The sequence below is a fragment of the Geotrypetes seraphini genome, chromosome 8 (assembly GCF_902459505.1).
Source record: "Geotrypetes seraphini chromosome 8, aGeoSer1.1, whole genome shotgun sequence".
Lineage (NCBI taxonomy): Eukaryota > Metazoa > Chordata > Amphibia > Gymnophiona > Dermophiidae > Geotrypetes > Geotrypetes seraphini.
Window position 1 is genome coordinate 192,850,996 of NC_047091.1, and position 288,358 is coordinate 193,139,353.

The 288,358-nt window shown below is 43.5% G+C and overlaps 4 protein-coding genes across 14 annotated transcripts; 2 read left to right on the forward strand and 2 right to left on the reverse strand.

The window, feature by feature from the left end:
* The first annotated feature begins 448 nt into the window (after positions 1 to 448).
* On the forward strand, positions 449 to 54,671 carry LOC117365806 (synergin gamma-like). 7 transcript variants are annotated; one of them, XR_004540456.1, is made up of 8 exons: positions 449 to 600; positions 11,552 to 11,610; positions 17,719 to 17,815; positions 22,620 to 22,780; positions 24,328 to 24,435; positions 43,867 to 44,100; positions 51,274 to 51,350; positions 51,438 to 51,496. XR_004540456.1 is itself a non-coding variant. In XM_033956649.1 (7 exons), exons 2-6 carry the CDS (start codon positions 11,560 to 11,562, stop codon positions 44,065 to 44,067), a joined length of 618 nt encoding a protein of 205 aa, XP_033812540.1. In that variant the 5' UTR covers positions 449 to 600; positions 11,552 to 11,559; the 3' UTR covers positions 44,068 to 44,100; positions 54,536 to 54,671. The 7 variants fall into 7 exon arrangements, 5 of the variants coding, with proteins under 5 accessions (XP_033812540.1, XP_033812541.1, XP_033812542.1 ...); XR_004540457.1 differs by lacking the exon at positions 51,438 to 51,496 and adding an exon at positions 48,752 to 48,810; XM_033956649.1 differs by lacking the exons at positions 51,274 to 51,350; positions 51,438 to 51,496 and adding an exon at positions 54,536 to 54,671.
* A 6,761-nt stretch (positions 54,672 to 61,432) lies between these two features.
* LRRC74B (leucine rich repeat containing 74B) lies at positions 61,433 to 139,183 on the forward strand. The gene is made up of 11 exons (XM_033956647.1): positions 61,433 to 61,840; positions 83,008 to 83,152; positions 85,111 to 85,253; positions 86,167 to 86,299; positions 92,092 to 92,298; positions 98,229 to 98,338; positions 101,677 to 101,792; positions 128,263 to 128,341; positions 131,452 to 131,547; positions 137,435 to 137,551; positions 138,839 to 139,183. Exons 1-11 carry the CDS (start codon positions 61,658 to 61,660, stop codon positions 138,839 to 138,841), a joined length of 1,332 nt encoding a protein of 443 aa, XP_033812538.1. The 5' UTR covers positions 61,433 to 61,657; the 3' UTR covers positions 138,842 to 139,183.
* A 10,026-nt stretch (positions 139,184 to 149,209) lies between these two features.
* SLC7A4 (solute carrier family 7 member 4) lies at positions 149,210 to 175,269 on the reverse strand. Of its 2 annotated transcripts, XM_033956398.1 has the most exons (7): positions 174,763 to 175,269; positions 174,559 to 174,632; positions 163,844 to 164,010; positions 157,567 to 158,633; positions 153,262 to 153,950; positions 151,182 to 151,290; positions 149,210 to 149,691 (listed from the first exon to the last, which is right to left on the reverse strand). In XM_033956398.1, exons 4-7 carry the CDS (start codon positions 158,546 to 158,548, stop codon positions 149,504 to 149,506), a joined length of 1,968 nt encoding a protein of 655 aa, XP_033812289.1. In that variant the 5' UTR covers positions 158,549 to 158,633; positions 163,844 to 164,010; positions 174,559 to 174,632; positions 174,763 to 175,269; the 3' UTR covers positions 149,210 to 149,503. The 2 variants fall into 2 exon arrangements, with proteins under 2 accessions (XP_033812289.1, XP_033812290.1); XM_033956399.1 differs by lacking the exons at positions 174,559 to 174,632; positions 174,763 to 175,269 and adding an exon at positions 174,257 to 174,304.
* Positions 175,270 to 178,180: 2,911 nt separating this feature from the next.
* Positions 178,181 to 225,801, reverse strand: LOC117365379 (protein DGCR6-like). Of its 4 annotated transcripts, XM_033955768.1 has the most exons (6): positions 225,429 to 225,726; positions 214,971 to 215,131; positions 197,553 to 197,653; positions 190,342 to 190,482; positions 182,224 to 182,311; positions 178,181 to 178,512 (listed from the first exon to the last, which is right to left on the reverse strand). In XM_033955768.1, exons 1-5 carry the CDS (start codon positions 225,665 to 225,667, stop codon positions 182,228 to 182,230), a joined length of 726 nt encoding a protein of 241 aa, XP_033811659.1. In that variant the 5' UTR covers positions 225,668 to 225,726; the 3' UTR covers positions 178,181 to 178,512; positions 182,224 to 182,227. The 4 variants fall into 4 exon arrangements, with proteins under 4 accessions (XP_033811659.1, XP_033811658.1, XP_033811657.1 ...); XM_033955767.1 differs by lacking the exon at positions 178,181 to 178,512 and having other exon boundaries at positions 180,370 to 182,311; positions 225,429 to 225,720; XM_033955766.1 differs by lacking the exons at positions 178,181 to 178,512; positions 182,224 to 182,311 and adding an exon at positions 189,984 to 190,169 and having other exon boundaries at positions 214,983 to 215,131; positions 225,429 to 225,801.
* Positions 225,802 to 288,358: the final 62,557 nt, after the last annotated feature.

The window sequence follows — 288,358 nt, forward strand, 5'->3', positions numbered from 1 at the left end:
TTTGGGGCAGGAAGAGCAGCTAGCCTGACAGGAGGAAGGAGCTGTGTGTAGTGACTGCTCTTCTGAGCAAGTGCCAAGCACAGTTCCTCCTATCCGTGTACGTATCATTTGCATGCTATTGTGCTGAGCCTTGCTAGCAAAAGAAAAATCACTTCCACCACGATATTTTCTACCTGTGGTGTCAAAACTTTACACATCTGTAAGAAGGATTCAGTCAATGGAAATCCTGAGTCTACCCAAAACAGTCAGAGCTGCAGGTCCAATAATGCATCAGGATATGGTGGCCTCAAATTGTCCTTCTGGCACTGGGAACTTAATAGGAAAAGCCTCTGCCATTGTCAGGTTTAACCAACTGGCAGTAGCCTGATTTTCTTAGATTCATCTGATGTAAAAGCCCTGAGAACTTGTAATGCAGGTCACGTGCGCAGGGAGTGGAATGCAAACATCCTGTTCCTCTCTCTCTCTCAGGTAAGAGTGGCACTACCTGCTGTACTAGTGCTTGTTTCCTTCTGACCTCCTACCCAAATGCTGGCTCTGGGGAGTTTGGAAGCCATTTAATTTCCAGCATGGATCCTGGTGGTCCAGGGCAGTGACATGCAGGTGAGTGAGTGGCAGCTGGTGTGGGAATAGTGAAAGCTCAAGACCATCCATAGGCCCCAGAAAGCTTCATGACTCGAAAGTTTAGACCAGCACATGCAGGTCACTCTTTTCATTTTAATACATGCAGTCATCTTTATTTCTCTTCCATTAGACTTTGTACACACATTTCAGCACTTTGAAGGAATTTGTGAAGGCAGACTTGTTAAACAGCATTTTATCTGTGGGGACAGGAAAGCTGTTCTAGATTTGGGTTTAGCTTGCACCTTTCTCAATGGTTCAAGGCAAGTATACACTTGGCGGAATTCTGTACCAAAAAATACAAAATTCTGCAAGTTTATTTTGCAATATTTAAACATTATCTTTGCTAAGTAATACCGTATCTAGAATTTCAATACAATCCAGTACTGTATTTCTCTTCCCTATTCCCTACCAAGTCAGCATCTCTCTCCCCCAACTCCCCCAACTCAAAATCTCATTCTCTCACCCCTGTCCCTCTGAGCCAGCATCTCTCCCTCTAGTCCCCCAGTCATCATTTCTCGCTCTGTCTCCTCTAACCCCCTCCCCCAGCCTGCACCTCACTAGCTCTTCTCTCTCTTCCCCCCCCAGGTCTAGCAGTTTCCACAACCTCTCTCCGGGTCCTGTAAATGTGCAGTTTTAGCTTGCGATTAACGCAGGCCGCCATCAGCCAGCCCTGAAGCCTTCCCTTCCACCAGTGCCACCTGCATAGCAACAGGACATTGCTTTCCAAGGAGGCGGGAGATGTTTGAGAGGTAGGAGAAATTGCTGGACTGCAGAGAGTGGGAGACAATGGTGCTGGTTACAGGGGTAGGGGAGAACAGGGACTAGGAACATCTCATAGGAGGGGGGCCTAATGGCTAATACTTGTTTTTTTAAAATCCTGCCCCCCCAGCAAAAAAAGTTAAAAAGGGCCTCGATGCAGCATGGCTCCTCTCTTCCGATATACCACCTTGACTTGACTCGTTCACAGTTCCAGTTCTTTTCACGTCCTCTTCTTAGACTCCACATGATAAAAGGCTCCACCTGCGCTGTGTAATTGTGTTTTAACAGGCAGCAAAGCAGAGAAGGGGCCTGGCTGGTCTTCAGCCTGATCAGTGATTCTAATCTAATCTACAATTTGTGAGTCGTTCTATGCTTAAGTAGGTTCAAGACGACATACAATTTGAGTGAAAGTAGAAGAAAGAGTGAGGGGAGTGGAGAAGAAGAGGAGTCGAGAGAGGGGTGAAAGTCTTAAGAACATAAGACTAGCCGTACTGGGTCTATCAGGCCCACAATACAATTTACATTGGAAAGAATTAAAATCTCTGAGTCAGAACAATGGAGTCCTCAGTTTTTTCGAAAAGTGAGATAGCAGATGTGTACAAAAGGTCTCTGAAGGACTCACAGTTGTTTGAAACTTTAAGTGACTTGCCAAAGATTGTTAGGAGCCATGGCGGGATTTGAACCCTGGCTTTAACCTCCCTCCGAATAAAGCAGGCGCCTGTGTTTACACGCATACATGTGGTGAATACTATCACCTAATCTGTTCAAAGAACCATGAACACCAACTGGCCTATCCGCAGCATCTCCTCCTCTCCCTAAGAGATCCCACCTGCCTGTCCCACCCTGTCTCGAATTCAGACAGTCTTCACAGAGACTGTTCCATGCATCTACCACCAAGTACCGTATTTCCTTAGATTAGATTCCTGAGCCCACTGGCGTAGCGAAGGTGGGAGGCGCCACGGCGGTGGTGCCCCCTCACACTTGCACTCTTCCCCCACCCTCCACCGCATGCATGCCCATTCTCTTCCCCCATACCTGTTTAGTTTCCCCAGCACGAGCAGCATCTCCACTTTGCTGCCCGCACCAGCATCGGCTCTGCCTCTGACATCACTTCCTAGTAATGGGACCTGGAAGTAACATCAGAGGGAAGCGCGGAAGCTGGCAAAGAGCTAGAGAAATAGTGGGAGAAAGTGAAGGTGCGCGCACAGCAGGGGAGGAGTGGGAAGGAGCAGAGGGACAGAGAGGTACCGGCGCCCGGGGCAGTCCGCCCTCCTTACTATGCCTACCTGGGCCTATCACCTCTTAACCTCATTCTCTGCCCTCTCACTCTGGAGTCTCCTTTCAACTGAAAGTGACTCACCTCATGTGCATTTAAACATGCACATGCTATCCACAGTGCTATACCTGCAAGGGGGTGTACACAAGGCTGGTAACTTACAGAAACTGGACTTTATGTGTCCCTGCTGGGTTTAAGTGACCACTCTTACGCTAGCTGTATGGCTGGAATAACTACTCGTATGGGGACCTAAACATTACTGGCTTTTGCTTGTATTCTATAATGAAAGCTAGATTACCCAAATCCCTTATAAAACGAGCTTGTACTGTGAGGCCTTGAGGCACCTAAATGAAGGGCCCAGTGACAGAATTGCCTCCTTCATGTGAAACTTAGAACATAGAAACATAGAAAATGACGGCAGAAAAGGGCCTCGGCCCATCAAGTCTGCCCACTCTAATGACCCACCCCCCTAACTTCCCCCCCCAAGAGATCCCACATGCCTATCCCATTTTTTCTTAAAATCTGGCACGCTGCTAGCCTCAATCACCTGCAGTTGAAGTTCATTCCAATGATCAACCACCCTTTCGGTGAAGAAATACTTCCTGGTAACACCATGAAATTTCCCACCCCTGATTTTCAGCGGATGCCCTCTTGTGGCCGTGGGTCCTTTAAGAAAGAAGATATCATCTTCCACTTCGATATGGCCCATGATATATTTAAACGTCTCAATAATGTCTCCTCTCTCTCTACGTTCCTCAAGTGAGTATAGCTGCAATTTACTCAGCCTTTCCTCGTATGGGAGATCCTTGAGTCCTGAGACCATCTTGGTGGCCATTCGTTGAACCGACTCTACTCATAGCACATCTTTTTGGTAATTTGGCCTCCAGAATTGCACACAGTATTCCAGATGAGGTCTCACCATGGATCTGTACAACAGCATTATGACTTCAGGCTTCCGGCTGACGAAACTTCTGCGGATACAACCCAACATTTGTCTAGCGTTGGAAGAAGCCTTCTCCACTTGATTGGCAGTTTTCATATCTTCACTTATGATCACTCCTAGATCATGTTCTGCTTTAGTCCTAGCTCAGGTCTCCCCATTTAGGGTGTAAGTTCTGCACAGATTTCTGCTGCCAAGGTGCATGACCTTACATTTGTAGCATTGAAGCGTAGCTGCCAAGTTGAGGACCAATGTTCCAGTAAAAATAGGTCCTGCGTCATACTGTCGGGCAAAGTGCTTTTACCTACTATGTTGCATAGTTTGGCGTCATCAGCAAATAATGTTGTTTTACTTTGAAGCCCCTGAGTCAGGTCTCCTATGAATATGTTAAAGAAGATTGGACCCAAGACCGAGCCCTGTGGCACTCCACTGGTTACCTTTGACGATTTGGAGAGGATACCATTAACCACCACCCTCTGAAGTCTGTCGCTTAGCCAGTCATTGACCCATGCAGTTAATGTTTTTCCTAATCCCATCGAATTCATCTTGCTCAATAACCTGCGGTGTGGTACGCTATCAAAGGCCTTGCTGAAGTCCAAGTACACGACGTCCAGGGACTCCCCTATATCCAGCTTTCTTGTTACCCAGTCAAAGAAGCTGATTAAATTGGATTGGCAGGACCTTCTCTTTGTAAATCCATGTTGATGGGGATCCCGTAGATTCTCCTCGTTCAGGATCATGTCTAATTTATGCTTTATTAGTGTTTCCATGAGTTTACTCACTATCGATGTGAGACTCACCGGTCTGTAGTTTGCCGCCTCCGTCCTGCAACCTTTTTTGTGGAATGGAATGACGTTAGCTGTCTTCCAGTCCAACAGGACCCTTCCTGTACTCAGGGAAATATTGAAGAGCATGGATAACGGTTCCGCCAGGACATCACACAACTCTCTAAGCACCCTGGGGTGAAGATTGTCCGGTCTCCCCATGTCTCCCCACTCCTGTCCAATCTTCACTGGCTCCCAGTGATTTCCAGAATCCATTTCAAATGCTCCTGCCTGGTTTTTAAGATCATTCACGACATCCTTCCTCTCCTAATCCCACTATCCTTTAACTCCTCGAGTCCTGACTCCACCAGACCTGCCCAAAGATATAAACTATCCTTCCCTTCTCTACACGGTATTCTCTATGCAGGTAAACTGGGAAAATCTCTTCTCTTTAAAATCACAGGTCTCTGGAACAACCTTACTATCCCGTTGCGGAACCTGGGCTCTCTCCAACTATTCCGCAAGCAACTGAAAACTTGGATCTTCTCTAACATGTAATTTTATTTTCCCCCTTACTCTTCCATTCTATATATAAGCTCATGTAAACCTTTTCCTTTCTCTTCTTATATTTTAAGTTCTTGTAAACCGTGCCAAGCTACACTTCGTGGAGAGGTTGCGGTATATAAACTTAAGGTTTAGTTTAGTTTATTTACTTGGAGTTTTGATAGCTGACAGTAGACGCTGCTGGGTGTAAACTCAAAGTTCTGAAATAAGCTTTGCCTTGCCTGCAACTGTGGACTGGACCCCGGCGCCTCGCATATAAAGACTGAGCAGAAGTATTAATTTAGTAGTTCTGCTTTATCAGAATCCAATTCTACATAATTCCCGTCTGGTTTCCTAAGGAGTACCATCCCATCTGTGTTCCTTTTTCTGTCACTGATATATCTGAAAAAGGATTTATCCCCCTTCTTAATGTTCTTTGCTAGATTCTCTTCTATACGAAGTTTGGCCTCTCTGACTGCTGTTTTGACAGCTTTAGACCTGGCCAGATAGTCTTCTTTTGCCTCCCTTTTTCCTGATCATTTGCAGGAAATAAAAGCTTTTTTCTTTTCTTTAACGAGGTCCGAGATCTCCGCAGTGAACCACTGGGATTTATTGTTTCTCCGTCGTTTGCTTACTTTTTTTATATAGCGGTTTGTTGCTTCGTGTAGGGTAGATTTCAAGGTTGACCACATAGCCTCTACATTATCGATTTCACCTTGGTTTTGCAGCACCCGATGGACGAAATCTCCCATGCGCTTGAAGTCAGTGCCTCGAAAGTTGAGGAACTTTGTTGCTGTGTTTGATCTAGTGAAACCTTTCCTGAGGTTGAACCATACCATGTTGTGATCGCTGGAGGCTAGCGAATCGCCTACCGAAACCTCTGAGACGCTTTCTCCGTTGGTGAGTACCAGGTCCAGTATCGCCTGATCCCTGGTGGGCTCCAGTACCATTTGTTTGAGTCGTGCTCCCTTTATGGAGGATATTAGCCTTTTGCTGCCGCTGGTTGTAGTGGAAAGTGTGTTCCAGTCTGCATTGGGCATGTTGAAATCCCCTAACAGTACTGTGTCCCCACGCAAGGTGATGTTCTCTATATCTTTGATTAATTCTATGTCCTTGTCTTCCTGTTGTCTTGGAGGTCTGTATACTACACCAAGATACAGGTATTTGTCGTTTCCTCTGGCCAGGTTACATAGAAACATAGAAACATAGAAATAGACGGCAGATAAGGGCCCACGGCCCATCTAGTCTGCCCACCTTAATGTCCCTCCCCTACCTTTGCCCTGTGAATAGATCCCATGTGCCGATCCCATTTGGCCTTAAAATCAGGCACGCTGCTGGCCTCAATCACCTGCAGTGGAAGACTATTCCAACGATCAACCACTCTTTCAGTGAAAAAGAATTTCCTGGTGTCACCTCGTAGTTTCCCGCCCCTGATTTTCAACGGATGCCCTCTTGTTGTCGTGGGACCCTTGAAAAAGAAGATATCTTCCTCCGCCTCGATGCGGCCCGTAAGATACTTGAACGTCTCAATCATGTCTCCCCTCTCTCTGCGCTCCTCGAGCGAGTATAGCTGTAATTTGTCAAGCCGTTTTTCGTATGGTAGATCCTTGAGTCCCGAGACCATCCGGGTGGCCATTCTTTGCACCGACTCCAGTCTCAGCACATCCTTGCGATAATGCGGCCTCCAGAATTGCACACAGTATTCCAGGTGGGGCCTCACCATGGATCTATACAATGGCATAATGACTTCCGCCTTACGACTGACGAAACCCCTTCGTATGCAGCCCATGATTTGTCTTGCCTTGGACGAAGCCTGCTCCACTTGATTGGCAGACTTCATGTCCTCACTGACGATTACCCCCAAGTCTCGTTCTGCTACCGTTTTTGCTAGGATCTCGCCATTAAGGGTATAAGACTTGCATGGATTCTGGCTGCCCAGGTGCATAACTTTGCATTTTTTGGCATTGAAGTTGAGTTGCCATGTCCTAGACCATCGCTCCAGTAGGAGTAGGTCGTGCATCATGTTGTCAGGCATTGAATCTTCGTCTGTTGTGCATTTGCCCACTACATTACTCAGTTTGGCGTCATCGGCGAATAATGTTATTTTACCTCGAAGCCCTTCTGCCAAGTCTCTTATAAAGATGTTGAATAGGATTGGGCCCAAGACTGAGCCCTGTGGTACTCCACTAATCACCTCCGTCATTTCGGAGGGGGTGCCGTTCACCACCACCCTTTGGAGCCTACCTCCAAGCCAGCTCCCAACCCATTTCGTCAATGTGTTACCTAATCCTATAGAACTCATCTTGCTCAGTAACCTGCGGTGTGGTACGCTATCGAATGCTATCGATTCCCCAGTGTACTTGACGTCTACGATTCTGGTAGCTTTGATGTCTTCTTTAGTGTATAGTGCTACCCCTCCTCCTAAATTGCCCTCTCTGTCTCGACGAAGTAAGTTGTAACCTGTTATAGCCATATCCCACCCGTGTGAGTCCGTGAACCAAGTCTCGGATATCGCCACCACGTCCAGGTCAGCGTTCATTATTTCCGTCTCCAATTCCAGAATTTTATTGCCTAAACTGTGTGCATTAACATACATAGCCCAACATACCTGTCTTGTTTTTAATATTTTAATTCCAAAATGTTTTGTTACTTTTAAAGACTCCTTCTTTTTATTATTGCTGTACACCGCCTAGAAATTTGAATAAGCGTTATAACAAATTTTTTAATAAACTTGAAACTTGATACCTTATGTTTGCTAAGTCCCTGTGGGAAATTTCCTGCCTGATTTAGTGTGACTCCTATAGTATTGTTTTTAATGTGTGTACTTACCTCGGACTCAGAAATGGAGTTTCGATTTACCTCTCCAGGATAATTACTTACTGCGCTGGTATGTAAGTGGGTATTTTCTCTGATATGTGAGTGGGTACTTTCTCTGTCTGTCTCCAACTAGTTCTCTCTGTTCTCACCTAAATGAGGATAGGCCCTGACCAGGTTGTGGCTGTATATGTGAAAATAGCTGAACTTTTTATTCTGATGGTATTTGTCCAGAAATCTTTACAGACATTTCTCCTCACGAGGGGCTTCTTCACACAGTCTCCAGTTCAAGATTCCTTCAGCTCTAATTTCAAGTTCAATTTATTTAACATACCGCAAATATAAAACCAAAGGTAAATCTAAGTGGTTTATAATAAAAAATTTAAAATTAAATAGGGTAAGAAACAAAATGGAAAATACAATTGAGAACATGAGGAAAGAGGGAATCAGCGGATTACAATAAAAATAAAAAGGTTGGGGAAAGGGATGAACAATATGGTAGTGGAGGAAACAGAGAATTTAGTTCTGCCCACACTAATTTCAGAAAGCCTGAAGTAAATTAAGAGCTGAAGGCCAAGGAGAAGTAGTAGGCCTTTAATTGTACCTTGAAAGCCGCCAATGATTTTTCTGAGTGGAGATAAAAACGCAAAGAATTCCAGAGAGTAGGAGTCATGACAGAATGAAGAATTCCTATGGTCGGAATGAAGGAATGACTAATAGCTGCTGTTGTGAAGAGCATAGGGTTCTTTGTGGCGAGTATGGAACCAGAAGATTATATAAAAAGGAGGGAAGACCACTCAATAGAATCTGTTGAGGATATTATATTTGAAAGGGATGCGATATGACAACAGAAGCAGTGTGAGGTGATCAAACTTAGAACAGTGATGAAGTAATCTTACCTCAAAGTTCTGGACTAATTGTAGGCGATGTAATTGGTATTTTGGGAGTCTAATGAGAACAGAGTTACAATAATTGAGTTTGCTCAATACGAGAGAGTGTATTAGAATACAGAGTGAACTTTGTTGAAGAAATGAACGGATGGATCAAATTTGAAGGAGAGTGTAGAAAGATGAAGGAACCAACTTAGAAATATGTGAATGAAAGCGTATTATCTATTGTTACACCCAGAATTTTGATTTTTCATGAGAATTGTAGGGGGGACTCATTTCATAGTGAAATATAAAGTATTTTCTGCTAGATTCTTTGAGGAAAAAAGCAACACTGCTGCCTTTTGAGAGTTAACCTTGAGCTTATTTACCATAAGCCAATCTGTAATAGTGTCCAGCTCTGCAGAGATTAATGAATAGGATGCAAGAGAATGTGTATGTAGGAGAAGAATAAGCTGAATGTCATCAGCGTAAATGTAGAATGTAAAGCCCATTAATATTTCCCTTCTCACAACCAGGAATTCACTCTTTGATCTGCAATATACTTCTAGTTCCCTTTCTGTCCTCTTACAGCTAGGAATTTACCTGTCAGGCCTGTTAGATGCCTCAGAGTGTTGTCTCTCTCCAGATTTTTCACAGGGTTCCTATTTTATGATTATTTTATATTACTTATTGTAAACCGTTTAGCTAATTCTTGATAGAAGGTATATCAAATGTAAACTAAACTTGAAAACTTGGACCTCTGGTTGCCTTGGCTCTGCCAAGGCCCTTTTTGTTGCTTACAGGCCTCTTAAGCCTCCTAATACAATGTGATGAGTATCACAGTGGATCCTTTCTTCTAGATTCTTCCATCCTGCAGGACTCCTGACTGCCAGCCCCACCGAGGTGTCTCCAATTCTTGAGCACTAACTCTGCTTAGAATGGTTTCAGGACTAGGAATTGTCACCTCCTAAATCGCAGGGCTTCTATGATTGTACCTTAATAATCAGATCCCACAGTGATCCACGAGTGCCCGGGCACAAATTTACACCTGCCTTGCTGAATTGGGGTGAATTCATGTATGTACTCATGCATGTATCTCCTATATAAGAATATAAGAATTGCCACTGCTGGGTCAGACCAGTGGTCCGTCGTGCCCAGCAGTCCGCTCACGCGGCGGCCCCCAGGTCAAAGATCAGTGCTCTAAATGAGTCCAACCTCACCTGCTTACGTTCCACCTGCTGATGACTCCCAGATCTACCTCTCTACACCTGAAATTTCATCTAAAGTCCAAGAAAAAGTATCTGCCTGTTTGGCTGACATCTGAAACTAAACATGTCCAAGACTGAGCTGCTCCTCTTTCCTCCTAAATCCTCTGCTTTGTCCTCCGTTCTCCATCTCTGTAAATAATACTGTCATTGTTCTCTTCTCCTCTGCTCGCAACCTTAGAGTCGTCTTTGATTCTGACCTCTCATTTTCTATGCATATCCAACAAACTGCTAAGGCCTGTTGCTTCTATCTGTACAACATCACCCAAATTCACCCCTTCATCTCTGGGTACACTACCCGGACCCTTGTCCACACTCTCGTAACCTCATGCTAAGATTACTGAAATCTACTTCTCCCACAGTGCTACCTCTCCCCCTTGCAATCTCATCTTGCATGACTCTTCTTCTACCAATCTTGCTACACTCTTGTCACCCCTCTCCTTAAATCACTTCACTGGCTCTCTGGTAGATGCATGGAACAGTTTCCCAGAAGAGGTGGTAGAGACAGAGTCTGTTTCTGAATTCAAAAAGGCCTGTGTTAGGCACATGGGATTTCTTGGAGAGAGAAAGAGATAATGGTTACTGCGGATGGGCAGACTAGATGGTCCATTTGGCCTTTATCTGCCATCATGTTTCTATGTTTCCCTATCGTCTTCGCATAGAGTTCAAGCTCCTATTGCTAACCTTCAAGTGTGTTCATTCTGCTGCCCTTCAATCTCTCTCTTCTCCCAGAGAACTCTGTTCTTCAGATAAGCTGTTCTTAGCGTTCCCCTTCTCCTCCACTGCCAATTCCAGACTTTGTTCCTTTCATCTAGCTGCCCCTATGCCTTGAATAAATTGCCCCTTCCCTTTCCTTGTTTAAAAGCAGACTGAAACCCCACTTTTTGATATAGTCTTCAATCCATAACCCTACTCTCCACTGCCCAGCAACCTAACCAGCAGATTAACTGTTCCCCTTAATTGAATTCATGACATCCTGTTTAGATTGTAAGCTCTTTCGAACAGGGACTGTCTCCTTCGTCTGGTAGAAATAATAATTAAACCGTGAGTACATCTCAACTGCGTCCCTGCTAAAACTCAATTCCCTGGGAAGGTTTATGTGTGTCACCCATGCAGTTTTAGTAGAGCCTTTCTCCTGCACATGAAACATGCTTTATTAACTTACTCCATTACTAACATGTTAACGTGTGTTTAGAGCTGATTTTAACATGGCACTTATCAGCTAGTTTGCTCAGTGTTTTAAGGGGAGTTTACTGGGGTCCCAAGACTGACTCATATAACCCCAGCACTGAAGCAATTGCAGCAAAGAGTTCATTCCAGAATTCTTTCTCTGGTTCTTTTAAAAGGTGTCTGAGATCAGAAAATAGTATGAAACGGAGCTTAGAGGGTAAGATGTCAATTGCTGCAGCGATGCTGTCTGTGGCAGGTGCCAAGCTTTGGAATGCGTTGCCTGGAATTTGACAGAAACCCAATTGCTTGTTAGCGCTTTCCTGTCTTAGTTTTTTAATGCGAGCTGTTCTGCAATTGTGTCTGTATGTGGTGCTTAACTCAACTAAATAAATAGAGCAGGTATGAGTGATGATCCAACAGGAAGTGTGATCCCTCCCTCCTTCCCCGGCTCCCTTCTCACCCCTTGTAATGCTCCACATACATACTGTTTCTGGCAATTGATTAGACTGCCATCTTCTCTTTCATGGCAGGTGGACAGATGGAATCTGACATCACTAAACTCAAAAAGTGCCTTGAGAACATTTATAAGGTAAGGGCAAATTTTCATTGTTCTTATTTTACCTAGAGCAGGGGTAGGCAATTCCGGTCCTCGAGAGGCGCAGCCAGGTCAGGTTTTCAGGATATCCACAATGAATATGCACTGCCTCCTTGAGATGCAAATCTATCTCATGCATATTTATTGTGGATATCCTGAAAACCTGACCTGGCTTCTGCTCTCGAGGACCGGAATTGCCTACCCCTGACCTAGAACAAGCGTTTTCCATGAGTTTAGAAATCAGCGGCTGAGATTCTCCATCCATTGCAACCACTGAAGTTGTGGAGTTGGGGGGGGGGGGGGGGAGAGATCTCTTCTGGGGCTCTTTTAAGTCCAGACTGATGGTTTTCCCATTCTATGCACAAATGAAAAAAAATCAGGCCCCTCAATGCACCTCCGCAAAGGCGGTCGGTGACTCAACTTTTGGGGAGGCTAAGGTGAGGTGAGGGAGCATTTATGGGACAGTAGGGACGACCTCTATCTTTGTCACTAAATGCAAAATAAGTATGTTCCAGGAATTATGTAGCAAAAATAAATGCATAAAGATAATACACAACAAGATAACAGAACAAATTAAAAAGTCTAGTATTTGCAATATTACAAGCAGATACTTGAACACCACTGTCTGGCACATTCTTGTTTTATTTAATGTACAAATTTATAAACTGCTTACACCTAAGTGCACCAGTTCCTAACTTTATTCAACAACTACTCCAAATCTAACTGCCTTCTCGATGAATGCTCCCCTAAAATCATAACTTCAAAATGGAACTATTCATGTGGCTAACAACTTCCCTTACAAACGGAACCTTAAACAAGGATATGGGACACATACTAATTACTCCGATACCCAAAGATCAAAAAACCTCAACAACACTAACAATCAATTACAGACCTATAGCAAGCATTCCCCTTTTCACAAAGCTACAGGAAGGATTGGTCAACCTTCAACTAACAGACTACCTAGACAAATTTAGCACCCTCAGAGAACACCAATCAGGCTTCAGGAAAGGATACAGCACAGAAACAGTCATACCTTCCATACTAAACCACCTCTATGATCTTTTCAGCAAAGGCAAAAGCGCATTGATTCTGCAACTTGACCTCAGCAGTGCGTTCGACCTAGTAGACCACAAAATCATGCTACTATGCATTGATGCAATAGGAATCTCAGGAAAGGTAATGAAATGGTTCCAAGAATTCCTAACAAACAGATCCTACCGAGTAACCAGCAACGGAATTTACTCCAACCCATGGAAAAACCCATCAGGGGTGCCCCAAGGCTCCCATCTATCACCCACATTATTCAACATCTACCTCACATCCTTAGGTCACCTACTACAAAAATTAAACTTAAAACACTATATATACGCAGAAGATATATCCATCCTAATCCCCTTAAATGACATCACAAATGAAACTATAGATAACCTCTCACACACAATGATAGAAATTGAAAAATGGACCACCAACTTCAAACTAAAACTAAACACTGAGAAAACAAAAGTCTTTTTGGCAAGCCCCAACAGCAAAATAACGAAAACATCGTTAAAAATAAACGGCCATGAATATCCAATCGCCAAAACCATAAAAATACTGGGCATCACTCTAGATCAGGGGTGTCAAAGTCCCTCCTCGAGGGCCGTAATCCAGTCGGGTTTTCAGGATTTCCCCAATGAATATGCATTGAAAGCAGTGCATGCACATAGATCTCATGCATATTCATGGAGGAAATCCTGAAAACCCGAATGGATTCCGGCCCTCGAGACCGACTTTGACACCTGTGCTCTAGATACTCACTTAACCATGACTGACCACACAAACCTACTGGTGAAGAAATGCTTTTACATGCTGTGGAAGCTAAGAACTATTAAAAAATACTTTGACACAACATCATTCAGATTACTGGTGCAGTCGCTGATCCTATGTACCCTAGATTACTGCAACATCGCCTACCTGGGCATCCCAAAAAAAACAGTACAAAAATTAAGATTAGTGCAAAACACTGCAGTTCGCTTGATCTTCGGACTGAGAAAAAAAGACCACATTAGCCCCTATTACAAGAAATTACACTGGCTACCTGTGGAGGCGCGAATACTGTTCAAATTTGCTTGTATCTGGGGCCTAGCACCTTCCTACCTGCAAACACACTTCATTCTACACAACCCCTAACGTACAACCAGAAACAAAAACATCTTTGCATACCCGAAGATCACAGGCTGCAAATACAAATCCTTCCTAGACAGAACCTTCATGTTCCAAGCAAACAGACAGCAATCCTGGCTGGGAAACCACATAAATAAAGCCAGACAGACCTACAACACATTCCGAAAATCAATTAAAACCGTTCTATTTGACAAATTCCTTGCTTAATGAGATCACCTCTCTCAGGTTTTGTTTGTTTGTTTTTCACCTTATAACCCTATTGTATTATGTAACATCTTTCTTCTCTCATGTATTCTTTCACCATGTTTCTCCAATTCATGATGTAACTTCCTTCTTCTTGCATTTTGTAATTCGTTGATTGTCCAGCCTTCTTTCTATGTGAACCACCTAGAAGTCAGTTTGACTATGGTGGTATAGAAAAATAAAGTTATTATTATTATTATTAACAACAACCAGTAAATCAAATGCATGCCACTCTCTTCTCTTAATACATAACACAGTTATCTAAAACACCATCCATCCAATTTGTGTCGTATCATAAAACATTAAAAGAAGGCTTGAACAGAAAGCCGTGATTTGAGCAGTTTCTTAAAGTACGATGCCACAACCGGCCTGGCAAAGCGTTCCCCAACTGAGGACCTGCTGTCGAAACAGTCAAAGAGAAATCTTGTGCTTTCTAGCAATCACAGAATGATTCGCCTATCAGTTTTTTGGATAGATTGGCAAATGATCACCAGGCTTCAGATCTACTGGCCTTTAATTTACTGTTGAGTTACCAAACGTGTTTGGAATATTATTACCTCTATTAGCTGTATGTAATGGCTACAGCAGTGGGCTAACAACCAGGAAAGCCAGGCTTCAAATGCTACTGCCACACCTTGAGATCTTGGACAAAATCTCTTAATTCTGGATTCTCTATAAGGAAAATATTTCAGCAGTTGGTAATGGAACCCACATGGGACTTAGTGCTTACAAACGGGGAAAGTGTTTCTGATGTTACAGTGGATGATCATCTGGCATCCAGTGATCACTCATGGTATGGTTTAATATTAAGATGGGTATAGAGAGACTCATTCAAAAGCAGAGGTTCTAGACCTTAAAAAAAAAAGATCTTTGTTCGGATGGGGGTTTACGTCAAGGAATTATTGTCTAGATGGGAATGTCTGGACGGAGTGGAAATGTGGTGGGCAAAACTGAAAGGAGCGATTGTATGGGCGACAAACCTTTTTGTGAGGCAAGTAAGTAAAAGTAAAGAGGAAAAGAAGGCCACTTTGGTTTTCAAAAGTAGTAGCTGAGAAGGTAAGGAATAAGAGGTTAACTTTCATAAACTACAAAAAACCACAGTAAGAGGAAGACAGGCAAAAATATCTGGAAAAGTTAAGAGAGGCTGGTCATATAGTCAGGAAAACAAAGATGCAAATGGAAGAAAAAAAATAGCTGACATGGTAAAACAGGGAGACAAGACATCGTTTAGATATATTAGTAATAAGAAGTGCAAAAGTGGCATTGTGAAACTCAAACGTGAAGGGGAGGAATATGTAGAAGCTTATAAAGAAAAGGCTGGTAAAGAAAAAAGCTGATAAAGAAATCGCTGCCTGGTTGGCCCGGAACGTCCTCTCCAACGTCAGAATTGACATCGGGAAGAAGCCTTCCGGGTGCGAGTATTGGCAGCAGAGGAGCAGCGACGGTGGACCGGGGGGAGAGTTTAAATCGGGCCTAGAGGGAGGCTTTTATTTCCCGTGGTAGGGGGGGAAGGAGGTAGGCAGGCAGGCAGGCTTTAGGGGAGGCAGGCAGGCAGGCAGGCTCTGGGGGAGGTAGGCAGGCAGAATGGCTGACTTTGGGGGAGACAGGCAAGCTGGCTTTGGGGAAGGCAGGCAGGCTGGCTTTGGGGGAGGCAGGCAGGCAGGCTCTGGGGGAAGTAGGCAGGCAGGCTGGCTGGCTCTGGGGGAGGTAGGCAGGCAGACTGGCTGACTTTGGGGGAGGCAGGCAGGCAGGCAGGCTTTTTGGGAGGGAGTGGGACAAAGGCTGGAAGGCAGTGAGGAGACATAGGAAGGAGGGATGAGGCAGGAGGGATGAGGCTGGCTTTGGGGGAGGCAGGCAGGCTGGCTCTGGGGGAGGTAGGCAGGCAGGCTGGCTCTGGGGGAGGTAGACAGGCAGACTGGCTTTGGGGGCATTCCCTCCGTGCAGTCCTTGCGTTGCTTGGTCGGTGGTGAGGATGCAGAAGGGCTGGAGGGAGATGGTGTGCTGTATGTTCGCCTGCTGCCTCTCCCTCTGGATCTGTGTCCTGCAGGGGAGTGGTGATTGTGCCTTCTGTCACCCCTGCTGCGGCTGCGCTGGTGGTGGTGGTGGCGAAAGGAATCCCCCCGGGGAGATCGGGAAGCATTCCGATGCCGAGTGTGCTGGTGGGGGGAGTGCCGATTCCTCTCCCTGCAGCGTGCCTCGTTGTGCCCCGTTCTCAGGCTGCTTGTAGCTGAGCCGGCATCCTGAGTTGATCAGGGAGGCGTGCCCCTGCAGTCTCCCTGCCTGCTGATGTCAGGAGGGGTTCCCCGACGAGTTCTCTCTTCGGAGAGGTGGGTCTGGCTGCTGGTTGGCTGGTTGTGCAGGAGGGGCGGACCTGGGCGGCGATCTTCTGCTGCTTAGAGGCGTGGCCGATCGGGGATTGGCTCCTCCGTTGCTAGGGGGCGTGTTAGGCCGGTAGCTGGCTGCTCCTCCATTGGTGGGAGGTGTGGCTGCCTGCAGGCTGGTTTCTCCCCGGGCTCCCTCTCCATTTGCTGCTCCTTCGTTGCTGGGGGGCGTGGCTTCACGCTGGATCGGGCTGTGGAGGAGCAGGGAGATGGCTTCTCTTCTGGTCCATACGTGGGGGTAAGTGCGAGACCGGGAGGTGCCCCCAGCGATGTGCCCGCTTGGGCAGAGGCCGATGGTGCTCCCGAAGACTTCGGGAGGGGGGGGGCCGGAGGGCGAACCCCGATCGGCTTCCTGCAGGGACTGGCAGCTAGCGGCAGCATGCAGGACCTCTGGGAGAGATTTCTCGACCGGGCAAGTTGCAGTGGGGGGGGGGGGTTGACTGAGCCAGGACGTCCTGGAGGCTCCTCACTGGATTCCTCTGTGGATCCCCCGCTGCTATGCTCCGATGAGGATGGCTGCTGGAGGAAGATTCTCGGGCCTCACTTCTCTTCAAGAAGTCTCTCAGTGCCCTCTTCCTTAGCTTGCGTGCCCGTGGAGACAGACGGACGCAGTGCATGCAACACTGTTCCTTGTGCGCTGTGCCCAAGCAGCGAACGCACAGGTCGTGAGGGTCCAGTGTGCTCATCCTTTTCCTGCATCCCGGACATTTCTTTGATGTTTCTGGCATCTTCAAGATGGTAAGTAGAACAAGTTTTGATTGTAGAAAAATGGAGAGCTGTGGAAAAATCCGACCGATGGGAACGGGCGGAAACTAGAGACTGGGGATTAGGGGGAAGCAGGGGGGAAATGGGTAGGGCTCGGGCATGCCCAGTGGTGCCCGGGCACTGCACGTGCGCAGAGAAAAAAAAAATAAAAAAATCTCTCTGAGCTATTGGAGAGCTTATCCGTAAATTGGGAGCTGTTGGGAGAACACCCATATGTGGCTGACTCATCCTGCTTGTCCTAGGAGAACTACAATATTTGGAGAAAAAGGTTTTAAAATAGGTTTGGACAAGTTCTTGGAGGAAAAGTCCAGTCTGCTGTTGAGACAGACATGGGTAGCATGGAATGCTGCTACTCTTTGGGTTTTTGCCAGGTACTTGTGACTTGGATTGGCCTCTGCGAAGACGAGATACCACGCTAGATGGACCATTGGTCCGACCCAGTTAGGCTACTCTTATGGTTGTTAATCGCTTTCTTTTCACAAAGCAGGTTATAAATCTTTTAAACAAACCAATAAAAGCTGAAGTTATTTTGTTCTTGTGTCTACAGGTGATCAGAAGGGCCAATGATATCCTCTGCAGTATGAGCCAGCCATCTATCTGCAGTGAAGTGCTTCACTCCTCCCAGGGCTCCACCTACATCTCAGGTACATCACGTGTACAGCTGTTCCAGCTCTTTTGCAGCTGCTCCTTTTAAAAAGGGTTCCAGGGGTGATCGGGGAAATTACAGAACGGTAAACCTGATTATAAAATTCGAACATGTAGACAAACATGATTTAATGGGACAGAGTCAGCAGGGGTTCTGTCACCGGAGGCCTTGCTTCACCAGTTTACCGTACTTCATTTCTTTGAACAGTGTGATAAACATGTAGATAAAGGTGAACCGGTTGATGCAGTGTATCAAGATTTTCAGAAAGCTTTTGACAAAGTTCCTCATGAGAAATTCCTGAGAAAATGGGATAGGGGATAGGGGACATGATCGAAACATTCAAGATAATGAAGGGAATAGACTTAGTAGATAAGGACAGGTTGTTCACCCTCTCCAAGGTAGAGAGAAAGAGAGGGCACTCTCTAAAGTTAAAAGGGGATAGATTCTGTACAAACGTAAGGAAGTTCTTCTTTACCCAGAGAGTGGTAGAAATCTGGAACGCTCTTCCGGAGGCTGTTGTAGGGGAAAACACCCTCCAGGGATTCAAGACAAAGGGCTGGTTTCACTAACCCGATTGAGTCCCGATCCCGGCAGGTCCGACTGATTCAGTAAACTTAAACATGCAGATGAGGGTGATCGGAGGAATGCCCCCATCTGCCTGCATGACTCACGCATGCACAGACCATAGGAGCAGCGATCTTTTTTTTTTTTTTAACTTTTTTAACTTCTAACTTTGGGGAAACGCCGCCACCTCCACTGACCCCAACCCATGTGGCTCCTAAAAGCTGGTCCCGCTTTTGCCAGCTGCCACCCTCACAAAAGGATAAATGGAGCCCGTGGTTTTAACCCGCTTTAAACTTGTGGGTTAAAACCACAGGCTCGCTGGGCGGGGAAGGGCAGGAGAATGGCGATGCGGCAGGGGAAGATCGAGGCAGAACAGGGCGGCATGAGGACAAGCAGCAGAGATTGCAGGACAGAGAGCAGGGCTTCCAGTAGGAAAGATGTTTTCGACTGGTCCCCAGCAGACGCTTCTTCAGGTGATCGGCCAGCCCAGTCGGATCAGAAATTTGGTGTAGTGAATCGGGTCGCTGTCCAATTTGCATGCGTTTCACCTCATTTGCATGCAAGGATTCCAAGCGGATCGCAGGAGAGGTAAGTGAATCAGGCCGGAGGGAAATTTGATAGTTAAGTGGTTGTAAACCAATCGCTACACGATCGATTTGCTTAGTGAATATAGCCCAAAGTTAGACAAGTTCCTGCTGAATCAGAATGTATGCAGGTAAGGCTAGTCTCAGTTAGGGCACTGGTCTTTGACCTAAGGGCCGCCACGGGAGCGGACTGCTGGGCACGATGGACCACTGGTCTGACCCAGCAGTGGTAATTTTTATGTTCTGTTGTGGATTAGAAATTACTTATTAGACAGAGGGTAGGATTAGTCATTTTTCTCAATGGAGGAGAGTAAACAGTGGAGTGCCACGGGGATCTGTTCTGGGACCGGGGCTAATTAACATATTTATAAATGATCTGGAAATTAGAATGACGAGTGAGGTGATTAAATTTGCAGATGACACTAAATGATTAAGAACATAAGAACATAAGAAGTTGCCACCACTGGGTCAGACCAGAAGTCCATCGCGCCCAGCGGTCCACTCCCGCGGCGGCCCATCAGGTCTGTGACCTGTGAAGTGGTTCCTGAACATTTCTGTAACCCTCAATCCCCTCATCCTTTAGGAACCTATCTAAACCTTCCTTGAAACCCTGTAGTGTGCTCTGGCCTATCACAACCTCCGGTTCAAAGTTGTTAAAACACATGAAGACCATGAAAAATTGCAGCCAGTCCTTAGGAAATTGGAAGACTGGGCAACCAATATCTGAGGAACAATCAAAATTATTAAGAATACTGCTTAATTTGGCCATTAAAATTATCTTACAACATTGGAAAGATGTATCGATGATGGAATACTGTGTGTATAACTCCGAAATTTGAGTGTGATGTTGCTGAAAGATTAAATGCATTAAACCAATTCCATAAAATATGGGAGCCTTTGGATTATTACTCTTATGTGCCTGTTAAAACATGAGGATTTGTTTTGCGAGGTGTACATCCGAATGTTCTTTACCACGAATTTTGAAAAACCGCAAATACAGATAAAAGGTAGGAGAGGCAGGAGAGGGCAGCTGGGGGTGCTGGCGGGGGCAAAATCACTCATGGTATGCTCTGACCGCCTCTTCCTGTTACTAAAGTCAGGCTACACCAATCAGGAGCTGCTTTTAGTATAGGAAGAGGCAGTCGGAGAATATCATGGATTAGTGAGTCCATGAATTCACGGGGGAACATTGTACTGTTATTTGATGTTTGTATTATAATGTTTCTTTATTTTATATGCTGAATATATATTGGATTCAAGTTTTATTGCACTGCATTGTATTATATGCAAATTTTAATAAAATTATTGAACAAAAAAAAGTGATGCACACTGGGAAGAATAACCCAAGCCAAGGGTCCCCCTTGGGGGTCAGTGCCCTCAAAAAAAGATCTGAGTGATATTTTAGACAATATGCTGAAATCTGTCCAGTGTGCAGCAGTGGTCAAAAAAGCAAACATGATGCTAGGAATTATTAGCAAAGGGATGGTAAATAGGACCAAGAATACGTTAATGCCTCTGTACAAGCTCCATGGTGCAACCTAACCTTGCGTATTGCATTCAATTCTGGTCATCGTATCTCAAAAAAATAAAAACAAACTGAAAATATAAAAAATTCAAAGAGTGACCAAGATGATAAAGGGGATGGAACTCCTCTAGTACAAGATGAGATTAAGACCTAGATTCTTTAAAAAAAACTCTCGCAGCTGCTCAGGTAGTGAATTTAAAAAAGCAAGTCATTCTCCAAAAAAGGCTCATGCAAATGAGATTGGCGGAGAATAGCGAAGACTCGCTAAATTTGCATGTGCCCATTACTGGTGATAGTGAAAAAAAGCACAGAAAAAAAGCTCCATTAGGAGGGGCCTTAGACAACTTGGGCCAATCAGAGCCTCAGACCCCTCCCCGGTACATCTCAGGATGCACCGGGAAGAGGAAGGCCCATTTTGAAGAGGCGGGCCAGCTGGCCGCAGGGAGTTGGTATCCCTCCGGTCAGCCAACTAATTCAAGATATGGGGCAGAGGGGTTGGAGGTGGGGGTGGGGTGGGGAATGATGTGTGGCAGCAGGAGATAATGGGCATCTCTCCCGCTACTGGGGTGGTGGTGGTGGTGGTCAGTTGGCTTTCTAGCAGTCTTCAACACTGCCATGCCGGGGTTTTGCTGTTACCATACTGGTACCCTGGAAGAGTCGCTGATTTTTGTCACCAAAAGCCGATGACACTCTTAGAAAATAGCTCAGCAATTGTTAAGAATCCACCGGAGGGCTCATTTCAATGTTGAAGAGCCCATTTGTATGTCGGTGTCAGAGACTGCTATCAACCTCGCTAAAGACAGAGATAAGCCATTTTGATAATCTGCCGCTAAAATGCCTGCAGGCTAAACCGTTGGAAAACAGTTTAGCGATGGCATTAAAGTTTTGAGAATCTGGGCCTAAAAAGTTTGGGATTCTTCAGTTTGAAAAAGAGACGGATGAGGGGAAATATGACAGGTCTACAAAATTCTGAGTGGTGTAGAACAGGTAAGAGTGAATCAATTTTTCACCTTTCAAAAAGTTAAAAAACCAGTGGACACTTAAGGGCCAGATTCTGTAATGGGTGCCTAAAAAAGATAGGCTACTTAAAACGCCATCCGCGTGCTTTAATTAAGTTCTGAAAACAACAACAAGCAGAAAACAAACTGTCAGCAAAAAAGTTAAATTACAAACTCAACAATGAAGGGGTGTGCAGAAGCAACTTAGCTCTTTGTTTGGAACTGGGTCCTTCTGCCTGTGGCACGGTCAGGCACTTGTGTGGACCACCCTGCTCCAACTTAGCTTTTACATTGGGACTGGGTCCTTCTGCCTGTGGCACGTCAGGCACTTGTGTGGAGCACCCTGCTCCAACTTAGCTTTTACACTGGGACTGGGTCCTTCTGCCTGTGGCACGGTCAGGCACTTGTGTGGACCACCCTGCTCCAACTTAGCTTTTACACTGGGACTGGGTCCTTCTGCCTGTGGCACGATCAGGCACTTGTGTGGACCACCCTGCTCCAACTTAGCTTTTACACTGGGACTGGGTCCTTCTGCCTGTGGCACGGTCAGGCACTTGTGTGGACCACCCTGCTCCAACTTAGCTTTTACACTGGGACTGGGTCCTTCTGCCTGTGGCACGATCAGGCACTTGTGTGGACCACCCTGCTCCAACTTAGCTTTTACACTGGGACTGGGTCCTTCTGCCTGCAAATGGCTACTGAGGCAGAATAGTGAGGCGCTAGTAACGGGACAGCGCATTCAGGCACTTGGAGCACTGCCGGGACTGGGTAGGGTTACCAGACATCTGGACGTCCCCGGACGGTGTTTCAAAATTCGGCACTTTGTCTGGGTTTTGAAAAGCTTCTAAGAAATCGCCGTCAGGCAAGAAGGTATTCTCGCATGTGTGGATGCTCTCTTGCCTGACGAGAACAGGCAGGGGGGTGGGGGTTACAGGGCGGGGATGGGTGTCCGGATTTTCCAAGAAGAAAATCTGGTAACCCTAGGATTGGGGCTGCATGGTCAGACGATTGGATGCAGCAGTCACCGGGGACTGCATAAAACGGCCAGGTGGGCCGAATTCGGCCCGCAGGCCTTGTGTATGAATTGTGTGAAGAGGAATTCACTCACCGCTTTCCCCTGTCTCCCTTCAGGAGTACTGGAAGTGTACAGGGTGTCTAAGAGAGTGGAAGGAGGCATGAGGACACTGAACATAACCAGTGAGATGCTTCAGCACAGCCTCAGGGACATTGAGCTCTCCTGGAATAACCTGCTGGCTTTTCTCTCACTCTGCCCCACGGTTTTACAGATGCTGGTAAGCAGTTTTAAGTTCAGGTGAATAACTCCTACTTGAGCAGGGGTTGTCTCATGCGTGCTATAGAAAGATGAACACGTACTTTGGCGTGTACTGTACACGAAGCCTAGACTTTGCCCCTAACAAGGCCTAAGTGGGTACTTGTAAAAGGCCATGCCAGCCTCTAGTATCTGTCTTTTACACATGTTATAAGACCCTTTCTGTGTGCAAAAGAGGGTCACTCGGAGAAATTGAGAGGGGACAGGTTTAGAACAAATGCTAGGAAGTTCTTTTTTACCCAGAGGGTGGTGGACACATGGAACACGCTTCTGGAGGTTGTGATAGCCCAGAGCACATTGCAGGGTTTCAAGGAAGGTTTAGATAAGTTCCTAAAAGATAAGGGGATTGAGGGTTACAGATAAAAAGAAGAGGTAGGTTACAGAAATGGACAGGAACCACATTACAGGTCATAGACCTGACGGGCCGCCGCGGGAGCAGACCGCTGGGCACGATGGATCAATGGTCTGACCCAGTGGTGGCAACTTCTTATGTTCTTATGTTTACATGTGAAAATCCTCTATAACATTACCTCCAGGAGGATAATTCTTCATGTGCATAATTTCAGTTTTATAAGAATGAGTTCTTGTAGTGCCTGGACTAGATTGAATTGGGCTTCCAAGGGATTTGGGGTTGGGGAATTTACAGAGATGTCAAGGGTGGACCATCTCAAAGAGTGAGATTTTTCAGAAGATGCATCCAGGGTATAAATCTAGAATGATTTAAGCCTAGTTCAGCTTTGCAAATGAAGCAAGGCAGCATTAAATGATATTGGCTTTTCCTTGGAGCCTCTGATGTGGGAAGCGGTTTGGGTAGGTAATTCTTTTTCAATTAGGCATCTGAGCCAGTCACGGTCTTAGGCCCCTTCCCATGCATCACATGATGTTCCAGGGAGGAGAAGGCCCATCATTTTGGACTGGTGGACCTCAGAGCAGATGGGACCATATCTGCTCCCAACTTGTGAGAAAGGTACCGGGTGGGTTCAGGGGTGGATGGGAACATCTGGTGACAGGAGGGAGTGGGCATCTCTCCTGCTGTTTTCACTGCTGCAGGGGGGTGGGATTCAGTTCCCGGTGCCGGTTTGTCGGGGGAGAGGGACGTTGGAGAGCCATCATCGGCAGGGGAGGAGGGCTTTTTTTCTTTTCTTTATTTAAAATGGGGCAGATATTGTGTGTGTGTGTAACACGCCCAACATCTGTGCCCATTTTTTAAAAAGGGCTGAACTATAGTTAGACAGGTCTTAACCAGTCACTTTTTTGGATCACTAAAATTCCTGAGGTTTTTTTGTGCATAGCCAAGCGTCAATCAAACACATGGTGAGCTGTTTTGTGCATCGCGTCGGCAAATGCAATCGGCACTAAAGCAGTCAAAACTGGTTTAGCGATGATCAATTTTAGTGCATCTGGGCCTAGGAGTCCATTCTCCACTTCAAAAGGCTCCTTTTCTCTGCTAGCTGATTCAAAGCACGGGCAGAGCTGGTCCTGACTGTATTATCTGGCCTTCCCATGCAGCCACCAGTATCCACCTTGGACTGTCGAGTTCCTGAACCTGTGTCTAGCTTGGTCCAGTGTTCTGCCCACTGCGGTATCTGCCTAACACAAATACCCAGCACAACAGAGGTAAGTACTGTATATATCTTCTTGGAAATGGGTTTTGTTTTACACCTGACAAGTGAGTGGGCCTTTCTGACACTCTTCTCTGCTAACACAGCCACTGCAGCACTGCCTGCCAGTCTGTCCAGAGCACCAGAGAAGAGGGAGATTGTCGCTGCATCTCGACACCTCCTCTCTCCTCTTCCTGTCCTTGTACGGAATAAAACATAGCACTTTTGTCTTTTCCTGATCTGGAGAATTTCCAGTGAACATCTCAAGCTGATGCACAGACCACGTTTTAGACAGTCGTGGAAGAAGTCATTGAGATGTGCAGGTCAGGGCGTCTCTGCCAACGAGGAGCTTGGTCTAAAATAAAGGAGACATGGATGTTTATGTGCTGGGTGCAAACAGCATAAACACTCATTTTAGAAAAGTAAACGTAAAAATATCAGTCGGTTCAAAGCCTTGCGCCTTTAGAAACATAAGTGGTTATTATCCCGATGCTGTGACCAGTTTAGCCTTTGGGGGGACAAAAACTACTGAGGGATTAAGGGAGCAGCCTTGCCCCCTCTCACCCAATTCCTCCAGTGGATTGCTGCTCATCACAGCTATTTACCGAATCCTAAAGCTGCTTGGTAGCAGGTGGAACTCCCAATGTTGATCTTTGACATGGACATTAAGCCCCCTTCTGAAAAGAAGAATAAATATCTATCTACTGGCCACGCCCTTCCACCCAAAACATGCCTAGGCCACACCCACTTGCCATTTGTATGCACTTGGATTTGAGATGTGCATATCCATAAGAACATGAGAATAGCTTTACTGCAGGGGTGTCCAATGTCGGTCCTCGAGGGCCGCAATCCAGTCGGGTTTTCAGGATTTCCCCAATGAATATGTATGAGATCTATTAGCATACAATGAAAGCAGTGCATGCAAATAGATCTCATGCATATTCATTGGGGAAATCCTGAAAACCCAACTGGATTGCGGCCCTCGAGGACCGACATTGGACACCCCTGCTTTACTGGGTCAGACCAATGGTCCATCAAGCCCAGTAGCCAATCCAGGTCACTAGTATCTGGTCAAAACCCAAATAGTAGCAGCATTCTATGCCACCGATCCAGGGCAAGCAGTGGCTTCCCTCGTGTCTCTCTCAATAACAAACTATGGACTTTTCCTACAGGAACTTGTCCAAACCTTCCTTAAAACCAGCTACGCTATTCTCTCTTACCACATCCTCTGGCAATGCCTTCCAGAGCGTAACTATTCTCTGAGTGAAAAAAATTTCCTCCTATTGGTTTTAAGAGTATTTCCCTGTAACCTCATCGAGTGTCCCCCTAGTCTTTGTAATTTTTGACGAACTGAAAAACTGATCCACTTGTACCCATTCTACTCCACTCAGGATTTTGTAGATTTCAATCACATCTCTCCTCAGCCGTCTCTTTTCCAAGCTGAAGAGCCCTAACCTTTTTAGCCTTTCCTCATATGACAGGAGTTCCATCTCCTTTACCATCTTGGTCCCTCTTATTTGAACCTTTTCCAGTTCCGCTATATCTTTCTTGAGATAAGGAGACCAAAACTGAATGTAATACTCCAGATGAGGTCACACCATGGAGCGATAGAGGGGCATTATAACATTCTTAGTCTTGCTAACCATTCCCTTTTTAATAATTCCTAGCATCTTGTTTGCTTTTTTGACTACCGCCACACACTGAGGGGAAGGATTCATCGTATTATCTACAATGACACCCAGATCTTTTTCTTGGGCACTAACCCCCAAGGTGGACCCTAGCATCTGGCAACTGATTCGGGTTATTCTTCCCAATGTGCATCACTTTGCATTTGTCCACATTAAATTTCATCTGCCACTAGGACTCCCAATCTTCCAAATTCCTAAGGTCTTCCAGCAATTTTTCAAAATCTGCATGCGTTTTAACAACTTTGAACAGTTTAGTGTCATCTGCAAATTTAATCACCTCACTCATCGTTCTAATTTCCAGATTGTTTATAAATAAGTGAAATAGTACAGGTCCCAGTACAGACCCCTGCGGCACTCCACTGTTTACTCTCCTCCATTTAGAAAAATGACCATTTAACCCTACCTTCTGTTTTCTATCTGAAAACCAATTCCTAATCCATAACTGAACTTTGCCACCCATCCCATGACTCTTTAATTTTCTCAAAAGCTTTCTGAAAATCTAGATACACTACATCAACTGGCTCACCTTTATCCACATGTTTATTCACACCTTCAAGAAGTCAAGCAAATTGGTGAGGCAAGAGCTCCCTCGGCTGAACCCATGCTGACTCCGTCTCATTAAATCATGTTTGTCTTCGTGTTCCACAATTTTATTTTTTATAATTGTTTCCATCATTTTGCCCGGACTGAAGTGAAGCTTACCTGTCTGTAATTTCCTGGATTTCCCCTGCAATCTTTTTTTAAAAAATCAGCATAACATTGGCCACCCTCCAATCTTCAGTTAAACAGATGATTTTAGCGACAGGTTACAGTTTGAGTTCCTTTATAGAGCCTGTATTTTTGTTTAAAATCCTGTATTTTGGGGTAGCCACTGATCTGGTATTTCTGACCTACTAGTTTTCAGCCATTGTGTCTGCTGATTAGGTGTAGAAGGGAGGAGCTCTGATTTACTACTAAGGTTAACTGCATTATCTTAGGAACAGTCCTGTGAACAAGTCTGTCCTGTGAACTTCTAAAAGCTAAGTTACTCAGCATTTCATATTCTGCTCTTTTCACTGTTTTTCAGCATTATATCTGCTTAATTTCTCTTCTCCTCCTCACTGTTTCTTAATTAAAAAATACACAAAAAGTAAACTCTTCTCTATCCTTTGTTAAATCTTATTTCCTCTTCATAGGACTAAGGGTAAGACTTATAGTCCCACCCACCCCAGGGATCACTGCTCATATATAGAGACCCAAATAATCAGGACTACTCAAATCAGGTCACTTCACAACCAATCAAGATGACTTTTATTCTATGCAATCACTGTGGTGCTTTAATTCCAAGACACACTATTTGGAGGCTTAACTCATCGAAAGACATCTTAAATCTATCAATTTAAAAGGTTCCTCTACTGAACCTATTCCGCCGTTTTCTTATTTTGGTCCTTTTATCCAATCGATTATACAAAAAAATTTCTCTTCTGCTACTGTTCCTTCCGTTTGGAAATCCTCTATTGTCACACCATTATTAAAAAACTTCAAATCAAGTCCAGATGACTCATCCAATTACCGCCCCATTTCAAACTTACCATTCTTAATGAAACTGACTGAAAAACTAGTATTTGAACAGCTCTCAGAATTCATCGAATCATCTAACGCATTACACCCCAATCAAACAGGCTTCCGAAAGTATCATAGTACTGAATATTCTATGATCGGTCTCGTCACAAATATTCACTATTTTCTTGACCATCATAAATCTGTAGCTCTCTTTTCTCTAGACCTATCCGCAGCGTTCGATACTATAGATCACGAAATTCTTCTCAATCGTCTGCAATCTTTAGGGATAGAAGGTCAAGTCTTACAATGGTTAACTTCTTTTCTGTCGAATCGTACTTCGCGAGTCAAATTTAATGATTCCTATTCTCAAAACTTCTCTTTATCTTCTGGAGCTCCACAGGGATCAATATTATCTCCACTTCTATTTAACATTTTTCTTTCCCCGCTTATCACCATGTCACAGTCTCTAGGTTTTACAACTTTTTCTTACGCTGACGACATTCAGCTCATGCATCCTTTCAATCCAGAAAATGCAGATGAAATAAAAATTATCAACGGTAAATTAGAAAAAATGAATAACTGGTTAAACAACAACAAACTGGTCCTGAACATCCAAAAAACAAAAACTATGCTTTTCAATTGGAAAGGAGATATATTTCAAAACATACCTTTCATACTTAATAACACTCCCATAGAATCAGTATCAAAGCTGAAAATCCTTGGCGTAATAATAGATGTAGATCTATCTTTTCATGATCATATCAGTGAAATAGTAAGATCATGTTTTTACAGATTACGGCTCTTACGTTCAATTTCTACTTTCTTAGATGATAAATCACTCAATATTTTAGTTCACTCTCTTATCATCTCTAAACTGGACTACTGTAATTCTCTCCTAATCAACATAACTCAAAAAGAAAATAGACGTCTCCAAATCGTCCAAAATACATCATGCAAATTAATTCACAAAGCAAAGAAATTCGATCATGTTACCCCCTTATTAATCAAATCACATTGGCTTCCCATAACTCATCGAATTACCTTTAAAATTTTATTTTTGGTTTACAAAACGCTGACCTTTAACGAACCCCAATTCATTGCAAAAATGATTGTCCCATACAAATCCTCTCGTCCGTTAAGATCCTCCTCATTGCAATTGCTTTCAATCCCTTCGGTAAGAATCATAGGTACAAGACGAAATGATATGTTTTCTGTGAAAGCCCCTACATTATGGAATTCCCTTCCAAACTATATTAAAAGCGAAACAGACCTTGTCACGTTTAAGAAAATTTTAAAAACATATCTATTTCAAGATGCATACGACTCATAGAACATAACTTTTCAAGTTTTCACATTCTTATTAGATCCTCTTAACCCATTATTACCTAATGTGCTTTCCTTTTGATGTTAATTTCTATTGTAAAACAACATTGTAACTTTTTCCCTTTTTTTTCCCAATCCCTCGTGTCAGTCCAATATTGTCTGTCTTTTAATTGACTTTTGTTATCTAAATGTATTACCACAATCTGATGGTTTTTATATTGTACATCGCTTAGATATTATTATAAGCGATTTATCAAATAAAGATTAAACTTGAAACTTGAAACTTGAAACTTGCCCCATCTGTCAGGACGGAAACAACAGTACGGGCGGATGGCCTGGAATCACTATGGGTTAAGCTACAGGGAGGAGCAGGAGCAGACATTAAACTGGGTCTGTACTACCGCCCACCTGGACAACCGGAAGAAATCGACCAGGAGATGGAGGCTGAACTGAAGCAGGTATGCAGAAGCGGAAATGTGGTGGTGATGGGGGATTTCAACCATCCTGGGATAGACTGGAGTATTGGGCACTCAAACTGCGCAAAAGAGACAAAATTCATAGAAGTCACGAGGGACTGTTTCATGGAGCAGCTGGTCATGGAACCAACAAGGGGCGATGCCACTCTTGACCTAATCTTCAACGGACTAGGGGGGACAGCAAAGGAGGTGGCGGTATTACCCCCGCTAGGTAACAGCGATCACAACATGATCCAGTGCAGGCTTGAAATTGGATCATCAAAGGGGAAAAGAACCACAACGACGGCACTCAACTTCAAAAAAGGAAATTATGATGCCATGAGAAAAATGGTGGGAAAGAAGCTCAAAGGCAACATAGGGAAGAAGGAATCCGTAGAAAAAGCCTGGACCTTATTCAAGGAGACTGTGCACGAAGCACAAAGCATATGCATCCCCAAGTTTAGAAAAGGGTACAAAAAAAATAGAACAAAAAACCCAATGTGGATAACAAGTGCAGTGAAGAAGGCGATAAGCGACAAGAAAGCATCGTTCAGAAAATGGAAAAAAGACCAAACAGAGGAGAACCAAAAAGGGCACAAAGAACACCAGAAAGAGTGTCACCGAGTGATTAGAAAAGCAAAAAGAGAATACGAAGAGAGACTGGCAAAGGAAGCAACAAACTTCAAGTCGTTCTTCAGATACGTCAAGGGGAAGCAACCGGCGAGAGAGGAAGTGGGACCATTGGACGATGGAGACAGAAAGGGAGTTGTAAAAGAAGAGAAAGAGATAGCTGACAGGTTAAATGAGTTCTTCACATCAGTCTTCACGATGGAGAATATAACCACCATACCAGAACCCGAGGAGATCATAATAGGAGAACAAGACGATAAGCTGGTCGATTTAGAGGTAAGCCAAGAAGATGTACTCAAGCAGATTGACAGACTAAAGAGCGACAAATCGCCGGGTCCAGATGGCATTCACCCAAGGGTACTCAAGGAACTAAAAGACGTAATAGCGGAGCCACTTCGACAGATATGCAACCTATCCTTAAAAACCGGAGAGATCCCGGAGGATTGGAAAATAGCAAATGTCACGCCCATCTTCAAGAAGGGCGCAAGGGGGGACCCGGGAAACTACAGGCCGGTGAGCCTGACCTCAGTCCCGGGAAAGATGATGGAGGCACTGATTAAAGACAGCATCTGTGAACACATCGAAAAAAATGGGCAGCTAAAACCGAGTCAACATGGCTTCTGTAAGGGTAGGTCATGCCTCACAAACTTATTGTACTTCTTTGAGGGAGTGAACAGCCAGGTGGATAAAGGGGAATCTATAGACATCATTTACCTTGACTTCCAAAAAGCCTTCGACAAGGTGCCACACGAGAGACTGCTTAAAAAGATATGGAACCACGGGGTACAAGGGGAGGTCCACCGATGGATCAAAAACTGGCTGGCAAACAGGAAGCAGAGGGTTGGCGTAAAGGGCCACTACTCAGACTGGAAAGGGGTCACGAGCGGAGTTCCGCAAGGGTCGGTGCTGGGACCGCTCTTGTTCAATATCTACATAAATGATCTAGAGGCGGGAACTAAGTGTGAAGTCATTAAATTTGCAGATGACACCAAACTATACAGCAGGGCTCAAACCAAGGAAGACTGCGAGGATCTCCAAAAGGATCTAACGCAGCTGGAAAAATGGGCCGAAAAGTGGCAGATGAGCTTCAACGTGGGGAAATGCAAGGTCATGCACGTGGGGAAAAAGAACCCTATGTTCACATACAAAATGGGGGGAACACCACTAGGGGTTAGTAACCTGGAGAGAGACCTGGGAGTGATGGTAGACGCAACACTGAAGGCATCGGCGCAATGCGCCACAGCCTCTAGGAAAGCAAACAGAATGCTGGGTATCATTAAGAAGGGTATTACGACCAGGACGAAGGAAGTCATCATGCCGCTGTATCGTGCAATGGTACGGCCGCATCTGGAGTACTGTGTCCAGTACTGGTCGCCGTACCTCAAGAAAGACATGGCGGTACTTGAGGGAGTACAAAGAAGAGCAACCAAACTGATAAAGGGAATGGAAAATCTCCCATATACCGACAGATTGAAGCAGTTGGGACTTTTCTCCCTGGAGAAGCGAAGACTTAGAGGAGACATGATAGAAACCTTCAAGATCCTGAAGGGCATAGAAAAAATAGACAGGGGCAGATTTTTCAAATTAAGGGGCGCCACAAGTACAAGGGGGCACTCGGAGAAATTGAAAGGGGACAGGTTTAGAACAAACGCTAGGAAGTTCTTTTTCACTCAGAGGGTGGTGGATACATGGAACGCGCTTCCAGAGGCTGTTGTAGACAAGAAAACATTAAATGGTTTCAAAGAAGGTTTGGATAGATTCCTAGAAGAGAAAGGGATTGGGGGGTATAGATAGGTATAGACCATTGCTCAGGCAATGGGCCTGATGGGCCGCCGCGGGTGCGGACCGCTGAGCAGGATGGACCTATGGTCTGCCTCAGCGGAGGCAACTTCTTATGTTCTTATGTTCTTATGTCTTCAAATTGCTAATATTAAGGAGGAGCTCTGCAAACTTAAACAGGAATTTAATACAATTAAAGCAGCTTCCATCACTCCACAAAATCATACCAACTTACCACCTCTACCTCAAAGAATAAAACAGCCCAGGAATAAATGGGTCACAGTAGGCTCAGGAAGACTGCGACATATAATAAAGAAACATCTACCTTCACTAATATTACCTCTACAAAATTCCTTCGCTCCACTAGTGCACTGCGATATTCAAGAAAACAGAAGGGAGATGGGACTGGAACCAATGAAGGTAACTCAAGAGAACAAGCGCACCCTAGGCACAAATAAAAAGGCCAAAAACAGAAAACTATTACTGTTGGGGGATTCCATCATCAGAGGCATTAACCTTGGAACACAGGGCGAGGAGACCAAAATAGTGAAATGTCTTCCAGGATCCTCAGCTACCAGGAGTTCCAGGCAAATACTGACTATAATTAAGGAAGAAACTAAGGATTTTAACACTGATGTTGTTATCCATCTGGGAACAAATGACCTGGCCAACAACTCCACACTTGAAGCACAGAAACCTTTACATTGAAGAGAATTGGACAGTCAGCGAGCAAGGTCAGCCCATGCGCCATATATTTGGGCCTTCTGTGGTGCACGCGAACTGCACTCAGCACCTCAGCACCTTGGCACAAGCTTTAGTTCACCTTAATAGTGACTATACTGTTTTTATTGGTTTTAAGATTTTATTCATTTGCTGTTTTTACCTTTTATTTTACATTTAGTTCTCTCTGCCTGCTGTCTCTTGCCGCTTTGCCACCGCAAAGTGGCGGCCCGCCGGGCTCCTCCCCCAAGCAAGGTCAGCCCATGCGCCATATATTTGGGCCTTCTGTGGTGCACGCCACAGAGGTGTGCGCCTTTGGCGCGCACCTGCTCCTTATGCACACTCCTTTGTGCGCTTCCTGATGGTGCTTCCAAATCAATTTTCAATTTGCTTTTAGAAGGAAAAGTGTGCCTTTTTGCAGATGATACCAAGATTTGTAATAGAGTTAATGGAATTTTTTTATCTATAAGGGATTGTAGGGAGGAGTTCCAAGCGGTTATATCTTCTTCTAAAGAAGTAGAGTTTGGAGTAGTGGTGGAAGGATTGAAAAAGGGAGTAATATCTGATAGTTCTAATTTAGAGAAATCATGGAATTGAATTTTTTTGGGTTTAAAATTTACAGGATTAATTACAGATTTTTGGAAGAAGAAATGAAAAGAAATGAAGTAATGGTCGGTCCAGGGGACAATAGAAATTATTGGATCTGAACAGGATAGGGTTTGAGATTCAGTATAGAGAACCATGTCAAGTGTGTGATTTGCTTTATGAGTAGGAGCATTAATTAGTGTCTGAAGATTTAATGAACTGAAAAAATTGGATAGTTCAGTTGTGAAGATGTTAGAGCTATCATCAAAGTGTATGTTAAAGTCACCCAAAATAATGGGGTAAGCTGAAGTGGAGCAGAATTCAAAGATTAAGTTTTGAAGAGAGAACAGGGTATTGTTGCCTATAGGAGGTGGGGTGTAAAGTAATAAAAGATCAATAGTTGGATTGGAGTTAATTTTAACTTAAAGGTATTCGACATTGACAGTTCCTGTAGAAGTGTCTGCAGTAGTGATTAATTTAGTTTGAAAAATGATTGCTAAACCGCCGCCTTTTCTCTTGTGACGATGATTCCAGGTGGACAACAGTAGGATAAATAGGCTTCCTCCCCTTCGGAAAGCCAGGTTTCAACTAAACAAAGGACGTGTAGATCTAGGTTGATAATGGCTTCTTTTACAAGGTGATATTTATTTTTGATTGCCCTAACGTTAATAAGTCCAATTTTTAAGCTGGTGGCATGGGAGTTATGTTTTACTGGTTTAGAGGAAATGGTATTTAAGAGTGTACTATTAGTGGTATTTCAAGGATTGTGAGAGAACGTTTTAAATTAATTTTGTTGAGTTAAACTCCAAGATTCAAATAGGCGGTGCTGGAATCGCTTGGAAGAATTGGATGCAGGCAAATATTAGGACATTAGATGATCTTATTTCTAATGGTAATCTGCTTGAGTTTTCACAACTGCAGCATTCATTTGGTATTTCAAACACTCAACAATATAGGTGCTTGCAGTTGAAGCAGACTATTCAGATGGGGTTCCCTGAATGGAAAAATCCTTTGCTACCAAACAGATTTAATAGGACATCAGGCTGCCCAGTGGTATAAATTGATTTCTGGATTTTTAAATAAAAAAACAAAAAATAGTCTTAGAGCTATTTGGAGTATCGAGTTAAAACAGCATATTTCTGTTTCTCGTTGGCCACGAATCTGGACTTGGAGATTAAGATGTACAATGTCAGCATCTATGAGACAAACATGGTTGTTTTTATTACATAGAATTTTTTGGACTCCAGTTCGGTTGAATAAAGTAGATAGTTCTAAATCTAATAGATGTTGGCATTGTCATATTGATATTGGGACTTTGGATCATCTTTTATTTTATTGTCCATTGATACTTGGCTTTTGGAAGTCGATTTGGGGGCAAATTAATAATATTCTTCAATCCTCTATTCCTTTGACATATGAAGCAATAATTTTTGGAACGATTCTGCATGATAAACCCACTTTGGATAGAAATAATAGTCGCCTTTTCATGATCTTATCAGGAATAGGGGTTCAAATGATCACATCTAATTGGAAAAATCATGATAGGATTAATTTTAGTTTTTGGTGGGCAACTGTATGTGCAACATATAAATATGAAAAGATTATGGCAGAGCGTTTAGGGTTTGTTAAATCCTTTAAGGGGATTTGGGGTTCATTAACTAATTTTGTCACATTATAATTAAAGTGATTGCTTTTTCTTTATGTTAGATTCCTTTGCACATCCAGGGTGGGGGGGTGTATTATTTATTTAGAGGTATAAATTTCATAATATTCTATAATATTGATGAGTATAATATAATATCATTACTGTTATAGGTTAAGAAGGGATTTAAAATTTTTATTGTAATATTTCTGATGTTAATAGTGTATTTTCATATAGTTGTTTTTTTTTTTTTTGATTTTTCAAATGTATACATTGTCAAGTTCAAAATATCAATAAAGAAATTTAAAAAAAATAAAAAATTTTGTTGAGTTGGGGGTGGTGACCCCAGTGAACAGGGATGTTTGAAAAAGTTGAGGACATAATAAAGTTTGTAATAGAAATATTGTGAAAACAAGACAGGTTAAATAATAAAACGTATAAAAATGAGAAAAAAATAATTTTGAGTGAGAGATAAAAGGACATATGAAAAAGCAAATTGAAAATTGATTTGGAAGCGCCCTCAGGAATCGCACAAAGGAGCGCGCATAAGGAGCAGGTGCGCGCCAGAGGCGCGCGCCTCTGCGTCGTGCACCGCAGAAGGCCCAAATATATGGCGCATGGAGTAGACACCAAAGAGGGAATGGAAAATATGAAAAAGGATCTTCAAAAGTTAGAGGAATGGTCTAATGCCTGGCTACTAAAATTCAATGCAAAGAAATGCAGAGTAATGCATTTGAGGATTAATAATCGGAAGAGACTATATATGCTGGGAGGTGAGAAGCTGATATGCACGGATGGGGAGAGGGACCTTGGGGTGAAAGTGTCCGAAGATTTAAAGGCGAAAAAACAGTGTGACAAGGTAGTGGCTGCTGCGAGAAGGATGCTGGGCTGTATAAAGAGAGACATAGCCAGTAGAAGGAAGAAGGTGTTGATGCCCCTGTACAGGTCATTGGTAAGGCCCCACTTGGAGTATTGTGTTCAGTTTTGAAAACCGTATCTGGTGAAGGACATAAGAAGACTTGAAGCGGTTCAGAGGAGGGCGACGAAAATGATAGGAGGCTTGCGCCAGAAGACGTATAAGGAGAGACTGGAAGCCCTGAATATGTATACCCTAGAGGAAAGGAGGGACAGGGGAGATATGATTCAGACGTTCAGATACTTGAAGGGTATTAACGTAGAACAAAATCTTTTCCAGAGAAAGGAAAATAGTAAAACCAGAGGACATAATTTGAGGTTGAAGGGTGGTAGATTCAAGAGCAATGTTAGGAAATTATACTTTACGGAGAGGGTGCTGGATGCCTGGAATGCGCTCCCGAGAGAGGTGGTGGAGAGGAAAACGGTGACTGAGTTCAAAGAAGCAAGGGATGAACATAGAGGATCTAGAATCAGAAAATAATAGTAAATATTGAACTAAGGCCAGTACTGGGCAGACTTGCATGGTCTGTGTCTGTATATGTCCGTTTGGGGGAGGATGGGCTGGAGAGGGCTTCAATGGCTGGGAGGGTTTAGATGGGATGGAGTAGGTTTTAACAGAGATTTCGGCAGTTGGAACCCAAGCACAGTACCGGGTAGAGCTTTGGATTCTTGGCCAAAAATAGCTAAGAAGAAAAAATGTAAAAAATTTAAATTGAATCAGGTTGGGCAGACTGGATGGACCATCTACTATGTTACTTTAGTAGCCTGTGATGTATACCATCTGGCCCAGGAGATTTATCACTTTTTAACTTGGCGATTTGGCTTAGTACGTCTTCTGGATTCACTGAGATTTTCTTTCAGTTCCTCCGCATCATCACCCTTGAATACCATTTCCGATTCAGGTAAATCTCTTACATCTTCTTCCGTAAAGACCAAAGCAAAGAATATATTCAGTCTCTCTGCTATGGCCTTGTCCTCCCTGAGCGCCCCTTTTGCTCTTTGATCATCCAACAGTCTCACAGATTCCCTCACAGGTTTTCTGCTTCTGATGTACCTCAAAAAAACATTGTTATGAGTTTTTGCCTCTTTTGCAAGTTTCTCTTCATATTCTTTCTTAGCTTTCATTATCAATGCTTTGCACCTAACTTGCCAGTGCTTGTGTCTCTTATTTCCTTCATTTGGATCCTTTTCCCAATGTTTAAAGGATTTTTTTTTGCTTTAATAGCCTCTTTCATTTCACCTTTTAAGTATGCCTGCTCTTGTTTTCTCTTCTTTCCACCTTTGCTAATACGTGGAATACATCTGGGGGACTTAGATGTTTAAGCAACATAAACATTTTAATGCCAATTTATGAATGTATCAAACGCCTACAGGGTTTATGAGAATGAGGGCCATAGTGTACCAACGTTTATTTTACAAAAGTTGAAAATCTACATTGGTATAATGAAATGATAGACGAGCACCCCCACGAGAAGGCCTTTTATTCCCACAGGGTTTAGAGTGGAGAAAAGAGGCCTCCAGAAAAAGCACAAAATCTCAAAATGCCTCTTTGTGCCAAAGAACCATTTCCGTTATAGCAAATTACAGGGACTGTCTATAAACAATAGTCAGTAAAAGGCTATGTATATAATGGGAGACTGACTGTATAATAAAGAAATTACCAGTGTGGAGAAAATGAATAACTCATTAGCTGTACGCTCAGAGAAATGAAACTCTGAAGAGGGGGTGAGAACCTCCTTTTGGGGTAAGAGTTTACCATCCAATCATTGCATATGTTTCATGAAAAAACACTCTCTGAACACTGGTAGAACATGTATTGATAATTAGACTTGCTTGTAAGGCTGGCGTGAATATTCCAATTTCTTATGCCACAAATCTCACTGGATTGCTAGTTTGGAACACTTATCTTGTAAGTAGAGCTCTCAGGGGTCTCAACGCGGCCCCGTTTCGTGTTCTGCTTCAGGAGACCCAGAAACACTTAATTGAACGATGTTCTCATTGAGACTCTGTACAACAGTAACAGCTTTCCATGAGAAAATCTAAAATACAAAAACTTAAATCAGAACCACACAAACCGTAGAAAAATATACTTAAATAGTCTACGCTGTGGGAAGAGTTAATGTCTTATTGGCTCCCATTATATATAAAGAACCATTTCCAACATCATTGGTCTTTTTTCTCCTCTTTAAACGCTGTGGCCCTAAAACATAGGAAATGAGGAACGTGGCGCTTAGCGCATCTCAATCTTAAACTAGGTGCTGTTTATAGAATCATGCCTAGCAGTGCCTAAAGCACCCTTAGGCACACTCTATTTATGCCAGGGTTCTCTTGGCCTAATTACATGCCAAACACAACCACGATATGACCCCTTGAACTAAGTGCCCACCAACAAGAGGGGCAGCTATTTTAGATCTAGTCCTTGGTGGAACGCAAAGCATAATATGAGAGGTAACAGTGTTGGGTCTGCTGGGAAACAGGGATCATAATATGATCAAATCTGGAGTGAAGTCACAAAGGAAATCTAATGTAGCAACATTTAAGTTTTGAAAGGGTGACTGATAAAATGAGGAAAATTTGGTTAAAAAGAAGCTAAAGGTTAGGACTTTAAAGCGGGCATGGACCTTGTTTAAAAATAACATCCTTGGAAGCTCAGACCAGATGTATTCCATGTTTTAAGAAAGAGGAGCAAGTGATGGCCAGCGTGGTTAAAAGGGCAGAATGAGAGAGATCATAAAAGTCTAGTCTAAGTAGGAGGTTGTCCAAATAGCATTTCTATTTAATTTAAGTACAGTCAAACCTCAGTTTATGAGTGCACCAGTTTGCGAGTGTTTTGCAAGACGAGCAAAACATTCGCAAAATTGGCGCTTCGGAAACCAAGCTTGACTCGATTTACGAGGGCCCACCCCCACGATCCGGCATCCCTCCTGCTGCAATCTGGCATCCCCCCCCCACACACACACCCAAACACATTGTCTTACCCCATCTGGCACCAGCACCAGCACCAACGCACAGGACATGCAGGTGCCGGTGCCCAAAGATCTGCTCTCTTCCTTGTGATGGGCCTTGAGCATCTGTGCGTTGGTGCTGGTGCCGGTGCCAGATGGGGGTAAGACAATGTGTTTGGGGGGGTGCGTGGGGGATGCCAGATCGCGGCTGGGGGCCACATGAGCGGGGGGGTGGAGCAGCGCCAGTGGCCTGGGGGGGAGTAAGCTACAGCAATGCCGCTGGCCTCGGAGGGTAGGGGTGGGTGAGAACGTATCAAGTGAGTTTCCCTTAATTCCTATGAGGAAACTTGCTTTGATATACGAGTACTTTGGTTTACGAGCATGCTTCTGGAACGAAATATGCTCGTAAACCAAGGTTCCACTGTATAAGATTTAAGGGAATCTGTGAAACAGTTACTGGCACTTTGGCTAACACTCAGTATGAAAAATTAATGTTCTAATGCAAAAGGAAAAAGGGCTTAGAGCATATTGTGCCTCATTGCATTGCTTATCCTAGATCTTAAGTATCTTTTATAATATTTCATCTTGAGGATCTTAGCAATAGTGATATGAACTGATGATTTTATGTCTCTTAATTATTACCTGCCGTAATAATCCTCCTGGTGGACTGTGCTGACTAAATCATTTGATTCACATCTCCGTGCTGCCTCGGGGGTTTTATGGCTCTTCCGATAACTCTGCAGAAATCACCATTTGAGAAACTGCATGTATTATTCACAAAGCAGGAAATACTTTCCGTTTCACTGAGCTATTGAAATTCATAAGCACTAAGAAATCTTTTGATGTCATCTCCATTACTGGTCAGACACCAAACCCACCAGATATGGCCAAACGTTCCTTCCAACAAAGGCCTGTCCAATGCCCATAGATTCATTTGAGGTGAGTTGGTGTGTCGTACCACTGAAATAGCATTTTATATCCATGCTCAACATAATTAGTCACACTAGAAACCTTAAGCAATTTCACTACAGATCTTCCCACCCCCTATGATCTAGTCGCAGACCCTGTGGGTCCTCAAACCCGATTGGTTGGGGCTTGAGGTGAATGAGGCAGGAAAGTCTGTTGGTCACCAATGGACTTTCCCACCAAAATTCAAACTGGTGACCAATGGACTTTCTTAACTCATTCACCTTAAGTCCCAACCAATAGAGTTTGAGGACCTACTATGTAAAGACAAACTGCAAACCTCACAGCATACCCTGAAGAAAGCCACAGCATCATGGTTGAAACATCGAACACACATCGAGACCCAGAAAACTGCAACAAGCATACATAGCCTGTTAGTGGTTAACCATTAACTGGATATATTCAGCAGGAGATAACTGAATATCTGTGGTTAGGCGCTGAATCTGTTCCTGTCTGGTTAAAAGCTTTGAATATCCGCCAAAATATTTTCGGAAATGTCTTTCCCTATACAGATGTTGCAGTATTTGCCTCCAGTGGGTCCCTGCAGATTACGAAATATGTCCATTTTAAAGAAACTTAGGGCCTCTTATATCAAACTGCACTAGCAATTTGTAGCGCGGTGAGCCACGCTGAATGGCCCGTGCTGCTCCCGATGTTTCTATGAGCGTCGGGAGCAGCGCAGCTCTCTGCACTAAAAACTGCTAGTGCAGTTTGCTAGAGGAGGCCCTCAGGGCCACAGATGTGATTACTATATGGCCAAGACACAGAAGGGATTTGTTTGCGTTCACACCTACAAAGTTACTCCTCCGCAGCTTTTTCATGCTTTAATAGAAAAGGAGCAACAGGAAATTGTCGTGTTTTCACAAAACAATTCAAAATATAGAAGACAAGATTTTTAGAGCAAACAGGTAAAGCCTCACGGCATAAAGAGTTATAGAAGTAACTTTTTCATATGTTAAATTACCAAAAATAGATTTATTTTATTTTTAAAATTTCTATACCATTTAAAACTAGATGGTTTACATAATTTACATACATAATTTTAAAAGAAAAACATAATAAAATAAACATACAAACAATCCTCAGAAATCATGTCTACAAAATAATATCATTGCTTGAATAGTAAAGATCATGAATAATTCATCAACTCTGCCAGAGAGGAAAATGATTGGCTAGAGAAAGGCATCAACAAATCACTGCGTCTTAAGTCGTTTTCACGGCAGTTTCGTATCTGACCCACCAGGGATTTCCATATCTTAACTCCTGCACAACAAAAAGTCATTTTACCAATCTCAACAAGCCTTGGATTCACAGTCATCTCAGTAAAGTTAGATTCTCAGAACGCAATGATCTTTTTGGTGTGTAACTAAGGATAGTATTTTTAAACAATTCTAGAATGTTTCCATACAAGAATTGATGACAAATCATTACTGCTTTATACTGTACTCTGAAGGCGACTGGTAGCCAATGCAATTTTTGGAGATGTGATCATATTTAGGCAATCCCAATTATCAATCTTGCTGCTGTGTTTTGTATAACCTGCAATGCTCTACATCTTGCTTTTGTTATTCCAAGGTACAGGGTAGAGAATGACATGGTGGTTGTTACCCGCGGCTAGCCGCGAGTAGCCGCGGGTAACCCGCCAAAACGGGGAAGAAAAAATAGTGGTCTCTGCGGGGACGGGGACAAGGCCATTCACCACCCCGTGGAGCGGTGAATGGTCTTGTCTCCACAGTGAGGCAATCATGGATCGTGCTGTCCATCAGCCCCACCCGCCCGATTGCAGCGTTCCGCCATTTCCCTCCCTCCACTTCACCTTATTTGCAGAGTTTGCCGGCTTTCTTTTTCGTCCAGCCGCACACTTTCAAAAAGCCGCGCACACGCGGCTGCTGGAGTTGATCAATCTTCTCCTCTCCTGCAACTTTCTGTTTCCGGTTGCGTCAGAGGAGAAGATTGAACAACAGAGCAACTGCGCGTACGCGGCTCTTTGAAAGCGTGCAGCTGGGCGAAAAAGAAAGCCGGCAAACTCGTCATCTAAGGTGAGGTGGAGGGAGATGATGGAACGCTGCATTTGAACGGGAGAGGGCTGCTGGACCGCGCGATCACGCGTATTCCCGGCTCACATTAGGAAGGAGGGAGTGAAAGGGAAAGAGATTCTGTGCCAAGGGGATGAAGAGGGAGAGAAAGAAACCCACAGCAGGAAAGAAAGGGGAGGACAGGCAGGTGAGCCAGATGCTGGAAGCAGGGGGGGGAGGTGAAGAAAGAGGGAAAGAAGCTAGATGGGGTTGAAGAGAAGAGACACATTGATGTGGAAGAGGAAGACAGGGGAAATCTGGACACAGGAAGGTAACAAAAACAGAGGGGAAATTATGTGCATGGGGGCATAGGGACAGAGACATAAAGGGGACATACATGCCATGGGGATGGTATATGGACATGGGGGGGGAGGGAGCAATGCCAGATACACAGGGGAGATATTAGAAATGGGGAAAATAGGAACACAGAAGTGAGATTGTTTGGGGACCGAGCTCGCAGGCTCCAGTGGCTTGCACAAATTTCATTGTAATGTGCCACAAAAGTAAGAGGGAGGGAGGTAGATAGATAGGCCGCGCGAGAGGAGCTGAAGGATGGTAGAAAGGAACAGATGGTGAAGAAGGGAGGGAAGTATGGTGGTAGAAAGGAATAGAACAGACATTGAAGGAGGGTGGAGAGGAACAGACCCTGAAGGGAACTGTGAAAGACAGAGTGGGGAGAAGACGCTGGAAGGGAAGAAGACAGATGCCAGACTATGGGGAGCGGAGGGAAGAAGATGGGTGCCAGACCAATTAGGGGGGGGGTTAAGGGAGAGGCACAATAACCGAGCAAATGGAAAACGCAGAAAGAAGACACACAGTGGATGGAAGGAATTGAATGAGAAGATGAGGAAAGCAGAAACCAGACAACAAAGGTAGAAAAAAAATTCTATTTATTTTCTTTTTTTTTTTGCTTTAGGATAAAATAGTATATTAGTTGTGTTGATAAAAATTTATAAACAAAGCCCTGCCAGCTGAACATCTCTTTGTCTAGTTCAGCAGCCAGAACTTTGATTTATAAGGAAGGCATAAGCTAAATATTGCAGTACTGAGGCTTATATGGTATATGGATGCTGCGGGGATGGTGACGGAGCGGTGAATGGAATGGCAGTGACGGTGACGGGGCGGTGAAGGGGACGGTGGGATGAGGACGGGGCAGTGACGGGGACAGATTTTTTTCCCGTGTCATTTTCTAGTACAGGGCATTGCAGTAATTGAGTCTCGACAGAACCATAGCCTGGACTACAGAATGGAAATCATATAATGCTAACATGGGTTTTAATCGGTGTAACAAATAAATATAGTAACATGGTAACATAGTAACATAGTAGATGACGGCAGATAAAGACCCGAATGGTCCATCCAGTCTGCCCAACCTGATTCAATTTAAATTTTTTTTTATTTTTTTTTTTTTCTTCTTAGCTATTTCTGGGCGAGAATCCAAAGCTTTACCCAGTACTGTGCTTGGGTTCCAACTGCCGAAATCTCTGTTAAGACTTACTCCAGCCCATCTACACCCTCCCAGCCATTGAAGCCCTCCCCTGCCCATCCTCCTCCAAACGGCCATGCAAAGACACAGACCGTGCAAGTCTGCCCAGTAACTGGCCTAGTTCAATATTTAATATTTAATATTATGCATTTGTGCGAAACATACTTGTACGGTCTTGGTTACTTGCAACTTCATTCGTAGGTCAGAATCAAGCCTTACACCTAAGATGGTCATAGACTCATGTATCGAAAGAACATCATCAATAACTTTCACTTCTTTAGGCCACTGATGATCCGGCTTATCAGTTTTATCTACATTTAATTTCAAAGGAATTTGATCCTTAAGAGCAATTAAAGCAAAACGAGAGTGAGCCAACCTGTTGCTTTAAGCAGAGTTTAATAGTTCATGTTAGAATTTCTACCTCGATGAATAAACGTTTCCACACAGAACTTGTTTCATACAACTGTTACAAAATTGGACAAGGTTTTGTGTCTCTTTTGCCTTCATTTCACCCTGTCCTTTTTAATTCTAATTTCCAGAGTTGAGGACTGCTACTGATTTGGGCAAACACGGTGCATTTTTCCCCTTGAACAAAACTTTGACCTTGGAGCTTTCTGTGCAGTGCCTAACATCCGTGTGTGTGTGTGTACAAGCCTGCAGACAAGGTTTAACCTGGTTCTTTGCTTTTCTGACCAGGCCCTTCCTGTGACACAAGAAGACTGGCTGACACACAAGGGTTGCCATTATCATACCAGCTGTGCCAACTTCTGGCTGAACTGCGTGGATCCTGAGTTGCCAAAGAACGAGGATGATCCTGGTGGAACGGTCTCAATGGGCGAGTTTCACAACAGTTCTGTAATTCTCTCATCCAGGTGCCCAATGAATGGCGAGTGCTAGGACTTTTTTGGATAGGACTCGCATTTCAAGCAGGTAAACAGCAATTTTGGCTGGGTAAACATAGAAACATAGAATATGACGGCAGAAGAGGGCTGGCGGCCCAACAAGTCTGCCCACTCAATGGTGTACCCATCTTTTATGCATAACTCTGTAGCACCCCCACTTGTTTGTCCCATCGACTTTTGAAGTCGAGTACGCTACTAGCCTCGACCACCTGGCGTGGAAGTTTATTCCATCGATCAAACACCCGTTTGGTGAAGAAGTATTTCCGAACGGGTGATTGATCAATTGGCTAAGCATAAATATGCTTTCTTTAAGCATTGACAAAACTACTACTGTGCTTTTTTCAGGAAAAGAAGGAGTACAACTCATTGCCCCTGTCTTAATCGATAATATGCCTCTCAAACTTACTAACTTTACAAAAATTTTAGGAGTGTTTATAGATAACAAACTTACGTTTCGTTCACACATTAGCGCATTAGTTAAAAATTGCTTCTATAAGTTGAGGATGATTCGATCATTAGTCCCCCTTCTTGATAAAAATTCCCTTAATATACTAATTCATTCTCTAGTAATATCTAAACTAGATTATTGTAATTCTCTATTAAAGGGTGCATGCTTAAAAGATATAAAGCGTCTTCAACTCATACAAAATACAGCAATAAAGATAATTTCAGGCTGAAAAAAATTTGACCATGTTACTCCATTATTGCAAAAAGCTCACTGGTTGCCTATTATGCTTAGGATAACATATAAAATTGCTCTTCTAGTTTTCAAGACTATACAAACTAACGCCCCAGCATTTATAGACAGGCTCCTGATTCCGTATGATCAACCTCACAGTCTACTCTTCATGTTCCCTCCTTGAAAATAATTGGAACTTGCCGTGCTCTTATTTTTTCTGTAACTGCTCCAATGACATGGAATTCTCTTCCCCTATATCTACAACAACAAAAGAACCTCCACTATGACCAACTATTAATTCTCTTACAAACCACCTCACCCTCAACAACCCGTTAATGTTTATAAAATCTACAACTTACCTCTCTAGCTAATCATTGTAACTCTGTATTTTTTAAATTAACCTTTTGTAATCCGCCTTGAACCGCAAGGTAATGGCGGAATAGAAATCCCTAATGTAATGTAATGTAATGTAATTTGCAGAAATTCAAAAGCAGTTTAAAGAGCTTTCTTTTTAAAGATGCTTTTAACTGAAAACACAATGTTTAACTAAAATATAATTTTAGCAGTTCTCTACTTTGACCCTCTCTTTGCCACCAAACTCTTTCTTCTTATCCCTTTGTGTACTTCCCTTTTATGTTCTTTTTCTTCAAAATTGTATTTCTCCCCCTCTTCCCTATTGTTTCCTGTGACTTTAAAAAAGTAGTTACCCTTGTATGTCTTGTAAAGAATTATGTATATTATGTTACTTTTATTATTTGTACAACGCTTTGTACCTTTGGTTAAGCGTTTAATCAAACAAATGAATAAAACTTGAAAAACTTAAAACTTAAAAACTTGTCTTATGGTGCATTTCGTAAGACAAATTTATTTCTTAAATGTGGGTATTATTGTTAGCAAAACTCTATTTTGAGTATATCTAAGTAACTGTTGTATTTTTAACTATTTGTATTTCGCTGATTGTCCAGCCTTCTTCGGTGTAAACCGCCTAGAAATTGTTTGGTTATGGCGGTATAGAAGAATAAAGTTATGTTATATTGTCCCACAAGCCGGCTCACAGAGAACGGATTCTCTCACTCCCTTTCTCCTCTGGCAATCTGGAGACTTAACTGATCTTAATAAATATACAACCATTGCTGCAAGTCATGTGTACTCTGATGATGGAGACTGATTTACACTATCATAGCTGATTTACATCATAACATACACATTAAAAGACAGAACACCAGAAAGATCAATTAAACAAGGCAACGCAGCAGTCACAGTGAAATAGAGACTTGTATTGCATCTATTAGTTGGACAAAAGCAGGTACTCTTGGGCTATGGGAAGGAGATTCTAAAGCCTTCTCTTTCCCACAGCATTGTGTCCAGTGCTGGACGTCTTGCCTCTGAGAGGACACAGACCCAGGAGTCAAGAACCTTGAGGCCCTAAATGCTGCCAACTAGCCCTAATGAGTACATGTGAAACAGAAGCATGTGGGTATAGCTGGATCTCCAGTTAACACGGGAAGACTGTCACCAAGGCCTATGTTCTGGTACAGTAAAGAATGTGACATGGAGGTCCTTGAAGGGAGCTGCCTCAGGCTACGAGCCTTAAGTCCATCCTTTTCTTATACCTTCCTAGTGGGCACTGCTCACCACACTTCCCCAATAATTCACAGTACATGCTAATGTTAACTGGCTGGGTGAAATGTTTTAAAGAAAATCTCTTTTTTAACTCTTCAGTCTCTTTAGTTCCTGAATGGAGTGACCTCGTTTTGCACTCTTTCACTCACATCGGTTGTAACTCCTTGATGGCAGGATTCCTTTTCTTGGTTACAGGGTCGCTCTCCAGTAGCCTTCTTTCCTCTGGTCTAGCCAGAGGCAGCAATTCCACTTACGCTTCAATGAGTTGCAGCTCCTTTGGCCTTAGCCTCTGTTATGACCTTCCACACCCCTCACATTGTCCCTTAGAATATAAGAATAGCCATACTGGGCCAGACCAAGGGTCCATCAAGCCAAGTCTGCTGTTTCTACAATGGCCAATCCAGGTCACAAGTACCTGCCAGAAAACCATCTTACTAATCCTAGGTCAAGCAGTGGCTTCCCCATGTCTGTCACAGTAGCATAAAAACATAAAAGCAGCTGTACTGGGTCAGACCAATGCTCCATCTAGCCTAGTATCTCATCTTTATGGTGACCGATCCAGGTCAGAATACCTGGCACAAACCCAAATAGTAGCCACATTCCATGCAAGCGATTCCAGGGCAAGCAGAGGCTTCCCCCATGTCTGTCTGAAGAGCAGATTCTCCCTAACCACATGTAGTCGGTTTCCACCTCCCATTTGTTGTCAGATGGCCCTTTTCAGGTGATTTTGAGTTAATGGGTCTGATATTCAGCACTATTTAGCTGTCTGTGAAATAACACATAGACGGATATCTCCAGTGAATATCCTGGTTAGCAGAGAGCCTGGTGACTGGTCACTGCTAATATTCATAGATCCGCCTATAAAGCTAGTCTATCTTTGGCCTTTTGGACCTAGCTGACCAGCCAATGAATATCAGCTTAGCTGGCAAAAAAATATGGAAATTGGATGCTGGTTACTGCAGTGGCAATGAATTTCTGCATATCAGGCAGAATAAATATTGCCCTAGAGCAGGGGTAGGGAACTCCGGTCCTCGAGAGCCGTATTCCAGTCGGGTTTTTAGGATTTCCCCAATGAATATGCATTGAAAGCAGTGCATGCAAATAGATCTCATGCATATTCATTGGGGAAATCCTGACAACCCGACTGGAATATGGCTCTTGAGGACCGGAGTTCCCTACCCCTGCCCTAGAGGCAGCACAAACACATCACACCACGGATTTACTAGTGGAAGCGACTGGACATCACCACCAAGCAGTCTTTTATGGTTCTATTCATGAAACCTTTCTCTTGCTTAGTGGGTTTGTTGTCTCTGGTTTCTTTGTTCTGCTACAGGTGTTTTAGAAAAAGCTCCAAGTTGGCAGTGTTTCAAGTTTATTAAAATTTGATATACTGCCTTAAAAAAATTGCCAAAGTGGTGTACATTACATTAAAAAATATAAAATTGGGAAAATATTATTTATAGACAAATACATGACTGAGACATAAGGGGAGAAAGGTAGAACTACAATCATTTGTAGGAGAGAAGGAGAAAAAATGGATAGCACAATTGGGAAGAGAGAAGCTGTGATAGATTAGTATTTTAGGCAGTAATAAGTGATCTGGGTGGACGGGAACTCATAAGTTATATGCGTCCTTGTTTTAAATTTGTCAATGTGTTCTTCCTCTCTTAAATAGTCTGGTAATGCATTCCAGTTCTCGGGTGCACTTACAGAGAAAATATGTTTGCGGGTTGTATCATAAAAAAGGTGTCTTAGAGAAGGTTTTGATTATTGGACCTTAATGTTCTTGGTGAGCAATAAGGGACAAGTAATCTTTGGAAATACCACCACACATGTTTTGTCCACTGTGAGAACGGGCTACTAGGCTCGATGGACCTTTGGTCTGACCCAGTAAGGCTGTTCTTCTCTTCTTGTAAAATGTCCCTTAAACTTTGTGATGGTGAGAATTCTTAACTCACAAAAGTCTCTCAGAACAGCTTGAGAGCTATAACAGGTTCACAAGAGAAAAGAGATAAGGGAACACCTGTGCTGAGATCGAAGTGAAGGAGGTGCAGCCGGGACAGCTCCACTCTTTGTTTGCAGGGGAGCTGCTATTTAATCGAATGCAGTGGTTTGTACACTGGCAGCTTTTGGGTGGATGCAGTGTTGTCTGAGCATCCGAGTGCTTCACTCATTTATGGTCCATTACGGGAGGAAGAGAAGTGTGGAGAGAAACCAGAAATTTGGCAAACCCCTCTGCAAATGATGGTTTGGTCCATACCCAAATCTGGGATAAAGTCAGGGCTTTTCCGATAGTGGAGTCAGAGCATGAACATGGAGAAAGAAGGGTGGAAGAGGTTGCTTTGTCTGATGACTCTGTTCACCATTAATGCTACAGGAAATATCACAGAACCCAGCAATGGGAAGGACACGGAAGTCGCTCGGGGGACCATCGTAGTAAGTACAGTTTGAAATCTAATGCTCGGATTTGGAAGCCCCAGTTGTGTTAGTATTAGTGAGAGGGACTGTCAGAAATAGAAACATAGAAAAATGACGGCAGAAAAGGGCCAAAGTCTACCCACTCTAGTGACCCTTCTCCTTGAGTTTGCTCATTAGAGATCCCACATGAATATCCCATTTATTTTTGAAATCTGCCACGCTGTTGGCCTCAATCACCTGCCGTGGGAGTTCATTCCAATGATCGACCACTCCAGACAACTCCATAAGCCCTACTAGATGACAGGGGAGGGGGGGGAGTCTGGATTACCTCTGCCATCCTTTAACATCTTTCTCATCTAGCTTTCTTCAGAGAACCATCAAGCACAGCCTCTCTTCTTAACGCTTAATCAAGAGAGATTTGCATTTTAAATTTCAGTATCCTTCTTTCCCCTGAAGTCTTACAATCTAAATGTGTATCTGAGGTAATGTAAGAACATAAGAACATAAGCAATGCCTCCACTGGGTCAGACCCGAGGTCCATCGTGCCCAGCAGTCCGCTAACGCGGCGGCCCAACAAGTCCAGGACCTGCGCAGATGAAAGTCACTAGGAGCAGCTGTAGGAGGACTTGAATCCTGTCTTCTTCCTCCACGGCCTAACCACTAAGCCACTCCTTGTGCATAGTGTTCTTCTGGCTGTTATCAGGGAATCCTACTGGGCCAGAATCCTGTTTTCAACTGTGACCATTCCTGGCAGAAACCCAAAGAGTAGCAACATTCCATGCGGAATCTCCAAAGAGTAGCAACATTCCATGCGGAATCTCCAAAGAGTAGCAAGATTCCATATTACTGATCCCAGGGCAAGCAGTGGCTTCCCCTATGTCTTACTGAGTCAGTTTAATGGTCCATCTAGCCCAGTATCCTATTTCCACAATGGCCAATCCAACTCACAAATACCTGGCAAAAACCCAAAGAGTAGCAACATTCCATGCAGAATCCCAAAGAGTATCAAGATTCTATGCTATCAATTCCAGGGCAAGCATTGGCTTCCCCCATGTCTGTCTCAATAGCATAAGAACAGAAGAATAGCCAAATTGGGTCAGACCAGTGGTCCATCTTGCCCAGTATCCTGTTTCCAATAGTGGCCAATCTAGGTCACAAATACTTGGCAGTAGCAACATTCCAAAATCTCAGAATAAGCAAGATTCCAGAACCCCAAAGAGTACCAACCATTCCATGCGGAATCCCCAAAGAGTAGCAACATTCCATGCGGAATCTCCAAAGAGTAGCAACATTCCATGCGGAATCTCCAAAGAGTAGCAACATTCCATGCAGAATCCCAAAGAGTAGCAACATTCTATGCTATCAATTCCAGGGCAAGCATTGGCTTCCCCCATGTCTGTCTCAATAGCATAAGAACAGAAGAATAGCCAAATTGGGTCAGACCAGTGGTCCATCTTGCCCAGTATCCTGTTTCCAATAGTGGCCAATCCAGGTCACAAGTACCTGGCAGTAGCAACATTCCAAAATCTCAGAATAAGCAAGATTCCAGAACCCCAAATAGAACCAACATTCCATGCGGAATCCCCAAAGAGTAGCAAGATTCCATGTGACTGATCCCAGGACAAGCAGTGGCTTCCCCCATATCTGTCCTCCTATTCATTTTAAAAGTATTACCATAGAACTTCATGAAGTGTCCCTAGTCTCAGTACTTAGATGTGTCCTTAAAAACAATTGTAGGGTTTCTCTCTAGCCAGCATTCTGATTTTTTTTGGGGAGGGGGAATGAATTCCCTCCCTCCATCCCTTTTCCTCCACTTCAAATCAAAAATATCTTTCCTCATAGGAATGCCAAAATCCCACCAGCCAAACCTCATGCTCACACTGCTACAAGACAGGAGAAAATCAGCAGTGCCCCTAAGCATGCATGAGTTTTGGTGTTGGCAACTGGAAGCATGCTGCCCATTTCTTCTGTACTGCATCCCTGCCAGCCATTTAACAAGAGCTGCATGTTTGGAGGCCCCCTGAGGACCTCCCTGTGGTTACACCACTGCAGAGTAATCCCAACCTAGCCAGAGAAACTACTTTGTGGACGTTAATGATGGCAGTGTGTAGGGAACATTCAGCGTAAGTTCACCAGTTGAGTCTTGGCACATAATTGGTCATTTATCAGTGGCGTTTAATCGATTTCACTGTTGAAAATGGGTCTGTGACTGCTTAAGTCCCAGTCTTTGGAACTTAAGCGGCCATGCCTAGCAACCCTGTATATTTGCCCCTCTTGGCCTGCTAAGCCATGGTGTTGAAGAAGCCAAATATTCAATGGCAATCGTATCCAGGGGATTCTAATAAGAAAATCAGTTCATTGGTTAATTAGGACTCGGTGAAGGCTCATCAGAGACCAAGAAACCCAGTTAGAACCTTGGCTTTTTCAACTCTGAAAGCTTTGATGTCTGCAATGGTTTATTCACCTCTGCTTCTTCCTCAGGCTCCCAGTGTAGTAGGGTGAGTTATTAAGAAAATGCCGGAGCTCCAGCTGTTCATGATGGAGCGCTGGGCGCTATAGTATCCTTTCAGCAAAGGGGTGGCCTGGAAACTTCCTTTGCCAGCTTTTCTAAGAGGTCGATATTCCCTTAACTGTAAACACCACAGCCATAACCTGAAGTACGTTTCTAGAGAAGACAAGGAACCTCAGCTAATTTTCTACAACAACAAGGATGAGAAAGTGAAGGTAAGGAGCTGAAATAGAAGCAAACATAAAGATTTTTCTAGGGCTGTTGGAGCAGGGTGCGGACTCTCATCAGGGAACCATCAGGCACATCTCCCTTCCTCTGCCCCTTCCAACTGTCATCAGAGAAGCATCAGGCACATCTCCCTTCCAGCTCTCATCAGGGAACCATCAGGCACATCTCTCTTCCTTTGTCCCTTCCAACTCTCATCAGGGAACCGTCAGGCACATCTCCCTTCCAGCTCTCATCAGGGAACCATCAGGCACATCTCCCTTCCAACTGTCATCAGAGAAGCATCAGGCACATCTCCCTTCCAGCTCTCATCAGGGAACCATCAGGCACATCTCCCTTCCTGTGTCCCTTCCAACTCTCATCACGGAACCATAAGGCACATCTCTCTTCCTTTGTCCCTTCCAACTCTCATCAGGGAACCGTCAGGCACATCTCCCTTCCAGCTCTCGTCAGGGAACCATCAGGCACATCTCCCTTCCAACTGTCATCAGAGAAGCATCAGGCACATCTCCCTTCCAGCTCTCATCAGGGAACCATCAGGCACATCTCCCTTCCTGTGTCCCTTCCAGCTCTCATCAGGGAACCATCAGGCACATCTCCCTTCCTTTGTCCCTTCCAACTCTCATCAGGGGACCGTCAGGCACATCTCCCTTCCAGCTCTCATCAGGGAACCATCAGGCACATCTCCCTTCCAACTGTCATCAGAGAAGCATCAGGCACATCTCCCTTCCAGCTCTCATCAGGGAACCATCAGGCACATCTCCCTTCCTGTGTCCCTTCCAGCTCTCATCAGGGAACCATCAGGCACATCTCCCTTCCTTTGTCCCTTCCAACTCTCATCAGGGAACCGTCAGGCACATCTCCCTTCCAGCTCTCATCAGGGAACCATCAGGCACATCTCCCTTCCAACTGTCATCAGAGAAGCATCAGGCACATCTCCCTTCCAGCTCTCATCAGGGAACCATCAGGCACATCTCCCTTCCTGTATCCCTTCCAACTCTCATCAGAGAACCATCAGGCACATCTCCCTTCCAACTCTGTTTGATTCGTTTTCCTTTTCTTCTTTTATCTTAAAGGATAAGAGCCTAAATTCTGAAGTAATGAGACTATGGGTTTTTCCCCTCTTTAATCTTAATTGTCCTTTCCCATATATTTTACTTTCCTATAACTAATGTAGTTCTTCCCTTTTTTTTCCTTCTGTATCAAGTTAGTCCTCATCTTAGTTGGTTTAAATTTTAAGCTGTAACATCATTATGTTTTTATTATGTACAATCCACAAAGCCACTGGAGGGACCCGCTGAAACAACTGCGGTCCCAAAAGCAGAGGCAGAAGACCAGGCTACCACAACGAAACAAGGGATGTCCACAAAGCACGCCACGTGGAGCCTGTTCCTGGACACAGGAATGTTGAGTTCAAATCTTTATTACAAATTCCAAACTATATGAACGATCATTGGAGCCTAGACCCAACACGGGCCGTGTTTCAGCAAACTTTGCCTTCCTCAGGGGTCTTTATTATGTACATCGCCTAGAAGTAATATAGGCAAAATTATCAAATTTTAAATAAACCTGAAACCTGATCAGGGAGCCATCAGGCACATCTCCCTTCCAACTCTCATCAGGGAACCATCAGGCACATCTTCTTTCTTACTCATTTCCTGTTCTAATCAAGGAATAATTCAGCTCAGGGGCTCACCATACTCCTTTCCATTCAGTATGCGAAAAGGAATTTCCTTCCTATCACGCTATCACCCAGAAGTTGGCTTGCTCCATGCTCCAGACAATGGGAAATCCCTGGGGGCAGAGCACTGAAAAGCAGCTCTAGTCCCAGAGACTAAGGGTTCCTTTTACTAAGGGGTGCTAGCGTTTTTAGCGTGTGCTAAATTGCCTTGCGCTAACCCTGCACTATGTGCCAAAAACTAACACCAGCGCAGCTTAGTAAAAGGAGCCCTAAGTAGGATCCAGCCAGTGGAAGGCAGCAGGGACAAAAGTGCAGGTGGCAGCAGAGCTCCCTGCGGATGGGGAGAGGTAAGGACATAATCTCTTTTTCTATGTTATATTAGCTTTTTCTACATTTCTATTTATGGTTTTATATTATAATGCATATGTAATCTAGAGAAAAGGCTGAGAAGGAATGATTTCAATTTCTGATAGTATTTTATTGAAATGTTACCACCAATTATAAATACTCCTGTATTTCTGTCACTACTTGTTATTATGCTGTTTTTTAAAAAAATAATTATGTATGTTTGATATGCACACCGCTTAGATTTAAGCGGTTTATACATTTTAAAAATAATGATTCTTATTTATATTTTTATGCTATTATGCCTTTATGATTCATTTTATGGGGGTGAAACATGGCCCATGTCAGGTACTATAAGATGCATTTTAATGTGATCGGTGCTAATGGTTTCCACATGAGCTAAAACACTGAAGCCTTTGCTGCATTGCTTATCAAGTAAAGCAAGGTCAAAACTCTGGCAATACTTTCTGCATTGGCCCTTGAGTGAGTATGAGAGTCCGAGGGGGGGGGAGGGGGTGAAAGTGATTAGCGAGGGAAATTCTGTGCACCTCTCTACTTTAGCCTCCCAAACCACTGAGTCAGTGGCCACTTAGGAAGTGCCCTCAATTTGTCCCTGATAGCTTCTTGCACAGATACAGTCATGAAGTTATAGGGAAATACTTCTAAAACCAATAGGAGGAAATTTTTTTTCACTCAGAGAATAGTTAAGCTCTGGAACGCAATGTCAGAGGATGTGGTAAGAGTGTAGAGCGTAGCTGGTTTTAAGAAAGGTTTGGACAAGTTCCTGGAGGAAAAGTCCATAGTCTATTATTGAGAAAGACAAGGGGGAAGCCATGGAATATTGCTACACCTTGGGTTTTGGCCAGGTACTAGTGACCTGGATTGGCCACTGTGAGAATGGGCTACTGGACCATTGTTCTGACCCAGTAAGGCTATTCTTATGTTCTTATTCCTTTCTTAAAAGTTTTTTCTGTGGTTTACAGGTGGTGAAGGTAAAAAAAATGACAGCTGATGAGATCAGCGCCCTCTTAGATGCTGAAGGTTTTTACAAGAAATCCAAGAAAGGAGAGGAAGTTCCAAAGGAGTTTCAACATTTACCTCTGCGGGCACCAAGGGAGGAATTATGAGCAGCCCTTGGGCTCAGTCCCTGGAGATACTGAAAGCCACAGTGATGAAGTCTGGGCTCTAAAGGTTGCTGCACCTGGGCCCTGACTGACTGAGAATGGAGCTTCACTTAATGACCAGTGACTGAGCCTTCAATAAAACAGAACTTGCTCTAACTCTGGTCAGTTGTGTCTCTAGAATCTTCCTAGGATTACCATATGGCTCCAGAAAAAGGATTGAGACATTGCTGTCAGTAGAAGTAAAACCCGGATGTCTCAATCCGTCCTCCTTTTTCTGGAGCCATATGGTAACCCTAAATCTTCCTCTAGGAAGAAAACCATTTCAAATCAGGTCAGTACGGCCACAGATGTCTTCTCTACTACATCAGTAATGATGGCTCTGCCTTTTCCCAAAAAGTACAAATAATGCATGTACAATTTAGATTGCTACATTTACCCCTCAACTACGGACACAGGCATTTCATGCAGATCAGGTCAGCTTTCAAGGGTTGATTTTCTGGCCTGATAAGCAGGAACCCAATTTGAGAATTAAACTGTCCTGAGAGCACAAAAGGAAGGGATCCCGGGATGTGAGTTCAAATCCCTTCACCATGGACTTGGTTTGCCCTGGCAGTATCAGGGACTGAGCAATCCCCTTCTGTGTTCAAATAAACAGTCTTGTCTCCTCTTAGAGTGTGCACGGCCTTCCAGGCCATCAATAGAGGAATAGCTGTCAGCTGTCAATGAACTCCTGTGCTTTAAACAAGAAAGACTTGGAAAGCAAAGTGCTACTGGAAATGTTTTACCTCAGTTGAGGTGGGGCTTGCAGGATAGCAGCAGGAGCCTGGAGCAGCATAAGCTAATCATTAAGGTAAGAGGAGGGGCCGGAACAGGGTCTTGCCCAGGCTGGTTTTGGTCACAATCCACCCCTATTCTGGCATGCTTTCTTACTTGCCCCCTTCCCCCACCTGTGGAAGATGCTACATGGTGCAGACATAGGAGCCAGCTCTGTGGGTGATGGGTGTGCTTAAGCATTGACTGTCCAGGGAGGGTGATTTCTATTGGGTTTAACATCCCCAGTCATTTTCAAAGGTTGGCTCCTATGGGTGCAGAGGCCAGATATGTGCTTTCTGCATTTCTCCAAGGACAAGTATATACAAGTACTCACAACATGGTTAATATTGCTGATGAAGCCCAGAAATAGGAAACACTTCTAGAAGTTTTTAGAACCTTTTGAGTAGGAGCAGGAGCACCACATATGCATGCCTTCCCCTGGGATGCAATGGGGCGGGACCTAAGACTCCGATTGGCCTGGATACCTAAGGCCCCTCCCATAGGAGGGGCAGTCAGAAATTCCTCACAGAACTCTGCAAGAGCCATGCTCACTGTGGCTTCCAGCCAATCAGAGAGCTCCCTTCTGGCTCCTGCTCTCCTCTTGCACACTGTACCAGCCTTTTGAAAATGTATTCATTTATTTCACTATTTACCATATATACCACTTCTAGCCTGGAGCTTTTTTTCCTATCTGGCCTGGTGGGCTCACACTCTTATCTAATGTACCTGGGGCAATGGGGGATTAAGTGACTTGCAAAAGGCTGTGCAGAAATGGTACAGGACAAGAAGCATTAAGGTCAGAAGGAGCAGCATGGGATTTGAACCCACAACCTCAGGGAGCTGAAGCTGTAATCACTGCATCACACAAGGTTTTGGAACATTTAATGGATGAAGTGTTCATGGACTACAGTGTCTGTGTCCTTTCGATTTGATCCTTTATGAAGTTGACTATAAGGATATTTTAGGAAATACAATTCCTAGAATTACACACACACAGTATTCTCCAGGCCACAGGTGTCAAAGTCGGTCCTCGAGGGCCAGAATCCAGTCGGGTTTTCAGGATTTCCCCAATGAATCTGCATGAGATCTATTTGCATGCACTGCTTTCAATGCATTTTCATTGGGGAAATCCAGAAAACCCGACTGGATTCCGGCCCTCGAGGAGGGACTTTGACACCCCTGCTCCAGGCAGACTTCATCAGCAGCCCACAGTGTGCCTGTATAGCCCCAAACACCCTTTTCATTACTTGCCTCTCTTTCCAGCAGTCTCTGACAAGTGCCCGATGCCGCTGCAGCTTAACACCAACTGTTCCTACTCTCCTGGCCTGTTGATCCTGCTGGGTTCTGGAGGGTAAGACCATGTGGCTCCAGAAAAAGGAGGACAGGTTTTACTTTCAATGGAAATCTCAATCCGTCCTCTACAGTAACCCTAAACCATGGGGCCCTGCTCCCATCTCCGTGCAATCATGGCCAGCCAGTTCCAGAGTGCATTGTCAGCCACCAGTGGCGTACCAAGGGGGGGGGGAGGGAGGAGATCCGCCCCGGGTGCGATCCCTGAGGGGGTGCTCCGGCGTCCGTTCCCCCCCCCCCCCCCGACGTCTGGTTCTTCCTCTCTGGCCTCCCCGCACCATTAAGAGTACCAAAGCAGCCTGCAGCAAGATCGCGATGTCAGCGATCTTGCGCTGCTTCATGCTGTCCTCCGCCGCGGCCCCGCCCCCTCCACTGACGTCAGAGGAGGGGTGCGGGTCCGCGGCGGAGGACAGCACAAGCAGCTCAAAATCGCTGACATCGCGATCTTGCTGCAGGCTGTTTCTACTCTAAATGATGCGGGGAGGCCAGAGGGGAAGAACCGGACATCTGGATGGAGGGGGGGGGCGAGCGGTCCTAAGGGGTGGGGCGGGCAGGCAGGCCTTCAGGGGGAGATGCAGTCCTTAAAGGGGGGGGGACAAGCCTTTATGGGGGAGACAGGCTTTTGGGGGGAGGACAGGCAGGCAGGCCTTTAAGGGGGGGGACAGGCCTTCAAGGAGGTGCAGGCCTTCGGGGGGGGGGGTGCAGGCCTTCTGGGGGGGTGCAGCCTTCGGGGGGGGGGGCAGGCCTTCAAGGGGAGGGACAAGCCTTCAGGGGGAGATGCAGGCCTTAAAGGGGGGGACAAGCCTTCATGAGGAGACACAGGCTTTCAGGGGGGGACAGGCAGGCAGGACTTCAAGGGGGGGACAGGCAGGCAGGCCTTTAAGGGTGGGACAGGGGGGTGGGACAGGCCTTCAAGGGGGGGACAGGCCTTCAAGGGGGGCAGGACTTCGGGGGGGGTGCAGGCCTTCTGGGGGGTGCAGCCTTTGGGGGTGCAGCCTTTGGGGAGGTGCAGCCTTTGGGGGGGGTGCAGGTCTTAAAGGGGGGGACAGGCAGGCAGGCCTTTAAGGGGGGGACAGGCCTACAAGGGGGTGGGACAGGCCTTCAAGGGGGGGGACAGGCCTTCAAGGGGGTGCAGATCTTCGGGGGGGTGCAGGCCTTCAAGGGGGTGCAGATCTTCGGGGGGGTGCAGGCCTTCGGGGGGGTGCAGACCTTCAAGGGGGGGACAGGCCTTTGGGGGGGACCCTGGTGTAGAAGTACACAGAGGGAAGGGGGTGTTCAAAGAGATGTGCATATGCCAGACTTTGGGGGGGAAGAAATAATGGGTCTGAAAATAGAGGAGAGGGAGAGAAATGATGGACCATGGGATTTAGGGAGGGAAAGAACAGAAAGGGAGAGAAATTGGACACAAGGGATGGTTTGGAGGAGGGATAGAGATACTGGATAGGAGGGTAATTGGGAAAAGAAAGGGAGAGATGGTGGGCCTGGGGTGGTGGGGAAGGAGGGAGAGATGCCGGATGAAAGGGTAGTTAAGAAAAGGTGGATCTGTGGAGGGAGATGAAAAAAAGGAAAGATACCAGACTTCCTGGGGAGGGAAGGGAAATGGAAAGGGAGGACAGAGATGGCAGATGGATGGTTAGCATGAAGAAAGAAGGAGACCCTGGCAAGCAAGTTATCAGAAGACAACCAGAGCCGGGGACCAACAAGATTTGAAAAATAGCCAGACAACAAAAGGTAGAAAAATTAATTTTATTTTCTGTTTTGTGATTACAATATGTCAGATTTGAAATGTGTATCCTGCCAGAGCTGGTGTTAGACCGCAAACGTGAGCTAGGATTTAACAGAGAGAGGAAAAGTCATTTTTGTTTCTTTATTTTATTTACACCACAGCGCCAGTGTGGTTAGGAGAAGCCAAAGGGTGTGAAAAAGCTATAAAACCCACCAGGATTTTTGAAAAAAAATCACCCAACTGGGCAGAAAAATCGAATCGAAAAACCAATTAAATAGGCTGAATCGAAATTTTTCTTCCTGAATCGGGCAGTTTGCGCTACTGTCTCAGACTTTAGGACCTGGGATTGGGGAGAGATGGCATCCTCAGTACTTTATAATGCAAGTGAAATGAGGATTTGGTCAGACTTTTGAAGGGTCTGCAGAAGAAAAATATTGTATAGGCCGGGGACATGCGACAGCAGGAAATGGGAACTTTTCTTCCTTCTATTTTTGTGAATGGAAAGGCTGAGGAAGTCAGAGAGTTCAGTTAAAATATGTGCTTTATAAAAAAAAATATAATAATGTGTTTTATAAAGTTTATAAGCATTGCTGACCTACCCAGTGAGGTGTTCCTAGTGGTGGTGGTGGTGGTGGTGGTGGCAGTGTGTCAATGTGTTGAGAGGAAGAGATGGTCTGGGAAATTCTCCTGAGCAAACTCCGGGCCCATTTCCACCCCCCAGTTAGTCCACTCCACTCAACTGGTTCACACACTGAGTGGGTCTTTGGGTATTGTGCCTAGGTAGTTGTTTTGGGATCTCTTCCAGTGGTTTGTCAGTATCTCCTTGTGGTCCAAGGAAGGAAACTTTGTTAACCTTAGCATTGACCTTTTGTAACAGTGCTGCTTGTGTGGCATTAGGCTATCTAGTGATCGAAAGAAAAAAAAAAACAGACCTTTGCACATTTTTGCACTATAGGTGGGTGTATGAGGAGATTCACATTTCCTGCACAGCTAAGTCCGTGTGAAGTTCCCTTGTGTTGTATTTGACATCTAGCAAGGTCTCTGTTTGGAAGGAAAGATCTAAGCTTAAAAATGAAGTGGCCAGAATTTATGGTAAAAGCAGATAGTGTAGCTGGTTTTAAGAAAGATTTGGACAAATTCCTGGAGGAAAAGTCCATAATCTGTTATTAAGACATGGGGGAAGTGTCTGCTTGCCCTGGATCGGTAGCATGGAATGTTGCTACTCTTTGGGTTTTGACCAGGTATTAGTGTCCTGGATTGGCTACCATGAGAATGGGCTACTGGGCATGATGGACCATTGGTGTGACCCAGTTAGGCTATTCTTATGTTATGTTCTCATCTGTAGGGGCCTTTGTTTTCACTTCTTATTTTAATGTATTTTTTTTCTGGGAACTTATCAGTGTTTTTTATAATGGGAACAAAAATGGAAGAGAATTAATGTGTGTGGAATGGGGGGTAACTAATTTCTTCAGCTAAATAATTCAATCCACTTCAAACAGACATAGGAGAACTTGTGCACCATTCACACACCCTCCAACCAAAAACGTCAAAAGAAAAAAACTGTTCGACAACCTCCTAGCCATTCGAGCTGCAACACTCGACCCCCAACTCTACAACCAATTGATATCAACCACAGACTGCAAAACCTTCAAAAAGAAATAAAAACCCTTCTATTCAAAAAACACATAAAACCGAACTAACACAATCAGAACTGTCCCAAGCATCACCTGCAACTACTCCATATGTACTTCTGATGTCATGACAATTCAGACATAATTTATGTTATGTTATGGTATGTTTGGAATAATAGTTACATATATGAGGTTCAATAAAAGAAAATTTTCACTGCCTGTTTCTATTATGACCATTTATTCAGTTTCATGGTCATTACAAAAATATTTTTTACATGGAGGGTGGGTGGGGGGGGGTGTCAAAAAATGATGGGCCCCGGGTGCCACATACCCTAGGTACACCACTGTCAGCCACTGGGCCAAGCACTTCAGGCATCAACAGCAGCAACCCTCCAACCTGCTCTGTTTCTTTTGGCTTCTATTATATGGAATAGAAAGATTTCTAAGAAATGTTTAGGATGACAGGAGGAAGAAGGCGCTTGCAGGACAAACTGAGACAGAGAATTACAACAGATAGCTTTACAACTGACTTGGAACTTACTTTAATTATTGTGTACCAGGTGTGGGCAGTATTTGACAAGGTCTCTGCTTCTTGAAACATAGTCTGGGCTGGCTCTGCGTGGTAAGTTGGCACAGCAAGAGAGTGCTAGCATTTCCAGGCATCAAAACCTGCCCTGAGCATCACTTTACTATGTCTGGTGGCGGCTCAGCTCTTAGGTTTCTGTGCTGAGGTACAGACGAGCACTGGCACTGCCTGGCAATGGAGATGGATTGCTGGAGGTGGTGAAAAGGCGGGTGGGCACTAGACACCCTGCTCTGACCTGGCCTCCAACTTAGTAAAGACACAGATGCTGTCATGGAGCAGCTGAGGAGTTCCGGTAAACTTAGAAAATCCTCATAGTTTTCCTTCTAAAATGCAAACTTCAGAACTTCTCATCTGTTTTTCACAAAATGTATCTGATCATTGCAGTAAAGTCAGCAAGTTAAATCAAAAATCTATTCCAGAATGTGTACAAACTGCAGGTCACCTGCCCTCATCACACCTCACAGGCATCTGAACGCCTGCAGGACCCCTATCTTCACCTTCTGTCTATCCTGGACAAAGCCCTGCAGGATGAGCCTAGGAAATGCCAGAGCTGCAAACAGCTCCCTTGTGGCTTCCCTCTCAGCCGCCCTGGGACCTTTGCCATGGCAACCAGACAACAACCAAGCCTGTGCCAGGCCGGCAGAGTCAGCGCTGGGTCCTTCTCAGTGAATCTAAATCAGCTCCAGGCTGGGGTCCTTCTCATCCCTCTGCAAGGATAATGAGCTGACAGAATCTCTTAGGAGTCTGGGATTCGTCTAGTAGGCTGAATTCCAGCAGAGCTGCCTATATTTTTGTGGTCATTTCTCTTTCCACCGTCCTGATATTTGGTTTTTCTCGGGAGCAGCATATCTTGAAGTTCAAACATTTGCAGTGGGATGATGTTGTCGAGCCGCAGGTTTGCCAAGGAGCTCATATCCAAGCTGCCTTTACTGGAAGAGGTGACAGATGCTGAGCAGGAGATGGAAGAGTCGGCCAGGACCTGCTGTTTGGGTGGTATCTGCAGCAGATGCCCCAGCCGGCCTCCAACAAGTTTGAGTCGGGGAAGTGTCGACAGTAAGGTGAGTGGTCAGACTTACCACAGTTCCAGTTGGGGCAAGTTAGGCCACTCCTGGGTTTCAGTGGGCGGAATTTTGGGCTAAAAATGACACCAGGATTGTACATTTAACAATCAATAGCCAGTGCCTGCTCAGAAGAGCTTATACTCTAATTAGCCAGGATTGCCAACATGTTCCACTGAGCAGGAACTGCAAGGAATCTGCACACATTTCTCATGCTTTAATCTGGCAGAGACAGACCTACCAAGTCTCCCACATTCAGCAGAAGACTCCTGCACTCCCGCTCCTCAGTCTTCACCTCCTTTAGCAGCAGAAGCTCTGTTTAATAAGAAGTTTCTTGATAATAGTTGCAAAATCTCACAGGAAGTGATGTTTTATTAAAGTGTCTTCTGCTGCTGGGGGGGGGGGGAGAGTCAAAGTGGCTTTTTACTGTCACATTCTGTAGAACTTTTATGAGCAAGAGGGTGGAGACAGGAGTTAGTGGGTGTGGCTAGACGGAGTGGGGAGGGTGTGTGTGTGTGGGGGGGGGGGGTTGCATCAGCAAAGAAGGGGTTATTTTTTAGACTTCATTATTTGCCTTTTATGAATCTGAACTTGATAAGTTACTTATACAAGTACAGCTGGAAGGTTCCTGCACCATAGAGTTTACAAGTTGTAGCAAGGGTGAAGTGAGTTGCCCAGTGTCACAACAGCTGCGTTTGAGTACCGGCCACAATATAACATTGAAAGCAATGATCAAGAGAAAAGACAGCAAACTCTTAGATGGTCTAGGTAGGAGCAGGTGAATTGCGAAAGTCCTTGAACTGTCAGATCCTAGAGTTCACTGTCTCCGCTCCGCATATAATGAGTGGCATTTACACCAGTAGACTGTGTGTGGGTCTGATAGCCTGAAATGGTCAGTGCTGGTAAGCCACCCCTAGCCTGGCTATTCAATGCCAGTACATATGAAGCTCCCAGCACTGACTCCCAGTCTGGTGCCTGGTTAACCCGCTGCATAAAGTTAGGATAGCTGTTTTACTATGCATACAGTAGAGAATGACATGGGGACAAATTTTTCTCCATCCCCGCAGGAATTCAAATTCTCCATCCCATTAGTTTTGTCGCTGTTCCTATCCCTGCCCCTACCCCATTCCTGCAAGCTCTGCCTTAACTGCACAAACTTTGAACACATGATTTTAAAGTGTTTGAGGCTTGTGCAGATGACGATGGAGCTTGCAGGGACAGGAAAAGAACTTGCCAGGACAATGAGTTACAACAGGGACAGGGAAAAATTTGTCTAGCATACAGTTCAAGCTCCTATTGCTGACCTATAAGTGTGCTCATTCTGCTGCCCCTCAATCTCTCTTCTCCGAGAGAACTCCATTTCTCAGGTAAGCTGCTCTTAGCTTGACCCTTCTCCTCCACTGCCGATTCCAGACTTCGTTCCTTTCATCTAGCTGCCCCCTATGCCTGGAATAAATTACCTGAGTTTGTCCACCAAGCCCCTTCCTTTCCCTTGTTTAAAAGCAGACTAAAAATCCACCTTTTTGATATAGCCTTCAATCCATAACCCTACTCTCCACTGCCCACCAATCTAGCCAGCAGATTCACGGTTCCCCTTAACAGTATCCATGACATCCTGTTTGTCTGTTTAGATTGTAAGCTCTTTCGAGTAGGGGCTGTCTCTTCCTGACTCTGTACTTCTGGTAGTGCTATAGAAATAATTAATACTATATTATACAAGTCTTACATCCCGCAATTTTTCAACAAGGATTCAATATGGCTAACAAAATACTTTGTACAGTATTACAGTAGGCGAGAGAGATCAGTAGAGAGGGATGTAATGGCTACAGTTATTTTATAAGGAAAAGAGATATGTCTTAAGTGTCTTCTGGAAACTGAAGTACGAGGAGATCTTTCGTAGGGATGTAAGGAGTTTATTCCAAATGTATGAAGCTTGGAATTCAAAAGTGGACTTGAAAATCTTTTTTTGCTGGATTTGTTGAAGGGAAGAGAATCTTGAACTTTTGTATTAATCTTGAGTTGAGGAAGGAGGATGTGACCTTGATACTTGTGGTGAGCCCTTGAGAGTTTTTGCCATATAGGGCTTTGAGGGTCATACAGGTCATCTTGAACTGTATTCTTTATTAGTAGCCAATGTCGTTCTTTGAGGAGTGAAGTGGCTTTTTTCTATTTTGCTGGCTGGAGTATTCTTGAGTGTCTGTAGTTTTCCGAGATACTACAGTATAGAGAGTTACAGTAAATAATAATAATAACTTTATTCTTGTCTACCGCCCATCCATAAGGTTCTGGGCGGTTCACAAAGAAGAAGAACTAGACAATCAGTGAAGTATCCATAAAATTCTGTAGATCATAATCATGAAATAGGAAGAAAAAGTACAGTAATGTAACAAACTTATGAAACAGGGATGTTTTTAAAAACATTATAAGAATACATGTGAGAAATCAAAGGGCTTAACCAAAAATTCACTTTTCCTAATTGAAAGGCAAATGTCTTATTCAAACATCTCTTGTAATGACAAGCCTTAACAGAAGGGTTTTTTGATGATCTGTAAAAGTTAAATTGGGAGACAAGTACCCCGAGATCCAGACCCAAAAGAGCTTTAAAGCAAAAACAGCCAAATTTAAAAAGGATACCTGCTTGAAAAGGTAACCAATGTAATTGCTGGTAAAAAGGACTGATGTGGCCAAAAAGTAGGCCAACTGCCGTGTTCTGTATTTAAATTTTTCTTATAGGATGCCAGATAGATAATATTGCAGTAGTCAAGAGCAGTAGCATTGCTTGACTGATCATCCTGAAGTTGTTATGAGTTAGGACTGACCTGATTGTTCTCAGTTGTCTTAGTCTAAAGAAGAATTTTCTCATCACTGCATTGATTTGCTCTTTATAGGTTAAGGAAGAGTCAAGAATGACGCCCAGTACTTTGGAAGGTCTTTCTATTTGTAGTTTCTCTCCTAAAGTTAGCTCTGTTTCTGTGCATGGTAGTGAGTTGAAGTCACCAACCTAGAGAATCTTGGTCTTGGACTTCTTTTGTGTCCAGCCACTTGGGTCGTCTGTTGTATTGTGCTATCTCCAATGTATTTAGATTGTAAGCCCTTTCGAGCAGGGACTGTTTTCTTATTCTTTGTGACTCTGTGCAGTGCTGTGTGCGTCTGGTAGTGCTATGGAAATAATTAATAGTAGTATTTCTGGCATCGCAAAGGAGACAGATGTCATCTGCATAGGAAAGGATTTGGACTTGTGGAAGGGTGAAACTTTCGCCTAGAATGCATATGTATAGATTGAATAGAGAGGGAAAGGGGGATTAATCTAAGTTGACACTACACCCTCCCTCCATCCCTGGCCTCCCCCAAAGTCAGTTAGCACTAGCCCGTTAAGATGCACTGAATATCAGCTCTCCTACCCAGTAAGACCTTTTGAATATTAGGCCCAGAATTGCCGCTGGATGCATGTAGAGATTGATGCAGGGGAAACATTTGTCCCTGTCCCCGTGAGCTCGGTCCCCATCTCCATGAGCTTAGTCCCTGCTAGAGAATGACATGGGGACAAATTTGTCCACGTCCCCGCAGGAACTCAATTTCCCTGTCCCATCCCCATGAGTTTTGTCCCTGCCCCATTCCTGAAAGCTCTGCCTTAACCGCACAAGCCTCAAAACACTTATGACTTTAAAGTGTTTGAGGCTTGTGCAGATGAGGATGGAGCATGCAGGAATGGGGCAGGGACAGGAAAAGAACTTACAGGGATGGGACGGAAAAATGAGTTCCTGTGGGGACAGGGAAAAATTTGTCCCTGTGTCATTCTCTAGTCCCCATCCCATCCCCACAAACCATCTGATCCCATCTGGACAATCCTCAAATAGTTATGATTTTATATTGAACTTATTTTATTTAAGTACAAAAAGAAACAATATTCAGTACAATTATCATTTTATAAACACAAGGATTAACAAAGCCCCTGTCTCCCCTCCCCTTCACAAATATCCCCCCCACTATCGAGAAAACTGAACAAGCCAAATTACTACAGAATGCTAGATAGAAAAATCAAGTTAACAGAATACTTCAGTCACACATGGTAGGAATAGTGTTAGGGGAGTGCAACTAGGGCAACTGCCCCCTGGTCATAGAGAGCCCTAAGCCAGCTGGAAGCTAAAGAAGCACTGCCTGGGCTTTGCAGTCCCCAGTTATGTCTAACATCAGCTTTAGCAGGATACATATTTTAAATCTAATATATTCTAATCACAAAATAGAAAATAAAATTATTTTTTCTACCTTTTGTTGTCTCGTCATTTTATTCTTCAAATCATGTTGATCTCAGGCGCTGATTTCTGTTTTCTTTTGTCTTCTCTTAACTTACTTGCCAGGGTCTCCTGACCATTTGACACATCTTCTTTCTCCATGCTCACCATTAATCTTCCATCTCTGTGTATGTTTTTTCCCCATATTCAGCATCTCTCTTCTCTTCTGGAAATAGTCTTTGATTATGAAAACATTTTTATAATTCTCAACCTCCAGTTTACTGCACTGGCAGGATTCAAAATGAAAAGCAAAAAGCAGCAAAAAAAGCAAAATAAAGACTTCACAATAATCAATGAATCCTTGGCTATGCTTTCTAGTGGATTTTAATTGCTGTGCTGATAAGCTGGGTTTGATAAGGCAGTTTCTATCAACTTTGCTCATGAAATCCTTTAGCAAAATTATGTTGGTGAAATACAGCTTTAGACAGTTCTTTAGGAAACAGAAGAGATCTTATTGTAGAGCAACAGGTAAGTTCAACCACATGTAATACAGCATGAGATATACAGCTTGCAGCTCCAGCTCTGCTGTGGAAACCTCATTGAGCTAACCCAGCTGCACGCAGCATACTAATCAGCACCAACGGGGAAAGAGAAAACTGACTTCAATGTTAAGGCAAAATTCAAAACTCTGTCTCTTCTGAGTAACACTCTTCAAAAGTATTGTGCAAGAACCAAATATCAGCCAAAAGGAAAGTTAAATGCAACTCCAAACTTACAGATTTAGCTGATCTGCATGGTTTCATCTGGTTCCTGAAATACTGGTAAGCCTGTACCAATCTCCATAGCTTCAGGCTATGAGAGAAACTCTGTCCCTGGGTAGAGAGGAGATTCTTCCTCTTTGTGCATAACCCAGTCAGAGGGGTAATCTTTGGAAGGAGATTCTGGTCTGCTTGTGCTCAGACCAGCTCTCCATGCCCTGCCCCCAGCTTCCTGGTCTCTGAGGCTCTGGTAAGTGTTCCTGCCTCTCCTCCTGTCTGTAATCTGACCTGGCTTTTCAGGAGCTCTAAGACACCCCCCCTAACCCAGGGCGGGGGAAAGCAGACTCAAGTATTTCTCTGGCAAGTTTCCTTCCCTTGCTTCTAATAGCACTCTGCCTTAAAGGGACAGGACTACATACCTGCCACAGTGCCAATCCTGGCTATTCAGAGACAAAAACTCTGAATTAGCTCTGGATTTGTCACAACCCTGACCATATTTGGGCACTGTTCCCGCCTTTCACATACTCGCCCCTCACGTGACATGTTTTTGACCATCTTTTTAAAAAATAGTCCTTATGGTAAATTCTGCTGATGCCTCTTGATACAATGTTCACTTGACTGTAGGCATTGTATTCAATGTCTCAGGAATGCCCCCTCCCATCCTTTGAGTCAGCAATACCTCTTACTGTCATGCACACAATGTTTTGTGGGTTTTTTTTTAAATTTATAAGATTATTCGTTTATTACAACAAATAAAAACTAAGCAATTACAAAGAAATTCAGAAAACAAAAAATCATACACCAACTTAAATTTCTAGTCCACATTATTAGGACTGCTATTAACCCAGTATATAGAATATAGAAAATATATAATCACCTTATCTACGGGCAGGAAATGATTCATCTTCTTGTATATCTCCTCTTTTCAAACCTCTGCATTAGTCCGAGGTAAATAATCCAATTTAGATTTATCTTGCAAAAATGTCTCCAACAGAGGTGGATCAACCAAAATGTATTTATTGTTCTCGCATGTGACCAATTTAAGAAAGAATAAAGCTCCCACAGCCAGGACCTGAGCCTTAAGCTGTAGGAACTGTTTCTGTCTAGATCAGGGGTCTCCAACTCAAACCCTTTGCAGGGCCACATTTTGGACTTGGAGGTCCTTGGAGAGCCTCAGAAAAAATAGTTAATGTCTTATGAAAGAAATGACAATTTTGCATGAGATAAAACTCTTTATAGTTTATAAATCTTTCCTTTTGGCTAAGTCTTAATAATAATGTTGTAAATTTTTGTTTAAATTTATTTATAAGATTTTCACTTTATTATCAAGCATATCATCTTGTACAGAAAGTGTAATCAAGAAAACATAATAACTTAATCACACACTAGTCCTCAATTTTAGGATCCATGATTAACGATAAGAGTAATTTAAATTAAAGATAACTTAACAAACGAAATCACTTAATCTGCTGCTGCAAGAGAGCTAATTATTCCTTAGGTACAGGTGTTTCTTCACACTCAAGATGCTTCTGAGAAAGGAAAGCAGTCAAATGAGCCGGTTCTACAAACACATATTTTAAAAAGCTGTATAAGAACTGCCCCTGTTGGGTCAGACCGGAGGTCCATTGAGCCTGGCAGTCCGCTCACGCGTCGGCCCCTCAGGTCCAAGACCTGATAGTGCTCATACCCTAAAACTGTCATACGCTTTTCGCTTATGACCTGTAGAGTAACCTTCTATCTATACCCTGCAATCCCCTTCGCTTCCAAGAAGTCATCCAGTCCCATTTTGAAACCCAGTATTGTACTCTGTCCTATTACCTCATTTGGAAGCGTGTTCCAGGTGTCCACCACCCTCTGAGTGAAGAAAAACTTCCTTGCATTCGTTTTGAATCTGTCCCCTCTCAGTTTTTCTGAATGACCTCTTGTTTTTGATGTCCCCGCTAGTCTGAAGAATCTGCCCCTATCCACCTTCTCTATGCCTTTCATGATTTTATACGTCTGTATCATGTCTCCTCTCAGTCTCCGCTTTTCCAGGGTAAAGAGCCCCAGTTTGTCTAACCTTTCGGAATATGAAAGGTTCTCCATTCCTTTTATCATCCTAGTTGCTCTCCTCTGGACCCTCTCAAGCATCGCCATGTCTTTCTTAAGGTACGGTGACCAGTATTGGACACAGTATTCCAGATGTGGTCGCACCATTGCTCGATACAATGGCAGGATAACTTCCTTCGTTCTGGTAGTGATACCTTTTTTGATAATGCCCAGCATTCTGTTTGCTTTCTTTGAGACCGCTGCACATTGCGCCGTTGGTTTCATTGTTGTATCCACCAATACCCCCAGGTCTTTTTCTAGGGTGCCTTTCCCCAGCACCCTTCCTCCCATCGTATAGCTGTACATGGGGTTCCCTTTCCCCATGTGCAAGACCTTACATTTCTCCACGTTGAAGCTCATCTGCCATCTTTTTGCCCATTCACACAGTTTGTTCAGGTCGCTCTGTAATTCTTTGCATTCCTCAACAGTTTCTACTCTGTTGGAGAGTTTTGTATCGTCCGCGAACTTGATAACTTCACACTTCGTACCCGTTTCCAGATCGTTAATGAATATATTGAACAGCAGCGGTCCCAGCACAGATCCCTGTGGGACACCACTCGTGACCCCTTTCCAGTCAGAGTAGTGTCCTTTTACTACTACCCTCTGCTTCCTATCCGCCAGCCAATTTTGGATCCATCTGTGGACGTCCCCTTCCACCCTGTGGTTCCACAGTTTCTTCAGCAGGCGCTCATGGGGTACCTTGTCAAAGGCTTTTTGGAAATCCAGATATACTATGTCAATGGGGTTACCTTGGTCCAAATGTTTGCTTATCCCCTCAAAGAAATGCAGTAGATTCGTTTGGCACGATCGTCCTTTACAGAAACCGTGCTGGCTTGTTCTCATCAGTTTGTTTTTTTCTATATGCTCATTGATACCTTCCCTGATCATTGATTCGACCATCTTCCCTGGAACTGAGGTCAAGCTCACCGGTCTATAGTTCCCCGGGTCGCCTCTCGATCCTTTTTTGAAGATTGGTGTAACATTTGCTATCCTCCAGTCTTCCGGGATTATCCCTGTTCTCAAGGATAGGTTGCATATATGCCTGAGTAACTCTGCTATTTCGTCTCTGAGCATTTACTGACAATTCCATCTCTAAAGATCATTAATACCAGAAGACAATTTATCTTCTCAGTTACTGCCCCACAAATCTGGAACTCTCTGCCAATTTATTTAAGAGAAGAACATAATATTGATAAATTCAAGACCAATTTAAAAACATTCCTTTTCAAAGACGCTTTTGATTAATAAGTCTTACTCTGAATTCATTAATGCTGTATTTGACCATTCATTTTAATTCTCATCCTTGTGTTTTTGCCTGACCTCCTTTTCTATAATATTTTGTAGTTCAAATCCCCTCTTCCTATTACTCGTGTTTTGTTAAGTTTGATATAGTCTAGTTTATTTTAATGTTATGTTTAAATTAATGTTTTATTTTTAATATTGTAATTTTAATTGTTTCTGTTCATCGCTTTGAAGTAAGATTAAGCGATTAATCAAAAATTTTAATAAACTTGAAACTTCAGTATTCTCGGGTGGATCCCATCTGGGCCAGGAGATTTGTCAATTTTTAATCTATCTATCTGCCTGAGAACGTCTTCGAGGCTTACCTCCATGCATGATAATATTCCCTCTTGATTCCCCTTGAAGATTTTTTCCGGTTCCGGCACGTTGGATGTGTCTTCTTTTGTAAAGACCGATGCGAAGAACTTGTTTAGTCTATCAGCCACCTCTTTTTCCTCCTTCACCATTCCTTTCCTGTCTCCCTCATCCAGAGGTCCCACCTCCTCCCTCGCTGGCTGTTTCCCTTTTACATATCTGAAAAATGGTTTAAAATCTCTTGCTTCCTTGGCTAGTCTTTCCTCGTATTCTTTCTTGGCTTTTCTGACCACTCGGTGACATTCTTTCTGATGCTTCCTGTGCTCTTTCCAATTTCCTTCAGTTTTGTCCTTTTTCCACTTCCGAAATGATGTTTTCTTGTCTCCTATCACTGTCTTTACTTCATTGTTTATCCATGCTGGGTCTTTAGTCTGATTCTTTTTGCATCCTTTCCTAAATCTGGGTACATATAGGTTTTGTGCCTCGCTTACCGTGTCCTTGAGTAGGGACCAGGCTTGCTCCACAGATTGAGCTTTCTTGGAGCTGTTTCTGAGCTTCTTCTTCACCATTTTCCTCATGGCATCATAATTCCCTTTCTTGAAGTTAAACGCTGTTCCCTTTGTTCTCTTCCCCTTTGGTAATCCTACTTCCACTTGGAACAGTATCATGTTGTGGTCACTGTTTCCTAGCGGTCCCATTACTTCCACTCCCTTTGCAGGTCCTTTTAAAAAGCCCGTTGAGGATCAGATCCAGGATCGCTGCCCCTCTCGTTGGAGTCTGGACAAGTTGTTCCATGAAACAGTCTTGGACGGCTTCCAGGAACTCCGTTTCCTTCGTGCATTTTGAATTTCCAAGACGCCAGTCTATCCCGGGATAGTTGAAATCTCCCATAACTATAGTGTTAGCGTTCTCGCATTCCCTCTTCAGCTCAGCTACCATTTCTGTATCCTCTGCTTCCGATTGCCCAGGTGGACGGTAGATCAGTCCCATCTTTATCTCGGATCCGTTTTTTCCTGGTATTTTAACCCACAATGACTCCAGTTGACCATTTGCCGCTGCTGTATCCACACTAGTTGAGTGAATGGTTTCCCTTATGTACAGTGCTATTCCTCCTCCTTTCTAATAAGTCCTATCTTTTCGGTAGAGTTTATACCTTGGCAGTACTATGTCCCATTTGTTTTCCTCGTTCCACCATGTTTCCGTGATCCCTATGATGTCCAGGTTCTCATTTTTGGCCATGACTTCCAATTCCCCCATTTTATTCCTTAGACTCCTTGCATTAGTGTACATGCAGTCAGTGGCGTACTAAGGGGGGGGCGGTCCGCCCCGGGTGCCAGCCATGAGGGGGTGTTCCCGGCCTTGCCGTTCATTCCCCCCCACCACCCCCGAAGGACCGCTCGCCCCACTGACCTTCCTGCACCACCTGTGAAGCAGCCCGCAGCAGGATTGCGACTTCAGCGATACCTGAGCTGCTTGGGCGCTGCTTCCTGCGCCGCAGTCCCGCCCCTCCTCTGACGTCAGAGGAGGGTCAGGAACACGGCGCAGGAAGCAGCGCCTAAGCAGCGCAGAGATCGCTGATGTCGGGATTCTGCTGCGGCTGCTTCATAGGTGGTGCAGGAAGGTCAGTGGGGCGAGCGGTCCTTCGGGGGTGGTGGGGGGGGACTGAACGGCAAGGCCGGGAGCATAGGTAGTGCTGCTTCATAGTGGTGCGGGGAGGCCAGGGGGCGAGCGGTCCTTCGGGGTGGGGCGGGCGGGCAGGCAGGCAGGCTTTCAAGGAGGAGGGGGGTGACAGACAGGCAGGAAGGCCTTCAAGGGGGGACAGGCCTTGAAGGGGGGGCAGGCAGGCCTTCAAGGGGGGACAGGTCTACAAGGGGATGGGACAGGCCTACAAGGGGGTGGGACAGGCCTTCAAGGGGGGAACAGGCCTTGGGGGGGTGCAGGCCTTCAAGGGGGGGACAGGCCTATAAGGGGGTGGGACAGGCCTTCAAGGGGGGTGCAGGCCTTCGGGGGGGTGCAGGCCTTCAAGGGGGGACAGGCCTTCAGGGGGGTGCAGGCCTTCGGGGGGGTGCAGACCTTCAAGGGGGGGGACAGGAAGGCAGGCCTACAAGGGGGGGACTGGCCTACAAGGGGGGGAGGACAGGCCTTCGGGGGGGTGCAGACCTTCAAGGGGGGGACAGGCCTTCAAGGAGGGGACAGGCAGGCAGGCCTTCAAGGGGGGGACAGGCCTACAAGGGGGTGGGACAGGCCTTCAAGGAGGTGGGACAGGCCTTCAAGGGGGGTGCAGGTCTTCAAGGGGGGACAGGCAGACCTTTAAGGGGGGACAGGCAGACCTTTAAGGGGGGACCCTGGTTTAGAAGTACACAGAGGGAAGGGGGTGTTCAAAAAGACATGCATATGCCAAACTTTGGGGGGGGGGAGGAAGAAATAATGGGTCTGAAAATAGAGGAGAGGGAGAGAGATGATGGACCATGGGATTTAGGGAGGGAAGGAACAGAAAGATTAAAGAACAAGCAACATATTACAAAAAAAGAATAATCCAAGCAAAATCATCTTATTATTAAAAAAAAATTATACAATCTAAAAATACATCTACACTATATAACATTTTAAAATCCATCAATCACCAATCCAAAAATCTACCTCATGAATCTAAATCTCTTCCAACAGCTCAAGATTTAGCTGATTGCTTTGTCGAGAAAGTTCAAAATATACGGAAACATTTCAAAACTAATCAACACATTACTTCTGTTTTAGAACTTGATAAGTTATCATTATTATCCTCAAAATGTTCTCATTTCAATCCACTTAGTCTTAATGATTTAGAGCTGGTTTTTAAATCAGTAAACCTCAAAGGGTCTTATATGGAATCTATTCCACCTACCGTCATTAAAAATATTTCCCTATTTTTGGGCCTTATATACATACACTAATTAATATTAGCTTACAACAAGGCATTGTTCCTACAGTCTGGAAAAAATCGATCATACGACCAGTCCTTAAGGATTTAAAAATTGGCCCTGACATTAAATCTAACTATAGACCAATAGCCAATATTCCATATCTAGCAAAAATAACGGAAAAAATTGTATACAATCAACTATTAGAATACATAGAAAAAACTAACATACTTCATCCAAATCAAACAGGATTCAGACAAAATCACTCTACTGAATATTCTTTGATAGGAATGACCTCAACAATTTTGTACCACTTAGATCACCATTCTTCGGTTATTTTGATCTCATTAGACTTATCATCTGCCTTCGATACGATCGACCATATTCTTTTGATTCAAAGACTTCAGTCCATTGGCATAACTGACCAAGTTTTAAACTGGTTCAAATCTTATTTCCATAATCGTTCATCAAATGTCATTTTTAATAATAGCACCTCCAATAGTTTTTCAGCACCGTATGGAATACCACAAGGATCAATACTCTCTCCAATATTATTTAACATTTTTCTTGCTCCTCTTTTGACCTTATGTCAATCTATCGGATTTTCTGTTTACGCCTACGCTGACAATATTCAGTTATTACACCCAATTGACCCTGACAGCTCACAAGATATAACAATAATAAACGAGAAATTGGATCAAATTCACCATTGGTTAGATGTTAATAAGCTATCTTTAAATATTCTTAAAACCAAGGTTATGCTTTTTCCTTGGAAAGACTGTAGTAAACCAATTATCCCGATTTCTATTAATCATACTCCTCTGCTGATTCACCAAAATATTAAGATCCTAGGTATAACATTCGACACTAAATTATCATACCACGATCACATAAGCAATGTGGTCAAATCTACCTTTTTTAGATTACGCCAAATTCGATCTGTTGCAAAATTCTTATGCGAAAAATCTTTAAATATCCTAATACATTCCCTTATCATTTCCAAATTAGATTATTGCAATGCTTTGTTCATGGGCATATCCCAAAAAGAAATTAGACGCCTTCAAATCATACAGAACGCTTCCATAAAAATAATTTATAAAGCTAAGAAATTCGACCACGTCACTCCTTTACTTAAAGAGTCCCACTGGCTTCCCGTGGTACATCGTATTCTATATAAAATTAGTTTGCTTACGTTTAAATCAATAATGTCCCAAACCCCAGCTTTTATTTTTAGAGTTCTAATTCCCTATATAACTTCAAGAACACTTAGATCTCAGGACCAACATCTATTGGCTATTCCATCATTGAAAGTTATAAACACTAGACGGCTTACTATTTTTTCAGTGACCGCACCACAATCTTGGAATAATCTTCCTATTTATATAAGAGAAGAAAAGAACTTAGCTAAATTCAAGACTAAGCTTAAAAGTTTCTTATTCAATGATGCTTTTAATTAATATTCAATGATGTTTTTAGTTGATATACAACTTTATAATCTTTCTTATCTTTTACATTTTTATTTATGTTTTTATTCCCTCCCTATTGTTGTAATCCTGAAATATAAAATTTGATACATAATGTAACCCTTTAAATATCGTTTTCCTAATGTTTCATGATTGTAAGTTTTTGTAATTATGTAATTTTATTTGTCTATGTAATAACTACCCCAAGTTTTTATTTATTCATTATTAATTGTATATCGCCTAGAATGTAGAATAGGCGATTAATCAAATTGCATAATAAACTTGAAAACTTGATAAAACTTGAAAGGGAGAGAAATTGGACACAAGGGATGGTGTGGAGGAGGGATAGAGATACTGGATAGGAGGGTAATTGGGAAAAGAAAGGGAGAGATGGTGGGCCTGGGGTGGTGGGGAAGGAGGGAGAGATGCCGGATGAAAGGGTAGTTAAGAAAAGGTGGATCTGTGGAGGGAGATGGAAAAAAGGAAAGATACCAGACTTCCTGGGGAGGGAAGGGAAATGGAAAGGGAGGACAGAGATGGCAGATGGATGGTTAGCATGAAGAAAGAAGGAGACCCTGGCAAGCAAGTTATCAGAAGACAACCAGAGCCTGGGACCAACAAGATTTGAAAAATAACAAGAAAACAAAAGGTAGAAAAATTAATTTTATTTTCTGTTTTGTGATTACAATATGTCAGATTTGAAATGTGTATCCTGCCAGAGCTGGTGTTAGACCGCAAACGTGAGTTAGGATTTAACAGAGAGAGGAAAAGTCATTTTTGTTTCTTTATTTTATTTACACCACAGCGCCAGTGTGTTTAGGAGAAGCCAAAGGGGGTGAAAAAACTATAAAACTCACCAGGATTTTTGAAAAAAATCACCCAACTGGGCAGAAAAATCGAATCGAAAAACCAATTCAATAGGCTGAATCGAATCAAAATTTTTTTCCTGAATCTGGCAGCATTAGTTTGCGCTACTGTCTTAGACTTTAGGACCTGGGATTGGGGAGAGATGGCATCCTCAGTACTTTATAATGCAAGTGAAATGAGGATTTGGTCAGACTTTTGAAGGGTCTGCAGAAAAAAAATATTGTATAGGCCGGGGACATGAGACAGCAGGAAATGGGAACTTTTCTTCCTTTTATTTTTGTGAATGGAAAGGCTGAGGATGTCAGAGAGTTCAGTTAAAATATGTGCTTTATAAGAAAATATAATAATGTGTTTTATAAAGTTTATAGCATAGCTGGCCTACCCAGTGAGGTGTTACTAGTGGTGGTGGTGGCAGCGTGTCAATGTGTTGAGAGGAAGAGGTGGTCTGGGAAATTCTGCTGAGCAAACTCCGGGCCCATTTCCACCCCCCAGTTAGTCCACTCCACTCAACTGGTTCACACACTGAGTGGGTCTTGTTTGGGTGTTGTTTTGGGATCTCTTCCAGTGGTTTATCAGTATCTCCTTCTGGTCCAAGGAAGGAAACTTTGTTATCCTTAGCATTGACCTACAGAATATGTTTGTAACAGCGCTGCTTGTGTGGCATTAGGCTATGTAGTGATCGAAAGAAAAAAATAGACCTTTGCACATTTTTGCACTATATGGTGGGTGTATGAGGAGATTCACATTTCCTGCACAGCTAAGTCCATGTGAAGTTACCTTGTGCTGTATTTGACATCTAGCAAGGTCTCTGTTTGAAAGGAAAGATCTAAACTTAAAAATGAAGTGGCCAGAAGTTATGGTAAAAGCAGATAGTGTAGCTGGTTTTAAGAAAGATTTGGACAAATTCCTGGAGGAAAAGTCTATAATCTGTTATTAAGACATGGGGGAAGTGTCTGCTTGCCCTGGATCGGTAGCATGGAATGTTGCTACTCTTTGGGTTTTGACCAGGTATTAGTATCCTGGATTGGCTACCATGAGAATGGGCTACTGGGCATGATGGACCATTGGTCTGACCCAGTTAGGCTATTCTTATGTTATGTTCTCATCTGTAGGGGCCTTTGTTTTCACTTCTTATTTTAATGTATTTTTTTTCTGGGAACTTATCAGTGTTTTTTATAATGGGAACAAAAATGGAAGAGAATTAATGTGTGTGGGATGAGGGGGTAACTAATTTCTTCAGCTAAATAATTCAATCCACTTCAAACAGACATAGGAGAACTCACGCACCATTCACACACCCTCCAACCAAAAACGTCAAAAGAAAAAAACTGTTCAACAACCTCCTAACACTCAACCCCCAACTCTACAACCTATTGACCTCGACCACAGACTATAAAACCTTCAAAAAAGAAATAAAAACCCTTCTATTCAAAAAACACATAACCGAACTAACACAATCAGAACTGTCCCAAGCATCACCTGCAACTACTCCATATGTACTTCTGATGTCATGACAATTCAGACATAATTTATTTTATGTTATGTTTGGAATATAAGAAAATTTTCACTGCCTGTTTCTATTCTGACCATTTATTCTGTTTCATGGTCATTACAAAAAAAATATTTTTTTACATGGGGGGGGGGTGTCAAAAAATGATGGGCCCCGGGTGCCACATACCCTAGGTACGCCACTGCATGCAGTTTAAGTCCTGACATATTTACAAGGGTATCTAAGAAAGAAAAAAACCCCTATCTGAGTCACACCTGGTTTCAATATCACTGCACAACAATTTTTTGGTTAAGTCTTGATTCCTGAAAAGTTTTTGGTGATTATGACAGGTACCAACTTGGTATGCTCAAATATGGTTTTGGTTTTACTGCATCACGTAAGAACTATGAGAAATAGACATTTTTATGTTTACTGACAATAAAATATATAGTCAAGTTTACGTTTCGCACAAGCGACTAAATGAAACAGAATTAAAAGTGTTTTGCTCCCGAGTTTCTTTTATATTCAGTGTCTGGTGCATCACGTTGTAGCATCCAACAATAGTCGGCAAGCATTGACGGATTCCAATTGCCCTGGTATCGTTTCTCCATCGTAGCTATGTCTTGATGAAACCTTTCACCGTGCTCGTCACTCACAGCACCGAGATTTGCGGGGAAGAAGTCCAAGTGTGAATGGAGGAAATGAATCTTGAGTGACATATTGCACTTCATTCTCTTGTATGCTTTGAGAAGTTTGTCTACCAGCTGAATGTAGTTTGGGGCTCTGTAATTGCCCAGAAAATTGTCAACAACGTCTTTCAAGGCTTTCCAGCCAATTTTTTCCGGCCCAACTAACAGATCTTCAAATCGCTTGTCACTCATAACATGTCTGATCTGGGGGCCAACAAAAATACCCTCATTGATCTTGACATCAGTTATTCTTGGGAACATCTGTCTTAAATAACGAAAACCTTCCCCTTCCTTGTTCATTGCTTTCACAAAATTCTTCATGAGTCCCAGTTTAATGTGAAGAGGAGGCAAAAATATCTTTGTCGGGTCAACAAGCGATTCATGTGCTACATTTTTCTGTCCTGGAACTAACTTTTTACGGAGTGGCCAGTTCTTTCTAGAATAGTGCTACTCTCTGTCTCGGCTGTCCCATTCGCAGATGAAACAGCAGTACTTTGTATAGCCAAGCTGCAGTCCTAGTAACAGAGCAATGACTTTGAGGTCTCCACAGATATTCCAGTTATACCTGGTATACTGGACATACTTTAGTAACATTTCCATATTCTCATATGTTTCTTTCATATGTGCTGCATAGCCAACAGGTACTGAAGGATAAACGTTGCCATTGTGCAACAGAACAGCTTTCAGGCTTAACATTGACGAATCAATGAAAAGACGCCACTCTTCCGGGTTGTGATCACAACCAAAGACCGAGAACAATCCTTCAATGTCACAACAGAAACAGAGACTGTCGACTTGTGCAAAAAATTTGGTTATATCATGATGCCGGTCTCGAAACACAGAAATTTTCGTACCTGGTGATAGCAAACACCATTCCTGCAGTCTCGAACCTAGCAGCTCAGCTTTTGCTTTTGACAGACCCAAATCTCTGACCAAATCGTTCAATTCGGACTGTGTTATCAGATGTGGATCGCCTGATGAGGATGGTTCAAAATCCGGGTCAATGTCACTGTTAGAACCCTGCACTGCAGTTTCTTCATCTGGTTCGTCTAAGGTCCAATCCTCTGGTGGTTTCGGAACTGGAAGACTGTCATCATGTGGCATGGGTCTCATTGCTGAAGGCAGATTAGGATATTCAATTGACTTCTTGTTTTTGGCAGAGAAACCAGACACATTAGTCAAACAGAAATAACAGTCCGTCACATGGTCTTTCTGTTCTCGCCATATCATCGGAACAGCAAATGGCATCGTCTTTCGAGTACCTCTGAGCCAGGCTCTCAGACTAACAGCACATGTCGCACAGCAAATGTGAGGCGCCCATTGCTTGTCTTGATCACCTATTTTGCAGCCAAAATACAGATGATAGGCTTTCTTTACAAGGGCAGTCATCGAACGTCTCTGAGGCGTAAGTGTATATTCCCCACAGATATAGCAGAATGTGTCGCGGCTGTTACGACACCGACGAGACATATTGCCCGACACCAAAACGTCTATAGCATCAAGCTTACTTACTGTTATATTGCTACAGCTACTATACTACTATACTTTACTATACTGATACTATATACACACACGGACTATCTATATTAACCAAATGAGCAGGATCGGTGTATGGAAGCCACCATTATAGCATGGTGAGACAGCGCAAGCTCGTTCAGACCTGCCCAGACATGCCCAGGATGTCATCTTCCATAAAACAGCTTCCAACCTGGCTAGATTTTATGCATGGACATACCCAGGCGGCACAAACCGTTGTTGATAAGACACTTATGGGAGAAAAAATTGTTTGCATCCAAATATAAGAAAAAATCACGACAAAATTGAAGATTTCTCTGAAATGGTACGTGATGGGTAATTTTTGATGTAATATTCATGATCAGCACCCAAAATTCTATAAGAAACACCCAGCAGTGTTCAGGAAGCAAAAACTTTGTTGTGCAGTGTATTAGGAATTCCCTTCTCTTCTGAGTCTCTCTCGAGACATCAGGAAATATCTGAATGTGGAAGCCCAGGAAGTCCTTAGATCTATTTTTAAAGAAAAGTTTAAGGATCCAATCCTTGTCTGGAGCTAAAGCTACAGTTAATAAGAGGGTGACTGAAATAGCCACTTCTCTATCTGATTGTTCCAATAAAGCGGAAACATCCAAGGGATCTTCCTGTGGTTTTCCATCATCTTCTTTCTTTTGAGGATCCTGATTTTTTGAAGGTAGATAATAAGTCTTTGTAAGAGATAGTAAAGAGTTCTCAGGTATTTTAAGAATTTCCAGAAAGTAACGCTTTATCATATCTCGTGGGGAGATTGATAAAATTTTTGGAAAGTTAATTAAACGCAAGTTGTTAGCCCAACTATTGTTCTCAAGAGCTTCCAATTTTTTTCTCATGGTTAAATTATCTTTGACGAGTAAGTCTTGATTACCTTTGATTATTTTTAAGTCTTTATTTTCTTTCTTTTTGAATATCGGACTTCAGCAATACAATATCTTGCTTTAAAGATTTAATTTCTTCTTTCTGGTTTTTTATTTCTTTATCCAAGTTTTTTATTGAGGATTATGGGAATTTCCCAAATTGGACACTAAGTCCCAAAGAGAGTCTAAAGTGACTTCAGGGGGTTTACAGGAGCGAAAAAAGTTGCTTGTGCTATTAGAGATTGTTCAGTTGGCTGGTTTACCTCCCTGAAGTCTTGATCCTCTTTAGCTAAAGTTGTCCTGGTCACTGGTTCTTTCAAGAGGAGAAAATCACTCTGAGCTGTTTCAAGTAGCGAGCCCTCTGACCTCTTTCAAGTAGCGAGCACTGGCCTCTTGAGAAGAGAACACTTCCTCCTCGGACGTGCTCTCTTCTCACGGTGAGCTGGCTCCCAGTGGCAACGGCTGAAAGGGAGGTGTCCTTACATCGGGGCTCAGTGTAACTTCTAGCCCAAGGGTGTTCGCCGCGGCACTACTCTCTGCCGACGCTTCCCCGACAAAAGCTGCTCACTTTGAAGGCCTCTGAAAATGTCATCCACTGCAAGCAACGGGGCTCACGAGCTCCTTCTCTTGGGCATGCCACAAACAGGTAAGAGAAACAATCAAAGGCGTCCTCTCAGCAGTCAGATAGTGGCAGCCATCTTGGATCCGGAATCGCCTCACGCTGGTGTCCTACTTGCTCTCACTCATAATATTGTAATTTATAGGTAAAAGAGACATATGATCAAGAAACTGTTTTATTTTACTTTTGTGATTATGATAAAACATACCGAGGGCCTCAAAATAGTATCAGATGGGCCGCATGTGGCCCCCAGGCTGTGAGTTTGAGACCACTGGTCTATATTGTGTTTGCTTGGAGACACCTGGGAACACATTTATATTTTGCCCACAGAACAAGGTCTGTTTATTTAGAAAATAAAGTTTAAGAACCGCTTGCTTCTCCAATTCAGTTTTGAAGGTGACCAACAGAGTAGCTAATTCTGGAACCTTACCATTTAGTTTTTCACTACCGCTTTATTAATATATTCTTTATAATGTTACTTCTTTAGTGACCCCTGCCTTATTAGAATTATATGTACGGTGGTATTTTAGATTACAAGCATAGTTCATTCCAGAAGCATGCTTGTAATCCAAAGCACTCGTATATCAAAGCGAATTTCCCCATAGGAAATAACGGAAACCCAGATGATTCGTTCCATAACCCCAAAACTAATGTACCTGTATAAAATAAAAAGGAGAAAGACGCCAAGCCGTCAGAGGAGGAGGAAGAGGAGAAGAACCGCAGCCTGGGTGGCTCCCTGGTACAGCCACCGTTGCTTCTGGAGCTGGGCTCGGTACTGATGCAGAAGACGGCGTGGCATTGCTGTGTGGAGCAGAAGCGGCAAACCCGCAGGCGGTTGTGGTGGAGGGCCTCACAGCTCCACAACGACCCAATACACACCCCATTACCTGCAGGAACGTAAACACCACCAGCACTGGCCGGACCTGTACGCACGCGCCGACCCCGCCTCCCAGAGCTCCAAACACTCATAGTACAGGAGCTCTAACCAGGCACGCGAGCTGCACAGAAATAGCCCCATCTCGAGCAAATGCATGGACGGAGGAAGTCACACTCGCTCTCGTGCTCACCAGTACCTTCCTCAGATCCCATCACCTCGCAACAAGGACGCACTCCCTGCGGGAAGAAGTGTGCAGTAGGTATTTAACTGCTAGTTTTGCGAGTCACAAATTTAGCAAATGTTTTGCTTGTCTCGCAAACCAAAGTTTGACTGTCTTAGTAATATCTTTATAGTTTTTGTAATTATTTAACCACACTTGATTAAATGTATTATTTAAGTGTTCCCCCCCCCCCTTTGCTTTGTTTTGCATTAGGAAATATTAGTATTTCCATTTCTCACATGGAAGCCAAAACGAATTGACCCCGGAGAATGCACAGAGAAGAAAATCCAAGAGAAACCAAAAAACACTGTGGTACAACGATCCTGAAATGCCATTAAAGTCCATTTCAGGATCATCGTCGTACCACAGTGTTTTCCATTTCTCACATGGACCATTCAGGTCTGCATCTGCCGTCATTTACTATGTTACTAACTCCCTCCCCTTTTACAAAACTGTAGCATGGTTTTCAGCGCCAGCCACACCAACTCCAACGCTCATAGGAATTCTTTTATTATTAACAAGTAGACACTTTGCTTTGCTGTTTCATTATGATTATGGTATTATTATTATTATAATTTATTTACCTCCTTTTTTAAGACCTTTATCCAGGGCAAGAATAAAGCCAAGCTTAGGGAATTGACATTGCAATAGCAGTAGACATTATGGCATAGTTACAATGTCATCGCAATATAAACTAAAGCATCATAATAGCAGAGGGAGTAAGAGGAGCTCGAACCTAGAGAGAAATAAAACAGAGTAATGGGTTAGAGAGAAAGAAAGGCAACTATGACTGACGAGGAGAATTCAGAAAAAATGGTTTCAACTGGAACTGAAGAGGATAAGCAGGTCCTGCTCCAATAGGAATGGCCACTGTTGGCTCTTGATTTTACTTGATATATGTCACATAACTTTATTTCTTTAAAAAGCCTAATCTAAAGAAGTGTACATCCTTGTTAATTTTGCTCAGATTGTGCATCGATTATCTGCTTTACGTGGCATTCAAGTCGGTGACCAGGGAGAGGAGGAGGATGAGGGAGCAGGAGGGCTCTTTCGCTTTTCTCCCAGATTTGGTGAAAATGAAGAAGAGTGGGATACCGATCTGGACATAGAAGGTATGGTACCAACTCACCACCATAATGATTATTCATTGCTTCATATCTCTAGAGATGTTGACTGCTAGGGCCCTGTGGAGGTCAGCAGATTGCAAAGTTAAATCGTTATACTATGTGCTATATTCAAAATGCTTATCGTGGGTAGCAGAACCTCTTCTTAAATCATTTCTAACTGGGCCAATAAACAGTCCTTATGCTGCCATGTTGACCACACAGATGAGGTCACTGAATTTCAGCTGGAACCCTCATAACTTCTGACTCGTGGCCTGGCATTGAATATTTGGGTTAGATTTGCTGAACACCATGGGAAATGTCTAGGCATTGTAAGGGAAAATAACTCTTAGAATCTAATGGCCTGGGATTAAATTGGATGTTGAAAATGGGTCAGATAGGCTTTGGATTCTAGAAAGACATTGAAACACAGGTGATTCTCCTCTTGCCTATTCCCTCCTGCTCACAGAAAGACACACTAACACTTTTAGACACAGAAACCATCTAAACTCATTTAATTACACATGGAAAGCACTGAGTACAAACGCTCATAGAGTAAGCAAAAAGGTTCAAGACTTCCAAGCCCTGATGTTGGAGGCAGACTTAGATGTAGTTCAGTGATTCCCATGAATGGGATGCGACCATACCAGGCTATAAACTTTTTAGGAAGGATAGGGGAAATCGAAGAGGTAAAGGAGAGGAACTGTATGTGAAAACAATATTAGAGTAGCTCAAATGCAGGGAAATTTAGTCTGGTTAAGCCTGTGTATGCCTCCCATATTTGCATGAAAAATTCTCCAGCCAATGTCTAACTATTCTGGGGGGAGGGGGGAGAAGAGTGTGGCTGTGAACCTGAATGAAGTGGTGGAGAGCAGTGAGGGAGGAGTTCGGCAGCAACATTGGTGGTATCTGACATCACTTCCTGGCTCCTTGAATTTTAACTAGGAGTTACGGAATGTGGCCCATGGACGTGAGCCCATGGGCATGTGTCAGAAGGGGCATGATCAAAAGGGCACACCCCTTTGGAAATAAGAACTAAAGACTTTGGTACTTTGAAGCTGTAGAATATCAAGTTTCAGGTACTGTTTAAGATCATCCTATTAGCTTGAGATATTAGCTAATATAGGTAAGAGGAAGGGGGGCACTAAAAGGATTGAAGCCCTTGGTAACAACTAAGACATAAGGCCCTATGGATAACTTTACTGTTTCCCAAGAGAGGCTTGTGACAACATCAGCAACTTCATTAGAAACATGACAGTAGATAAAGGCTAAATGGCCCATCCACAGTAACCATTATCTCTTTCTCTCTCTGAGAGATCCCACATGCCTATCCCAGGCCCTCTAGATAGAAACATGACCCAAAGTCCCAAAGCTCCTTCTCTGAGTCCTGATGACTGCTAGCAGCCTAATTTACCCAACTTATCTTCAGACTCTCCTCCATGGGTATCCAGTCCCTTATTGGGTGTGGTATTATAACCTGGGAGGTCTGGAATAACTTTTTACCAAGACTGACTAGTTCCGAGTCTCAATCATCGACCCTTAGAACCTCCTCCTCCTAATGCTCAAAATTTTTCTGCTTTTATTTTACTTTATTCAATTATTACTTTTCATTCACCCAGCAGGAAAAATTACTTCTCTTAAATATGCAGAATTCTAGCAAGCCCGATGGGACCCGTTTTGCCATCAAAATGGCTTTTTCAAGGGTTCACAGGACATTCTGCAATTCTGAAATACATAAAACTATGAATTAATATCCACTTTCTATATACCCAAACTGTGCTCAAATTCTTAATAGTTATAATTGTTAAATTTATGATAAATAAATACTTCTTATTATCTTTTTATCATTTTGCTTGCCAGTGTCCGGTGTCTCTGCACTGCCTCTAATCATAGAGGCCCAGATCTCCTGAAACTCACAAGGTCTTCATAGGGAACTGTGTAAACGGCTTCTTTTTCTCATTTTTCAGAGACTAAAGCTCCATATGATCCCACGGGAAGGAATAATTATTTAGAAGCCTGTAAAGTATATGGTGTGGTACCCATCTCCTACTTCCTGCGTCACATGGCAGATACTAACCTTACAATGAGGCATCACGGGCTGGGACCAAAGGTACTAACACTGACACACGATGACAGACACAAAGGAGCGGACACTGATGCTGATAGCCAGAGCCACTGATACATCACCACATGATCACAAAATCATTAATACTAGAAGACAATTTATCTTCTCTGTTACTGCTCCACAAATTTGGAATTCTCTGCCAATATATTTAAGGAAAGAACATGATATTGAGAAATTTAAGATTAACTTAAAAACATTCCTTTTTAAAGATGCATTTGATTAACAAGTTCTTCAATTGAATTTAATAATGCTGCTTTCGACATTTCTTTGAACTCCCATCCTTATGTTTTTCCCTACCTTCTTTTCTATTATAAATTGTATTTCATTTCCCCTTTTTCCCTTCATTCATGTTTGTTAATTTATATACAGTTCCTTTTATTTAATGGTTATATATTAATTAATGTTTTATTGTTAATTTTAAAAAATGCAATTTTATCTTAAAGTTGTAATTTAAATATTTTCTTTTATGTATGTACATCGCTTTGAAGCAAGATTAAGCGATTAATCAAAAATTTTAATAAACTTGAAACTTAAACTTGAAAAGCTGATCATTCATTAAAAGGAAGTTTCAAGCACACCTTGATGTAGTTTATAAGTTATAAGATACAAGCATAATCAAAATCACATACATTTCAACAATATCAAACATCATAATACATACAAATAATATGATATGCTTATGAGCTCCAGAAGGAGGCATCCTTTGGCCCATTGCAAGTGTTGAAATGAACACAAGCAGTACTCACCGACTCCAACATATACAGTGGCTCTCTCGTCCTCAGTAAATTACACACACACACACTGATCCCGTGAATAATGAACACAGCAGGTGCCTGGAAGCTGCGGGTGATTTTTTGCATGTGTATAAAGACAATAAAATGTTTTTTCTCTATTGCAGGGGACTAAAGCTTTGGCTGTGCCCCTGATTACCAACACAAGCATCTTGACATTAAACCTGAGTGATAACTGGATGGAAGCAGAGGGTGCAATAGCAATTGCAGACATGTTAAAAGAGAACTGCTTCATTGCAGGTGTGATTCCTTGTCAGTCTTCAGCATAAATGCACATATTAGGCCTTTCCATCAGGATTAATCGTATGCAGTGTTTTACGGATTTGAACAAACTGAGCTAGAATAACCACTGCACTACGACAATGGAGGGCAGTGTAAGAAAAGAGACAGCTGAGAGGATTTGAGCAGGCAGAAAACCAGTTCAAGATCTAACGCCAAGCGGGCTCAGGTACACACTTTCTTCTGACCCCCTCCTCACCCCTTTTTCCCAGGACTGATGATTATAAACCCTCCATTACTAATGTTTTCAAACTCTCCACAATGAATATGTTTAAATGTGCAGAAACTGTGTTATCTCTAATATATGCATGCACTGTTCCCTCTAAGCTGAGGGGGAGTCCTCCAGCCATGGTCCTGCCACTGGGGGGTGCTGTTTACTATCACATTTTCAATAGTGAGGGACAAGCAAGCTCTGCAGGTCTCTAACAATTGAAAAGACAACTCAGAAATACATCGAGAGTTACCAGATTTTACTACTGTAAAATCTGGACCCTTGGCTCCACCCCCATTTCTACCCAGTTCTACCCAGCACCACCCCTTTGCACCCAAGTCACATCCTGTTCTGCCCCAGTCTCGCCCCTCCCACCATTTTCACGTGCTTGAAGCCACTTCAGGAGAGCATCTGCACATGCAATGACATCACCATGTTGCATTTGTGCATGCTCAGATGCCCTCCCAGCATGGTCCCGAGCTGGAAACCTTCTGGATACCCAGACATTTCTGGTGACCCTAACCACATCCCACTGGTGGCAGTGCAGTTGCTGGACTCTGGCTCAGCTTACAGGGAATCTGGTGCAACTGTCCTGTTTGCAATCCTCCACTGGTGCTGCTCTTTCCCTTTGTTCTCTATTCTCTGGCTGCTCTTCTCCTGTCCTGGTAATTTCCCCCCTTCCTATTGCCTTATTTGGCTGTGGTCAAGGGTCTTTTGTGGGAACATAGGCCTGGATTTAGATCTTTTCGATTACACATCAGTGCATTGGTTAAAAATTGTTTCTATAAACTAAGAATGATTCGTTCGCTGGTTCCCCTTCTCGATTCATTTTCGCTCAATACTTTAATTCACTCTCTAGTGATTTCAAAATTAGATTACTGCAATTCCTTATTAAAGGGGGCTTATCTTAAGGATATAAGGCGCCTCCAAATCATACAAAACACTGTAATAAAGGTAATTTCAGGTTCAAAAAAATTCGATCATGTCACTCCTCTGCTTCAAAACGCTCACTGGCTACCAATTTCATATAGGATAACATATAAAATAGCTCTTTTAGTCTTTAAGACAATAAGAAATAATACTCCTGCATTTATAGATAGGCTCCTGATTCCTTACAGCCCGTCAAGAGTTCTCAGATCATCCTCACAAGCTACCCTATATGTCCCCTCTTTAAAAATCATTGGTACTCGCCGTGACCTGATCTTCTCGGTTACAGCCCCAACTATTTGGAACTCACTCCCTCTATATTTACGACTTGAACAGGATTTGAAAAAATTTAAAAATAGCTTAAAGTGTCTTCTTTTTAAAGAAGCCTTTAACTAAAAGTTTATTTTCTGGTTGATTCCGAATTTCATCATCTTTTATTAAATTCAGATTATCTACCCCTTCTCTTTAGATTTTCCTGTTCTCAAATTCTTTTCCTCACACCTTCCTTATGTTCTAACCTAATCTGATGAATCCATTTTTTTTTAATTTTTTTTTCCTCCTTTCCTATTGTTTCATGTGGTTTGTTACCCCGGTTTGTTTTTTAATTTTAAAGTAACTATTTTTATTTACAATGTATTTGTGATTTAAGAAATCCAATTTTATTTCTTTGTAAAACGCTTTGTTTCCTGAAAAGCGTTTAATCAAATAATATAATAAACTTGAAACTTGAAACTTGATCTAGGCAAGATAGAAACCTACCTAGGGCACCACATTTCAAAAACACCAAACAGCCAGGTCAAAGAGGAACTTACCTGCCCTGCTTGAAAGGGACACCGCTGTGGTCTTCCTTTGCATCTCTGTTCTGACTCTCCAGTCACCAACCTCTCACTATTCTCTACTCTCAGCCTTAGCAATGGCTGACAAAATCTTAAAGCCAACCCTGCAGGAGCATCTTGTAAAGCTGTGTAGCAGCCCCTAAGGAAACATTTTGCAATTGTGACCAGCTTAAATAAAGGAGTCTGTTTGACCACTAACAAGCCCTGGGAGCTGCAGGAGACCTCTCTGTTAGGATTACCATATGGCTCCAGAAAAAGGAGGACGGATTGAAACATCTGGGTTTTACTTCCATTGGTTTCAATAGAAGTAAAGGCCAGATGTCTTCCTTACTTCCATTGCTTACAGTAGAAGTAAAACCCGGATGTCTCAAGCCATCCTCCTTTTTCTGGAGCCATATGGTAACCCTACATGTCTGTTAACTAACAATTCCCAGCAAGGGCATAGGTAGAAGTCCATTTGGGGGGGAGTCCAAGGATGAATGGTAGGACATGCATTTCCTCTCATTTTTTCTCCCCCCCCCCACCCTTTTTTTTTTTTTTTTGCTAGTGGAGGTGCCCAAGGCCTGCCAGCTAAAGCGGTCCACTGCCTGAATGGTGTGGTTCAGCTTCTGATGCCAGGCACTTCCGCACTTCCTTAGTTCATGCCTTTGAATCACAGTGCTGACTTCTTTGCTGCTCAGGTAACATGGGAGGAGGCTCTGGAGCAGATGGCTTCAGCAGGCAAGGCTCAGGCATCCCTGCCAGCTATTCCACGGGTGCCACAGTTGTTTATGGTACTGCTTTCCACAGTCAGCTGGGTGTTCAGCATACCCTCAGTGAATATTGATGAGATATACGTATTTGCATATGTTGGATACTCAGTCCAGTCAATATGTAGTCCACAGTGGTCAGTCCTAGGTATTTAGTGACAAGACAAGCCGTGTCTGGTGACTGACATGAATATCTGGGGCTAATGTGGAATGTTTCAGTTGCCAGAGCTTATGTGGGTCCCAACTGAATCTTGGCTGGGATCCACATAAGAGGAAACAGGTCTTCCCATCCCCCTCGGATTTCAATGCCCCCAATCTACTTTCTTTCCTTCCTTCCTTCCTTGCACCCCAGCCAGGCCCCCTCACTCCCCCCCATAGGCCCTCACCTGGAATACCTTTAGTATCTTTGTGACATAGGGGGGCCAAGCGACAGAAGCAATGCCCACTCACTTCTGCCCCTCTCAGCTCTGGCCTACAAGTGGCAGACTTACAGCACTAAACCAAACAGAGGGCACGGGAGCCATTTTCAGGCTTGGGCCAAGAGAGGCAGGAGAGAGTGGGTATCAGTCCTTCTCAGTGGACCTCTGTATCAACAACAGTACTACAGGTAGGCCCAAGGGAGTGGGTTATGGAGGTGAGGTGGAGTCAGTGAATATCTTAGAAGTTAACTGGACAACAGCCAATATTTAGTGCTGGTGGCAGTTTGCTCAGCTGCTAAAGTCAGGAGATCTAAGTGCCTCTGAATATGAGCAGATGAGAAGGAAGGAGCAATTTAACATGTTTATTGTGGATATTCTGAAACTTTAGGGGCTGTGGGATCACCAGCAGGTTTGTGAAGTTTTGTTTTAAATTAAACCTACAGCCCCTGAGGGTTCAAAGTTCATGAACTAGTGTCCTCTATCCCAGTGTTTTTCAACCTTTTTTGGGCAAAGGCACACTTGTTTCATGAAAAAAATCACCATTAGAAAATGTTAAAAAATTTAACTCTCTGCCTATATTGACTATATATAAAGTAATTCTCTTGAATAGGAATCAAATAAACACAAAGAAAGTATTTTATAATTACTTTATTATGAAATATTAAGTAAACAGAATAGTGAAAAATTATAAAATACTTTATTCAGTGCGAAACCTGGGCCTGTTTGGCTGAACACAAAGCTGATATTCTGGCTGGAATCGAAGAAAGACACACACGTAGCTCTTCGTCAACAGCCGTTCCCTTCACCGCCCCGTCACCGTCACCACCATCCCTTTCACCGCCCCGTCACCGTCCCTGCTGCATCCATATAAGCCTTAGTACTGTAATATTTAGCTTATTCCTTTCTTATAAATCAAAGTTCCTGCTGCTGAACTAGAGAAAGAGATGTTCAGCTGGCAGGGCTTTGTTTATAAATTTTTATCAACACAACTAATATACTATTTTATCCTAAAGCAAAAAATAAATAAATAAATATAATTTTTTTTTCTACCTTTGTTGTCTGGTTTCTGCTTTCCACATCTTCTCATTGAATTCCTTCCATCCACTGTGTGTCTTCTCTCTACGTCTTCCATTTGCTGTTACTGTGCCTCTCCCTTCACCCCCCCCCCCCCAATTGGTCTAGCACCCATCTTCTTCCCTCCGCTCCCGCATGGTCTGGCATCTGTCTTCTTCCCACTCTGTCTTCCATATTTCCCTTCGGGGTCTGTTCCTCTCCACCCTCCTTCAATGTCTGTCCTATTCCTTTCCACCACCACCCTTCCCTCCCTCCTTTACCATCTGTTCCTTTCTACTACCCTTCAGCTCCTCTCACCTGGCTTATCTATCTACCTTCCTCCCTCTTATTTTCATGGCACGTTACAATGTAATTTGTGCAAGCCACTGGAGCCTGCGAGCTCGGTCCCTGTCCCATCCCCACAAACCATCTCGCGTCTGTGCTCCTATTTTCTCCATTTCTAATATCTCCCCTATGTATCTGTCATTACCCCCCCCTGTGTCCATATACCATCCCCATGGCATGTCCCCTTTATGTCTCTGTCCCTATGCCCCATGCACATAATTTCCCCTCTTTCTGTTACCTTCCTGTGTCCAGATTTCCCCTATCTTCCTCTTCCATACCAGTGTGTCTCTTCTTTTCAACCCCATCTAGCTTTCTTCCCTCCCCCTGCTTCTAGCATCTGGCTCACCTGCCTGTCCTTCCCTTTCTTTCCTGCTGTGAGTTTTTCTTTCCGTCTTCATCCCCTTGGCCCAGAATCCTTTTCCCTTTCACTCCCTCCTTCCAATTTGAGCCGGGAACACGAGCGATCGCACGGTCCCCGCAGTCACCACTCGCCTGCCCAATCGATCCTACTGTTTAGCCAGCTCTCTCCCTTCGCCTCACCTTAGTTTGTAGGTTTTGTTTTTCGGCGACATGCACGCACGGCTGCTCAGTGTTCAATCTTCTGCTCTGCTGCAACTTCCTGTTTCCGGTTGCGTCAGAGCAGAAGATCGAAACTGAACAGCAGCGGGGACCGGGGGAGTCTCATGGGAGCGCGTGCGGGACCCGGCCTGAGGCCTAATCAGTGTCTGCACCGTACGGCACACCAGGCAACATCTCGCAGCACACTAGTGTGCTGCGGAACAGCGGTTGAAAAACACTGCTCTATCTTGCATCCTGTCTAGTTAAAAGCAGTTCTTCTCAACCACAATGAATATACATGAGACAGTTGCATATAGTGAGATCCTCTGGAGACAGATCTTTCTCATGCTTCTTCTTTATGGTATTCCTGAAAACCTGGCTGAGCTCCTGGAGAGGACTGAAAAATACTGTTCATTAGATTCTTGCTATGGTACAACAAAAGTGGTTTACATATTCTATTCAGGAACTTCTTTTGTACCTGGGGCAACAGACTTGTCCAGGGTCACAAGGAGCTGCAGTATCCCAGCCGTTACACGAAACCTTAGGCAATTCTTCCATCACGTGCGGTAAATTCAGTAAAGCATTTGTCAGACTGGTTGTTTCAAATCCATGAGGAGTTGCAGTTCGGTAACGTAAGATTGTTTTCCTCTCCTAGATCTTGATCTGTCTGACAATAACATTGGCTTTGAAGGAACGGAGGCCATCTCTGCGATGCTTCTGGAGAATATGACCGTGGTGAATCTGAGTTTGGCTGGAAACAAATTAGAGGATGAGGCAGCAGAACATCTCTCGAAGATTTTGATTAAGAACCAGAATATTACATTCTTGGACCTGAGTCACAATGTGCTTGGAGATTTAGCAGGTAGGCCCGAACCTTTAAATTAGCCTGTGATATATCGACATATGAGGGCAGACAAGACATGTTCTAAATTGTGGACATAGAGGAAATCTGGTATCTTGAACACAAAAATAGATTCATTATTGCAGGTTTACTCTTCCGTGATACTCTCCTTCACCCCTTGACCATCTAGGCTAATGTGACCATTTATTTTTTTCATCAAAAGGGGACATCTATTAATTGTCAGTCCCGCCCCCAATCCCACCCTAGCCCCGCCTGTATCCCACCCTAGCCCCACCCCCAATTTCTTCCATTCATTTTTCATGTACACATATCTTATTAATTCATAATGGTAACCCTAAAATTTTAAAAAACTACAAAGCACACTATATGCAGAGAAAATGTTAATTATCATTTATATTTGGGGGGGTTTCAAAGATGTCAAGGCAAATAACTTTAAAATATGCAATGTCACCTCAGTAACTAAAGAAAAATAGACAAATATAGTGCAAAATATAGACAGCAGATATAAATTCTCAAAACTGACACGTTTTGATCACTAAATTAAAAATAAAATCATTTTTCCTACCTTTGTTGTCTTGTGATTTCATGAGTCTCTGGTTGCGTTTCCTTCTGTCTGTGTATCCTTTCTTTTGTTTCTTTCTTTCTACACTCAGGCCCAACAATTGTCCTTTTCTATTCCCTCCCTCTTTCCTTTCCATGTCCTTAGTGCCCCCAGTGCCTCCATCCTGTGTCCTTAGTGCCCCTTCCCATGTCTTTAGTGCCCCCATTGCCTCCTTCCTATGTCCCTCTCACTGCCTTCCACACTTTGTCCCACCCACACCCCCCAAGCCAGGCTGCCTGCCTCTCTACCTCTCTCCCTGGCCAAAGCCAGCCTGCCTACCTATCTCCTTCCCTCCCTGCCGCAAAAAAAAAAAAAAAAAGCAAGCCTCCCCATCTTTCCCCCTGTCTACTGCTCTTACTGCCCTGCTGCTACAGCTGCTAAACCCGACAGGAAGTCTTCTTTCCGACGTCAATTCTGACGTCGGAGAGGACGTTCTGGGCCAGCCAGGCAGCGATTGGCTGGCCCAGTACGTCCTCTCTGATGTCACCTTAATCTAGGCCCAGTATTTATTCAACTAGGAGTGACTTGCAATGTTTTTCCTTTCCAGAAGGGCAGTGAGGTAAGCATTTTTTCCAGGTTTTGAAAAGCTTTCCTTTGTGCAGGAGGGCATCCACGCATGCGCAGATATGATGTGATGACATCATTGTGTCTCATCTGCACATGCATGAATGTGCTGCCTGACGAGAACATGCAGCGGGGACGGGGCTGAGGCAGGCTTGGGGCGGGGATGGGTGGGACTGGGCCAGCCTGGGGGGTTGGTCTAGGGGGGGTCTGGATTTTCCAGATGGAAAATCTGGTAACCCTACAGTAAGGTAATGCACGTTCAGTGAAGAGGTCATACATAGTGTAGTTAGTGACCTTAGTAGTTCCGGAAGAATCCTAGCCCAGTACTACATTAATATGATGGAATTTTTTAATTCAGTTCCACAATCACATGGTGCAGAGCGATGTGGCAGGTACTCTAGGGCAGAGTTTGGGAACATCCAGTATTCAAGGGATATATATTAGTGGGTTTTCGGAACATCCCTAATGAATATGCATGTGAGACATTTCCATTAGTATACAAAAAAGACAGAAACACCCACTACACATATAAGTTGAAAAACAACCACTAAAGTGAGGTAAAAACCAATGATGTCATTGCATGCTGCTGACCAGGATCATTTAATCTATCTAAAAGGAGGAAAAAAGACCCCAGAATCCCCTCAATGGCAGAATATGAAATGGGGTCATTTTATTCATAGGTCAAAACAACCTCCTTGCACTTCATATCTGATACATTTACAAACATACTTAGAACAGCAAAACTTCTCTGAAAATCTCAATCCCAACGGGGCCCCATTTCATGGTCTGCTTCATTAGGGGATCAACAAGAAAACACTATCAAGCATAAGGAAGTTCTTCTTCACCTAGAGAGTGGTAGAAAACTGGAACGCTCTCCCGGAAGCTGTCGTAGGGGAAAACACCCTCCAGGGATTCAAGACAAAGTTGGACAAGTTCCTGCTCAACTGGAAAGTACGCAGGTGAGGCTGGGTTCATTTAGACTACTTGTCTTTGACCTAGGGACCGCCGCGTGAGCGGACTGCTGGGCACGATGGACCACTGGTCTGGCCCAGAAGCGGCAATTCTTATGTTCTTATCCTCAACCTGATATATCAAATATACACAATCAGCAAAATTTTTTTTAAAATAACTTGTTTATGTGAGCAAATATATAGTTACCAAAAATAAATACTAACCATCTCTGATCCAAATAATCACTAGAACCTTACTCTGCTCTGACTCCTTATGGCTTAAATCGGCTCTGCCTTACTCATCTCATACTTTGAGGTCGCTGACGCTGCTTTGGCCTATCCTGACCTTCAACATCATATGGAACTAACCTATCACATCAAAAGCCTCCAACAAGCTACATCGATGACCTCTTTCTCGCTCATATTCTTCATGAAGAGACTGTGCTTCAGTTGTTGACCTCTGGCGTGGAGGTGATCTTTTCTCTGGTGGTGTTGGGCTGCTACTCTTACATTCTTGTAGGTTTAACTTCTTCTTCTACCTCAGTCTCGCTCCATCTGCCTATTCTGGGTAACTGTTATTTATTGACACCCCCCCCTGAGAAGTCCCTCTTTTCCTTTCTCACTGACTTTTTCTCCTGACTTTCCTTCTTTCTTGAACTCTTCCCTCATTCTTGGAGACTTAAACATTCATGCTAATGATGCCAATGACTCTTATGCCTCTACGTTTCTTACTTTAACCTCCTCCACCTCATTCCATTTCCAGCCACACTCCAACACCCCTATATGGCCACTGCCATGATGACCTTATCTTTTCTCGAACTGCTCACTCTAATTTCTGCACCTCAGTTCTTCCCCTCGCTGACCATCATCTTTCACACTTAATCATTCCTTTTTCTCATCCAATCACTAACAACACATTTAGGAATCTTCACACGATCGATCCTTGTTCTCTCTCCATCACTGGTTCATTTTTCCTGTCATCCGTTATGTTATCTAAGTCTATCAGTGAGGCTCTCTCATCCTACATATAATTCTATTTTTCCCTCTGCTCTGGACCCTTTTACTGCTCCTATTCCATGTTCTGTAGGGTGCACCAAACCCCAGTCATGGCTGACCTCCAGAATCTGCTAAAATCACATTTCAGGTTCCTGTGACCTTCTTCTAATCTATTATATGGATTTAACAAACTCTCTTGCCTCCAACCCTCACCATCTCTTTGCAGCACTGAACCCCCCCCCCCTCAAAACTCCTTCACCTCCAGCCATCCTTCCCTTTCACTTTCTGCCAACTACGGGTGACTATTTCTATGACAAGGTTTAGAAAGCTAATCTTGAGTTCTCTGCCAGATCACCCCAATCTCCTCTTCCCACACTCCATTCTTTCAACTTCCTTGAATTTCTTCCTTTTCTAAGGTCACTGAAGAGGAAACTGAACATCTTTTCTCCTCCTCCAAACTCTGATGCCACGCCACTTAACGTGCCATTCCACGAACAGCATGCAACTCCAAATAGATCACATCTGTGGGAAGAGCATGGCCATGGCTTATAGATTACTATGAAATTCATGCAGTGCTGGCTCAGTTAAGTGTAGCAACTTAGCTTGTCATTGACATGGCATAAGTAGTTGCATTTAACTATTGGTCACTGTATCTTAGTATTCTTTATGGGTTAGGTGTGCCCTGATGATGTTAGATAATTCGCACTATATTTGGGTGTGACTTTCAAAAATTGTCACTTTGAAGAGCAGGCGTCTCAGTGGGACTTCAGGAGCGTGTCTCCTTTTCCGCCTGACTCAGTACAGTTGTACTCGTATGGATTCAGGGTCTGCACAATTACCCATAATGCTATTTATTTTTTCAGTTATTGTAAACTGTATTATCCTTGTGTAAAAGGTAGCACAAATTATATCACAATGATAGAGTAGATCAATTTGGATGGGGTGTGCTATATGTTAAAGAGGGAGTTGAATCAATCAAAAGAAGTATTCTGCTTGACATAGATAGCAGAGTGGAAGCCATATGGATAGAAATTCCATGTGTGAAGGGAAGGAATATAAAGGTAGGGTTATACTACCATCCCCTGGGACAGAATGAACAATCAGATGAAGAAATGTGTTGAAAGATTAGGAAAACTGGAGAATTGGGCAACAGTATAATAACTGGTGATTTCAATTCCCTCAACACTGACTGGATACATTTGCAGATGACACAAAACTATTCAAAATTGTCAAAACAAAAGAGGACTGTGAAAAATTGCAGGAAGACCTTAGAAAATGGTCTCTAAATAGCAGATGAAATTGAATGTGGGCAAATACAAAGTGATAAACATCGAGAAGAATAACCCAAATCATAGTTAACAGATACTAGGGTCCACCTTCGGAGATCAACGCCAAAGAAAAAAGCTGGGTGTCATTGTAGACAATACGCCGATACCTTCCGCCCAATGTGCAAATAAGATGCTAGGAATTATTAGGAGAGGCATGAGAATATTATAATGCCTCTGTAACGCTCCATGGATCCTATCCTATCTCCTAATGTTATGTGCATTAAGACCGTTGTAGCCGTTTGATTGCTGCTGTGTGCTCCTGAAAATGAACTACGGTAGCTGGGAAGGAACTTGATCTTGTGGGATATGCTTGACTTAGATGAGATGTGACTGTATGAGGGAGGGAGAGAAAAGGAATTCCTGGAGGCTGTGAATGTTAATAAGCAGTATGATTTTCTTATGAAAGCTGGAAGATTCAATATGCTGCCTTGTGATGGAAGATTCTAGAAAGAAGGTTACTTGCATCTCTTGCCTTTATTCAAAAATGTTTATGGTGCAAATTCTGTAATAAAAGGGGTCAGACACATAAAATAAGAAATTAGAATACGGGTAGTTTGGCCGAGGTATCAGAGCAGCCTGGTGATGTAATAGCAGTTTCTTATGTGCAGTTATGATGGAGACAAAAATCACTTTGTAGAGAATATAGAGGCATTGAATGGCTCTTCTTAGATCCCTGAAGCTGGGCTTAGAAGTATCGAGAGATATAGAAACATAGAAACATAGAAACAAACGGCAGATAAGGGCCCACGGCCCATCTAGTCTGCCCACCTTAATGTCCCTCCCCTACCTTTGCCCTGTGAATAGATCCCATGTGCCGATCCCATTTGGCCTTAAAATCAGGCACGCTGCTGGCCTCAATCACCTGTAGTGGAAGACTATTCCAGCGATCAACCACTCTTTCAGTGAAAAAGAATTTCCTGGTGTCACCTCGTAGTTTCCCGCCCCTGATTTTCAATGGATGCCCTCTTGTTGTCGTGGGACCCTTGAAAAAGAAGATATCTTCCTCCGCCTCGATGCGGCCCGTAAGATACTTGAACGTCTCGATCATGTCCCCCCTCTCTCTGTGCTCCTCGAGCGAGTATAGCTGTAATTTGTCAAGCCGTTTTTCGTATGGTAGATCCTTGAGTCCCGAGACTATCAAGTAGGGTTACCAGATTTTCTGTTTGGAAAATCCAGACCCCTAGATCTGCCCCCAGGCCTGCTCAGTTCCACCCGTCCCCATCCCGTTACCACCCTAGCCTTGCCCCCCCACTGCCTGCTCTTGTCAGGCAGGAGGGCATCCACGCTTGCGCGTATGCCCTCCTGCCCAACAGCGATTTGATAGAAGCTTTTCAAAACCTGGGCAAAGTGCCAGGTTTTGAAAAGCCGTCTGGTAACCCTAATATCAAGAGTCTTACGATTCCCGTTCTTGATGGGTAATCACTAGTACAGGTAACACTCAATATGCAAACCTGTATAAATAATTTATCCTCTAACTGAAATTCTCTTCAGGTGAGATTATTGGACCTGCAATTGCAGAAAATCTTAAAATAACAAAATTAAATCTGAGCTGGAATGCTTTTCGTGGAAAAGGAGCTGTCTACATTGCCAAAGGCTTGATGGTAAGTCTCTATTTAATTATTTAAAAAGCTTAAATGCCACCTTCCCAATCTGAAAGGAAGTTCCAACCTTTGTACATTCAATCAAACCCCCCACCCCCCCGAGATTAAATAAAAAATGAAACCATAAAGCCATAAAAACTTGATTATTGCTTGCCTTAGGCACAAGGGCCATTACAGAAGTTGTGGAAATCACCAGTACTTGATGGGCAATCTTTGTACTTTTTCTCCAAAACCCTCGTTTCTCCTGCAATCTAGAAGGAAGTTTTCAAAGCCACTTTTCTTCCCAAATGGTGATTTATTTGAAGTAAATTCATGCTGCTTGGAACTTGCTCCTCCACCCATCTAAAAGTATGTGCAGGGTTCCAGAGTACCTGAGTGTAAAATCCGCTTAGATAACCTTGATAGGCAGTATATAAAATCCTAATAAACTTGAAACTTGAACATACTTTTTTTTTAACTGGGTCAAAAGAGGAATTCCTGGGGTCAATGATTTTTACGGTGCTGATGCTGTGGACAGAATTAGAAAAAAAACCCAAAATCCAAAAAGCACCAAAAGGTTCCACAAAGGTAATGAAGCAGCAAAACAACAAAAAGATTGTGGAACAGAAGATCGGATGTACCAGTTTTATTTAGCCAAAACACAGCCCATGTTGGGTCATTTTTATTTGATTTCTATCCTGTGGGTCACTTGTGACTGTATACACCCTTTGTGGATTGTTTTTAAGTTATTTAGACGCTTATTAAACCACAAACTGGTGCATCCGATCTTCTGTTCCACAATCTTTTTTGTGGACAGAATTGGACCTGTGTATTTAAAGCCAAGCCTGGCTGCTGGAAGTTAACTGGTTGGAAGCTGATATTCAGACCAGGACCCAAAGAATATTAGGGCAGCCTTCTTCCTGCCCTACCTCCATCCAGGATTTTCCTAGTTAGAAGACTGAAAGTTGCCGCTAATTGGGTAAATCCTGGCTTTACCTAGACAGTACTTTGGCTGTCTCCCCAGATTTTCAGCGGCACTGTCTGATTAAGGGAGTCTAGCTTTGGAGAAATACCCTGGTCTGTACAAGAAAGAGTAAGGGGGTTGGGACTTGATAGAGTGCTTTTTCTCTGTGCTTGCAATCAAAGTGCTTTACAAATTTTAGACAGGTCCTTATTTTGTCTTTGGAGCAATGAAGTGTTAAGTGACTTGCTCAGAGCCACAAGGAGCTGCAGATTGTCTTAAGCTATAACTGGACATGTGGCCCCACCCACAGCCTACCCCAGCCCCGCCCCTCAAACCCTCTTCTCCTCTCTCCTCAAACTTGGAGCCATATCTGGAAGGTCTCCGAGCATGCGTCACACCAGCTCAAGCTTGGAGACCCTCCATATGTGGCCTCGAATTTGAAACCCTGGATGAACTGCTGCTTTTAAAAAAAGAGGACATGTCTGGGCAAAATAGCAACCTTACTGCAGTGGGAATCAAACTCACAACCTCATGGTGTGGAGGCCACTCCTCCACTCTGTCTTTAATCTGGCCTAAGGCTCTGCTCAACCCAGAGGAGTTTTGTGTCAGTTTTGTTGTTTCTGCAAACATAGCTCTGTAAGTAAGTAGCCAAGGCTCCCTGGCAGTCCCAGTCTGCTCTTAATTGCTTTTTAATGGATACAGAATACTCTTACTTCCTCCAACCCCTTCCATTGGTTTTCTTGTCATTGTGGTAGAATCATTTTGGTATCCATCCTGGTCACTCTCACACAGTGACTGATGTCCTAGGCCCACCCATCCAGTAGCAGCTCATCTACATGTAGCTCATGGGGATCCCCAAGCTCCACCAGCTAAAAACTCCCAAAATCTCTCCTCTTAGATATCTGATCTTCGCTGGCAGTTCGCAGTGTGACTGATACCCGCTGCTCGCACCGGCCCCACAGCCTTCCTTCTGACATACTCTGCCCATGCAGAATGGGAAGTTACGTTAGAAGTAGGCTGTGAGACCGGTACGAGCAGAGTGCATTGATTATGCTTCTCGCTGCCGGCAAAGATCAGCTCTCTAAAAGATATGCTGCAATGGTCTTGAAACACCAGAGTGCCAGGGAGGGGGGCTCGCTTGGGCAGGATAGGGAGACTGCCCACCTGACTTGGGTCCAAGCCCTTCCAAAATTGGGTGTCTGGCTAAGCCCTGGTGTTATGTTCAGTTACAATATGACAATCAGCCTTAATTCTTGGAAATCCCTACTTCCTGGGATGATCCCTGCTACCTGCACTCTGCTCTATGCTTTTTCCATTTCCTTGACCTGCTTGCTAAACTCTTCTTGTTGCAAGTATCTGGAGAATGATATAGCCTTCAATCCATAACCCTGCCCACAAAACCAGCCAGCAGATTAACCGTTTCCCTTAAATAATAATAATAATAATAACAAAAGAATTAAATAATTAATTTTGTCCCATGGAACGGTAGTATATCCATGACATCCTGTTTGTCTGTCTTGTCTGTTTAGATTGTAAGCTCTTTCGAGCAGGGACCATATCCTTCATGTCTCTGTACAGCGCTGCTTAAATCTTGTAGCACTCTAGAAATAATTAATAGTAGCAGTAATAGTAGTGTATGCTGTCTCCGCCAATTGGATGGCATCTGATTGAAGAACGGGATTAGTTTATATAAGATTACTTCTTTCTTATAAGAATTTCCAAAAGGAGTGTTGTCGTTTCCAGAACCTGTTATGGAAAAAATACAGAGGCCCAAAAACAAAAGATAAAGAACCCCTTTTACAAAGCCATGGTAGCCATTCTCCCATGGAAAGTCCACTGAAGCATTTGCCTCGGGGGAATCACTTCTGTGGCTTTGTAAAAGATGCCTACAACCGGAAGTAGAAGCTTCAGACATGCCTTCAGCTCCTTGGGTTGGCAGTTCCCTCCGAACGCAAAACATTCTCTCAACTCAACTGTCTCAACTGTCTCAACTGTCTCAACTGTCTCAACTGAGACAGAATCAAAAAGCCCAAGAACTCCTCTCCATACTTACTAACTGCAATATGGAATGGACTCCCTCCTCAAATTAGATGGTGTTTATTTCTTCAGATCTTTCGCAAAACCTTAAAACCACTATGTTTCATCGTGTTTTAGGCTATAGCTCCAATGAATGTTAATGGATCTTTCTTTATGATCTAATTATGCAAACCGAATCAAGCTCCTATTTTTAGGAGATGATTCAGTATATAAGACTAAAAATTAGATTAGATTAGTATGTACCATTAGATCACAAGCTAATCTTGTTAGTTGGAAGATATCCTCCATGTTAGTGGCCCACACACAAGTGGATGACTGCTTTATAAGGTGCTCTCTCAGTGTTTACTTTTCACTGTAGGCCAACATCTTCCTGCAATTCCTGGATCTCTCCTACAATGGTTTTGGCAATGAAGGAGCGGCAATGCTGGGAGAAGCTCTGAAAATCAATAATGTACTTGAGGAACTGAACATCAGGTGAGAAACCAGGACATCTGCATTCCATCTTGAGATGTCTAGCAGTTAGGATCTGCGGCCTGCCTTACAGTCTCTCTCTATTCCCTGATGTCATTCCATTCCCTCTTGCTGCCTTCTCACATCTCCTACGACCTCCTCCTTGCTTTTCACCACCTCTTTTCACTCTCCTTTTTGTTTCCATGTCTCCTTATCTGGACTTCCTTTTCTCTTATTGCTTACAAAGTCTGGGCTTTTGGAACAGCTCCTGGTGGGTCTATAAATGATAGGATATATATTAAAAAACAAACCAAAACCACGGCAGCCTAATGAGGTTTTTGAATTACTGTACTGTTATTTTCCCTGATAGCATCCTCCTGTCCCTTTAAACTTTTGCCTCACTTCCATTTGCCCCTCTGTGTTCCTTTGACCTGCTCTTACTTAAGCAGCCATTGCACTGATTTATTTCTTTTAATTTATGTCAAAGTAATTGTAGTCTGCATAATCCAGTTGTTTTTGGTGGATACCATTTAAAAACACCCATAATACTGTAAAATCTTAAAGAATACAAAGACTAATACAACTCAAAAATGCTCATTATTTATACACTGCATTATAGACAGAAAATCTCACCAGTCGGCATCCCCTTCATTCAATGAAAATGTCATTGTCTTATGCCTCAAGAAATAGCACATTTTTAAATTCACTTTCACACTTAAAGCTTGAAGCAATGTTTTGCCCTCAAACTGCATCAGGGGTACTTGCTAAGACACAATTAAAAACAGATATGAACAAGCAATAAGACATAAAGGACTGGATTCTATAAATGGCCACCGATCGTGTATTAATCACACAGCAACCCCATTTAGAGAATTGCAGCTTTGTGAAAGATAGGCACCGGAAATGTAGACAGCACCTACCTTTCAGGTGAATCACGGCTATGGAGGTGCTTTATGACGCCTAACGCCCCTTCCAGCACTAGATATCTTCCCTTTTGAGTGGAAGCAAGCAGACTTCAACTCCTCCATTACCTTTAGGCTATGGTATCTTCTAGAAGGGGAAGAAAGACCTGTTACAGCCCAGGCTACTGTCTAAGAAATCTAAGAAAAGAAGGCTGTCTTCTTGAATGGATCAGTTCCAAAAGGGGAAGAAGGACTTTGAAGAATTACTCACCCCAAGGTTGTTAAGGCTTTTCCTACATAAGGCTCATCATTCGCAGCATGCACCCCTGTAGGCAGGAGGGAGTGAGCTTTCCTCTTGCTGATCTGTCATCGGCAGGTACTGGGGGGGTCCAAGGATGAGGGAACATAAGAACATAAAAATTGCCGCTGCTGGGTCACGGGGTGGCCGTTAGGTCAAAGACCAGTGCTCTATTTGAGTCTAGCCTTACTTGCCTATGTTCTGTTCCAGTAGGAACTTATCCAACCTTATCTTGAATCCGTTAAGGGTGCTTTCCCCTATAACAGCCTCCGGAAGAGCATTCCAGATTTCTACCACTCTCTGGGTGAAGAAACGCTTCCTTACGTTTGTAAAGAATCTTTTCCCTTCTAACTTTAGCAAGTGCCCTCTCGTTCTCTTCACCTTGGAGAGGGTGAACAGTTTCTCTTTCTCTACTAAGTCAATTCCCTTCAATATCTTGAATGTTTCGACCATGTCCCCTCTCAGTCTTCTCTTTTCAAGGGAGAAGAGGCCCAGTTTCTCTAGCCTCTCGTTGTACGGCCAGTCCCTTAACCATTTTTGTCGCTCTTCTCTGGACCCTTTCCAGTAGTACTATGTCCTTTTTCATGTACGGTGACCAGTGTTGGACACAGTATTCCAGGTGGGGGCATACCATGGCCCAGTATAACGGGAGGGATGTAAAGAGCCTTAGCCTATAGGGAGAGGAGGAGATAGTGGATGCTACGGATGGGCAGACTGGATGGTCCATTTGGCCTTTATCTGCCATCATGTTTCTATGTTTCATTCTTTTCTCCTGGACTTTTGGTTTGTTTTTAATCTTATATATCCTGCATCACAGAGGAGGAAATTGTCTGAAATAGGCCATAGATGGGAAGGGGGTGAGGTGAGAAACAGAAGAGATGTGACATGTCATCATCAGTTCTTCAGAGAAGCAGCAGTGTTAAGTGCACTTGCAGCTCTCCTGCAGAAAACCACATAGAAAGTGCTAGTTATTGGGCCAGTGCACAGCTTCCATTGGGTATCCATTAAACAATTAACATACTTTTAATTCTACTTTTTAGATAGCTGCTTTTGTGGATGATATTCTAGTCCATTTAACAAATCTCAGGTTATCTTTACATATTTTATTGGAAAGTTTCATTGAATATGAAGATTTTTCTGGATTTAAATTAAATATGGATAAATCGGAAGCTATAGCAGCAAATGATAATTTACATAGACAATGCGGTCCTGATTTTCCATTATGCTGGATGGAGGGTGAATTCAAATACTTAGGTAGATCCTAAATTATTATTTAAAATCAATATTCCTGCTTTATTATCTCACACAACAACAATGGCAGAATTTGCCTTTATCCTTGGGTGGTCGAATAGCTCTATTTAAAATGATACTTTTTCCTAAGTGGTTATACACTCTTCAGATACTTCCTTTGGAAATAACTAATAGTGATTGGCGGAAACTGCGAACAATGCTTCCTAAATTTTGTTGGGCTGGGAAAAAACACAAAATTATCTTTTGATATTTTATTGGGATCGGGGAAGATAGGTGGATTGGGACTTCCTGATCTTCGTATTTATGGTTGGGCTTGTTTATTAAGAAATATTAGAGATTGGGTTATTGAGGATGATTTATTTACTCCATTATTGTATGAACAAGCCTTTTTTCATCCTTATCAATTATCATTCTTACTTCATGTACCCAAGTCAAGATTATCAGGTCATTTACGATGTAATTCTATTTTAAATCCTCTGAGGTTAGTATGGGGTAAATTGTTGAAGTTATGGGCTTATAATCCATGTGTAATCCTTGTGCCCTGACTCCACCAGGACCGCCCATAAATTAAAACTATCCTTCCCCTCCCTACATGGTATTCTCCACGCAGGTAAACTGGGAAAATCGCTTCTATTCAAAATCACAGGTCTCTGGAATGACCTTACTATCCCACTGCGGAACCTGAGCTCCCTCCATTTATTCCGCAAACAACTAAAAACCTGGCTCTTCTCTAACATGTAATTTCTTTTTTCCCTTACTTTTCCACTCGATTTATAAACTTATGTAAACCTTTTCCTACCCTTTCTCATTTTTAAGTTCTTGTAAACCGTGCCGAGCTCTACTTCCGTGGAGATGATGCGGTATATAAACTTAAGGTTTAGTTTAGTTTAGTTTAGTAACTGATCTTTTACCGATTCAAGGTAATGGTGATTTTACCCCTTGTATGTCTTCTGGAATTTTTTGTAATTGGGGGACAAAGGGTATTCATTATATAGCACAGGTTTTGGATGAGACTGGGAAGATTAGGAGATTTCCAGACCTTTCTCTAATAGTAGGAGGTGGTCCTGTGTCATTATATGGTTATATGCAATTGGCAAATTATGAGAGTCAAAGAGATCTGGTCTTTCCTGTGGACTTCGTGATAGACTTTTTAATTTTTTCAATGAATGTGAGGATTTACCAATTTCAGTATCTCTGTTGCATAAATGGTGGTGGAATCTTCTTCCAAGTCACACATATGATAAACTATTACAAAATTGGAGTGAGGAGTTAGGGATTCAGATATCGCTTATTGATTTTAGTCAAGCAATTCATCATTTACCTAAAATAATTACAGGTTTTGTATGGAAGTAATGTACAAATACGAGCTTTTCATGCAGGATTGGTAAATTATCCAAAATGTATTAAATGTGAGAGAGATCTCAATACGTTATCTCATGCCTTTTGGCAATGTCCTTTAAGTCTTTCTGGTCTGCCATCCTATCTTATTTGGGTTCAGTGGTGGGATCTCCAAGGGGAGTGCTGTTTGGTAAGGCAGCTGCCTGTGGGGTACATGGTCAAGGAAGATGCCTTTTATTTCAGAAAGCTTGTATGGTGGGTCATAAATGTATTATGCAATATTGGTTGCAAACAGAACCTCCTAGTTTTTGGCATTGGAGGAACCAATTACGTCTTGTATTTTTATTTGAAGTTTGGGAGGTTCATCATTCTCCTAAACAAACTTGTCTCTGTATGAAAATTTCAGACCCCTATATTAAAAAGCTTTCACCTAGAGCATAAATGTTTATTTCCTTTATTCCTTCAATAAAAATGTTAAAATGTAAACAATTAACTTATAAGTTACTGCCACATTAAAAACACAGCAGTAATCTGTAGCTGATTTCAAAATGTCATCAGTAGTCTAGCACACCCCCCCTCCTTCCCTGACCACATGCTCCTAAAAATAAAAAAAATCCCTGGGCCTAGCATTCCAAATGATGTAAGCAGGCAGGAAGGCTGACCTCTAGTGGAAAAGCTCACAGCAGGTATTTCATCAGATGGAGCCACTAGGGGCAGCAGCTTGTAGGAATCACAGCAGACATTTTATTGAATGGAGTCACTAGGGGCAGCAGCTAGGATCACAGCAGGTGTTTCATCAGATGGAGCCACTAGGGGCAGCAGCTAGCAGAGATCACAGCAGGTGTTTCATCAGATGGAGCCACTAGGGGCAGCAGCTAGCAGGTATCACAGCAGATATTTTATCGGATGGAGCCACTATGGGCAGCAGCTAGAAGGGATCACAGCAGGTATTTTATTAGACAGAGCCACTAGGGGCAGCATTTTACAAGGATCACAGATGGAGAAATGAGGGGCAGCAGCTAGCAGGGATTGCTCTTGCCTGGACTATCACAGTAGACCACCCAAGATGTACATAAGGTAATTTCAGGAGGGGTGCTCTGATCTCTATTTGAGAGAGTCTAGGAGGGAGTATGATATCTTTGGAGGTGTAGGAGAGGTGGCCTGATCTTGGGGGTCATGAAGGATTGGAATCAGTATGGAGGGGGGGCAAGTGCCAGTATTCAACCTGGTCCCACATAAGTCTCTTATTAGACTACCAGGGATTGGGGCCAATGCAGAAAGGGGTGATCAGAGCCCATTGTGTCTGTTGCCTCATTGTATTTTGTGTATCTTTGTATTTTGTACTTTGTATAATTAGGGGTGGGGGTGGGTAATTATTATGACACTAGTCTTTAAGCCCGTTACATTAACGGGTGCTAGAATAGATGTGTGTTTCTTTCTCTCTGTCTCTCTTTCCTCAGCTGTCCACCATCACCCCTTGCCTGTTCCACCTGTCCAGCAGTAGGCCTTCTCCCTTCCTTTTACCTCCCCCAGTCCAGCAGCACTCCTTACTTTCTCCCTTTGACCCTCTTCCCTGCTCCCCCTGCCCAGCAGCACTCCTTACTTTCTCCCCCTGACCCTCTTCCCTGCTCCCCCTGTCCAGCAGCACTCCTTACCTGCTCCCCCTGTCCAGCATGCGGCTCCTCTTCTTTAAAACAGCCTACCGGCTGTAATGAACCTCACAGGCTGCTCTGCACCTCAGTAGCACATTTCCTGTGACACGATACCGTGCGTGCATCAGAAGGAACGTGCTATCGAGGTGCACAGCGGCCTGCGAGGTTTGCTACAGCCAGCGATCAGAGATGGAGCAGCAGCGGTTGGTGAATGAGGGCGGGAGGGGGGAGTTGCCAGCGAGTCCCCTGCCTCCATGTTTTCCCTGCCTCTGTGTTTGAAAATCGAATTCTGCACGGAAGCACACCTCACGGAGGCAGGAAACATAAAACCCTAAGTTCGCATGCGCGCTTAGGGTTTTATTATAGAGGATTATTATTCTTTCCCATACACATATATACCAATCCCCATACCCCTTCCACAATCCCACCCAGCCAACCACACCTCCACCACATACGCACATCTACCCACCCCACACTCACCTACACACATCTTTTCACACCCAACCACAAATATATGTAGGTCTTATGTAAAATGTGACCTATTTTCTAACAAATCTCCATGAAAGAAGGGTTTAGACACCAAGAGAAACAACTTCTATCCTGTTCAAATTAGAATTCATCTTGCTTAAAATAAATGTCATTCTTTAGTTCAACAGAAAAGGAAATTGTGGGGTAGTAGATAGACTATTTATAGAGAAAAAAAAGATTTGTTCTCCCAAGCTGACAGTTTTATATTACTTAACAAATATAAGTGACTCCCCCCCCTGAGACGCGCCATACTGAAAGCTCCGGGGAAGCTGTCCTCCTTTCCCTCGGTGCCGCTGTTGCGCTGGGGGGGTGGGGGCGTCTGCTTCCGTCTCCTGCGTTCTCAGTGCTCCCTTCTGGAAGCAGCGACTCTGACCTTGCATGAAACCTCCTCAGCGGATCCCAGTTGTTTAAAGTAGCATGCCCTTCCCGCCGAGAGCTCGCGTGTGCAGCACTCTACACACGCTGCTTCGGGGCCTTCTACTGCCCTGATTTACTCTGGCACATCCCTGATGACATCATCAGAGACACGGCAGAGCAAATCAGGGCAGTAGAAGGCCCCGAAGCAGCGTGTGTAGAGTGCTGCACACACTGCTTGAATCGGCGTTTGGAGTCGGGCCCGCAAAGAAAGTAGCAGCTGGAGTTTTTTTTTGGCGCTTCCCTTCCCGCCCCTTGAGGTGTCGCCGCTGCTCCTCTCGATCCCCCGCCAGCGTCGGAAGCCTTCTCCGACGCTGGTGCGGCTCGTGAGAGGAGCCGACAGGAGAACAGGATGTCCAGCGCTGGGGTCCAGTCCTTCCGGCGAGTGTAGGTAAGTGCTGGGGATCTCGCATGCGCACTCCTGCAGCCACAGACCTACTGATCACGGAAACATGCCGATAGGAGTGCGCATGCGCAGCTAGCTTTTTATTATATAGGATTATCTATGTTTATTTTACTATGTTTTTATGGATGGATTTACCTTTATATGGTCTTTACCTTTCTAAACCACCTAGAAGTCTGATTATTTATTCATTCAAATTTTTAGCCCTTCCTTCCAAAGGAACCCAGAACGGGTTACAAAGTACATCCATAATAATCGAGACAGGACAGAGATGACATAATTTACATAAATTACAATATAGACATGACAATAAAACATATGCACTAAGTAGCATCTGGTGAGATTAGGTGGCGTAGGTGCTTTGACTGAGTGACATTTCTGGGTGAATGACTTTAAGGCGCTGGGTTTGTAAAGAGGAAGGTTTTCATGGCCTTCCTGAGGTTCCAGAGTCCATCTAGAAACATAGAAACATAGAAATAGAGGGCAAATAAGGGCCACGGCCCATCTAGTCTGCCCACCCCAATGACCCTCCCCTACCTTTCTCTGTGAATAGATCCCACGTGTCTATCCCATTTGGCCTTAAAATCAGGCACGCTGCTGGCCTCAATAACCTGAAGTGGAAGACTATTCCAGCGATCAACCACCCTTTCAGTGAAAAAGAATTTCCTGGTGTCCCTGTGCAGTTTCCCGCCCCTGATTTTCCACGGATGCCCCCTTGTTGCCGCGGGACCCTTGAAAAAGAAGATATCTTCTTCCACCTCGATGCGGCCCGTGAGATACTTGAATGTCTCGATCATGTCACCCCTCTCTCTGTGTTCCTCGAGTGAGTACAACTGCAACTTATCCAGCCGTTCCTCGTACGGGAGATCCTTGAGTCCCGAGACCATCCGGGTGGCCATTCTCTGGACCGACTCCAGTCTCAGCACATCCTTACGGTAATGCGGCCTCCAGAATTGCACACAGTATTCCAGGTGGGGCCTCACCATGGATCTATACAATGGCATAATGACTTCAGGCTTAAGGCTGACAAAACTCCTGCGTATGCAACCTATGATTTGCCTTGCCTTGGATGAAGCTTGCTCCACTTGATTGGCAGTCTTCATGTTCTCACTGACGATCACCCCTAAGTCTCGTTCTGCTTCAGTTCTTGTTAGGATCTCGCCATTAAGGGTGTAAGTCTTGAATGGATTTTGGCTGCCCAGGTGCATGACTTTGCATTTTTTGGCATTGAAGCTGAGTTGCCAGGACCTAGACCAGCGCTCCAGTAGGAGTAGGTCGTGCATCATGTTGTCGGACATTAAATTTATGTCTGATGTGCTTTTGCCCACTACATTGCTTAGTTTGGCATCATCGGCGAATAATGTTATTTTACCTTCTGCCAAGTCTCTTATAAAGATGTTGAATAGGATCGGGCCCAGGACCGAGCCCTGCGGCACTCCACTGATTACCTCCGTCACCACTACCCTCTGAAGCGTACCTCCAAGCCAGTTCCCAACCCATTTCGTCAATGTGTCGCCCAATCCTATAGAACTCATCTTGCTCAGCAACCTGCGGTGTGGTACGCTATCGAATGCTTTACTGAAGTCCAGGTATACGATGTCCAGGGACTCCCCAACATCCAGCTTCCTCGTCACCCAGTCAAAGAAGCTGATCAGGTTGGATTGGCAGGATCTCCCCTTCGTAAATCCATGTTAACGGGGATCCCGTAGATTCTCCTCGTTCAGGATCGTATCCAATTGGCGTTTGATTAGAGTTTCCATTAGTTTGCACACTATCGATGTGAGACACATCGGTCTGTAGTTTGCTGTCTCCATCTTTGAGCCTTTCTTGTGGAGTGGAATGACGTTAGCCGTCTTCCAGTCCAATGGGACGTTACCCATACTAAGGGAGAGATTGAAGAGCGTGGATAGCGGTTCCGCCAAGACATCACAACTCCCTGAGCACCCTGGGGTGTAGGTTGTCAGGCCCCATTGCCTTGTTAACCTTAAGCTTTGACAGCTCGCAGTAGACACCGCTGGGTGTAAACTCGAAATTACTAAACGGGTCATCTGCGTCAACCCTTGTTTGTAGCTGAGGGCCGAGTCCTGGCGCCTCGTGGATGAAGTATTCATTTAACAGTTGGGCTTTTTCCGAGTCCGCTTCTACATAGTCTCCATCTGGTTTCCTAAAACGTACTATCCCACCTGAGTTCTTATTTCTGTCACTGATATACCTGAAGAAGGATTTATCTCCTTTCTGGATGTTCTTCGCTAGAGACTCCTCCATGTGGAATTTGGCCTCCCTAACTGCTGTTTTGATGGCTTTTGACTTGGCCAGATAGACTTCCCTAGAGTCCTGTTTCCCTGATTGTTTGTAAGAGATGAATGCTTTTTTCTTTTCCTTGATGAGGTCCGAAATCTCCGCAGAGAACCACTGTGGCTTATTGTTCCTTCGCCGTTTACTTACTGATTTAACATAGCGGTTTGTTGCTTCTTGTATGGTGGCTTTCAAAGTCGACCACATTTCTTCCACGTTATTGGTTTCTGCTTGGCTTTGTAGCGCCTGGTGAACGAAGTCTCCCATTTCTTTGAAGTTTGTGTCCTTGAATTTGAGGACCTTGGTCAGTGTGGTAGATTTAGTGAAACCTTTCCTGAGATTGAGCCATACCATGTTGTGGTCACTGGAGGCCAATGTGTCGCCCACCGAGACCTCTGTGACACTTTCTCCATTGGTAAGTATCAGGTCCAGTATTGCCTGATCCCTTGTCGGTTCCAACACCAGTTGCCTGAGGCTTGCTCCTTTCATAGAGTTTAATAGCTTCCTGCTGCTGCCGGAAGCAGAGGTAAGTGTAACCCAATCCACATCAGGCATGTTGAAGTCACCTAGCAATACTGTGTCCCAACGCAAGGTGATATTCTCTATATCTCCGATTAATTCCATATCTAAGTCATCCTGTTGTCTTGGAGGTCTGTATATTACGCCAAGATACAGGCATTTGTCCTTCCCTCTGGCCAAATTTACCCAAAGGGATTCCCCAGTGTAGTGGACATCTGTGATTCTGGTGACCTTAATGTCATCTTTAGTATATAATGCTACACCTCCTCCCATTTTGCCCTCCCTGTCCCGGTGAAGCAAGTTGTAACCCGGTATGACCATGTCCCACCCGTGGGAGTCCGTGAGCCAGGTCTCAGATATCGCCACCACATCCAGGTCGGCATTCCTCATTTCTGTTTCTAATTCCAGGATCTTGTTTCCCCAGACTGTGGACGTTTGCGTACATAGCCCTCCATGTTGTATGTTTGTTACGTTTCAGTGGGGATGTTCCCGCTTGAGCTACTTAGACACCTTTAGCATTATTCGCATGTTTTGTACTTTCCCTAGACCCAGAGTTACAATGTGCACCTATCCCAGATCTAACAGATGGGGGAATGGTGTGCCAAAGTCTGGGTATGAAATGTGAGTAGGAGCGTTTGCGGGCTGTTTCAGTTTTGAGGGAGTGGCCAGGATGTATGGTCAGTCGTTTTTCTCCTTGGGACCTCAGTGGTTGCTTTGGGAAGTAGATTTGTAGTTCAGTTTTCATGTAGTACGGAATTGTTTCATGGAAGGTTTTGAAAGCGAGGACCAGGGCCTTGAAGGTGCTGCCAGTGCTTGGAAGCTAATGCAGGTGTAACATGGTCTGGCGGTATAACAAATTTTAATAAAACTTGAAACTTGAATTATCCAATAGGGATTGGGGGGGGGGGATCTGTGGGCCCCTGGAGAGGGACAGTGGCTTTTTTTGCACCTTGAGGTTGCAGGATTGAATCCCAGGGCTGCTCCATGTGACCCTGGGTAAGTCACTCCATTGCTAGGGTTACCAGATTTTGCATCTGGAGAAAGAGGATGCAAGGCCCCACCCTGTTCTGCCCCCAACCCCAGCCCCACACAAACTCGTCTCTTTGGGCTCCAGACTCGACCCCAATTTCAACAGCTTTCCAAAACCCGAACAAAGTGCTAGGTTTTGAAAAGCCGTCCTGACGCCCAGCCAGTTCTCTAAAAAGAGGTCATGTCCAGGTAAATCCTATCCATTGCCCCAGGTTCAAAATAAGTACTTGTAAACCGCTTTGAATGCGTACAAGTGCTCTTTCCTTTCCCATTCCCTGATGCAAAGAATGAGCCAACACTGCCTCAGGTCTGGTGGGTAATATTCCTGTAGCCTATGTAACATTTATGTACCACATGAGCTAACTCCTGCGCTGACCCGCTTTTGCATCGTTCACTCACCTAATGTGTGCACCTACCATTCGTTAATCCCACACTGCTACCTTCTGAAGTTTTCTGCAGTGGCCTCTGGTAGTTGTCTTCAGCCAAAATTAAACTGACATTTCTGCTCGATTCAGTGCGTCTGCCCCAAGACATAATGTTGGAATGGAGAGGGGGAGGGGGGAGGGGGCTATGGCACTCCCACAAATGATGTATAACTTACTACTGCCTTCCATGCAGTGTCTGCTCACCTAATCCAATCTAATCTAAACCTTAGGTTTGTATACCGCATCATCTCTACATTCGTAAAGCTCGACACGGTTAACAAAAGTTATGGTAGAAAGGAACTCCAATGGAGGGAAGAGGCAAAATGAAGAGAAAATTTAGAGGACTAGAATAACCAGAGAGGGAGGAGGAGTTACATTTTTGAGAATAACCACGTTTTCAGATGTTTACGGAAGAGTTGGAGGGAGCTCAGATTCCTAAGAGCGGAGGTAAGGTTGTTCCAGAGCTGAGTGATTCTGAATGGGAGGGAAGAACCTAGTTTTCCTACAAGTGAAACGCCTTTTAGAGAGGGAAAGGAAAGTTTCAGTTTTTGGGTGGATCTGGCAGAATTGGGGTTAGAGGAGTTCCAAGAAAGAGGAATGAAGGGAGGGAGGATACCGTGTAGGATCTTGAAAGTGAGGCAGGCACATTTGAAGTGGACTCTGGAGATCATCGGAAGCCAATGGAGCTTGGATAAAAGCAGTGAGACGTGGTCAAATTTGCTTTTTGCACAGAGCCACCGCCATCAGACTGCCCCCAGGTCTAGGATCCTCTTTCATTGCTGCTGCCACCTGCTGCTAATGTGCTGTCTGGGGCCTCCCCTGCTGCTTCCGCAGGCCGCTGCTATGGTTACCATGGGATTTCTCTTCAGCTCCCTCTAGCCCAATTAAAGTCAGTTGGGCTGGGGCCTGGGTAGCATCGGGGGGATGGGTGGGCTGGAGAGCATAAGGGGGGCTAAGAGAATATCCTGCATTGGAGAAGGCGGCTGCTGGAAAAATACCAGCTGATTGCTATTGGCACTCATTTACTCCAGTACCCAAACTTCAAGTTTCTAGATTGTGTGAAAGGATGAGAAAGTGCAAATGTTCACTGGACCCTTTTCTATCTTATCTATTTTTTGTCTCCTCAAGCCATAATGTGGCCAACTGCCTTTCTGAATTTTCTCTGGAAAACGGATACTTTTCATACTCTATGGGACAAGTAACACTTACTCCCCTTCTAAAAAAAAGCAGATTTAGATCCTACAATTTCTTCTCATTATCGCCCAATTGCCAATATACCTTTATTGACAAAAATGTTAGAATCAATTGTAGCTAGTCAACTTACTGACTATCTAGAGAAATTTTCCTTACTTCAGTCATTCCAACATGGGTTTCATTTCAATTTTAGTACTGAAACCTTACTGATTTCCCTCCTTTCAAAAATTCAACAAATCTGTCTCCAAAATAAATACTCTATTCTACTTCAGTTTGATCTTTCTGCAGTGTTCGATATAGTCCATCATGGTAGTCATCTTCAGTTGCTTTCAGACATTGGTCTCCACCAGGCAGTTTTGGACTAGTTCTCTAAATTTCTTCTGTATCGCTCTTATTCAGTGAATTTTGAAGGTAATACTTCTAACTCCTGGCAATCTCCTTGTGGGGGTTCCTCAGGCTTCCCCACTTTCTCCAATTTTATTTAATCTTTACATGACTACATTGAATATCCTTAAGTTGTCATCATGGGAAACTTTATTCACTTATGTGGATGACATTTTCATACTGATAGAGATAGATCCGGACACTATTGACTTAGTTTCTAAAATAAACCTCTGTATATCAAAACTTCAAGCCTGGGCACAGTCTGTCCAGATGAAGCTTAATACAACCAAAACCAAATTATTATGGTTAGGCCCAAAATTGGATTGTGTTCCTCCTTCTGTAGCTTTGGTTTCTGATTCCTCTCTACAGATTGAGTTTTCTGCTAAGGTTTTGGGAGTCCTTCTTGACTCCTCTCTTTCTTTTAAGGATCAAATCAACTCTGTGGTCAAAAAGTGCTCCTTTAACCTGCGTTTATTGAGGAAGGTTAGACATCTCTTTCATCATCGACATTTTTCCAAATTAGTTCAGGCAATTATATTATCTCGTCTCGATTATTGTAATGCTATTTACCTCAATATCACAAAAACTTGTCTTCATAGATTGCAACTGATTGAAAACACTGCTGCAAAATTGATTTTTGGGAAATGTAAATTTGACCACATGACTCCATTGCTCCAGAGTCTCCATTGGCTCCCAGTGTATTTCAAAGTTCAATTCAAATGTGCTTGTGTTGTTTTTTAAAATCATTTTCTTCCTTTATCTTGGAACGTTTACAGATTTTCCTTTGCAAGAGGTAATCAACAATTTAAATTATCTCTTCCTTCCAAGAAAGGGATGAAAGGAGTCAAGATTTTTACTCAATCTCTGATTTTTAAGTTCTCTCAGCTTTGGAATGATCTTCCACTCCTTTTAAGGAGTTCCGGTTCACTCCAACTTTTTCGTAAATCTTTAAAAACTATTTTATTTGCTAAACACTTTGAAAATTAATCTTCCGAAACTTAGTCTTATTCTTTATGGTTACTAAATAGTTACTAAATCTTTTTTGTAATTATCACTGGTTTTTTACCATATAATTGCTAACTAACTCTCTACACCTACATTGTATAAATCGCCCTGAACTGTCTTCTTGATATGCTGTAACCTCGATGTTAACTTCGCTGTAACCTTGATGTAACTTCACTGTTAATGTACAGTCTCTTATCCTGTAAACCGCTCTGAACTGTTTTGTGGTATTGCGGTATACAAAAATAAAGTTATTATTATTATTATTATTATTTTATTTGTTAAGTTAATTAATATAAACTGAGTCGAGCTTTCTTGGACTGATGTCTCGATATATAAAGCCAAGCATTGAATTACATTAGATTAGAACATGGGGTAGCTGTACAGAAGAGCATTGAGGAGGAGGGCTGAGGAACATGGAGGGTATAGAGAAGAGCAATGGGGAGAGGGGCTGGAGAACATGGGGGCTGGAGAAAAGAACATTGTGGTGAGGGGCTGGAGAACATGGGGGCTGTAGAGAAGAGCATTGGGGAGAGGGGTTGGAGAACATGGAGGCTGTAGAAAAGAAAATTGTGGAGGGGAGCTGAGAACATGGAGGGCTATAGAGAAGAGCTATGGGGAGAGGGGCTGGAGAACATGGAGCTGTAGAGAAGAGCATTGGGGAGAGGGGCAGGAGAACATGTGGGCTTTAGAGAGCATTGTGGAGGGAGGTGGAGAACATGGGAAGCTATAGAGAAGAGCATTGATGAGAAGTGCTGGAGAACATGGGGGTTATATAGAGCATTGTGGAGGGCGGCTGGAGAATAGGGGGGGCTGTAGAGAAGAGTTTCGGGAAGAGGGGCTGGAGAATATGGGGGGGCTGTAAAGAAGAACATTGTGGAGGGGGGCTGGAGAATATGGGGGCTGTAGAGAAGAGCATTGGGGAGAGGGGCTGGAGAACATGGAGGGCTATAGAGAAGACCTATGGGGAGAGGGGCTGGAGAACATGGGAGCTGTAGAGAAGAGAACATAAGAATAACCTTACTGGGCCAGACCAATGGTCCATCAAGCCCAGTGGCCCGTTCTCACGGTGGCCAATCCAGGTCACTAATACCTGGCCAAAATCTAAGGAGTAGCAATATTCTATGCTACCGATACAGGGCAATGTGGAGAGGGGCTGGAGAACATGGGGACTGTAGAGAGCATTGTGTGTGAAGGGGGGCTGGAGAACATGGGGGGCCAGAGAAGAGTTTCGGGAACATGTGGGCTGTAGAGAAGAACATTGTGGAGGGGGCTGGAGAACATGGGGGGCTGTAGAGAAGAGCTTCGGGAGAGGGGTTGGAGAGCATGGAGGTGACATTGCATATTTTAAGTCATCTGCCTTGACCTCTCTAAAAAAGCAGACTGTAAATGATAGTTAATTACATTTTTCTTTGCATACAATGTGCTTTCTGTTTAATTTTGTGCTTACCATTATGATTGTTAATAAGATTATATTGTGCATATACATTATGAAGAATGAATGGAAAAAATGGCATTACAATTAGTACTATTAAAGAGGTGGGGTCTTAGCTGGTGCTTGGGCAGGTTCTAAGGTGTAGCTTTTGCCCCTCCCCCAACAAAAAAGTGTTCTGCTACGTATGCCCCCAGAGACTACTTTTCAGTATTGTTCCCTACATTCTTCAGGTTTCTTTAGTATTCACTAAGCAAACCGATTGGTTTGCGACCCCTTTGCAACCCGATTTCCTTCCGACCTGATTCACTAACCTGTGTTCCGACCATCCTCTGATTCGCACATGCAAATGAGGGGGGACTGCATTCAAATGAAGGCAGGCAGTGATTCACTAACAAAAACCCTACAACAACACCAACTGGGCTGGCTGATCACAGACAAGCGACTGCTGAAGATCAGTCACTCAGGTCCTTTCCGACTGCCCTGCCTTCTGCCACCCTGCTCTGTGCCCTGTTTTTCTGCTCTCTGCCCCGAACTCCTGCAGCCACAATCTCCACTGCCAGCCACGAATCTCTCCTGCCTGCCCCGACTCTCCCACCCTTCCCTGCAGTGCAAGTCTGTGGTTTTAACCCATGGGCTTAAAGCAGGTTAAAACCATGGACTTGGGAAGAAAACAAAAACAACAAAAAAGAAATTTCCCTGCTCTGCCAAGCACAGAGGGCCAGCGCATGTGCAGACCATCTACAAATGGTTTGCGCATGCTCGAGGATCGCTGTTCAGTGATTCGATTGAGTCTGTTGGGGGCGTGATTTTGATCGCCCTCATTTGCATGAGGGCGATTCGTGAATTAGCCCCCTGGTCATGGATCGGATCGGATCCCTCACGGATCAGATCCAATCCATGCCCTTAGTGAATCTAACTCATAGTCACATAGCAAATGACGGCAGATGTGCTGACTATAGCTCACTATACAGCTACAGCTTTACTGTACTGTACAGTCTTTGTAGATTTCCTCACTCTGAAGTCTCCTCAGGCAATATAACTCCTCTGAGTTATATTGGCAATTGTAAAAGACTCCTATTCAGTTAACCCGATCTTAGTGTTATCATCCAGACTCTATTTTTTGAACATCTTTCTTTATTGCAAAACTCTTTTATTGGTCAAAAGCACAATGAAAATCAACAAACCAATAAATACAGCGAGACCAAATTTTCAATACCAAAAAAAACCCCCTCCCCCCCACCCAAATAAAAAAATATTTTTTTAAAAAAAGGGCATGGAATTTCAGAAGAGCATAGGACATAAACCATACCAAAAATATGCAATCAAACATTGAATACATGGCTACGAGCATACCCGGTCAAAGAAGCCCAAAAGGGCTCCCAAGTAAGTTGAAATTGACGGCCCTTCACAGAAATATCACAACTTTCCATCTTCAATTGAAAAATCATCAAAGATCGCCATTGTGCCAAAGTTGGAGGAAGTTCTTCTAACCAATGGACTAAAATCGCTTTCTTCCCAAATAATAAGGCACGCTTCAAAAAAGAACGAAGGCCTCTCGGAACAGGATGAGCCAAGGCAGAAGAAGTGAAGAGCATCTTTGGATGAGGTAAACAACGAGTGTCCCAAAGCTGAGCAATATGTTGATGAATAATCTTCCAAAAACGCAAAACCACAGGACAAAAATAAAACATATGCCCTAAAGAAGCATTCATTCCCCCACATTTAGGACAACAAGAATCCTGACAAAGCGCTGCCCGATATGCTCTGGCAGGAGATATATAAACCCGCAAAAGCAATTTATATTGCAATTCAATTGATGGAATAGAAGCCCAGGACTGCTTAAAAGACTTCAAAGTTCCCTGAAGCAGTTCTGCAGAAATAGAGTTACCCAAATCCACAGACCAACACTCACTCAAAGATTTAATCAAAACTAGGGGCTTCTTCCAACAAAAATTTGTGATAAAATCGCAAAGGAATCATGGACTGGGCCTCCAAATAATAAGCGTCCTTCAAAGAATCAAAAACAACCTTGGTTAAAGTCACCACAGGCAAAGAACATACATAATGTTGCAACTGCAAATAAGGAAAAATATCATTAGGTCGAAGCCCATAGTTCTGAACCAGTGGTTGGTAGGAATACATCCTGCCCGCTGAGGAAAGGATATGATGTAAGTAAACTAAGCCTTTGTCTGACCAAGAATCAAACAAAGATGTTTCCATCCCAGGACGAAATTGCGGGTTTCCCTTGATCGTCAACAAGGGAGAGCTAACTGAAGAAAGCTTCAAATATGCACAAGTCCATTGCCAAGCCTTTCCAAACCGAAAAATAAACAGGATAAGTAGCCAACACAAATTGCAAATACTGATCCGGAGCATGCAAAAGCGAACTAACAGAATAAGGAGCAAGAAGTTCCAACTCCACATCAGTATAAGAAAAATAAGAAGTCCTGCGGAACCAATCATTTAAATGTCTCAATTGACAGGCCATAGCAAAAGTCTGAACATTAAGTAATCCCAATCCTCCCTTATCCCGAGGCATAGCCAGAGTCACATAGGAAATACGAGCACGTTTACCCCCCCCCCCCACAAAAAACGCTGAATAGCCCTACGGAGTCGGAGATGATATGCAGACGAGCACAATAATGGAAGCATTTGAAAGAAATATAACCATTGAGGTACCACAATCATATTATATAAAGCTATGCGACCCATCAAAGAGAGTGGAAACAATTGCTACATACGCAACTTAGTTTCAGTAGCCACAAGCAACGGCTCCAAATTAAGCGAGGCCAATGCCGCCAAATCCCCAGAAAGCCAAAGACCCAAATACTTAAGTTTACCATCCGCCCATTTAAGAGGAAATAAACCCTCCCAATCAGTCTGCACCGACGAAGGAATCGCTAAGACTTCCGACTTATGAGCATTTAAACGATAACCAGAATAATAACTAAATTCCCCCAAAACACCCAAAGCCTGCTGTAATGAAGAACGAAAATTAGTCAAAACCAAAAGAATATCATCAGCAAATGCCAAAGATTTGACATATCCTGAACGAAACGAAACACCCTCCACAGATGGATCCTTCTGCAAGATAACAACACCTTCCGCACATTAACAACCGGCTGCCTTCCCCGCACAAATCCCACCTGTTCCGGACAGATATAATGCGGCAAAAGAAGTGCCAATCTAGTCGCTAAAATTTTTAAATCAACATTAACAGCAGTGATAATCCACGTGGGAACAAATGATGTCAACAGGAGAAATTACAGCAGGACTACGATAATTGAACAGTTCAAGATCCTGGGAAGGAAACTGAAGCTGAGGACACAGAAGATAGCATTCTCAGAGATTTTGCCAGTACCGAGGGCAGACGTGAAGAGGCAGTCCGAGCTACAAGCAATAAACGCATGGTTGAGGAGATGGTGCGAAGAAGAAGGATTCCTTTTTATAAGAAACTGGACAACTTTTTGGGGGAAGAACAAGCTCTTCAGGAGGGACGGACTACACCTGAGCAAGGCAGGAACGAGACTGCTAGCAAACAACGTCAAGAGAGGAATTGAGCAGGCTTTAAACTGAGAAAAAGGGGAAAGACGATAGTTGACCTGACGTCGACGGTTCGGACAAGAGTATCCAAAGAAGATACTGAGAGGGAAAAATGCTGGGAACAGGCAAGACACGAACAACAGAAGCTGTTGACCAACAAAAAGGACAATCAGATAAAATTAGAGGAACAGGAGAGATCAGGAAATCATGATGCAGACGAAAAAGATACACCAAAAAATAAGGAACAAAGGAACAGAAAAGATACACCAAAAAATAAGGAAGAAGGGAACAGAAATGAGGGACCGACAGCCCAAATAGGGGATGGTATGGGGAGCAAAACACATGTAAAACCAGCAGAGAAAAGAAAAGACCAGGACTTAAATTGCTTGTACGCTAATGCAAAGAGCCTAAAGTCCAAAATGGGAGAATTAGAAGCCATAGCCATAAAAGAAAACCTAGACATCATTGGAATCACGGAAACATGGTGGAACGAGGATAACCAATGGGACGTAGTGCTGCCAGGGTACAAACTCTATAGAAGAGACAGGACCAACAAGAAGGGTGGAGGAATAGCACTATACATAAAAGACACCATTCCCTCGACCGGAGTGGATATAGAACCAAAGGCGGAAGGACTGGAGTCATTATGGGTCAAATTACCAGGAAAAGGTGGCCTTGACATAAGATTGGGTCTATACTATCGTCCACCTGGACAAACGGAAGCAAACGACAAAGATCTGGCGGCAGAATTGAGGCGGGAAGGCAACAACAGGAATGTGACAGTAATGGGAGATTTCAACTACCCCGGGATAAACTGGAGTATTGGAAACTCAAACTGTGCGAGGGAAACAGAATTCTTGGAGGCTGTGAGCGACTGCTTTATGGATCAGCTTGTAAGGGAACCAACAAGAGGAGATGCCACTCTTGACCTAATCCTCAACGGATTAGGGGGACCTGCAAAAGAAGTGGAAGTAGTAGGGCCAATAGGAAACAGTGATCACAACATGATCCAGTACAAATTAGGAGTAAGTACAACAAAAGGCAAAAGAACCACAGTGACAACGCTCAACTTCAAGAAAGGGAACTATGATGCTATGAGAGCAATGGTAAGAAAAAAACTTAGAAACAGCTCAAGGAAAACAGAAACTGTAGAGCAAGCCTGGTCTCTATTCAAGGGCACAGTGCAAGAAGCACAACATATGTACATCCCCATATTTAGAAAAGGGTGCAAAAAAAACCGAACAAAAGACCCCGCATGGATAAACAATGAGGTGAAGAAAGCGATAGGAGACAAAAAAAAATCATTCCGGAAATGGAAAAAGGACCAGACTGGGGAAAACTGGGATGAACACAGGAAAAGCCAAAGAGAATGTCACCAAGTGGTTAGGAGAGCGAAAAGAGAATACGAAGAGATACTGGCCAGGGAGGCAAAAAACTTCAAATCATTCTTCAGATATGTTAAGGGGAAGAAACCGGCGAGGGAGGAAGTAGGACCGTTGGATGATGGAGATAAAAAGGGAGTGATAAAGGAGCAAAAAGAGGTAGCTGACAGGTTAAACAAATTCTTCTCGTCAGTCTTCACAAGCGAGGACACATCCAATGTACCGGAACCCGACGTGATCTTCCATGGTGATCAAGAAGAAAAACTGTCGGCAATAGAGGTGAGCCATGAGGATGTCCTCCAACAGATAGATAGATTGAAAAGCGACAAATCACCAGGCCCAGACGGAATCCATCCTAGGGTACTAAAAGAACTAAGAAATGAGATAGCGGAAATACTCCAACGAGTTTGCAACCTATCCTTGAAAACTGGAGAGATACCGGAGGACTGGAAGATAGCAAATGTTACACCTATCTTTAAAAAGGGGTCAAGAGGAGACCCGGGAAACTATAGGCCGGTAAGTTTGACATCGGTTCCAGGCAAGATGGTAGAAGCACTGATAAAGGACAGCATCTGTGAGCACATAGAAAAAAATGGGCTGATGAAAGCGAGCCAACATGGCTTCTGCAAGGGAAGATCGTGCCAAACAAACTTACTGCACTTCTTCGAGGGGGTAAACAGCCATTTGGACAAAGGGGAACCTGTAGACATCATCTACCTTGACTTCCAAAAGGCCTTTGACAAGGTACCCCATGAGCGGTTACTTAGGAAGCTGTGGAACCATGGGGTGGAAGGGGACGTACACAGATGGGTCAAACACTGGTTGGCAGGCAGGAGACAGAGGGTTGGAGTGAAGGGTCACTACTCGGGATGGAGAAAGGTCACGAGTGGAGTTCCGCAGGGGTCTGTGCTTGGACCGCTGCTGTTCAATGTATTTATTAATGACCTGGAAACGGGGACGAAATGTGAAGTTATAAAATTTGCGGATGACACTAAACTCTGTAGAAGGGTCAGAACTACGGAAGAGTGTGAGGCCCTAAAAAGAGACCTAAGCAAACTGGAGGAGTGGGCAAATAAATGGCAGATGAAATTCAATGTAGGGAAATGCAAGGTCATGCATATAGGGAGAAAGAACCCGATGTTCAGCTACCAAATGGGGGGATTAGTATTAGAGGGAAGTAACCTTGAAAGAGATTTGGGTGTACTGGTGGATACAACAATGAAGTCAACGGCGCAATGCGCAGCAGCCGCGAAGAAGGCGAACAGAATGTTGGGTATTATTAAAAATGGTATTACGACCAGAACGAAAGAAGTCATCCTGCCGTTGTATCGGGCAATGGTGCGCCCGCACCTGGAGTACTGTGTTCAGTATTGGTCGCCGCATCTTAAGAAGGATATGGCAATACTTGAGAGGGTCCAGAGGAGAGCGACACGAATGATTAAGGGCATGGAAAACCTTTCATACACTGAAAGATTGGAGAAGCTGGAACTCTTCTCCCTGGAGAAGCGGAGACTCAGAGGGGACATGATAGAGACCTACAAGATCATGAAGGGCATAGAGAAAGTAGAGAGAGACAGATTCTTCAAACTTTCAAAACATAGAAGAACAAGAGGGCATTCGGAAAAACTGGAAGGGGATAGATTCAAAACAAATGCTAGGAAGTTTTTCTTTACTCAGCGGGTGGTGGACACCTGGAATGCGCTTCCAGAGGACGTTATAGGGCAGCGAACGGTACTGGGGTTTAAGAAAGGATTGGACAATTTCCTGTTGGAAAAGGGGATAGAGGGGTATAGATAGAGGATTATTACGCAGGTTCTGGACCTGTTGGGCCGCCGCGTGAGCGGACTGCTGGGCACGATGGACCTCAGGTCTGACCCGGCAGAGGCATTGCTTATGTGCTTATGTGCTTATAATAAGGGAAATAGGGCGATAAGAATCAGGGCAATGTGCAGGTTTACCCGGTTTAAGTAACAAAGTAATCAAAGCTCGGTTAGTATGAGTAGGAAAACCTCCCACTGCAATACCCGCATCATAATAGTCTACCAATGGGGCTGGTACTAAATGAGATACCAATTTATAGAAATCCGGAGAATAACCATCCAGATCAGGAGCTGTACCATGTTTCATGGCCTTTATAACTTTCTGTACTTCCAAACCCGAAATGGGACCATTCAATGCCACCAAATCACCATCTTGCAGGCGAGGCAACCCAGCATCCAACAAATACTCCTCCAAAGGCGGACCCGAATCTAGAGGCTCCTCAGCATAAAACTTACTAAAATAATCCAAAAAAATCGCTGCAGTATCTGGAGTAGAAGTCACACGAGCACCCCCAACAGATTCCAAAACGGAAATAAAACCCGGCCTCCGTGAAGAACGCAAAATCTGAGCCAAAAGACGACCTGGTTTATTACCATATTTATGATAAGTGTGCGCCCTAAATTTAAAAAAATGGTTTCACTCTATCGTGTAATAAAGCACTCGGAGCCGCCCGTGAGGACAAATAATTTTCCTTATTTTGTGCCGTAGGAGAAGAAATAAAAATCGATTTAAATCGCCTACATTTACGCTCCAAAGTAATAATACCTTGAACAATATGTTTTTTCCTAGCTACCGTATAGGAAATATCTCCCCGTAAAACCACCTTGAAGGTTTCCCAATAGAGCAATGGATCATTCCGATGTTGAGCATTAAAATGCTCAAACTCCTCCCATTTATTATGAAGATAAGTTTGGAAATGAGAATCGGAAGCCAAATAAGTAGGAAAACGCCAAGAACGATAAGCGGCCGGACCCCCTGGAATCTTCAAATCTGTCCAGATCAACGAGTGGTCTGAACACGCTGAAGAACCAATAACAGCTTCAGAAACATACAGAAACAAATCAGACGACAAAAAAACATAATCTCTCCGAGACCATGTTCCATGCGCCCATGATAAGTGAGTGTAATCTAAGTCAAAGAGATGTAATAAGCGCCAAGAATCCAAAAGTTGTAAAGCCATAGTAAAAAATGGTAGCCCCTTGTTACGACCCAATGCTGGCTGTCTATGTCCCTGTGAGCGATCCACACAGGGATCCATCACAAGATTAAAATCCACAGCTACCACAAGAGATTGCCCCAAATACGGGGAAACCAAGCCAATTAGTTTTTGAAAAAATGCATGCTCATATACATTAGGGGCATAGACCGCCAGCAAATACCAAGTCCTATTATGGCACGTAATGCGTAACAATAAGTATCGACCATAAGGGTCTGAGGCAAGGCAATGAACCTGGCATTGGAGTTGCTTTCGAATCAGGACCGCAACACCAGAACCTTTTCTATATTGATTGGAAGCAAAAAACACTTGGCCCACCCAATCTCTTCGCAATTTAGCATGTTCCAAAGAAGACAATTTAGTTTCAACTATACAAGCAATATCAACTGCACTGCGGTTCAGGAAAGTCAAAATTTTTGATCGTTTAATAGGAGAATTAAGGCCTGAAACATTCCACGAGGCCAACCTGAGCGTATCATTGGTCTTTGACAAAGGCATTAAGAGCCAGGGAAAGAAAAAAGAACACCAAGAAAAAAACCTAAATAAAGACCTCTCAGACCCCAGCTCCTGTCCAAGAGATCCAATAAAGAACCATTAAAAGGCCACCCTTCAAAGAGTTCCCTGCTCCCACTCCCACTCCCCCACCACAGCCATGCCCAAACAAAGAAAGAAAAACAAAAAAGAAATCCAAAAAACCCCACCAAAATAAATCATTCCCCACAAACACCCACACACTCCCCCATACACTACAAACAACCACATCTCCCACCCATCCCCCCAATCCATACCCACAGAAAGACTAACCCCTCAAAGCCCCCACCGTAACCAAAACTGGCTAAGATGAATGCGGAATCACGATCAAACACTACAGGGATCTCCGGCACCATCCACCCAAGTAACCCCTGGAATCAATAGCAAAGGACCCAACAGAATAGAAATCCTCCAAACAGCTGTAAAGAAGTACAAACTAAACAGCAATCATAAGTCCACACTTGGTCCTGGTAAAGAATTAATAAAATCCCCAGCCTTGCCAGGCACATCAAAAACGTGCCATTGTCCCTCAGAGAAAATCTTTAATAAAGCTGGATAAAGAAACATAAATTTGATCTTACGGTCCACCAGCTTAGAACAAATAGGATGGAATGTGCGACATTTATCCAAAAGTGCAACAGAAAAATCTTCAAAGAAACGCACAGGCTTATCTTCATAGTGGATCTCTCCCCTTTTTGCTTTATACTGACGCATAACTGTGGCTTTATGGAGATAATTATGAAATTTGACCACCACCAGCCGCGAGCGAGACTCCCCATCACGGCGTCGGCCCAGCCTGTGCGCCCGCTCCAAGTGCAGCACTCCCAAATCAGGGGAAAAAACGAAAGTACGTTGCAACCACCGTTCAAGTTCCCCCAATAAGGCTGTCTCCGTCACTGATTCCGGCAGCCCTAAAATGCGCAAATTGCCCCGACGGGATCGATTCTCCAAATCATCCAGTTGTGCCGCCTGAGACCGGGTCAACACCTGCAAAGCATGAAGCTCAGCCTGCAAACCCCGAGAATCATCTTCAATCACCGAAACTCTGGCTTCCAACTCGGTAGTGTGGCGGGTAGTGTCAGTAAGCAATTGTTCCATCCGAGCTATAGAACCCGAAAGCTGTTCAAATCGCGGCTCCAAAGCTGCCACCATCGTCAAGGTCAGATCTGCCAGTGCCGAATCAGTGAACTGAGAGACCGCGCCACAAGGCCTCTCCACCATTTTGTCCTCGGAGTTTTGCATGATCTTTTTTTGCCCCTTTCGCCACCATCACAGGACCTGGCGACAAAGTAAGAAATCTGTCCATAGACCAGGCCACAAAAATACCAGGTCCCAGAGTCCAACAACAAAAGATACCGAAAAAAGGGTGAAATGGCGCCGGAGAAATCCCGAGCAGGGCTGAAAGATGTCCCTCCCTGTTCACAGCATCACGTGACTCCTGAACATCTTTCTTTAATAACATGAAAAAGAATAAACACTCACAACTGATGACTTCAAGGCAATTCAAATCTGTCACTCTATCGGCTTTCCCTATCCATAAGGGGAACTGGGAGTGTGTCCATTCCTTGTGGAAATAACACTGTTCTCCAGACTTAGATATAAACTAAGCTGTATTAGATTGTTAAAAAGAAAGGCAGAAAACCTGGTGGGGGAACAATGCTAAACTCAGGTTCTCATGCAGCCATGTGGTCTTACAAAAATGGTAACTGTTCTCTTTCAGACTGAACAAGAAGGGGGGGGGGAGCATAAGCCCTATAGTTTTAGCCTAGCTCTCTGGGAGAAGCAAAGCCCTCTGGGGATTTAAATCCACAGAGCATACTTGACTAGTTCTTATACAAGAAACAGAGTAAATACCACATTAAATGGGGGCTGGACAGCAGATAAAAACCTGCACGGTCCATACACTTTGCCCAGCAGTCACATTAATTAAAGTAGTTTTTCAGGATTCAACATTGTTGCTGTGACAGATTTCTTCAGTTATCTCTTTATTCCGGACCATGCAGTGAAATACTTCAGATGCAGATCGTAACTCAGCCCAGTACCTCTCTCTCAGTCAGTTAGGGATGTGGCTGTCCTTGTGTCTGAGAAGCTAGGGTTCAGTGTGCAATACTACAGAGAACTTCTAAGACCAGGCTGAAGGAAAAGCCAGAGATCAACTGGCTCTGTGCTTTTACCAAAGTAGGAAAGTCTTACTTGAATGGCTCTGATGGCAATAATTGTATTAAGCAGATATAGGGGGAGGGGGCATAACCCAATATGTATGAGATACCTCTTGCCTGGGAATCTGAAAAAACACTAATATATAAATAAAAAGATGAAGCTGAAGGATAGAAATGCTTCAGAGTTACAGTACAATTAATATTGCTTGGTTAGCATTGCTGGTAAATATTAGTTTTTAAATCGATGTTTGCTCCAGAATAGAAGTACCTATGACCTAAAGCATGTGAACAAGGTCAATGTGCCCTAAATGAACATGCTGTTACAAGATGGGCAATGCACTGAAATAGAACACCCCCTTAGCATGTGATAACTAAGTCATTATTGTTGCTAGATTATCATGAAACCATTGAGTTGAAACTAACCAATAGAACATTGCTGGAGCATGCAGTTTATCATTGGACCTTAATGAAGCAATTAGAAGATGTACCAACTATGTATGTTTAATTATTTCCTTTAATGATGCCACAAACCCAATAAAATGGCCAGTCACTTGTAATTTGGGGAGATCCTTGGTTAGTACCCTACCAGTTAATAGAACGCCAAGAACTCCCAAGGCCTTCATGTTTAAACTACGCTTTTGTGTCTGGTAATTATTTCCTTGGCCTTCTCCGGAGATGGAAGAAAGAGCTGAGGGGTTTGAAACCTGTTCATGTAGTTATTCAGAGTATCCCATTCCTTTCTCCCTCCTTACAGTCTCTTTTTTCTTTGCTAGTAATAATCGCATTACTATGGTGGGAGCCACACACTTATCCCAGGGTCTGCAGGCAAATAAAACCTTGAGAGTCCTTAGCGTGAGTACATTTTACACTGCAAGAATATGTTCTTGTGTGCAATGTTTTTTATGGATTTTATGTGTCAAACTGCAAATGTTATAGAGGACATCTGCATTTACATGTCACTTACACGCATAAGTGTACAGAATTCTGTCACATTCGTGAGTAAGCACACACTTAAGGACATAAGTGTACAGAATGCATCACTTTCATGGGTAAGTGCTTAATTAAGAGCGTAAGTGTACAAAATGCTGTCACTTTTGTGGGTAAGCACACACTTATACTCAAAGCAAAATGCATCAAGGGCCATCAGGTATGGGACAAGCAAAGAATGTTTATTGTTGAACCCAACATGGGTTATGTTTTGGCGTGCTATGCTTGCATCAGGGTCCATTCAAAAGAAACAAAATTCAAGTGAATGAGCTCAAAAAGTGTTGCACCACCATTGAGCAAAGCCTTTTTTAAGGTTATCTTCCATTCCACATCTTCAGAGTGGAAGCTTGCAGCAACCTTTTTCCCTTCATAGCACCATTGGCTTAGGCCCCCTTCGCTCTAATGCATATACTAGGGGCATAGCTAGAAGTGAATTTAGGGGGGGTCCCCAAAAGTGGACTGAGGGGGACAGCTACTTTCTCCCTCTCCCCCCAATATTGAGGCATACCTTTGCTGGCAGGGATGCCAAGCATCACCAGCTGGTAGAGGTCTCCTCTGCTCTGTGGGTACTGCCTGGGCTGTCTGAGTAGCAATTAAGTCAGCAAGCGCACTCCGGCTTCTGATGCTGGCTCTCTCATGCATGCTCAGTTTAGCGATTGAATGGAGCATGTGCAGGAGTGCTCATGTCAGTGGCTAAAGTGTGCTGGAGGAAAAGTCCATAGTCTGTTATTGAGGAGAAAGAAATGGGGGAAGCCACTGCTTGCCCTGGATCGGTAGTAGCATGGAATATTGTTGCTCCTTGGGATTTGGCCAGGTACTAGGGACCTGGATTGGCCACTGTGAGAATGGGCTACTGGGCTTGATGGACCATTGGTCTGACCCATTCTTATGTTCTCATGAGCATGGCTCTGACAGCACATGGGGACTCTCGGAGGAGACTTTTTCAGCTTGTGGGGCTTGGCATCCCCATCAGCAAAGGTATACCTCAAGTAGCTGGCTTCCTCAATCCACCTTTCACTTCCCCCAATGCACTTCTGGCTGTGCCCCTGGTGCATACATGAGTAAGGGGCCAGAGCGGGTACAGTGTTGGTCAGTAAATTTGTATCATCCCTATTTCTCCTGATCCCTAATCTCCCATCCCTCATCCGGGCTTCATCCTTTTTCTCGGCTCCTCTCTAAAAGCCCCCTGTCCTTCTTATCCCCACCCTCCCCTCTTCCTCTCTCAGCTCTTTTATCCTCTGATATCCTTCATGTCATTCCCCTCCCATGCCCCCCTTCTGATCACATCTCTTTGCTCTGACTTCATCCTCTCTTCCCAGAACAGATCACTAAAATAATTTGTCTAGACGTGTCAGAAAGCAGCTTTATTTTGATAGAGAGAAATACAGATTTACATTGTAAAAGGATACTTTTCAAAATGATTTATAAAAATTGCTTCCTTCTAGCTGTCTTGAGAGTAGACTTCATGGGGGCTTCAGGAGAGAACGTGCAGCCTGCCTTTTCAACTATCAAGGGGCTGTGGGTACTTTCTCCCCTCAGCAGATTTCCCTGCCAAACTTTGCATGTACCTATGCTTTGAACATTGGGGGAGTAAAAGATAGCATTTGTACTCCTGGTCTCACTCACATAGTCTTTAGGCACCAGCTAGCACTTTGGGTCAGGCACCCGTGACCAGGGCATGCCTGAGTTGGAGCTGGGCGTAGGTCAGGGCTGGAGTTACTCTGGTAGGCCAACAGATCTTTTTCCCCAGGGGCTCAGTCTTTTACTTAACTGATAAAATCAAACTGAGACAGATGAAAAACTGGTAACTTGAAATCTTGGTTGCAGTCCCAAATTTCAGACTATTTACAAAAGTCTCTCAGATCAGTTTGTCAATCACTTCAATAATTCCCTCTCTTGGTTCCCAAAAGCCTTCTGTACCTACCCTCCCTCCTCAGCCCGGGATCAAGCTATCTTCCTGAGATTGTCACCCCTCAAGCTGTCAGCACTTCCAGGAGCCTCCCTCAGTACATGGGCTCTGGTGAGAGATCAGGAAAACCAAATGCCCTGCTTCTCTTCCTCACCTCCCTTCAATTCACCCCCCCCCCCCTTCCAACTCAGGTCTGACACTCAAACACTCTACCCATATACACTCTTAGTGACTCCTGAAATAATGTTATGAGACGTCTGGGAAAACCTGGACATGTCCTCAGGGCCGTTTCTGGAAGGTGTCTGTGCATATATGGATGCGTGCATGCTTGTGACATCATCACAATGACATCCATGCATGCACAGATGCAGTCCCGAGCTTGGTGAGGTTTGTGTGGAGGCTAGGCTGGGTCAGAATGTCCTCTTTATACACTCCTGTCCTGGAAGAATCTCCTGCCTCCTGCTTTGTAGTAGAGGCATTCTTCGGAGGGTCACACATGAATGGTCTTTGCTCCAGTATGGATAGTTTAAAATGTTTTCTATAGCATGTAAATGAGCTAAATAATTGCCAGAGATGTGCAGAAACTTTGCCACCAAATTTTCCCTTGGGCTGTTGCAAGAAACCAAGGGCTGCCGCATTTTGCATTGAGAATATGCTCTGGTACTAGCAGGGAAGCCTCAGGCACTAGCTCACAGACTGCAGGTTGACCTTCCATTCCCTGGATCCTTAGGGGTAAATCCAGGCTTTTGCACATACTTATGACTGACTCCTGACAGATTCCTATCACATAACAGGTTTCCTGTAAATAACTGGCTTGTAAACAAGTCCTGTTCGGCAGTTCTACTGGGTGTCCTTCATGCACCCACCAAGTCATGGGCTCCCTTAACGCATTCTTGGAATCGATTTCACTCATATTTTCCCTCTTGCTGAGTATCGAAGTGCAAATCATTCTGTGGTGAAGAGTGGCAAAAGACCTGCTGTCATGTCCTAACAGTAACAAAAGACAAGTGATTTCATGTGAGTTCTTGAATTATTCTGAAGCAAAACCTCTGTTTCTTGCTCTTAGATGGCTCGGAACCCCATGCAGAGCTCAGGATGTTTTGCAGTTCTGAAGTCTGTCCGTGCAAATGTGAACTCTGCCATCGAATGTTTGGACTTCTCAGTAAGTGTAAGAGAGGGCTGAGAAGGCCTATTTCAGAGGGAGGGGCGGGGCAGGGCAGGATTAATTTGTCGAGGGGCCCTCTGCCCCACCCCACCCCACCATGTGCCCAGGCAGAAACAGGAAGCTGCGTCAGAGAGAAGCTTTGGGCAAGCAGCACCACTTGCACAATTACAGTTCCCGTTGCCTTTCTTACCCACATTGCTTGCTTGTCTTACTTTCCATTGATGGGGGGGCACGTTGCTGATCAGGGTGGGGCCCACATTGCCGATCAGGGGGGGGGGGGCGCGTTGCCAATCGATGCTGGAGGGGGCCATCGCCGTTTGGAAAAAAACAATGTTGATACCCTCCTTAATCGGGCCCCCCTGACCATTTCGGGCCCTAGGCATGTGCCTACTTGGCCTATTGATGAATCCTGCCCTGGGGGGGTGAGGATTCTGGATGTAGTCCCTGCTTTTAATGAATTGTAACTGAATGTCGTAAAAGCTGCAAGCATAATCGGAACAGAGACGACAAAATAAGGGATGCACACATGGGGTCTAGTGTCACCATTGGCGGCAGGAGCACATGGGCATCCATCCTGCTCCCTTTAAGATATGACCTGGGGGAACGAAGGACTTGGTAAGGAGTTGGGTGGGTGGGGGGTGTCGCTAGACACCAATGAATGTTTTTTAGGAGTTGGAGCTGGGAAGGGGAGGTCATGTTAAATATGGATGGGGCAGGAAGGGGGTCGATATAGGACACCAGGGGACGTTTTTTGTTTTGAGCCAGTGAGGGGGGGTCTTGTTAGGTGGGGAAATATTTTCTTAAGTAGTGAGGAGGAGGTCGTGAGGGTGGGGTTAAGGTTACCATATGATTCCAGAAAAAGGAGGATGGACTGAGACATCTGGGTTTTACTTCTACTGAGAGTAATGGAAATAAAACCCAGATGTCTCAATCTGTCCTCCTTTTTCTGGAGCCATGTGGTAACCCTAGATGGGGTAAGGGATTGGGATTCCAGTTCAGGGAGGAAAAGAGATTGATGCAGGGGGCTTCTGTGTCTTTAAATAAAGAGGACACATTTTCCCCCACCCCGTTCTGCCCCCAGTACCTCCCTGTTCTACTTTTTCATGTCTTCCCTTCCCATCTATCCATACGCAATATCTCCTCCTCTCTGCCCTTCCCCACCAGCCATATGTGCAATCTCCTCCCTCTTTCTTCTCCCCTATTCCCATCTATCCATAAACAGCATTTCTTCCATTTTCTTCCCTACCCTACGTAACATCTCCTTCCTCGCTCTCCCCTTCTCCTTCCCTAACCATCCCATCCCATCCCTGTACACCATGTCTTCTCTCGCTATCTCTCCCTTTCCCCTCCATCCCTGTGTACCATCTCTTCCCTCTCCTATGGTCTTTATCCTCTGCTTTCCAAATGCATTTAGCTGCATTTCTTCGGTCCTACATTTCACGTTACCAATTAGCTGGAGGCAGTAAATGAAAGAATAAAATGTCTGCCATGAGCTGCATATTGACTAGATAAGCTCTCCACAGAGTGGCTCATTATCACCACTACCTGGATCATTTAAATCCTGTTTTCAAACCGTGCCCCATGTTATACAAATAATATCAGGCCACTCCGTCTGATTCTTCTGCCCAAAATCATCTTGATTTTGTCTTCATCTCCAGAAGCTCAGGATCAAATTCCTCTGCTCTGTCCATCATCTGATAACTTTCACACTTATTCATTCTCCCCCCTCATTCTTATCCAATCACTACCAACCCATTTAGGAATCTTCACGCAATTGATCCTTGTTCTCGCTCCACCATTAATTCATCTTTTCTCTCATCTGTTCTGTTATCTAAGTCTATCAGTGAGGCTCTCTCGTCCTATGTATAATTCTATTTTTCCCTCTGCTTTGGACCCTTCCACTGCTCCCATTCCATGTTCTGTAGGGTGCACCAAACCCCAGTCATAGAAACATAGAAATAGACGGCAGATAAGGGCCCACGGCCCATCTAGTCTGCCCACCTTAATGTCCCTCCCCTACCTTTGCCCTGTGAAGAGATTCCATGTGCCGATCCCATGTGCCGATCCCAGTCGTGGCTGACCTCCATAATCTGCCAAAATCACATTTCAGATTCCTGCTGACCTTCTTCCAATCTACTATATGGATTTAAGAAACTCTTTTGCCACACTGAACTCCCCCCTCAAAACGCCTCCACCTCCAGCCACCCTTTCCTCTCAGTTGAGTATTTCTATGACAAGGTAGAAAATGCTAATCTTGAGTTCTCTGCCAGATCACCCCCCATCTCCTCTTCCCACACTCCATTCTTTCAACTTCCTTGAATCTCTGCCTCCCTTTCTTCCTTTTCTAAAGTCACTGAAGAGGAAATTGAGCATCTCTCCTCCTCTGATCCCATTTCCACCCATCTACTGAGCTCTTCCTGATGCCTTCAAACATAAGAATAGCCTTACTGGGTCAGACCAATGGTCCATCTAGCTCAGTAGCCCATCTTCACAGAGCCAAATCCAAGTCAGAAGTACCTGACAAAAACCCAAATAGTCAAAAGAAAAACACGGATCACTTCAAAGTATATCCAACCCACATTATAATAACGTCATCAGAAAAGGGTTTTTTTTGGATAAAAAAAGTTCCTCAAAAAATTTTGTATACACACGAGTGTCACAGCTTATAAATGACTCAATATTCATCATTTACATCAAACCTTCATCCCCAGAGCAACGTTTCAGTGGATACCCCCATTGTACCAATGTTGGCTCTGGCAAATGGCCATTTAGATAAGTGTTCCTGTTCCTTCTATTCATAATTATATATATTTTTTCTTCTTTCTTTTTTGAAAATTGTTGTTGCTTCATGGCATGAAAACAGAATAAACTAAAACATTATTTTGAACCTTAGTTAGATACAAATAAAGCTTACATTTAAGGGTGGGATGGAGGTTTGATGTAAATGATTATATGGCACTTTACCAATTCAGGATAAGGACCTGAAATAACATATACATTATAAGAGGTTCTATGTACTGAGCTTTGAGCCTCTATATGGGGTGCTGTGTGTCATCTATACTATATTGAGTCATTTATAAGCTGTGACATTCGTGTGTATACAAATTGATTTTTTAGGAACTTTTTATTTCCCCAAAAAAACCTTTTCTGATGAAGTTAAAAACCCAAATAGTAGCAGCATTCCATGCCACCGATCCAGGGCAAACAGTGGCTTCCCTCATGTCTGTCTCAAAAGCAGACTATGGACTTTTCCTCCAGGAATCTATCCAAACCTTTCTTAAAACCAGCGACAGTATCCACTTTTACCACAACCGTGTTCCAGAGCTTAACCATTCTCTGAGTGAAAAAAATATTTCCTCCTATTGATTTTAAAAGTATTTTCCTGTAACTTCATCGCATGACCTCTAGTCTTTGTAATTTTTGACGGAGTGAAAAATCGATCCACTTCTACCCGTTCTACCCAGATAATGTGCTTACACACACCACCTCAGAGTCCTTCACTGGACCCCACTTGCTATTCCAACTTTCATCCAGGCTACTTGAACGGTTGCTGCTTTGACTACGCTCTGGCCTCCATATATTCAGACCTCTCAAGTGCATCCGTTCAGCAGCAACTCAGTATCTCTCCTGACACTCCTCATCTGTACCTTCTCCACCACTGCCGACTCCAGCCTCTGCTCCCTTTATCTTGCTTTCTGAGTCAGTAGTCATAAACTTCATTTCTGGGCCAGATCCAGACTAGAAGCCCATCCTTTTGAGGCTGCTTTTAGATCTTAACCTCTAATTTAGTATTTGTACTGTTTGTCTTGGTTGTGAGAGTGTAAGCTCTCCTGAGCAGGGACTTTCTCAAGTGTTTGTGTACAGTGTTGCTATAGAAATGGGAAGCAGTGGTTGCAACTGGTATAATTTTTTAAAATACAGTGCTCCCCCGCAAATTCGTGGTCGGTGGTTCGCAGTCCCGGCCATTTGCGGTATTTTCCAACCATGAATGACCGGGCAGGGGAGGCAGGAGAGGGCAGCCGGAGCGCCAGCAACTGAAGGAAATCACTCACTGTATGCTCTGACCACCTCTTCCTGTACTAAAGTCGGACCTTACCAATCAGGAGGCCCGACTTTATTTAGTACAGGAAGAGGCGGTCTGAGCATACAGCGAGTGATTTCCTTCCCTCACCGGTGCTCTAGCTGCCCTCTCCTGCCTCTCCAGCTGCCTAAAAACTGTATTCGTGGTTTATTGAAATTTGCAGGGATTCCTGTCTATGGATAGAGAAGTGACACTTACATGAACTGCCAGTAATATATAGGAATCGGTATTAAAAAGTTTTAACCAGGAGGCGAGGCAAGGCTCGTGTCTGCTGAACTGGCTAGCTACTGGTATCCACAGATGCCTTGCAGTGATGTTCGGGGCAGACCAGGGCCAAAGTTAGGGCGAAACAGCAACTCCAGATATTCAATCCATGAGAACAAAACAGCTGTCCTAATGTTACGTAGCAGGTTAACCCAGCAGTGGTCTGATTATCAGCCACTATCAGGTATTCAGTGCCAGGAGCCATTTATGTCCCGGCATTGAGTATCTGGACTTAGTTCAGCCCCTATAACTATCTGTCCAATGAGAAAGTTTAAATGTAGGAAATCCCTTCTCAAAAGCTGCAGTAGAGCTGTGTGGTTTGCACAGGATGGCTGGGGATATAATCCTTTCGGACTCGTTTACTCCTCCTCCTAGGACAAGCCACATAAAATCTGTTTTTCTCATTGGGATCTTGCCAGGTACTTGTGACCCTGGTTGGCCACTATTGGAAACGGGATGCTGGGCTTGATGGACCTTCAGTCTGTCTTATATGAGCCAAGTACAGGGCAATCAAACCATTGTGACATCACTGATGAGGTTGGCTCTTAGGCATTGGTGGAATGAGGCATTATGACATCACAAGCTCAGCTCTTTAATGTGCTACTCTTCGAGTTTCTGCCAGGTACATGTGACCTGTGTTGGCCATTGTTGGAAACAGGATACTGGGCTTGATGGACCTTCAGTCTGTCTTATATGAGCCAAGTACAGGGCAATCAAACCATTGTGACATCACTGATGAGGTTGGCTCTTAGGCATTGGTGGAATGAGGCATTATGACATCACAAGCTCAGCTCTGGAATGTACTACTCTTCGAGTTTCTGCCAAGTACGTGTGACCTGTGTTGGCCATTGTTGGAAACAGGATACTGGGCTTGATGGACCTTCAGTCTGTCTTATATGAGCCAAGTACAGGGCAATCAAACCATTGTGACATCACTGATGAGGTTGGCTCTTAGGCATTGGTGGAATGAGGCATTATGACATCACAAGCTCAGCTCTGGAATGTACTACTCTTCGAGTTTCTGCCAAGTACGTGTGACCTGTGTTGGCCATTGTTGGAAACAGGATACTGGGCTTGATGGACCTTCAGTCTGTCTTATATGAGCCAAGTACAGGGCAATCAAACCATTGTGACATCACTGATGAGGTTGGCTCTTAGGCATTGGTGGAATGAGGCATTATGACATCACAAGCTCAGCTCTGGAATGTGCTACTCTTCGAGTTTCTGCCAGGTACATGTGACCTGTGTTGGCCATTGTTGGAAACAGGATACTGGGCTTGATGGACCTTCAGTCTGTCTTATATGAGCCAAGTACAGGGCAATCAAACCATTGTGACATCACTGATGAGGTGGCTCTTAGGCACTGGTGGAATGAGGCATTTTGACATCACAATCTCAGCTCTTGGATTTTGCTAGTCTTTGGGTTTCTGCCTGGTACTTTGGATCTGGGTTGGGCACTGTTGAAATTAGGATACTGAGCTTGATGGACCTTCAGTCTGTCCCAGTTTGGCAACTCTGATGTACTTATGTTCTCTTTAGGATATCTCAGTGCATGAAGCATTTGAACACTTGTATGAAACCATGAAATCACTTAATCCGCTCCTTTCGGTAAAGCACAAGGGTAACACTCCCACTTCATCTGTGGATAAAGCAAAGGTGAGGAGGAAGCGTCATGCTCCATTTGATTAAATGTGTGTGTGGAAGTACGCAAATGTATGTTTTGCATCTGATTAATATGCAAATACTCTAATGTGACTCACAGTGATACACTGCAAGCTGCATTAGGTCCCCAAAATCACAAAATATCCCCAGCTTTTTGCTGGAATTATTTCACTGTCCGGAAGCATCAGGCCGCAAAGCACATTCTGATGCTCTTGGGACCTGGAGAAGGCCCCCTCCCCAAGCATCTTGGCCACCACCAGCTTAAAACCTCACCCCCTACCTCCACAACTTAAGGGTAGCTCATGGCCTTCAAAGGGCTACCTTAGCATCATTGGTGGTCTGGGGAGAGGGTGACAGGTCAAAAGCGCGCGCTGAGACAACTGAGCGCAAGGCGGAAGCCCGCGCCGAAGAAAAACAGTGTTTTAAGGGGCTCCGATGGGGGGTGTGGGGGGGAACCCCCCACTTTACTGAATACAGATCGCACCGGCATTGTGGGGGGGTTTGGGGGGTTGTAACCCCCCACATTATACTGTAAACTTCACTTTTTCCCTAAAAAACAGGGAAAAAGTTGTTTCCAGTATAATGAGGGGGGTTACAACCCCCCAAACCCCCCACAACGCCATAAAACGCCGGCGTGATCTGTATTCAGTAAAGTGGGGGGAGTTCCCCACCAACACCCCCGTCAGAGCCCCTTAAAACACTGTTTTTCCTCGGCGCAGGCTTCTGCCTTGCGCTCAGTTGTCTCGGTGCGCCTTTGTCGGCGCGTGCTTTTTAGGGGTTCTGAGGGGTCTTTGAGCAAGAGCAAGGCTCAGTCCAATACCACATGCAAAATGGAGGGACTATTGCTAGGGGTCTTATGTCCATATACGTAGGACTTAGGACCCCTGGAATGCAGAGGGCCCCCCTGGACAACCAATGATGCTGTTAATCCTTTGAGGGGGCAAGGACTACCCTTAAATATAGGTTTGTGGGGCCTAAATCCAGTGAGGGCCTAGCTCAAACAAAAGAATCCTAAAAAAAAAAAGAAAGACTATTTTATCCATCCCAGTCCAACCCCTGTATCTGCCCACTTTTCAGGAACATAAGTTTAAGAACCTAGTGAAATTGATATGCTCAACTCTAGAAGGGCAAATCAAGCTTCTAATGCCTAAAGTCTTCCAGAACCGAGAATTTGTGAATTAGCCGTAAGTGTGTTTTCTGCTGTCATGAAGATGTGAATTCTAGACTGGGCTTTCATTGCCTCATGTGTCAATAGTGTAGAGATTATGTTTGTTTCCACAGTGAGTTCATCAAAGTCTCTGTGGCTAACTCAACCCATGACAAGGCTTCATTGTAGACCTCTGAGGATCATCTGTGAGGCTCGCTCTCAGCACTACCTCGTTAGCTGCTCCATTCACAGTCTCCAAAGTTGATCAGAACTTGAATTGGACATTCCCAACTCTGCAAGGATTCATAAAGGAAAGACCTCACCCCTTTCACTGGCCTTGTAAGGGCACAGTTTATATTGACATGCACATAAACTGTTGACTAGCAGCCTTGGCAAGTCTGTATTATTTGCGTTTTAAATTGATTTTATCAGCTGTTATGAAATAAGAACTGTTTATATAATAAATTGAAGTATCTTTATCTCTGTAACCTCCATTATTTTAATACATTATGGGCCTGATATTCAACCACTTCCCACCCTGGGCTAAACTAACTCCGGATATTCAATGCTGCTGCATGTGCGACTTGCAGCACTGAACATCCAGGTATAACCACCAGGCTGACTCTGAATGTTGCCTGGTTAACTCATCACATACAGTTAGGTCAGCTGTTATACTGGCTTCCCTTTATATACAGTAGTTACTTAGCTACTTTTCTGCTCAGGCCTAACTCCGCTCTCAAAACACAGACAAACCATTACTGGAGGAGGGGTTGTATCTGGGATAGCTGTGATGGACCTGGAGGAGAGGATCCATCCTGTGTAATTTGGGCTAGCTGTAGTAGTACTATAGACTCTCGAGTCAGGAGTGGTACTGGAGGACTGGAGAAGGGCAGATGTGGTCCCTCTCCACAAAAGTGGAAGTAAGGAAGAAGTGGGAAATTACAGGCCGGTAAGTCTGACTTCTGTGATAAGCAAATTAATGGAAACACTTTTAAAACAGAGAATGGTCAAGTTTCTGGAATCCTGTGACTTACAGGACCGGAGGCAAAATGGATTCACTAGAGGTAGGTCTTGTCAGACAAATCTGATCAATTTCTTTGACTGGGTGACCAGAGAATTGGATAGAGGATGTGCGGTAGGTGTGGTGTATTTAGATTTTAGCAAATCCTTTGACATTGTTCCACACAGACGTCTAATAAACAAGCTGCATGCTCTTGAGATGGACCCCAAAGGGATGGACTGGGGCAAGAACTGGTTGAGTGGACGAAGACAGAAGGTAGGGTCAATGGAGATCGCTCTGAGGAAAGGGATGTTACCAGCGGTTATTGGGCCTGTTCTTTTTAACATTTTTGTAAGCGATATTGCTTAAGAGCTGTCAGGTAAAATTGGCTTCTTTGTGGATGATACCAAAATCTGCAATAGAGTAAAGTAGACATCCATGATGGTCTGGAAAACATGAAGATGGACCTAATGAAGGTTCAAGAATGGAATTAAATTTGGCAGCTAAGATTTAGGGGTCCTTTTATCAAGCTGTGGTAGGGGTTTAATGTGCATTAAACCGCCTGCATTGAGCAGGCATTAGTTGTTTAGCCGGCCACGGGGGTTAGCGCGTGATGAAATGTCTGATGCGCTAACTAACCCCGCTAGCGCGGCTTGATAAAAGGACCCCTTAATGTTAAGAAATGTATGGTCATGCTTTTGGGCTTCAGAAACCCGAAGGAACGGTACAGTTTAGGGGTTGAAGAGCTTATGTGCACGACAGAAGAGCAGGACTTGGGTGTGATCGTATGTGATGATCTTAAGGTGGCCAAACAGGTTGAAAAGGTGACGGTGAAAGCTAGAAGGATGCTAGGGTGCATAGGGAGATGTATGGCCAGTAGAAAAAAGTAGGTATCGATGCCCCTGTATAAGTCTTTGGTGAGACCTCATTTAGATAATTGTGCACAATTCTGGAGGCTGCACCTTCAAAAAGATATAAAAAGGATGGAGTCGGTCCAGATGGTGCGTGGTCTTCATCATGAGGCATATGGGAGTCAGACTTAAAGATCTCAATCTGTATACTTTGGAGGAAAGGCAGGAGAGGGGAGATAAGATAGAGACATTTAAATACTTACATGGCATAAATGCGCACGAGACAAATCTAAACTAAACCAAACCTTAAGTTTATATACTGCATCCTCTCCATAACAATAGAGCTTGGCATGGTTTACAGGTACTTTAATAAATGAGGGAAGATCATAATAAGAATTAGTGGTTATAAAGGGGGAGGTGAGCGTTACATTTTTGAGAAAAGCCAGGTTACCATTTGAAAAGATGCTCCGGAATGAGAGGGCATAGGATGATGTTAAGAGGTGATAGGCTCCGGAGTAATCTAAGGAAATACTTTTTTATAGAAATGGTGGTAGATGCATGGAATAGTCTCCTGGAAGAGGTGGTGGAGACAAAGACTGTATCTGAATTCAAGAAAGCGTGGGACAGGCACATGGGATCTTTTAGATAGAAATATGATGGCAGATAAAGGCCAAATGGTCAATTCACTATGTTTCTATCTCCTACTCTCCCTAAGAGATCCCATATGCCTGTCCTACGCTTTCTTGAATTCAGACACATGGAGAATTCAAGAAAGCATGGGATGAGCATAAAGGATCTTTAATTAGAATATGAGTACAAAGGCCAGTACCAAGCAGACTTGGCAATTCGATTTAGGATGGGCTTGGGAGGACTTTGTGTCAGCCCTAGCAATTTGTAACATGATGACAGTGTTGGGCAGATTTTCACGGCCTGAATTAGAGAATGACACGGGGATAAATTTTTACCCATCCCCACTCATTTTCCCATCCCATTCCTGTCCCTGCTCCATTCCTGCAAACTCTGTCCTCATCTGCACAAGCCTCAAACAGTTTAAAATCATAAGTGTTCAAGGCTTATGCAGTTAAGGCAGAGCTTACAGGAATGGGACAGGGACATTCTCTAGTTCGAATCCTGCAAACGATGAGATGGCTTGGATAGGATGGAGTGAACTTCGAAGGCAACTCAGGTAATTGGAACCCAAGGATAGTACTGGGGGGGGGGGTGGACTTCTAAGATCTATGGCTCAGAAATAACAAAGAAAAAAAGACACATTAATCATGAAATTGTAATGCATGTAATTATAGGGTAGACTGGATGTCATTTACTATATTACTATGGAATGCCCTCCCTGGAGAGGTGGTAGAGGCAAAAGCATTGACGGAGTTAAAAAATGCGTGGGATTGATACAAAGGATCCCTGAATCAAAAGAAGATAGTATCGACACAAACCTCTACAGGTCAAGAGCTAGACCTTCATTTATGATGAGCAGGAATTGGTGCTTCAATTGCAGTGAAGCTGATGCCAGATGGACTTCCACGGTATGTGGCACGGCAGAGCAGAACAGGCTGGAGATACCGTAGCTTGGACGGCGACTCCAGTGTTGGACTTCTTTGGGTTGTGTCCTGGCAATCTGTATCAGGAGCAAGGATGCACATTTTTACATTCATATAGTCGGAGTACAGGGGAGAGGGGAAAACCATCTGAAAGTGGAACTTAGCAAATAAAATGAGTAATTACTGGATTGTTGATCTAACATTGCCTCAAAATTGAATGATAATGTTGGGCAGACTGGATCAACCACCATCTTCTACTAACTTACTATCGATGAGACAAAAAATGTACAAGAAAAATGGCATCAGGAAAGGCACGCACCATGCTCCCCTAAGAAAATCCTACACTGATAACCGCGTCTTTAAACATTTTCTAAGGTGAGATAATCTTTAAAAGATCAGGACTCCTCGGGAAACACACGTCAACTCCTCAGGACAGAATACAAGATGCCTTTGAAGGCTCTACGTATTCAGACCAGGCAGGACTAATACATTGGGCAGAAAGAAAAATATGCCACTTCCTGAGAACAGCACTGTCATTTCTGTCTCACACTCGGTGATCCGCTCTCCTTTTATCCTCATGTTCTCTCTTTATTCTATATCTTCCTATTCTGTCCTAAATTTGATTGCGAATGTCAATCTGTTACCCGTGCTGAGCTCCTGGGAGAACGGGATATAAATCGAAATAAATAAATATTCTTTACTCCCCTCCCCCCTGCGCTCTCCTATGATTTGCTCTTCTCCTCCACCCTTCTCCTCCACTGCTCTCTCTCTCTTTTTGAATTTCTACACCTTGGCTCCTTCCACTTCTTTCTGCTTTCACCCTTTCCACCCACATCTTTTTCTCCTTCATTCTCTCCCATCCCAAGTCGCCCCAGCCTGTGACACTGGACCCGAAGCAAGGTCGAATGCACCGTCATCACCTCCAGGGGTTCCTGCTGAACTGGACCATGCGCAGGAGAGGATGGACTCATTTAGGGCACTGGTCTTTGACCTGGGGGCTGCTGCGTGAGCGTATTGCTGGTCTGACCCAGCAGCAGCAGTTCTTATGTTCTTAGCTTTGTGGTAACTGCCACAGAGTCCAGCAACTCTGAGCAGAAGAATGACTGCATGGCAGCAAAACCCAATACATTTATTGCAATTTATTAATTATCTCTTACAAAAATGCCAGAGAAATTCACAATATAAATAAACGGCATCAGTAAATCTACAGAAAACCTCCTACTATATACATCACTGACGATACAGCTCATGACTGCAAACTGCTCTGGGGCAAATACTGAACATATGACATACAGTATTTATTGTACCATTTAATTGAACATCCCGACTGCCATATTGAAGCTTTCACAATTAAATAGGTTTCCTGGGGGAACATGGCCACAAGCACTGGAGCAGGAATTTCAGCCAGACTGCAGAAATCAGACCCTTATACTGGATGGTTTGGTGTCTCTTTATGAAAGCTGACAACCCCAGGAGTGCACCTGACCCGTACAAGCATCACTGGTCCACTTCCACCCTCTGCCCTCGAGAGGGAAGAGAAACGGCCATAACAACTCAAGAGTGTACTCTGAGCTTCAAAGGGTGGAAAGCACCGCTCTAGAGAGCTATTTGTGGTTCTGCAGCAGGTGCTAAAAGCTAGCAGGGTTTGGGCTTCTGTTCTTTACAATTTGTATATAATGCTAATACTGTACTTGAAAATCTGTGGTAGAAAATTAAAGGTTGTGCTTCCTAGGACTGAGATGCACTGGTAGAGCTAAGACACATTTCAAATCATTTTTCTCTCTGTAGAATAAACGACCACAATGGACCCAGATAAATTAACAAGTAAAGAAACTGAGGCAGGCTTTGCTGCTTCTGAACATTTATTCACAAAATTGTATAATGTATTCTTAATAAATACAGCAATGACCACAGAAGGAAAATGGACCAGAGTTGGTACAGTGCATTATGAGAGAAGCTATAGCAAAGTGTGGCTTGTCACATAGGGTTACCTTATAGCTCCAGAAACAGGAGGATGGAGTGAGACATCCAGGTTTTACTTCCCTTGATAGCAATGGATATCTCACTCCATCTTCCTTTTTCTGGAGCCATATAGTAACCCCAGCTGTGTGTAACACTTCCCTAGTGTGCTAAGTGATACCTACTTGTTCGGCTTGGACCGATTACTCACTTTTGCAAAATTAATAGGATGCATCCTGTAATCTACCAGTCAGTGTATTTTGTTCTCTGCTTTCTCCATGAAATATTCAAGATGTGATCACATTATGGATCCATGTAGAGGCATTTCGACACTCTCTGGTTTATTCTCCATTCCCTTTCAAAAAATCCCCAATGCTTTATCAATGTTTTGACTGTCGCTCTGCACTGAAGATTTCAACCAAACACAAAAATGTAGGCTAACACATAGATAACCTTTGCAAAGAAATGTTAAACAGAGAAAGTCTTAGGATTCAGGAAAGAAATGGAGAAATCCTCATGTATGTGTGTGTAGAAGGAACTGCTTGTCCCAGGCAGTGAGATAAGAATTATCGAGCAATGAAATGAATTCTCTTGTCTGATGAAAACAGTTTACAATAACATACAGGTACTTAGAACTTCCCTATCTGTCCCGAAGGCTCACAAACTACCTAAAGTACCTGAGTACAGCTTCCTAATTTATTCTTCCAGGTGACAAAATATGGACACGACAGACTGACACTATATTGTTGAAAACGTGGTTAACATTTTGAAGCGTGGTGTGGTCTTGACTGGCTCTGCTGTCCTGCTCCAGTGCTGGGTCATTCTGCTTCTGCTTCCTGTTCTGTGTCCAGTTTCTAGTCCTGTTCCATCTTCTTGTCTACTTCCTGCCTCTGTACCGACGTCTGCTCCAGTTTTGCATTTTGTTCCTTCGTGTTTACATACCGTGCTTATTTGGATTCCTGCTTTGGATACTTGTAAGGTTGCTGCTATGTCAGACTTGCCCTTTGCTTTAAAGCTGCTGTTAGTAAAACCACCTAAGCATCTGTGTGGGTCTATATTCTTTTTGGGTTTCTTTCTTTCAGTTGCCATCTTCTGTACAACACTCACAACTCCTAAAGAAATTATTTTCTATTGTAGTTGTTTGGGAGATCCTACACTCTTACCTGGAAGTATCCCCATCCCTCTGCTCACATCAGAAGCCTTTGATATATGCTGCCTTGTTTGATGAAATCAAAAAGAGCACAATATTCAAAGCAATCTAAGCAGACATGAGAGGCTCCAGCACACTTAAATCACACTCAGCAGGCTGTCTGTCAAAATTCAGCAATGCTAAGCGGCCATCTTGGAGCCAGGCAGGAGTGAGGCATTCCAGGGGAGAACTGGGGAGGGACCAGGAATATCACTTAAATAACTCCTAACTTTGCCCAGTTATCTGTGCGGGTGCCGGTACTGAAGCAACACAAAGTCTCCCCCTCCTCTCAACCCCCTTAAAGAGCAAAAGACATCCTCCCTTTGGACCCCTCCAAAGAATAAAAGCTTTCCAACTTTTTTGATCTCTGTAGGCCCCCTGGGCCTACCTTAACCTTCACTGGTGGTCCTGCAGGTTCTTCGGGCAGAGAGATCCCTAATTGCTTTTGCTCATGCTGACTGTGGCCTCTCTACTTTCTGCCAAAACAAATGTCCTTTACAGCTGGTAACCTGGTTTTAGACTGGTTATAATACTGATCTTAAAGGAAGAAAACACACTAAGTACACCAACTCATTCCTGTGTATATTCCACACACAAACTCCAAAGGCATCCAAGTTCTGATCTTACAGCAGCTATCATGCACAAAATCTTAAACGTAACCAAACATCACTTATTCTGAACCACAGTGAATCCTATATGATCTGATATCAAATTGGCATTCATTTGAATAAAGGGAATAAAGCCTTCGGAATCTAGTCTAATCTAAATCTGTTTGGATCTATCAGCAATGTTTGACTGAATGAATAACAATCGCTTCCCAGCGTGACTTACTGACTTTGGAATAAGCATAAGGAGAAACAATTAAGTGCGAAGTAATCACTACGAGATCCTCCCTGCCCCGGTCTTGTTCGGAGTCCCAGGGATCAATCCTAGTCTCTGTACTTTTCAATATCTTCATAGCTCCATGACTGATTTTCATTCAGAGTCATAGAGTAAACTGTTACATAAGAACATAAGATTTGCCGCTGCTGGGTCAGACCAGTGGTCCATCGTGCCCAGCAGTCCGCTTACGCGGCAGCCCTTAGGTCAAAGACCAGTGCCCTATTTGAGTCTAGCCTTACTTGCGCATGTTCTGTTCCAGTAGGAACTTATCCAACCTTGTCTTGAATCCCATTGATGCCTGGATGTGGTAACCAATTAGAGATTGAAGATAAATCACAGTAAATGGAAGGATAGGAAAATGCCTCCTCTTATTTCAGATTCAGCACTTGTCCGTGAGGACGGCTTGAAAGTATCGGGAGTCATTAACTCATACTCCTAGCTTATCATTTAGTCCCTAAGTTCTGTCATTGTAAGAAAATCTTTATTCTTTGTGCACCTCATTCCTACAGATCTGTTAACTCTTGTCTATGCTTTTATTCTTAACAGAATGGAAACCTACAACATCAGCCTTACTGGCATTTCTGTAGCAAACATGAAACGTCTTTAACTTATTCAAAATACTGCTGTCAAACTCATCATACATGCCATTAAATCAGGTCATGTCCCCCTTCTATAGGCCCTATACGGGCCGCCATTCCCCTAAGGTGCTCTTCTTACTGACACATCTCAGCATGTGACCACCTTGTCCTTTACTCCCCACTGTGGAATCTAGGGATCCAATTACCCCTCCCAGTAATCCTCTCCCTCAACATACCTGTCAAATAGCGTTCAGCGTTAGCGAAATTTCTTTCCTGCCTTCATGACTGGTATAAAAACATGGCTCTTAGTGAAAACTTTTGACTTCATCTCAGCCCCACAGCACTACAGGAATAGGAATCTGTATAACGGGGAAGCTTCTTACCCCTCTATGAACTGCCCTGAATTCAGCTGTTGTCTTGCATTGTACACCTCAAATTATCCTGGTCTCTATAGCTCTCACTCTAGCCCTTTCCCTGCTCATTCCTTCCCCCTCTTAAAATAACAGTTATGAAGGCCATTTTGTTGATTATTCAAAAGGCAATATAACAAAATGAATGAATGAAACTAGAAGAAATGGTCCAGATATTGAAAAACTTACTTCAGAGAAGTACAATAACGATGTCGTCTTTTGTTAGGCTCCGAGTCTTTGCTGTTTGGAGTTTTTGTCACCTTTACTTTTTAATCTTTATTCCTTTGAGCCACAGTATTCTTATTCATGAATTTGCAGGTGATATTCAGATATATGTATATTCCTTTGGCATTGGATCAGAGTGAACTTGTTTGGCTGCTATTAAGAACTTCAGTTGATGAAGGATGGATTAACAATAGTTGCAAAGATCAAGTGCCGGAGTTGGATGCAGGGCTATCCTAGTTCCTCATTTACCATCATCTTCAGCTTTGAAGGATTTGCTCCTCTTTTGTTATACCAGATTTTGCCCAACCAGTCTATGCTTCTGTGATTGCTGGCGTTGATTATTGTGATGCAGTGTTGTAGGTCTGCCAGCTAAAAGTCAGATGACTCTGTGTGCAAAATGCAGTTGACCAATTCAGGGCCACACAGACACGCTTGCACTGGCTCCCAGCTGAGAAATACTATTTGTTAAAATGATTAGTCCTATCCTCTCTTTTACAAAGCCGTGCTTGTGCTTTTAGTGCCGGCCACCGCGGGAGCAGCTCGGACGCTCATAGGAGTTCTATGAGCGTTGGAGCAATTACTGCGGCGGCTGGCGCTAAAAACGCTAGAGCGGCTTTGTAAAGGAGGGGGGGGGGGCTAGTGTTTAAAGTTTTCATGGGATGGAACCAATATATTTTTTGAAGAAAATACCCATGTAGTCTCCTAATCATCCTTTGTGCTTTCAGAATGAGAGAGGTTTTGCTCTTCCCTCTATTAAAACTCGGAGGCTTGAATGTGCTCGTTCTTTTGCATACTCCCGCTCTATGGCTTTTCGATGAATAAAAATCGATTGATGACTTAATGCTGTTTCAAAGAGTTCTTAAAAGCTTTTTGTTTCACTGATTTTTTTTAGAAGGGTAAAATAATACCTAAGTTGACAAAACTACCATTAGTTTTATCTTTGTAAGATTTATGTTAAATTACATTATATGATTTAATTATTTTTGTATTATCTGATTATTATACTGGTATTGTTTGTTTACTTATGTATTATGTATGATATTATGTAACCTGCTCAGGGTGTTTTCAGGAGAGCGGGCTAAATACACACATGAATGAATGAATAATTGGAAGGATTATGTCTGAGGAGACATTTCATTGAGAGGGTGGTGGATATTTGAAATATCCTTCCAGTACAAGCTGCAGCAAGAAAAACTTGTGCCTTTGGGAAGAGTAGCTTATAAATAAATACAATGAAAAGCTGCTTGGAACAGATACAGAGGTCACTGATCAGAAATAGCAGTGTAGGAGGGGATTCCTTTCTGTATCAGTGACACAGGATTGGGACTTTGATGTGATTGTATGTGATAATCTTAAGGTAGTCAAAAAGGCTGAAAAGGTGACGGCGAAAACAAGAAGGATGCTAGGTTGCATAGGGAGAAGTATGGCCAGTAGGAAAAAGGAGGTATTGATGCCCCTGTATAACACTCTGACGAGACCTCGTTTAGAATGTCTTGTGCAATTCTAGAGGCCACACCTTCAAAAAGATATAAAAAAGATGGCGTTGGTTCAGAGAAAGGCTACTAAAATTGTGTGTGCCTTTGTCATAAGGCGTATGGGGACAGACTTAAAAATCTCAATCTGTATACTTTGGAGGAAAGGTGAGAGAGGGGCGATATGATAGATGTTTAAATACCTACATAATATAAACGTACATGAGTTGAAGGCATAGGATGACGTTAAGAGGTGATAGGCTCAGGAGTAATCTAAGGAAATACTTTTTACAGAAAGAGTGGTAGATGTGTGGAACAATCTCCCAGAAGAGGTGGTGGAAACAGAGACTGTGTCTGAATTCAAGAAAGCCTGGGATAGGCACGTGGGATCTCTCGGAGAGAGAAAGAGATAATGGTTACTGCGGATGGGCAGACTAGATGGGCCATTTGACCTTTATCTGCTAACATATGTCTCTGTTTCTATGTAATAACAGTGTGGGAGGGGTTTCTTTATGTATCACATAGGCTCTCTTCCTGCATTAATGTGTTGGCAGTGTCAATGTGGGAAGGTTTCCATGATACAGTGGTATTGGGAAATAGTTCCATTCTGTAAGTGGCATTAGTTTTGCCTGAGAAATCAGCAGATAGTAGGTGCAGTGGAGACTCTCCTTTGCATGGTATCATCTCTTGACCTCCTCTTCTTCAGCCATCCCCATGGCATCCTGTGTTCTTGGCTGGACAGTCTGAACTGTCTCCTTCAGGCTGCTGCCAGAGAATACCACGTACCGGGCTGTCACACCATGTGACTTGGGCTCCCGCAGGTTTTCCTTGCTATGCCATATGCCATAACCAAAATAGACCACGAGACCTAGAGGAAGGGAAGACAATAAACAGCAAATGAGAGGCAAAAGGAGCCAGGGTCTACAAAAAGTAGGAATGGTGAATGTAATTTGTGTTGTAAAGAAAGGAAGTCACCATCCTCTGCCAAGACAGGTTTGATCCTTCTCATCTGAGCTTGGCCTTATTTCTGGATGGGTTTGTACAGTATCAGCTGTAATTATTTTAAATGGAATTTAACTGCAAAGCTACTTCATAAACCATGAGAAGGGAAATGAGAAATTCAAGATACAGGATGAGTGGAAAACCTTTAGGTCCTCCCAGGGAAAGTGTTTCTGAACTAAACTAAGGCACAATATTACCAGAGCTATTAGAAACATAGAACATGACGGCAGAAAAGGGCCACGGCCCATCTAGTCTGCCCACACTAAAGGCCCACCCCCTAAATACCTCCATGAAGAGATCCCACATGCAAGCCCCAGGTGCATCTCGTAGCAACATTTCTTCAGTGAGCAGACACAACCGGATGCAGTGGCAGTTCCAGTCTCTCTTGTCTAGAGTTTGGAACAGAGCTAAGGGCCTGCACCTACACTTCTTGGTCTCTCTGCTGCCATGTCACTAGGATGCTATTTAATAGCAACTTGCCTCTTTTAAGGCTGCAGGACCATGAGCCTTCATCTTCCCCCAATCCTCTTAACCTGGTCAGTGCAGCTCTTTCCCTCTTCTGTTCTACTAGGCCAGTTCTAGGAAGCAGATGATTTTATCAGTTCTAATGTAGAATGTACATTCCATAATAGTCCATAGGGTTCCTGATTCTATCAACTGACATCAGTGCTAGAAGCTCCATGATCCAATCCTGGTGTAGCCTAAAGTCTTCAGCACATTTGCTCTTTCTATTGTATCCCTTCTCCAGGTCTTCTCTTTCCCTTCTCTTCCCTCTGTTATCCTACCCACATCTTTCCCAATCTCCACTTCTTTACTCCCTCTGTTATCATATCCTCCTCTATTCCAATCTCCATCTCTTCACTGTCCTCTGCTGCTCTTCCTTCCTCTCTAGTGTTTCCTTCCCTCCGTTGCTTCATGATTTTCTATCTCCCCCCTCCCCACTTTCTTGAAGAGATATAAGAGCCAGAGCCAGGCAGAGGGCAGAACTGAAGTAGCTGCATGAGGTGGGAAGAAGCTCTTCCGAGTGCTGTTCATTCTCCTGTGACTCTTTATCTCCCCTAAGACAGATTGTTTAGATTATAAGCTTATTTGAGCAGGGACTGTCTCCTTTGAGACTCTGTAGAGCGCTGCGTACATCTGGTAGTGTTCTAGAAATAATAGAAGTAGTATGACGACTTTGGAGCAGGACCTGATTATCTCAACTCATATAACACAGTCCACTAAACAATTGTTATATAGTGAATTTTGTCAGACATACGATCACACTGTAACGTCAAGGGCCATGTGAATGACAAAGCAAAGCTTATTTAAAACAAAGCTCAATACAGATGTCCCAGCTTAATCCAAGAAACTCACCAATAAGAAGCCAGATGGCGAAACGCACCCATGTCATGTAGTTCAGCTTCAGCATGAGATAGATGTTGAGGAGAATACTTAAAGCAGGTGTGAGTGGAACAAGAGGAACCTGGAAAGAACCGAGAATCAATGAATCTTGCAGAAGGATCCATGGGGAGATGGTAAGAGTGCCCCTAGTGGGAGTTCTGTGCTGAATGCTTGAGGGACCTCAAGAAGATCCCAAAGTCCTTAAAGCATCTGACACACAGGGCCACCGAGATCTTAGGGTGTTTGACACAGTGCCCCTAAGAGACTGACACTAGGATTTCAGAGGCTACAAGAGTGAGAAAGCAAGGAATTTGGCATATTATGTCCATTTGACTAACTCTCATGCCTCCAACCCCCACCTCCGATTCCTCTTCACTTTCTACTCAAACTATGCCTGAATAGTTCCAAGGCAAGATTCACAGGTTAATCATGAGTTCTTTGCCAGGTCACCTCCATCTCCCCTTCCCTATACTTCTTTCACCTACCATTTGTACCTCTGTCTTCCTCCAAATTCTACCTGTTCCTCTGATCCCATTCCCTGGATCCTGAGCATATGTAGGAATTCTCTCATTTGCCTGAAGCTCACTTGCAGTTTTGCAGAACAGTATCCAGGTTCTTAGGCCTAATTCTTTAATATAAAAGGTGGGACAGTGTGCCAGTGTCTGAAACGTGAGACAAAGGAAGAAGATATAGTAACCTCTCCCCATCCCCCTACCGTAAGCAAGACTGAAGCAGGGTCTATGTGAGCTTCCTTCCATCAGAACTTTGCATGCACTATAGTGCCTCAAGCTTTGTCAGGGTTAGGAGAAGGGGAGATGGATGGACAGAACTATACAGGAGAGCAAAACATGAAAGAGGTGATCTCCAGCAGTCACTGAAATCGAGGCTAGTTGAGCTGGGCCAAGGGAGACATGGCATCTGGCCGCATCTTCATTGGTCCAGTTCTGATATCCTCCCGAAAACAGAGGGACAGAGAGGAGGGAGCACGAAGCAAGAACAAAAGGATGGAGGGACCACAGTAGAGAAACTGAGTTCCAGAGCATAGAGAGGAAGAAACAGACCTCAAGGAGATGGCGATTGTGGCGGTGGTGAGAAGAGAAAGAGACAAATCTAGGTGAGGGAAGGGCGCTTGACATTCTCTGCAGTATAACAAAAACCGGTGGAGGTTTGATTCCTCATTCCTGTAGGTAGAACCACTGGTGCCTGGCACTCTCTTGTGTATTAGAAAATACTGCCCGATACTCTGCTCTTTTTCCTCCTCCTCCTCCATCCTGATCCTCCTGCTAACCTTAGAATGAAGAAAACACAATACTGTAAATAACGACCCATCTTCTGAAAAACCACTGGGTGCTTGGGGTGTAGCCACGGGGCGGGTGGCCTGCCCAGTTTGGGCTCAGGCCCATCCACCCAGCAGCCACAGTGGCTGACCTAGAAGTCTTCCCTCTGCCGTGTTTTGCATGAGATGGAAAGCTGCCGGCAGTGTATAGGAACCGCTGCTGGTGACCTGAAAAGAAATAGAAATGCTGCATGGGCTGGGGGGTGGGTGAGAAGGGAGGGAGAGAGAGAGAAGATGCTGCACGGTCTGGGGGGGGAAGGGGAGTGAAAATGAGAGGCTGCTGCATAGTCTTGGGGGGGAAGGGGAAGGAAAGAGAGGCTGCTGCATAGGCTGGGGGGAAGGGGAGGGAAAGAGAAAGGCTGCTGCACAGGCTTTGTGGTAGTGGGGGGGAAAAAGAAAGGCCCACTCACTTTGGGCTCAGGCCCCCTCAAAATTGGCTGTCTGGCTATGCCACTGCTTTAATGAGATGTAAAATGGACATAAAATCTGAACTGCTGAAACTGTGTGTCCCTCCCCCCCACACGAAAAAGTGCAACAGCCTAAGCTTCCCACACCCTGCAAGTTCTGGGGCCTGGGCCCACCCTACTCACTCTGCTGAATCACTTCTAAGGGCAAGTCTTCCTGACTTGCACAAGCAGCACAAAATGGCTGTCTAGAACAACAAATCAACATGTTCCCCTTGCAGAAGGACCAAGAGAACAAAAAACAGCTGTTTACCTGAAAGGTTTTGGCCTTCTCCTGCTGCTCATGAACCCAAATGAAGAACAGACTCAGGCAGAACCCAGATGTGAACAGAACCAGAAGAAGAGTAGAGCTCCAGGTGGGCAGGTGCAAGTGGGTGTTTCCAAACACCAGGATGGAGCACAGCGATATGGCAGAAACCACGATGGCGACCATGGCGAATGTAACTACCTCTCCTGGATAACAGTTATGAAGGAATTTCAGATAGGGCTCAAAGGTGGCTTTCAGCTGGCCTGGATCCCTGCGCTCTGTGCCTCTTTTCCCCTTCTCCACCAGCTGCAGTTTATCAGAGAAGGACTCGTATTCCTTCAGCTCAGAGTTGCTCTCACTACCTAGGCTGGCGTTGCTGGGCGGTGGGCTAGCCTGGCATTTCATGGGTGAGGCTGGCTCCGTTGGGGTCTTCTGGAATCGTAGGATAATGATACTGGCAGCGACAAAAGTGTACGCCAACAGCGTGCCAATGGATAGGAACTGAACCAGTGCCTCCAGGTCAAATATCAAGGCCAGCAGCGCCATCAGGCTGCCAAACACCAGAATAGCAATCATGGGCACTTTGGTGTGCGGATTTACTTTGGAGAAAACCTGGAAGAAGAGCCCATCTTCTGCCATCGCATAGACGATTCTTGGAAGCGAGAAGAGGTTACTTAGGAGAACCGTGTTCATGGCTAGGGAGAAGAAGTAAGAAAGGGTTAATATACACTGCAATAATCAACACAAAACAAGAAGCAACTGAAAGACCTGATGGGTCCGTGCAAGGAAATGTCACTTTTAGGATACGGATCCAGGATCCCTCTGCAAAGGCTTATAAAAATGGGTGGTTTTCACCCCCGAAATGCCCATTTCAGAATTGCAATTAGAGCGTTCCTGGGTTTATAAAACAGGCAGCTCTGTCGCTACACCTCATTCATCCTGCTCTATAATCTAATTAGGTGAACTCCTTATCTACAAATAGTAATCATACTTAGTGTGATTAAGATTAGCTGAATTATTTCATGGTATCGAACACAAACCACGGAGTGGTAACAGAACTGGCACTTTTAGACTGAATTTCAGAATCGAGGAAGGGTAAAAGACCACAGGAAATTCCTCACAACCAACCTGTAACCAATTGCTGAAAAAAGCAATGCTGGGACACTGTTCACACTGTGCAGTTTTATTCATTTCTGGAGCACAGTTAAACAAAAATAATAAGACGCTGGATCAATGCATTTTCTAATTACACCTCCAAGTCATCTCCTCTTAGAAATATTTTTTAAAGAATTAGGAAGAAATATTTTATCACTCAATGAAGTTAAGCTCTGGAACTGGTTGCCACAGGATATAGTAACAGCAGTTAATGTGTCTGGGTTCATAAAATGTTTGGACAAGTTCCTGGAGGAAAAGTTCCTAGTCTGCTATTGAGACCAACATAGGGGAAGCCACTGCTTGCTCTGGGATCAGTAAGATGGACTCTTGCTACTATTTGGGGATTCCACATAGAATGTTGCTAATATTTGGGGTTCCGGAATGTTGCTACTATTAGAAATAAGAGATCCAGGGCGACTCTCGAGAGGAGGAATGCTGGCTTCGGCCTAACTCTCGGTAAGCCCGAAACCTTCTCAGAGCATCTGAGTTCCAGCTAGCTAGGACACTCGGCCTACATCCTCGGTAGGCGGTGCACGGACACTCGGCCTACACTCTGGTAGGCGGTGTACGGACACTCAGACTATACCCCGATAGGCGGTGAATGGACACTTGGCCTACACCTTCGGGTAGGTGTTGAACGGACACTCGGCCTACACCTTCGGGTAGGCGGGGCCAGGGGCTGTGTCTGAATTCAAAGGGCCTGGGATAGGCACATGGGATCTCTCGGAGAAAGGAAGAGATGCGGATGGGCAGACTAGATGGGCCATTTGGCCTTAATCTGCCATCATGTTTCTATGTTTAGGTTTCTGTCAGGTACTTGTGTCCTGAATTGGTCACTGTTGGAAAGAGGATACTGGGCTTGGTCTGACCCAGATGGTGATACTTCCATAGGGGCCATGCTTTCAAAATGATTCGGAGCTCAACTCAGCACACATTCCATGTCTGTAAAAAGGAAAAGGTCATGGGCACAACTGGCTAGGCCATATTTAGATGTAGAGCACAGCAGATAGAATGGACACACTTTGGAAGGACTCAAACCCAGGGCAAGCAGTGGCTTCCTCCATGCATTGAATAAATGTCTTTTAAAAATGGTCAGTCTTTATTAAGTTTCTAAGTTTATTTTTGATAAACTGTCCAATACAAATGTCCAGACTACCGCTACTTCGAGAAGCAGGTGACGGCCTGGCTCTTCGTCCAAGCCTTCAATACCTAGGGTGACTGACTATGCTGCTCCTTATATCTGCCCTGCCCCCACCCCAATCCCCACTCATGGATTCTCAGCAGCATTATAAAGAGCAGGGTGACCAAAACTCCCTCTAAATGCCCCAGCACTATCCATACAGAGCCAGGGTGGATGGAGACAGAGCAGAACAAGGGCGCTTTTCCTGACTCAGCCACTATGAAAGCAGCAAAAAGCGTGTCTTAATGGAACCACTCAACTACTGTATGTGGCTGTCCACTGAAATTTTCACCATTTTATTACAACAAAACTTATATGCCGTACGATCCACAGTTCTCGGCAGGTTATAAGAAATATAAAATCAAATAAACTTGTTTCTGAAACAGAAAATGAGGCTGTACATCTTTTCAATGATCCTAGAAAGTGTTGCTTTTTCTCAGCGCTGCCCTTTCTATGATGGAAAACACCAGCTGTTCTTGAATTAATAAGTAATGACTAGAGAAACAGGGACTTTGTACATGTACCAGGGAAACGGCCACAGCTCACTGTCTTAGGGGGTCTCTACCAACTAGTCTGTCCCCACTGCTACTCAGGAATCTCAGCCATGCTGTTGCTCAGAGACTGTGCTATCCAGGGCAGGATTAATTCTTCGAGGGCCCCTAGGCACACAAGTACACTGGGCCCCTAGCCCCGCCCCGCTCCACCCACGGACCCCCCCCCCCAATCGACAGAAAGTATGACAAGCAAGCAACACGGGTAAGAAAGGCAATAGGAAGTGTAATTTTGCAAGCGGTGCTGCTTGCCCAAAGTTTCCCTCTGACGCACCCAGGTGGAAACAGGAAGTTGCGTCAGAGGGAATCTTTGGGCAAGCAGCAAGCTTGCAAAATTACAGTTCTCGTTGCCTTTCTTAACTGCGTTGCTTGCTTGTCTTACTTTCCATCGATGGGGGGGGGGGGGGCAAATTGCCGATCGATGCTGGAGGAACTCATCGCCATTTGGGAAAAACAATGTTGATGCCCTCCTTCATCGGGCCCCCTGACCATTTCGGGCCCTAGGCACGTGCCTATTTGGCGTATTGGTCAATCCGGCCCTGGTGCTATCACCAACACAAGAAGCACTTTCTCCCTGCCCCTTTCAACTTCCATTACAACCTCAATTGGAATGAGCTTCTCATGGGACTTTGCTACTATGAGCCTTAATTCCTAACTTGAATCCTCTCACTTCTTCCACCTACCCAGCCACTACATCAACCATCCCGCTAGCTTCTACTTCCTCCATAACCTGGTCCCTCCATTCCTAAAGTTTGGTCACTAGATGTCCCTGTTATGCAATGGATGGGAGGACCTCCCCAGGTGAACTGTGATGTCTTCCTCTGCTTCGTTCTCCCGAGCTGCTCTAAGATGCAAAAACAGGGCTTGGGAACGCGTGCATCACTAGGAACTGACCCACTGTCAACACCCTTCCTCCCCCCGAACGTTTTCCGCAAATCTCCTGCTAGGTGATCATCTCTTACTTCCACCACCAGCATAGAGATCGGGATGCAATGTTAATGGTAACAAAGGCCTTTTTTCCTTCTGTTCTTTTGGGTTCCAGCTCCATCAGAACCAGAACTGAGATATAGCACTGTAAGCCTTCATTGGCAACTAGATGAGATGTCACTTTGATGAATGGGCTTTGGCCATGGAGAAGGGGAAGGAACTTTCATTAGGGCTCTGTCTTATAATCACAAGCCCTAAATGCTGCACAAGGGCTGGAACATCCTTCCCAGTGCCTGAATCCTGCTTTTCCAACATTCCCATTTCTGGGTCAACCTAGGGACCTGAAGACCTGAGCCAGGAATCAAGAGTGGCTCTTCAGTGTGGAGGGATGGATTCCCGTCACTCAGGCATCAGTTCTGTAAGGACCCTTCCTACAGAAGAGGCTGTAACACTCTCTGCTCACAGGAAAGACATGGCAGTATTTTGCAAAACACTCACCACAAATGGAGCCAACAGCGATAATAAATCCAGCCCACTTGTAACCTCGCTGGTTAAATGCATCAGAAAGAGCCGAGTCTGGGGTCAACGACTTCCAGGGAACAATCAGTGTCAGGACTATTGATACGAGAATATAGGCTCCAGTTGCCAACCCCAGAGAAATCGCTGTTGCTATGGGTACAGCCTTCTGAGGATTTTTCGCTTCTTCACTAGAGGCCGCAATGACGTCAAAACCAACAAAGGCATAGAAGCATGTGGCACTGCCAGCCATGATGCCCGAGAAACCAAATGGTGCAAAACCTCCTTCTGCAGCACTCCAGTTCTTTGGTTCTGCAAGAATGAACCCAAAAATGAGGATGAAGAGTATGATGCCCAGGCTAACAGCAGCAAACACGTGGTTAAGCCACGAGGATACTTTAGCTCCAAAAGAAATAAATACCATTGCAATCAGCAATATCCCTGCAGCCAAGAAGTCTGGGTAGTGTGCCAGGAAGGGCACATGCCATGTGCCAATATGTGTCTCTGTGAAGTTTTTGATTTGGTGGTCAAACACGGAATCCAGATAGCCACTCCAAGCCCTGGCCACTGCAGCTCCACCAATCATGTACTCCAGAACCACATTCCAGCCAATTAAAAAGGCCCAGATTTCTCCGACAGAGACATAGGTGAACATGTACGCAGAGCCTGTCCGTGGCACTCGGGCACCAAACTCAGCATAGCAAAAGGCTGCAAGCAATGAGGCAAAACCAGCAGCAAGAAAGGAGATGACCACCGCTGGGCCGGCTATATCTCTGGCTACTGTGCCAGTCAGCACATACAAGCCTGAGCCCACCATCCCGCCCACCCCAAGGAGAGTCAGGTCAAATGTGGAGAGGCATCTCTTCAGGGACGTCTCCATCATGTCCTCCTCCAGAGTCTTCACCCGATTGAGCTTTTGGCAGAAACGGGCTAGATCCCCAGAGGAGGGCAGTCGGTTCACCATTTTGGCCAGGAAAATTGCTGCTCCTTCACTGATGAGGCGTCGCTGCCAAATTCAGGTGGCCAATGTATGCTTTCGAGCTGTGCACCTAGAAGCAAAAGAGACAGAAACAAGTGTAAAGAAACAACACATGAGTCCCTCCGGTTTCCTCGCCACTTACCCCATACCCGTATTTTAATTGCTCCACTTACAAAAGAGGTTGCTGAAAGATTGAGTGCCAGTAGCTCTCAATATACTGGCCAAGTGATTTTCCCATGACCTCTGCTTGCAACTCACAACAACCCTGTTTGTCCCGTTTGTAAGTTCTATTGAGCATAGATTGTCTCTTACATGTTTCATGTACAGTGCTATAGAGATGATAAGTATGAGTAGTAATATTGTTTAAAAGGGAAATCTTACTAGTGATTCAAGAGTGATACAAGTTTCCTGAGGTCAGTGCTGGGGTGAGGAGGCAGCTTTCTGACCGAAGATGGTTGTGGGAGTCCATGAAGACAGGGAAGGGCTCCTGTGTGAGCGGGTGAAGGGTATCTGTAACAGATTTATTGGGGAGGGGTCTGGGGCCTGCTTAGCCACCTAAAATCTTGGCCATGTCATTTGTTGATGTTTCTAGAGGTGGCATAAATACGCATAAGGCTACTCTCTTTCAACTGAACACTCCAGCATGAGAGGACATTAAACCTTGTTTGAAGGCAGCTCTGTGATACCATCCTGCATGTTTCTTTGCTTTCAGTAGCACATGGAAAATAACCAGAGAGCAGATAAGGCCTGGGATAGTCCTAGAATGTGGATCATGTCCTTCTGGCATAGTGTGTCACTTGGGGAAGGTGGGGCTGGCAACTGACTCGTTTTAGCCTCATTACATGTATTTCTTGCATCTCTGATTTAAGAAAAAGTAGAACTCTAGGGTCACATTGTGCAGAGATGCCAAAGCTGGAGATTTATCACTGCTATGCTGGAGATTGAAGGCCAATGAGTGAGCTTTTTTCACACGGAGCCCCAGCTATGTCTAAAATCAACTTTGGCAGATGTACATTGCAAAAACTTACATATTCTAATCAATAAATAGAAAATACAATTCCTTTTTCTACATTCATTATCTGGTCATTTTAATTTTCCTCATCAGGTTAGTCCCAGTCTCTGGTTTCTGCTTTCCTCTGTCTTCTCTGAACTCTCTTGCCTGGGTTTCTGTCCATTTGGCATTTTTTCTCTCTCCATATATACCATCCACTCTGTGTCGCTATCACCCTGTCCAGTGTTCCCCTAGGCCCCTGCTCCTATCCTCACACCATGTTAAGCATCCCTTTTCTCCGAGTCTGTATTCTTGCCCCATTCCATCTACCATCCCTATCATGTATTTGTCATTATCCTTTTGTGTCCCTACGTCCTCTACCTGTCCAGCATCGTTAGACAAGTCCCTGCTGAACCAGAACATACGCAGGTAGGGCTAGTCTCAGTTAGGGCGCTGGTCTTTGACCAGCAGGGCCGCCATGTGAGCGGACTGCTGGACACGATGGATCACTGGCCTGACCCAACAGTGGCAATTCTTATGTTCTTATGTTCTCTGTGTCCCTATCCCTCCCCATGCCCACATCTCTCCCTTTCTCTCCTCCCCACCTGCATCTCCATCTCTACTCCCTGTGGTTTCAGTATCTCTCCCCCTTCCTCCTTCCCTCGCAGTTCTCAGCAGATAAAGGCCAAATGGCCCATCCAGTCTTCCCATCTGCAGCATCTACTATTTCCTCCTCTCCCTAAGAGATCTCATGTGCCTGAATTCAAACATTCTTTGTCTCCACCACCTCTACCTGGAGACTATTCATGCATCCGCCACCCTTACTGTAAAAAAGTATTTCCTTAGATTACTCCTGAGCCTATCACCTCCTAACTTCATCATTTCATTCTCTCTCTCGCTCCCCATCCCACCCCCGTTCCTGTATTTCTCTTTTTCCCTCCCTCATGGTATGGCATCTCTCACTTTCTTCTTTCCTCCCCCCCTTTGTTCAGCATTTGTGACTCCTACATCCCCCCACTCCATTCAGCATCTCCCTCCAAGTTTGACATCTGCCAATCACATGCTCCCTCCCCCATCCTGGGAGGGATCCCTCAAGCTTACCTTCCATCCTAGCCTGCATCAGCAGCTCCAGCGTTGAAAGCAGGCTGCATGTAGGCAGTCCTCAGGGCCTTTCCTCTGCCAAATCTGCCTCCTCCAGAAACAGAGGAGAATCAGAGAAGGGGGGTCCAGCAGAGGGAAGGCCCTGCAGACTACCCACAGGCAGGGCCGGCCAGGATGGAAAGCAAGCTTAAGGGACCCTAAGGTGGTAGAGAAGAGACAAGCCAATGCTGGAGTAAAAGATGCTTTAGTGTGTGAGCCTGAGAAGAGGGGCAAATGCGTGTATGTCTGCATTGTGGGGCAAACCCAACATTGGATTAGCGTCCTCATTAGAAACACAGCTAGTCAGTGACTTTGAAGTCTTCACTGAGTGACACTGTTCTTGTTCTCAACCCAATCCCTCGTGTATAGTCGTTTTATTTTCTTCTGTTATAAATATTCAGTGTTCTATCATTTATTGATAGTTGAGTATAATGTAAACTGCTTATGAAATCCTAAATGGCTAAGAGGATCTGCAAAGGAAGTGGAAGTAGTGGGACCACTGGGAAACAGCGACCATAATATGATCAAGTTCAAAGTTGAAGTAGGAACACTGAAGGGAAAGCGAACCACAGCGACAACTTTTAACTACAAGAAAGGAAACTACGAAGCGATGAGGGTAATGGTAAGGAAGAAACTTAGGAACAGCTCAAAGAAATGGCAGACTGTAGAGCAAGCCTGCTCTTTATTCAAGGACACAGTGAGCGAGGCGCAGAATCTGTATATCCCAGATTCAGAAAAGGGTGCAAAAAGGGTTGAACGAAAGACCCGGCGTGGATAACTAAAGATGTGAAGAAAGCGATAACTGATAAGAAGAAGTCATTCAGGAAATGGAAAAAGGGCAAAACCGAGGAGAACTGGAAAAAGCACAGGAAGTATCAAAAAGAATGTCACCTTGTGGTTAGAAAAGCCAAAAGAGAATATGAAGAGAGGCTAGCCAGGGAAGCACGAAATTTCAAACTGTTCTTCAGATATGTTAAGGGGAAGCAGCCGGCTAGGGAGGAGGACAGACCACTGGATGACAGAGACAGGAAGGGAGTGGTAAAAGAGGAGAAAGAAGTGGCGGAAAGACTAAACATGTTCTTTTCGTCTGTATTTACAAAAGAGGACACATCCAACATACCGGAACCTGAACAAATCTTCAAAGGAGACCAAGGAGAAAAATTAACATCCATGGAAGTAAGCCTCGAAGACAAGCAGATAGAAAAATTAAAAACTGATAAATTGCCGGGCCCAGACGGAATCCACCCAAGGGTTCTGAAAGAACTAAAGGAGGAAATAGCGGAACTACTACAGCAAGTTTTCAATCTATCCCTGAAAACAGGCGTGATCCCAGAGGACTGGAAGATAGCCAATGTAACACCCATCTTTAAAAAAGAATCAAGAGGTGACCCGAGGAACTACAGACCGGTAAGTCTGACCTCAATTCTGAGGAAAATGGCGGAAGCACTGATAAAGGACATCATCGATGAGCATCTAGAAAGAAATAAACTTCTGATAACAAACCAACATGGCTTCTGCAAGGGAAGATTGTGCCTAACGAACTTATTGCATTTCTTTGAAGGAATTAACAAGTGGATGGACAAAGGGGACCCCATAGACATCATATACTTAGATTTCCAGAAAGCCTTTGACAAGGTACCCCATGAACGCCTACTTCGGAAACTGAAGAACCATGGGGTGGAAGGAGACGTACATAGATGGGGGCCACCGCGGGAGCGGACTGCTGGGCACGATGGACCACTGGTCTGACCCAGCAGTGGCAGTTCTTATGTTCTTAGATGGATCAGGAATTGGTTGGCAGGTAGGAAGCAGAGGGTAGGAGTGAAGGGCCACTACTCGGACTGGAGGAGGGTCACGAGTGGTGTTCCGCAGGGGTCGGTGCTTGGACTGCTGCTACTCAATGTATTTATAAATGATCTAGAAACAGAGACGAAGTGCGAAATAATAAAATTCGCAGACGACACCAAACTATTTAGTGGGGTTAGGACTAAAGAGGACTGTGAAGATTTACAAAGGGACCTGAACAAACTAGGGGAGTGGGCGACGACATGGCAGATGAAGTTTAATGTAGAGAAACGTAAAGTCTTGCATGTAGGACACAGAAACCCGAAGTACAGCTATACGATGGGAGGGCTGTTATTGGGTGAGAGTACCCAAGAAAGGGACTTGGGGGTAATGGTGGATGAGAAAATGAAGCTGTCAGCACAGTGTGCAGCAGCCGCTAAGAAGGCAAATAGAATGCTAGGTATAATCAAGAAAGGTATTACAACCAGAACGAAAGAAGTTATCCTACCGTTGTATCGGGCGATGGTACGTCTGCATCTGGAGTACTGTGTCCAGTAATGGTCGCCGTACCTTAAAAAGGATATGGCGATACTCGAGAGGGTTCAGAAGAGAGCGACACGTTTGATAAAAGGTATGGAAAACCTTTCATACACTGAAAGACTGGAGAAACTGGGGCTCTTTTCCTTGGAGAAGGGGAGACTTTGAGGGGATATGATTGAGACCTATAAGATCATGAAGGGCATAGAGAAAGTGGAGAGGGACAGATTCTTCAAACTCTCGAATACTACAAAAACGAGAGGGCATTCGGAAAAGTTGAAAGGGGACAGATTCAAAACCAATGCTAGGAAGTTCTTCTTCACCCAACGGGTGGTGGACACCTGGAATGTGCTTCCAGAGTGCATGATAGGACAGAGTACGGTACTGGGGTTCAAGAAGGGATTGGACAATTTTCTGAAGGAAAAGGGGATAGATGGGTATAGATAAAGGATTGCTATACAGGTCCTGGACCTGTTGGGCTGCCGCGTGAGCGGATTGCTGTACATGATGGACCCCCTGGTCTGACCCAGCAGAGGCAATGCTTATGTTCTTACTACATTTTAATAAACTTGAAAGTTGATTTCCTGAAAACCGACTGGCCAGGTGTGTCCCACAGCCTGGGTTAAGAACCTGCTACAATGTTTTTTTCATAGTGGTACAGAATCCCATTGTACCGTATCGTAATTGCTTTGGGTCTTTTGGGGTAATCAAATACAGCAAGTTAAAAACAGGTCGTCCAACTCCCCACGATCACAGAAAATCCTCTCACAGCAACATCCCAGCAGCTGTGTACAGAGAATATGAACATGTGTTTCTCACTTACCCACCTTTCAGTTTAACATTGCAGCTGCCGTGCCCACAACGCGAGAGAAGGAACCACTTGATAATATGCAGATTCAGGCAGAGAAATGTTCTTCGATATAGCCCTTGGGAAAATGCTTGAGTACCTGATTGTAAACCGCTTAGATAACCTTGATAGGCGGTATATAAATACCTGAAATAAATAAATGAGTCTTGATAGGCAGTATATATCCAGTGACGTGAACAGTGACGCAGCATGTTGAGTAAATTTAATTAATCCCTTTTTACAAAGACGCGTTAGGCTTTTTTATAGCCAGCTGTGGCGGTATTAGCTTCGACACTCATAGGAATTGTATGAGCGTTGGCGCTAATAACACTGCGGCCAGCGATAAAAAAAACCTAATGCGGCTTCGTAAAAGAGGATGGGAGAGTAAATTATTTAATTTAATAGCAATAACCATTAAGTTAAAAGTGGATTTAAGAAGATTGAGAATAATTCAGAACACCACGGTTCAACTGATTTTTGGTCTGAAGAAGAATGACCACATTATTGCATTGGTTAGCGCTAAAAGCAAGAGTACGATTTAAATTTTCTTGCATTTGTTTTAAGTTGATATCAGGAGAGTCTTCAATTTATCTGTCTCTTCATTTCTATAGACCATCAACGAATACAAGAAGTTCTCACTTATTTGCCTATCCTAAGCCAAATGGTGTCCGATGGAAGACCTTCTTTGATAGGACCTTAGCGTTTCAGGCAGGTAAACTACAATTCTGGCTTGGTGAATGTATTTCTCAAGCCATGTCTTACTGTTCTTTTTGAAAATTAGTCAAGACTTCTCTGTTTAACAAATTTATTACTTAGTTGGGTATTTTTAAAGATTGCAATCATATTTTTAAACTTTTCGTATGAATGTATTTCGTTGATTGTTCATTTTCTTATGGTGTGAACCGCCTATAACTCTTGGTAATGGTGGTATAAAATAATTTATTATTATTATTATTATTATTACAATCAAGTATAAAAACCATAAGAAAATCTGAAACTATTTCTGAAACCACTTTGTTTTTATAGCTTTCCTAAAAGACACAGAATGTGAGTGACAGGATTTTGTAGACTTCAATCATATCTCCCCTCAGCCGTCTCTTTTCCAAGCTTAGAAACCCTAACCTTTTTAGACTTTCCTCATACAAGAGGAGTTCCATCCCCTTTATCATCTTGGTCGCTATTCTTTTGAAACTTTTCTTGAGAAGAGCAGAATTGAACACAATACCCCAGGTGAGGTTGCACCATGGAGCGATACTCCATACTGAGAGACCAGCCATCATCTCTCCCTGGAAACTCCCATGGAGGGTGAGACCTTGGGGATTGAGTGAGGGTGGATCTGACAGGAGAGGAGGGACTTAGGCCTATAGCCACACCTACCTAATGGTTAAATTATAGCACTGGGGAGAATATTGTAGCTGCAGAAGTGACAGTCAGAATTCAAAGGATTAATGTCCAACAGGATCAGAACAAGACTATTGAGGTCTATAATTCAGACTTTTAGTCCCATCAGTTCAGACAAATGTTGTATGGTTAATCATATAACTTAAGCTGTTGAAATTGGTCAATTTTTTTGTTTTCGTTGCATAGTTCAAATAAACCTTTTCAATTGATTAGCCAACCTTGGGTTTTCCTGTGGGGGAAGAGGGCGAATCCATCCGCCAACTCTTCTGTTCCCCAGGTGGGACCAACAGAGATTGCCTTTGGGGAACTCTAGCCAAGTCGGGCCTCGGACCCAGAGCTGCTCTGAAGGGGGCAGTACATATGTCATTGCCTTTTCTGAAAGGCATTACAAGGCTGTACAGTTGCTGCACATTTAAGGAACAGGGAGATGCTAAGTGGACCAATCAGTCAGTAGCATTCTTATTACACAGCAAAGCAGTAGATTTTAATTAAAAAAAAAAAAAAAAGACCCCAAAGCAATAATGCAGGCATTGCTGCCATCAGCCACATTCAGCTGAGGAGATAAGAACATAAGAATAGCCTTACTGGGTCAGACCAATGGTCCATCAAGCCCAGTAGTCCGTCCACACAGTGGCCAATCCAGGTCACTAGTACCTGGCCAAAACCCAAGGAGTAGCAATATTCCATGCAAGCAGTGGCTTCCCCCATGTCTTTCTCAATAACAGACTATGGACTTTTCCTCCAGGAACTTGTCCAAACCTTTCTTAAAACCAGCTAAGCTATCCGCTCTTACCACATCCTCTGGCAACGTGTTCCAGAGATTAACTATTTTCTGAGTGAAAAAAAAATTCCTCCTATTGGTTTTAAAAGTATTTCCCTGTAACTTAATCGAGTGTCCCCTAGTCTTTGTAATTTTTGACAGAGTGAAAAATCGATCCACTTGTACCCGTTCTACTCCACTCAGGATTTTCTAGACTTCAATCATCTCTCCCCTGAACTGTCTCTTTTCCAAGCTGAAGAGCCCTAACCGTTTTAGTCTTTCCTCATACGAGAGGAGTTCCATCCCCTTTACCATCTTGGTCACTCTTCTTTGAACCTTTTCTAGTACCACTATATCTTTCTTGAGATATGGAAACCAGAATTGAACGCAATACTCCAGGTGAGGTTGCACCATGGAGCAATACAGGGGCATTATAACATTCTTAGTCTTGTTAACCATCCCTTTTTTAATAATTCCTAGCATCCTTTTTGCTTATTTGGCCACCGCCACCGCACATTGGGCGGAAGGTTTTATTGTATTGTCTATGATGATCCTTTTCTTGGGCGCTAATCCCCAAGGTGGACCCTAGCATCTGGTAACTGTGATTCAGGTTATTCTTCCCAATGTGCATCACTTGTATTTGTCCAAATTAAATTTCATCTGCCATTTGGATGCCCAGTCTTTCAATTTCCTAAGGTCCTTCTGCAATTTTTCACAATCTGCATGCGTCTTAACAACTTTGAACAGTTTTAGTGTCATCTGTAAATTTAACTACCTCACTTGCCATTCCAATTTCCAGATCATTTATAATAAGTTAAATAGCACCAGTCCCAGTACAGACCCCTGTGGCACTCCACTGTTTACTCACCTCCTCTGAGAAAAATGACCATTTAACCCTACTCTCTGTTTTCTATCTGATAACCAATTCCTAATCCACAACTAAACTTTGCCACCTATCCCATGACACTTTAAGTTTCTTAGGAGCCTCTTGTGAGGAACTTTATCAAAAGCTTTCTGAAAATTTAGATACACTAAATCAACCGGCTCACCTTAATCCACATGTTTATTCACACCTTCAAAGAAGTCAAGCAAATTGGTGAGACAAGATCTCCCTTGGTTGAACCCATGCTGACTCTGTCTCATTAAATCATGTTTGTCTACGTGTTCCACAATTTTATTTTTTATAATCATTTCTACCATTTTGCCTGGCACTGAAGTGAGGCTTACCGGTCAGTAATTTCCGGATCTCCCCTGGAACCCTTTTTAAAAATCGGCATAACATTGGCCACCCTCCAATCATCAGGTACTACAGACGATTTTAGCAACAGGTTACAGATCACTAACAGCAGGTCAGCAATTTCATGTTTGAGTTCTTTTAGTACCCTGGGATATATACCATCCGTCCCAGGTGATTTATCACTTTTGAACTTGTCAATTTGGTTTAGTACATCTTCCAGATTCACCGAGATTTCTTTCAGTTCCTCCGCATCATCACCCTTGAAAACCATTTCCAGTTCAGGATCTCTTACATCTTCTTCTGTAAAGACCGAAGCAAAGAATTCATTCATTCAGTCTTTCTGTTATGGCCTTATCCTCCCTGAACGATCCTTTTGTTCCTTGATCATCCAACAGTCCCACAGATTCCCTCACAGGTTTTCTTATTTTTTTTTTTAAATTTTTATTTATAAAATTTTCATTCTTACAATAAATGAATAGCATAATATTTAGTTTATAATAATTATAGTTGTATGTACAATATCATATCATATATATTGAATCCCTTTCCCCTGTTATTTGTTTTTTCATTTTTCCTCATATTAATTTCTATATTTCCCTCCCTAACCCTATATTATTATTATCAATGTGTTAAGATATCTGATCTTTAGAATATTTTGTCAATGGATCCCATATTTTCTTAAAATTTTTTATATTTCCTTGTTGTAATGCCAATATTTTCTCCATTTTGTATATGTGACACACCGTCTCACAGGTTTTCTGCTTCTGATGTACCTAAAAAAATTGCTATGATTTTTTGCCTCTTTTGCAAATTTCTCTTCATATTGTTTCTTAGCTGTCTTTATCAATGCTTTGCATCTAACTTGCCAGTGCTTGTGTTTCTTCTTATTTTCTTAATTCAGATCCTTTTTTCATTTTTTTAAAGGATGTTTTCTTGCCTCTTTCAATTCACCTTTTAACCACGCTGGCTCTCGTTTCCTCTTCTTTCCACCTTTGCTGATACATGAAATACATCTGGTCTGGTCTTACACAATGCTATTTTTAAATAACATCCATGCCTGGTTTACAGTCCTAACCTTTTAGCTTCTTTTTAACCATTTTCCTCATTTTATCATAGTTGCCCTTTCAAAAACTAAATGCCCCTACAGTAGATTTCTATTGCGACGTTTCTCCCAGTATCAGCTGAAATTTGATCATGTTATGATCACTGGTTCCCAGCAGACCCAACACAGTTAACTCCTGTACTATGTTTTGCATTCTACTAAGGACCCCTTAGGCACAGTTAGGTCTTCCAGTCTGCAGCACCATGTCCAATGCCTTTAATGCCAGATCAGCCTCTGATTCAGAAAACAGCACTAGGATAGAAATCCAGAGTGTGGCAGATCAGATCCAGTTCCGTGAATTTGTTATTAGTAAAGTATCATGACTCAGATAGAGAATGGTAACGTGGGCTGCCCCTGATTTCTTGTGCAAGTTTCCTCTTAAGTTTTAATAATGTTTGTTATATATATTATTGTTTTTAAAATGTGTTAAAATTTGTTTTAGGACTGTTAGTTCACTCATTAGACGTTTTAAACTGTACATCGCTTAGAAAACTCTGTTTATAGGCGATTTATCAAATAAAATTGAACTTGAACTTGCAAAGAAAGTGTTTCTATTCCAGAAACTTTCAGCACCAGGCAGCATGATACTCATGATGCCAAAGGCATTTAAAGGAGAACACAAAAAGTGTTTCTCTTTTACCCTTTAGCCTTTCTTGTAGAAGAAATCTCCTAACCCCTTTCCCTCAGCAGCTCCAGTACTTCAGAGCAGAGGTTTAAGATTTTTAGAATACACCAAACCCAAGCCAAGAAGTTCCTCTCGCTCCTCTTACTTAGAAACTCTGAGCAAGGAGTGAGGCCACCATAGGCCCCCAAAGATACACACTGGCTGGCTTTGGCTGTTCCTGCATTGAGGAATGGTGGAAGGTGACAACATTTGACATCTCCACCAGTCTATTAACTTCACCTAATAGTGAATGTAAAACACAGACATTGCATCATGGACAGACAGTGCTGTAGGAAGGGGGGGGAGGGTCCTCCTCCACTCCTTCCCTTCCTCAACCTGCTACTCGCGCCAGTGTCAGTTCTTCTTCTGACGTCACTTCCTGGACCTGCACCTAGGAAGTGACGTCAGTAGCGCGAGTAGCAAGTTGTAGTTGCCTTTCAGACCAAGAACATTAAAGAGGTATGGAGAAAGGGAAGGGGTTCACATGGCAGGAGGGGGTGGAGGTGGGGGGAGAAGAGGGCAGGCCCCTCTTACCCTTGCTGCGCCACTGCAGGTATATGCTAGTCAATAACAGTCAAGCTTCCCTAAGTGGTATAGAATGGGTACACGTGAATCGGTTTTTGACTCCATCAATAATTACAAAGACTAGGGGACACTTGATGAAGTGATAGGGAAATATTTTTAACACCAATAGGAGGAAATATTCTTTCACTGAGAGAATAGTTAAGCTCTGGAACATGTTGCCAGAGGAGGTGGTAAGAGCAGTTAACATAGCTGGTTTTAAGAAAGGTTTGGACAAGTTTCTGGAGGAAAAGTCCATAGTCTACAATTGAGACAGACATGGGGGAAACCACTGCTTGTCCTGGATGGATAGTATGGGTTTTTGCCAGGTACTTGTGACCTATATTGGCCATGGTGAAGACTTGATACTGGGCTAGATGGACCATTGGTCTGACCCAGTGTGGCTATTCTTATGTTCTCCATCTTCCTCCCCCTCCCCTCCTGAATAGGTACATCACAGACAAAAGCTGTGTGTGCATCTCTCCCCCCCCCCTCAGAGTTGATTGTTAAATATTACTTACAGAATATATTATTTTTCACAGTAACCTACATAGCCCTAGTAACTAACCTGTTCCTGTTTCCAAATGAAACTAGTGATTGTCTTATATTACTTTTAGAAAGTTGGTTGCTCATTTAAAAGTAATATATTACTGGTGCTACTGTATTACTTTTCTTTCCTTTGACAACTGCTATTCTTTCTTTTCAGATTTAGATTTGTCTATTGTTCACCACTTTAGTATCGCCTGAGGAAAGATGGTATCTTAAATTACAATGATAAACAATAAGATATTGTGCTGTAATGGAGATTGACATGGTGCCTGAATAATGTGGTGGACCACGGTTTAATCATGCCAATGGAAATGGAAATGCCTGATTCCCCATGTACATGGGAACAAAATCTTTCACCACCCGCAGGAGCAGTAAAAAGCTTTGTTCCTGCGGGAACCCCCTCATCACAGCTCCCTGAGTTACCCACCATCCTTTACACCCCTTGAGCCCCCCCATCTCCCTCGCTCACAGGTCTGGCAGCTCCAGACGGCTTTCCTCCCTCCCTACTGCTGGCACATACTTTGTGGAAAAGAGAGCTGATCTCTACACAGGCCTGCTCAACGGTGCTCATGGTGTTCCCTTTGCTTCTGACACAACTTCCTCTGTTCACAAAGACAAGAAGTTGCATCATGCGGAGGAGCCTGGCAAAGGGAAGTCTGCGAACACCGTTGAGCAGCTCTTCTACAATGTATGTGCCAGCAGTAGGGAAGGAGGCAGGCTGGACACACAGTGACGGGACAAAAGCGCGCTGGACAAAGCAGAGCCGACATTTCAGAACAGACAATTGTGCACAAGCTGTAAAAGTTAATTTTAAAGAGCTCAGATGGGGGGCGTGGGGAGGGAACCCCCCCACTTTATTTAATACTGTTTGTGCTGCCGTTGGGGGTGTGTGGGGGTGCAACCCCCCCCCCCATTATACAGAAAACTTAACTGGTGCCGGCACAGTTAAATTCAGTTCTGGTGCGCTGCCGGCACGCGCGAGTTAAGTTTCAAGTTTATTTAAAATTTCTTATACTGCCTAATCAAACCTTCAAGGGGGTGTACAGATAAAAAAACATACCAAAATAAGTTACAGAACAATTAAAAACAAAGTGGGGGAAGTGACAATTTTTTAGTAACGTGGACAAACGAAAAATGAGGGAAGAAGGGTTGGAACTACAATTGGTAGAGAGAAAAAGAACATTTAAGGAAAAAACGAAAGGAAGGGAAACTAAAGATAAAAAGCCATTACCAAAAACATCATGAAATAAAAATGTCTTTAACTTTGCCTTAAAGTTAGCAAGATTTCTTATTTCACGTAAGTGATTTGGAATTCTGTTCCAAAGCGAAGGGGCACTGACAGAAAAAAATATAGTCCTCATTGTGTTGATGTAAGGAGGTTGTGAACTGTGGATCTCAGAGTCCTACTTTGATTGTATGGGATAAGTAAATTGTTAATGAACTCAGGTTGGTTGTTTTCTCTGCTTTTATAGGTAAGTAGAATTTTGTAAGTGATCCTGTGTTCCGTTGGAGTGACATGATCATATTTTTTGGTATTTTGTATTATTTGAACCACATGGCGGTGTAAATTACTGACCACCACTATTAAATTACTGCCAATAACACCGGCGGTGTAAATTACTGGCCGGCACTGGGGTGCGTCGCTGAGGCCAGCCAAAACAGAAACCAAGCCGACATCTTGAAGCCCTGTTTACTTCCCCCTGACGCGGGCCGCATAAAACAGCCAGGCGGGCTGGATTTGCCCCGCAGGCACATGTGGTATAGAAGGAAATGGATCTTCCTATTTCTTTGGTGTGGCTTCTTGGGATTTTGGTTTACGCTGATCAGTTTTTGGCATTTGTGTTCTGTGTTCTGTTAGGAAGAACTTTCTATGTAGTGTTCAGTTTTCTTGATAGTGCAGGGGATATTGTAAGGGGAGATGGGTTTTGTGGATCCTTTTTCTTTATTTGTGATTTATAAAATGACAGTTGTACAGAATATTGTTTCTTTTTATACTTTAAATGATTTCAGTATAATATCATAACTATTCAAAGCTTGTGCGGATAGGATCAGGCAGAGTTCGCAGGGACAGGGACAAATTTTTCCCCCACATCACTGTCTCCTTAGCAATATATTATTTACCCAAAACTGTCCCTGGTGAGAAACAGTGACAGTGCAAGCTTCCTCTATCCCTCTCCTTCCCTTCCCCCCTCCCAAACAGGTTCATCAAGACAGCGACAGTGCAAGCTTCCCCTATCCCTCTCCTTCCCTTCCCCCCTCCCAAACATGTACATCAAGAGAGTGACAGTGCAAGCTTCCCCTATCCCTCCCCTTCCCTTCCCCCCTCCCAAACAGGTACATCAAGAGAGCAACAGTGCAAGCTTCCCCTATCCCTCCCCTTCCCTTCCCCCCTCCCAAACATGTACATCAAGAGAGCGACAGTGCAAGCTTCCCCTATCCCTCCCCTTCCCTTCCCCCCTCCCAAACAGGTACATCAAGACAGCGACAGTGCAAGCTTCCCCTATCCCTCCCCTTCCCTTCCCCCCTCCCTAACATGTGTGTGGCGCGGTGGTTGGATCTACAGCCTCAGCACCCTGGGGTTGTGGGTTCAAACCCCGCGCTGCTCCTTGTGACCCTGGGCAAGTCACTTAATCCTCCATAGCCCCAGGTACGTTAGATAGATTGTGAGCCCACCGGGACAGAGAGGGAAAAATGCTTGAGTACCTGATTGTAAAAACCGCTTAGATAACCTTGATAGGCGGTATATAAAATCCTAATAAACTTAAACTTAATGTACATCAAGAGAGCGACAGTGCAAGCTTCCCCTATCCCTCCCTTTCCCTTCCCCCCTCCCAAACATGTACATCAAGACAGCGACAGTGCAAGCTTCCCCTATCCCCAGGGCAGGATTAACCAATAGGCCAAGCAGACATGTGCCTAGGGCCCAAAATGGTTAGGGGGGCCCGTTGAAGGAGGGCATCAACATTGTTTTTTCCAAACAGCGATGGGCCCCTCCCCAGGCCTGCCGACTTCCACTTATTTACTGCTCTCTCCCACCGCTGCCGAAGCCTGTAAAACCACTTTAACACATGCCGCGGGGCTCTAACATTGCGCGTGCCGCTGATGGCTTCCCTCCTCCCTCCCCCTCATGACATAACTTCCTATTTAGTTTATGGAGGAGAAGGAGGGAAGCCGGCAGCATCACACACACTGTTAAGAGTCCCGCGGCATGTGTTAAAGTTGTTTACAGGCTTCGGCAGCAGCGGGAGAAAGAGAGAGAGCAGTTGCTGGCCCTGTTTCTGGTGTTGCCGATCGAGGGGGGGGCCATTGTTGCCAATAGAGGGGGGGGGGCCCGGTGTTGCAAATCGCTGCTGGGCTTGTAGGGGCTGTCACCGTCTGAAAACTTTTTTTTGAGTGGTCTCCTTCAGTGGGCCCCCCTGACCATTTTGGGCCCTAGGCACGTGCCTACTGGGCCTATCCTTTAATCTGCCCCTATCCCTCCCCTCCCGTCCCCCCCCAAACAGGTACTTCAAGACAGCAACAGTGCAAGCTTCCCCTCCCCCCTAAACAGGTACATCAAGACAGTGACAGTGCAAGCTTCCCCTATCCCTCCCCTTCCCCCCTCCCAAACAGGTACATCAAGACAGCGACAGTGCAAGCTTCCCCTATCCTTCCCCTTCCCCCCCCCAACAGTACATCAAGACAACGACAGTGCAAGCTACCCCTATCCCTCCCCTTCCCTCCCTCCCAAACAGGTACATCAAGGCAGCGACAGTACAAGCTTCCTTTATCCCTCCCCTTCCCCCCCTCCCAAACAGGTACATCAAGGCAGCGACAGTACAAGCTTCCTTTATCCCTCCCCTTCCCCCCTCCCAAACAGGTACATCAAGGCAGCGACAGTGCAAGCTTCCTCTATCCCTTCCTCCTCCCAAACAGGTACATCAAGTCAGCGACAGTGCAAGCTTCCCCTATCCCTTCCCCCTCCCTCCAGAACAAGGGCCATCACTGTCTGTCTTCAATATTCTTTAACCCTTGGAAAGAAGTAGTGAGTGATAGTCACATAAATGTCCTATTGTCATTTGTTCCCTGACCTTGCTGAATCTTCCTAGGCAGACATCATTAAATATTAGTATTACTAACCTTGGCAGTAGACGGAACCTGCTTGTGTTTAAGAGTTATCAATCCTCCTACACAATGCCAAAGCTCCCATTTTGAATTTCAGGGAAAATTGCTCTGCAAATACACTCCCTTCTAGGTTCAATATTTAGGACCAGATAGGGCGTTTCTTTGTTTTGAGTCTTAACAAAAAGCATTTAGGACATATGGACCTAATGAGAAAATCTATTACTACAAGAAATAAACCAAAATAATGAGTCCCCATCTTCATCTTTATGCAAGAAAGACGAGTTGGATCTTTAGTTTTTGCCAAGGCACATACATACCTGCTCATGCAGAAAGACTGCCCCAGGCCTGGCTATCCTTCATCTCTCCAAATGCTGAAGCGTTACAAATACGCCTTGAAAACAAGATGGAAGCAAGAACACATCAGCACACAGAGACACATCAGCACAGCAATGCTATTCATGACAGCTGTTCCCTGAAGACCAGCTTCAGCTGTCATTTAGTGAAATGCAATGGTGTGTTACCTGCAAGTGCTGCTCCGAGCTTTGCAAGAGAAGGGCTGCAGCTTGCTTGCTGGCATCTTGCAGCAGAAGGCGGAGCAGGAGACAGTTAAAGGGCCTTTCTCTGTGCTTACAGGTGCAAATCTGCAGGGCTGATGTAATAGTCCTGCCTTAGCATTTGTTAAGCAGTTCGTGCACTCTAGTCTTGATGCTGGCAAAACCATTTTACTGGCATCCCTTGATCTTAAGCTGCCTTTGACTTGGTTAATCATTCACTACTCATCTTGCAGCTAGAATCTTTTGGTATTTCTGGTACGGTTCTAGCTTGGTTTAATTAAATTTTTATCTCTATCAACTCTTCATCACGTTTTGATCTGGGTAAATTTTGTCACCATTGCTGTTTATATATTTATCAGTCCTTTTGCTACATTAATTTATGCCGATGATATTCTTTAGGGGTTTGGGGTTTTTTTTCATCTACCTTCAGCATTGTACTTTTGCAATTTCAAAATGGCTTAAGGCTGACAATATGATTACGAATCCATCTAAAACGACTGTTTGTTGGGTTCCAGGACTTTTGTCATTACCAAAGACGGACATTCGGTTGCTTGAAACTGACCTGGAGTCCATTTTGGCCCTGCACTTTCTTTTGATTCCCAGATCTCACCAGTGAGAGTGGGTGGCGCAGGGGTTAGAGCCTCAGCACCCTGAGGTTGTGGGTTCAAATCCCTCGCTGCTCCTTGTGACCCTGGGCAAGTCATTTAATCCCCTCATTGCCCCAGGTACACTAGATAGAGTTTGAGCCCAAGGATTGATAAAGTACTTAGGATATAAGTGGTATATAAATAAATGATTAAAAAAGGTTATTATTGGCTTTGGCAAATCAGATCAATTAATTCTGTTTTAGATTTTCAGCCATTACATACTTTGTTCGTTCAAGAATTGATTACTATAATGCAGTTTATTGCAATGTCTCATCAGAAAACTTACGTCTTCAGAATTCAGCTGCTATATGGTCATGTCACTCCTATATGGATTATTCAGTTCAGATGCCAATTAAATAAACGTATGTTAATTTGTTTTCTATCCCGTTGTCCGCAAAGGTTTAACATGTATCATAAACTTATACGGAAATTATGCAAGTTTTTATTCTAACTAATATTAATATACAGTTTACAATTTCCTATAGTTATCCTTATGATGCAAGGTTTTCAGTTCTCTCAGCCGGTTTATCTAGCATCTGCTATGATCCCTGTCTCGTGATTTCAGGTCCCTTGACGCTAATAGACTTGGTCCTTCCCGCTACCAAATCCGCTCGCAAATCGGCCTACTTTTTTATTTCTCCTTTCTTATGGAATAATTTGTCACCTTTTATTCGAGCAGAACAATTGTTTTTAAAGTTTAAATCTTTTTTGAAAACATATTTTTTTAAAAATGGCTTTTAACTGTTCCCTGTGTGATTGGTTACTTGCTTGGTTGTAATCTTTACTTTTGGTTTTTGGCATTCCTTTCTTTGCATTTATGTATAAAGTGTAAGCTGCTATGACCTATTGCATTAACAGGATATCAATACACAAACTTCCAACATTTGTGAGGAAATGTCTCTAGAAAATAGATATGGCTGCATCAGTGCAGAAAATTGCAAAATAAATCCTTCTCCCAAAGAAAGCCACGTGGGAGGAAATATGCCCAATACGATAGCCAAAAAGCTTATCTTAAATTGTAAAAACCTCATCCCAAAGACCATCGTGTTGGTCCACTTCGCTACTATTATTTCTAGAGCATTACCAGCCGTATGTAGCACTGTACAGTCACGAAGGAGACGGTCCCTGCTCAAAAGAGCTTATTATAACCTAAACAAATAGGATGCCAGAGTTAGGGGAAATGGTTAAACTGCTGGCTAGAGTGGTGAGCAGTGGGGAGTAGGGCGATGGATTGAAGGTGGGTTTTCAGTCTGCTTTTAAACAAGGGAAGGGGCTTGATGGACATACTCCGGTAGTTTATTCCAGGCATATGGGGCAGCTAGATGAAAGGAACAAAGTCTGGAATTGGCAGTCATGCTTTAACCCCATATACTCTCATCTGGACCTCACTATTGGAGCCATTGTACATTTGTTAAAGAGCCACCCTTGTCTTAGTTTCAATCCCAGAAGTCTGGAAACCTGTCAAGCTGTCATTAACAGTGACTCTGGCCCCTAGCAAATTGACCATTTACTCTAAGAGAGTTGAGAAGAAAGATCTCTCTCGAGATTCTTTTCTACACAATACCAACATATTGCACATGAGGCATTTGTCCTAATTAGATTGTAAGCTCTTTGGAGCAGGGACCAGCTCTTGCATGTACAGCGCTGCGTGCATCTGATAGCGCTTTAGAAATAATAAATAGTAGTAGCATTTGGGTTTTAGGACTGGTCACAGTGCAAGAATCAGTCCGAACTGAATAACGCTGCCGAGTAAGAGTCATAGCCTTATGGGCTGAGGGAAAATATTGTATGGTATTTCTAGGTCTGATCTGGCATTTGTTAAAACTGCTTTTGATGCTTCTCACTGAAATCCTTGGTAAGAGATTCTTTAGGACAGTAGTAAAGACAGGACCCTCTTTTTAATGTATGTTCAGATCAGTGGCGGCTCTACCATACCACTGATACAGGCCTCTTCCTCCTGAATAAATACATTAATGCTGCGACCTCCTGGATTCCTGAAATCATGTAACGCAATGGTTCTCAACCCTGTCCTGGAGGACCACCAGGCCAATCGGGTTTTCAGGATAGTCCTAATGAATATATATGGCTCAGATTTGCATGCCTCTCACTTCCATTATATGCAAATCTCTCTCATGCATATTCATTAGGGCTAGCCTGAAAACCTGATTGGCCTGGTGGTCCTCCAGGACAGGGCTGGGAACCACTGATGTAACGCACAACCCATTCAAGTCAGAGTCTGTGTGGGAGACGGACAGCTCCCTACTCCGGCAGACTTTCACACTTTGGGGCTATATCTTTTGTCAGCTTCACTTTGAAGACCAGCTTGTTATTGGAGTATTCCATGTAACACCTACTCAACTCAAATGACAGCAAAAAACCATTGCTACTTTTGACTGTACATTTTTCTAAAAGTAAATTTTACATTATTTGTTAACACGCTATACAATGGCTTCCAGTACTCTCTGCTCTTAGCAGTCAAAATGTAGCAGCTAAACTTCGACTCTTGGCCTTGTGCATAATCTGCTTATTCCCCATTTTTATTTATTTATTCAGTTCTCCTAGGGGAGCTCAGAACAGCTGTCAAGCATTTTTCCGTCTGTCCCGGTGGCCTTACAATCTATCTGCCTAGGGTCACAAAGAGCAGAGTGGGTTTGAATCCACACTCTCAGGATACAGAGGCGCCACACTCTCCCCTTTTCAACCCAGTCCTCAGGACACAAGAAGCCAGTCTGGTTTTTATCACACTCATTTATCTCATGCATATTGTGTACATCAACTCTATCTCTGGGCTCCCAAAGCAGTAAAGTGTTCACTCTTTTAGCTTGGCTTGACATTCAGCCTTTTTCTGCTTGGCTCACGCCCTTTGGAAAACAGAGACATCTTCTACACTATATATGGTTGGACCCTTCAAAAGCAAAGAGCATCCCAGAGAACCCCCACCCCCAGGGGCTGCCATGGGAAACAAATGATCAGTCAGGTGTTCTCAGTCTCCATCTGCATCTTGACTGCTCTGGAGGTTGCTGAGGAATCTTCAGTCATTATTTCTGACAAGCATTCACGACTGTTACTCCTAGAAAAACACAGAACTAGTTTTGTATGGCACACTGAATATAGCACCGGGATTTATTTAAAAAATACATAAGGCTGGTGCTAATCCTGTCTTTAAAAGTTTTTGCTCACCCATAAGCATTATTATTAAAAATTTATTTATTCAATTTTCTATACCCCTGTGCTATCCGTGCTCATGGTAACATCCGGGGTATATCTATGGGCCCTTGTGAATACAAATTGTTACTTTATGCGGACGATGTGTTGTTGGTTTTGCAGAGTCCTGAGGTATCTTTACGGGAGGTATCTCACTGTCTCCAATTGTATGGTCAAATGTTGGGTTTTACAGTCAATATGATTAAGTCTGAGATTTTCAATATTAATGTTCCTTCAGACACGGTTATGGTGCTTCGGCATGATTTTCCTTAGCGTTGGGTTACTTCTTCACTCAAATATCTGAGAGTACGGCTTACGGTTAATACCTCTCAGCTGTTTGTGGCTTTTAAGTAATCTTTTTAAAGATTTGGATGGTTGGGAGGGGCTTACTTTGAGCTGGACTGGTCAGATGATGCTTTTGCCATGGTTGTTGTATTTGTTTATGGCTCTCACGATTTCTTTACCAGATTCTTTTTAAGGGGAGGGAATTATTCTCTTTATCATATATTATAAATAAAATATTATAATAGATGATATTCTTACATGAAAATAACGTAATAAAGGGAGGGGGAAAAGGTTCATATTTAAATAATAATTGATAAAATCATTACAATATATATATTGTATAACTTTATAAGAAAAATAATTACAATTATATGATATATAAAACCATAAGAAAAATAAGACAAGAAATGTTATATATAAAATATATTATAAAAATATCAAGTGTATTGTTAAGATAATTGTATGAAAATTTATGACACTTGTTGTTAAATGGAAAAAAAATTCAATAAAAAAACTTAAACCAATTTTCTCTACCATTCTCCCAGGGGAGCTCAGAACAGTTTACATGAATTTATTCAGGTATTTAAGCATTTTTCCCTGTCTGTCCCAGTGGGCTCACAATCTATCTAATGTAGCTGTGCGATAGGGGATTAAGTGACTTGCCCAGGGTTACAAGGAGCAGCGTGGATTTGAACACAGAACCTCAGGGTGCTGAGGCTGTGCCTCACTCTTCCTTGCAAATACTTACTGCAGGTCAAGGACAGATGTCCATGTAGGCTCTGCAATAGAAGGTGTTGATACCCCTGTACAGGTTGTTGGTGAGGCCCCACTTGGAGTATTGTGTTCAATTTTGGAGACCGTATCTGGTGAAGGACATAAGAAGACGTGAAGTGGTCCAGAGGAGGGCTACGAAAATTATAGGTTTGCACCAAAAGACATATGAGGAGAGACTGGAAGCCCTGAATAGAGAAAAGGAAGGACAGGAAAGATAAGGAAATTCTTCTTTAGGAGGGTGGTGGAGAGGAAAATGGTGAGAGTTAAAAAAACACGTGGGATGAACACAGAGGATCTAGACTCAGAAAATAATAGTAAATATTGAAGAACTAAGGCCAGTACTGGGCAGACTTGCGCAGTATGTGTATGCATATGGCCATTTGGTTGAGGATGGGCTGGGGAGGGCTTCGATGGTGTAGATGGGCTAGAGTGAGCTTTGATGGAGACTTCAGTAGTTGGAACCTAAGCACAGTATCGGGCAGAGCTTTGGATTCTTGGCCAGAAATAGCAAAGAAGAAGAAAAAAATTTAAATTGAATCAGGTTGGGCAGACTGGATGGATCATTTGGGTCTTTATCTGCCGTCATCTACTATGTTACTATATTGAAAAGTTTAAATACACATACTACAATGTGATGCTGTACTTATACACGAAGAATAAGTCATTGAAGTTTCAAATTTTTATTAGGCAAAACACAAAGTTCTTTTGGACAAGTCATGGCTTTGAACAGAATAGTTAACTTTACTAACAGATACATTCTCTCTGAAAACCGTGAAGTGAACAAGACAAATGTTTCTCAAATGAATAAAATCATTCCTACTATAACTCTCAATCAGATTAAGGGAAAACAAATACAGTCAGATAACAGGATGCGGAAATGGCACCCTGCAACTGATCTTTATAATTAGCAACCAAAGAGATCTCTTACTTCTTGTAATAACATTAAGTGCAGATCATTTCTCTAATTTCATTGTGGAATAAATTGTTTTTCACAGGAAGCTTGATCAATCTATCTATGTATTAAAGAACTTATCTCTATTTGAGCCATCAGTCTGTCCATTACCCTCAATATCAGATTATATTGGTGTTACGAGCCCCACTGCCTACTAAGAAAGAAATTCTGTGCCACTGAGAGAAATCAAGGCTCAGACTCTCTTCGGTGGTTGCTTTTCAGACAGATGAGAGAGAAAATGAGCAGGAGTGAAAGATAAAGTTAGGAGTGGCAGCTGGACTAATATTCACAAACTTCATCGTATTGACCATTACAAGAGCAAAGAGTCCAAGTAAAGAAGACGCTGCTGTGATCTCAGACACCTGACTATGGAACTATGTGCTGAACTGCCTAGTAAAAGGCCTAAGCTAGATCTAAATAAAAGATCACAAAGGCAATCTGACTAGTTAACAGCAATGTGATCTTTTACTTCACATCAGCACAAACCCACTGAAAAATCCAGTTCACTTTTACCCATTAGCTCCTGCTTATAGTTCAAATGAATGGAAGATAATATGACCTCAGTGGCCCTGCGCACTGACATTTCTAGACAATGAGGAAATGGAAAATCACCCAATTTGATTCCTACCTAGAGGCTTATAGCTTCTGTGCCCATTAGTCTCCTCTTTAAAAGGACGCTGGGTGTCCTGACACCACCACTTTTCATCATCGTCTGGATTCTAAGGCTGGGCCCAACCTCCCTAAACAATGTTCCTGTGGACCAAACTCCATAATTTACTACAGTAAGGACAGAACATCTGGTCGGACTTAGCAAACACGTACTGGTATTTCATGGCAATGGGTAGAGCTTGGGGGGGGAAATCTTTTATGAAGACTCAAATTATCTGCACTTTAACATTTGAGTTTTACTAGGAAACTTTCAAATACTGAGCTCCACTCAACTAAAGTAACCAAAATTTTCACCTGGCTACAGGGCTGTTCTGTCATGTCGTTACACTGTCTCCTGATGAGCTAGAATCTCACATTCTAGAGTGGAAGTTTTTCTTCCAGCTCATGATCCTTCCTACACAACTAGAAAGGAATCCTCCATGTGGACACTGCAGAAAAAGTTATGAGGCTGGAAATTCAGCCAGAAGTCACTCTTCCTGATGACCAAGAACGTCGCTGCGCCATCCAGAGGCTATAAAGCAGAGGCAGTGCTCAAATGTCAACTAATTGCAAGGTCCAATGATTCAACGAAGCAGAATCATCTCTGCACATTGCATGCAAGTGTGGTGGGAGTTAGCTTTTGCTACAGCTGCTTCACTCTCTTCCATTCATATGGGTCAATGGCAGTATTTATGTGCTTGTCAAAGTGCTGTCCAAGTGTGGGTTCAAATCGAACCCTCCTCAACCCCCTTGCATGAAAGCCTATGTGTAGCCACAGATACTCTGGAGAATTCTATGACAACCAGCTGTTTTAGGAATACAAAGGTCTTTGAAAATTAGCCCCCCAGTCTTTGGGACTAGAATGTATTATTGGTGTCCATTTCCAAGGCCACTTGAACCCAGAGTGAAGTTACAAACTTATTCACACAAACTTTTTCCCAGACTCCGATTCTTTCATCTGCAGTTTCCTGATCAATTCAAGCAAGTTCATCTGTAACGTCAGCTCCTGCAAAAAGGACAAAAGAAACAGAGCAAAACAAACCAACAAGGTTTAATGGGGGGGAAGACGAGTCAGACTTCTTTTGAGTCTACCCTGATAGAAGCCCACATTCACTTTGCAAAGTGCTGGCTCACTTTAGCCTATAAAAATGCAGCATGTGATCAAATCCTTACTGACACTTAATATAGTTTCCTCAGGTAAATACCTACTCAGTACAACGGAAGCATTCCAGTTCAGGTGTATCAGGCAGACAATACAATTCCAATCAAATTCTATTCATCATAAGTTCAGTAAAAATAGAACTTTTATGATACCCTGGACATGAAGGATTTAGTTTAAGTGGTGAATATTTTCAGTTTCTTTCAGCTGTTTATGTATTTTGAATGTACATTTGCTATTTTAAGGTTGGTGATCTACAGAGCCTTTAATACTCTCCCCTGGTTTGATATAGAGGAGTGTTTTTAGAAAATATTTTTTTAAGTGTACTTGCGTACTATCAAGAGGTTTCTATGCTTTAATTATAGTGCTGTAAGTATAGTGCTTTGTATCCTATGTGAAGTAATTTCACCGGCATGGGGCTCTGATTGGTCCAGGTTGTTTAAGGCCCCGCCCAGGATGCACCATGGAGAGGAAGCCCCACCATTTTGAAGAGGCGGGCATGCTGGCCGAAGGGAGTAGGCATCCTTCTGACCAGACGTCGTAAGGTAAAGGGTGTGTGTGTCGGGGGTTATCAGAGGCACGGAGGGGGAGGATGTCATGTGGCGGAGGGAGGGAGTGGGCATCTCTACCGCTGCTGGGGGACAGGTGTCAGGTGGGCTGGTGTCGCTTGACGGTGGCAGGAGTGGGCATCTCTCCCACTGCGGGGGGGGCAGGGGTGTCGGGGGCTGTTGCTTGGCAGCAGGAGTTGGCATCTCTCCCACTGCTGGGGGGCAGGGGTGTCAGGGGAGTGTTGCTTGGCAGGAGGAGTGGGCATCTCTTCCGCTGCGGGGTGTCAGGTGATTACGATACATGATAGGAGAGAGAGGGCATCTCTCCTACTGATCTTCAATTTGGTTTTTTTAAATTATTATTTGTCTGAGCTGTCAAGCCTTACTTTCCTGTCAGAGCCTGAGCTAATCAGCGCTCAGGCACTGATCAGAAAGTAAGGCAACAGCAGCTCAGACATAAAGGCAAATTTTGGTTGCAAATATGGCACAACGAGGTTAAAGAATCACTCAGTGAATATAGAGAAATGCTCAGAGTGATCATTTTAATATTAATGACCTCGTTGTACTACATTTGCATGGCAGTATCGGAGACTGCTAGAAAACACGGAAAGGACCTCGGTTAGCTGTTTTGATAATCTGCTGCTAAAACGCTAAACTGGCTGGAACCGATTTAGCAAGCACATTAAAGGCAGATTTTAGTTTTGAAAATCTGCCCCTTGGTATTTTCTTTATTTAATTTGTTCTTTCTGCTGTTTTCTCTGATAATTCTAATCTGTTTTGTCTGTGTGTGTTTCTGGACTCATATTCAATAATTATTTGACTGCAGCCCCCGACAGGCATTGTGTCACTGAAATGTATTGGGCATGGTGTAAAAATGGACTGGAGTCTGGACCACTCTTTGTTGGGGTTTTAATAAAGAACATTTGAGCCTTATTCTTTTTGTTGCTCCTTTTTCTGTTTCAGATTTTCCAGAGACAGCCAGGCAAGATAATTTATGCCTTACCTGATACGTCTTTCCTTTAGTCCTATCAAACTAATCCAGAACCTGTGGGTTATGTTCAGTGACCAGAATATGGAAAAAGAGAAGCTATGTAGTTCTTCACAATTTTCGCCTTCCAAGGGCATTCTGCAGCCTTAGAATGCTCGGTAATATGAAAGACCAAGAAATGGTGCACATTCTGCTCAAATGTCATATTCATCCATTGTCTTTACGAAAAAGGTAATGTACTCGGAAACACAGTTCTCCAACTGGATCAGTAGCTTCCTGAAAATCTGTCGAGGTAAGTTAGAGGCACTGCAAAGTAATAAAAGAGCAGAGCAATTCAAAATGGAAACACATATATTAATATTCAAGTAGGAAGGTTTCTAGATGGTCTTCAAGGTGGAGATTGATGTCTCCTAGTAGCAGGTTGTAGGTTGATGTTAGTGAGTTCTGGAAGATGAAGTCTTCAAGCGTATATTTTGTAGCGCTCCATTTTCCTGGTGCCATATAGCAGAGAATACAGGTTATGGTGTCTTTGATTGTATCGCCAGATAGTTGGCATACTAGTAGATCTAGATTGGGTGTAGTGTGTTTGTCTAGGACTTTTATGTTGAGATTGTTTTTAGCTAGAATTGCTAATCCTCCCCCTCGCTTTTTTTCCCTGCAGACTAGCTCTACTTTATATCCCTTAGGGCAGAATTCTGTTATGCAAGGATCTGAGTCAGATGTTAACCAGGTTTCAGCTAGGAATAGGCAGCCTAGTTGTTCTTTAATTATCCAGTCCTTTATTAGGTCTGCCTTATTGATCTTATGTTCATATATGCACAGGCTATTGAGGTGTAGGTTGTATTGGGATTTTGGGTGCATATTGGATGGAGGAGGTTTCTTGGTTATGGATGGGTGTGGGATGTTGTTCCCCAACTGGGGGGGATGCTTTTATAAGTGATCGTTGAACAGTATCAGATTTCTGGATGGTTGGGGTTTTCTTGAAGGTTGGAAGTGTCTGTTGAACTCTGATAGAATTGGGATGGGGGAGATGTGGTATCCAGATGTTTTCCAATTTGTTAGGAGCAGGAAGAGTAGTAGGAGGGAGAGCAGGAGTTTAGTTGTGTAGGGTGTCATTTTTGATTGTATGTGGGGGGCGGTTCTTCAAGATGAGTCTGTGTACAAATATGGGGGAGGATTGGTGGTGTTGATCCTGAGGTGGGTTTTAGTTTTGAGATTAGGATTTGAAAGGGAAAGAGCATAAGTTGTCTCCTTACCTTTCTGCTCTTCTGGTGGTGTTACGATTGAGTTTTCTTGAGCGAGTGTAGGAATGACTTCTTTTGGGAGCGTTGTGTTGTTCGGTGTCCTTGTTCATAAAGATATGTTCTTAAAAATATATGAAACTTAGTATATGACGATTCTAAATGTAAATAAGGTGGTAGAGAATTCCATAGTGCTGGTGCAATGGAGAAAAATGCTGGGGGAGGGTAAATAGTGGAGTGCCACAGGGATATGTACTGGGACTGGTGCTATTTAACATATTTATAAATGATCTGGATATTGGAATGATAAGTGAGGTGATTAAATTTGCAGAGATGCTAAATTGTTCAAAGTTGTTAAAACCCGTGCAGACAGAAAAACTGCAGGCAGACCTTAGGAAATTGGAAGACTGGATGTCCAAATGGAAGATGAAATTTAATGTGGACAAATGCAAAGTGATGCACATTGGGAAGAATAGTCCAAATCATAGTTACCGGTTGCTAGGGTATACCTTGGGAGTCAGCGCCCCTCCCCCCAAAAAAAGATCTAGATGTTATCGTAGACAATATGCTGAAACCTTACACCCATGTTGCTAGGAATTATTAGAAAAGTGATGGTTATGTTATGGTTATGAAAAGTTTTTTTTTTTTTAAATATCTTTATTCGTTTTTACATTATGCAAACAAGTGTACAATAATTCAAGTCATACTATACATTCTTCACTTGAAACTCTACATTCATTTTATACCATAAACTATCTCCCCTCCCTCCCTTTCCATATATTACCCCTCATAATGTCATAAAACCCACCCATCCCTCCTCCCCCCTACATATATTTAATGGGGATAAATATAATTATTTATTTATTATAATACTCAATTAATGGTCTCCACACCTCTTTAAATTTCTTATAATAACCTCTCTTGATTGCCAATGTTTTTTCCATTTCATACACCTGACAAACCGAACTCCACCAGAAACAATAATTCAATCCTCTATAGTCTTTCCAGTTATGTGTTATATGTTGGATGGCAACTCCTGTTAAAATCATTAACAGTTTATTATTATTCGATGAAATTTGACTTTTGGCCCTCATAGACATTCCAAACAAAACTGTGTCATATGATAGGGCCACAGGATTCTCTAACATACAATTTATTTGACCCCAGATCAATTTCCAAAAATTATTAATAAAAGGACAATAAAATAATAAATGATCTAGAGTTCCAGCCTCAAGATGACAATGCCAACATCTATTAGACTTAGAGCAATCCAATTTTTGTAAGCGAACAGGGGTCCAGAGTGCTCTATGCAATAGGAAAAACCATGTTTGCCTCATAGACGCAGACATTGTACATCTTATCCTCCAAGACCAAATACGTGGCCATTGAGATGCATTAATTTGATGCTTAATCTCAATGCTCCAAATATCTCTAAGTACAGTCCTTGGTTTTTTATTTAAATATCCAGATAATGTTTTATACCACTGTGCGGCCTGGTGACCCAGAAAATCTGCCTGGAAGCATAAGAATTCTAGAGTAAAATGAGTATTTAAAGACTTCCATTCAGGGAACCCTGCCTGAATAGCCTGCTTCAATTGCAACCACTTATAACTTTGTTTTTTATTAAGTCCAAATTTATGTTGCAATTGTGAAAACTCCAGCAGCTTACCATCATTAATAACATCATCTAAAGTACGTATTCCTGCTTCAATCCAATCCTTCCAGACAATCATAAAACCGCCTATTTGTATCTTGGAGTTCAGCCATATATTTTGACAAGTAGATTTTTGAATAGTAATAGGAGTTAAGTTGTTTACATACTTTAATGTTGTCCATGTGTCCATTAATATCCTATTGGTTTTCCTTATTCTAGGCATTTTAATGCTAAGCAGATGACGAAGCCTGATAGGAGACATGAGCTGCCACTCCAACCATAACCAATCTGGAAGCTTCTCCATGAGTTCTGGGAGGACCCAATACATACCTTGGCGCAATATATAGGATTGATGAAACCTATAAAAATTTGGAAAATTTACCCCTCCCTCCTCAATTGGTTTTTGTAAAGTCACTAGAGCAATTCTTACAGCTTTACCCAGCCAAATAAATTTACTAAGAATATTATTTAACTTTTTGTAAAAAGACCCCTGAAAAAAAACTGGTATCATTCCCATTTGATAACAAACCACAGGCAATATCATCATTTTGACAGTTTGAACTCTTCCCCACCAAGATAATTGTAAAGGATTCCATTGCTCACATAACTCTGTTACTTTTTGCAATAAACTTTTTTCATTCATTATAATTGTCTCATCAAGCGTGTTTTTTATCCATATACCTAAGTATTTTATTCCTTCTTCTTTCCAAATAAAAGGTAATGAGTCAAATAATCCTTTTGTGCAATGCACATTTAAAGGAAGAACTTCTGATTTAGTCCAATTTATTTTATATCCTGAAAACTTTCCAAATCTTTCAATCAAAACCAATAAATTTGGAATGGTTGTTTCCGGATTCCTCAAATGAAGTAATATATCATCCGCATATGCAGAAACTTTATATTCTTTATCTTTATGCGGTATACCCTGTATCTCCTCCTCTTGTTGAATAGCTAATAATAAGGGTTCAAGCACTATATCAAAAAGTAAAGGAGACAAAGGACATCCCTGTCTAACTCCCCTTTGCAATTTAAAACAATCAGAAAAATTATTATTGATATATAATCTAGCAACAGGAGAGCTATACAGAGTTTTAATCATTTGTATAAATCCCGAACCAATACCAAACCACTCCATGGCCTGATACATAAATGTCCATTCCACACGATCAAAAGCTTTCTCTGCATCTAGAGACACAGAAAAAGCCGGATCTCCAATTTCTTTTGTTAAATATAACATTTGCAATGCCAATCTGGTGTTATTAGAAGAGTGTCTCTGAGCAACAAACCCTGTTTGATGCATACCAACTATGTGAGGAAGAGCTTTTGCCAAACGTGTAGCCAAAAGTTTGGCTAATAATTTACCATCTACATTTATCAATGAAATAGGCCTGTAATTTGAAACCAACATGGGATCTTTATTTGGCTTCGGCAAAACAATAGTTAATGATTCTGCCATAGTGCCTGATATACAACCTTTCTTTAGTTGATTCTGATATAAATTTAATAAATGAGGTAAAAGAGTATTTTGAAATGCTTTATAAAACTCTACCGTAAAACCATCACCACCTGGAGCGGTCCCTACTCTAAGAGATTTCAATGCTGTTTGTAATTCTTGTAAAGATATTGGATTTTCCAAACTTCTCTTTATATGATCAGGAATCTTCGGACCTTCAATATTATTTAAAAACACTATACCATCTTTTTCTTTATTTAAATAAGACTCAGAAGAATACAGGTTTTTATAATAATTTTTATGAAAAGTTTTGTTAGTAATTTAACACCTAATTCAACAAATCAATCTCTATGGGTAAACTCCAAGATTCAAATTGGCGGTTTTAAAATCGTTTGGAAACAATGGATTATTGTAGGTATACGAACTTTAAATGATGTTATTTCAAATGGTAAACTACTTGATTTTTCACAGTTACAACATAAATTTGGTCTTAATAAATCACAAAGTTTTAAATGGTTGCAAATGAAGCAAGCTATTCAGGAGGGGTTCCCTGAATGGAAAAATCTTAATAATCAGTATAGTCTGGAATTCTTGTGCTTTCAGACGGATTTCTTGGGTCACCAAGTCGCACAGTGGTATAAATTGATATCTGGATATATGAATAAAAAACCAAGGACTGGTCTTAGAGACATATGGAGCATTGAGATTAAGCATCAAATTTCTGCATCTCAATGGCCATGAATTTGGTCTTGGAGGATGAAGTGTACAGTGTCAGCATCTATGAGACAAACTTGGTTCTTTTTGTTACATAGAGCATTTTGGACCCCAGTTCGATTACAAAAGTTAGACAGCTCTAAGTCTAATAGGTGCTGGCATTGTAAACTTGAAGCAGCGACTCTAGATCACTTATTATTCTATTGTCCCTTTATTATGGCCTTCTGGAAATCAATTTGGTCCCAAATTAATTGTTTGTTAGAAAATCATGTAGCATTAATATATGATACAATTCTCTTTGGTATGTCGATATGAACAAGGAGCCAGATTTCATCAAGTAATAATAAACTTTTATTGATAATGACAGGAGTCGCCATTCAACATATAACAAGTAATTAGAAAAATTATAGTAGATTAAACTATACCTTTTGGTGGAATTCTTTATGTCACATTTATAAAATGGAAAGCATAATTGCTTTACAAAAAGGTAATTATAACAAATTTATAAAGATCTGGGGGCCATTGACAGCCTACTGTAATGAATAGATGCCGTTTTCTATTGGAAGTATATTTGCAAATGGGGAGAGAGGAGGAGGGTGGGTTGTCTAAATTATCCGGAAGGTTTGAACATATAAATAAGAGTATTTATATATTTTTGTTTAAATATGAATGGAATGGGTGGGTGGGAAGGGAATAATCTTATGTATCTGAATATATTAAGAAAATTCAAGTGATGTATTTAATCTTAAATGTTTTATTAATTGTACACTTGATGTAAGTTTTTAAAAATGAATAAAGAATTATAAAAAAAAAAAAGAAAAGTGATGGTAAACAAGACTAAGAATGTTATAATGCCTCTGTATCACTCCATGAGACATTGAATCAAACAACTGGTAAGTTTAAGAGTTGCTTGGAGGAATAGAGTTCAGCTCAAGTCTCATCAGAAAACAACGTAGCACTCTGAACTCACCAGTTCTTTGAGTCAGTGTCACCTGAGGAAGGCAATTTATTCTGCTGAAACTTGGAATCTCGTTGGAACCGGGTTTTTCTAGAATAAAGATTTTTGCCTTTCTTCCTGAGGACATAACCCTTCAGTTCTGGACAGATCTAGTTGGACAAGGAAAGAAAATTAGCAGGTCAGACCTTATTTTACCTCTTATCTCTGGTTGTTTCTTCTTTTGTTTGATGATGACTTCCATCATATTGCCATTACTTGGGACTATAAATTCTCACGACTAAGAGATAATGAGGAGAGAGAGGTGTGTGAATCATGCCCTACCTGCGGATTCGTTGTTACAAAGAATCCAGAAACCCCAGCTTTCTCCAGTGTGCTCTGCTGGTCCACCACTTTTTGATCCAGCTCAAGGACAATTTTCTCATCCATCAATCGCTGCTCTTCTTTAATGCGATGCTCCAGAGCCTAAATAAAAATGATCACACACCATTAGGAATTTATTATATGAAAAGGAGAGGGAGAAGAACATAACTTATGCAGTGAAAATGGCAGGGGCTCTATCAGAATATTGGAGAGCTGATTGTAGGGTACCTCAGGGGTCGCTGTGACTAGAGAGAGGTCCTAAGATGAATATCTTTGTGAGATAGTGTTTGGATGTTGTAGAAAAATGGGTGATTAATCATCAACTACATTTGAATAAAAGTCAAAACAAATTCCTTCTAATCAAATCTGTTAGATAAAATACCTTTCTGACTCTGAGGTAGAGAGTGGTGCGGGGACAGAAATCAAACCCATCTCTGCAAGTAATCTCTTCCATCCTCATAAAGTTCAGAAGTAGTTTTTATTTCATTTAATTATGCTACTGAAGTAAATGTTCTGGTAGAGACCCATTTACAAATAAGCAAATTTGGAGATCTTAATTGGGAAGAATACATACTTTGTAAATGGGGCTTTGCCAGAGCCTGTAATGTAAATAAATACGCCAGCTGAAGAGGACCCCCGAGCTATGTCAGCTGAGGACTTCCTCTGAAGGTGGCCAGGGGTCCCTTTTGCCAAGCAGCAGTAGCGTCCTTAGTTCTGGCCGCCTTTGGAGGAGGTCCTCAGCTGGCGATGCTTGGGAATCTCTACCAGCCACAGAAAGGGTCAGCAAGTACTTTAGCATTGGAGAAATAAAACCAGATATGCATTTCCTTTTCTTTTGAGCACAATACAAAGACATCTGCCATATACATTTCCTAAATCTAGCATATATTATGTTGCTTGATGATGTGTGTTCTCTTTCTAAACCGCTTAGGTTTTAAGCAGTGTAGTAATTATAATAAATAAATAAATATTTCAGTCAATAAATTCCTTTTTTTACCTTGTTGTATGGAAATTTATTTTTCCATTAAGGTGGTTCCAGCTTTTCTTTTTTTCTGCTTTCCTGTCTTCTGAAAATTCTTCTTCCTCTTACCATGGTCCAGCATTTCTCCCTTTCCTCTCTCCCATTGTACAGCACACTCACTCCCTATTTCCCCTCCCCACTCCTGCACAGCATTTCTTTCTCTCTCCTCCACCCTCATTTGCAACATCTCTCTCTCACTGTCCACCATTTCTCTCTCTCATTCCCTCCCTTGCTGCAAAGGGAGTGGGGAAAGTGAGATCGAGGGATCCAGGGTGCATTTCTCCCACCCCCTCTACTGTCACATCCAACATTTTTCCCTCTCTTATCCCATGGACTATGTGTGCAGCATCTTTCGCCCCTGCCCACCAGTTCCATGGCCCGACTTCTCCAGCATGTACAAAACGCGGTAATCAGACTTCTAAAAAACCTCCATCCCAGCAACCCTGTCTCCCAGGCTCTATCGTTGGCTCACTGCCTGTAGCCAAGCATTATGTCTTCAAGGGCCTGGTGCTAGTGTGCAAATCCTTGAATGTCAAGGTACCGGGCTACATGACGACCAAGCTTCCTCCGTATGTGACAAACAGGTCCTTCTGCTCCCAGGATGAAATACGCCTAGTCGTGCCCTTCAACTGCAAACCGCCAAATGACATTCCTACTGAGCTATTGGAATCAACTACCCCCCCAGATTAGATCCCTTGAAGGACTCCTTAACTTTAGGAAAGCAATAAAAACATAGCTCTTCATCTAACTCCCATGCCCATGACTGATAGATCACAAAGAAATGTATCAAAAAATATTGCACTGTAATTTAACCTGTAAACTGTATATTATGTATGTTAACCTGTAACACGTTCTGAGCTCTTTGGGGAAGATGGAATAGAAAACAAAATAAATAAATGTTATCATCTCTCTCCAGCACCATGCCACATCTCTCCCTCCATTCCCTCCACCACCATGTCCAACAGTCCTCCTTCTAGCATCCCTTTCAATCTGTCCCACTGTTCCCTTTCCACCACCAAATCCAACAACTCTCCCTCATCTTTCTCTTCTACCTCACTCCTCTCCCACCATGCCTAACAATTCTCCTTTCTTCCTTTCCCCATGTACACCATCTCTTTCCCTCTCACTCACACACCCATGCCTAACAATTCTCCCTTTTTATTCCCTTCCCCACCTCAGCATCTCTTTCCCTCCCTCTATCCTATGTCCCAAGTTCATGCCCTCTTCCTCCCCCCTTCTGTGTCCCAAAGCTCATGCCCCCTCCCTTCCTTCTGTATCCACTCTCCCTCCCTCCCTTCTGTGTCCCAAGTTCGTGCCCCCTCCCTCCCTTTCTCTCATGTTTGTGACCCTCCCATTTCCCAATGCACTCCCTCCTTTATTCCAAGTTTATGCCCCCTCTCTCCCTTCCTTGTCCCACTTCCAACATGCTCGCTCCCTTCCTCCCTTCTGTGACCCAAGTTTGTGCCCTCCTCCTGCGGATGTGAACCAGAGCCGTCCAGATGGGCCTCCTTCTTCTTGCCTCCAGTTGCACTTGCTTCTTTGCAGGGCTGCAGTTCCTGCATAGTGCAAGTGGTTAACCCAGAAGCCTTCCTTCTGACATCATCTCCGACATCGGAGGGAATGTTTCTGGGTCGGCTGTGTGGGAAGTGTTGCACACAGCTTTATTCATTCATTCAATTTTCTATACCGTTCTCCCAAGGGAGCTCAGAACAGTTTACATTAATTTATTTAGGTACTCAAACATTTTTCCCTCTCTGTCCTGGTGGACTCACAATCTACCTAATGTACCTGGGGCAATGGGGGGATTAAGTGACTTGCCCAGGGTCACAAGGAGCAGCGTGGGTTTGAACCCACAACCCTAGGGTGCTGAGGCTGTAGCTTTAACCACTGCACCACACACTCCCCTCCGAGTGCTGTTGGAGGGCAGGAAGGAGGAGGCACTGCTTGAACAAGCAAGGTAATACACTCGTGAGAGCTCCTCAAGAGGTGCCTCCATCCCCGCAGGATTCTCACGGACCCAGGGGGAACCCTGTAGGATCCTCATGGTCCAAGGAGGGAACCCTGTGGATTCCGTGGGATTCTCATTGGCCCCGTTCCCGTATAGCTCTCTACTTTGAGGAAATTAAGAACTCTTTAAGTATATTGAACCTCAGATATTTTGACTATTTGTTCAACCGTTGGTTCTTTCCCAGATACAGAATGATATTAACTATATGTTTCACAAAGTCACAGAAGGCCAGACTTCAATTTATGCACAATTACTCCTCAAGTCACTTCACTGGCTCCCCATCCATTTCCGAATACAATTCAAACTCCTCTTACTGACCTACAAGTGCACTCACTCTGCAGCCCCTCAACCTCTCTCCACACTTCTCTCCCCCTATGCTCCCACCCTTGAACTTCGTTCATCGGGCAAGTCCCTCCTATCTGCACCCTTTCTTCTCCACCGCCTATTCATTTCCTCCCTTCTATCTTGCTATGCCGTATGCATGAAACAAACTGCCTGAGTTTGTAAGCCTGGTGCCATCTCTAGCAGTAATAATAATTTTATTCTTTTATACCGCCATAACCAAAAGTTCTAGGCAGTTTACACTAAAAGAGCTGGACAATCAGCGAAATACAATAATACAGTAAAAAATACAATATTTGTAAAATAGAACTTCAATAATCCAAGCTAAAAGCCCACTTTTTTGATGCTACTTTCAACTCCTAACTTCCACTCACCATAAAATTACCTATGTCCATCCTATCATTCTCTGCAAGAAACTCCCCAACCCCTCCATATGTCTATTTTTTAAATTAATTATTTATATACTGCCTATCAATGTAGGTTGACAAAGTGGTTTTACATTCAAGAACTCAAGCATTCTTCCCTACCTGTGCTGGTAGGCTCACAAGCTACCTAGCGTACCTGGGGGAGTTATCATCTAAAGCAGTGGTCTCAAACTCGCGGCCCCCGCCAGGTACTATTTTGAGGCCCTCGGTATTATAAAGGATGATTCTTTATGGAAAACTTGTACCTTAAGTGTCCAGCGGTTGCGTTCTGGAACATTGCCCGCCTCACTGCTGTAACCTCATATAAGCGCTATCCTGCGTCTGTAAGAGATTGTCCTTTCCACCTCACAATCGTGAACAGACACAGGAAAGCGCTTGCGTGAGGTTACAGCAGTGAGGTGGGCAACGTAAGGTAACCATTGGAGGCAGTGCAACTTGTGCGTGTGTCAGGTGCTGGAGGAGCTGAAGGTGGTTGCGGATGAAACGACCAGACACTTAAGGCACAAGTTTTCCATAAAGAATCATTCTTTATAATACCGAGGGCCTCAAAATAGTTGGTCCAAAATCTTGTCTCTTGCAGTTGATACTTTTTAACTTTCTGCATGTTGCATAGCTTTCAGCTGTGTATAGCTGAAATTATCAGAAGCAATTGAGGAAAGATTTATAAACTATAGTTTATAAATCTTTCCTCAATTGCTTCTGATAATTTCAGATAATCCACATTTTGGATTTGTAGGTACTTGAAGGGCCGCAGAAAAAAAACAGTTAATGTCTTATTAAAGAAATTACAACTTTGCATGAAGTAAATACCTACAAATTCAAAATGTGGTCCTGCAAAGGGTTTGAGTTTGAGACCGCTGATCTAAAAGCATTTCTGATGGGAACATAGTGAATTGTAGCAGCTGTACACAAGATTTAGCGCACCATATTCTACACTCTCTGTCTCCACCTACTGGTCGATGGACATAACATTCCCTCAAGTTCGGAAATAGACTGAAGAATACAACTACTACTTATTTCTATAGTACTGCCAAACGTACACAGCATTGTACATTAAACATGTAAGAGACAATCCCTGCTCGATAGAGCTTACAATCTAATCAAAACAGACAAACAGGACAAATGGGGGTTAGGGAATTTCTCACAGAGGGAATGATACAATAGGCGTTGGTAAGAGTTAGGCGTTAAAAGCAGCCTCAAAAATGTGGGTTTTTAGCCTAGATTTGAACACTGCCAGAGAGAGAGCTTGAAGTACCAAGTCAATCCCTATGGTCCAAGGAGGGAACCCTGAGGATTCCGTGGGATTCTCATTGGCCCCGTTCCTGTATAGCTCTCTACTTTGAGGAAATTAAGAACTCTTTAAGTATATTGAACCTCAGTTCCAGTCTGTTCCAGGCATACGGTGCAGCAAGATAGAAGCAATGAAGTTTGGAGTTGGCAGTAGAGAAGATAAGAGATACTTACCAGATGAATGGAGATCTTAAGGAGGAGTAGAGGGAAAGATAAGACAGGAGAGATATTGAGGAGCTGCAGAGTGAATGCACTTGTTAAGTCAATAAGAGGAGTTTGAACTGTATGCGGAAATGCATAGGGAGCCAATGAGGTGACTTGAGGGGTCATGTGAGCATAGCTACTCTGACAGAATATAAGTTACTCTGTACAAGTGCCAAACCCCATCGATGGCTGACCTCTAAAATCCGCTACTTATGTTCCTGTGCCTGATCTGCTGAACGTCTTTGGCTCAAATCCCATACTCATGCTGACTTCCCGACCTCCTTCCAGTCTGCTCTTTCACTTGCCAAACAAGACTACTACACCCACTTGACTGTCTCTTGGCTCCAACCCTCGCTGTCTCTTTGCCGCAGGGGACAGCAAGTTTCTAACATGCTAAAGTATGGTACTGAACATTTTTCTTTTAATACTAGTCATTAAGCCCGTTGTCAGACCTGATTTTTGTTATTTATTGTATTGTTCCCCACATTTTGTAATTTTATTATTATGTACATCGCTTAGAATTATGATTAATCAAATCTCTATTAAACTTAAACTTGAATATGTCTATCTGTCTTTCTTTCTTTCTATGTCTCTCTCTGCCCCTGTCTCTTTCTTCCTTTCTTTGTCTCTCTCCCTCCCACTGTCTGTCTGTCTTTCTTTCTGTCTGTCTCTCTCCCTGGCCCCCTTTTTCTGTCTGTGTTTATTTCTTTCTGTCTCTCTCCCTGCCTGCTGTCTTTCATTCTCGTGCACTGCCCGCCTGGCCCTCTTTTGTCTCCCCCCCAAAGCAAACCAAGATTGCTCCCTGAACCCCTTTCCCTTTTCCCCCCTCCCCCACTTCCCTGTGCAGCAACAGCAGCATTTCCCTCCTTCTCTGTGTAGCAGCAATAGATATTCCCCCCTTCCCTGTGCAGCAGCATTCCCCCTTCCCAGTACAGCAGCATTCCCCCACTTCCCTGTACAGCAGCAGCATTCTCTCCTTTCCTGAGCAGCAGCATTCCCCCCTTTCCCTGTGTAGCAGCAGCATTCCCCCCTTCCCTGTGCACCCACCCCTTGCCTGCTCCCCCTGTTCCCTTCCCTCATCCATCAGCATTCATTTCATGCTCCCCCTGTGCATAAGCAAGGAATCTACTTGCCTCAAAGAAAAGCGCTGCACCGCGCTGTTGCTGGCCTCGGTGTCTTCTCTACACTGCGGCCAACCCTAGCGGAAACAGGAAGTTGTGAGAGGGGGGCCGCAGTGGAGAGAAGATAGTGAGGCCAGTGGCAGAACAGTGCAGCGCTTTTCAGTTAAACGCTGTGAGCAGGCGAGAGGGAGGAGGGGGAAAAATAGATAGCGGCAGGGGGGTTTGGAGGTCAGGGCTCATGCGGCAACCTGCCGCTCGGCGTTTGGAGGTCGGGGCGCGTGCGGCAAGCCGCCGCTTGTGTCTGAAGATTTTAAAAAGGCGCTTGGCGTTGGGGCGCGTGCGACAAGCCGCCACTCGCGTCTGAAGATTTTAAAAGCTCCCCTGGATCGGCGTTCTGTGCAGGAGTTGCGGCCATTTTGAAGATCGGTCTGCCCTGCTCCTTACCTTAGTATATTTTTAAGTTGAAAGACATGGCGGCGGCGGTTCCTCTCAGGAGCAGGGCAGACCGAAGAACAGCAGGGCCGACAGCCGCCACATCCGACATCCGCCTCGGGGGAGGAGAGAGAGTGTTTTGCGCGCATGTGCACTCCTATCTGCGGTGCCCTACAGCGCACGGAAAACGGAACACGCGATGGGAGTGCACATGCGCGGCTTAGGCTTTTATTATATTATAGATTGCTAGTCTCGCACATTTCAACACACCAAAAGAAGAGCTCAGTAAGAATTTAGAAGGACTTTTCACCCGAGTGAAGTCTCCTTACCTCCAGCTCTCTCTGCTGTGCTGCTCTAAGGACTGGCAGGTTATGAGCTTTGCAGGACTGCTGGGCTTCCCGCTGTTTGCGAAGCACGTCTTGCTTGAGCACTGAATCCAAAAGAAACAGGTACATTATCTCCGTTTATAACATGTCTATCATTATTAACATACCCATATTACTGTCTATTCATTAGGTACATTAATCAGTCATTCACTAAACAGATTCTGTCACGTCAATTGGCTTTATGTTACTTGAGAGGACTTCGGCAACGCCAGTCAAAACTTTATTTGGCTGACCAGGCTCAAACGGAGGCTCTTCCTTAGGCCACTTTACCACTGAAAGATCACATCCTTGGTCCTCTACTCTGTTTTTATCCATTTAATTGCAACAACAATCTTATCAAACACTTTCTTTTTAATTTTATAAAACAGCACTTACCTGTGTGTCAGGAACTTCAAATGTAGCCAAATTTAGTTCAATGAAACTCCCGTTTCATATAAAGCTTCATCAGGGGCAGTTATCCCTGCCTCTACTGCTTACTGTGCTCTTGAAAATATCCATATGACATCTTCAATTACAGTATAATATAAAAGAAAAGGGATTATCTATGAATGAAGACAGAGAAGGAAAAGGTTGAGAACTATAAATTACTACTGGAGCCCTAATGAAGAGAGCTATAAAGTACTACTGGAGCCCTAATGAAGAGAGCTATAAAGTACTACTGGAGCCCTAATGAAGAGAGCTATAAAGTACTACTGGAGCCCTAATGAAGAGAGCTATAAAGTAAAATGGTTGGGGCTAGGTGATCAAAGCCCTCAGGTAAGTGAACCATTAAACATCTACGGATCGCCGGACTTGATGGATCGAAGGTCTGATCCGGAGATGTCAGTTCTTATGTTCTCTACGAATATGGTTTTCATAGAAAACTAACTGCATTCACCGACAGCTAGCAGTTGTGAAATATAAAAAAACCCAAGAAGAGGAGAGCAGAAAGGACTACAGGGTGAAACTGAAAGAAGCCAAGAGAGAGATACGTCTGGCGAAAGCACAGGTGGAAGAACAAATGGCTAAAAATGTTAAAAAGGGAGACAAAAATTTTTTTCAGATATATTAGTGAAAGGAGGAAGATGAAAAATGGAATAGCTAAACTAAAAGATGCTGGGAACCGATATGTGGAGAGTGATGAGGAAAAAGCAAATGTGCTAAACAATACTTCTATTCTGTGTTCACAGAAGAAAATCCTGGAGAAGGACCGAGATTGTCTGGCAAAGTTACACGAGAAAATGGAGTAGATTCTGCGCCGTTCACGGAGGAGAGTGTTTATGAGTAACTTGAAAAACTGAAGGTGGACAAAGCGATGGGACCAGACGGGATCCATCCCAGGATACTAAGGGAGCTCAGAGAGGTTCTGGCGAGTCCTATTAAAGACTTGTTCAACAAATCTCTGGAGATGGGAGTGGTTCCCAGGGATTGGAGGAGAGCGGATGTGGTCCCTATTCATAAAAGTGGTCACAGGGATGAAGCAGGAAACTACAGGCCGGTGAGCCTCACTTCAGTTGTTGGAAAAATAATGGAAGTGTTGCTGAAAGAAAGGATAGTGTACTTCCTTGAATCTAATGGGTTACAGGATCTGAGGCAACATGGCTTTACAAAAGGTAAATTGTGCCAAACGAACCTGATTGAATTTTTTGATTGGGTGACCAGAGAGCTGGATCGAGGACATATGCTAGATGTAATTTACTTAGATTTTAGCAAAGCCTTTGATACAGTTCCTCATAGGAGGCTGTTGAACAAACTTGAAGGGCTGAAGTTAGGACCCAAAGTGGTGAACTGGGTCAGAAACTGGCTATCGGACAGACGCCAGAGGGTGGTGGTTAATGGAAGTCGCTCGAAGGAAGGAAAGGTGACTAGTGGAGTCCCTCAGGGTTCGGTGCTGGGGCCAATCCTGTTCAATATGTATGTAAGTGACATTGCTGAAGGGCTAGAAGGAAAAGTGTGCCTTTTTGCAGATGATACCAAGATTTGTAACAGAGTAGACACCGAAGAGGGAGTGGAAAATATGAAAAAGGATCTTCAAAAGTTAGAGGAATGGTCTAATGCCTGGTAACTAAAATTCAATGCAAAGTAATGCATTTGGGGATTAATAATCGGAAGGAACCATATATGCTGGGAGGTGAGAAGCTGATATGCACGGACGGGGAGAGGGGCCTTGGGGTGATAGTGTCCGAAAATCTAAAGGCGAAAAAACAGTGTGACAAGGCAGTGGCTGCTGCCAGAAGGATGCTGGGCTGTATAAAGAGAGGCGTAGTCAGTAGAAGGAAGAAGGTGTTGATGCCCCTGTACAGGTCATTGGTAAGGCCCCACTTGGAGCATTGTGTTCAGTTTTGGAGACCGTATCTGGCGAAGGACATAAGAAGACTTGAAGCGGTCCAGAGGAGGGCGACGAAAATGATAGGAGGCTTGCGCCAGAAGAGGTATGAGGAGAGACTGGAAGCCCTGCATATGTAAAGCCTAGAGGAAAGGAGGGACAGGGGAGATATGATTCAGACGTTCAAATACTTAAAGGGTATTAACGTAGAACAAAATCTTTTCCAGAGAAAGGAAAATGGTAAAACCAGAGGACATAATTTGAGGTTGAGGGGTGGTAGATTCAAAGGCAATGTTAGGAAATTCTACTTTATGGAGAGGGTATAGGATGCCTGGAATGCGCTCCTGAGAGAGGTGATGGAGAGTAAAACTGTGACTGAATTCAAAGAAGTGTGGGATGAACACAGAGGATCTAGAATCAGAAAATAATATTAAATATTGAACTAAGGCCAGTACTGGGCAGACTTGCACGGTCTGTGTCTGTATATGGCCGTTTGGTGGAGGATGGGCTGGGGAGGGCTTCAATGGCTGGGAAGGTGTAGATGGGCTGGAGTAAGTCTTAACAGAGATTTCGGCAGTTGGAACCCAAGCACAGTAGAGCTTTGGATAGAGCTTTGGATTCTTGCCCAGAAATACCTAAGAAAAAAAAAATTTAAAAATTTAAATTGAATCAGGTTGGGCAAACTGGATGGACCATTCGGGTCTTTATCTGCTGTCATATACTATGTTACTATGTTAGGATCCATGGGGCCAAAGAGTTGGAGAATCTTGGCCACTCTCCTACGAAGAGCCCGCAGTTGCAAAGTTGCACAATGGGGACACGACTCAGCGCGGTGCTCTGCACCCAGGCACTCCACACACCAACGATGAGGGTCGGTGATGGAGATAACCCAGTTGCACTTAGTACAGTTTTTAAATCCGGAACGAGGCCGGGACATGATCTTGGAGGAGGGGAATCTAAGGGATCCCAATCAACATGGATTCACTAGGGGCAGGTCATGCCAATCCAATCTCATCAGTTTCTTTGATTGGGTAACAAGGAAGTTAGACTCCGGGGAGTCTCTGGACATAGTGTACTTGGATTTTAGTAAAGCTTTTGACAGTGAGGGGGCGTGGCTTAGCGCGAGCACGGATGGAGGTGTGATCCTGAAGCTCCTCTCCATCGGGCAATGAAATAAAGAAAAAAATTTATTTTCCTTCAAAATAATTATATATAAATATATATACGGAAAGCTGAGTAAAAGATACAAAACAAAATCCTAAATAGCGATATTTGAAGAAGGGTATGTGCAGACAGGAGACGGAAAAACGGAAAGCCGTTTGAACTGACGGTTACATAGAACTGAATACAGTACCGAAGTATGTGTTTATATTCTGATCAAATATAACAAAAAAGCTGAGGGGAATCGGGAAAGTAGTCTGTGATTCCGGATGTTTGGAGAGGCTTGAAAGCAGTGCTGAGACGGAGAGACGAAAGTAAACTGAAAAAAAAAAAAGGCTGAAGGGAATCGGTAAGCAGAGAGCTGTCAGTGTCGGCGTTTTCAATAGACTTTGAGATATATGTTAAATTGAGAAAAGTAAAGAATGAATATATTCTGACAAAATATAACTAAAGAAAAAAAAAAAAGCCGAATTGCTATATTTAAAGCGGGATTTGTGCGGATGAGAGTTGGGAAGACATAGAACCGTTTGTGCTGACAGTTTATTGAAGTTTAAATGCAGCGCTGAAACCGCGTGATATACGTGATTGAACAGTTTGGCGAAATAGAGGAGAAAAGTTTATATTATGAACAAATATATACTGAAACATAAAAAGGAAGCTGTTAAAAGTCAGGAAAGTTGAGAACTGCCTGTATTTCAACTGATTTAAGAGACTTTACAGCTTAGCGCGAGCAGCAATACTGATACAGTTGAATGTGAAAAACCAAAAGGTGATCTGATCAAATATAGCCAAAAAAAAAAAATATAACCTGAATTGCGGCAGTTGAAGTGGGATAAGTGCTGACAATAAAAGGGAAGACAGAAAACCATTTGTGATTTTGGCGGTTTCATTGAAATTGAATGCAGTGTTGAAACTAGCAAATTACAAGTGAAAGATCAGTATTGATTGGAAAAAATATAAAAAAGGAATTTGTGTTCTGACCAATTATATTGAAAAAAAAAAATTATTCTTTGATAAAAAAGGGGATTTAAAAAAAATTGAGAGAAAGGAGGACTTACATTTCTCTTAAAAATTGGGTGCCTTAGCACTGAAGACAAATAAATGTCAGCTTACTAATAAAAAACAAATACTGAATTCATTATCAATTTCCTCTTGCAAAGCTGCGATTGGGCTTGTGAGAGAGGAGACACGAAAAAAATATTCAACGGAACTCTAAAAAACTGAAACAGCAAGATATTGAGGAATTTGAAAGACGCTGAGAAAAAACAGAAGAAAATTGCTTAAAGCTGATCAAAATAGAAAAAATAACTCTAATAAAGGGTTGCTCTCCTTAATCAGAGCTGCGATTGGGCTTGTAAGAGGAGAGGAAAAAGTTCCCCTACAACATTGAAAAAGTGAAAGTGAGAAAAGAATTTTCAAAATAACATAGGTAAAGGAAAAGAAAAGAACTTAAAAAGAAAACTTTCTAATTCAAAGATATAACAAAATCTTGGAAGAAAAGAGATTAAAAACCTAAGAATACCAAATATAAAAGATTTAAATACAAGAAATAATAATAACCAAGGAAAAGTGAACAATAAAATGGCAAGTACCAGACAAAACAAAAATGAGACAGGTACATCTGCAAAAAGACAGAAACAAGAACAAATAACACCAAGCAAGATACCACTTCCTATCGAAGAATCAGACACATTAAGCAAAGCTGAAGTCATGGAAGAATTAAAACAAATCAAACAAATGCTGAAAGAAACTATTACTAATATGTCTGATATGAAAGAAGAAATTTTAAATATACATAGACAAATGGAAGTTAACAACAAAAGAACAACTGAATTAGAATCAAAAATGGAAATTATAGAATGTGAATCAAAAAGATGTAAAAACGACAACCTGGAATTAAACAAATTAAAAGATCAACTGGAGGATTACGAGAATAGAGGAAGAAGAAAGAACATCAAACTCTTTGGAATACAAGAAAATCTAGAGGGGAAAAATACTATCCTTTTCCTTGAAAATTTAATTCCAAAAATTCTACAATTAGACTTGAAACAAACAATTGAAATCGAAAGGGCACATAGAATCCCAATAAAAAATTCAGAAAATAAAAACAGACCAAGACCAATCATTTTCAAAATGTTGAGATACCAGCAAGCACTAGAGATACTAAATGCTGCAAAAAAAGATAAAAACTTAAACTATAAAGGATCAAGATTATGGTTTTTACCAGATTTCGCCAAAAACACAGCATCTAAAAGGAAAAGACTACTAGATATGAGACCACTACTCAAAGAAAAAGGATTTAAATATGGACTATACTATCCAGCGAAAATGAGAGTGTCATCTGGAGACAAGTCGTTATATTTTGAGGATCCCGAAAAACTAAAAGAGTTTCTATCTAAACCAGAACCTATGATATATTAACAAAATATATTAAAAAGGTTTTGAAGACTCTATGAAAAATTAGGAAATACAACATATCGAAATATTGAAGAAATGGAGGAAAACAATACAAAGAAAAGACAATAATAATTATATGAAAGAAAGAACAGAATATATGAAAATTATTAAATAATACACTGCATACAAGTTTAAAATAATTATATGTTGAAATCAAAACACTAAGGAAATACAAATTAACACATTGTTAAATGGAAAATGATACATTAATAAAATGTTATGGAAAATGATTAAATAAATATAAAAGATCAATATAGATAGATAGAAGGGAAATTTGTTTAAACAATTGAATATTGATTGCCTGGAATGGGGAGAATGTTAGGATTATATTTCCAATGTGTATCCTTAAGCAGCCAATGTATTGGGTGGGAAAGGGAGGGATAAGAAGAATATTTATTAGAATAATTAAGGGAGATATATTAGGGTTTAATATGTGTGTCATGAAGAAAATTTTTTGTTTATTAAATATGAAAGAGGAGAGGAAGAATAAGATAATGAAAAGTATTAAAATATATAATGTCTTTTAAAATATATTCTATTAATGTCAATGGCCTGAATCATGTAATTAAAAGGGAAAAAATATTAACATATTTAAAAAAACAAAATGCAGATATTTACTGTCTGCAAGAGACCCATCTTAATATGAAGGAATCACAAAAATTATCAGGTGGATGGATAAAAGAATGTTTTTTTGCTCCAGCAGTGGGTAAAAAAGCAGGGGTTGCAATCCTTATAAATAAAAAATGTATGGCCAATATAAAGATAAAAAATTCAGATCCACATGGAAGATGGATACATATCGATATAAGTATGGGAAATGATACCCTGACGTTATTTAATATATATGCCCCTAATTCGAATCAATCAGAATTTTTCAAAAAGCTACAAAATATGTTATTACCACTGGCTGCCTCTAATTTAGTGGTGGCTGGAGATTTTAATGCTGTAATGGATCCATTATTGGATAAAAAACCAGGTAAAAATATTAAATCTTTAGGTTTAGATAATTTAGTTCGATCATGTGATTTGAAAGATATATGGCGTATTCTTCATTTTAATGATCAGGAGTATTCATTTTGTTCACAGGTTCATAAATCATTTTCAAGAATAGATTATATTTTTGTTTCAACAAATAAAGTGCAACAAGTGAGTAAAGCCTCCATTGATCCTATTATCATTTCGGATCATGCAGGAATATGGATAGAATTACAATTAGATCAATTAGAAAATAATAGACCTCTTTGGAGATTTGATAATGCATTGCTTGTAGATGACAAATTTTTGGAAAATTTTAAAACACAAATTAATGAATTCTTTCAAATAAATTTAGTGGAAGATACATCTATAGAAAATGTATGGGATGCATTTAAAGCAACTATGAGGGGTAATATCATATCATATTCAGCTTTTATTAGGAAACAAATTAAAAAACAACATATAGAATTAGAAAAAGAAATAAAAATATTAGAAGCTAAATTGATAAGCAAATGGGAATATGAAGTTTTGCAAGCTCTTTTGAAAGTAAAAGGTAAATATAACGAATTAACTTCAAAAATGATAAGAAAAGATTTGTTTTCCAAGCAAACAATGTATTATGGAAATTCTAATAAGGCGGGAAAATTATTAGCAAATTATCTTAAGGCAAAAAAAAGGAGAACTAATATTAATGGAATTAAAGATGATAATGGTATAATAACAAATCAAACAAATATAATATTAAAACAATTTTTAAATTTTTATAAGGATCTATATTCTTCTGAACCTTATTTGGAGAAACAAAAAGATGGAAAAAAATTTTTAGATCTAATAAATGGACCTAAGATTCCTGATCATATAAAACGAAGTTTAGAAGAGCCTATATCATTAAAAGAATTAGAAACAGCATTGAGATCTCTTAGAGTTGGATCCGCTCCAGGTGGTGATGGTTACACAGTAGAATTTTATAAAACATTTCAAAATATCCTCTCCCCACAATTATTAAAATTATATCAGACACAACTTATAAAAGGTAATATAAAAGGTACTATGGCTGAATCAATAATAATTGTTTTGCCTAAGCCAAATAAAGATCCTACTTTGGTTTCGAACTACAGGCCTATATCTTTGATAAACGTTGATAATAAACTTTTGGCGAAAATTTTGGCTTTGAGATTGGCCAAAGCTCTCCCACATATTATAGATATGCATCAAACGGGTTTCGTTGCTAAAAGACATTCCTCCAATAACTCTAGACTATTATTTCACATGCTAAACTTGTCAAAAAAAATGGATGAACCGGCATTTACAGTTTCATTAGATGCCGAGAAAGCATTTGATAGGGTAGAATGGAATTTTATGTATCAGGCTTTAGAATGGTTTGGTATAGGTTCTGGATTTATACAAATGGTAAAAACATTGTATAGCTTCCCGATTGCAAGATTAAATATTAATAATAAGATATCTGATGGTTTTCAATTGCAGAGGGGAGTTAGACAAGGTTGTCCTTTATCTCCTTTGTTATTTGATGTTGTATTAGAACCCTTATTGTTAGCAATACAGCAAACGAAGGAGATACAAGGAATTCCATATTCAGATATGGAATATAAAATTTCGGCTTATGCTGACGATATTTTGCTTTATTTGAGAAATCCAGAATCTACCTTATCTTCTTTATTGAAATTAATTGATAAGTTTGGCAAATTTTCAGGTTATAAAATTAATTGGAATAAATCTGAAATTATACCCTTGAATGTTCACTGTGTAAAAGGATTATTTGATACTTTTCCATTCATATGGAAAGAAGAAGGATTTAAATATCTAGGCATTCAAGTTAAAAAAACAATTGAAGATACTGTAAAAGAAAATGAAAAATATGTATTAAAAAAAGTAACGGAGTTATGTGAACAATGGAACCCACTACATATATCTTGGTGGGGGAGAGTTCAAACTATTAAAATGATGATCTTGCCTGTGGTTTGCTACCAAATGAGTATGATACCTATTTATTTTCAGGGGTCCTTTTATAAGAATATTAATAGAATTTTAACAAAATTTCTTTGGCTTGGTAAAACATCTAGAATAGCTTTAGTAACCTTACAAAAATCAATTAAGGAGGGAGGGGTAAATTTTCCAAATTTCTATAGGTACCATCAAGCCTATATTCTACGTCAGGGTATGTATTGGATCCTCCCAGAACTTATGGATAATGCACCAGATTGGTTATATTTGGAATGGCGCCTTATGTTTCCCCTAAATTTAGTACATTTACCAAGTATTAATATACCCAAAAGATACAGAGAAAATAAAATAATAATGGATACTTGGAAAACATTGAGATTTATTGATAAATTAACACCCAACCCAATATATAAATCAACTAATCAATCCATATGGATAAACTCCAAGATCAAAATTGGCGGAGCTCAAATCCTGTGGAAGAACTGGATTATTGCAGGAATTAGATCTCTAGATGATATTATTTCAGAAGGTAAACTGCTGGATTTTTCACAATTGCAACATAGATTTGGTCTTAATAAAACACAAAGTTTTAAATGGTTGCAATTGAAGCAGGCCATTCAGGTTGGGTTCCCTGAATGGAAATCATTAAACAATCAATATAGTTTAAAGTTCTTATGCTTTAAAGCAGACTTCCTAGGACATCAAGCCGCATTGTGGTATAAATTAATATCTGGATATTTGAATAAAAAACCAAAAAACGGTCTAAGAGACATTTGGAGCATTGAGATTGGACATCAAATTAATGCATCTCAATGGCCACTAATTTGGTCTTGGAGAATGGGATGTACAGTGTCAGCGTCTATGAGACAAACATGGTTCTTTTTATTACATAGAGCTTTTTGGACCCCTACTCGTTTACAAAAACTAGATAGTTCTAAATCTAATAGATGCTGGCACTGTAATCTAGAACCAGGGACATTAGATCATTTATTATATCATTGTCCTTATATTAAAATATTTTGGAATTCAATTTGGCCACAAATTAATAAATTAATGGAAAATCATATTGCAATATCATATGATACAATTTTATTTGGAACAATGATGAGAAAAAAAAGTCAAATTTCACCAGAAAATAATAAACTTTTATTAATTATGACAGGGGTTGCCATTCAACATATAACTAACAATTGGAAAAATTACAACAACCTAAATTATACATTTTGGTGGAATACAATATGCCATGTTTTTAAAATGGAAAGAACAATATCAATACAAAAGGGGACATATAATAAATTTATAAAAATATGGGGGCCATTGACAAAATACTATAATGATTAAATAATAGAATACTTTTTCTTCTTTTCTTCTTTTAGAGATCTTCTTATGACACACATATAGGGAGGGTAAGAAAAACAATTTAGATATAATATATTATAATATATGATACAAAATGTAACAAAAGATTAAGGGATAATAGAAGGGTGGGGGGAGGGAAAATGAATAAAATTTATCTAGAATATATTACAATAGACATAAATATGATATTGAATAATTATCATTTGTATTCAAACATGTTATATACTTTTACAAAATTTGAAAATATTATATTAAAGTGGTGAAGGGGTGGGGGGAGGGTGAAGGGGAAAATCAAATTCAGACAAATATTGTGATAGATATAAAAGTGATAACATGCATGTATCAAATATATTTTATTATTATGTACACTTTTTATGAAATTTGAAAATAAAAATATAATGGAAAAAAAAAAAAGCTTTTGACAGTGTCCCACACCGCAGGCTTCTAAATAAGATGAAATCAATGGGGTTAGGTGAGACGCTAACTACATGGGTCAATGATTGGTTGAGTGGTAGACTTCAGAGGGTGGTGGTCAATGGCACCTTCTCCGAAACATCGGAAGTGACCAGCGGAGTGCCGCAGGGTTCAGTCCTGGGTCCACTGCTTTTTAACATATTCATAAGGGTCTTGACACAAGGACTTCAGGGTAAAGTAACATTATTCACCGATGACGCCAAATATGCAATACAGTAAGGGAAAGTAATTTGCAGGATTGTATGACGCAGGACCTGCTTGCGTTGGAAAGCTGGTCCTCGACATGGCAGCTGGGCTTCAACGCAAAGAAATGTAAGGTCATGCACCTCGGTAGCAGAAATCCGTGCAAAACTTACACCTTAAATGGAGAAACATTAGCTAGGATGACAGTAGAACGAGACTTGGGAGTGATCATCAGTGCAGACATGAAGGCTGCAAAACAGGTAGAGAAAGCATCATCCAAGGCAAGACAAATGATGGGATGTATCAATAGAAGTTTCGTCAGCAGGAAACCTGAGGTCATAATGCCACTGTACAGAACCATGGTGAGACCTCATCTGGAGTACTGTGGGCAATTCTGGAGGCCACATTACCGCAAAGATGTGCTTAGAGTTGAGTCGGTTCAGCGGATGGCCACTAGGAATATCTCGGGGCTCAAGGGCCTCTCATACGAAGAGAGACTGAACAAATTGCAGCTCTACACTCTGGAGGAACGCAGGGAGAGAGGGGACATGATTGAGACTTTTAAATACATCACAGGTCGTGTCGAGGTGGAAGATGACATCTTCCTACTCAAGGGACCCTCGGCCACGAGAGGGCATCCGCTCAAACTCAGAGGAGGGAAATTTAAGGGTGACACAGGAAGTATTTCTTCACGGAAAGAGTGGTGGGTCACTGGAACAAGCTTCCAGAGCAGGTGGCCAAGGCCACCAGCGTGCTTGTCTTTAAGAATAAATGGGACATCTACGTGGGATCCCTACTGAGGCCTAGTAAGGCACTCAGACTTGATGGAGTGGGTTAGTAGAGTGGGCAGACTTGGTGGGCTGTAGCCCTTTTCTGCCGTCATCTTTCTATGTTTCTAAGTTTTCTATGACATAAGAAAAAAGACGGCCGCGGCCCCGTGAGGCCAGGTGACCAGAGCACGACCGGTAACCCGGTCAAAAATATACGAACAGAAAAAGGGAAAATAAAGACGCTGGCACAGCGACTTAACTGAAACAAATCAAAAAAGCCGCAGTGCAAGAGGGACAACGATATCGCGCAAAGCAAGGGAGCAGTGCTTCCGGCTCCACGGAAAACAGAGAACTGACGACAAGCTGAGAAGACGCATGCCCTAGACCGGGCAGGAGGGGCACGCGCGCATACACGGGCCAATCGCAAGCTTGAAGGTCTTCAAGCAAGTCTGCTTGCGAAAACATCTGCTAGGGGGCTCCGTCAGTGACGTCACCCACATGTAGAGAATATGCTGCCTGCTTGTCCTGGGATAAATCATGTTTCTCCTTTTGTTTTGAAGGGATGGTTTGAAATCTATCGCCCACGAAGAACTTTGCAAGGGAAGATCGTGCCAAACAAACCTACTGCACTTCTTTGAAGGGATAAACAGCCAGATGGACAAAGGAGAACCCATAGACATCATAGACACTTCCAAAAGGCCTTTGACACGGTGCCCCATGAGCAGCTTCTTAGGAAGCTGTGGAGCCACGGGGTTTAAGGGGACGTACACAGGTGGATTAAACACTGGTTGGCAGACAGAAAGCAATGGGTTGGAGTGAAGGGCCACTACTCGGACTGGTGGAAGGTCACGAGCGGTGTTCCCCAGGGGTCGGTGCTCGGACCGCTGCTGTTCAATGTATTCATAAACGACCAAGAAGCGGGGACGAAGTGTGAAGTTATAAAATTTGCGGATGACACCAAACTCTGCAGCAGGGTTAGAACCATGGAAGAATGTGAAGACCTACAAAGGGACCTTAACAAACTGGAAGAGTGGGTAAGCAAATGGCAAATGCGCTTTAATACAGAGAAATGCAAGGTTATGCATTTAGGGAAAAAAACCCCGATGTTCAGCTACAAAATGGGGGGGTCAGTGCTAGGGGATAGTAATCTTGAAAAAGACTTGGGTGTGCTGGTAGATACTACAATGAAACCAACGGCACAATGTGCAGCGGCCTCCAAGAAAGCAAACAGAATGTTGGGTATTATTAAGAAGGGCATTACAACCAGGAAGAAGGAAGTCATCATGCCGCTGTATCGTGCGATGGTTCGTCCGCATCTGGAGTACTGTGTCCAGTATTGGTCACCGTACCTCAAGAAGGACATGGCGATACTTGAAAGGGTCCAGAGAAGAGCGACGAAAATGATAACAGGTATGGAAAACCTTTCATACGCAGACAGGTTGGGAAGGCTGGGGCTCTTCTCCCTTGAAAAAAGGAGACTCAGAGGAGACATGATAGAGACTTTCAAGATCATGAAGGGCATAGAGAGGGTGGAAAGGGACAGATTCTTCAGATTATTGGGAACCACAAGCACAAGGGGGCACTCAGAGAAGCTGAAAGGGGACAATTTTAGAACCAATGCTAGGAAGTTCTTCTTTACACAGAGGGTGGTGGACACCTGGAATGCGCTTCTGGAGGTTGTGATAGGACAGAGTACACTACGGGGGTTCAAGGAAGGATTGGATAAATTCCTGAACGATAGGGGGATTGAAGGATACAGATAGAGGTAGAGATAGGTTTTAGACAGAGTATGGATAGAAGGATAAAAGGGATTAGAGAAGGATCACATTAAAGGTCATGGGCCTGATGGGCCGCCGCGGGTGCGGACTGCTGGGCACGATGGACCTCGGGTCTGACCCAGCGGAGGCAACTTCTTATGTTCTTATGAATCAAGTATGCAGTTAAATTCTAACAAGAGCAAGTTAATTGTACATTCAAGGATTAGAGATGCTATGGTGTTGGGGGGTGAAGCTTTGGAACACTCTGGCTGGTACCTTGCGGTTACATATGCCCAAATTAGGCTGTTTGTCAATGCATTTATGTGATGGGGTTTGACTGCGGTTGAAAAGTTGGCTTATAGTATGTCAAGGACTCAGTTTGTGCACTCGAATGCTATTTCAAGTTATGTAGTACTTGCCTTTATGATTATTATGTTTGTATAGTCAAATTTTTATGTAAATAATCTAATCTAATTCTTAGTCTTATATACCGAATCATCTCCTAACAATGGGAGTTTGATTCAGTTTACATAATTAGATCACAAAGAAAGATCCATTAACATTCTTTGGAGCTATAGCCTAAAAAGCGATAAAACATAGTGGTTTTTAAGGGGGCTGGGAGAGAAAGGAGGGAGAAATTTTGGACTGGGAGGGGGGCCAGAAAGGAGGAGGGGAGGGGAGATGTTGGACTGCAGGGGGCAGAAAGGAGGAAGGGTTCTGTACTGGGACCGGTCCTATTTAACTTATTTATAAATGATCTAGAAATTAGAATGATGAGTGAGGTGATTAAATTTGCAGATGATACTAAACAGTTCAAAGTTGTTAAAACGCATTCGGATTGTGAAAAATTGCAGGCGGACCTTAGGAAATTGGAAGACTGGGCATCCAAGTGGCAGATGAAATTTAATGTGGACAAATGCAAAGTGATGCACATTGGGAAATCATAGTTACCGGACAAGTCAATGAAACTGTCCGCACAATGCACGGTGGCAGCGAAAAGGGTGAACAGAATGCTAGGAATGATTAAGGGGATCACAAAGAGATCTGAAAAGGTTATTGTCAGCATAGCTATTGCTAGCAATCAGTATTTTCAGTTGGCATAACTAATGTCAGCAAAGGCCTATGGGAAATTATATCAATCTGACTCTGGGATGTTGATGCAGATAGATCACAGGCAGACTGTTTCTAACAGCCCTAAAGACGGTTTCAAATAGCCCTGATTAAATCATGATTACAAACCAACTTGCAGCTAAGAGGGGCGAAGAAGTGCTAAGAAGATGTGTTAATGTCTGATGCTTAGGATGGCAGCTTAGGATATACAATGGGCCCAGGTGCACAGATAACTAAGATTAATCAGAAACTATTGTCAGAGGCATACTGGAAATTACATTTGACTTCAGCCTATTCTTCTTCTGTCTAGCACAAGTTTAATACGGATGGGGATGTTTAACTTCTATTGAAGCTCAATAGATTCTATATTTAGAATAAGTTTCCAAACTATAAAAGCCCCCTCATAACATAACCCCCTTCTTCTTGTTCGTCTTGCTCTCTACCTGAAGCTTGGGACATCACTCTCCCCACCCCCCTATTTCTCTCTCTCTCTTTCTTTGTGTGTTCTCTCTCATTCACAAGAACACAGAAGCAGTCTCTGTAATTGTAACTTTTATGAATCCTACTTTTCTGTAAGCCTATTTCTATAATATATTCTTTATGCAATCACCTCTGGCTGTGTTTCTTATTTGATTCTACTCCTGGTGAATCTTCGGTGAGGAAATTGAACCTGGGACCTGGCATTTGTAAGGGCACCTCTCACGTAACCCCTACAACCTAATATTGTGAGAGCCACTATCAAACCTTACAGTTATCATGCCGTTATACTGGGCCATGGTACGCCCCCACCTGGAATACTTCGTCCAACACTGATCACCATACATGAAAAACGACATAGTACTACTCGAAAGGGTCCAGAGAAGAGCAACAAAAATGGTTAAGGGACTAGGGGAGTTGCCGTACAACGAGAAGCTAGAGAAACTGGGCCTCTTCTCCCTTGAGAAGAGAAGACTGAGAGGGGACATGGCCAAAACATTCAAGATATTGAAGGGAATTGACTTAGTAGAGAAAGAGAGACTGTTCACTCTCTCCAAGGTGAAGAGAATGAGAGGGCACTCGCTAAAGTTAGAAGGGAAAAGATTCCTTACAAACGTACAGAAGTTCTTCTTCACCCAGAGTGGTAGAAATCTGGAACGCTCTTCCAGAGGCGGTTATAGGGGAAAGCATCCTTCAGGGATTCAAGACAAGGTTGGATAAGTTCCTACTGGAACAGAACATATGCAAGTAAGGCTAGACTCAAATAGGGCACTGATCTTTGACCTAAGGGCTGCCACGTGAGCGGACTGCTGGGCACGATGGACCACTGGTCTGACCCAGCAGCAGCAATTCTTATGTTCTTATGCTAGGGTCCATCTTGGAGGTCAGCGCTCAAGCAAAAGATCTGGGTGTCATCATGGACAATATGCTGAAACCTTCTGCTCAATGTGCGGTGGTGGCCAAGAAAATAAACAAGATACTAGGAATTATTAGAAAAGGGATAGTAAACAAGACTAAGAATGTTAGAATGCTTCTGTATCACTCAATGGTGTGACCTTACCTAGAGTATTGCGTTCAGTTCTAGTCTCCTTATGTCAAGAAAGATATAGCGGAACTAGAAAAGGTTCAAAAACAGCAACCAAGGTGATAAAGGGGATAGAACTCCTCTCGTATGAGGAAATACTAAAGAGGTTAGAGTTCTTCAGCTTGGAAAAGAGACAGCTGAGTGAGGATAGGACTGAAGTCTACAAAATCCTGAGTGGTGCAGAAAGGGTAAAAGTTGATCAATTTTATAGTGCATCAGGATTTACAAAGACTAGGGGACACTCGATGAAGTTAGAGAGTAATAGCTTGAAAACCAAGAGCAGGAAATATTTTTTCACTCATAGAATGGTTAAGCTCTGGAATGTGTTGCCAGAGGATATGGTAAGATTGGCTAATGCAACTGGTATTAAAAAAGGTTTGGACACGTTCCTGGAGGAAAAGTCCTCATCAGCTGTTGAGATAGACCTGGGGGAAGCCACTGCTTGCCTTGGATCAGTGGCATGAAATGTTGACAGGTACGTGTGACTTGAATTGGCCTCCATGAAGATGGAATACACCATTGGTCTGACCCAGTAAGGCTATGCTGATGTACCTATGTCAGACAGTAATCTGTAAAATTTTTCTCACACAAGCTGAAAAAGTGGTGGAAGCATGGAATAACCTTAGCAGTGCAAGTAGTAGAGATAAAGGCTGTAACTAAATGCTAGAAAGCCTACAGAAGAGCAAAGAGAAACATGTAGTAGTCAGACTGATCTTTGGGCTAAAGAAATTTGACCACGTGACATCCTACTACCGGCAGCTGCATTGGCTGCCGATGGAGGCACGCGTAAAGTTTAAATTTATCTGCTTCTGCTTTAAAGCACTACACGGACTTGCCCCTAAATACATAACTGACCTTTTCTCCTTCTCAGCCAACAGACACAAGAGAAGCTCACATTCCAACTTCGTTTCCCCCCCAGTGAGAGGTTGCAAACTGAAAAAACACAGCATCATAGGGTAAAGACCTAGAACAATTGCTTTCGCCCACTACTTATGAGGAATTTAGGAAACGTCTAAAAACACACCTGTTCCTAAAGCATCTAGACAACTGATCCACTCATCTCTCTCCCCTCAATAGCGATTAACTTGTCCTATTTTTTCTCTTTCTTCCACCCCTCTTAAGTCAATCAATTTGTACCTTTGCTTAATCTTTTGTAAACTGCATAGAACTTCATGGTACTGCGGTATATGAACTGCTGTTATTATTGTTGAGATTAGTATCTTAATCTAGTGCCATTTCTCTATTTCCTGCTTTCGAGAGCAGAAGGCAGCATTTGTTTGGACCTACCTCTATGCTCACCATGAAGCTTCAGGCGTTGATTATACAGGTTCTTCTCTGTTAAGTGCTGGATCTCGAGCAGACCCTGAACGATCTCAAAGACTGCTCCATCGATGAGCGCTAAAGCTAAGTCACTGAGAATTGAATGCGACAGCCGCTGCTGGCATGAGCTGTAAGGAGAAGGACAGTGTATTAATCAGGAGGGAAGAGTGAAGTAGGAGGTGAAGGCAGTTGGGAGGTGTCAGTTTGAAGCATCTGGGTAGCCTTTGGAGAGCCCTGGAGGACTGTGCTGAGGAGCCCCAGGGGGGTGTCTAGGAGTGGGGGGAGGGGGATGAAGCCAAAAAGCATTGTAGTATCGGTATTAACCCTTAATAGCCAGAGTGAAGTGGGAGGTGAAGGCGGTTGGGAGGTGTCAACTTGAAGCATCTGGGTAGCCTCTGGAGAGCCCTGGAGAAGGAGTGTGATGAGGAGCCCCACAGGGGTGTCTAGGGGTGGGGGAAGTGTGATGAAGCCAAAAAGCATTGTGGGATCGGTATTAACCCTTAATAGCCAGAGTAAAGAGGGAGGTGAAGGCAGTTAGGAGGTTGGGAGGTGTCAACTTGAAGCATCTGAGTAGCCTCTGGAGAAGGACTATGCTGAGGAGCCCCAGGGGGGTGTCTAGGGGTGGGGGGAGTGGGATGAAGCCAAAAAGCATTGTGGGTTCGGTATTAACCCTTAATAGCCAGGGTAAAGTGGGAGGTGAAGGCAGTTGGGAGGTGTCAACTTGAAGCATCTGGGTAGCCTCTGGAGAAGGACTGTGCTGAGGAGCCCCAGGGGGGTGTCTAGGGGTGGGGGGAGTGGGATGAAGCCAAAAAGCATTGTGGGATCGGTATTAACCCTTAATACCCAGAGTGAAGTGGGAGGTGAAGGCAGTTGGGAGGTGTCAACTTGAAGCATCTGGGTAGCCTCTGGAGAAGGACTGTGCTGAGGAGCCCCAGGGGGGTGTCTAGGGGTGGGGGGAGTGGGATGAAGCCAAAAAGCATTGTGGGATCGGTATTAACCCTTAATACCCAGAGTGAAGTGGGAGGTGAAGGTGGTTGACAGGTGTCTGTATGATTCATGAAGCATCTGGGTAGTCTGTGGAGAGTCCTGGAGAAGGAGTGTGATGAGGAGCCCCAGGGGGGTGTCTAAGGGTGGGGGGAGTGGGATGAAGCCAAAAAGCATTGTGGGATCGGTATTAACCCTTAATAGCCAGAGAGAAGTGAGAGGTGAAGGAGGTTGGGAGGTATCAGCTTGAAGCATCTGGGTAGCCTCTGCAGAGCACTGGAGAAGGAGTGTGCTGATGAGCCCCACGGGGTGTCTAGGGGTGGGGGAAGGGGGATGAAGCCAAAACCATTGTGGGATCGGTATTAACCCTTAATAGCCAGAGTAAAGTGGGAGGTGAAGGCAGTTCGGAGGTGTCAGTTTGAAGCATCTGGGTAGCCTCTAGAGAAGGACTGTGCTGAGGAGCCCCATAGGAGTGTCTAGGGGTGGGGGGAGGGGGATAAGCCAAAACCATTGTGGAATCGGTATTAACCCTTAATAGCCAGAGAGAAGTGGGAGGTGAAGGCGGTTGGGAAGTGTCAGCTTTAAGCATTTCGGTAGCTTCTGGAGAGCACTGGAGAAGGACTGTGATGAGGAGCCCCAGGGGGGTGTCTAGGGGTGGGGGGAGTGTGATGAAGCCAAAAAGCATTGTGGGATCGGTATTAACCCTTAATAGCCAGAGTAAAGTGGGAGGTGAAGGCAGTTAGGAGGTGTCAGTTTGAAGCATCTGGGTAGCCTCTGGAGAAGGACTGTGCTGAGAAGCCCCATAGGGGTGTCTAGGGGTGGGGGTTGGGGGATGAAGCCAAAACCATTGTGGGATCGGTATTAACCCTTAATAGCCAGAGAGAAATGAGAGGTGAAGGAGGTTGGGGGGTGTCATCTTGAAGCATCTGGGTAGCCTTTGGAGAGCCCTGGAGAAGGACTGTGCTAAAGAGCCCCAGGGGGATGTCTAGGAGTGGGGGGAGTTGGATGAAGCAAAAAACCATTGTGAAATCGGTATTAACCCTTAATAGCCAGAGAGAAGTGAGAGGTGAAGGAGGTTGGGAGGGGTCAGCTTGAAGCATCTGGGTAGCCTCTGGAGAGCCCTGGAGAAGGAGTGTGATGAGGAGCCCCAGGGGGGTGTCTAGGGGTGGGGGGAGTGTGATGAAGCTAAAAAGCATTGTGGGATCGGTATTAACCCTTAATAGCCAGAGTGAAGTGGGAGGTGAAGGCGGTTGACAGGTGTCTGCATAATTCGTGAAGCATGTGGGTAGCCTCTGTAGAGACCTGGAGGACTGTGCTGAGGAGCCCCAGGGGGGTATCTAGGGTTGGGAGAGGGGAATGAAGCCAAAAAGCATTGTGGGATCGGTATTAACCCTTAATAGCCAGAGTGAAGTGGGAGGTGAAGGCAGTTGACAAGGGTCTGCATGATTCGTGAAGCATGTGGGTAGCCTCTGTAGAAACCTGGAGGACTGTGCTGAGGAGCCCCAGGGGGGTATCTAGGGTTGGGAGAGGGGAATGAAGCCAAAAAGCATTGTGGGATCGGTATTAACCCTTAATAGCCAGAGTGAAGTGGGAGGTGAAGGCGGTTGACAGGTGTCTGCATGATTCGTGCAGCAAGTGGGTAGCCTCTGTAGAGACCTGGAGGACTGTGCAGAGGAGCCCCATAGGGGTGTCTAGGGGTGGGGGAAGGGAGATGAAGCTAAAAAGCATTGTGGGATCAGTATTAACCCTTAATAGCCAGAGTGAAGTGGGAGGTGTCAGCTTGAAGCATCTGGGTAGCCTCTAGAGAAGGACTGTGCTGAGGAGCCGCATAGGGGTGTCTAGGGGTGGGGGAAGGGAGATGAAGCTAAAAAGCATTGTGGGATCAGTATTAACCCTTAATAGCCAGAGTGAAGTGGGAGGTGTCAGTTTGAAGCATCTGGGTAGCCTCTAGAGAAGAACTGTGCTGAGGAGCCCCAGGGGGGTGTCTAGGGGTGGGGGTTGGGGGATGAAGCCAAAACCATTGTAGTATCGATATTAACCCTTAATAGCCAGAGTGAAGTGAGAGGTGAAGGCGGTTGGGAGGTGTCAGTTTGAAGCATCTGGGTAGCCTCTAGAGAAGGAGTGTGATGAGGAGCCCCAGGGGGGTGTCTAAGGGTGGGGGGGGAGTGGGATGAAGCCAAAAAGCATTGTGGGATCGGTATTAACCCTTAATAGCCAGAGAGAAGTGAGAGGTGAAGGAGGTTGGGAGGTATCAGCTTGAAGCATCTGGGTAGCCTCTGCAGAGCACTGGAGAAGGAGTGTGCTGATGAGCCCCACGGGGTGTCTAGGGGTGGGGGAAGGGGGATGAAGCCAAAACCATTGTGGGATCGGTATTAACCCTTAATAGCCAGAGTAAAGTGGGAGGTGAAGGCAGTTCGGAGGTGTCAGTTTGAAGCATCTAGGTAGCCTCTAGAGAAGGACTGTGCTGAGGAGCCCCATAGGAGTGTCTAGGGGTGGGGGGAGGGGGATAAGCCAAAACCATTGTGGAATCGGTATTATCCCTTAATAGCCAGAGAGAAGTGGGAGGTGAAGGCGGTTGGGAAGTGTCAGCTTTAAGCATTTCGGTAGCTTCTGGAGAGCACTGGAGAAGGACTGTGCTAAAGAGCCCCAGGGGGATGTCTAGGAGTGGGGGGAGTTGGATGAAGCAAAAAACCATTGTGAAATCGGTATTAACCCTTAATAGCCAGAGAGAAGTGAGAGGTGAAGGAGGTTGGGAGGGGTCAGCTTGAAGCATCTGGGTAGCCTCTGGAGAGCCCTGGAGAAGGAGTGTGATGAGGAGCCCCAGGGGGGTGTCTAGGGGTGGGGGGAGTGTGATGAAGCCAAAAAGCATTGTGGGATCGGTATTAACCCTTAATAGCCAGAGTAAAGTGGGAGGTGAAGGCAGTTAGGAGGTGTCAGTTTGAAGCATCTGGGTAGCCTCTAGAGAAGGACTGTGCTGAGGAGCCCCATAGGGGTGTCTAGGGGTGGGGGTTGGGGGATGAAGCCAAAACCATTGTGAGATCGGTATTAACCCTTAATAGCCAGAGAGAAGTGAGAGGTGAAGGAGGTTGGGGGGTGTCATCTTGAAGCATCTGGGTAGCCTTTGGAGAGCCCTGGAGAAGGACTGTGCTAAAGAGCCCCAGGGGGATGTCTAGGAGTGGGGGGAGTTGGATGAAGCAAAAAACCATTGTGAAATCGGTATTAACCCTTAATAGCCAGAGAGAAGTGAGAGGTGAAGGAGGTTGGGAGGGGTCAGCTTGAAGCATCTGGGTAGCCTCTAGAGAAGGACTGTGCTGAGGAGCCCCATAGGGGTGTCTAGGGGTGGGGGAAGGGAGATGAAGCTAAAAAGCATTGTGGGATCAGTATTAACCCTTAATAGCCAGAGTGAAGTGGGAGGTGTCAGTTTGAAGCATCTGGGTAGCCTCTAGAGAAGGACTGTGCTGAGGAGCCCTAGGGGAGTGTCTAGGGGTGGGGGAAGGGAGATGAAGCTAAAAAGCATTGTGGGATCCGTATTAACCCTTAATAGCCAGAGTAAAGTGGGAGGTGTCAGTTTGAAGCATCTGGGTAGCCTCTAGAGAAGGACTGTGCTGAGGAGCCCCATAGGGGTGTCTAGGGGTGGGGGTTGGGGGATGAAGCCAAAACCATTGTAGTATCGATATTAACCCTTAATAGCCAGAGTGAAGTGAGAGGTGAAGGCGGTTGGGAGGTGTCAGTTTGAAGCATCTGGGTAGCCTCTAGAGAAGGACTGTGCTGATGAGCCCCAGGGGGGTGTCTAGGGGTGGGGGTTGGGGGATGAAGCCAAAACCATTGTAGTATCGATATTAACCCTTAATAGCCAGAGTGAAGTGAGAGGTGAAGGCGGTTGGGAGGTGTCAGTTTGAAGCATCTGGGTAGCCTCTAGAGAAGGACTGTGCTGATGAGCCCCAGGGGGGTGTCTAGGGGTGGGGGTTGGGGGATGAAGCCAAAACCATTGTAGTATCGATATTAACCCTTAATAGCCAGAGTGAAGTGAGAGGTGAAGGCGGTTGGGAGGTGTCAGTTTGAAGCATCTGGGTAGCCTCTAGAGAAGGACTGTGCTGATGAGCCCCAGGGGGGTGTCTAGGGGTGGGGGTTGGGGGATGAAGCCAAAACCATTGTAGTATCGATATTAACCCTTAATAGCCAGAGTGAAGTGAGAGGTGAAGGCGGTTGGGAGGTGTCAGTTTGAAGCATCTGGGTAGCCTCTAGAGAAGGACTGTGCTGATGAGCCCCAGGGGGGTGTCTAGGGGTGGGGGTTGGGGGATGAAGCCAAAACCATTGTAGTATCGATATTAACCCTTAATAGCCAGAGTGAAGTGAGAGGTGAAGGCGGTTGGGAGGTGTCAGCTTGAAGCATCTGGGTAGCCTCTAGAGAAGGACTGTGCTGAGGAGCCCCAGGGGGGTGTCTAGGGGTGGGGGTTGGGGGATGAAGCCAAAACCATTGTAGTATCGATATTAACTCTTAATAGCCAGAGTGAAGTGAGAGGTGAAGGCGGTTGGGAGGTGTCAGTTTGAAGCATCTGGGTAGCCTCTAGAGAAGGACTGTGCTGATGAGCCCCAGGGGGGTGTCTAGGGGTGGGGGTTGGGGGGTGAAGCCAAAACCATTGTAGTATCGATATTAACCCTTAATAGCCAGAGTGAAGTGAGAGGTGAAGGCGGTTGGGAGGTGTCAGCTTGAAGCATCTGGGTAGCCTCTAGAGAAGGACTGTGCTGAGGAGCCCCAGGGGGGTGTCTAGGGGTGGGGGTTGGGGGATGAAGCCAAAACCATTGTAGTATCGATATTAACCCTTAATAGCCAGAGTGAAGTGAGAGGTGAAGGCGGTTGGGAGGTGTCAGTTTGAAGCATCTGGGTAGCCTCTAGAGAAGGACTGTGCTGATGAGCCCCAGGGGGGTGTCTAGGGGTGGGGGTTGGGGGATGAAGCCAAAACCATTGTAGTATCGATATTAACCCTTAATAGCCAGAGTGAAGTGAGAGGTGAAGGCGGTTGGGAGGTGTCAGTTTGAAGCATCTGGGTAGCCTCTAGAGAAGGACTGTGCTGAGGAGCCCCATAGGGGTGTTTAGGGGTGGGGGGAGGGGGATGAATCCAAAAAGCATTGTGGGATCAGTATTAACCCTTAATAGCCAGAGTGAAGTGGGAGGTGTCAGCTTGAAGCATCTGGGTAGCCTCTAGAGAAGGACTGTGCTGAGGAGCCCCAGGGGGGTGTTTAGGGGTGGGGGAAGGGAGATGAATCCAAAAAGCATTGTGGGATCAGTATTAACCCTTAATAGCCAGAGTGAAGTGGGAGGTGTCAGCTTGAAGCATCTGGGTGGCCTCTAGAGAAGGACTGTGCTGAGGAGCCCCAGGGGGGTGTTTAGGGGTGGGGGAAGGGAGATGAATCCAAAAAGCATTGTGGGATCAGTATTAACCCTTAATAGCCAGAGTGAAGTGAGAGGTGAAGGCGGTTGGGAGGTGTCAGTTTGAAGCATCTGGGTAGCCTCTAGAGAAGGACTGTGCTGATGAGCCCCAGGGGGGTGTCTAGGGGTGGGGGTTGGGGGATGAAGCCAAAACCATTGTAGTATCGATATTAACCCTTAATAGCCAGAGTGAAGTGAGAGGTGAAGGCGGTTGGGAGGTGTCAGTTTGAAGCATCTGGGTAGCCTCTAGAGAAGGACTGTGCTGATGAGCCCCAGGGGGGTGTCTAGGGGTGGGGGTTGGGGGATGAAGCCAAAACCATTGTAGTATCGATATTAACCCTTAATAGCCAGAGTGAAGTGAGAGGTGAAGGCGGTTGGGAGGTGTCAGTTTGAAGCATCTGGGTAGCCTCTAGAGAAGGACTGTGCTGAGGAGCCCCAGGGGGGTGTTTAGGGGTGGGGGAAGGGAGATGAATCCAAAAAGCATTGTGGGATCAGTATTAACCCTTAATAGCCAGAGTGAAGTGGGAGGTGTCAGCTTGAAGCATCTGGGTGGCCTCTAGAGAAGGACTGTGCTGAGGAGCCCCAGGGGGGTGTCTAGGGGTGGGGGTTGGGGGATGAAGCCAAAACCATTGTAGTATCGATATTAACCCTTAATAGCCAGAGTGAAGTGAGAGGTGAAGGCGGTTGGGAGGTGTCAGTTTGAAGCATCTGGGTAGCCTCTAGAGAAGGACTGTGCTGATGAGCCCCAGGGGGGTGTCTAGGGGTGGGGGTTGGGGGATGAAGCCAAAACCATTGTAGTATCGATATTAACCCTTAATAGCCAGAGTGAAGTGAGAGGTGAAGGCGGTTGGGAGGTGTCAGTTTGAAGCATCTGGGTAGCCTCTAGAGAAGGACTGTGCTGAGGAGCCCCAGGGGGGTGTCTAGGGGTGGGGGTTGGGGGATGAAGCCAAAACCATTGTAGTATCGATATTAACTCTTAATAGCCAGAGTGAAGTGAGAGGTGAAGGCGGTTGGGAGGTGTCAGTTTGAAGCATCTGGGTAGCCTCTAGAGAAGGACTGTGCTGATGAGCCCCAGGGGGGTGTCTAGGGGTGGGGGTTGGGGGATGAAGCCAAAACCATTGTAGTATCGATATTAACCCTTAATAGCCAGAGTGAAGTGAGAGGTGAAGGCGGTTGGGAGGTGTCAGCTTGAAGCATCTGGGTAGCCTCTAGAGAAGGACTGTGCTGATGAGCCCCAGGGGGGTGTCTAGGGGTGGGGGTTGGGGGATGAAGCCAAAACCATTGTAGTATCGATATTAACCCTTAATAGCCAGAGTGAAGTGAGAGGTGAAGGCGGTTGGGAGGTGTCAGTTTGAAGCATCTGGGTAGCCTCTAGAGAAGGACTGTGCTGATGAGCCCCAGGGGGGTGTCTAGGGGTGGGGGTTGGGGGATGAAGCCAAAACCATTGTAGTATCGATATTAACCCTTAATAGCCAGAGTGAAGTGAGAGGTGAAGGCGGTTGGGAGGTGTCAGTTTGAAGCATCTGGGTAGCCTCTAGAGAAGGACTGTGCTGAGGAGCCCCATAGGGGTGTTTAGGGGTGGGGGGGAGGGGGATGAATCCAAAAAGCATTGTGGGATCAGTATTAACCCTTAATAGCCAGAGTGAAGTGGGAGGTGTCAGCTTGAAGCATCTGGGTAGCCTCTAGAGAAGGACTGTGCTGAGGAGCCCCAGGGGGGTGTTTAGGGGTGGGGGAAGGGAGATGAATCCAAAAAGCATTGTGGGATCAGTATTAACCCTTAATAGCCAGAGTGAAGTGGGAGGTGTCAGCTTGAAGCATCTGGGTGGCCTCTAGAGAAGGACTGTGCTGAGGAGCCCCAGGGGGGTGTTTAGGGGTGGGGGAAGGGAGATGAATCCAAAAAGCATTGTGGGATCAGTATTAACCCTTAATAGCCAGAGTGAAGTGGGAGGTGTCAGCTTGAAGCATCTGGGTGGCCTCTAGAGAAGGACTGTGCTGAGGAGCCCCAGGGGGGTGTTTAGGGGTGGGGGAAGGGAGATGAATCCAAAAAGCATTGTGGGATCAGTATTAACCCTTAATAGCCAGAGTGAAGTGAGAGGTGAAGGCGGTTGGGAGGTGTCAGTTTGAAGCATCTGGGTAGCCTCTAGAGAAGGACTGTGCTGATGAGCCCCAGGGGGGTGTCTAGGGGTGGGGGTTGGGGGATGAAGCCAAAACCATTGTAGTATCGATATTAACCCTTAATAGCCAGAGTGAAGTGAGAGGTGAAGGCGGTTGGGAGGTGTCAGTTTGAAGCATCTGGGTAGCCTCTAGAGAAGGACTGTGCTGATGAGCCCCAGGGGGGTGTCTAGGGGTGGGGGTTGGGGGATGAAGCCAAAACCATTGTAGTATCGATATTAACCCTTAATAGCCAGAGTGAAGTGAGAGGTGAAGGCGGTTGGGAGGTGTCAGTTTGAAGCATCTGGGTAGCCTCTAGAGAAGGACTGTGCTGAGGAGCCCCAGGGGGGTGTTTAGGGGTGGGGGAAGGGAGATGAATCCAAAAAGCATTGTGGGATCAGTATTAACCCTTAATAGCCAGAGTGAAGTGGGAGGTGTCAGCTTGAAGCATCTGGGTGGCCTCTAGAGAAGGACTGTGCTGAGGAGCCCCAGGGGGGTGTTTAGGGGTGGGGGAAGGGAGATGAATCCAAAAAGCATTGTGGGATCAGTATTAACCCTTAATAGCCAGAGTGAAGTGGGAGGTGTCAGCTTGAAGCATCTGGGTGGCCTCTAGAGAAGGACTGTGCTGAGGAGCCCCAGGGGGGTGTTTAGGGGTGGGGGAAGGGAGATGAATCCAAAAAGCATTGTGGGATCAGTATTAACCCTTAATAGCCAGAGTGAAGTGAGAGGTGAAGGCGGTTGGGAGGTGTCAGCTTGAAGCATCTGGGTAGCCTCTAGAGAAGGACTGTGCTGATGAGCCCCAGGGGGGTGTCTAGGGGTGGGGGTTGGGGGATGAAGCCAAAACCATTGTAGTATCGATATTAACCCTTAATAGCCAGAGTGAAGTGAGAGGTGAAGGCGGTTGGGAGGTGTCAGTTTGAAGCATCTGGGTAGCCTCTAGAGAAGGACTGTGCTGAGGAGCCCCAGGGGGGTGTTTAGGGGTGGGGGAAGGGAGATGAATCCAAAAAGCATTGTGGGATCAGTATTAACCCTTAATAGCCAGAGTGAAGTGGGAGGTGTCAGCTTGAAGCATCTGGGTGGCCTCTAGAGAAGGACTGTGCTGAGGAGCCCCAGGGGGGTGTTTAGGGGTGGGGGAAGGGAGATGAATCCAAAAAGCATTGTGGGATCAGTATTAACCCTTAATAGCCAGAGTGAAGTGGGAGGTGTCAGCTTGAAGCATCTGGGTGGCCTCTAGAGAAGGACTGTGCTGAGGAGCCCCAGGGGGGTGTTTAGGGGTGGGGGAAGGGAGATGAATCCAAAAAGCATTGTGGGATCAGTATTAACCCTTAATAGCCAGAGTGAAGTGGGAGGTGTCAGTTTGAAGCATCTGGGTAGCCTCTAGAGAAGGACTGTGCTGATGAGCCCCAGGGGGGTGTCTAGGGGTGGGGGTTGGGGGATGAAGCCAAAACCATTGTAGTATCGATATTAACCCTTAATAGCCAGAGTGAAGTGAGAGGTGAAGGCGGTTGGGAGGTGTCAGTTTGAAGCATCTGGGTAGCCTCTAGAGAAGGACTGTGCTGAGGAGCCCCAGGGGGGTGTTTAGGGGTGGGGGAAGGGAGATGAATCCAAAAAGCATTGTGGGATCAGTATTAACCCTTAATAGCCAGAGTGAAGTGGGAGGTGTCAGCTTGAAGCATCTGGGTGGCCTCTAGAGAAGGACTGTGCTGAGGAGCCCCAGGGGGGTGGGGTTGAAGCGTTGTGGGATCAATGTTAGGCTTTAATATCTGGTGTCCAAGTTGAGAAAGCCTGAGGTTGTTGGCAGGTGGAGTGGAATCCGGGCCTGGGGCGGGGGCCCTAGGGGGGGCTTCTTTCCCTCCTACCTGGGCAACTCTTTGACCAGGCTCTGCAGCTCCGACAGGAAGTGGTAGTGTCTCTCTTGTTGCTGCCATGAGTCGGGCGGCTCCTCGTAGACTCCCAGGAGGTCGGCCATGGCTCCGGGCGATGGGATGGGGGCGGCGTGGACTCCTCTTCCGGGCCTAGCGAGCCCGAATGTCCATCTTGGAAAAGGGCGACGCCTGACCTCGACGCTGCGTCGTGACGCTGAGGTCAGCGCCTCCATTTGGGGCAAACGTTGCTGAGTCGCACGGCGCGAGTAGCGGTTGGGGAGGGGCCGCGAGGACATGCTCCGAGGCTGGGCTCAGTCTAAGCAGGGTTAAGGGTCACTCTGTGCCAGTCGAGCGCGAGGAGGATGCCTCGAGACCTGCAGGTTGTCATGGCAGCTCCATCCCAGCATGCTTTAGGCGTCACTGGCCTCCTCCTCCAGCAGAACCTATCAAGACTCCCTCCAGCTGCCACCCAAATGCCTTTTGCTCCAGCCCTGACTCCGCCATCCTCTCTTCGGGATTAGAAATGCTAGTTTTGCCCCTTTGAGGCTTTGAATTAGGCTTAATTAATCCAAATTACCTGTTTTTAGATCATAAAAGAAGCTGCTAAGACTTGTCACTTCTATCTCTTCAGGTTCACCAAAATTCCCGCCTTCCCGGACCCTTGTCCAAGCTCTCATAACCTCACACTTAGATTACTGTAATCTACTCTAACTGGTCTCCCTCTGTGCAAAACACGACTCATCTTCTACCAACCTCACTAGCTCATGTTACCCATCTCCTTAAGTCACTTCACTGGCTCCCTATCTGCCATCACATACAGTTCAAGATCTTATTGCTGACCTTCTGCTGCCCCTTGATATCTCTCCTTATGCACATAAGAACATAAGCATTGCCTCTGATGGTCAGACCTGGGGTCCATCTTGCCCAGCAGTCCGCTCCCGCGGCGGCCCCTCAGGTCCATGACCTGCAAGTGATCGTTCACCCAAATCATTTATTCCCTATTCATTTACTATCCTGTATAGTTACCCTCTATCTGTACCCTTCAATTCCCTTTCTCCTTCAGGAAGTCATCCAATCCCTTTTTGAAACCCAATATTGTACTCTGTCCTATCACCTCTTCTGGGAGCGCATTCCAGGTGTCCACCACTCTCTGAGTAAAGAAGAACTTCCTAGCATTCGTTTTGAATCTGTCTCCTTTAAATTTTTCTGAATGCCCTCTTGTTTTTGTTGTCCCCGCTAGTCTGAAGAATCTGTCCCTCTCCACCTTCTCCATGCCTTTCATGATTTTATAAGTCTCTATCATGTCACCTCTAAGTCTCCGCTTTTCCAGGGTGAAGAGTCCCAGCTTCTCCAGCCTTTCAGCATACGAAAGGTTTTCCATGCCCCAGTGGCGTACCTAGGGGGGGGCGGAGGGGGCGGGCCGCCCCGGGTACCAGCCCTAAGGGGGTGTTCCCGGCCTTGCCGTTCAGTCCCCCGCCACCCCGCCCCACCCCGAAGGACTGCTCGCCCCCTGGCCTCCCTGCACCACTATGAAGCAGCACTACCTATGCTCCCGGCATTGCCGTTCATTCCCCCCCCACCTCCCCCGAAGGACCGCTCGCCCCACTGACCTTCCTGCACCACCTGTGAAGCAGCCCGCAGCAGGATCGCGAAGTCAGCGTCAGCATCCCTGCGCTGCTTCCTGCGCCGCGATCCCGCCCCTCCTCTGACGTCAGAGGAGGGGCGGGACCGTGGCGCAGGAAGCAGCGCAGGGATCGCTGACGCTGACTTCGCGATCCTGCTGCGGCTGTTCATAGGTGGTGCGGGGAGGCCAGGTGGGCGAGCGGTCCTTCGGGGTGGGTCGGGGCATCAGGCCTTCAGGGTGGGGCGGGCGGGCAGGCAAGCAGGCTTTCAAGGGGGAGGGGGGTGACAGGCAGGCCTTCAAGGGGGGACAGGCCTTCGGGGGGGGGGTGCAGACCTTCAAGGGGTGCAGGCCTTCAAGGGGGGAAAGGCAGGCAGGCCTTCAAGGGGGGGACAGGCCTACAAGGGGGGGGACAGGCCTACAAGGGGGGGGGGACAGGCCTACAAGGGGGGGGGACAGGCCTTCAAGGGGGGTGCAGGCCTTCAAGGGGGGTGCAGGCCTTCAAGGGGGAAACAGGCCTTCAAGGGGGGGAAAGGCAGGCAGGCAGGCCTTAAAGGGGGGACAGGCCTACAAGAGGGGGACAGGCCTACAAGGGGGTGGGACAGGCCTTCAAGGGGGGGACAGGCCTTCGGGGGGGTGCAGACCTTCAAGGGAGTGCAGGCCTTCGGGGGGGGGGGGTGCAGTCCTTCAAGGGGGTGCAGGCCTTCAAGGGGGGGAAAGGCAGGCAGGCAGGCCTTCAAGGGGGGGGACAGGCCTACAAGGGGGGGAGAAGCTACAAGGGGGTGGTACAAGCCTTCAAGTGGGGGACAGGCCTTCGGGGGGGGGGGGGGGTGCAGACCTTCAAGGGAGTGCAGGCCTTCGAGGGGGGTGGTGCAGGCCTTCAAGGGGGTGCAGGCCTTCAAGGGGGGACAGGCCTTCAAGGGGGGAAAGGCAGGCAGGCAGGCCTTCAAGGGGGGACAGGCCTACAAGGGGGGGGAGAAGCTACAAGGGGGTGGGACAGGCCTTCAAGTGGGGGACAGGCCTTCGGGGGGTGCAGGCCTTCGGGGGGTGCAGACCTTCAAGGGGGGGACAGGCCTACAAGGGGAAGGGACAGGCCTTCAAGGGGGGTGCAGGCCTTCAAGGTGGGACAGGCAGACCTTTAAGGGGGGACAGGCCTTTGGGGGGGGACCATGATTTAGAAGTACACGGAGGGAAGGGGGTGTTCAAAGAGACATGCATATGCCAAACTTTGGGGGGGGAAGAAATAATGGGTCTGAAAATAGAGGAGAGGGATAGAGATGATGGACCATGGGATTTAGGGAGGGAAGGAACAGAAAGGGAGAGAAATTGGACACAAGGGATGGTGTGGAGGAGGGATAGAGATACTGGATAGGAGGGTAATTAGGAAAATAAACGGAGAGATGGTGGACTCTGGGATGGTGGGGAAGGAGGGAGAGATGCCGGATGAAAGGGTATTTAAGAAAAGGTGGATCTGTGGAGGGAGATGAAAAAAAGGAAAGATACCAGACTTCCTGGGAAGGGAAGGGAAATGGAAAGGGAGGACAGAGTTGGCAGATGGATGGTTAGCATGCAGAAAGAAGGAGACCCTGGCAAGCAAGTTATCAGAAGAAAACCAGAGCCTTGGACCAACAAGATTTGAAATATAACCAGACAACAAAAGGTAGAAAAATTAATTTTATTTTCTGTTTTGTGATTATAACATGTCAGATTTGAAATGTGTATCCTGCCAGAGCTGGTGTTGGACTGCAAACGTGAGCTAGGATTTAACAGAAAGAGGAAAAGTCCTTTTTGTTTCTTTATTTTATTTACACCACAGCGCCAGTGTGGTTAGGAGAAGCCAAAGGGGGTGAAAAAGCTATAAAACCCACCAGGAGTTTTGAAAAAAAATCACCCAACTGGGCAGGAAAATCGAATTGAAAAACCAATTCAATAGGGCTGAATCGAATCAAAATTTTTTTTTCCTGTATCTGGCAGCATTAGTTTGTGAAGGATCCCTAGCTAGCTGATATAGCCGGGTCACGGTGTAGATGAAGAAAACTTTATTTTAGATCAGTGGGTCATAATTAGTATAAAGAACAACTTGTGACTCCACTTTATTGCTCTGAGAAATCACGTATGCATGCAGGCCTGTTCTATGTATCTGTCTTAAGTGCCAGGCACGGCAAGGAGGCAAAGGAATGTAGATGTTAGCTAGCCATTGATGTATAGATTATAGGATGGATTTATGGTTTTGTTTTTCTCTCTGCTGTTACCTTTTGGTCAGAGCTGGTTAGAACTGGTTTGAACTGGTTAGGACCCTATATAACTTTTGTGTCCGAGATCCTCAGGGTCTTCTGTTTATGCAGCCAGTTCTGCTCAGAAGTCCAGCATATATGCTTGTTTAATAAAAGCCTTTTTTAAAATCTCTTCAGTCTCTGGCTCAAGTCTCTGCACTACTAACGGAGGGCCTTATCCTAAAAGGTACCTTCATTTGGCGCAGCCGAACAGGGACTTGATCTACAGACTTGAGCCTGTTTGGCACGATCGTCTCCCTCGGAGGATTTCAAACCTTGCCTCCTACGAGACCCGTAATAGCCGGCATTAACCTGGTGGTTGACCAGGAACGGTTTCTCGTCGAAGACAACGGATTGCACCTCGAGAAGGAACGAATCGGTGGAGATTTCTGGCTCCTGGTTTTGTTGTGCCGGTACCGGACCTGTCTTGGTAAGTGAGAAGTTGATTCCTTCTCTATCCTGTCTCTATCTCTTCTGTCTAGTAACTTCTTAATCCGTTGTGAAGCTCAGAGAGGTATATAGGATTCTGGTTTCTGGAAATTGGAACTTTTGTTGGGTGCATATATAGATTGTAAAATATGGGTCAGAGCACCACCGACCCCCTTCAGATCATGCTTAAATATTTTACAACTGCCTTTTCTGGCGATTATGGAGACCCTAAGATTTTTATTGTTTTTTTCATCCTTATTTTTATTGTGTCAAAGGCTTAGTATTTGGAATTTAATCAACTTTTTGTCATACTTGTCAAATTAATAAAATAAAAGCTCTGGGGACACCTGACAAGACACAGAGAACGAGAAATTGGTGATGTTGAGAAATTACCCGGGGAGATGGAAATAGCATTTAGGTTGGAAACCTGGGAAAGGTTGGTAAAGCAAGCCAGCATGATTGTTTTGCTGAAAGTTGCAGACAGGATAGCGTAAGTTGCTTAACAGGGTAAAATGCATGTGGATCAAGACAGAATTAAGAATGTGAGTTTGCACTGATGAACGAGAATAAGGACTGTGATTTTAGATATATGTTGCGTGCAGTGGATTTGTTACAGACAGTGAGTAATTTCAAGAAAGTTGAGCCAGATAGTTTACGTGTTCTCACAGTTGTCAAAGTGTGTCTGCTGGTAATAAAAAAAGCAAGAAAAAAAAAAGCAACCGTTTGTCAGACATGTGGGGTTTGTGTTGGGCACATCCCTGCCTTTGTATCCCAGTGTTGGGGGATTTAAAGTACAAGACTAACAATGATAGAGGTTAAGTATCCATATTTTTCTGAAAATTGAAATATTTGCTAAACATGGGCTTGATAATTCAAGTTCAAGTTTCAAGTTTTATTATTATTTGATGAATCGCCTATACAAACATTCTAAGCGCTGAACAAAAAAAAAAAAAAAAACATTTTAGAGGACAAACAATTTTAAGACACAAGTACAAAGTTAAATAACAAAGTTTTTAAGAGTTTTATAAAAGAGATAAGATCTTTTTCTTTTCTGATGTACAGTAGCAGTGCATTCCACGTTTGTGGCGCTGTAACAGAAAACATGTCATTTCTTCTTGTACCCACAATTTTTAAGGAAGGGACAGTTAATAAGTCTTGTGATGATGATCGTAGAGAACGAGGGGCATAATAAGGAATGATCATTCTAGACATGAATTGAGGCTCATTGAAAGCTAGAACTTTAAAAACCAAGAATAATATCTTAAAAGTAATTCGGTGGCTAATAGGTAGCCAGTGGGACTTAATCAATAGCGGTGTAATGTGGTCAACTTTTTTTTTTTTTTTTTTTTCCCTTTATGAATGAGTTTTATTGATAACGGATGGATTGAGATTACTTCTTTTGTGCTAACAGTCTCCCTTGCTTTCCCGTATTGTGTCTTTATCCTGGTGTTCTTTATGAATCCTTTCTTCCCATGCATGTTTGTATAAAGTGTTATTATCAATCAGATTCTAAATACAATTGGAAACAGAAATACCTTTAAAATAAACTTGGTAGTTCAAACTCCAGAGGAAGGGTGTCCTTATTATGTACGGACAGTGCAGACTAAAGTAGCTACATCTAGTCTGCAGCAGTGCCCACTCCTCAGAGTGTAGCGGGACCCAGGTGGCAGACAAGGGTTCCAGGTCTGCCTGCAGGGAACATGGCTAAGTGACCTCAGGGGTGGTGTCACGTTAAAATGTCTCTTCTTTGTCTTCGCAGTCATACATACAGAGCTGTTCTGGACCTGTTACAATGAGCCTTTTTCTACCCAGAGAAGGAGGACAATGTTCTGCTTTCAGTAACCTTGAAATGACCTTGCACTTAACATTTAACATGTTTCTTTTTTTTTCCTTTGAATTGACATTGCCATACTTCAGAATACCTCTATATTTAACATTGTACACTGTATCTTACTTTACCTAGTAAGTTTTGCTTATTTTTCAAGATTGAAGCACACCCTAGCAGTTGCGTCCCTGTCTGCCTTATGAATGTAATTGGCAGGGCACCAAGCCAGAGTGATCACATTCTTACGTTTTCTCTTTCGGACGTTCCAGTAACCATTAATAGATGCCTTTTATTATTATGCCATGTGTTATATCGCACTTTACTTTGCCACTGTGTGCACACAATTATGATTCGTGCTATGATGGACGTTTGTTTTTGTATAACTGTGCATTTCTCTGCAGATCTAAGTTCAGCTCTGAATCCTTGCCAGCTGGAAGAAAAGTTCCATGCCTTTTCTGTTTTCTATGTTTGTTTATGCCCTGTAATCTTTGTGTTGTCTATCTGTTTGGTTTGTGGGGTACCCCGGGGAAACCAACTATACCATTGGCCATTTTTGGAGATTTTTCTCTCCCTTTTTGCATTTTTGTTTTTTTCCTATCTAAATTGCCTTTCTAGCTGTTCATGCCCACGCTGCCCTCTGGCGCCAGCGTTCCTTCCTCACCTCCTCTGGATCCCCTATCCAACACCACCAACTCATCCTGGACCTTTTGGATGCTATCTTGCTACCCTCCAAAGTTTCTATCATGCACTGCCGGGCCCACCGTCGCCTCCATGATTTCATCAGCCGCGGTAATGCCTTGGCTGACCGCTTGGCTCGCCAGGCGGCCCTCCAAGGTCCGCCCACACCCCCTCTTCTGTTATCCCTTTCCTCCCCTCAACCTTTCCTTCATTCCCTTTCCCCCCAGTACACTGACCCCGAGCGCAAGTGGGCCACGCAGCAACCTGGCCATTGCACCCTCCCATCCGGATGGATTACTATACCCTCCTCCCACACATCCACCCCCTCCTGTACGTCCCTCAACTCCTGGCCCTCACTGTTGTCCAACGTGCACACGATTTTTCTCATGCCGGTAACCCAGCTCTCCGCACTCTTCTCCGACAGAATTTCTATATCCCGAATCTCTCTCAACTCATCTCCCATGTCCTGCTCCGCTGTGTCATTTGCCTCCGACACAACCCCTCTTCTGTCAGATCCCCCGTTCCTGGTCACCAGCCTATCGGTTCACACCCTATGCAAGTCCTCTCTACTGATTTTACCCACTTGCCCCCCTCCCATGGGTTCCGTTACCTCCTGGTTTTCATTGATTCCCACACTGGGTGGCCAGAGGCCTACCCAGTGCGCACAGAGAAAAGTAGGGAAATAGTAAAGGCTTTACTCCATGACATCATCCCTCGCTATGGCCTGCCCCTAGTGATTGGCAGCGATAATGGCCCCGCCTACATATCACAAGTCACACAAGCTGTCTCTCGGGCTCTGCAAATCACCTGGAAATTACATGCGGCCTATCACCCCCAGAGCTCTGGCCAAGTTGAACGCATCAATAGAACTATTAAAACCCTCCTCGGAAAAGCAGCAGAAGAAAGCCGCCTGCCATGGCCCAAACTGATTCCTTCTGTTCTATTTCGCATCCGCTGTACCCCAGGTAAACGCAATCGGTTGTCCCCATTTGAGCTCATGTATGGCCGATCCCCGCCGATAGTCAGTCCAGACCCTGAGTCTCTTGAACAGATAGGGAACGCTATCACAGACGCAGAGATAAAGCAGCTAGGAAAGACCATTATGAAATTACAGAACTGGGTCATTTCTAGAGCCCCGCTGCCAATTACAACCCCTGTTCACCTCTACAAACCTGGGGATCAAGTGTGGCTAAAAGTATGGAAGAAAGAACCGCTGAAACCCCTTTGGACAGGGCCTTTCACTGTCTTACTTGCTTCTCCCACAGCTGTCAAATTGTCCCGCCATGAGTCTTGGATTCACTACAGCCGTGTGAAGCCCGCTGCTGAGTATATTTGTGAAAAAGGGCCTACTGACCTTCAACTGAAAATCACGCGGCTGCCCCACACTCTGGAAGAGTAATCACACACGTCTGATCCGGAGATCTGACAAGATATTTAATATGAACTCTGTTGTATATTTACTGCTTGTGATTTACGTCTTGCCAACATTGTCCATGTCCCCTACCCCTCCCACGCCTGGGTGTGCCCCTTGTGTGGCACTAGTGGACAATGGGGGCAAAACGGAAAATGTTATTAGATTTCAAACTAACTATGAGTGTAAAGGTCAATTAGTGATCCCTGTATGTATATATAACAAGGTTGAATATTCTATATGTAATAATGGAGACTCACAGATCTGTTTCGACCCCAAAGCAACTAATAGGGATACTTGGATAGAGGTCAGGTCAGTCTGGGATCAGGGCCCCCTGATTCAACAAACCCTGGTCACTAATCCCTATGTCCCGGCCTCAGTCCTCTTTGATGCTTGCCATGCCATGGACCAAAACCCCACCTTCCTTGGACGTTGTGGTGCCCTAGCATGGAGGAGGGAATATATGCACAATGATAAATACATGTGCCTGGCGGGACAGAAGCCGTCCCACTGTGAAGGGTCTTCCGAACACTACTACTGTAACTACTGGAAATGTGTATCCTGGGCTACTTGGGGTATGACCCGACTGCCTACCACCTGAGCCATATTATCCAAAGGGGTGACTACCTCTGACTGTGGCCTCCAGAACTGTAATCCACTTAACTTCACTATCCTACAGCCGTTTAAATGGAACCTCGATGATAGCCTCCGGAAAGCTCGCTATCTTGTGGGCCTACAGATATATGGTAAAGGCACGGACCCTGGTACTGTCTTGCACATCAAACTCGTTGAGAGACACCGAATCCCTGAACAACACAGCATTGTGTTTCCAGACTTTTATGAACATATGAAACTTGACCAACAAGACTTTGTGCCCTCTGTCACCACCTGCAACCTTTTCATACAGTTCGCTGAAGCCATAGGAGCCACCTTAAATCTGACAAACTGTTATGTCTGCGGGGGCACCCAGCTGGCCTCTGAAAAACTCCATTCTGGCAAAACACTGCATACAGCGTCTCGGACCATCCTTTACCACTCGTGTTGGACACCTGCAGTGCCAATCCTTATGGACTAAAAACAGCACCTCTCAGCCCGGTTGGACTTATTGGACCGGAGATCCTAAGTTAAAAATACCCAGACGATGGAATACTACTGGCAATGCTACCACATTAAATGTCTACCTCAACCTGCCTGCTTCTGCCCCTTGGGCTGCACCAGAAGGATACTACTGGATCTGTGGGAAAACGGCATACCCCACTCTACCCTCAAATTGGACTGGCACTTGTGTTCTGGGCACTATCAAACCAGCCTTCTTCCTCCTCCCGTTATCCGAAGGAGAACATCTGGCTGTCCCAGTATTCGATCAACGGGCCCGTTCTGAAAGAAGCCTGGAAATTGGTAAATGGGAAGACACTTGGCCCCCGGAGCGCATCATTGCTGTCTACGGTCCTGCTACTTGGGCTAATGATGATATGTTTGGACTTAACTCACTGACTGATTGGGCCTCCAAACCGGGACTCTTTAAAGCCCTCACCATAATTTTCCTGGTATTCTCTGTCATATTTTGTGTTCTTCCTTGCCTGTTACCATGTTTATTGAAAACCCTTAACCGTACTATTAGGACTACGATTGACAAAAGTACCACCGCCCTAGTCCTGGCCCTTTCCTCCTATCACCCAGTCCCCACCTCTGATACAGATGGCCCTGACCTCCCATAACCCAGCTAGTCAGCTAGCCTACAGAAGAAAAGTTGGGAATGAAGGATCCCTAGCTAGCTGACATAGCCGGGTCACGGTGTAGATGAAGAAAACTTTATTTTAGATCAGTGGGTCATAATTAGTATAAAGAACAACTTGTGACTCCACTTTATTGCTCTGAGAAATCACGTATGCATGCAGGCCTGTTCTATGTATCTGTCTTAAGTGCCAGGCACGGCAAGGAGGCAAAGGAATGTAGATGTTAGCTAGCCATTGATGTATAGATTATAGGATGGATTTATGGTTTTGTTTTTCTCTCTGCTGTTACCTTTTGGTCAGAGCTGGTTAGAACTGGTTTGAACTGGTTAGGACCCTATATAACTTTTGTGTCCGAGATCCTCAGGGTCTTCTGTTTATGCAGCCAGTTCTGCTCAGAAGTCCAGCATATATGCTTGTTTAATAAAAGCCTTTTTTAAAATCTCTTCAGTCTCTGGCTCAAGTCTCTGCACTACTAACGGAGGGCCTTATCCTAAAAGGTACCTTCATTTTGCGCTACTGTCTTAGACTTTAGGACCTGGGATTGGGGAGAGATGGCATCCTCAGTACTTTATAATGCAAGTGAAACGAGGATTTGGTCAGACTTTTGAAGGGTCTGCAGAAAAAAAATATTGTATAGGCCGGGGACATGAGACAGCAGGAAATGGGAACTTTTCTTCCTTCTATTTTTGTGAATGGAAAGGCTGAGGATGTCAGAGAGGTCAGTTAAAATATGTGCTTTATAAGAAAATATAATAATGTGTTTTATAAAGTTTATAGCATAGCTGGCCTACCCAGTGAGGTGTTCCTAGTGGTGATGGTGGCAGCGTGTCAATGTGTTGAGAGGAAGAGGTGGTCTGGGAAATTCTGCTGAGCAAACTCCGGGCCCATTTCCACCCCCCAGTTAGTCCACTCCACTCAACTGATTCACACACTGAGTGGGTCTTTGGGTGTTGTGTTGGGATCTCTTCCAGTGGTTTATCTCCTTCTGGTCCAAGGAAGGAAACTTTGTTATCCTTAGCATTGACCTACAGAATATGTTTGTAACAGCGCTGCTTGTGTGGCATTAGGCTATGTAGTGATCGAAAGAAAAAAACAGACCTTTGCACATTTTTGCACTATATGGTGGGTGTATGAGGAGATTCACATTTCCTGCACAGCTAAGTCCATGTGAAGTTACCTTGTGCTGTATTTGACATCTAGCAAGGTCTCTGTTTGAAAGGAAAGATCTAAACTTAAAAATGAAGTGGCCAGAAGTTATGGTAAAAACAGATAGTGTAGCTGGTTTTAAGAAAGATTTGGACAAATTCCTGGAGGAAAAGTCCATAATCTGTTATTAAGACATGGGGGAAGTGTCTGCTTGCCCTGGATCGGTAGCATGGAATGTTGCTACTCTTTGGGTTTTGACCAGGTATTAGTGTCCTGGATTGGCTACCATGAGAATGGGCTACTGGGCATGATGGACCATTGGTCTGACCCAGTTAGGCTATTCTTATGTTATGTTCTCATCTGTAGGGGCCTTTGTTTTCACTTCTTATTTTAATGTATTTTTTTTCTGGGAACTTATCAGTGTTTTTTATAATGGGAACAAAAATGGAAGAGAATTAATGTGTGTGGGATGAGGGGGTAACTAATTTCCTTCAGCTAAATAATTCAATCCACTTCAAACAGACATAGGAGAACTTGTGCACCATTCACACACCCTCCAACCAAAAACGTCAAAAGAAAAAAACTGTTCGACAACCTCCTAGCCATTCGAGCTGCAACACTCGACCCCCAACTCTACAACCAATTGATATCAACCACAGACTGCAAAACCTTCAAAAAGAAATAAAAACCCTTCTATTCAAAAAACACATAAAACCGAACTAACACAATCAGAACTGTCCCAAGCATCACCTGCAACTACTCCATATGTACTTCTAATGTCATGACAATTTAGACATAATTTATGTTATGTTATGTTTGGAATAATGGTTACATATATGAGGTTCAATAAAAGAAAATTTTCACTGCCTGTTTCTATTCTGACCATTTATTCCATTTCATGGTTATTGCAAAAAAAAAAAAAAAAATTTTTTTTACATGGGGGGGGGGGGGGGGGGGGTGTCAAAAAATGATGGGCCCCGGGTGCCACATACCCTAGGTACGCCACTGCCATGCCCTTTATCATCCTTGTCGCTCTTCTCTGGACCCTCTTGAGTATCGCCATATCCTTCTTAAGGTACGACAACCAGTATTGGACGCAGTACTCCAGATGTTGGTGCACCATCGCCCGATACAGTGGTAGAATAACCTCCTTCATTCTGGTAGTGATACCCTTTTTGATAATGCCCAACATTTTGTTCGCTTTCTTTGAGGCCGCTGCACATTGCGCCACCGGCTTCATTGTTTTATCCACCAATACACCCAAGTCCCTTTCTAGGTTGCCTTCCCCCAGTACCCTCCCTCCCATCATGTAGCTATAGATCGGGTTCCCTTTCCCTATATGCAAGACTTTACATTTCCCTATGTTGAAGCTCATCTGCCATCTTTTTGCCCACTCACTCAGTTTGTTCAGGTCTCTTTGCAGTTCTTTGCATTCCTCAACGGTTCTGACCCTACTGGAGAATTTTGTGTCATCCGCGAATTTTATAACTTCGCACTTCGTCCCTGTTTCCAGGTCATTTATGAATATATTGAACAGCAGTGGTCCCAACACTGACACCACTTGTGACCCCTTTCCAGTCAAGAGTAGTGTCCCTTAACTCCTACCCTCTGTTTCCTGTCCGCCAGCCAGTTCTGATCCATCAGTGCACGTCCTCTACCACCCCGTGGCTCCATAGTTTTCTTAGTAAGCGCTCATGAGGTACCTTGTCGAAGGCTTTTTGGAAATCCAGATATACGATGTCTATGGGGTCACCCATGTCCAATTGTTCGCTTATACCCTCAAAGAAATGCAGTAGGCTTGTTTGGCATGATCTTCCTTTACAAAAACCATGCTGGCTTGTTCTCATCAGATTATTTTTTTCTAAATGCTCATTGATACTTTCCTTGATCAATGATTTGGCCATCTTCCCCGGAACTGAGGTTAAGCTTACCGGCCTGTAGTTCCCTGGGTCGCCTCTCGATCCCTTTTTGAAGATAGGTGTAACATTCGCTGTCCTCCAGGATTACCCCTGTTCTCAAGGATAGGTTACAAATCTGCCGCAGTAACTCCGCTGTTTCGTCTCTGAGCTCTTTCAGTATTCTCGGGTGGATTTGGTCTGGGCCCGGAGATTTGTCAGTTTTTAATCTATCTATCTGTTTGAGTACGTCTTCGAGGCTTACCTCCATGCATGATAATTTTCCTTCTTTATACACCTTGAAGATTTTTTCCAGTTCCGGCACGTTGGATGTGTCTTCTTTTGTAAATACCGATGAGAAGACCATGTCTGCCTGCCACCTCCTTTTCCTCCTTCACCACTCCCTTCCTGTTGCCCTCATCCAGCGGTCCCACCTCCTCCCTCGCCGGCTGTTTTCCTTTCACATATCGGAAGAACGGTTTAAAATTTTGTGCTTCCTTGGCTAGTCTCTCTTCATATTCTTTCTTTGCTTTTCTGACCACTCGGTGACATTCTTTTTGTTGCTTCCTGTGCTTTTTCCAATTTTCTTCAGTTTTGTCCTTTTTCCACTTCTGAAATGATCTTTTCTTGTCTCCTATCACTTTCTTTACTTTGTTGGTTATCCATGCCGGGTCTTTTGTTTGATTCTTTTTGCATCCTTTTCTAAATCTGGATATATACAGGTTTTGCATCTTGTTTACCGTGTCTTTGAATAAGGACCAGGCTTGCTCCACAGTCTGCGCTTTCCGGGAGCAGTTTTTTGAGTTTTTTTCTCACCATTCATCTCATGGCATCATAGTTCCCTTTCTTGAAGTTAAACGCTGTTGCATTTGTTCTCTTACCCTTTTGTAATCCTACTTCCACTTTGAACTGGATCATGTTGTGGTCACTGTTTCCTAATGGTCCCACTACTTCCACTCCCTTAGCAGGTCCTTTCAGCCCTCCCAGAGAACTCCGTTCCTCAGATATGTCGCTCTTAACGTTACCCTTCTCCTCCACTGTCAATTCTAGACTTTGTTCCTTTCATCTAGCTGCCTGGAATAAATTACCCAAGTTTGTCCGTCAAGTCCCTTCCCTTGTTTAAAAGCAGACTGAAAACCCATCTTTTTGGTATAGCTTTCAATCCTTAACCCTACTCCTCTGCCCTCCAACCCAGCCTGCTGATTAACCGTTCCCCTTAATTGTATCCATGACATCCTGTTTAGATTGTAAGCTCTTTCGAGCAGGGACTGTTTTCTTCTTTGTGGCTCTGTACAGTGTTGCATGTGTGACCACCTGCACCCCTCCTCCCTAGTGAAGATCAGTAGGAGGGATGTTCACTTCATCTAGCCTCAGCAGCCACCCTTAGGTATCTAAACCAATGGGACTGCTAGCAGGATGGAGGGGGCATCCCTCCTACTGTCTTCTGAATAAGGTATGGGGGCTAGGTTGGGGGGCATTAGGGGTTCTGGGTGGTCAAGGCAACAGCAAGTGGACATCCCTCCTGCCTATCTTCACAGGGGGGGGTCAAGGGTGTGAGTGGCCTGGTTGGCCGCTGAAGCAGAAGGAAGTGGGCATCCCTTCTGCAGATTTTCCCAACTGGTGGCTGAGGCAAGAGGGATACGGGATTACTCTTACACAGTAATTTGTTTTGCTTATTTTGCAAACTTTACTTGTGGCTTTTAGCAGTACAAATCTTTTACTGTATTTTTTAATCGGTACTTTTATATTGGTTTCTTTGATCTGCACCTTGTTGAAATAAAGACTTCATCAAGATCATCAATTCCACAGTTTTTCTTGTTTTTGCTCTGTTGTTTTTCATGTGGAATTTCTGAAGTGGACTATTTTATGTTATCTCTATGGTTGACTACACCACCCACTAGGCTACTCCTGCTTGCTGCTCTACTAGGACTGGTCTTAACATCTGAATCTATCACATCTTTTGGGGTGGGGTGGGGGGTCAGTGACCACTGGGGGGAAGTGGGGGTGGGGTGGGGGGTGGTCATGCCTTCATCCCTTCAGTAGTCATCTGGTCAGTTAGGGCACCTTTTTGGTACATATTCGTTGCTAAAACAGGTCTAGTCTCAAATGTCTAAATTGTGCCCTGGACATTTTCTAAAGCATCAGTCATAAGCCCGCCCTAGTCTTACCCAAACCATGCCTCTAACACGCTCCCTTGAGCTTTAGCTGCACTGCAGACAGGCACCATAAAAATCTGTCTAGAAAATAGTGAATTGGAAGGATTTGCAAGAAAACATCCATCTCCCCCTTTATACCACATTTTGGATGTTTTTGTTTGAAAATGAGCCCCATAGTGGAATTAGAAAAGGTACAGAAAATGGTGACGAAAAAGATAAAAGGTTTGGGACGACTTCTCTATGAGGAAAGGCTAAAGCAGCTAGAGCTCTTCAACTTGGAGAAGAGATGGCTCAGGGGTGATTCTGAGTGGAGTGGAAAGGGTGAATCGTTTGTTTACTCTTTCTAAAAATAGTAGGAATAGGGTGTTTGCAATGACGCTACTAAGTAGTAGATTTAAAACAAATCAGAGAAAATATTTCTTCACTCAACATGTAATTAAACTGTGAAATTCATTGCTAGAGAATGTGGTGAAAGCAGCTTAGCAAGGTTTTAACAAAGGTCTGAAAAGCCCATAAGAGGGACTTGGGGAAATCCACTGCTTATTCGATGCAGCATCCTTTCGCCTACTGGTACAATCCTCCATCTTGAGCCTACTCGACTACTGTAATATCATCTATCTGGGGTCCCTCAAGAAAACCTTACATAGACTCCGAATCATACAAAATTCTGCAGTGTGACTGATCTTCGGTATAAAAAAATGGGACCACATAACCCCCTACTACCAAAAACTCCACTGGCTACCACTAGAAGCAAGAGTGCTATTCAAATTTGCCTGCCTTTGTTTCAAATCTGTCCTTGGCATGGCCCCGCTATACCTGGCCTCCCACTTTAAATTCAATTGTTCCACCAGACCCACACGTAGAATACGTCTGTTCAGCCACCCTTCAATAGAAACCTGCCAATACAAAAGATTCCTAAACAGAATGCTAGCCTTCCAAGCAAGTCAACAAAACAACTGGCTAGGCAACTTCATCAAACTCTCCTCATCCTACCTTAACTTCAGAAAACTAATTAAAACAAACCTGTTCAACTGATTTGTAACCAAGAACCCTTAAACCCTCTACTGAACTCCTTTTCACATCTTGTTTCCCCACATTGTGACTTTATGTAACCAAAATCCTCACTGTTATTTTTTTCTTCTTCGCTGTATCCAAAATTTTCCTTCGCTGACTGTCCAGCTCTTCTTGCTGTAAACCGCCTCGAACTACTATGGCTTTGGCGGTATATAAAAATAAAATTATTATTATTATTAGGGTAAGCAGTATAAAATCTGTTATACTCCTTTGGATCTTGCCAGGTACTTGTGACCTGTGTTGGTCACTGATGGAAACAGGATACTGGGCTTAAGAACATAATTGCCATACTGGGACAGACTGAAGGTACATCAAGCCCAGTATCCTTGAAGGACCTTTGCTCTGTCCCAGTATGGCAATTCTTATGTTCTTAAGTAGCATGACAATGTGCTACTTTGTGAACCTTGTCAGTGTCAGTAGCCAGCTTGGAGTTGCACTGACTGGGTGGGGTTCAGTCTGGCACTTTTTTGTGGTACTGTGTGATTTTTGTGCATCAGGGTTAGTAAAGAATCTATTTGCAAACTACAGAAAGATGTGCTTGAGTGAAAACTCTGTCTCCTCTAATTTCTGCAGAGGCTTCTGAAACAAGGATTTACTCTATGTGTTCTCAAAAGGTCATGTTATTTCTACTTTTGAGGTGAAAACAGTTGGTTTCATGACCTGGTGCTCTGTACGGCAGAATGAGTAGAACATTCATGCCTGTCCCAGCTTCTTAGTCAAAAATACAAGAGGGGGGGGGGGCTGGTGACTCAACCAAAATACATATGTTGAGTGACTCAAAATAAATATGACAAATAATGTAAAGAAGTCACTCTGTATTCCTTTACGGTGAGTTAGAAGCAAATGTCCATCGACTACTGTTGAAACTAATGCTCAGAGACATGAAGGCAGATGTAACCGCCTCACCACCCAATCATCGCATTGCTCAATACAGTGTCAGAACAGTAACAACGGTGAATGTTAAACTTGCAATTGCCAAATTGGCTATAAACTCTGTATCTTGAATAAATTACTTAAGATGGTAAAACTTAACTTAAGGTTAACTGGTTCCAACGTGCCACGTTTCGGTACTGCTTCAGGGAACCTACATTGCTCTGCTATACCACCTCAAACTGTGGGTAATGAAGTCTCTGAAATAAACATTTAAAAAGATATTACTTTATTTAGAAAACAATTAAAACCAGAAATATTTCCATGCTACTAGCTAATCCTAGCTCCAATACAAGGGAGGGAAAGAACTCGCCATAAAGTACATTACATTAGGGACTTCTATTCCGCCTATACCTTGCAGTTCAAGGCGGATTACAAAAGAGCTAACTGGACATTTCCAGTGAAGTTACAACAGTTTTGGGTTTTTTTTGTTCTTTTTTTTTGGTTACAAGGGAGGAGAGGTAGCTGGATTAATTCCGGAAGAACTTGCAAATTGGATATTAAATTGACTGTACGTTACTGTGTGATATAACAAATAGATTACAGTTAGAGTACAAATAAGATTACGTTACATTTCAGGGATCTGAATACTTGGTGTTTTGGGGAGGAAGAGATTATTTAAGTGAAGGTTTTGGGGGAGAATTTATCTAGGAGGAGGGAGAAAGGTTGGGTTAATATATCTGGATAAATTTTTTGAAAAGTAGGGTTTTGATTTCTTTTCGAAAAGTTTTGAAGTCGCTCGATGCCGTCAACAGGTTGGAGATGGAGTGGTTAAGTTTTGCTGCTTGCGTTGCCAGAAGGTTATCAAACATCTTTTTGCGCTGAGTGCCCTTGAGTGGAGGGAAGGCAAAAGGGTTCGGAGTTCTTCTTTGTCTTGAGGTGAGGATCTGGTTTAGGTGGTTGTTTAGATAGGGGGGCGCGGAGCCATTTAATGCTTTGAATAATAGACAGTAGAATTTGAATTGAATTCGTGCTTGCATAGGTAGCCAGTGAGAGTCTAGGAAGGCAGTTGTAATATGATCATATTTTCTCAGGGAGTAGATCAGTCTGAGGGCAGTGTTTTGTATAGTCTGAAGTAGAGAATGACACGGTGAAAAAATTGGTCCCCGTCACCGCCCCGTCCCCGTCTCACCATCCCCGTCACCGCCCCGTCCCCGTCTCACCATCCCCATCACCGCCCCGTCCCCGTCTCACCATCCTCTTCACCGCCCCGTCACCGCCACTGCCACCCCATTCACCGCCCCGTCACCGCCACTGCAATCCCATTCACTTTTCTTTATTTACGTATAAAGGAAACATTCTTTAAAACTTTAAAACTTAGTTAAATATTAGTTAATAACTATACAAAAACAAAACACGCAGAGAAAAAATTAATTAATAAAAATTCTCAAAACTGACACATTTTGATCACTAAATTTAAAATAGTTATTTTTCATACAGTTTTTCAATCACTAATCTTCCACCATCCCTGGGGCTAGCAATGCAAAAACAAACACGACATGTACTTTAAATGCTGCTGTGATTAGCATAGTGACCGCGGCTACGGCTGCAAGTCTCCCCTCCCCCCAGCGATCACGGCAGGAGGGCACCCAACCCCTCCTGTAGACCCCCCCAACGGCCCTCCCGACAATCGCAGCAGAAGGGTACCCAACCCCTTCTGCCGGTCCTCCCAATGGCCTCCCCTAAGATCGCCGGCAGGAGGGTACCCAACCCCTCCTGCTGGACCCCCCCCCAACGAACCCTCCCACCCCGGAACCCCCTTAGTCTTACTTTCCAAGTTGGACCGGACGGCTCCTCACACGTATGGCCAGCAGGCTTGCCTCCGTCCAAATGAGGCGGGCCCGCCCCTACCCTGTCCAACCCACAGGATCCTAGGGCCTGATTGGTCTAGGCACCTAAAGCCACTCCCGCTATAGGAGGGGCCTTAGGTGCTTGGGTCAATCAGGCCCTAGGATCCTGTGGGTTAGGCAGGGGAGGGGAGGGGCGGGCCCGCCTCATTTGGACGGAGGCAGGCCTGCTGGCCAGACGAGCGAGGAGCTGTCCGGTCCAACTTGGAAAGTAAGACTAAGGGGGTTCCGGGGTGGGAGGGTTCGTTGGGGGGGGGTCCAGCAGGAGGGGTTGGGTACCCTCCTGCCGGCGATCTTAGGGGAGGCCATTGGGAGGACCGGCAGGAGGGGTTGGGTACCCTTCTGCTGCGATTGGCAGGAAGGGTTGATCTGACAAATGAGGAGCACGGTGAAACACAGGTAAATAGCGGTTCCTAGAAGGGGGTACATTGGCCCGCGGGGACAAACCTGTTCACCGTTTCCGTGGTCGGTGAATGGCCTTGTCCCCGTCACCGCAGCGACTGCTAGTTTTCTTCCCCGTTTTCGGCGGTGACCCGCGGCTTAAATGCGGTGGCCGCGGGTAAACCGTCACCGTGTCATTCTCTAGTCTGAAGTTGTTTTATCATGTTGGCAGGACAAGGTAGATAGAGGGAATTGCAACAGTCCAGTAGACCTAAGCCTAGGGATTGGACAATTAGCCTGAATTGTGCTGGGTCGAAGAATTTTCTTATTTTACGTAGATTTCTCATAATTAAAAAAGTTTTCTGGGATGTTTTATTGATTTGGGACTGCATTGTGCAGCATCTGTCTATCATTACTCCTAGGAGTTTGAGTTCGGGCTGTATTGGGTATTTGGTATTCTCACTATTAAAGTTCACTTCTTCCTTGCGTTGTAACGGCTAAAAAGACGCCAACAAACTGTCTTTAAAAAGCTTGTAGCATCATTCAACAGTAGTCGTTGGACATTTGCTTCTAACTCACCGTAAAGAAATACAGAGTGACTTCTTTACATTATTTGTCCCAGCTTCTTGGCAGGTGGCCTTAACCCAGTCATTTTACATCCTCATGCTTAAATGCATGTTTTATCTGAGATATAATAATGCTGAGACAATTAAAAGCTTTGAGATTTACTCTAGAGCACGGGTGCTACAGGAATCAGAGAAGCAAGGTTAACAAGTTATACAACATATATGAAGAAACCAGTGAAGGACAAGAGTGAGGATTGAAAAGTCTCAGTTGCACTAAAACCATGGTCTGGGAAAAGGAGGAGGAAAATCTGACATGATGAAACTGCCTGTGTCAGCAGCTTGTGGTCAAATGCATGACTCTGTATTCAAGTGCAGAACTAAGATTTTGGAGGGATGTATGGAAAATAGAAGTGGGTAAGAGCCAGACATAAAAGGAAGAACCTGAATGGGAGTTTCCAATTGTGGGAATAAAACTGAGCTGACTGACCTCTAGGTAGAGCTCTCGCATCACATATGTCACAGCTGTCCTGGCTGATAATGGAGAAATGGGATCACGATCATAAAACTTAGAATATGATAATTTTTAGGAAGAAACAGAAAACAAGAGAAGAAGAAAGACAACGTGGAATGTCAAAAGAGGATAGCGTATCTGGGTTGTTTTTTTTTTAAAAAAGGTTTGAACAAATTCCTGTAGGAAAAGTCCATATTCTGTTATTAAGACATGGGGGAAGCCACTGCTTGCCCTGGATCGGTAGCATGGAATGTTGCTACTCCTTGGGGATTCCACATGGAATGTTGCCACTCTTTGGGATTACAGAATCTTGCTTACTCTGAGATAATGGAATGTTGCTACTCTTTGGGTTTTGGCCAGGTACTAGGGACCTGGATTGGCCACCGTGAGAACGGGCTACTGGGCATGATGGACCTTTGGTCTGACCCAGTAAGGATGTTCTATCCAACAAAGTTAGAAACCTGAAAGCTAGCAGGGTAGAAAGAAGGTACTGAGTTGCTTAAAGCAACTGAATTGTGGCTCAGAAGCAGTCAGAACTGAGTGATTAACAACAGGCTTTACTATTTTCAGAATCATAGGAAGAATGTCAGCTTTATATGTCAAGAAAGCAACTTTGGATGTGAGGACACCTGCTGAAACCAGGTGCAAATCCTTACATGCAAATTGGGTACATTGTCCCAAATTTTCAGAATGCCCCTGAACCACTCATGCCCCTCCCATTGTGTGCAATTCAGAAAGATATAAAGATTTGAAGGAAGGCTACTAAAATGGTTGGTGGTCTTTGCCATAAGGTGTACGGGGACAGACAAAAAGATCTCAATGTGTATACTTTTGAGGAAGGATGGGAGAGGAGAGATATGATAGAGATGTTTAAATACTAATGTGATGTAAATGTGCATGAGTCGAGTCTCTTTCATTTGAAAGGAAGCTCTGGAATGAGAGGGCATAGGATGAAGTTAAGAGGTGATGGGTTCAGGAGTAATCTAAGGAAATACTTTTTTACAGAAAGGGTGGTAGACGCGTGGAACAGTCTTCCTGAAGAGGTGGTGGAGACAGAGACTGTGTCTAAATTCAAGAAGGCATGGAATAGGCATGTGGGATCTCTTAAAGAAAAGAAGAGATAATAGTTACTGTGGATGGGCCATTTGGCCTTTTATCTTCCAACAGGGGGAGAGTGTGGCGCAGTGGTTAAAATGACAGCCTCAGCACCTTGAGGTTGTGGGTTCAAACCCACGCTGCTCCTTGTGACCCTGGGCAAGTCAAGTCATCCCCCCATTGCCCCATTACATAGATTGTGAGTCCATCAGGACAGACAGGGAAAAATGTTTGAATACCTGAATAAATTAATGTAAACCGTGCTAGGCTCCCGTGGGAGAATGGTATAGAAAATCGAATGAATAAATAAATGTTTCTAAAACCATAAAGCTCTATTAACTCACAATATAGGTATAGAAAGCCTCAGCCTATAGGGAGAGGAGGAGATAGTGGATGCTGTGGATGGACAGACTGGATGGGACATTTGGCCTTGATCTGCCATTGTGTTCTATGTAATTAAAGCAGTTTATATTGATTCCATATGACCCCCCCTCAAACCTTAAGATCAGCCTCACAACACTCTCTAAGGGCTCCTTTTACAAAGTCGCACTAGGGCCTTAACGCACAGAATAGCGCACGCTAACTTACCGCACACGCTAGCCGCTTCCGCCTCCTTTTGAGCAGGTGGTAGATTTCCAGCTAGCGTGCGCTAATCTGGTGCATGCGATAAAACCGTTGGCGCGGCTTTGTAAAAGGAGCCCTAAATGTCCCGTCCTTAAAAATAATTGGCACCCTACGTACTCTTATTTTCTCAGTTACTGCGCCATCAATTTGGAACTCTCTCCCCTTATACCTCAGAGCTGAACAAAGCTTAGACACATACAAGCAACAGGAGTAGCAGGTTTAACATAAAAAAGGACTTCACAGTAACACCAAGGACGCTACAAGGATTCCTACACAAGGAGAAGCCACTTCAGACGACAGACCGGAAGTGGACAGCAATGGATGCAGCAGACTGAAGCAGGATGTTGAGCTACCCAGTTTTCTGCACCGTGGGCCATATGTATGACTACCTCCCCTCTGGGAGGCGGTCTTATGTATGCACTCAGCAGTTTAGTGTAGATCTTATAGTCTAAGTTAAGCAAAGAGATTGGTCTATAGTTTTGAAGAAAACTGCTATCCCTTCCAGGTTTAGGAATGATGACAACTGTGGCATCAGAAAATCTTCCCAACGAGGCAGGGTTAGATGTTATGGCATGGTAATACAGTTAGTTTGGGAGCCAGAAGAGAGGAGAAAAATTTGTACAATTCCACAGGAAGTCCATCCGGACCAGGAGATTTTGCCAGAGGGAGAGATTTGATAGCAGCCAGGATTTCAGAAGACTGTATGGGTGCTTGGAGGTCTTGAAGTTGGGTCACAGTAATCTGAGGGATGTGAAGATTCAAAAGGAATTTGTTAACTGTAGATGAAGGAACATTGCATTCAGAGGAATATAAAGACTGATAAAAGTTTTGGAAAGCTTTCAGAATTTGAGGTGTCAATGTGAGAAGTTGACCAGCAGACGATTTGATTGAGGTGATCCGATGTTTAATTCTTCTACCCATCAAGTATGAAGCCAGGAGTTTACCTGATTTATTGGCATCAGAGTAATATGCCAATATTATATGAGCACTTTGATGAAATGAAAAAGCCAGTGAGATGTCATAAAGCATGGTATTATAGCCAAACTTCAATTTCTGAAGGGTTTGTTGTACAGCAGATTCAAAGTGAGTATAAAGGGTCAATTCCATATTGTGAATAGATTTTTCCATTTTTTATAAGGTAGAAGCAAGAGTCTTTCATTTATAAGCAGAGTAGCTTATCACCACACCTTGTAAGAAAGCTTTATATGCTTCCCATACTGATATGTAAGAGATTTCAGGATCTTCGTTGAAGTCAAAGAAATTGGAACTCTGCCGTTATAGATAGGCAAGGAATTGATCATCCTGTAATAAAGATGGATTGAGCCTCCATGAAGGTGAAGATTTTCTCTCTGAAGATCAAAGAAGAGAACATTGAATTGCTGCATGGTCCGAAATGGAAATTCCCTGGATTGTAGCTGATGTGAACATAGGAACAAGGTCCTTTGAGGTAAAGAAATAATCCAATCTGGAATAGGAGCAGTGAGTATTTGAGTAGAAGATGTAGTCTCTTGTTAGGTTGAATAATCTCCAGATGTCTGAACAACTATTACTGTCAATGATTTCAGTGAAGCACGGACTTGAAGCTTGGATGGTCTTACTTGAGATGAGCGATCCAGCAATGGGTCTAAAGGAAAGTTGAAATCTCCTTACCAAATGGTGTGCGAGAGTAAAGTAGATGAGGAGGCACTATTCAAGGATTGAAAAAAGTGGGGATCATCTGTGTTAGGAGGTAAACATTAATGAGAGTAATGGGAGAACCCTCAATGAGGCCCTCCAGGTGTGACCAGTGACCTTCTGTGTCACAGGCATGGGAAAGCATCTTGAACATAAGAATTGCCATTGCTGGGTCAGACCAGTGGTCCATCATCGCAGTCCGCTCCCGCGGCGGCCCCTAGGTCAAAGACCAGTGCCCCAACCGAGACCAGCCCTACCTGCGTACGCTCCAGTTCAGCAGGAACTTGTCTAACTTTGTCTTGAATCCCTGGAGGGTGTTTTCCCCTACGATAGCCTCTGGAACAGCATTCCAGTTTTCCACCACTCACTGGGTGAAAAAGAACTTCCTTATGTTTGTACGGAATCTATCCCCTTTTTACTTTAGAGAGTGCCCTCTCGTTCTCCCTACCTTGAAGAGGGTGAACAACCTGTCTTTATCTACTAAGTGTATTCTCTTCATTATCTTGAACGTTTCAATCATGTCCCCTCTCAGTCTCCTCTTTTCAAGGTAGAAGAGGCCCAGTTTCTCTAATCTCTCGCTGTACGACAACTCCTCCAGCCCCTTAACCATTTTAGTCGCTCTTCTCTGGACACTTTCGAGTGTCATCCTTCAAGTATGGTGACCAGTGCTGGACGCAGTATTCCAGGTGGGGTTGCACCATGGCATGATAACCTTCTCCAATCTGTTCGTGATCCCCTTCATAATCATTCCAAACATTCTGTTCGCCCTTTTTGCTGCTGCCGCACATTGCGCAGATGGCTTCATCGACTTGTCGACCAGTATTCCCAAGTCTCTTTCCTGGGGGGGTCTCTACGAGTACTGCACCAGACATCCTGTATTTGTGCATAAGATTTTTGTTACCAACATGCATCACCTTACACTTGTCCACGTTAAACTTCATTTGCCATGTCGCAGCCCATTTCTCGAGCGTGTTTATGTCCTGTTGCAGGTCTTCGCAATCCTCCTGCATCTTCACTACTCTGAATAACTTCGTATTGTTTGCAAATTTAATCACCTCGCTCGTCGTTCCAATTTCCAGGTCGTTTATAAATATGTTGAAGAGCACAGGCCCAAGCACCAAATCTGAGGCACTTCACTGGTGACGTTTTTCCAGTCCAAGTATTGTCCTTTTACCCCCACTCTGTTTTCTATCTGCCAACCAGTTTTTGATCCACGTGTATATTTCACCCTCAATCCCATGACTCGCAATTTTACGAAGTAGTCGTTCATGCGGGACTTTGTCAAAGCCTTCTGAAAATCCAGATATACAATGTTGACTGGGACACCTTTGTCTATCTCCCTCGAAAAAGTGCAGCAAGTTTGACAAGCAAGATCTTCCTTTGCTGAAGCCGTGCTGGCTGATTCTCATCAGGACTTACGAATAAGGGTAATTTTTTTTGTTGAGAGCAGGGGAGAAAAAGCATTGATAAAAAAATTTGACAATAAGTTTTTGGGATTCTGAAGCATTGAGGTGAGTCTCTTGGAGGAAGCATATGTCTGAATTTAAGTGTTTAATATAAAGGATAATTTTCTTCCTTTTGATGGGGTTAGAAAATCCTTTGACATTCAAGGAGGTGATTTTAATTTGCAACATGAAAATGGTATGTACTGATGAGAGGAAAGATCTGCTCAAAGAAATGGACACTGGAACTGTATGACATCAAGAGAGATTCCAAAATTATGTCTTTAGAATATCATAAAGCACATCCTTGCAAAAATGAGACAAAAAAAATGTACAACCGTGTACATTTAGGGCTCCTTTTACTAAGTGCGCTAGCGTTTTTAGCGCACGCTAACCCCGCGCTACACAGTTAGAACTAACGCCAGCTCAATGCTGGCGTTAGTGTTTAGCACGCCAGGCATTGTACCGTGTTTTAAAGCCATAATGCAGCTTAGTAAAAGGAGCCCTTAGTTAAGAAAGTGCAAAGAGAACAAACAAAAAAAAAGAAAACAACATTAAGAGTACTGTTGGGGTATGTGAAGTCAGCAGGACTAAGAACAACTTACAATTCAACAGCGGGGCAACAAAATGTAGTTAGTGATATAATCACTTGGAAACCAGAATATTAATCAAAATTTAAATCTTGTGTCTGACTGGCTCTGTCAAAATCTGCTCTCTCTTAATATATCAAAAAACAAATGTATGCTTTTTTCCCAGGAACAATATAAAACTCTTGTCTCCCCAATATGCATTTTTTCAATCCCAATCAAATTTGTACCTAATATCAAAATTCTAAGAGTGATCCTGGACAACATGCTATCTTTTAAATCTCAGATCAGCCTTGTGGTACAAAAATGTTTCTTCAAACTAAAAATGATCAGATCTCTCAAATCAATACTTAACCCAAATTCAATCAATATTCTTATCCATTCTTTAGTAATTTCAACTTTAGATTACTGTAATTCACTTTATCAGGACATCACTCAAAAGGAGATTACAGGTCATCCAGAACACTACTATAAAAATCATTTTTAACGCTAAAAAATTTGACCATGTAACATCACTCCTCAGAAAAGCTCATAGACTACCCATTTCACATAGGATTACTTTCAAAATACTACTTTTAAAGTTCAATCTAATCACATTCCATCCTTTATAGATAGGATGTTAATTCCATATGATCCACATAGAACTCTACGTTCTTCCCAACAATACCTTTTAGTGGTCCCTTCAGTCCGCTAACTGTTTTATGATACAATGTGGAAAACAATCTTTTCTGTAACCGCTCCCACACTGTGGAATAATATACCTCTGACCTTGATACAAGAAAAGAATCTCAATAATTTTAAATCTAATCTTACTAAACTAAACTAAACTAAGCCTTAGGTTTATATACCACATCTTCTCCATCTTAAAACATTTTTTTTCAGAGATGCTTTTGAGATTTATACTTAATTTTTTAATCCAAAATCTCAGACATCATTAATGATTCCCTTTGTACTTTTTGTTTTTTTACCTCCCCTTTCTTTTATTTTATACAATGTATCCTCCCCATTTGCCCATCTGTATCATGTTGTGTTTGTATGGTAATTGTGAATTTGTTCCCTTTATTTTATCTTTTTAAAACTTTGTATTAATTGGAAACCACTTTGACTATAAAAGTGGTATATCAAGATTTAAATAAACTTGAAACTTGATTTTGAAACTCACAGAGACAGGCATGAATATAGTTAAGTTGAATGATTCAGCTGATCTTGAAGAAATTGCTGGAGTGCAGCAGGGTCATCGTAAGTTTTGATATTATTTCTGAAAGTCACTTTCATTTTAGAAGGGTAAAAGAACCCGTACTGGGCATCCAGGGCCTTTAATTGTGGACGAAGGCCCAAAAAAGACTTCCTGCATTTGGCTGTAGCAGGCACTAGATCGGGGACAAAAAAGATCTTACCCTGGTGTAGATCAGGAGTGGATCTAGCTGCCTGCAGAATCTTTTCAGCATGAGAGTAGCATAAAACCTTAAATATTAAAGGGCTAGGAGAGGAGGCAGACAGAGAGGCCTTAGTAGGTATACCATGTACCCTCTCAATTTCGAGAGGAGGAGAGAACTGAACACAGAAAGTCTGGAAGAAAGGTAATCAAAAAAGATACAGGGTCGGTACCTTCTGATGTTTCAGGAAAACCCAGTTTTCAAATATTTTTCCTCCGCATTCTATTGTTAATGTCTTCTAATTCAGTTTGAAGACGACTGATTTTTCGGAGTTTATGCTAGTAGTCCACATGGAGCTCATTGTGTGCTGTTTCTAGTTCTTTTAAGAGCTCGATTCAAGCATTAAATTGGGTGAGTTGAGTAGACATGTTGGTAAGATCTTGTTTGATTTCAGAAGTCATTTGAAAGTATTTTTGCATCAATTCCGCAAGGTGACGAATGCGTTCTGCAATGGAATCATCCTCGGCATCCCGGAGGTCTTGTGGGAGCGGTGTCCTTTTTGGAGCGCTTACTCGCGGATTGAATGACGAAAGCGCCATCATTTTTGCTCAGTTTTGTAGCCATTTCATTTAGGGAGCTGTCTCGCTAAAAAGATACGAAAATCACTTATGATGTGGCTGGTAATTGGAACAAATTATTCCCACTGAAGAGAGAGGGATCGCGCTATACATCCATACTGGATTGCGTCACGTGACATCCCCTAAGAGCGCTCTTAGACTTGCAATAGACTGAAAACCATTTTGTTAAATGAATGACTATTGGAAATTCATGAGGATACTGGCATTACTATACGAGTAGATGTCCAAGAGAATGTATTTGTTTTATGGAAGAAATTATTGTATGTGATTGCATGTATGTTTTAATATTATGATTGTATTTTTGTAAGCCGCCTAGGTAAAGGCAGGTAAGACATTTTTTAAATAAATAAGTAAATTTTAGCTCAGCATTTTGCATTGTGGTACTTAAATGTTTGGTGCACTTTACAGTATCAACCCCTTATTGTATTTAAAAGTTCACTGCACACTACAGTCTCAGTGTAGGAAACCGTAAAAAGGGTTCTCTCATGCATATTAAACCATTAATGACATTTCACCGGCCTGCAGCAGAACATGTCTTTAATTTCATAGTAATACCCTGTAGCCACTGTTCCCTCTAAGCTGTGCACTTGTGCGCATGCGCACAACTTGCTGAACCTGTGCACACAAATTAAAATAGCGCGCACAAAAAATAAATTTTTGCCTAAAATGATTTTCACTGCTAAAATGAAATGTTGCAGAAGACCAGCTGTTCCGATTTCCCATTTATCACATTTATTGAAGCGCTATAATATAAATTTTAAGTCATTCACATGATTCCGTTATCTTTGGCAGTTGAACTTGACACATCACGTGCCCCATAGGGCAATAGCCTATGGCCCATAGGATATGAAACACTTCCGATTCTTTGATTTCCTGAAGTTCCACCCTATTGTTTATTTCATTGAATCGTAGTGTACAGCGTGGTACTGTGGTTGTATAACTGTATTTGTTTATTAAATTGCAACCAGATATAACTTAAAATGTCTAAACCGCGAATGGTGAAAAGTGTAAAACGCAAGAGAGCTGCAACAGCTTTTAGGTCTGAATGGCTTGAAAAAATTGTTGAAAATGTTGAATCTTGAAATACAATGCGTGTTCGACTGTGTGAAATATTTATCTATGACGAAGATGATGGAGTTGTGTGTTGTTATTGTCAAGATGCCAAAGCAACTGGAAAATTCTCTACTGGAAAAATATGGGATGATGTTTGGAAACTGGACTTTCTGAAACGCCATCTATCAAGTAAATCTCATACCGACAGTATTAGGAAACTCAGAAGTAAAAATCCAAATTTAAGAGGGGGACTGGTTAACATGTTGCTTGAAAGCCCAACCAAAAAAGAAAACAGGCAAATTAGTAATGAACGGAAGCATTCCAGTCCTGATGAAATTAAGGTTCTTGTCGACAGGGTTGTGCTGGTCATTAAGATGAATATCTCAATGCTCTCTGTTCAAGATATCAATGAGCACATGGCTAAGTATGTTAATATACCTGATAGCTGGAAAAGCAAAAACTATTCGTTAGAATTTCTTGGAATTATCAATGGCATCATGCAAGTTGATCGTATGGCAGACATTAAATTAGCAACGTATCATACGTTAACTGTTGATGAAAGCACAGACATTTCTGTCAACAAGTACTTAATACTCTAAGTATCAGCCAGTCAATTCAAATGAGTATAGGACATCATTTGGTGGGATGCTACAGTTGGAAGCATGTGATGCTACATCAATAGTAACAGCAATTAGGGAATTCTATAGGAAACATGAACTTGACCTGAATAAAATGGTTATGTTCACCTCTGATGGTGCCTCTGTTATGTTGGGCAAAATAGATGGTGTTGCAGCACAGCTGAGAAAAGACATTCCACATGTAGTGCAGCAACATTGTGTTGCACATCGGGAAGATTTGGGACTTTCTGATTCATGGAAAGAAGTAAAATTGATGAAAGAAGTAGAAACTGTAATGAGAACTGTGTACACGGTGTTCTGTCAGTCTTCTACTAAACAATGCAAATTTCAAGAAATAGCAGATGCATCTGAATGTGAATCAATTGCTTTCAGACCTCTGAATGAAGTGCGCTGGTTATCTAGACACTTTGCACTTAAAGCAATTATTCAAAATTATGATCCCCTGTTAAAATATTTTGAAGAAGACAAAGTACTGCTATAAGAAGCTGAACAGTGAACAATTTCATATTACACTTGAAGTTTTGAATGATGTCTTATCAGAACTGGCTTCCTTAACCATTGCATTTCAAAAACGTGGTTTGACACCATTGGAAGCTTATCATCTTGCACAGGGTAAATTGAACAAACTTCGAATGCAATACTTAGGTAACAAGGTTAAGTGGAGTGATAAAGTCAACAGTCTTCTTGACAACAGGAGAAAAAGTTTCAGTGGATACTAATTCCATATTAACCTTCATCAACATCCTATGTTTGCATCTGGGTAAAAGATTTCCTGAAAATGAAGTTGAGGAATGGTCTGCTTTTGACTGTACAGCAATATCACAATGCGACTGACTTCAGAAATGGACATATCAGATCTCTTTGTTTAAAGTATAAACAATTTCTTCCAGAGGAAAGTGTTATTATTCAGCAATACAATGACATTAAATTCCTTATTGCAGAAAAAATCAAAAGCAATCTGATAAACAGCTTTCCAGATATGACAAAATTTGCATTTCAGAATGATCAATTTGCAGATTTAGCAAAATTGATGGACATTGGTGCCACATTCTTAGCATCTAGTTCAGATTGTGAGCGTGGTTTTAGTCTAATGAACAATTTGAAGACTAAACAAAGGAATTGTTTACATTTAGAGCATTTGTAAATGCTGATGCGTGTTAAGAGTCACCTTCAAGATGGAGGCTCAACAGATCTTGACAGAATTTATTCGGACTGGATAAATATGAAAGATCGCAGGGAAAAACTTTGAAAACTAAATTGCTGTTATTTTCTAAATTTTAAGTATAAAGTACAATGATACCTTATTTATAGGGAGCGCTCAAAGAAACATTTCAATGAAACATAATTTATATTTATTGAAATGAGACTTTATGTTACATAAAGTGTAACTAACATAAAGTGTAACTAAAATTACATTGTGTTTTCGTTAATTCAGACTAAACTCAAAGACCTGCCCATAACTGAACTCCGGGCCCTCTGGCAATCATTTTTATAGCGCACACAAATTTAGTTTTTCTTTAAAATGTGCACAGATGAAATTTTTTGCGCCACAGCCTATGAAAAATTTGAGGGAACATTGCCTGTGGCTGTATCCAATGCATTAAAATCATAGTTACCTGATGAGGGTCCACCTTAGGAGTCAGCACCCAAGAAAAAGATCTGGCTGTCATTGCAGACATTTTGCTTAAATCTTCTACTCAGTGTGCGGCTGCAGCCAAAAAAGCCAACAAGATGCTAGGAATTATTAGGAAAGGGACGGTAACGAAGACCAAGAATATTATAATGCATCTGTATCGCTCCATGGGGTGACCTCATCTTGAGTATTGCGTTCAATTTTGGTTGCCGTATCTAAGAAAAGATATAGTGGAATTAGAAAATTGTGGTGGGGTTCGGGGGTTTCCTGCCGCTCAGCTGATCACTTCAAGCTGTTTCTCCCCACGGTCTTAATGAAAGTGTGGAATGGAACACCATCATATAGGGTTCCATTCTATTTTTTCGGGGTGCCGTGTCATCGTGTAGGTTTCCTGCGCTGGGTGGTTTCCAGCACTGTCGGGTTTCTAGCACTGAACGGGTTTTATCGTTCCCCTTCTGTAGCATTGGGGCTTCTTTTTCCCGCCCCGGTGTGTGTGATTGATGACGCGCCGCGCGTTCTGTATGATTGGTTGGTTTGTGTGTGACGTGTATCCTGGTCCTCTTTTTAGGCGCGAGTGCTCTCCCGCTCGGATACCCCTCCCTCCAGCCGTCCCGCTCCGCATTTTGGCATTTTTTCTTTTCTTTTTGGTTTGTGGTCGGGGGCTAGGTTCCTGAAGAAGGGCTCCTCCCCGAAACCAGCGTGGTTGAACTTTGGCTCCTGGCGTTTTCTATTGTGGTAGTTTTGTTCAGATAAGTATCATTTTGATTAAATTTGAGTATTTTTTGATATTGCTTTATATCTAGCGTGGCGGGTTTCGGCTGGCAGGGTTTGTGTGGGGGTCGCTCAGTTTGTAATTCCACCGTTCGAGTTTTTGATTTGCTCACGGGGTTGCTTAGATTGTATTATTTATTCAGGGCTTTATTGCAGGTGTTTCTTATTATATACACATAGGGGGCTCAATGATGGTGTGGTGGTGGAGGCTTCTTGCCTCAACCCAGAAGTGAAGTATCGGAGCTTCTGCTCCCATTGCTGATGGTTCACACTGAGAGCGCCCTTTACTTCTCAAGTGGAGTTGTTTCAGGTCAGGACTGTAGCTTATTCTGGGCGTCCCCCATCCAAACCCTGTTGTGACTGGTTGTGCCTCTTTGTTGTTACTAGCTCAGCTGATCACGGCAGGGAGATTCCTTTGCCACGATCAGCTCAGCTGCAACGCAATTCTCTAATGGCACCTGTGACCTAGACACCGGTTAGAGAATCGCTGGGGTTAGGCGTCCGTTCTGGCAATTCTATATAGGACGTCTGTGTGGGATTCTCAAAAGCCTCTTAGGCGGCTGCTGAGACCAGGCGTCCTATACAGAATCAGGCCCTTAGACGCTTCTAAAACAGGTCTATCTCTGGATGTCCTGGACATCCTGGGAAAGATTTGATTATTGCTGAAAAATGTCCAAGTCTAAGCCTACAACATGCCCACAAAGAGTTTTGGACACAGCAGCAGCTGGGACTCCTCACAAGATGGCTAGAAAGATGGTTTTGAAAATCAGCACTTGGACATATGCCATATTTTCAACGTCTGCATTTTTCAAAAATGGGCCCCTCTGACATTCTTATTTCTTCTCTTTTTCTGTGTATTTATTTACTTATTCCATTTTCTCTACCGTTCTCCCAGGAGAGCTCAGAACTGTTTACATGAATTTATTCAGGTACTCAAGCATTTTTCCCTGTCTGCCCCAACGGGCTCACAATCTAGCTAATGTACCTGGGGTAATGGGGGGATTAAGTGACGTGCCCAGGGTCACAAGGAGAAGCTTGGGTTTGAACCCACAACCCCAGGGTGCTGCGCCGCACTCTCTCCAAAAGAACCATCGCAAAGATCAGTTCCTAGAAAAATGCAAGATGTATTAAGCAGTTTACAATCAGGCACTCAAGCATTTCCCCCTATCTGTCCCAGAAGGCTCACTGTCTATCTAATGTACCTGGGGCAGTGGAGGATTAAGTGACTTGCCCAGGGTCACAAGGAGCAGCACAGGGCTTGAACCCACAACCTCTAACCACTGCACCACACTCTCTGATTGTAAACGGGTTTGATATGTTTTATGGAAGGTGGTATATCAAGTTTAATAAGCCGTGAACCAATCACCTTTCTGATCTTAAAGTTATCTCTTTCATAAAGATGAGAATGTCTCCAGTCAAGTGTTGTATGTCAGAAAATGTTCCTTTTAGCTGTATTGTTTTGATTCAGACTTGAAAGCATCTTTGAGGACACCCTAGACACTGTCTTGTACACTTTGGCCCTGATTATATAAAAAGCACCTGCTGTCAGGTGCATAAATGAGTGCAGTGGTTAGAGCTACAGCCTTACACCCTGAGGTTATGGGTTCAAACCCTGGCCAAGTCATTTAATCCTCCACTGTCCCAGGTACATTAGCTAAACTGTGAGAAAATGCTTGACGTATCTGTGTGGAGATGTGTAACTACAAGTCCCAGTCCCTATCTCCTAAGCAATCTAGGCCATAACTTAACTGTTTAATTGCTTCAACGCTGTTCAAAAAGAAAGAAAAATGATTTAAAAATACAAAATTAATTTTCAGGTAGGTGCCTAACTCGATAGGCGCTGTGTCTGCCCGAAAAGTTGGTTTGGTTAAGGGTGGAGTTTAGGCATGGAAAAGGGCGCCTCGAGTTTGACACTTTGAATGAGATGTTTATTTTATTTTATTTATTCAGATTTCTATATCATTCTCCCAGGGGAACTCACAATGGTTGCCATGAATTTATTCAGGTACGTAAGCATTTTCCCCTGGGTCGCTTATCAGTTTAGGTGAAGTTTATAGAATCAGGCCCTTTGTGCACTGTTGTCATTCCAAGGACTCATTAACTTCTGCTTTCAGTGAATAAAATTTAAGTAAGTTCTTTGAAAAATATCTTCTGAATGATGTTGACAGCAGGGCTACAACTGGTGTATAAAAAGGAATTCAATAGAGAAAATGCAGGCATGGAGTTCTTGTGGTAGACCAGCTAAATGCAAGGATGTTCTTATCGCTAACCACACACAATCCAAAATAACCTGTCATGTGATGAAAGGCTGACTGTAATGGCTGCAAATGGGACACCCGGGCTCCATTTGAACCTCTTAAGAACACTGGTTTGAATTACCAGAGGATTACAGGAAGAGCAGATGTGATGAATTTGCCTGCGAGCTGTGGAAGAATTCTGTGCTTCCAAAAGACAAAGGGTCTAGGTCACTTTATAGTTGCAGGAAAAATATTTCATCTCCTGGTGTTATTTTCCCATTAACTCATGCTTCTTCTGGGGTTTTTTTTTGTACCAAATCAATCTAGTATATCACCATAAATATATACTTCATTTTCAAGCTTACAAATTTTTATATAGAACCCCAGAACACCACTCCAGGCTCACTGAGGTCACAGCCTTAAGCTTGATGTGTACGTTCCTCACGTGTTCTTTTTTCTTATATTTAACTTTTGTGCAAACTACTATTATATCTGATAAATTATTTTCTAATATTAAATACCATTTTTTAAAAGACTTATTGGTTAGTACTTAACTTTATATTTTTGTGGTCTCAACAGAGCTCACTTTATGTCATGTAGAGGAGAGTGTGGCACAGGGGCTGGAGCTACAGCCTCAGCACCCTGAGGTTGTGGGTTCAAATTCCGCTCTGCTCCCTGTGACCCTGGGTAAGTCACTTAATCCTCCATTACCCCAGGTACCTTAGATAGACTGTGAACCCACTGGGTCAGACAGGGAAAATGCTTAAGTACCTGTGAGTCTGACCTCGGTACCCGGAAAGATGGTAGAGGCACTGATAAAGGACCGCATCATTGATCACCTTCACGGACACGGTCTGATGAGGACCAGCCAGCACAGTTTCAGCAAGGGTAGATCTTATTTGACGAACTTGCTGCACTTCTTCGAGGGAGTAAACTGGCAGATAGATAAGGGTGACCCAGTTGACATTGTATATCTGGACTTTCAGAAGGCGTTCGACAAGGTTCCACATGAACGACTACTTTGGAAAATTGCGAGCCATGGAATCGAGGGAGAAATACTCACATGGATTAAAAACTGGCTGGAACATAGGAAGCAGAAAGTGGGGGTGAATGGGCAATACTCAGAATGGAGGAGCGTCACCAGTGGGGTGCCTCAGGGCTCGGTGCTTGGACCCATACTCTTCAAATCTTTATAAATGATCTGGATATAGGTACGACGAGCGAGGTGATTAAATTTGCGGATGACACAAAGTTATTCAGAGTAGTGAAGACACAGGGGGATTGCGAAGATCTGCAACATGACATAACCAGAATCGAGGAATGGGCATCGACATGGCAGATGAGATTCAACGTGGATAAATGTAAAGTAATGCATGTCGGTAAGAAAAATCTCAGGCAAGAGTACAGAATGTCCGGGGCGGTACTTGAAGAGAACTCCCAGGAAAGGGACTTGGGAGTTCTGATCGACAAGTCGATGAAGCCGTCCACACAATGTGCGGCGGCGGAGAAAAGGGCGATCAGAATGCTAGGAATGATTAAGAAGGGGATCACGAACAGGTCGGAGAAGGTTATCATGCCACTGTACCAGGCCATGGTGCACCCTCACCTGGAGTACTGTGTCCGGCACTGGTCACCGTACATGAAGAAGGATATATTAATACTCAAAAGGGTCCAGAGAAGAGCAATTAAGATGGTTATGGGGTTGGAGGAGCTGCCATATGGTGACAGATTAGAGAAACTGGGCCTCTTCTCCCTAGAACAGAGGAGATTGAGAGGGGACATGATCGAAACATTCAAGATACTGAAGGGGATAGACTTAGTAGATAAGGACAGGTTGTGCACCCTCTCCAAGGTAGGGAGAACGAGAGGGCACTCTTTAAAGTTGAAAGGGGATAGATTCTGTATAAATGTAAGGAAGTTCATAGAAACATAGAAACATAGAAAGATGACGTCAGAAAAGGGCTATAACCCATCAAGTCTGCCCACCCTATTGACCCACCCCTTTGGTCTATGCCCCAATAACCCAAATTCCTTAACCTAACCTTCGTAGGGATCTGACATAGGCATCCCATTTGTTCTTAAAATCTGTTACGCTGCTTGCCTCGATCACCTGCACTGGAAGTTTGTTCCAATGATCCACCACTCTCTCCGTGAAAAAATACTTCCTGGAGTCGCCATGAAATTTCCTGCCCCTGAGTTTGAGCGGATATCCCCTTGTTGCCGAGGGTCCTCTGAGAAAGAAAATATCATCTTCTACCTCGACCCGTCCTGTGATGTACTTAAATGTCTCAATCATGTCTCCCCTCTCCCTACGCTCCTCGAGAGTGTAGAGCTGCAATTTGTTCAGCCTCTCTTCATACAAGATACCCTTGAGGCCTGTAATCATCCTGGTGGCCTGGTGGGAAACTGGAACGCTCTCCCGGAGGCTATCGTAGGGGAAAACAATCTCCAGGGATTCAAGACAAAGTTAGACAAGTTCCTACTGAACAAGGTCGTACGCTAGTAAGGCTAGTCTCAGTTAGGGTTTTGGTCTTTGACTAAAAGGGCCGCCGCGTGAGCGGACTGCTGGGGGCGATTGACCACTAGTCTGACCCAACAACGGCATCTCTTATGTTCTTATGATTTGTAACCCCTTCTGAGCTTCTTTCCTTATTGTCGGAAGGTATGGCCAAGTACTTCATGTGAAAAAAGTCATTACTGAGGTCAAATTTAAAGTTAATATAGTTATCTCTATGTGCCTAATGAAGAAAGTTTGAGAAGAGGTTATACTGTACATTAAGTAACTCTACTGTCTTTAATAGGACCCATAAATATTAGAAAAACTGTAAAAAGACATGTTGAGGTTGAAAATGGGACAAATTGGACCAGGGGTTCCAGAGCAGTGGCGTAGCAAGGGTGACTGGCACCCGGGACAGTGGTGCCCCTCTCCCGCCCTCTTCCCTGCACCTTTTTAACTTCGGCACGAGCAGTGAAGAACATGCTGCCTGCGTCGGCTTTGGAGCTCTCTCTGATGTCATTTCCTCCTTCCTCAGAGAAAGTGCTGAAGCTGGTTCTTTGCTGCTTGCGCTGAAGTAAAATAGGCATGGAGGAGGGGTGCCGGCACCCTGAGAAAAATCGCACCCAGGGCGGACCACCCCCTCACTACACCACTGTTCCAGAGAAAATCATCCTCCCGTGTCCTCCTCACCAAAACAAGAGACTAACATGTTTCTATGGAAGTGGTATTCCTCCTTTCAAAACTGCCTTACGCCACCCTCTACCAAAAACCTACCTTTTACAATTGCTTCATTCCTAAAAAACTAACCACATACGTTAACTGCCTTGCAGAAGACTGTCCACACTTAATAAACAAACAAGCATATTCCCAAAGCGATCTCCTGAGTGTGGCTCACTGGTTGAGCTGCTGCTTCTGCACCCAGAGGTTGCGAGATCAAATCCCAGTGCTGCTCCCTGTGACCCTGGGCAAGTCACTTAATCCTCCAGTGCCCACCACTTTGAATGCCAAAGCCACAAAAGGCAGCATGCAAGTCCCCATTCCCCTTCCCTATATATCTTTAAGTCTGTCCCCATACAATTTATAATAAAGACCACTGACCATGTTAGTGGTTTGCAGGATATCCCTAATGAATAAACATGAGAGAGATTTGTCTGTAATGGAAGTGACAGGTATACAAATCTGTCTCATGCATATTCACAAGGAATATCCTCAAAACCTGACTGGCTGGGAGACAAACCCAAGGACAGGACAAACCCCAGGACAGGCAAACGGTAGAACATGCCTGGTCTTTTCTCAAGAACACGGTGAGCGAGGCGTAAAATCTGTATATCCCCAGATTCAGAAAGGGGTGCAAAAAGAGTCGAACAAAAGACCCGATGTGGATAACTAAAATAGTGAAAGAAGCAATAGGCAATAAGAAAAATTCATTCAGGAAATGGAAAAAGGACAAAACTGAGGGGAACTGGAAAGAGCACAGGAAATATCAAAAAGAATGTCACCGAGTGTTCGAAAAGCCAAAAGAGAGTATGAAGAGAGGCTAGCCAGGGAAGCACGAAATTTCAAACTGTTCTTTAGACATGTTAAAGGGAAGCAACCGGCAAGGGAGGAGGTGGGACCGCTGGACGACGGAGACAGGAAGGGAGTGGTGAAGGAGGAGAAAGAAGTGGCAGAAAGACTTAACATGTTCTTTTCGTCTGTATTTACAAACGAAGACACATCCAACATACCGGAACCTGAGCAATTCTTCAATGGAAATTAAGCAGAAAAATTAACATCCGTGGAAGTGAGCCTTGAAGATGTACGCAGGCAGATAGAATAACTAAAAACTGACAAATCCCTGGGTCCGGACGGAATCCATCCAAGGGTTCTAAAGGAATTAAAGGAGGAGATAGCGGAACTACTGCAGCAAATTTGCAATCTATCCCTGAAAACAGACATGATCCCGGAGGACTGGAAGATAGCCAACGTTACACCCATCTTTAAAAAGGGATCAAGAGGTGACCCGGGAAACTACAGACCGGTGAGTCTGACCTCGGTTCTGGGGAAAATGGCGGAAGCACTGATAAAAGAAAACATCGATGAACATTTTGAAAGAAACGAACTTCTGATAACCAGCCAACATGGTTTCTGCAAGGGGAGATCGTGCCTAACGAACTTATTGCACTTCTTCGAATGAGTTAACAAATGGATGGACAAAGGAGACCCCATAATAATAATAATAATAATAATAACTTTATTTTTGTATACTGCCATACCCAGAGAGTTCTAGGCAGTTCACATCAATTAAACAGAGTTACATACGGTTAAGTATTAATTGAACAGAGTTGCAGGCAACGAAGTTGATGAAATTGGAAAGAGAAGGATAGAGTGGATCAAGGGGGGGGTGGGTGGGAGGTAATAATGGGGGGAGGGAGGGAGGATTTGGTTCTTTGAGGATGGGCAATTAAGGGTCCTGGCCTTGGAAGAGGTGGGTTTTGAGTAATTTTCTAAAACTGAGGTAGTTGGGGGCCTCGAGGATCATTTGGGCTATTCATGGGTTTAGTTTGGCGGCCTGGAAGGCGAAGGTTTTGTCGAGGAATTTATTGGAGTGACAGAGTTTTAGGGAGGGGAAGGCGAATAGCTGGATTCTGCGGGAGTTCTTGTTTCTGTGATGCAGGAGGAAGTGTGGGTTGATGTAGCTTGGGGATAGACCAAATACTGTTTTGTAACAAAAACAGGCGAATTTAAATAGGACTCTGGATTCCAATGGCAGCCAATGAAGTTTGTGGTAAAAAGGGGTGATATGTTCCCATTTTTTCAGGCCAAATATGAGGCGGACAGCAGTGTTCTGGATCATTCTGAGTCTTCTGATGGTTTTCTTCGTGGAGCTCAGGTAAATGATATTACAGTAGTCCAGTATGCTGAGAATGGATGATTGTACTAGCAGGCGGAATGACGTGTCGTCAAAATATTTTTTTATGGTGCGTAGTTTCCAGAGCACCGAGATGCTTTTCCTAACTGTAATGTCAGTGTGTTTCTCCAGGGATAGGTGTTTGTCCAGTGTGACTCCCAGTATTTTTAAGGTTTGTTCGAGGGGGAAGGTCGATCCTTTTACTAGACATCATATATCTAGATTTCCAAAAAGCCTTTGACAAGGTGCCCCATGAACACCTACTCCGGAAACTGAAGAACCATGGGGTGGAAGGAGACGTACATAGATGGATCAGAAACTGGTTGGCGGGTAGGAGTGAAGGGCCACTACTCGGACTGGAGGAGGGTCACGAGTGGGGTCCCGCAGGGCTCGGTACTCGGGCCGTTGCTATTTAATATATTCATTAATGATCTAGAAACAGGGACGAAGTGTGAGATAATAAAATTTGCGGACAACACCAAACTATTTAGTGGAGCTCGGACTAAAGAGGACTGCGAAGAATTGCAAAGGGACTTGAACAAACTAGAGGAATGGGCGATGAGATGGCAGATGAAGTTCAACGTTGAGAAATGTAAAGTATTACATGTGGGAAACAGAAACCCGAGGTACAACTATACGATGGGAGGGATGTTATTAAATGAGAGTACCCAAGAAAGGGACTTGGGGGTAATGGTGGACATGACAATGAAGCTGACGGCACAGTGCGCAGCGGCCGCTAAGAAGGCAAACAGAATGCTAGGCATAATCAAGAAGGGTATTACAACCAGAACGAAAGAAGTTATCCTGCCATTGTATCGGGCGATGGTGCGTCCGCATCTGGAGTACTGGGTCTCTTTTTCCTGGAGAAGAGGAGACTTAGAGGGGATATGATAGAGACTTACAAGATCATGAAGGGCAAATGGTATACCTAGAGGATACCATGCAAGAAGATTGCAGAGAAGACTCACTGGATCATAGGCAAGATAGAAATTCCAACGGATCAAAAGGACGGGAGTGAGGGAGACAGAAGGAGGAAGGAAGTGCAAGAAAGTAACAGGCCACAAACTTAAGTGTATGTACACAAACACAAGGAGCCTAAGGAATAAGATGGGGGAATTGGAAGCTATGGCACAAAAAGTTAACCTAGACATCATCGGCATCACAGAAACATGGTGGAACGAGGACAACGTCTGGGACACTGTACTACCGGGATACAAGCTAAACCACAGAGACAGAATATTATTTGTCTATGTAATAATTTACCTATGTTTTTATATATTTGTACTATTTTGTATATCACCTAGAATATAGATTAGGCGATTAATCAAATTGTATAATAAACTTGGAAACTTGGATAAAAAGGTGGGGGTATTGCCCTATACATAAAAGAGGGAATTGAGTTTACCAGAGAGAACACGCCGGAAATGAACAATAAGGTAGAGTCTCTATGGACCAAAATACCGGGAACAAATAGAACAGATACGAAGATCAGCATCTGCTACCGACCTCCAGGGCAGTCCGAAGAGACTGATGGAGAAATGACAGATGAGATTAAACATGAATGCAAGGGAGGCAACACAGTTATCATCGGTGACTTCATTTTTTTTTTTCCATGAAAATTTATTGAAAATTTTGTGAAATACAAGAAGGGGAAAAAAGAATGAATAGGCAATGTAACAGCAACATCAAGCTTTAGAATAAAAATAGTAACATCAATTTTCTAAATATAAAAGGCAAGTCAAAGATACAGTATTCAATAACTCAATAATCGATATGAGGTCAGGGGAAGCAAAAGATAGGGCAGTAGATCATGGGAGGAAAGGAGGGAAAAATAAAAAGGAAATATAAAATGTCAGTAGGAAAGAAGGGACAGGCTATCCAATGGAAGAGGGGGATATAAAGAAAAGAGAGATCCCTCAGAGACCAAGGAGGAGAAGAGAAAGAGAAAAAGAGAGAAAAGTACAACAGGAAATAGAAAAGTGGTAGAAGAAGTAGTGATAATATGGATTTAAAGAGAATCCAAATATTCTGTGAAAGTGGCCCACTTAGCAGTAACTTTAGAGGACAGAGGCATAATAGAGGAAATCAGCAGTTCACGTTTATGCTGAAGCAGTACCAATTAGAAAGTATAAGACACAAAGCAATAATGAGAAGCATATCAAATAAAGTGCAATGAGATTGAGAAATATTAATATTAGGAGCCTCTGATTTCAATACAATGATAAGAGGGGAAAGATCTGAGTGGAGTTTAAATATTGAACGAAAAACAGACCATATATCAGACCAGAAGCTTTATAGAAGAGGACTCTCAGATATCATATGAAGTAAGGTGCCAGGATGGGACTTACAGTTCCAATATTTATTGGAAGGGAGAAGGCTAGCTATATGGAGTTTCTGAGGTGTCCATGTTGTTGTATGGTGTAAGAAAAACATAGATTGAATCGAATTTGCAGATGGAATAGTTCTAAGAGTTTTAGACCAGAAATTTGTCCATTGTTTGTTGTGTATTGGATGTCCAAGGTCAAGATTTACGTAGGGAAGCATCAGAATTTGTAAAATGCGAGATAGACAATTTATAGAATAGTGACGTTACGTGACCACTAGCGAGAAGTTTAGTACAGAGAGGGATCAGAGAAGGGAGTCCCACAGTAATTGTAGGTAGGATCTTTGATTTTGTAATGACACTAATGAGCTGGATCCATTGATAGAATGCCGATGATGAGAGAGAAAATTTGTCTTGCAGTTCTGCAAAAGCTAGAAGTTGTAAAGCTGGTGTGCAGATGTCAGCTAGGGACCAGATCCCAAGCTTAGCCCAGAGAGACCAAAGAATAGGTTCTTTGTCAATTAGAAAGTATGGATTGTGCCATATAGAGACTAAGGAAGAAGTATTAATAGAAACATTGAGCGATCTATCTAATTTAAGCAAACACGATACCGATTGAAAAATAATGAGATTATTCTTATGTAGTTGAATATGTCAATAAGGCGACTAATGAAGGAGAGAAGGTGCAGAGGGTATGTTCCAGATCTAATCAGAGGTCAGAGAGAGCCAATGGCTAGATTGCTGCAGTATGAAGGCTTTATGGTAAGTTAAAAGGTCAGGCAATAAAACTCCTGCTTTATCCTTTGGGGCTTTTAGTTTTTTAAGAGCAATTTTGGGAGGTTTATGAGTCCAAATGAAATTGGAAATATGTTTATCAATTGATTTATAAAACAAATTTGAGAATAATCGTGGGATCATGCTAAGTACAAAATTAATTTTAGACGCAACAACCATTTTAATAGTTTCTATTCTGCCCCACCAGGAAAGATGTAAAGGGTGCCAGGATTGTAATAAGGATTTAGTGAGATTAATGAGATTATCACTATTGTGATGAATCATTTCAGACAGAGTAGGATAAAGGTCAATTCCCAAATATCTGATGTGTGTAGGAGACCACAGAAGGTGAAAAGGTTGAACCAAGGCTGGATGGGAGTGAACATTTACTGGCAAAATCTCTGTTTTATGTTGATTAAGTTTATACCCAGAGAACAAGGAAAAAGAGTGAATTAGGTCAAATAGAGCCGGGAGAGAACAATCAGAATTGGTACGATATAGTAGTACATCATCTGCATAAGCAGACAGTTTTTATTTTAATTTGTTATGAATTTATACCTGATATGTTTTTACAAGAGTTGATGGCCAGAAGAAGAGGTTCCAAGGCTATATTGAAGAGATAAGGAGAGAGGGGACAGCCTTGTCAAGTGCCCCAATGTAAACTAAACTAAACTAAGCCTTAGGTTTATATACCGCATCATCTCCACTGAAGTGGAGCTCGACACGGTTTACAAAGCATAAAGATAAAAAATAGGAAGAGAGAGGGGAAGGATATACAAAGCATGTAAAAAGAGGGATGTAAACAGGGGAAGAGAAGTTATATGCTAGAGATGTAGTGAAAAGGAAGCTGATAATACATTATTAGTAATTATAGAGGCCCTTGGGGAAGAGTAAAGGATTTTAACATAGTCAATAAACTGAGGGGGAAATCCGAACCAGAGCATAGTTCGAAATAAATGAGACCATTCAACCCTATCAAACGCTTTTTCAACATCTAAAGATAGGGCTATACATGGGTCTTTGGCAGTATGTGCAAGAGTAGCAAGATGAAAGAAAAGACGGGAATTGTCCGTTATGAGCCTACCCGGCATAAAGCCTGCTTGATGAGTAGAGATAATTGAGCCTATAGAGTGTTGAAGTCTAGAGGAGAGAATGGTAGCATAGATTTTGTAATCAACAATGAGTAATGAAATAGGTCGGTAGTTCGCAATTTGATGTGGGTCCTTACCAGGTTTAGGAATAACTGTGATAACAGCGTCTAAAAAGCGACTTTTTGAAATTTTCTGTGGAGTTAGAAAGTTAAATAAGGAGGTAAGCGTATGAGAAAGTTTATCTTTGAAAAGTTTGTAAAATTCCACTGTTATACCTCAGTCCCTAGTGACTTTCCAGAAGAAAGATGTTTAATTGCGTGGAGAGTCTCGGAGGAATCTAATTGACGTTGAAGTGTTTCAAAATCAGGCGCCCTAAGTTTCGGCGGTTGTAGTAAATCTAGGAATTGATCAGCCATAGATGAATGATGTTTAATGTCAGACGAATAGAGCTGGGAATAAAATGTATGGAAAGCAGAAGAGATGTCGGAGTGTGAAGAAAGGATCTTCCCATCTGGAGTTTTAATAGAGGAGATCTGTACTTTAGTTCTCTTCCGCTTAAGATAGTTGGCGAGCATTTTACTACTCTTATTTATTTCCATGTAATATTTAGTGGATGTAGTAAAAATATCTTGCTGTGCCGCAATACTAGCTAATCTATTATAAGAATATTTTAGTCTATAGATTTCGGGTAATAGGGTTTTATCATTGGAATGAAAGAAGTCTTGTTCACGAAGTTTAATTTGAAGATCGAGATTTTGTTGTTCTAACCTATCTCGCTTTACTTTATAGGCTTGACATGATATTAGCTCATCTCTTAATGAGACTTTGAAGGCTTCCCATATAGTTAAAGGATCTAATGAATCAGTGTTGTTGAAGTGAAAGAATTCATCAATAAATTTGGCAATCCACTGTCGAACTGAATCTTCAGATAGTAGGTGATTAAGCAATCGCCAAAGAGGGGATCTAGTCGTGGTCACAGCAGTCCATGTTAGATCAAAAGATATAGGAGCATGATCAGACATCACAATAGAATTGATGTTAGAGGAGACTAAGTTGGGCAATAGCAAAGATGAGATAAGAAAGTAGTCAATCCTCGAGTAACTATTGTGTGGAGGAGAAAAATAAGTGTAGTCTCTACTATTTGGATGTTGTAACCTCCAAGGCTCAGTTAAATCATAATGTCTAAGGAGAGAGTAAAAGGTAAGATTAGCTTTAGAAGGGGTGACAAAGCTAGAGGAGTGCCTATCTAGCCAGGTATCCAAGGGCAAGTTGAAATCACCGGCCCCCCACAAAAAGAAACCCGCCGCTTACAATTAATACAAAATACAGCAATAAAACTCATTTACAAAATAGGTAAACATGATCATGTCACCCCGCTTCTGAAAGAGGCACATTGGTTGCCTATCACACATCGTATCACCTATAAAATCATCTTGCTTACCTTCAAAATAAAACTCTCACACCAGCCTCTATATCTTGATAAGGTTCTTATCCCCCAATGTTCTTCACGTACTTTGAGGTCAACAGACCAAAAACTTTTACGAATTCCTTCCATAAAAGAGTTCTATTATACCCGGAAAATAAATTTTACAGTAGTTGCCCCAACGTTGTGGAATGCCCTGCCACAACAACTTAGAGAAGAACAACATTTAGATAAATTCAAGACTAACTTGAAGACTTTCTTATTTCGTGACGCTTTTTCCTATGCTTAGAGCTACCTTCTTTTTCTTTTTTTTTTCTTCTCCTAATTTTTTCCTCTCTATTTCCCTCTCTTTCTTTTTTTCTCTCCTTCACTCCACTGGTTCCAATTTATTCAACCAACCGCTTTAAAAAAGCGACCCCACCCAATATGTTTTTCCCCATTCCCACTTTCTCCCTTTCTTCTCCAAAACATGTACTTTCCCCCTCCTTTCCCTCTTATCCTCACTTTCATGTCAGTCAAGTTATGTTTTTGATGTTCACCCATCTTCTCTTTATATTTATGACTCTTTTCTCTTTTTATAATTTTACTGTGAACCGGCCAGATACCTGTTGATGGTCGGTATATTAAAAGATAATAAACTTGAAACTTGAATCTATGTTAGGTGCATACACATTAATGAGAAGAACCTCCCGAGAGAAAAGTTTAGCTCTAACAATCAACTACCTGCCTTCAGCGTCATAATTTGTGTCTAGAAATTATAAAGAAACATTTTAATGCATTAAAATTGCTACACCATGTTTCCTACCAAGCGCCGGGGCTTCAGCAGTGAAGGTTAGCCAATCATTAGCACCTATAAAGTGAGAGAGATGAGAGATATGCATTTCTTGTAAAAACATAATGGAAGGCTTGAGTTTTTTAATGCGAGTAAAAAAATTTTCCTCTTCACTGGATGTCTCTAGCTAAGGTGCTTTTTCTGTTTCTGTTTTTGATTTTGTTTTCTAATAGTGTATATCATGGGCGACTTCAATTATCCAGGGATAGATTGGAACCTAGGCAACTCCAGCTGCAGTAAGGAGACCAAGTTCCTGGATGCTGTAGGCAATTGCTTTCTGGAACAACTTGTCAAGGAAAATATGAGAGGAAATGCAATTCTGGACTTAATTCTCAATGAACTACAAGGACCAGTACAAGGTATAGAAGTAGAAGGGACGCTGGGAAACAGTGATGACAACATGATCCACTTCAACCTAGACATGAACAAAAAATTGATCTAGAACGACTACCATGGCACTGAACTTCCGAAAAGGGAACGACGAAGGGATGAGAGTCATGGTGAGGAAGAAGATTAGGAAGAGGATAAGCACTGTAAATAAACTAGAGCAAGTATGGTCCCTTTTTAAGGACACAGTCACTGAGGCCCAAAATCTATATATACTGCGTATCAACAAGGGTTCTAAGAAGAAAAAGAACAAGGAACCAGTGTGGCTCACTGTAGCAGTGAAGGAAGTGAGCAAAGACAAGAAGACTTTGTTTAAGGAATGGAAAAGGACAAAAACGGACATAAACTGGAAAAAGCACAAACAACATCAAAGCAAGTGGTATAAGGCGGTAAGAGGGACCAAAAGAGACTATGAGTAAAAAATAGGCAAGGAGGCAAAAAATTTTAAGACGTTCTTTCGATATATTAAGGGGAAACAACCCACAAAGGAAGCAGTGGGGCCATTAGATGACCATGGAATAAAGGGAGTACTAAAGGAGGACAAAGACATCACCGACAAACTGAACACATTTTTTGCGTCTGTATTTACCGAAGAGGATATATCCAATATACCAGAAGCCAACAAGCTATACACAGGAAATGAAGACGGGAAACTGACAGGGTCGACGGTCAGTCTAGAAGAGGTATGCAGACAGAGTGATAGGCTTAAAAACGATAAATCCCCAGGGACTGGACGGCATCCACCCGAGGATAATCAAGGAACTGAAAGGGGTTGTAGCTGAACTGCTTCAACTAATAGCCAATCTGTTGATCAAATCAGGAAAGATTCCAGAAGACTGGAAAGTGCCGAATGTTATGTCGATCTTCAAGAAAGGTTCGATGGGAGATCCGGGATACTACAGATCAGTGAGTCTGACTTCGGTACTGGGAAAGATGGTAAAGGTGCTGATAAAAGGACCGTATCATCGATCACCTTGACGGACACAAACTGATGAGGACCAGCATGGCTTCAGCAAAGGAAGATCTTGCTTGACAAACTTACTGCACTTCTTCGAGGGAGCAAATAGGCAGATAGACAAGGATGACCCAGTCAATATCATATATCTAGATTTTCAGAAGGTGTTCGACAAGGTTCTTCATGAATGACTACTTCAAAAAATTGTGAGCCATGGAATCGAGGGTGATATACTCACATGGATTAAAAACTGGTTGGCGGATAGGAAACAGAGAGTGGGGGTAAATGGACAATACTCGGACTGGAAAAGCATCACGTGTGGATTGCTGCAGGGTTCTGTGCTCGGGCCTGTGCTCTTCAACATATTTATAAACGACCTAGAAATTGGCACGACAATTGAGATGATTAAATTTGCGGACGATACAAAGTTATTCAGAGTAGTGAGGACACAGAAGGATTGCGAAGATCTACAACAAGACATAAACACACTCGAGGAATGGGCCTCGAAATGGCAAATGAGGTTCAACGTGGATAAGTGCAAGATGATGCATGTCAGTAACAAAAATCATATGCACAAATACAGGATGTCCAGTGCTATACTCATAGAAAGCCCGCAGGAAAGAGACTTGGGAGTACTTGTAGACAAGTCAATGAAACCGTCCGCGCAATCTGGCGGCGAAAAGGGCAAACAGAATGCTAGGAATGATTAAGAAGGGGATCACAAACAGATCTGAGAAGGTTATCATGCCATTGTACCAGGCCATGGTACGACCCACCTGGAATACTGCATCCAACACTGGTCGCCATACATGAAAAAGGACATAGTACTACTCGAAAGGGTCCAAAGAGCAACAAAAGTAGTTAGGGGACTGGAGGAGTTGCCGTACAATGAGAGGCTAGAGAAACTGGGTCTCTTCTCCCTTGAAAAGAGGAGACTGAGAGGGGACATAATCAAAACATTCAAGATAGTGAAGGGAATTCACTTATTAGAGAAAGAGAGATTGTTCACCCTCTGCAAGGTGAAGAGAATGAGAGGGCACTCGCTAAAGTTACATTACATTAGTGATTTCTATTCCGCCTGTGCCTTGCGGTTCTAGGCAGATTACAGATTAGAAGAGATCTGGACATTACCGAGAGAATTACGTAACAATGATTACCGAGAGAATTACATAACAATGATTCATGTACTTTACATGATATGGTAGAGAGTTACAAATTATAAGATATCTGGATTTTTCCGAAAGAATTACATAGCAAAGAATCAAGTGTTTACAGGATACAGTGGAGAATATCAGTGTATACGGGTTACAGAAGAAAAGTTACCTAACAATGAAGGAAGAAGTTTGGTGGATACTGAAGGTAGATGCTATTTAGGAATCAGAATATTTTTGGTGGGTATGGTTCTAGGAGATGACTAATGTGTTATTCACGGGGGGGAGAGCATGTGCGAATGGGGAAGAGATTAGTAAGTAGGGACGTGTTTTTTGAATAGAAATGTTTTGATTTCTTTTCGAAACACTTTGATGTCTGTTGTTTTGATCATCAGTTTGGTGATGGTGGGGTCAATTTTCGCTGCCTGTGTCGCTAGAAGGCTGTCGTAAAGTTTCTTACGTTGGGTACCATTATGAGGGGGGAAGGTGAATGGGTTCTGAGTTCTCCTTGATCTGGGTGAGTGGTAGCGGTATAGGCGGTTGTTTAGGTAACAGGGGGCAGTACCATGGGTTACTTTAAATAGTAGACAATAGAACTTGAATTGAGTTCTTGCTTTTATCGGAAGCCAGTGAGAGTCTACATAGGCGGGGGTGATGTGGTCAAATTTGCTAAGAGAGTAGATGAGTCTGATGGCTGTGTTCCGAACGGTCTGTAGTTGTTTTATCATGTTGTTTGGGCATGGTAGGTAGAGGCTGTTGCAGTAATCTAAGGAACTAAGTGTGAGGGATTGTACAATGATCTTGTAGTGTTCTTTGGTAAAGAATTTTCTTATTTTTCTTAGGTTTCGCATGGTGAAGAATGCTTTTTGTATGATTTTGTGTATTTGTGTCTGCATTGTGCAGCGTCTGTCTAATTGTATTCCCAGAATTTTGAGAGTGCTCTGTATTGGATATTTGATTGCGTTTACTTCCAGTTCTGTTAGTAATGGTTTTTGTTCCTTCTCTAGTAGTAGGAATTTGGTTTTCTCCGCATTCAGTTTCAGCTTATGGTTCATCATCCATTTTTCTACAGTTTCCAGTGTTGTTTTCAGGCGTCCATTGGAGATGGGGTCTTGAATATCAAAGGGGAGGATGATGGTTATGTCATCCGCGTAGCTGAAAGAAGTTATATTTAGGGCCTGTAAGGCAGTGCCTAAGGATGCTATGAAGAGGTTGAATAGTGTGGGCGATAGAGGGGATCGTTGTGGTACTCCGCAGGGGTTTGTTCAAGGGTCGGATAGAAGATCTTTTGACTTAACACTGTATGATCTTGTTTTAAGGAATCCTTGGAACCAGTTAAAAGGTAAAAGTTACAAACGTAAGGAAGTTCTTCTTCACCCAGAGAGTGGTAGAAATCTGGAACGCTCTTCCAGAGGCTGTTATAGGGGAAAGCACCCTTCAGGGATTCAAGAAAAGATTGGATAAGTTCCTGCTGGAACAGAACATACGCAGGTAAGGCTAGACTCAAATAGGGCACTGGTCTTTGACCTAAGGGCCTCCGCGTGAGCGGACTGCTGGGCACAATGGACCACTGGTCTGACCCAGCAGCGTCAAATCTTATGTTATTATGGGATCAGAACTGAACATAAAGAAGACGAAGATCATGAACATGGAAAATGATGATAATTTTGAGCTTGAAGGTGATAGAATAGAAGTTGTAAAGAATTTCAATCTGGTTGTTTTTGTAAACAAAGAAGCAACTAGCAGGGGAGAAATACTCCACAGAATAGCACTTGGTTGCTCTTCAATGAAGACTCTCAACAAAATATTCAAAGGCGAGGAAATAACACTCCAAACGAAGATCAGACTTGTCCACGCACTCATTTTCTCAGTGGTCAATCACAAATGTGAAATATGGATACTATGGAAACAAGACAGAAAGAAGATTGACTCATTAGAGTTTTGGTGCTAGAGAAGAATTTTATGCATGCTTTGGACAGCCAGAACTAGCAAATCAATTCTGGAAGAGATCAAACTGGCCATGTCACTTGAATCCCAAATGATGAAGTTATGATGGTCTTAGTTTGATCACACTGTCAGAAGAGAAAGATCATTGGAGAAGGACATCATGTTTGGGAAGATTGAAGGAACCAGGCAAAGAGGGTGACCTGAAATCAGATGAAACTGGATCACTAGAAAGGAGGTAATAATAGTAATAACTTTATTCTTTTATACCCCCATAACCAAAAGTTCTAGGTGGTTTACACTAAAAAGAGCTGGACAATCAGCGAAATACAATAATACAGTAAAAAATACAAATATTTGTAAAATAGAATTCCAATAATAAAACTCGCTAAGTAATAAACTTATCAAACAAAGTGGTCTTAATTAATTTCCAAAAACTGCAATAGGATAACATAGCTTGCTGAATATATTTACCTAACCAAGATTGTCACCTACCAGTTTGAAATGCTAGGGTCCTATCTAAGAAGGACTCATAGCTACACCCATTAATTTTTGGATAAGCAAATAAATAGAAGTTTCTGTTGATGGTCTATGCAACACAAAATGAAGAAAAAGGTATGCTGGAGACAATCCCGATATTAGCTTAAAGCAGATACAGAAAAATTTGAATAATACTCTTGCCTCCAAAGGCAGCCAATAAAGTAAACGATAATATGGACTAATATGGTCGTTCTTTTTTAAACCAAAAATCAATCGAACAGCTGTATTCTGAACTATCCTTAATTTCCTTAGAATTTTTTTGGGTGCTCCTAAATAGATGATGTTACAATAGTCTAAAATAGATAAAACTAATGCCTGCACCAATAGTCTGAACGATAATGGTTCTTAATTTCCACAATATAAAAATGCATTTTTGTACCACTAAGTTCATGTTCTGCTAGTGTTAAATGTTGGTTTGAGCAGGGTATTAGAATGGAGCAGAGTATTAAGGCGAGACAGAACTATGAAGGAGAATCACGCTACATGCGCCTGGTAGCGCTATAGAAATATTGTAATAACCAGAAGGAGATGGAACTGGGGTTGAACACAGAAAGGAGCAGAGTTCTGAGGTAGCAGTTGGACTGGGGTTGAGCCAGGCTGTTTACTGTTCAATAAGAGTAGTTTAAAATATGAGAAAGGATGTTTTCTTGGAGAGCTGCCACAGACTCAAAGCCTGCATGCATTCATCCTCAGTGCTAAGAAAGCTCAGCTTAATTGAAAGCACATTCTGCTCTCCCTACACAGGAAACTGTGTGGTTAAAGGTTTCAGCTTACACATTCTTCTGTGGAGTTGCTCTTGAACCAGAAAAAAGCCACCCTCTCGTTTCACCACTAGCACGGTTTCTTGTAATATTAGTCAGAACGTTGTTTTACCTAATGATGGTAGACCCTCTGCCACATGAGAGCTGCAGCCTAAGGAGTGGGATATGTTTGAACCTCTTTCTGAAACGCATTAAAAGTGGTTGATCTTTACACAGCATTTCAGTGCAAAATGCTAGTTTGCCTCAAATTCAATCATGCCTAGATCTGAGAAAGAACTGCTAGTGAAGGAGCTTGATCCCCTTCTCTCCATGACTTTTTCCTTCTCTCTGACCCTTATCAGATCTTTTCTCCTTGTACCCCAGTGGCTCCTTGTGTAAGGTTTTGACTCCATCCTTGAGTTTAACTGCCTGCTATTGTTTTAGCTGAGTGGAGGCTTCTCCAACATCCTTCCACACAAACCACAATCAGTACTATCACCACCAGAGTTCCACTGTCCTCAAATGCTGATCCAGCCCTGGTACTTAGTCGAAATGAATTAGCAAAACTGGACTGGACAACATAAGAACATAAGAATTTGCCGCTGCTGGGTCAGACCAGTGGTCCATCATGCCCAGCAGTCCGTTCTCGCGGTGGCCCCCAGTGCCCTGCGACCAGCCCTACCTGCATATGCTCCGGTTCAACAGGAACTTGTCTAAATTTGTCTTGAAACCCTGGAGGGTGTTTTCCCCCTATAACAGCCTCCAGAAGACCATTCCAGATTTCTACCACTCTCTGGGTGAAGAAGAACTTCCTTACGTTTGTACGGAATCTATCCCCTTTTAACTTTAGAGAGTGCCCTCTCGTTCTCTCTACCTTGGAGAGGGTGAACAACCTGTCTTTATCTACTAAGTCTGTTTCTTTCATTATCTTAAGAACATAAGAAGTTGCCTCCGCTGAAGCAGACCAGAGGTCCATCTCGCCCAGCGGTCCACTCCCGCTCCCTATCAGGCCTATTGCCTGAGCAGTGGTCCCTGACTATTTCTATAACTACCTCTTGCTCCTGTCCCTATAACCTACCTCTACTCCTATCTGTACCCCTCAATCCCTTTGTCCTCTAGGAAGCTATCCAAACCTTCTTTGAAGCCCTGTAACATGCTCCTGCCTATCATAGCCTCCGGAAGCGTGTTCCATATATCCACCACCCTCTGGGTAAAAAAGAACTTCCTAGCGTTTGTTCTAAACCTGTCCCCTTTCAGTTTCTCCGAGTGCCCCTTTGTACTTGTGGTTCCCCATAATTTGAAAAATCTGTCCCTGTCTACTTTTTCTATGCCCTTTAGGATCTTGAAGGTTTCTATCATGTCTCCTCTAAGTCTCCGCTTCTCCAGGGAGAACAGCCCCAACTTTTTAGTCTGTCAGTATATGAGAGGTTTTCCATACCCTTTACTAGCTTAGTTGCTCTTCTCTGTACTCCCTCAAGTACTGCCATGTCCTTCTTGAGGTGCGGCGACCAGTACTGGACACAGTACTCCAGATGCGGGCGCACCATTGCACGATACAGTGGCAGGATGACTTCCTCCGTCCTGGTTGTGATACCCTTCTTAATGATACCCAACATTTTGTTTGCTTTCCTTGAGGCTGCGGCGCACTGCGCCAATGCCTTCAATGTTGTGTCCACCATCACTCCCAGGTCTCTTTCCAGTTTACTTACCCCTAGCGGTGATCCCCCCATTTTGTAAGTGAACATTGGGTTCTTTTTCCCTACATGCATGACCTTGCATTTCCCTATGTTGAAGCTCATTTGCCACTTTTTGGCCCACTCTTCCAGTGTCATCAAATCCTTTTGGAGATCTTCGTAGTCTTCCGTAGTTTAAACCCTGCTGTCATCCGCAAATTTAATGACCTCACATTTTGTTCCTGCCTCCAGGTCGTTAATAAATATATTGAACAGGAGCGGTCCCAGCACCGACCCCTGTGGAACTCCGCTCGTGACCCATTGCCAGTCTGAGTAATGGCCCTTTACTCCAACCCTCTGTTTCCTGTCTGCCAGCCAGTTTTTTATCCATCGGTGGACCTCCCCTTGCACCCCGTGGTTCCATAGCTTCTTAAGCAGTCTTTCGTGTGGTACCTTGTTGAAGGCTTTTTGATAGTCAAGGTAAATGATGTCTATGGATTCCCCTTTATCCACCTGGCTGTTTACTCCCTCAAAGAAGTACAATAAGTTTGTGAGGCATGACCTACCCTTGCAGAAGCCATGCTGACTTGACTTTAGCTGCCCATTGTTTTCGATGTGCTCACAGATGCTGTCCTTAATTAGTGCTTCCATCATCTTTCCCGGGAGGTCAAGCTCACCGGCCTGTAGTTTCCTGGGTCACCCCTTGAACCCTTCTTGAAGATGGGCGTGACATTTGCTATTCTCCAGTTTTTAAGGATAGGTTGCATATTTGTCGAAGTGGCTCTGCTATTTCGTTCCTTAGTTCCTTGAATACCCTTGGGTGAATGCCGTCCGGACCTGGCGATTTGTCACTCTTTAGCCTGTCTATCTGCCTGAGGACATCCACTCGGCTCATTTCTAGTTGGACCAGTTTATCATCCTGATCTCCATTTACGATTTCTTCGGGTTCCGGAATGTTGGTTGTATCCTCCCTCGTGAAGACTGACGTGAAGAACTCATTTAACTTGTCAGCTATCTCTTTTTCCTCTTTTACTACTCCCTTGCTGTCTCCATCATCCAAGAGTCCCACTTCCTCCCTTGCTGGTTGCTTCTCCTTAATGTACCTGAAGAATAATTTGAAGTTTGTTGCCTCCCCTGCCAGTCTCTCTTCATATTCTCTTTTTGCCTTCCTTACCACTCGGTGACACTCCCTCTGGTGTTCTTTATGCTCCTTTTAGTTGTCTTTTGTTTGGTCCTTTTTCCATTAATTGAACAATGCTTTCTTGTCACTTATCGCCTTTTTCATTGCATTTGTTATCCACACTGGGTTTTTTGTTCTATTTTTTTTGCACCCTTTCCTGAACTTGGGGACACACAGGTTCTGTGCTTCGTGCATCGTGCCCTTGAGTAGGGTCCAGGCTTTTTCTACGGACTCTATCTTCCTTGCGTTGCCATTGAGTTTCTTTCCCACCATTTTCCTCATGGCATCATAATTCCCTTTTTTGAAGTTGAGTGCTGTCGTTGTGGTTCTTTTCACTTTTGGTGATCCAATTTCTAGCCTGCACTGGATCGTGTTGTGATCGCTGTTTCCTAGTGGGGCTAGTACCGCCACCTCTTTTGCGGGTCCCCCTAGTCCGTTGAAGATTAGATCAAGAGTGGTATCTCCCCGTGTTGGTTCCGTGACCAGCTGTTCCATGAAACAGTCCCTCGTGGCCTCCAGGAATTTGGTCTCCCAGGGTAGTTGAAATCCCCCATCACCACCACACTTCCGCTGTTGCATACCTGCCTCAGTTCAGCCTCCAGGTCCTGGTCGATTTCTTCCGATTGTCCAGGTGGGCGATAGTACAGTCCCAATTTTATGTCTGCTCCAGTTCCTCCCGGTAGCTTAACCCATAGTGATTCCAAGTCATCCGCCCTTACTGTTGTTTCCATCCTGGTTGAGGGTATGGAGTCTTTTATATATAGCGTTATTCCTCCACCCTTTTTGTGTGTCCTATCCCTCCTGTAGAGTTTATACCCTGGTATGGTCACATCCCATTTATTGTCATCAGTCCACCACGTTTTGATCATGTCCCCTCTCAATCTCCTCTTTTCAAGGGAGAAGAGGCCCAGTTTCTCTAGCCTCTCATTGTACAGAAACTCCTCCAGTTCCTTAATCATTTTTGTCACACTTCTCTGGACCCTTTTGAGTGGTACCGTGTCCTTCTTCATGTACGGCGACCAGTGCTGGATGCAGTATTCCAGGTGAGGGCATACCATGGCCCGGTACAGTGGCATGATAACCTTCTCCGATCTGTTCATGATCCCCTTCTTAATCATTCCTAGCATTCTGTTCGCCCTTTTCGCCGCCACCACACATTGCGTGGATGGCTTAATCAATTTGTCGACCAGTACTCCCAAGTCTCTTTCCTGGGGGGGTCTCTCCAAGTTCTGCCATGTCACGGCCCATTTCTCGAGCATGTTTATGTCACGTTGCAGATGTTCGCAATCCTCCTGCTTCTTCACTACTCTGAATAACTTCCAGATCATTTATAAATATGTTGAAGAGCACGGGTACAAGCACCGAACCCTGTGACACTCCACTGGTGATGCTTTTCCAGTCCGAGTATTGTCCATTTACTCCCACTCTCTGTTTCCTATCTGCCAGCCATTTTTTAATCCATGTATTTCACCCTTGATTCTATGGCTCGCAATTTTTTGAAGTAGTCGTTCATGTGGAACCTTGTCGAAATCCTTCTGAAAATCCAGATATACAATGTCGACTGGGTTTCCCTTGTCTATCCGTCTGTTTACTCCCTCAAAGAAGTGCAGCAAGTTCGTCAAGCAAGATCTTACTCTGCAGAAGCCATGCTGGCTGGTCCTCATCAGATCGTGTCCGTCAAGGTGCTCAATGATGCGGTCCTTTATCAGTGCCTCTACCATCTTTCCCAGTACCGAGATCAGACTCACCGGTCTGTAGTTTCCTGGATCACCCTTCGCACCTTTCTTGTAATATTCGCCACCTTCCAGTCTTCTGGAACCCTTCCCGATTTGATCAACAGATTGGCTATCAGTTGAAGCAGTTCAGCTACAACCCCTTTTAGTTCCTTGATTACCCTCGGATGGATGCCATCCGGTCATGGGGATTTATCATTTTTAAGCCTATCAATCTGCCGGCATACCTCTTCTAGATTGACTGTCAGTTTCCCGTCTTTGTTTCCCGCGTATAGCCTGTCGGCGTCCAGTATGTTGTGTATATTCTCTTCAGTAAACACAGATGCAAAAAATGTGTTCAGTTTGTCGGAGATGGCTTTGTCCTCCTTTAGCACTCCTTTCATTCCTCGGTCATTCAATGGCCCTACCAGTTCCTCCGTGGGTCATTTCCCCTTAATATATTGAAAGAATGTAAAAACATAAGAACATAAGAAACGCCCTCACCGGATCAGACCGAGGTCCATCTAGTCCGGCGATCCGCACATGCGGCGGCCCATTTAGGTACTCCTTTATGGAGACCCAGATTTACCGTATCCCTCAATGTCTTGAAGTTTTTCACCTCCTTGGCTATTTTTTCCTCGTATTCTCTTTTGACCCTTCTTACTGCCTTATGGTACCTGCTTTGATGTTGTTTGTGCTTTTTCCAGTTTTTGACCTTTTCCATTCCTTAAATGAAGTCTTCTTTTCCCTGATCACTTCCTTCACCGCTACAGTGAAGAAGGGTATTACTACCAGAACGAAAGAAGTTATCCTGCCATTGCATCGGGCGATGGTGCGTCCGCATCTGGAGTACTGCATCCAATATTGGTCGCCATACCTTAAGAAGGACATGGCGTTACTTGAGAGGGTTCAGAGGAGAGCGACACATCTGATAAAAGGGATGGAAAACCTTTCATATGCTGAGAGATTGGAGAAACTTTTCCCTGGAGAAGAGGAGACTTAGAGGGGATATGATAGAGACTTACAAGATCATGAAGAGCATAGATAGAGAATGCTTTATCTAAGGCAAGACAGTTGTTAGGTTGAATCCGCAAGAGTTTCGTCAGCCGGTAGCCTGAAGTCATAATGCCATTATACAGAACCATGGTGAGACCTCATTTGGAATATTGTGTGCAATTCTGGAGGCCACACTACCGAAAAGATGTGCTGAGAGTAGAGTCGGTGCAACGGATGGCCACCAGGATGGTCTCAGGGCTCAAGGATCTATCGTACGAGGAAAGGCTGAAACATTTGCGGCTGTACTCACTCAAGGAACGTAGGGAGAGAGACGTTTAAGTATATTACCGGCCGTATCGAAATGGAAGAAGAGATTCTCTTTCTCAAAGGACCCTCAGCCACAAGAGGGCATCCGCTCAAACTCAGGGGCGGGAAATTTCATGGCGACACCAGGAAATATTTCTTCACCGAGAGAGTGGTTGATCTTTGGAACGAGCTCCCGGTGCAGGTGATCGAGGCAAGCAGCGTGTTTTGTGCATTTTTTGTGCAGCGGGTTTTGTGCATTTTTTGCAAAAATCACAATAATACACTGCTGTGACACTTCTTCCACATGGATCTTTGTCTGTGAAGATGATGCCTTTATGATCATAAGCAAAAATCATCGTTTGTGTGACTTTTGATTGAGCTGGTTAAAATTTTTTTGGTCGTGGGGAAAATGGAGCTCTCCACTCGGACTGTGATATCAGCTCCGGCTCAAAGTCTCTGACCCACGTTTCATCAGTAGCAACAATGTTATTCAAGAATGTCTGATCTTCAACGTGGAATCTTTGTTTCAGCACGGTTGTATTGTCCAGGCGTCTCTGTTGCTGTTCAGCGGTCAAGAAGTGGGGAACCCATTGAACAGAAATTTTTCTCTTTTTAAAAATATCTGTCAGAATTTGGTATACTGATGTCGGTAGAATCCCTGTGGTTTCAGAAAGTTCCTTGCATGTCGCACGATGATCTTGTTCAAGAGCAACAGCTACAAGTTTCACACATTGTTGATTTCAGCCTTCGTGGTCTTGCATCATCATCTATGCTCATACGACCACTCCAAAAACAAGTTGCCCACCCAGAAACTGTACTACGGTCCACTATTAACTCACCACAAGCTTCACGTAATGCACTGTTTTTGCCACGTAGAGTTTTTAATCTTAATGTACAACCTCTTATCGTCAACAGACACAGTACCCGAGACACCTGCAGCCTCCATTTCTCGCACTTGTCATAGCCACTACAGAGTTCCTAAGCACACGTCCTGCCGCTTCAAACACTGAAGTGAAAGTGAAACAAGGTTTACTGCAATTACATCATCCGCTCCCCAATGTTGCCAACCTGTGCATTATTTATGAAATGACCCTTGTAGCACCGGTGCCAGTACAGATCCCTGCAGCACACCACTGTCTACCTATTTATACCATCTATGTACATATACTATTATTGTAGGTTCCTTTGTATTATTCGTGAGTTTACTATTTCGTGTTCCAAGTGGGGGGTAGCCTACTGTTTCCTTCAGGTTCTTATTCTCCTAATTGTTTCTTTATTTGCTAAAGTGTTTTGTGAAGAGTATCATCTTTATTCCTTTCTTGAACTTTTGGTGTTCTTTTCTACTTTTAATCCCCTCAGAAGGGAGTTCCATCACATTGGGGTCATCACTGAGAACATTCTTGGTCTTCAGCTTCTGCAGATTCTGATCTGCCATCCAAAGTAAGTTTGATAATGTCTGATTATCCTGTGTGATGACATTCTGGGCAGGTACAGCAAGTGGGAGTCTAAGATAGGAGGGGAGGGGTTGCGCTGAATATTCCCATGATGAAAGGGTGGCTCTTAATTGGTGGTGATGAATCGTTCTAGACCCTTTTTTCTAGCCCACAGGGTGATATGAATTCTGATTAAACAGTGGAGAGCAAACATTGAAATTTTGCTGACATTGTAATCAAAATGATGGCACCTTAGTTCATATGATCAAGTTTATTTAAAATTTGATAAAAACGCTTATAAAAATTTCTAAGCGATGTACATAATAAAATTAGGGGATGCAAGATAGTTAAAAATACGAACAAAACAAATTAAGAACAACAAACAAACAGGAACATGTTGAAAAATGGGTAGAACTACAGTGGTTTAAGGAAAGATAACAATGATGGAAAAGATAATATGTCAGGGACACGACAGGGGCAAAATCTCATGAAAGAAGTAGAAGAGGGTTAAGGATTAAATGTTCTACTATTTAGATAAGCTAAGACAAATGATTTTAGGTTTCAAATGCGTCCTTAAAGAGAGAGGTTTTCAAGGAACTCTTAAATCTATCTTGTATGGATTCTTCTCTAAGATGAGCTGGAAGTGAGTTCCATAATTGGGTTGCAGTGATTGAGAAAATTTCATTACGTCTAGTGCTAATGATTTTTAATGAGGGTATTGAAAGAAGATTTTGGTTACTTAAATGTAAGGCTCTTTGAAGGGAGAGGGGTATTAATAATCTGTCTAAGAAAATGGTACGGTGTGTTTGTTGAATCTTGAATGATAAAAGGGAAATTTTATAAGAGATGTGGTGAGGAATTAGCAGCCAATGAGCATATTTCAGAAGCGGTGTTACACTCGTATTAATACCTTTCTTGAGCAGTTCACTCTGCCCTAAGCCCGATGCCTCAGAAGTGAACTGGCATAAATGGGTAACCCTCTCCAAATGTACATATTGCTCTTTTGCCCCTATCTACTAAGACTGTTTCCTATTCCTGCAAGGCCCCTGGTACCTTCCTTACCACAGAGAACTGAAGTAGAAATGCCGAGTACTGGAGCAGAAATAGAAAAATCCAAATCTCCTGCAGATAGACAGTCTTGGAGGAACAGTTTCAGGTTCTATAATACAGTATTAAAAAAAAGCTAGAAAAAATTTTTATGGTGGCAAAATTACCAGATCCAATAATCAAAGCAGTACTCTATTTAACATCTGGCGCTCCTTAACTTCTAACAATGATTTATCCATACATCCTTCCAAGGTTGCTACTATAAGAAACTCTTTTCCATCAATGGTTTCTTACGATTCTCTAGTGCCCAGCGACACCACTTCTACCTCAGTAGACAGATCCTGGAGCACCTTCGAGTATGTATCTGAGGCTCAGGTTTCAAAACTGTATCACAAATTAAGATCTTGTAAATGCATCTTGGATCCATTTCCCTCATACCTATATGAGAAAATTCCCACTCAGGCTATCTCATTGCTCACCAGCCTTATAAATTCTGCCTTACTGTCATGTCTATTTTCTGAAGAGATGGGCCACATTGCTCTGTCCCCACTACTGAAAAAAGTTGACCCAGACCCTTCCTCACCGTCTAGCTACTGGTACCCATAGCGAACATTCCCCTCCTGACCAAAATGTTAGTCTATCATATCTGCTCAACTTTCATCATATTTAGAGAGATTTTCCATTCTGTTGCCTTGCCAATATGGTTTCAGATCTAACTTCAGTACCAAATTTCTGTTGGTCTCACTAATCTCAAAGGTTCAGCAACTACACTCTTGTAATAAGTTTGCTATTCTATTACAATTTGACCTATCTGTGGCCTTTGACGTTGTTCACCATGACATTTTGATCTACCAACTTTCTGAGATAGGTATTGATTCTACTGTCTTAGACTGGTTCTCAAAATTCTTACGATCTCATTCATACACTGTTAATATGAGTGGCACCAGATCATCACCCTGGAAGACGCTATGCGGAGTCCCGCAGGGATCACCTCTGTCCCCTATTCTTTTCAATATTTATATGTCCACCTTGAAGCTTTTCCATCTCTCCCCCTTTGAAACACTGTATACACATGCAGATGACATCTTTGTTCTTCTTGAGATAGATTCAAATCTTACTAACCTCATCAAGAATATTATAGAATGCATAACAAAACTTCAATCTTGGGCCCTTACTGTACACATGAAGCTAAATGAGTCCAACACAAAACTACTTTGGCTTGGCCCAAAGTTAGATCAGCTACCTCCGTTCATTCCACTGCTTTCTGGACCTTCACTGCAGATTGAATTGTCAAGCAAAGTTTTGGGCGTCATTATAGACTCAACACTTTCATTTACTGATCATCGTAACTCTCTAGTAAAAAAATGCTTTTTTAACCTCCATATGTTGAGGAAAGTGAGATCCTGTTTCCACCACCAACATTTTGCTGTCCTTGTTCAATCAATCATTCTTTTGAGGCTGGACTACTGCAACTCGGTCTATTTAAGTCTGGCCAAGAAAAGTCTTCAAAGACGTTCACAGATCCAGAATACTGAAGCTAGACTGATCTTTGCAAAGAGCAAATTTGACTTAAGGCTGAAGAAATATAATTTGTAAGATTTGGAGACTTCTTGAAACTGATCTTTCACAGATTTAATACCGTTAATTATAAACTGATAATGACTGTAGTATTTCTTCCCTTCTGAGAATGACAATATCACTATGTTTACTTTATATGTTATATTTTAAATAGTTCTCCTTAGTTGTATTTTGTCTGTATTTTTTTGAACTAAACCCCCCACCCCCCAGTAGCTTCCCTGATATAAAATGTAATGAATGTTGTAGAAAAAGAGGTTCAGGATGTTGGAGTGATTGCTCAAGCCCTTAATCCTCCTTACTGCCCTGGGAGCTTGCCAGGTAGGGAAAATGCTTGAGTACCTGATTGTAAACTATTTAATACTCCTTGTTCAATGTCTTTCTCTTGCTCCGAGACCATGAAAAGCAAAATCTGCTGCATAGTAGAGGGCGATGGATCCCAACATGGAGACTACAGGCTAGCAGAACGGTGTCAGATCAGACAATGGACAGATTAGAAACAGAAACACTGAGGAGTTACATTCTGAACACTGGAAGCAGGAATTTTCTCTATATATCATAGGAATTCAGCTCAGAGACAGCACAAATAAGTACATCTCTGAGGTGACCTGAATATGCCACATAGTTTGCAAAGAGGACAAGGAAGACCTAAGACTTGGCTCAACACAGCTTAAGATAAAGTCTTATATAATAGGAAATGAATAAAATTGCTAACAAGAGTAACATATAGAATTATGAACACATTGAGATGAGAAACTACCACCATCGTAGGACTGATGCACAGAAAACTACAAAACCGGTACAAAACACTGGCTTACGGAGCAATTTAGTTTTTCCAGGCAATGCTTAATGCAAAAGGCATACAAATTATATGCATGCTGTTTATGTTGAGGATTGGCAGTAAAAGGGGGAAGAACATGCCTAGCACTTGTGCACAAAAACTGAGCGTGAGTGTGTTCCACAGTGATTATAGATGCAGCTGTAATGTGCAGTTGTCCACATGTCCACTGACTTTAAAATTCAGGTAAAATGCTCTTACCTTCATGCTACTGACAGCTCCAACCTTCCAGAAAGGTTTAGAACATAAGAGCATAAGAATAGCTTTACTGGGTCAGACCAATGGTCCATGAAGCCAAGCAGCCCATTCTCAAGGTGGCCAATCTAGGTCCTTAGTACCTGGACAAACCCCAAAGAGTAGCAACATTCCA

Coding starts and splice junctions, on each gene's coding strand:
- LOC117365806 (XM_033956649.1), top strand. CDS start 11,560: ATGGAATCTGACATCACTAAACTCAAAAAGTGCCTTGAGAACATTTAT. Junction 11,611..17,718: donor GCCTTGAGAACATTTATAAG/GTAAGGGCAAAT, acceptor TTGTGTCTACAG/GTGATCAGAAGGGCCAATGA. Junction 24,436..43,866: donor AAATACCCAGCACAACAGAG/GTAAGTACTGTA, acceptor TTTTCTGACCAG/GCCCTTCCTGTGACACAAGA.
- LRRC74B (XM_033956647.1), top strand. CDS start 61,658: ATGATGTTGTCGAGCCGCAGGTTTGCCAAGGAGCTCATATCCAAGCTG. Junction 98,339..101,676: donor ACATTGCCAAAGGCTTGATG/GTAAGTCTCTAT, acceptor TTTTCACTGTAG/GCCAACATCTTCCTGCAATT. Junction 131,548..137,434: donor TCGAATGTTTGGACTTCTCA/GTAAGTGTAAGA, acceptor TGTTCTCTTTAG/GATATCTCAGTGCATGAAGC.
- SLC7A4 (XM_033956398.1), bottom strand. CDS start 158,548: ATGGTGAACCGACTGCCCTCCTCTGGGGATCTAGCCCGTTTCTGCCAA. Junction 153,951..157,566: donor CGCTGTTGGCTCCATTTGTG/GTGAGTGTTTTG, acceptor TCTTCTCCCTAG/CCATGAACACGGTTCTCCTA. Junction 149,692..151,181: donor CGCCATCTGGCTTCTTATTG/GTGAGTTTCTTG, acceptor CCCTTCCTCTAG/GTCTCGTGGTCTATTTTGGT.
- LOC117365379 (XM_033955765.1), bottom strand. CDS start 225,730: ATGTCCTCGCGGCCCCTCCCCAACCGCTACTCGCGCCGTGCGACTCAG. Junction 215,132..225,428: donor CTGGTCAAAGAGTTGCCCAG/GTAGGAGGGAAA, acceptor TTCTCCTTACAG/CTCATGCCAGCAGCGGCTGT. Junction 190,483..197,552: donor CACAGCAGAGAGAGCTGGAG/GTAAGGAGACTT, acceptor ATTTTTATTTAG/GCTCTGGAGCATCGCATTAA.